Genomic DNA, 288358 nt, shown 5'->3' with positions numbered 1-288358 from the left:
TCATTTCAATTCCAATTCACAAATGACCTTTGAATATTATTGTGGACAATGGGAGGCTTTGGAGTCAAAAAGGTTGAGAACCACTGCTTTAGGAAAATAAATAAATGATGCAAGACTACTACTGTATGTATAAATAAATAAACAAATAAAATGGTAAAACTTTACAATAAGGTTGTTAATGTTAATTAATTTTTAATTTATAATACTACTGTTCAATATTCATTTATAATACATTAATGTTAATCTTTAAAACAAAATATACTACAATAAAAAAATACATTAGTATATGTGTAAAGTTCATTGTTAATTTGTCATACCTTATGCACATAGGTGTAGCTTGACATTTGAGCTGGGGGGGGCAAACTCGCCTTTGGAAAATTAATAGAAATGACCATTCTTTCTAAAGAAATATAAAGTAAACTTGTGGTAATACATAAGTATTTCTCCAAATGTCACAAATAAACAGCAGGAGGTGTGACTGAATATGTGTGTTCGTGTCGTAATTTTATTCTAAATAAAATAAACTTTTGATTTATTTTATTTTTTATTTCTTTCTTTTGATTTATATTTTATTATTTTAGTTTGATTCAGTGTTGGTTATGGTTTTAACAAAAAATAAAACTAATTTAAAAAATTCCATTAGATAAAATAAAATGATATAACCAGGTAGTTATGATAACCTATGAATTTTAGATGGGAAAAAAAAAAAACCTATAATGAAAACTATAGAATTATTGCCTTTAAAACTAACTGAAATAAAAATAAAAATGCACCAAGTAAAGTTTTCATATTTTTAATTTTCGTTTCATTTTCCCACCGACACTCCAGAAAATGTTATATCAGGGGTGGCAGTATGAACTCTTTTTTGTGCTTTTTATCATTCAGATTTAGCACCACATCAAGATGGTGTTCTGCGTCAAGCCACTGCTGATTCTGCAAAACATAGAGCTTCTAATATAATTCATCTGTTTTATAAATTGTTAATTTGTATTCATGTTTCAACAAATTATTATTTTTTTTATTCATTAGCTATATTTGAAACTTGCAACACTAAAAAATGCTGGGTTATTTCAACCTAAATTTGGGTCAAATATGGACAAACCCAAGCACTGGGTTGAAAATTTCTAAGCAAACAAGATTGGGGGAGGGATTAGTAAGTTTAAATGGATTTATTTACAAAATAACGTTTTAATATGTAAAAGAATACTTTAATATGTAAATCTATTTTGGGGTTTAGAATATAATTTATTTAAAAAAAATCTTTAATAACATCTTTTAGCTGATTATTAAAAAATACAATGTGTAATAGTAAAACAATAAAAATATCAAACTTTATTCTAGTTTTACATACAAAAAATGTCTAAATATTATTCATCATATTTAATGAAAGATTAGATCATTACTTAAAATATCTGGTAAATAAATAAATAAATAAAATGCAAGACCAGTACTAGTGTCTCCTAAATTATTTGGTGATGAGTTCAGGTGGTGATAAGATTTAAGTGAAATCTGTTTGACAGGATGGAATGAGTGGACAGACACTATTGGACAACTGCTGGTCATGCAATGTCACTGTTATTCTTTAATTTCTATCAAGACCTCTTGATATGAACTCTTGAGACACTCAAGAGAAAACTTGTGTTTTACCCATTAAAGACTCATTTAGACTCCAGACTTCCCCTATTTTGGATGTGCTGTACATTTTTCTATGTCATTCCCTGACAGATATCAGAAGTGAATGTATTTCATGATCCAAGCTAAATGTTATTTTCTGTATGTCTTTGTGCTGGGAACTGAATAGAGTACATGTTCTCACAAACACACATACATTTATAGAAAACACTACTGTACAAGCACTCACACACACACTGGAGCTTTGTTGTGTTCTCAGGTTCCTGCGAAAGGGATCTTATCACATTTATATTTAGAATAGAAAGAAAGGCCCCTTTGGTGTTACATATCACAGATCACATTCTCCATTCATAGAGAAATCTCTCTCTCTCTCTCTCTCTCACACACACACACACACACACGCACACAAGTGAGTGAGACATAAAGGCCAACTGCTGTGGCATATGACAGGTCACCTTATCTGTTCAATGGCAGTGTAGCATGGCAGTTGTGTCATAAACAGCATAAGGCAGAGAGGCCTCTCTCTCTCTCTCTCTCTCTCTCTCTCACACACACACACACACACACACACACACACACACACACACACTTTTATAAAAGCAATAACGTTCGAAAGGCTTTGTTATAATCTGAATTAATCATGACTAAAGGTTGCTGTTGCTGTAATGGCATTTTTTAATTTAAAATACCCTCAGAAATTTCAAGTAATGTTCTACCCTTTCAATAAATATGATGTATAATAAATAATCAAATTATATTCACAATATAACAATTTTAATGAGCTTAAAGGAACACTAAAAAGTTCATCTCTTGCCATACAAGTTCAAAGTGACCACATGAAGCTCTAAAAAGGACGAAAAAAAAAAAAAACCCATCACAGGGTTTTCGACTTAAATATAGCAAATATAGTTGAGTCAGATGTTTTTGGAGTCACTATGATCTGTCATTGTATAGCAATATCTGCATGAGCCTTCAAAATGTCTACTTTTGTGTTTGACAGACAAAATAACCTCACACTGTAAACCCTAATGCTTAAAATACTTAATTGGTTTGAGTAGGACAAACTTAAATTGAACAAATTAATTCAGTTAAATGAATTGCTGTGAGTATTTAGAACTTACTTTTTCTTTTGAGTTCACAGCACTGACATATTTCAAGTGAACTGAACTTTTTCGTTGTTTTGAGTTGTATGAACTCATTTCTTTTAATTTTGACTAACTTAAGTTTAACTGAAACTGGACTGGGATTTCTATTTCCCAGCATGCTTTGCCCATGGCACCAGAAAGGGAGAGTAAATGCTAAAATTAAGTGTTATATAATCTTTTTTGTGCAAGATTAACGGTAAGGGAGATTTAGTAGTGATTAATGTTTTGTTATGCTAATTTAGAAGAGTTTTTGTTAATGTGGGTTTTTGGAGAGTTACCATCATAGTGACAAGTAGCATATGCGGCTTGTTATGACAGCAGGTAAGTTACACGTTTTAAGTTGCTGTACTCATTCAGTAAGTGCTATACCATGTTATTGTTAACATGTTAGCAAATTAGCAAGTTAGCATTTTTTGAATTTTCTTAGGGTTTATGGTGAAGTAAATAACTCATTTGATTTGCAAGAACTCAAAATAAAAAAGTTAATAAACTAAATATTTTATGTTATTTGCTATCAAAATGTATGAGTTAGCTAACTCAGTACTTCAAGTTAGGAGCAATTAACATGCATGAGTACTACAAACTCAAAACTTGATAGTTCTTACTTAAAATTGGGAACATCATAACTCAAAAAATTTGATGTAACTGATTACCTCAAATTTTTTGAGTTAGCCCAACTTATTTGAGTTTACAGTGCATAAAAGTATGGAAATAAACAATTTCTTAAAAGTAAGAAAATACTAACAGAATTTTCATTTTAGAGTGAACTATCACTTTAAAGGATTAGTTCACTTCAGAATTAAAATTTCCTGATATTTTACTCACCCTCATGTCATCCAAGATGTTTATGTCTTTCTTTCTTCAGTTGAAAAGAAATGAAGGTTTTTGAGTAAAACATTCCAGGATTTTTCTCCACATAGTGGACTTCAACAGGGTTCAATGGGTTGACAGTCCAAATTGCAGTTTCAATGCAGCTTTAAAGGGCTCTACACGATACCAGACGAGGAATAAGGGTCTTATCTAGTGAAACGATCTGTCATTTTCTATTAAAAAAAAATTTATTATATAAAAGTAATTTATATACTTTTTAACCACAAATGCTCATCTTGCACTAGCTCTGCGATGCACCACGCATTACGTAATCATGTTGGAAAGGTCACATGTGACGTAGGTGGAAGTACCAAGCAAGTGTTTAAAAAGCGAACATGCAAAGATTAAGCCAAACGGCCTTTATAACAAAGGTAAAACAATGATGTCAGACGATTTTGAAGTTGGAGGAGAAAATGAGATGGAGTTTTTCGCCCTACGTCACGTGTGACCTTTCCAACGTGATTACGTAATGCGTGGCGCATTGCAGAGCTAGTGCAAGACGATCATTTATGGTTAAAAATGGCCGATCGTTTCGCTAGATAAGACCCTTATTCTTCGGCTGGGATGTAGAGCCCTTTTAAGCTGCATTGAAACTGCAATTTGGACCTTCAACCTGTTGAACCCCAGTGAAGTCCACTATATGGAGAAAAATCCTGGAATGTTTTCCTCAAAAACTTTAATTTCTTTTCAACTGAAGAAAGAAAGACATAAACATTTTGGAGGACATGGGGGTGAGTAAATTATCAGGAAATTTTAATTCTAAAGTGAACTAATCCAAATTCCAGAAACACCCCCATACCTATAAAACAAACAAACAAACAAACAAACAAACAAACATGTGGATACCTGTAATGTTCTGGCCCCCAAATAATATGCATGACAGTGAGATTTCGATTAAATGTTGGCCGCCTTGCGCATGTGTTGACCTCTCAGTTCTGTGTATAATATTCTCAATACACAGAGGAAAGAGGAGCACAAACTGTGTGTATGATTAATGACGACTACAGTGAGCATGTTTGTTTAAGTCATGTAATGCAGGCTGTGTGACAGCAAATGTGGAACGCAGCCTATCAGAAAGATCAGACAGACAAAAGAGTGTGTGTGTCTGGGAAAGTAAGAGCGAATATGTGTGGGCCATGGAAAGAATATGCACGACAAATGAAGGAGGCAAAGAAAATGTTTGGATAAGAATAACTCCATGTGTGTTACAAGGACACCAGCTGTCTGAATAGGACTGTGTGTGTGTGTGACAGCAGAGTGACAGATGGAACTTGTCACAGAGTCTGAGTCAAAAGCCATCATGTTTACCCAGGAGGCTTTGCTGGCAGAATTTGTTTTGACGAGATTGAGCGCCAAAAGGAGATCGCGTTACTCCTCACTCGACACACACACTTATGCTTGAACACACTCTAATGCACAGCCTGTTCCTGTAAATTTGGGAGCCGATGATAGACGGAGGAGTTGTGTAACAGGAGAGACAGAGAAAATCGACTAATCACACCATCAACAATGATGAACTTATTTGTGCATTATATAGATGACAGACAGAAAGAAAGGAGGAAGACGTGATGTGTTGGCCCAACTGTGCGTTACATGAAACGGCAGCTGACACGCACACACACACTCTCATTCACACACACATAAACACATACACTCTTCATATCCTCCACACAAACACACACAGCTGTGACATTAGGCTAACCCCAGCTGTGTCTGAGGTAATTGTGGGTTATTTTAAGTGCTTGGTAAGATAAAGAATTCTTTTGGAGATTTTAACCAAGATGAGAACCGCCCATCTCCTTAAAATGTCAATCTTTTACTATGCTTTTTACTAGTTGAATAAAACACACAAATAAAAAGCCATTAAACACTTATTCAATAAATCCTATAATGTAGTTTCAGAAGTACAATATTGATTACCGCAAATGGCGACCCATTAGAGGCAGAACAAAAACAACACTATTATTTATTAATCGCCATCCATTACTAACACAAAATCTTGTTGCTGTTGAGCCTAAAGGGACTATTCACACTGAGCCTGAATTTTCAACACATGTTTTTGACATCAACAAACAAGTCAAACGAAAAGACGTGACATGGCAAGTAATTACTGATAAAATGGAAATGGTTAATATACCCTTATAAAATAGATTCAGTTCTGCATGCTGATTGGTAAATTCATCCTAGCAGCTGTGCTTAAACATGTAAAGTACATAAAATTTGACAAAAAAAAAAAATTTATTTCATTCTATATTTATCTGTTTTTTTTTTACTGGCCTCACCACAAAATAATAATACATTTGTATTCTTAGCCATGCATTTTTTTTTTTTTCATATTTGCTAGAAATATTTGTATCTATTTAAATATTTCTATTTACACTACCGTTCAAATGTTTGATGTCAGGAAGATTTTATTTGAAAGAATAATTAATATATTTATCAAGATTTTATTCAACATTTATAATGTACCAAAATATTTTCATCGTAAATCAGTGTTCTTTGGAAATTTCTTTGCATCAACGAATCCTGAAAAGGATATTTCACGATTTCCACAAAAATATTAAGCAGCACAACTGTTTTCAACATTGATAATAATAATACATGTTTTCGAGCAGCAAATCAACATATTAGAAAGATTTCTGAAGGATCATGTGACCCCATACTTTTGAACGGTAGTGTATATCTATTTATATCTATCTTTTTATTTATTTTCATAAAACATTACACATTCTTTGTGATTTTATTTGTCACTAAAAAGAAATTCTACAGCTATAATGTAACTCCATAAATCACTAAACATACTGTTGGCGTTCGATGCAAAACATTACAGACTGAAATGTATTTTTCAACATGTTCTTAAATTGATACAAGTTATCTTTTTAAATTATATGCAACATTCGGCACTCGTGCAAACTCATGCTTCTCACCTGAAAATGGATCTGCGAGTTTAAAATAAGGAATTTGAAGCAAGAGGTAACAATACCATTCAGGCTTCAGCCATAATTATATTTACAATATAGCATGGCCTCTTAAAGCCTCAATCCAACAACAACTAAACCGACTCATCTGAACATACTGTTTTCATTTTACAAACAGAGTGACTGGAAACAAAATGAGCCAAAAATCTGCCAACTGTATTTTTGCAAACTGTTATCAGTGTTTCATTTTAAACAAGGGGGACAAAATTAAACACAGAACGGTCATCCTGTTTCTTCCCGGGAGCTTTTGTTTCCAGTGCTGTATGTGTGTTTTTATGCATGTATGTATGTGTGTGAGTGATGCTCTGCTGTTCTCAGAGATCTGAGACTTTACAAGCTCCCTAGTATGACTATCTTTGCCTGGAAGTAATTAACCTTGTGTGTGAGAAAAAAATAGAGGAGTCGACTAGTTGTCCTACAACAGAGTAGTCGGAAAAATAAGGAAAACATTATAAAAAAGATTTATAGCTAAAATTGATAGCTATTATAATTCACCTTTTAAAACTAGAATGATAAGCATTCATTAAAGCATTTTTGCTTTAAAATCAACCTAGGGGACAGAAATGTTCTTCTAAGTGAAGAAACACCTGTGTGTGCTATTCAGCTTTTTCTCATGTGCTTTTATATGTCATAACGAGTGTGCGCTCATGTGTGTGTCCATATGATCCATCATGGCTTTCATCATGTACAGGTGAAGGCAATTAAGGTGTCTGGTGTCATCATTGAGAACAAGAACAAAGACACCCACTTTCTTCACCCGTCCACACCCAGTGTCCTCCAGAGACAACGCTTACCAACACACACATATACATACACAATATGTACTCACATCCAGGGAATCTTCATTGACGATGATGAGGGACATGCCATGTGACACCAGCTTACAGGAGTAACCTGAGACACAGAGGAGAGTTACAGTAGAGGCGTTACACAAAGCCACACATACACACCCCAACAACAACTTAACCTCTTTGTATATCTGTCATTACCCACTAATGCCTGTCTGCTGTCCACTGCTTTATCTCCAGTCTCACCCAATTTATTTTGAGCCGTCTGTCTGCTGCGCCCGCCTGACTGCCTATCTGTCCTTCCTTCCATGTCTCCATTAATCTGGGAGTCTGCGCTTGTGTGTTTTCAATCAGTGTCTGTTTGATATTGTATTGTGTTGTGTCACTCTGTTGCATTTCCATGTAGGCTGATATGCTAATATTGGCTCAACCAATGACATGATTTTGGGGTATACGTATATATCAGGGGCGTTTCCTCTGAGGAGGCAGTGCCTCCTCAAAAAATTGGATGACAAAATAATCCAGATTATAAAAATAAAACAAAGCAAACATTACAATATGTGACATTAAAAACTGTATAAATCGCTCGTTTGTCTAAAGTAACACTGTCCAACAGCGACACGGGTTGGTAAAGTTACAGCGGGAGTCCATGTCTCTCTTGCCTCCCCTGAGCCCATTGAGTTTAAACAGACCCCCTAACATGTACAGTAAGTTTGGTGGGGGAGTAATTGAGAATGAGTAGGGGAAAGTCACTTGAGAGGAGGCAATGCCTCCATTGTGCTATGATTGGATATAATGTATAAATTATAAATTTTGCCTCCTCATTTTAGAACACCACTGCACGTCACTGGTATATATCTATTGGCACTGAGTCCGAAATTTTCGTATGCGTTTTTTCGTATTCGTGATCCTAAAAATTAGTCACGCACAGAGACCTTGCACACTGAGTCCGATGCGTATTAATGAATCCGTTGTGAAAAAATTCGCAAAACAATACAAAATGGAGTCTTTAAGCAATGAGCATGATTTAGTTGTCCTCTCTCTTCTTAAAAAGAGAAAAAGAAAGAGGAGATATTGGGTCCATCCAATCCCGAGATTGCATAGGAAGGAGAGTTCCACCTCATCAAGGAGCTGCGTGATTATCCCGAGCGTTTCAAAGTTTACTTCAGGATGTCAGTGGCTCAGTTTGATGCTTTGCTACTGGCACAATCTGTCTTATATTCTGTCTCTTTGTATTCCGCACTTTGTTTGTTATACAGTGCTACTGCTTTGTGCTGTAGACGACGTGGATCAACTTGTCAGATGGCATTCAGGATTTTGGCGTTTGCTTGTACGGTGGCTCTGAATTGTCAAAACGTCTCTCAAAATGCCTGCCACGGATGCGGAAAACGCAGAAAACCGAACCTGATCCGAATTTTTTTTAACGTGCGAAAATTTCGGACGCGAATTTCGGACTCAGTGTGCAAAGACCTTATGTCTGACACACACCGATATTGATGGCCGTCTCCTGCTTGTCTCCAGTCAGAACCCAGATCTTGATGTCGGCTTTCATGAGCGTTGCTATGGTTTCCGGGACTCCCGCTTGCAGCCGGTCTTCTATCGCAGTGGCACCTAGCAACAGCAAGTTCTGCGTGACAAAGAGATGAAAGAAAACAATTAAAAGAGGAAAATGGAAGAAGAAAGAGAAAAAAGAATTTTTAAAAATTAAGATCTATAATTTAAACTTTGAAATTCAAAAGTATAACTTCCCCACATAAATATGAATTGGACTTTTATATACACACACACACACACACACACAGTCTAATTATTAATATTGTCTTGTTTCTGGAAATATACCATACTGTTTGTATTATAAAATGTTTATGGATGATTTATAGTGTAAAATTGTATGTATTTAAATTAAAACTAAAATTAAAGCAGATAAATGCAACTTTTTGAACAATTTTAATTGATTCTTCGTTAAATTTCAGATTTTAATTTAGAATTTTAATTATAATTCTGAACCCTGTTTGCCAACTTCAGAAAATGAACTGGATTATGATGCTAGGGTGTTATGGGAGGTTTACCCTTAAGCCTTTATTATACCCTGGTTTCTAGATATTGTTTAACTTCCTCCTTTATTGCCAGTCTATGGGATTTTTAAATTTGTTTTATTCTCCACAGCCAAAAATCCTGTCTGATTTCTTAGAAAAAGATTGCATGATTTGAGGTATCAGTCATGTTCTGAAAAACCACAAACCATAGCTAAAAGGCACTACTAAAAATAAAGCCACACACGGGACGGTAGCATACAGAAATTCAGTAAATACAGGCAACGCAACAACCTGACACCTCAATATCTTTCACACCTTCTCACTCCATCTGCTCTCATTTACTCCTCTTCATCGTCCACCATTTCTTATCCAATTCTTTCTATTTTCTCAATTTTCTATGCAAGTATGTGTATGTGGAAGAATATTTGAGGAGTGTTTGGTGTATTTATGTGTGTGCAGAGGTAACACAGTAGTGTTGTTGACTCTGGTTTTATAGGGCTCTTGGCAGACCGGTGCAGGTAATTATCCTCACTGTGGTATACCAACCCCTCCTCAGACTACTAATCTGGGCCAGAGCCCTGAAAAGCACACAAAACCCAGCAAACTGGATTTTCACTGCTCTATATAACAGCGTCTGTGTCCTTGGGGCTCAGATCTCTGATCAGTAAGTTCGAAGTTTTGCAGTACTGTGTAATCTGGCCTGATGGTGAGGCAGTGAGTTTATAGCTTGTAGTAGTTAAATGAGAGAACAAAAGAGCACCACCTTCTGCACAATATCAGTTCACAGCTGTTAAAATGTAATGTTACAGTGCCACCTGTTGAACAATCAAAGCACTGCAGCGGAAGCACACTCAGCATCAGACTTTCTTATGTATATTGAACACAAAAATTTTCCACAAGGAAAAGTCTTGTTTACAAGGTACCAGATTGCTACAAACAGGGTCTTTAGAGAAAAAACATCTTTATGAGGTACATGCCAGCAAACCTTTGAGAAATATTTAGAATTTTAGTTTTAAACACTTAGGGCCCTATTTTAACGATCTAAGCGCATGGTCTGAAGCGCACGACGCAGGTGCACTTAGGGCATGTCAGAATCCATTTTTGCTAATTTAATGACAGAATAATTGGTCGTAAAGGGTTGTGCCTAGTCTCTTAATGAGTCTCTCAATGGGTTTGTTTTGTTTTGTTTTTTTTAGGTGTAACGTGCGATAAACCAATCAGAGTGTCATCTCCCATTCCCTTTAAAAGCTAGGTGTGCTTGCACCATGGCGGATCGCCATTTACATGCCGGAATATAGACACCCTCAAACTGACGAGTTTAAATACACGTGTGTATTGCCATGATTGGTCAAATAATTAGCCAATTTCATTCATCATTACTGCAAATAGGTAATTCTGATACATGCAATGACTATCCATTATGACATGTCTTTATGTACACAATAATAATTTTTTACATTGTAATCTTTTATTTTTAATATTTGGCATGTTTGTGTGCGGCTGCGTGTCCCTGTGTGTGTAACAAGCAGAGTGTACACGCGTTGTGCACCTGCCTATACGCGCATATTACTGACGCTGGCTTTAAATAACGAAAGAGAAAAAAAACGACTGCGTCATTGACCAACAAAAAAACCTGGTCTAAAGTCAATGTCGCAGTCATTTTCAGTTGCCTCAAACTAGCAACACGCCAACAATGTGGTTGAAAACACCTCGTTTTCAGACCAGCACATCTATGGGCAAACAGATGAGCATGAGTACATTTGCTATTTAAACAATATGGGCGATGGACGTGAAAATTATAACTGCGTCGGGCTGAAACTAGCAAAAAACACTTGCGTCACGGCTGCTGTCGCATTGCGCCGGGTGTATGATAGGGCCCTTAGGCTTTTATCAGGTATAGTATATCCAATTAGTTTTTTGTGGGCTGAGAAGCAATAATTTCAATGGTCAAGCTATTTTTAAGCAGAGCTTTTCCCCAAATACATAATTCTGACTGAAGCTGTCTGTATACATCTATTTTCGTTTTCTTTGCTCATATAGTGAACTTTGTGACATTCACTATATCGTGAATAGTAAATGTGTGAACGGGGCACTTTTTCAAACACTTTGTGCAAGAATCGTAAAATGGCAGCCGGTTATGTTCGCTGAAGCACCTTGTGATTTAATTTCCGTCAGTTTTCCATCCACACTGACGGCTATTCGCATTACTGCCATTACTATAGCAGATATTTACTATAATGTCTGAACAAATGGATCCGATAGCATCACTTGCAGAGACTAATCAGATTTAAAAATCAAATCAAATGAGTGCAATGTGAACAAATCCTTAGTAGCAAATAAACAAGATATCCTTTACCAAACCTGTATGTTTTACTCTGTTCTAAGAGGTCTAATTTCAGATCTACATTGTGTGTAATGTCTGGAATGGTGAGAGTAAAGACACACTATCTCTCAAACAATCCCTTGATCAAATATAATAACAGTTCTCTAAAAATAAGCATGGCATATTTTACGTACCTTCTCAATGAGTTCGTAGCATTCCTCCAGTTTCTGCGCCCTATCCTTTAGCACAGTGCTGACACGATTGTACTCCTTCAGCCATTCCTGATACGCCCCCTCCTCAAGGTCCACATATGCAAAACAAAGTGTCCGCAGCCCTGCACATGCAAACAAACACAAACCAAAGTCAATCCAAAGAGACAATAAACTGTTAAACCTTCAAACAATGACAGGCTTGAAAAACTCTTTACCTTCTGTGGCAAACTGCTCCAGATGGACCAAAGTTAGGTCCTTATACTGTGACGTCTCATTCAGACGCTCAAAGATCACATTGTCCTGTAATACATGCAAGGCATCATTACATTGCTATGGCTTATGCCATATAATCCTATCCATATTGAGAATAAGCTTTAACTCCATAAGGAATGATGAATTATGTGAAACTAACAGAATATGAATGTATATGTGCTGTAAACACTACCATTCAAAAGTTTGGGGTCAGTAATATTTTTTTGAAAGAAATTAATACTTTTATTTTGCAAGGATGCATTAAATTGGTCCAAAGTGACAGTAAAGACAAATATATTCTATTTCAAATAAATGCTGGAGTAATGGCTTTCAGCTTTGAACAGAAACAGAAATTAATTATATTTACATTTAGTTACATTAAATTCTAAAACAGTTTTTGTAATAATATTTCACAATATTACAGGTTTTTACTGTATATTTGATCAAATAAAGGCAGTCTCGATGAGCTTCAGAGGCTTCTTTCTAAAACATTAAAAAAGCTTAATGACCCCAAACTTATTAACGGTACTGTACGTCCTGTCTCTAAGCTAATTATGTGGTTTATGAAACACTCACCGCTCCCTTGCAATAAAGTCTAAGTTTGCCCGTAGGTGTTCTGACAATCACTGACATCCGTTTGCGATTGCTGCATAAAAAGACATTTGCAATGAAACACAACGTACAGGGTGTTTGTGATGTTGTCAGTATGTGTGATGGTGTGAAAGCTCACAGCTGTTTCCTACCTGGAAAATTCTAGTACATTAAGAAGCTCATATGTCTGCTCTTTTCCTCTCTGAGAAATAAACACAAGAAATGTACACATTAAATACAACAACATACAAAGATTATGTTTTGAGTTCTCATTTTTAATGGCAAGAAAACACACACTTACCGCCTCTATGATGACTGAATGTGGTGTTCGTGCAGTAAAAACAAAGCCCAGACTCTTGGCACCTTTAACCAGCGCTCCTTCATCTGAAAACACAAAATCATGGAAACATGAGTCACCAAGCCTGCATTTATTTGATCAAAAACGCAGTAAAAACAGTAATATTGCAAGATGATAACTGATTTCTATTATATTTTAAAATGTCATTTATTTCTGTGATGGCAAAGCTGAATTTTCAGCATCATTACTCCAGTCTTCAGCATCACATGATCCTTCAGAAATCAATCGAATATGCTGATTTGCTGCTCAAGAAACATTTCTTATTATTATTAATGTTGACAACAGCTGTGCTGCTTAATATATTTGTGGAAACCATGATACCTTTTCTGCATTTTATGAAGGAGAAGCTTATCAGAAACCAATAAGAATATTGTGGTACCTGGTGAGGAAGCCTGGAAGATAATTTGGTCTCCTTCTCGCTCAGGAACAACAGTATGACAAACAGCCATCATGGTCAAAAACTCACAAATCTGAGGGCATGTGGGCTATAGAAAATGAGAAAGGCAGATTTTAACTATTAGAAACAAGAAACTGTGTTTTAATAGCCAAGGTTAATAGAGAACAACTAAAAAGCTCTTACATGGTTCTTCTCAATGTTCTGGATAAGAGCAGGATCATCAAACTCAGTAGAATTATGACTTGTAGAGGGAAGGTGACTGCAAAAAGACGCACAGAAATAAGATATAATGGACACATAATTTCATAATACACATTATCCTCTTAGACCTGCGTAATATTCGACAGGATACAGGACAGTGATATAATCAGCGGCATCTGACCTGAAGTCCTCCATGGATCGATCGCAGTCCAGGTCTGGGAAGTGCCTGGAGACAGCGTTATAGATCAGTGGCCACTCACACAAATATAAACAAAAAGTAACAGATCAATGCACCCTAATAGAGTCAGAACGATGCAAAGCACAAAGATAATGTGAGTGTATTGATGTACAAAGGCAAAAGAACACTACAATTACCCGTATGTAATTCCAGCTATCGTGCACTTCTTAAAGTGCATGATGTTGCAGGTGAGAGTGCCGGTCTTATCTGAAAATAGATATTTTACCTGAAAAAGAAAGAGACAGTGAATGAGACGTATTGGAGTCAAGGTAGATTAACATTTGTAAAAGTTAATAGGCAGAGATTCTTCTCACTTGGCCTAGTTCTTCATTCAGATTGGACGTTCGGGCCATAGCAGGAGTGTCTGTCTCAGCATAATACATCTCAACATCCTGTAAATATGCATGAAGAACAAAGCATTTATTCATAACGGTTCAAATTCTTAAGTTTCAGTTTGAATCACAGTTCTCTGCTCATGGTTTTGGTAGTTTGAGAAATGCTGTATTTTAACACTGTCAGTGATGCACTGAAATTTTGGCTAATGAAAGTTTCAGCCAAAACGGCTATTTTCGGTTTTGGCCAAAAGAGTACTGAAAGGCCAAAATCACTGACTGAAACAGACTAGCACTTGGTTGACAATATCGACTTCTAGATTTTAATTGGTATATACTGATATGGATTCAAACTTTTAGTCTATGCTGCTTTCTGTTGACGCACGAACAAAATTTCACTAAACATTTGTAGCCATCCAATAATGGCAATAAGATTTGTGCTTTGTTACTTTTAATATGAAGCAAAGTCTCAACATTTTTAAATTCTGTTGATTTTATCACAAAATTCAAACAATGTAATTGGTGATATTTAGTCTTATTTTACCCAGTTAATGAAGAGAGCCTGTGTGAATTTGACCACTTCTAGAGTGACCAGAAGGCTGATGGGAATCAGGTTGTTATAGAGGATGATGAAGGTCAGCAGATTGTACCAGAAGTTCAGGGAGATGTCACCTGGATAGAAAATGACATAAGCTTATTTTATGAATGCTAACATATGCAAAATATTTAAAAGCATTTATTTAGGGCTAGTAAGTGCTAATAAGTGAAAAGGTACAATAAATCCACATCTAAAAGAGTAAAGTATGTTTCACTGTGCTAAACAGATGTATGTAAATATACCTGCACGGGAAAGGTACCAGCAATCCACATCCGTGTGCTGTTTGTTCCATATGGCGGCCCCGATGGAGCTGACCAGCGCCATGACCAGGAGAATCCCGAACAGAACCAGGATCTGCATGTTTGTCACACGCTCCACATTAGAGCGTTTCAGTGGAGCTTTAGTGGAATTCTGGAGAATGGAAACATTAAATTAATGCTCTATACACTACCATTTGAAGGTCTGAGGATCAGAATTCTTTTTTAATTAATTTAATTAATTTTAATTTAATAAATGCAGCCTTGGGGAGAATTAGAGACTTAATTTAAAAACATTAAAAAAATCTTACCAACACCAGAACTTTGAATAGTAGTGTAGATGCATAATACAATTTACATCTATAATGTTTTCATCTATAAAAGGTATTAAATATTGTAGCCTCAGTAATTTTCAAATGATTTCACCATTAAATACATATACCAAAGATCTGATTATGATTAACCCTTACAAAAAAGCATTAAGTGTCATTGTAACTGCAATACCATAGCAGTCTGATATATACCATGGTGCTGAATGATTACCATATTCACGTCAATGGTATTTACATAGCATTTCCTTCAAATAATTAATTTTTTGTTTATGATACAAATTTTTAAAATCACTCATTTGTTGTGTTCCCAATCACTGTCTACATCAGTGTTATTTTAGTATTATTTATATACTATTACTGTAATTATTAATATTTCGAATTTGCTTTTATTTTTTCAGTTATTTAAAGTTTTATCATTTTCATTATTTTTTTTTAAATATTTCTGTTTAGCTTTAATTTATATTTATTTCAGTTTTAGTTTTAGTAAATGTATTACTTCAATCTATTTTATAATTTTATTTTAGTTAATTGACAAGGCAAAATTTCTCATTTTTGTTTAAGTTTTTCATCCGAAATTTATATGGTTTTTTTTCCCCAGTTTTATATCAATTAACGAAAACTACTTTAATAGTTTCAGTTTTAGTTAAAACAGTAACAACACTGGTCCACATCCAGATTTTCTGAGACTTACCTGCATGAGTTTGGAATCATGTCCAGTGTAGACTACAATTCCCACAACCCACTGCGTGTTCCTGAGCTGGGCACCTCGTAACAGCACCTGGTCCGGCCCAAGTGGAGCTGGGCTGTAATTCAAGCACATGGTCCCAGAATGAAGTGTGTATGTGAGTTATATTTAAAATTCACACTTTTTCAAATAGTGAGTTGGCGTACTTGAGGTTGTCTAAGCGCAGTGTTCCAGTGAAGTCGTACAAGTGTCTGTTTGGCCCCTCACATTCAAGACGACCAGACAAAGCTATCAGTTCCTCCAGAGACTGAAAACTAGCTGTGAGTGAGAGACCCTGAAACACACAAAACAAACAACAAGCATGTTCGGAGCTCCAGACTAACATTTGAGAGCAGTAGCACCGGTGCCACTTAGGCCCTGTTTACACTACTGCATTTTCGTTTTAAAACGCATGACTTTTGCTACGGTTATGCCTGTCGTTTCCACTACTCCGACGTTTTCAAGTTTTCATTTGTTAAATCTTTTCTGTTATTTGGAAACCTGTAGGGAGGTGGGTGCCATTTTCTTTGTAATTCATCTTTTTATCCTGTTTTTCTGGGCGAGACAGGGAAGTACTGCTGTTTTTCTTTTAATTTTCTTTTTGTTATAGGTAATTTAAAAGATTGACATTTATTTAGAAACTTTTTGTTTATTTTTTTGGCCTTGCTCCCGCCTGAAGCTTTTGAGTTTCCCTTTTATTTTCTGTTTCAATAAATTACGCTTCAGTTTGACCTTTGGTTGGCAGTGTTCTTTTTAAAGCTGGGGATGGAGATGAGAAGTTACCCATGGTCTCTCTCTTCTTTTTGTTACATTTTCTCTTAACCCCTGGACATACAAATCGGAGATTGTAACAAGTTACTAATAATATTACATGTTTATTTCTTGGAAATGCACATTTTACAGTAAAGTACTGAGCTTGAGTTGAGATGTAGAAAAAAATTACTTTTATTATTAACAACAGTAACATGCAAAAACCTAATTTTTAGAGGGAAAATTTAAATATTCTACTTCTTATTATGATAAATGTACCATTGTTCTTCTATACTATCATACTGAACTGACCAACAGCTTCAGTGATTATAAAAAGGAGCGCTCTTTACTTGCTTTCTGTGTAATTCAGTTGCAGAAAAGTTTTTGAAGAAAAGTTTTTGTTTTTCATGAGACTTTGTAACTTTTCCTACTTCATTCTTCAGTACAAAAGTCAAACTTTGACAAACATTTTTTAATGATTTGATTTTAATAGTGATTAATAATAGTGATTTCTTAATGTCTAAATATAAATTCAAAAGCAAAACATGTGAAAAATATATATATTAGGGAGTGGAAATGACTAATAAGCCCATAAGTTATACTAGTTATAGTGGTAATTTTTTTTATTTTAAATAAAAAATTGGTTTGCCACCAAGTTTTAGTTTTCCTACATCTTACAACTTTTAGTTTTACAAATGGAGACAATCTTTGAAAGATGAACAAATAATGTTTTTGGTCACCACATTAAAAATAACATTAAATAAATGATAATATTTAGAGCTTTGGAGTGCTAGAAAAAGCGTGACGCCTTTGAAAGTCCTTGAAAAGTGCTTGAATTTCACTCCCAAAAGGTTGCACAAACCCTGAAATGAATAATGTAAAAACATCCAACTATTTCTGCCACAATACCATTATTACAGTTAGTTACTACATTAAATCCATGGTGAATGCTGGTGATTTGTGGAGTGAAAAGCCTTCTATAACTTGTTCGATTCTACGTCAGCACTGTTTGATCTGATATCTATGGTTTATGACAGAGGATTCTGCGCCGAATTTGAATGCTTCTCACTAGATCTCGCAGCAATGTTATTAATTCTGTGCTGAATTCAAACGCTTCTCACTCGACCTCCCAGCGCTGTATAGTAATGGTGTCACATGATCGAGATCTGCCCCCCCCCATCTGGATACTTTAGATCCAAATTTGTCGCCCATTCTCAATGGGAAAGTTCCCAAGCAAAATTCCCCTGCAACACTGCTCAAAAATTTGCCCCGTGTATCATCACCTTTAGAACACATTATACAAAACACACAAGACTTTTGTAACATGTACCTGTCGGATCTTTAGGTTGGTCTCGCCATCTAAGTTGGATGTTTCAGTATAGCACATCGCCTGAGGTTCACTGTGAAAAAAAACAGATGCAGATTTTGAACACAAAACAGCTGAACACAAATATAAACACACAGAAATATTTTACTGAAACATATACCTAAAATCACATGTAACTTATTTTTCACATCTATAAATCACACTACAGCACAAACACAGCACGACAAACCCCACAGATACACACACAAATACACTGCGGTGCTGACCTGGAGGACACTATGACCATGTCAGCTGGGAGATGCTGCCCATTGGTCACCTTGACTATGTCTCCCACTGCCACCTAGTGGGCAGGTGCAGCATTGCAAGAGCATGAGGAGGGAGAAAATGAGATTAAGAAAGAGACAACAGTGTTTGGAAACAAAAAAGGAGAAGCAACACACAGCAGGATGTACAAAAATCAAGAGAAAGTAAAAACAAAACAGCAGTGAGAGGTGAACTGAAAAAAGCAGGTGTTACCAAAATAAAAGCTACAGGACATAAATGAAAGCATCATTGACTGAAAGAAGGGAAACGCAGAGGAGTAGAATAAGAAAAATGATGCAGAAAGACACAAAAATACAGGGTTACCTGCTTCCATATGATGGTCTGCCATGCTCCGTTACGCAGTACTAGAAAACAATGACATCATCAGAAAAGTTCTCCTCATGAAACCATATATAAAATTAATATATAACAACTAGAAATTCACTTTATATTCAACGACAATATTTGCCCCTAGAAACGATTTTCAGGGGCATTTGTACCCTCATGAAGGCATATTTTTTCTAAACATCTAAAATAAAAATAAAAACCTGTTAAATATTTGAAATAATTATGAACAATTATGGATGCCAATTCTAAAAGAAAAATCTTATAAAGTTTAGGGATGCACTGACATTAAAATTCTGACTAATAACAAAAAGCCAATAATTATATTTTTGTTATATTTTGTCTTAAAATTCTATACTATTTAACATAAATAATATTTTAAAAAAATCATTTAAATGCTGAAGTGAATTTGGCATCACAATATTATAATGTACGTTATATATAATATTATATATTAAACATTAAAAATTAATAGTCATTTTGAGACCTGCAACATATATTTAACATTATTAAATTAAATGATTAAATTTGCAAAGGTAAAATGTAAAAAGCTAAATGTACAAATATTTTAAATATTAATAATGCTTAATATTGTATATATATTAATGGTGTTTTCAGAGCTTTCAAAATAAAATAAAAAAAAAACACTTCATAATAGCTACATGTGAACATAGATATTTGACAGATATAGAAACTATGACTGCAAAAGCACTAAGTTCATGCCCTAGTTAATTTTTGACCCTGTTACACAGATATGATTGTAACACTCAACCTGTTGTCTTCTTCTTGTTCACTGTATTGTCTGCTTTATGTCTTTTCTGTGAGAACACAACACGTGACATATCATAAGCATTATTCATTCAAAATTTGAACTGCATTTCAAAAACAATGCACTTATCCAGTGTTGTCAAAACAAGGTCTGGACAGTTTAACGTCAATGCAGAGCTCCATTCAGCAGTATACTCACATAATCCTCAATGATCTCCTTGATCCCAGCCACTGTCAGAATAAAGATAAGGGGCACCAGCGTTGTGTAGCGACCCGTCGGTGAGACATCAGGGATTTGCTACATTTAAAAAATGTACACAGATAAACATAAAATGAGGAACTTTACTTTTGTGTACAAAAGTAAAAAAAATATATATAATATATAAGCACACTTATGACTTCTAGTCTGAAATCTAGGGATGCAAGATACATCGGCCACCATATCGGTATTGGCCGATATATGTTCATTTTTAATATTATCATTATCGGCTTTCAAATATAAAGAATTATCGGCCAACATTTTCATATCGGTGCATCCCTATTCAAAACAAAGGCTGAATTCATCATAGAAGTTTAACACTTCAGGAAAACCGCTTATCCAGAATATTTGAGGAATATCAATATAGTGCTGCCTTGCAAAGCACTGTAATGATGAGTAAACAGCTATTTAGCTTTTTTTGCGCACTCTTTTTCAAGCAATACTGGCCTATGTAGTTGGATTTGGTGGCAGCAGTTATAGAGAGTGGATAGTGACTCATAGTGGATGAGAGTGAAATAGTGGACCACTTCCAAAAATGGACATAATACACAAATGGACATGTTGGCAAATGACTAAAAAGTCACAAGGTCAGCATAAGCAGTATGGATCCTCTGATGGATATCCCATTTGAAAGTGATCAACATGAGCAACACATTTTGTACTTTGATGTCCTCAAAACAAAGCAAATGCAGTTCATACAGTTGTCTGAGCATCCCAAGTGTCATACCTGCATAAGAGCGATGAAGAGGAAGAAGGCATTAGCTGCTCGCCTGATCTGTTCGTACAGGAACCTTGGCAGGAAGGTAAGGATCCCGTATTTAGCCGTGCTAGAGGGAAAAAAGGGAAAATTGATGTTTAAAAGCTATTTTAAACATCTATATATACAACCAGGGCCAAAAGAGCACCAATTTAGGATTAGCTCCACACAGGCTTCTAGGTAAAAAAGCATTCGTAAGTGTTTTGATACAAGCACCTGACAGTTCATTGCCCACTGCATTCAATTTAGATAAACAATCCCAAAATAAGTGTCTGGGATGTTAGGATGGATGTTTCTCGGCGTGTCTGTCAATTATCCATATTGATCGAACTCCTAAGTAGCTCTTAAATAGCTGATTGTGGCAGTAAATGTTTTACAGTCATTAAAATAGCTGTTAAGAATCCCTAAAAATAACCTGCGGGTCTACAAATTTGCCTCCGTCCCAAGGCTGTCCATCTAAATCTAAACATGAGGCAGTATTTGTTTGTGTGGGCGGGTTTATATCTGCATCTGGAGGCACATATTGTGTAAATCCAATCGTAAGCATGTTTCTATAATACAGCATGTGTACTTGTGCGAGCGCGGTCCACTTTGTAAACATGACACCCTTCTGGGCTCATAGGCAATGAGTTCACAGCCTAACACACCCAGTGTAACCCACACTACGGCATCAAACAGCAGCTCGGTAGCTGACCTGGAAGTACGGCAGGCTATCGTTGACATCAAAGAGTGGCTGAAACCATTCATACGATCCCCTTCATTAACATTCAGCGGTCCAATCACACACACAGTAACCTAAACTGCTGTCACCATAATGTGTAGTACCTGGGGTTACCCTAAAAGACTGATATGGATGATTGCACTGCTGGATTTGTTGATCTGGTTACTTTGTGATTGACAGCTGACCAATTGATGCCAATGCAATGGGAAGCAGAAACCAGTTGGTAAATAAAATATGAAGATCAAGGAATAAGAGAATGATCTGAACAATTCTTATTAAAATTTCCACTGCTCCAGTCAGAGGCATTATGCTGAAAAGCTGATGAGCAGAAAAGGTCAGAGCTCCATCAGATCTGAAATTAGCCAATGACAAAATGGCTACGGATTTCTAGGCCCACCTTAATGTTGGTGCAGGAACCAAAATAGAGCCTTTTAGAGCAGAATCGAATCTTTAGAATATACTGGTGGATCGATGAAGTGTGCGTGGGTGAGTGTTTTCGCTACTGAGAGGTTGATTTTGTATGAGCTTCCATATTATGGCACTAATATGAAAGTGATCTGGGATCCAAATCTATCTGGCTTTTGTTACAAGTATTGACCTAACAGTTTTATAACACAATCATATTCTTAAAGATTCAAAAAGTGCCATTTGTCCACAGCAGAATTTCACTGCATATGAAACCAGTCAAACTGATATAATAGCCATCCAACAGATAAAGAAACACTCAAGTCTTTAGAGGACTTGGGCACTTTGGAGACCAAAAGACTTTTTGTTCAGGAACTGCACATGAACTTTAGCCAAGCACAGCCCGGAACATGACCTTGGTGTACTCACAGGAAATCTCTGATGGAGTACTTCACCTAATGGAAGCTATTCGGATGTCACATTCAATGCGTACTTGCATACATTTCGTATGGAATTTCCCTGAGGGAAAATCTTAACTCAGTTAAAGCTTTTTTCAATCAATCCCATAGCATTGGTGGTTAATAAGATGATCTTTATGTTGGACCATAAAATGTTGGAACAACTGTGTTGTTGGTGAGGCATCAAATAAAATGTGTTTAATTCAATACTTAATTAAAAAATAACAGTTAAAAACAAAAAGTTGAGGGAGACTGCGAAATATAGGAAAAACAGGAGGAGGCAATGCATCTGCATTGCTGACTGGCTGTCAATGGGATATTGCCCTCTCTTGAAGTGCGCAAATCAGCCTGAATGAGAAACTGATGAAAATGGACAGGCTAAAGTTTTCATTGGGCCGCAGAGTGTGCAAAGAAACAGCAACAAACATAATTCTATGTTTTTCTGATGCAAGGCTTTTATTTTGAAAGACACGCGTGAAAGCTGTTGACATTTCTGTCAGACACAGTTTAGGTAAAGAGTGCCTGAGAAAAACGCGTTGTCCTGATTCAGTATCTGCTGTCAGATGAGATGTTGTCAGGCTATATGTCAGTGTCATTATTCTAACACTATTTTCGTAACTTGTTACAAAATAAAAAGTCTCACCTCAGAAAAAGCAGTTTCCATATGCTTCACTAACAGTTTATATTAGTATTGCGTATTTACAATGGTAACGGTTGTTTCCATAACCCTAAAATGCCACTTTATTTTCACTTTATGTTATTTTTAATATTTTTAAATGACGGTGGTGTCTCATTCCTAAAAAATGTGGGTTCCATGACCAAACCAGTTGAGAACCACTGATATAAACAGTATATACACTACTGTTCAAAAGTTTTGGGGTCAGTACCTTTTTTTTCCTGTTTTTTAAATAAAAGAATTTAATACTTTTATTCAGAAAGGATGAATTAAATTGACCTAAAGTAACTTGTTACTTGATTTCTATTTAAAATATACAGTATGCTGTTCTTTTCAACTCATACAAGAATCTTGAAAAACAATATATATCACAGTTTCCACAAAAATATTTAGCAGCACAACCTTTATCAACATTGATAATAATTAGAAATGTTTCTTGAGCAGCAAATCAGCATATTAGAATAATTTCCGAAGGATCATGTGACACTGAAGACTGGAGTAACGATGCTGAAAATTCAGCTTTGCCATCACAGGAATAAATTACATTTTAAAACATATTCAAATAGAAAAGAGTTCTTTTAAATTGTAATAATATTTCACAATATTACTGTATTTATTTATTTTTTTCCAAATAAATGGAGCCTTGGTCAGCAGAAGAGACTTTTTTCAAAATCATTAAAACATTACTGACCCCAAACTTTTGAACGTTTGTGCAAATAAAAAAATAAAAAAACTAAGCAAAAATATTGTATTATTGTTTTCTTGTTGATAGTGCAAGTTAAATGCTGGTCCTTTGCATTTATATTAGACTAACAACAAAGAAAAAAAACTAAGTATTTTCCATTTCATCTAAAAAAGACAACAATAGAGCACTACAACAAAGATTTAATTGTTTGCAGCATCTTTAACATGGCTAATTTACAGCCACAAAAAGACCACAATAATGATAATGGAGACTTGTTCATGTGCACACTTTAAACAAAGAATACACTAAGAGTAGAACAAAACAAGCAAGAATAAATTCAAACTACAATGTAACCTTTTCCTGTTCCGTACAATGAAGACTTGAATGGACTCACCTGACATGGTTGTCACAAAATTTGGTGGTCTGGGCTCGGTTGAGCAGAACAATCCGCGCTGTGGCATCTATCGGGTCCGCCTGTGATGTGGTTCCGGACATCTCATCCTCTGCCTTGCGGTAGCCGGCGGCCGAGCACGCGGGTCCTGCACCGTTTGAGTGATGAGAGAGAGGCGAGGCTAGCGTGAGTGTGCGTGGAAGAAGACGGGAAGAATAAGAGACATAGAAATGTGGTTTACAGTTCAGCGCGCTGGCCACTAACACTACTACTGTGTGCTGATGCAAGCCGCCCCTGGTGTCAATGACGTTTCCCTCTGTGCACCGCCCTCCCCGTTCCCTTCATTTCCCCCCATCCTCATCCTCATCCTCATCGTCCTCATCATCCACGAGCAAAAGCTCCGTCACCAATACAGCATAAGCGAACGCCCACGGGACCCCCTGTATAGAATGTGCTGATGGGAGCACAATGGCGCAGCAAACACCTTTGTAGGAAACCTTGTGCATTTGTTTATCTTTATAAAAGCCTCTTTATTCCGTGGAAACACCTGTATTCACGATGCGCTGAAACGAAAAGCAATGAGACAATGGCTGTGTCTTAAAACCTAACGAGCTGCCTTCCTAGACAGCATTTTAGGCACCATACGCGCCTGATTCGAACATGTAGGAGAGTCACGACGCGTAAAATCTCTCCCATTATAATCAATGCAGCTATCTACACTTAAAGCGTTGCGTAGCCGTTTTTTTTTTGATGCGCTGCAGAGCTGCTCAACATTTTCTCCATCCGAATGAAATAAAATGATTTTACAAGTAAAAATATAAACTAACGTTACATCAGTCATAATATTTGATTTATAATAAATATATTTTTTATTAAATAATAGGCTATATCATTTCAAACCATGTGTAAATTAAATAATATCTAATTTTAAAATTAATGAAATAAATTTAAATATATATAACTGAATCGATATAAATAATGTTATTTTTTCAGAGTAGCCTCGAGCTTACAGCTGATTGGTCCGTGAGGTCAACCTTATGCGATGACGTAGGGCTTCGATGCGTCCAGCCAGTGTAGAAGCGATTGCGGCGCGTCGCGTGGGGTTTTGAGACACAGCCACTCGTACGGTGAACGCTGCGATTCCCTCTCAAATTTTGCAGCATCACAGACCACTGCCAAATGATTATTTTCCGCACATAATAAATAATGTACGCTCAGTAAATAACAGCTCTGTCTGGATGTGACAGGAGAGTTTACCCAGCTGCTGCATGATCGAAAGCGGGCGTGGAGAGATGGACTACACGCGTCACTTCTCCCATTCCAGTCAGCCTCTCTAACAGACAAGCCCCAAACCCTCTCCCACCGTGTCATTTGGGCCGCCTCGGGCAATCTCTGGATGTCTTTATAAGGCTCCACTCCGTTGTGTCTTTGCAGTGACAGAAGATGGTTTCCCTCCAGACAGCGCGCTTTCTCTGTCCGCGTCTAACTACAGCATTACGTTACCCGCAGTCAGACAACACAAAAATCTTACATTTAAAGGCGCAGGCACTGCTCGAGGGCCACACCGGTCTGTGTCCACAATATGGATAGAAAGGCACTAAACGTGCTCAACTTCCTGTTCATTTGCTCCTCCCTGATGGAAATTTCACCTGAAGCCACAAATATACCATGTTGTTTCTCAAAGGGTTGGTGTTTGAAGGTCAAATTGCCAATATTAGGTCAGTAAAAAAGTAATAGGAAGATTTAAATGGTTAAGACGGCTAACAAAGATTAAAACAAATGGGGATGGGGGGACCAAATAAAGGTTAAAGAATATGTATTTAAAAAACATATTTATAGACCACTCATTGGAATACTGTGGGATTTATGAATTATTAACATGCAATGGGCCACATATACCATATGTACCATAAAATACCATAAAGCTTCAAAAGGTTTGACTTACAGATTTTGACGTTAACAAAATAATGATATTATTTTTTTTAAAAATGAATAAACATTAATTTTGCGGTGTTTTTATAAAGTTATTTTATTTATTTGCATAAGACAGTTGTCAGATGTAAATGTGGATAGGGGAACAAATGTAAAGGTTAATCAATATAATTATACAATTCATAGAAAGAGATTTAAGCAAAGTTGAAAGTGTATATATATATATATATATATATTATATATATAATTATTATTATTATTAATTTAATTAATTGTGTGAGAATCTTGCTAGACTTTTCCCCCTATATAGACACAACCATGCCACCTCTTGGACCATATCTGATCCTTTATCTACTAGTCAGTCATGAAAACACATAAACTAGAAGAATCAGCTAAAACATACCCACATGAACATAGTAAGGGCTGTATCTCCATCAGATCCGTTTGCTTTCAGAGTCTGCATTCTGCTTAGTTCTCTTGCTTGTAAATACATGATCTTAAGTTACGAGGTGCTGGGTGTAAATATAGCAAGCAGCACCCATCTCTTTGGTGTCAAAGGCCAGCTTGACCACTGATAACTATCTTGCCACTAACTGAGAATTGTGTGAACTTGTAATTATGTATGTTGTCATATATTTTAGTGCAGAAGACATTGGCCCTTAAATGTGTTTTTATGGAGTCATAAATTATGGCTAATGTATTTCAAGGTGACTTCAGACTTAATTGCAACGAACTACAGCAGTGAGCCAGTGGGTATAGTTTAAACTACAGTGGCTCTCAACTGGTTCTGCTTCAGGATCCAGATTTTACATTGGACATCAAGTACCGTTTATACAAAATTAAAAAAAAAAAAATCCTTAAAATCAAACATGAAATGTATTAATATTACAATTATTAAAATTATCTGCACAGATCCAATAATGCAGTATTATTAACACGACACTGGGCCAAATATTGTATTATTATCCATAAGATTTTGCACTAAAACACTATAAAGCATTTAGCATTATTATTTGCATTTAGCATCTCTTCTGTGACCCACCAGTTGAGAACAACTGCTGTCATGTTTCCAGACCTGCCTCACAAAATAAACATACAAAGCAACTTGGACCATAGAAGTTAGGGCCAAAGAATCAGGTATGGCCCACTTTTTTATCATGCATCACATATCCTGCTCCTCTGAATAACCACTCTCTTTCTCTCATACTTTCATTTTCTCTTTCCTCTACTTATTCTTCCAATCCCCAACTCAGCCATTCAATCGTAATGATTGACTGAAGGCCCATAAGATGCGGCTTAAATTATTTTCAGCTTTGGTTATTCACAAATGGCCAGACCGGCAGAGACTTGGAATTGTGGAATCAGCAACATACTGGTAAATGATGTGCAGTACATAGACTGGACAAATAACTCTGGTTAAGATTATCAACAAGCACTCTATTCACAAGTTGCCCAACATGTGCTGATAAAACTGGGAACCTAAGAGCTGCACTGACTTTTGCCCTCAGATAAAGACCAAGAAAGAAATAATAATTGTTCCATTTTTGTGTGACTAAATCACACCCAAACACTGTCAACAATTGATAAAGAAAAGCATGGCACAACATTTCAGCTCAAAACATGTCTGAACACTTGATTTCTAAAAAATAAAAAGATATTCTAACAAAAACTTAAGCCTATTTTAATTTTTTCTACAATATTAATTTAATTTACAATCATTTACTTTACTTAATTTACACACACACACACACACATACATATATATATATTATATATATACATATAAGTGTTATACATTTATAATATAAATAAATACATATTTAACATAAATAACAACATAAGAGATCATAAAAGGTTTAAAGCATGTAAAAATGACATGTCAATTACATCTGTGCATTTGATTAGTCATGTCTTAACCTATCACTGAGTTTGACCCCAAGCACAGTGTGGGGTGAGTGTGGTGATTTGGCCATCCGCCAGCTTTTCACCACTAAAAAGCAGCATGCTTTTAAATTATGAATAGCCCAGGGTTGCATTATTCATCCCTAAGCCTTTGTAACCGTGCTCACTTTACCCACCGCATTCTCTTATACCGCATGCATTCATTCAGCGGGCCTCTCTTATTCCATGCAATATCACTGCACATCTCTCCATCTGTATTATACTTCTCTGATTAGTCAGACTATGGTCATGCTGTTCAAATGGGTGTCAAATTCCTCTATTGTCTAGAATTTTCTGCTACGGCAACACAATGGCACTGCAATGGGTTCAAGAGGACAGTGAACCAGCAAATCATTATAGAGGTACAGAGGTCATACAGACAACCCAACAAAATCCAAAGACAGAAAATATTACATGCTCAAGGAGGCTCTTCATTTGCAAACTGCATACAGATACAGTCGCACTAGGGATGGGCGAATAGTTATTTATTCAATTATGACAAGTATTTAAACATATCATTGCCGATACCTCTAATAAATGTAAAGTTTTTGTGATTTCCGAGGGTAATTATGATTTTAATTACGTTAATAGCAAGCATTGCTGTCTCTGGGTCATTATCAAATTATGGTGACAACTCTGTCCATTGACTTTTCAATCATAAAAAAGATTTCAAAGAGACTATATCTAAAAGGCATAATTTTATGTTTATTAAATACTATAAAATTGACTTATTTATTTATATAAGTGTATTAAGTGTCTGCATGTATGAATCATTTTGTTTTCCTAGGTTACTGGGTAAAAATTTGCAAAGAAAAACATAAAATACATAATTAATAATATATCATTTAAAATGCTTTTTTTTTTTTTTTTTTTGGTGTTCTCAATTTTAAAACGTTTTTTAAAAATACAAAAATTTGTGTAAAAGTACTTCCAAGGTCAAAGTTCACAGGCTGTTCACATGTGTACATGGTGATTAATTCATTTACTATTCTTTTTCAAATTAGTACATTAAAACATTATTGGTTTTACATTGTTTAATGTTTCTGTGAAAGATGGTCATAGAAAAAAAAATATTGATTATTTTTATATAAAATGTAAATTTATGTATTATAGTCTGATTAGAATTTTGAGATGACATTGACACCTATAGAAAATGTACTTAATGTGTGAAATACACTAAAATAAAGCATAAAATTCAGGCTGCCTTTATGAATAGTAATAATGTCGAGTTGTTAATAAATACTTAGCAAAATCCGGAAAAAAGCACGCACATCATCGGCAAAAATTTTCTCTAAGATGGGTGCTCGACCAAAAAATATTATTAAAGAGCAGAAAAAAGTTTTTTGTTAATAAATACTTACCATCAACTTTTATGGGAGAAAAATGAACTGAACTGAATTCAAAACTTGAATTCAGTATTTTTGGAAAATAAACAAAAGTTGGAAAATTAAAAATTTTTGAGAATGACCCTGCTGTGACCACATTCTGCTCATGTTGAGATAAGCTACACTATCTGCTATAAGTTCCCTTTAAACCTAATGATGCATATTAAATGTCATTCTAATTAAATAATAAAAGCATTCAAATAAACCACTGAGGAATGATGTTATGTGGATCACTCTTAAATGTGGCATCAGTATCAGAAGTATCAATATTTCAGGATCGATCCGCCCATCCCTAGCTCCCACATGCTCACGTGTGGCCGCTCCACCAAAAGTCCGGAAACCCTTTACCTACAGAGCTCCGCTTAGACCTGTTGCGCCCTCGGCGTGACATGTTGATCCTGTAGCCAAGGTGACCCGCAGGTCCTGGTGGCCCCCAAGGGGAACGGGGGATGCGCTCGTAGCCTGGGTCGCTATATAAGCGATGGAAAAGGGTGAATGAGGAATGAAAGCCTCTTACAGGCACAGTGACCAGGGAAGGTAATCCTCTTTCTGTCGGCTCTGCAACTTCACCTGTATCTAATCCTGACCGGGGTTTATCCCGGAGCGCAGGTGAGATTGTTCACTTACACCACCAGGCACGTCAGCCACCCGCAACCTCGTGCACAAGCCATGCAAGCGTCATAGTCTAACCCCTGGCTTACTAACTAGCATCAACACCAAAAGGACTGTTATTTCTGTAATGCATGCATGCATTTTGGTGCATCCCTCGATGCATGCCATGTCTGTGTAAGGTCATTCTTACAGTTTGGTTAATGTAGTTTTATGTCCTCATGAAACAATACATATTTTACATAAAATGCTATGTGGTTTTCCATGCATAGAATGATTAGTACTTAAGTACCTAACTTTTTGAAGCACTTGACAAAACAAATAATTCCCATGTCCCCAATTATTTTGAAATAAAGGTTACATATACACTGCCTGGCCAAAAAAAAAAGTGTCTGATTGGATTTTAATAGGCAAATACTTAAGAGTCTATGAATGAATCATTATTACAGTGATTATTATGTTTTTAGCATGTTATATGTTCGTCAACGGTTCTTTTAACCCTAAAAGATGGAGTGTGTAGCTTTTAATTTCTTAAACCATGTACGAAGACACATCATGGCCATATTCCAAGATGACAATGTCAAGATTCATCAGGCTCAAATTGTGAAAAAAATGTTTGAGAGGGAGCATGAAGAATCATTTTCACACATGAATTGGCACCTCTGAGTCCAGACCATAATTTCATTGGAAGTCTTTGGGATGTGCTGGAATAGACTTTACAGAGTGTGCACCTCTTGCATTGTCAAGATCTTGACCAAAAATTGATGGAAAAAAATGTTGTGATGTTTTTCCATCAAAAGGTGCATCAATTTTTGGTTGAGATCTCGGATAGACTCTTAAGTATTTGCCTATTAAAATCCAAACAGCGCCTTTTTTTTTTTGGCCAGGCAGTGTATATTTCTAAACTAGCAATTTTGAGCATTAGTATACATGTACAAATTCGCTGTGATACATATTTATTTAATGTGTAAAACCATTCCAGTCCACCCTGATACACAGCACATACCCTAACATGACTTCCTAGAAGTGACAACATTTCCTTGGAAGGAAAGCAACTCCAATAACAAAGTATTATTTAGATATACAAAGACGATGTGCTCGTATTACTATGAATAATTCCCGCCTTCATTGAGTCACCTTAAAAGCTCCGGTTGCTATAGAAACTAAAGATAAAGATGACTGCACATGCGCATTGGCTGGTCCAGCCTGAAAAATGCAGTTTTTTGTCATGATTTGAGCATTTAGAACAAAATTTACGAGACACTTGTTGTCAGATTTCACTGGTGATATCAAATATGAAATTTAATAGGCCTTTATCATGTGACCACATGTCGTCACATCCGGCTCGGATTAGAAGCGTAAAAGAATTTCCGCCTGCATTATTGTCAATGGACAGACGCCAGTTTTAAGAAGAAAATTAAACTAATTTAGTTGAACTTAACAATAAACATCAATATTTAAAACTTACTGTTTACTTAGACTTACATGATACCCTACTATGTATGTGATCTTTCATTTTAATCTTTCATTAATCTTGCATAATGTACAACATTATCTGAGCAGAAACGATTGTCAGCGCTACCCGTGTTGCCATTGCCAGTCATTAATGTTATGACTGGCAACACAGGTAGCGCTGACAATCGTTTCTGCTCAGATAATGTTGTACATTATGCAAGATTAATGAAGAGCAACAAGCTGCTCAAGTTACTGTCAGAGGAATCATTGGACTAATTTCATTTTTAATACTATTTTGTTTATATTTGCATTATATTTATTATGATTAACTGCCCCTTTTTGTCTACAGTGTAATGCTATCCAATTATTGCACTCAAACACGGAGGATATGACGCGTTTAAGATGATCAAACCAGTTATTTTTGAATAATCGTCCATGGGCTGGAAATATTCCTTTATTTAAACAACTTCAATTTGATCTAATGATTGATGATTGCATCATAAATGCAAAAAATATTGTTTAATACAATAATACAATTTAATCCCCCAAAAGACTTTAGTCCTAACTAATATTTTAAGATTTGTCTAATTCTAATGCTTTTTAATGTGATATGTTGTTTGTATTGTATTCTTGCAGTTAAAGGTGCAGTGTGTACATTTTAGCGGCATCTAGTGGTGAGGTTGCAAACTGCAACTAACGGCGCACACCCCTCTCTTTTAGAGAAGCTATGGTGGCCGTCTGGCCGACATGTCATCGTCTGATAGAGCAGAGAGTAGCTTGTGTGAAGCAATGAGGTTTCTTCCTCTAACAAAGAACAGTCTCTGCTTCTAATAAACCAGACGACTACTGCTTCTACTACTTCGTGCATATTCAACGTAGTGACGATGCAAGCTGCCCCTAAAGACACGAACGATTTAGAAGAACAACAGTGATGAAACACGCTCTGTAGAGTGTTTGTCCGTTTAGGGCTGCTGTAGAAACATGCCGGCACATAATGGCGACTTGACATGGAGGGGGGACCCGCGGTGTATAGAAATGGCTCATTCTAAGGTAATAAAAACATAACGGTTCATTATGTAAGGTCTTTATATACCACTGAAAACATAGTTATGTATATTATATTGCATTTCTGTCAATAGATCCTCCCATATTTTACACATTGCACCTTTAAAGAGTGATCAGACTCTTTAGTATTGCGCGTACGCATAGTTAGCTGTGCGCGCTCCCCTTTAAATCACGAAATATACGTCAGAATATCTTGACACCATTTTTCTCTGTTTCACAATACTCAGTTAATGATAGTAAATGGTTGGCATCTTTAGAAGAAGTATCTGTGTTGAATTTTACAATCCCGTGCACAGCCAGCGATGCAGTTTTTTTTACGCTCCTATTTGAAGCTTCCGCTATTCGAATGCGGAAGTGTGATAAAGGCCTATCGTAAGCTTGGCGAATAGCTTTGGAGAATTTGATGTTTCCTCATTCAAAGAGATAGTAGCTGTATTTGCATAACTGAAATAGCTACCTGAGATGTTTCAAAGATGGCCGCCGAGTGAAATGACTTGCCTTAAATGGACTTTGGTTGAACGCACTTCAAAATGGCGGCGGGGATTTCATCTAAGGGGAAGTATTTAGGGAAGTTTGCGAGTGTATGTCTAAAAGTGGAGTTACAGTAAACGCAGCCCAAGTCATAAAATTGTCTCTACTTCATTTTTAGAATACTTATCTAAAAGCATAAAACATAACATGTCCCGCTCTGTTGTGTTAATTTATACTGGACATGAATATGTTTTTTTTTTTAAAATAGATTTGATAAATGCCATCTTCTGCAAGCATGTTGGGCTTTCCTAGCTAGTATGGACTTCATTAGCTGAAATGTCCACAAATTTCCTAGATCACATATGAAATATTTGGTCAGGTTTATTAGGTTAGCCAGTGTGTTTTTCTGATATACACACATTTTCTCCCTCTGATAAAACTAATAAAAAAATAATTGAATTATTAAAAAGCTTTCAACAAATCTGCTCAGTCCAAAATTCACCAAACTGTAGGAATGACCCAGTGCATGTGATGAATGTGCAGAGAACGTTAGCTTTATTAGTCTATCCATGCAGTGTGGGCTGAAGGAAGGGGTGGCTTCATGCACCCGTGAGGCTCAAAGCAGTAGCGGGAGGCAGCGGCCCGCTTGGGGGTGGGCACTCACTTTTCTCAAACCTGTCTGTCAGATGGGAGCACATGTTGGAGCCCACGGGCTGGTCCTGCCGGAGGGGGGAGTCCTGGCTAAGAGGGGTCAACACTAACTGTTCTGGAGGTGCGTTGCCATAAGAAAGAAACAACACAAGATATCAAATCAGTAAGACCGTAGAGCAAAACACTCTTAAATATGTGCTTTTAGGGATTAGAAATGGTGCTCGATACAAGTGTTACTACGCAAAAGAACTCTTTCTTAATAGAAATAGCTCTTTATAGTGTAAAGCAGTGTTTCCCAACCGGGGTGCCGTCTGGCGAGAGCAGGGGTGCTGTGTAAAAAATACTTCAAACATTTTTAATATATACCATCAATCTCTGATGTCTCCAATAACAACAAATAGGCTAACACACACACAAATTCATAATAAAAATGCAGGTTGGTCTAAATTTGAGCGTGGGATTGCAGGGGTTGTGCATAATTTTAATTCCTGTGCTTACATCCAAAGCCGCCTCTCAAACAGCTCGCGAGTACCAAACTGATTTCTTTTTTGCGGCTTAAATGGTCAAATACACACAAAAATATTGTCACAATGTCCATCTTGCAGAGTATTCACATAAACACAATTGGTTATGTCCTAAGTGAACGTAAACAGTTCAGAAAGAAAACGTAACAGTGTATTGGAGCCATGCGTCAGGTCTTAAAGTGACAGCAGCCTAATAAACACGTTTTTAATGTTAATCAAACAACAAAAGACAAAGTCATCATCAAATCATTCATTGCTCTTGATTGAATACATTTTGTAACTTCTGTATTTAATTTTTACAATGAAGACTATCAAAGGTAACATTTAATTACTTCAGTTCAGTTTCTATAATATTTCTTACCTGAATAGCCCTGCTACTGTTAGAATAGTGTAGGGTGCCGTGACTGAAAAAAAGGGTTGGGAAACACTGGTGTAAAGGGCCTCTTGGCATGTCAAAAAGTTTCTTGTAAACTTGGTTGGTTATATACAAAAATGCTGTTGGATAAAATCTTTACCTTAAATTACCCTAAATTATATATCAATATATGCTAATAATATCCCACATTACATAACACAAAACAAATTCATTTTCACTCTCTAACATGATAAACCACTCTGCTACATGAAATAAAAGGGCACAGCTTTGTTAAATATATGCTGACTCCTCCTTTCAGTTCATTTTGTTGGGCATAATATTCAAGAAATAGACTAAAAGCATAAGGCTACTGTAGTGCTTAATGCAACAGTCAAAAGTATTATTCAGACTGGATTTATTATTATCTGGGTGAGCAGACTTTCTAAGGTTAATTAAGTTAATTAAAAAAAGGTTAAATGGTTAAAAAGTTGACAGCATTGTTCTTTATAGATAATTGTTATTTTTCTATACATATTTGCACTATACTCTGCTAAATCTGCATGATGTAGATGGCTAATTTACAAAACATTATTTTAATCTGATATGGAATGGTTACACACAAGCTATACTATGAAATAAAGGCAAAAATTCAAAAAAAAAAAAAAATCTTTAAAAAAAGAAATGTTATACTAATGGAATGCTAATGTTTAGTACATAAAGCAATGAACGATGTAAGCAATAAATTGTGCTAAGCTCTATGTAATCGTTTCATGTGTTCTGTATATATATATATATATATATATATATATATATATATAGCATGAGTGTAATTACAGGCTGTTACTTACTGTTTATTGTAATCCGTTTTTTATTAAGCCCAGTTATTCGTAACATTACCGATGAATGTCAACAGGCCACTAATAATAATAATAATAGAGAAACAAATATGCCAAAATAAACTTACATTTACATATGAATTTTATTTTTACATTTAATTTTTTTATTAATTGTATTTTTATTGACTTGCATTGTGAAGAAAGCTGTGTATTTATTTCATGTAAAGTTTTGTAATTTGATGTAAATATAAACGCTGTCATCTGCATTCAATAAGTTTAATATGATGTATATGTATTTATTGTTTAAATATACAAAGAAAATTATCTTAATGTTTCTTTTTACTTCAGTATTTATTTACGCTCTATAATTTAAGCATTCAATTAAAGTAACAGCAATCAGTTTCCTACCTATGCCATGGACTATGAGTGCCACGTTTAGATGCTGCCCCCATGTGGCCTTTAAACTGATATGCAGCAATTTGACAAACCACATTATTTGTGCAATTAATAGAGAATTATCAAATTCTGTTTAAACAACATCACACTATACACTTGATTGGGCATGCTTTTTTGTGCTGATATAGTTTTCAATCGTCCCATTTCCCAACTGAGCATATGGAGAGCAAAGTCATCAGAAAACAGCTGTCAGTCATCTGTTGAGGTGAGCAGAACTGAGTGGATTACTGACCTTTCTACTTACAATTACAGCAAACGGCCTTCTTTTATGTATATCTTCTGAAAGATAATTCTTCAAGGCATATAATAAATAAGACAGATTAAAGATTTTCAGAAAAAGTCCAAATGCAACTTTAATGAACGGTTTCCAAACAATACGACAACAACCCAGAGTCACATGTACCGTTTCACAGAATTGCAAATTAGGTTCCCAACAATATGTCCCCTGAATGTTAATTCTGGAACACGCTGGGTGCAGGCCAAACAAACACTCTGAACAACCATTCAATGTAATCCACAATGTATATGTGTCAGACAGTCAAAAAAAAAAAAAAAACTCCACCCTCTGTGTCATCACACCACAAAGCTCTGCCGCATAAAGACATGCTGGAAAAGATCTGCTGCCAAAACACTCTGCAATCTCTCAAACCTGCCACCAACGTTCAAATCTCAAGAGCCATGGACTTGAGATGTACTCTTGGCCCCTGTTTGGTGCATTAAGTACATTGAAATGTGACAAGCAGTTGATGTCTGAAGAATGATATATAAGCTTTTAGTTAGATTGGTAATAATAATAATTGTCTCAGTGGCTCATTTTCATTCAGAACAGACTGCACTGATGCAGTAGCCCAAGTAATTTTCTCTCAGTGGTTTGCAGTCTTTTGATTTTAACCCTACACTGCATGCATTTGGAAAGCAATGCTTTCTTGCATAAAACAGACCTAAATGCTAAAATCAACTAAAATAACAATGCAGTCTTTTTTTTTTAACCTTATATTGCATGCATTTTGAACCCTATTGCAAGCATTCTTGCATAAAAAGGACCTAATTGCTAAAATAAAAAAATATATATTTAAATAATATTCAGGAAGGTTTTTTAGGAATATTGCTTTAAAAAAGTTTTCATAATTCTTCTTTGTAATTGTGCGAATTTTTATACTATTCAAGACTTTTCAGAGTTTAAACTCAGTATTTTTATTAATAATATAAATTCAAATGGATCTTAGTGATTTTTGTGTTTTTGTTTTTTTATTTTTAGTGGCTGACTTTTTTACATTGCATAATATAAAGAAATGTTAAAAAATGCTTTTATTTATTTAAAGATTTGTAATGAAATTGAGTGACTAAGATTTGCTAGTGTCAGAATACTTCAAATAACAAATATAGGCTAATATTTAAAGATAAGCCTTCAATAAATATAACTACAGTCTGTGCCTGCTATATGACAGCATCCAATATAAATTATATTTTCTTATATGTGGTCACATAACCATTATCTGGACCACAAAACCAGTCATAAGTCGTACGAGTATATTTGTAGCAATAGCCAACAAGACATTGCATGGGTCATAATTATCGATTTTTCTTTTATGCCAAAAATCATTACGATATTAAATAGAGATCATGTTCCATGAAGATATTTTTTAAATTTCCTACCGTAAATATATAAAAAATGTATTTTTCTGAGTGGATATGCATTGCTAAGGACTTCATTTGGACAACTTTAAAGGCGAATTCTCAATATTTTTATTTTGTTGCACCCTCAGATTCCAGATTTTCAAATAGTTGTATCTCAGCCATCATCTTAACAAACCATACATCAATAGAAAGCTTATTTATTCAGAAAAAAAAAAGCTTATTTATTCAAAAAAGTGACCCTTATGGCTGGTTTTGTGGTCCAGGGTCACATATTTTACTTAAATGTAAAGTAATTAATAAAAAGGTACATACTTAAACCAGACACACATAACCTCAACAGGTGAGGCAGACCTATCTATGAGCTTACAAAGTTAGAGCGCTTTAAATAGTCACGTGATGAGCTAAATAACCACTACTAAGGGAGTTTCTCTCTCAAAGGTCTATGCAGATCTGGATAAGATTAATTGAAGCCGCATCACAGTTTATCTCAGAAGAACAGCTGACCCAAGCTATCACCTCCGCCAACTGGTAGGAAACAGAACATCACCCTGGTAACCCATCTGTTTACACAGCGAAAATGACAGGTCACCAAACGGGACAGGTGGAGGATAACTGATGCTGGTCACAACATGTCCTAATGCGTGTATATATAATTAATAGTGTGTATAAATGCTATAATAACGAATAATTTACACATAAATTAACATTCGAAAACATACAACATAGCACCAAAGAAAACACACGCGTCAACAGTTCCGATATATGTCGCCTATGTCGGCAGATTATGTCATGCTTACCTCCCTCGCTGTGGATCTTCTTCGACCGTCTGTTGAAATACATTCTGCACGCATGTGTGGAGCTTCCAGTAACAGGAGCGAGATGATGGCATACTCGAGCTTCAGCGGGGGTATGCGGGCCACAGGCGCAGGGATGCGGTGTTTGAAGGAAGCAACATAGTTCCCGATGATGGGTCACCCTCAGCAGCGCGCACTGGACCGGGCACGCGCTCCTGCCATCCTGCTGATCCGTCGCATTATTGCTCGTGCGAATGCATAGGCGAATCCGCGCGCGCTCCGTCATCAGACCCCGCCTGTCCCAACTGGACATTTTAAGCTGTCCAATGCGCTGTCATATGATCTGGTCTTCAACAGTCTCATTCAATTACTAATATATGTAAATTGTCGTTTATATTAATAGTTAACCTTAGAGAATTTGATTGGTTTTTGGCTTTACCCTGATTTAATAAGCAATTTTTACATTTGGCACCGCACTGCTTCAGGGTTTAGGTGGCCTTATGGATTAAAACATATTTATTTAATATTTAAATAAATATTTCTGTCTTAAAATCTATTAATATACACTATTTAAAGTCTCATGCTCACCAAGGCTGCATTTATTTAATGAAAAAACAGTAAAAACAAAACTTGCAGTTTTCTATTTTAATATAATTCAAAATATAATTTATTCATGCGACAGCAAAGCTGATTTTCATTTGCATCATTATTATTATTATTATAAATGTTGAAAACGGTTCTGCTGATTAATGTTGTTGTGGAAACAGTGATATATATATATATACATATATATACATATACACACATATATATATATATATATATATATATATATATACATATTTTTTTTTCATGATGAATAGAAAGTCCAAAAGAATAGCATTAATTTGAAATAGAAATGTTTAGAAAGAGAAAGTCTTTGCTGTCACTTTTGATCGATTGAATGCATCTTTGCTGAATAAAAATATTAATTAAAAAAAAAAAAAAAAACTTTTGAATGGAACCGTAGATTTCACTGCCCAAAGCAAATTTTTTCAGTGTATGAAAACCATTTGTTTCCTAGGAATAACAAACCATGTCTATCATTCCATTGTTAGGGAGCAGAGAAGAAAAAAAAATCAATGTGTTTTATTTTATTACATAGTAACAGAATACATATTCTTCTGTTTCAGCATCACATTATAACATAATACATAGTCATAGCTCAATGATGTCAATTTCTCATCATTAAATATCTAAACTTCATGGCCAAAGCTCCCCCACTCGCAGCTACACAACAGCTCAAAAACCATTCTGTTCCATTCAGCAATATACACACACATTTGCTACACACATACTTACAATTCACACTTCTTATATAACATACACACATCCTCACAACATACAGACAAAATAAAGGGATATTTTAGTATACAAGAAAACAATAACATCGAGGACAGGTGTTGAATAACAGATTCTGTCATTGTTTTAATTGAGATCCTGAAACATAAGCAGACATCTATTGTACATTGAGGAAAAGTGTACCTTGGAAAGACGCAAGATACCACTACATTCATGATCTTTCATTCAGAAGTCCTACTTCACGCTCTGCCTCACATGGGGAACGAGCAACACTGCATGAAGAAATGGTGACTCAGAGCAAACAGGGCTTTCAGACAAGGCCATAAGTGAAACCGTTGTATGCTAAAATACTGAGGGAAGGTAAGCAAGGCAGACCGTGTGAGATACGGAGAATGTGATGATAAAAACTATAGAAATAGCTGAACGTGAGGGTAAAAGTAGTAAAACAAAAAACATAGGTATGTTATCATATAATATTGAACCACCATTCAATATCTTTCATTGTCTCCTTGTATCATTGCATCACCCTGGAAGAAGTCATGCCTATAACAGGCTCGAATGTACTGCCCTATAGTGCAGCGGCTGACAAGTGCTTTCAAGTGATAATCAATTTCTGCTTTTCATTATAACATTGTGAACTATGTGCAGGGCGTTGACTGGGTTTATACTCAGGTACAAATCAAGCATGCACTTACTAGCTCATACAATATCATATAATCCGATCAGCTCTCCAAAACAGTTGTTCAAATGCAAATGGCTTGTTCTCATTAGAAATGTAATGACACTCAAAGTGGAAAGCATATTCAGTTCATAGGGAAAATAATTATTATGCTTAAAAAATTGTTTTGTAGTGTTTATGGAGATGCTCATTGCCATTTCCCGTAATATAAAGATGCAGATACAGATGCAGCTATTGGAATTTCAGTGACAAATTCATTTACGACCAGGTGCATCATTCATATCCCATAACTATTCTTATCGACACCATCAAAAAAAGAAAAATCACACTAAAAACCTGCTTTGATTGAAAACGCATTTAAAAGTACACTGCCCAACATTAGGGAGCATTTACATGGAGGACTCATAGAGCTTCAAAACCGGTGGATTTCTCAGCAAGCGCTTAAAAGTAAAGGTTCCTTTTGAAAACGCAAATGAAACAGCATACGGTTCTTTCTACAATATGTCTTACTGTTAAAACCGAAAACACAGACATTCATATATTTACATGTCCTTAAAGAGTTTTAAGAGGTCTATCCATTTTTTGAAGCCACCAAACTTAAAATGTGTGACACAGAATTAAGGTGCAGTCACATTTAGTGAAATTTCATGGACAAAAAATGTCCATTGTAAATAGTGTAGCGATGAATGAAGCACCACTCACACAGAAGTCACTTTTAAACCAAGCAGCTTTCTGTTGGTCAGCGTAGTACATGCGTGACCAATTAGAATCCGTTGCGACATCCAATCAGCAATCTTTCACCTTCGCGAAATTAGATTTCGCCCGTGAAAATTTGCTGAACGATGGTAAATGTGACTGCACCTTTAGTTGAAGCTAATATTCCTAACTCCGTTTGAGTTAGTCACTTCGTCTGTTAATATGTCCGCTAGGGCTGCACAATTAATCGAAATTGAACTGCACGCGATTTGGCAAAGGCTGTGATTTTTTATGCGCATCTTGTCAGTGAAGCACGGCTCTGTGATCAGCAGTAAATCCATCTGAAAGCCATCATACTATCACTGTAGCTGAAGATTGAAACGCTTGGATTGATTAAACATGACTAATAAACACACGACTACGACAATATTTGTTTTTTCTGAGTTCTTCAAGCCTTCTTGGGTATTTTCATGATAATAAAGTATAATTACACTTAAATGCTATTCGACATAGCCTTTATCAATGTATAGAATACTATGAAATAATACGTTGTGCCTGATTCTGTGTAAGAAGCCACATCATCTCAGAAGGATGCTCAACTGTCATTATGAAGTGAGTTTGGAGTAAAAACATGTTATTAAATGTTGTCTTTTGTTGGACAAGAGGTTCATAAATGCTTCTAATGTCTGGAATGATGTTTGACACGTGTTGCTTTTTCAAATGCACGTTATAAGCGACTCAAACTCACAGTGCTTTCAGATGGAGCAGCATTTACTACTGATCACAGAGCTGTGCTTCAATGACAAGCTGCGCATAAAAAAATTAAAAAAAATAGCAGCCTTTGCGATTTAATAATCGTAATAAGCCAAATCGGTTTATGCACAATTTCAGGTTAATTGCGATTAATCGTGCAGCCCTTCCGCAAAGCATAATGGAGAATGGAAGAAGAGTAAGAAATGAAAACAAAAGGAGTCTAAAAAAATAAAGCTTTGTTAAATCTCTGCATTATAGTTTTTTTCTGCTTTTGGTTCTACCTTTAGCTTGAATACAATGGATCTCAGAGAATGAAAACATTGAAGCACTATGTACAGGTTCCACCAAAGGTGGAACAAAAGTCACTCGTTCAGTCCATTGATTGATAGCTACAGCCTGACATCATTCCTGATGGCTGGACAGAATAGGCTGCCTGCAGATGGGACAGGTGTTGTTTTCGGATAGCCAGCGATCGATGCAGTGGATGTGGAACTCGTGGGCACAAGGCAAGCGGCGCAGCTTGTTGCCCTGAGCGTACTCGTTGATGCAGACGCTGCAAGCGCGACCCTGCTCGCCCTCCATGTTGACCTGACCGTAAGTGCGTGTGACCAAATTATCGATCTGTTCTTTGGTGAGGCCCCGTGGGTGCTCCTCGTCTTCGTCTTCATTGAGAAGGAAAAAGTGCGCCAGCCTTAGGATGGGCAATGTGCCGTTTTCCACCAGGTTGTTAGTGTCCCTGCTGCTAGGTCGTCCCTCCGGCCCAGTCCTGCTCACCCGCACTTGTCCTTCCTCCTCACCCTCCACTAAACCTTCTCGTGCCGATTCCACTCCTCCGTGGGCCGCACCTCCCTCGGCGCTAGCGACGCGGTATGTCTGAGCTCCGGCAGTAGGAGCGGAGTCCTGGTTTGGTGCCGCAGTCTCTGAGTCCGCTTCCGTCTCCATGAGGGAGCTAAGCTCACCGAAGCCGGTCATGATCTGACGCAGGATAGATCGCAGCGCCATGGAGCTGGGCTCGCCAAGGCCCGTCTCAGAAATGCGGCGCAGCGGGATGCGTATAGTGCTTACGTAAGTGCGGATTCCCGCGCGCTCTGAGCGCGAGATGGTACGGCGGAAGCCGCCGCTGTCGCTCTCAAAGGTGACCGTGTTTTCAGCGGCCCGAGCACGAGAGCGAGTGCGGCTAGCGATGCTGTCCCTGTCCCGGTTCTCGCCTGGCCTAATGCGCCGCACCTGGAGGTCCAGCATGATCGTGGGGTGGCGCCGCACACCTCCAGCGCCTGACGCAGGAGTCTCCCCCTCTTCCTCACCTGCCTCCGGAGGATCCGTAGTAGCAGCCGGCTCTACGGTGGCCTCGCCCATCTCCATTGCAACAGCCGTACTTCCAGTGGACTCCACTGGGGCAGCGCTGCTGCTATGGGTGGGGCTAACGCTGGAGGCTGGGTTTCTGTCCAGGGGGGACCGGCTACGTCTCGAAGAGCGAGACAAAGCCCCACCTGCTCCCGCCGCCCGGCGCATGCGGCCACGTGAACGAGTCCTGCTGTTTCGTGGCTCACGGGCAACTGGCGCCACCTGGGGGCCGGACTGAGGCAGAGCGGTGGGGCAGTCCGGGCCTTCATTTCCATTCTGCCCCTCCCCTGCGTTAACCGAGGAGGTTGTGACCTGTATTTGACCCCTTACAGCACCACCATCCTGCTCTTGTGACTGAAAAGCGAGTGGAGCCTGTGGAGGAGGAGAGCTTGGCACAGAAGGCAAGTTCCTCCTCAAAGGCGTGGGAGGAGCCTGTGAGGTCAGAGGCGGCGTTACAGGCGGAGCCGTGCTGCTGCGAGTGCGGCGCACCGCGGCCCTCCTTCCCAAGGTGGGCCTGGCCGTAGAGTACGGCGTGGGGTGTTGAAGTGAGTAAGGTGCAGACCTTGAGGGGTTGTAAGGGGTCGTGGGTGCAGAGGCAGATGACACTGGGGGGGGAGGAGGAGGAGGAGGAGGAGGAGGAGGTGGCGGCATTGGGAGCTCAGTTGGATCAGGGGTGTCACTGTGTTCTCCAGGCTCAGGTTGCTCGTGGTTGATGTTGATCTCAAGACTGAAGCGGAACTCGCCGCTGTTGGGGTTGGTGCGGCTGACGGCACGCCAAGTTTGGTTTCCACTCTGCCCACTACGTGTGGCATTCCCTGTACGCCGAAATGTGTTCAACCACTCCAGCAGAGAGTCTCCATTAGACGTCTCAGCACCTGTCTCGACTGCACCTGGAAAAGAACGATTTATTTATCAGTATTGTATATTATAAATTTCATATCAATATTGATGAATACAAGTGTAATTAATAAAACAATTCACATTCGTTCAGTTTGTTTTTACTTGCAAAACCTAATTTGATTCCTTGACACTTTAAGATTCACAGATGTATCATGATTCTGAATCAATTAAAAAAAAAGTCTAAAATTTTAATTATGATAAATTCTGATTATTAAAAAGCAAATAGAGGACAAAACATTACAAATAAGTGTTGCAAAATTTTACAGCCAAGAACAAAAAATCTGGATATGTTTGGGTCAGTATGATTTTTTTTTTTTTTTAAAGAAATTGATACTTTGTTTTTGGAAATGATGCATGAAATTTGTTAAAAGTGAAAGTAAAGACATTTATAATGTTACAATTTTTTTTTTTACTTCAAATAAATGTTCTATTGAACTTTCTATTCATCAAATAAAAATAAAAAAAATCACAGTTTCCACAAAAATATTAAGCAGTAAAACTTAATAATAATAAATGTTTCTTGAGCATCAAATCAGCATATTAGAATGATTTCTGAATGATCATGTGACACTGAAGACTGGAGTAATGGCAGATTCAGCTTTGCCATCAGGAATAAAGTACAGTGTAAAATAGAAAACAGTTCTTGTAAATTGTAATAAAATTTTACTATATTACTGTTTACACTGTATTTTCGATCAAACAAATGCAGCCTTGGTGAGAAAAAAACATTAAAAAAAAAAACGTTACGGACCGCAAACATTTCAATGGCAATGTACATTTACACAAGTATCACAATCGTGAACTGACGACAAAGTTTATGTTCACTTTGTCTGACATTATATTTATGCCAGCTTCATTCTATTTCTATGGGTGGGTTAGATCAGATATGTTTTAGTATGGCTGCATAATTCTGTATATCTTCACAACCCAAAGATGCACTGTTGCTAAAAACGCAGATGAATCCTGAATTGTTTTGTAATTGCATTGTGACTGCGTTATACAAAACCAGATGATTATTCAAATTAAATCTATTAGTACAGCTGAGCATTCCTCCATGTGCGCTTACCGCTACTGCCCTCTGCCTCACTGCTCTGAGGGCGGGGTTCAGGGCGTGGCTGAGATGACACTCGCTCCTTTGCACCATCCAGACGCTGCCTCAGCTCCTCTGCTGTGACTTCACCTGTAACCAAACAAAGACACACCTTATGTAAGTTTCATATCTATTGTTCATTTGAGTAAAAGGCTAAGTTTGGGAATTTCCTCATGCTTTGAATTTTTATTTTTCTCTGTGAGGGTAAGAAACATTGTACATATATAAAAAATTAAAATCAAAATATAACAATGCAACAAAGACAATTTACTTAATAAAAGACATATACCCCCAATTTCACAGACAAGGCTTAAGCTAGTCCCGGACTAAAATGCATGTTTGAGCTGTTTTAACTGAAAGCAACTTGCACTGACATATCTTAAAATATGCCAGAGCCATTGTTTTGTCTCAAGATGCACACCAGTACTGTTTTTTTCTAGGGTATGTTTATAACAGCTACTTAAATGTCCTAATTGAAATAAGGCCTAATCCTGGCTTAGCCTAAGCCCTGTCTGTGAAACTGGGCCTAAGACATGTTTATTGTGCCATAAACAAGGTGTGCATCTTTGCATGCGGCCGGATTTGTTCTCACCAGGTGTTCCCAGAAGATTGCTGTCTCTCATTAGTCTGTACTCCTCCTCACTCAGTTCATTAATGAAGTGATAGTATGCCTCCTCCCGCCGAAGCCGCTCCGCTTGACGATGACGTTCGTCTCGGCCGCCGGGAGGGTCCATCACCACAGAAACCGCTGCTCACAAATATTGCAAAAACAAAAAAAGGAATCACAATTACTCTTAAATAGATATGTATGCTGCCTGGTTATGGCTTTATCTCTGTTCAGTTCCACTGTGTAGTTTACATTTGCAATTTTCTTATAAACATCAACCTAATATCCAAATAGATTATGCATAACCTGTTCGTGGACTTTTTTATTAACATTAATATTTATGTTTATGAGGGCATGTGTAAAATTTTTGATCCTGTGACTGGTCACCAATTAAGTATTTCCATTTTAATCACATTTGATTAATTCATTTTTAAGACTACAATGCCATGTAGTCTCTCAATATAAAGCCATTAAAGTTACATGCATAACAATTCTAAATGACTTAGCAAAATGCTGTTTAAAAAGGATTTCAAATAATATTATCACATTGCAAAGAATGTTATCTTCCTTAAAGTGTCATGTGAACTACTCATCTTCAATAAAAACATGAAGACAGCAATATAAATGCATCATTATAGACCCTGCTAATCTAATGATCAATTTACTCTCATGAAATCATGGTCTATAATAATGTAGAAGCTAGCTCTATATACATATCCATGATACTGAGAAAGCAAGGAAATGTACTTTCAAAATATCGCAAATTTATATAAAGAGAGTCTGAGGTATAAACTTCTCTGTCCAAAACAGCCACCATTAAGAGACTGCACGACAAAATGAACGCCTCAGAAAGGCAATCCGTAAATCCTTCATGTGGAAGCAAAACAGCTTTGACACATGTTGAAAACACACCGAGGGCAACGTGACGTTGACAATAGCGTCAAATCAATTAATATAAATAACACCCCAGTCATTTCAAACAGTATTGCTGCCCTGTTATAATACAGTAGGCCACAGACAGCACCGCAGAACAAGCCAAGCACCAAAACTGACGCTGTCAGCCTCACAACCAATCAGCGTCCGAGAAGCGATGACTGACAGCCAGACTGCCCACTCAGCACTGCTCAGAGGCGGGACATGACAAAGAAAAAGTCGGGCACCATATCAGCTAGCAACCTATCCCAGAGACAATAAAAAGCCTAGGCTAGCACTCTACACAGGATGAAATTCACATCTGAAATTTGTCATTAAACTGTCACCATCGTCTGTCATCGGGCAAACGCAAGTCATGCGGCAGAGCGAGCTGTCATTTTAAATGCGCAACACCTTTGATGGTGTCGACAGATTGCTGACAGGCTAACTGTGGGCCAATGAAAGGTTTAGAATCTAGATCATTATTTTGACAAGATAAGAAAAAATGTCACTGACGCAAGAACGTAACAGAAAATGTGACATATAATAACACTGTTCAGAATTAGAACAAAATAAAGAAACGAAGCTAGTAATAGATATGTAAGTACCTGAAACAGCAGCTGTAATATGGACGAGTTCTCTTTCCTCTCCGCTCTGATTACAATGTAGTCAAGATGGGACCAACCGGAGCTACACAAACAACTGCCCGGACTACTACCACGTGCGCAAAAACAGTTCCCACAGTAATACATCAATAACAACACTATAATACATATTAATAACATTTGTTTAGGAAAATTTCAAATGATATACATATATATATATATATATATATATATATATATATATTTTTTTTTTTTTTTTTTTTTTTCAAAACGTGTACATCTATCTATCTATAGCTATATGTGTGTGTGTGTGTCTATATCTATCTATATACATATATAGGCACTATATCTATCTCTCTATCTATCTATATTGATTTTGTGTTTAACAATGATAATGCCCGTTTGTTATTTGAAAGAGCTTTAATAAAGGTTTTTAAAAAATGATTCACAATAACAGTGGGAGGATGGTTGACATTTATCTACCCGAACAGCAAATATACCATACAAAATAAAAAAGCAGCTTTAATAGTATAGTGTTATAAATGTAACTACAAAATGTCATTTAATATTATTGTTATTAAATATAATATTGATAGTTAAGATAAATGTTTGCATAATTTACCCACATATACGTGTGGATCATTATATATTGTTAATTAACATTCATCTATGCATTTTACGTTAATATGCAAAAAAAAACTAAAATGTACATATGCATGAAAAACCGAAAAACAAAAGCGTTCTTTAGCAAAGAGTTAAAATCCACGTGGTGCGCCACAAAGCCCATTCCTCGCCATCTGTGTGGTTGGTAGCGACATTCACGACGTTTTGCGACATTGCCGTACGTGGACGCTCAACTCTCCCGGGTGAGATACCGGCTGAGCGGCGCAGTTGCACAGAAATATCAAAGAAATCGACTGGTAGTCCAATAACACTCTGCACTTTTTGTCAGATCAAAAGCACACGTTGTTTATACGTCGTTTCAGCTGCCCGTAATCGCGCGCGGTAAATGTGGACTCTTTAGTTGAGCTGAAAGCGACGCGAGGGAAGGCAACTAATTGTCTAAACGGGGCTTGAAGTAAGTTGCCTCCCCAGCGGCGCTTTAAAGGGAAGCCACAGCCCGGATCCCCAGAATAACAGTGAAAATGGACTATGATTTCAAAGTGAAGCTCACCGGGGAGAGAGAACGAGTCGAGGATCTCTTTGAGTACGAGGGATGTAAAGTTGGACGGGGGACATATGGCCATGTGTACAAAGCAAAGAGGAAAGATGGGTGAGTTTGCAGGATGGACTTGTGCAGCGATATGAGGCCTGCGTTCCCGTCGCGTTCTGCTCTCAGAAACCAAAACAGACCGTGTGTTACCCGCACTCGGCCCGGTGTTTTAGAGAAACCCGTCTCTTGTCTTCAAAGGGAGTTTGTTATTCACAGCTCACAGTTTCAGCGGAGGCTTATTTTGAGGGGATTGTGAATGTACGTCAGCAGGCAGGAGTGCTGTTGTGATTGACGAGCTTATGCAGTTATGATGGGCACAGGTGCATTTGATGCAGATTTAGAGCTGCAACATTGTGTTGCTTTTTTCTTCGTGATGAGGAAAATTATATATGCCTCCAATAAAAACTACACTTTACAAAAGGCATGTTTACACAGCTGATTTAAGGCTGATCCAAAAGACACAATGTTAAAATCAGCACTAAACCATGACCCTGCTTTACATTCTACGTGAATAAAATGCAGCCTTAAATTTGGCCTTTGTTATTCTAATCAATGGTTTGATATTTAATTAGAATGCCATGTTTCTATATTCATAATTTTCTATTTAAAGCAATTACATTTATGTCTTAACATCCGTAACCTCTTCTTTTTCTGCCATTGTTCCCTTGTGAAAGTATGTAATCACATACAGAGCAAGTATCTAGCCTTCCTCATACTTGTGATTTGTCACCTCAGCTTGTGTAAAGATGTCTCTCAGTTTCATGTCAACACCTGAATCCATTGCTGATGTGATTGATGTTACTTTTGAGATATTACCATGGAGATCAGGGTTCACTGCACAGGTTTAGATGGTGTGTTTTTTTTTAACTCTTTCAGATGTCTGCAGAGTTTCTACTTCTCTTTTTCTGCTTTAAGTATTTCTGCATTCGCACTGGTTGCGACAGTGACTTTGGTGTCAGAGTTTAACAGTTTAATACAGCAGATGTTGAGGATTATGAAAGGTTGTTACAGCCTTGACAAGCCTTTCTTCATATTGGTTTGTGTTAACAAAGCCCTTCCAAGGCGAAAAGGCCACTAAAGCACCTCTTACTCTGTAAAATAAGACTTGAGTAGTGATATATATATATATAAATTAATTGCATATATTCATGCTTACAGAAGAGGATCGGCTTAGAATATACCCTTACGAGACAGATGAGAAGAGGAATTGAAAGGTCTTTTTTAATAGAAGTCTGTTGGGGAGGAATGGTAGTTGAAATTCTTTTGCTCTCAATGTTTTTGTTAACTTGCTGATAGGAATATATTCTGCAAAACTTTCTCACACCTGAGACAAAAACCCAGGGATTTGTCTGTGCTCTTCATCCAAAACAAGACAAATGATTCTCTTCAAGCACTATGATCAATGAGCTGAAAATAACAGTAACCTTTCTAAGATTAGATCTATTATATTAGTTATGTTTTTATAAATTTGTCAAGTAATTTATCATGCTCTCTAATAGACTGCGCCACACCCATGCTAGTCTTTATTTAATTTCTAGGGTCGTATGGTTTTCATTATGTGAAAAATTGCGGAATCCCACTCAAAAAAATGGAATTTACTGTATAATGTGGAATGCCACGGAATTTGGATGAATAAATCAGTGATGTATACCTAATCAAATCATGATATGGACTAATGTCTGTGGATTTTAAACCGCAAAAAAGACTGCTATTTTAATATGAAGTGTGCATGTTCTGCATCCTTGTAAATGAGCGGCGCAGTTTCATCTACTACACATATTGACGTACACTTGACACTTGTGGTGTTTTCAGGACGTGAACTTCATCTCCAAAGCTGCTCTGAGAGTCATTTCACAATGTCATTTGATAAAAGTATCATCAGATACTCAAAAGTCTACATTATAACCTGCCAAAATAAAAATTATCTTGAAGAAACTATGACAATATAAGAAATATATTACTGTTTTACAGTAGAATGTACTTCTCAAAGTAATACAGGTTATTAAAACACTTTTTTTAAGCTCTTGCCTATGTTTTAATTTAAAGAGTAAACCTCTGATGTGCAGCGCTTTGTTTGCCAAAAAAAATTAAGGAATTGTTCAAATTGAATATCATTACATTTTAAAATATGATTTAAATTATTACAATTTAATGCATTCATTTGATTACCACCATTTTGATAATAAATTTGTGTTAAATCATAAAAGAGAATCCAGAGAACTTAAAACAGACAACACAATTTCTAAAATTTCTATTAAAAAAAACTTTTCACATGGCATAAAAATTGTATTATATTGGAAAAGTTTTATAAATTTGATTGGTTAGACATACATTTTGATTATTAACATTTAAACCATTACAACAGAATCTAGAAAAATTGAAACGGAAAACAATTTAGGGAAAATAAAACATTTCATAGGGCACAAAATTTTCTAATTCCAGCTGCAGTGTTTGAATTGAAACCATGGTTTAATACCTGCTCTTGGAACAAAATAAAACAAAATCCATGATTTAAACTAAGAGTTTTGCATTTATTGTTTAGAAATTAGAGCTGCAATGTCAGGGAATTAAAAAGTCAATTCTACATTTACTTCTATTGGTGTTTTTTGGTGGGAAAACTTGGCAGAAAATAACCCTCAATGTCTGCAGGGCATCGCTGATTATATTAAGGCGTATGAAATAGCGTTCCTCCCAATTTGCATAACATTTTTATTGCTTTTAGTGCTATCACAAGAGATTTGATTTAGTGCTAATGGTTATTTGGTTCCTGCACAACAATATATTGTTCACACCAGTTGCAAACTATCTTGGCGGAGGAAGAATGAATCTGCTGATGAGTTAAGTTGGTTCTGAAGTGCCGGTGTTTAAATGAGACCCATCAGACAGACCCAAAGCTAGGCTATTAAAGTCCAGACTGCCTGGCGGCCAAAGTCTCGCTTGAAGTGTTTAAAGATGTTTTTGTTCACCATAGAAGCTGGTTGTTTATGACTGGTTTACAGCTAATTTGTTCTCCAGAAACTGGACAGGGCGTTGTGAGATTTTATAGCCTTTTTTTTTTTTTTTTGAAGGACTTAATTTCAACATTACCTTCTATGCCACACATAAGCCGCCAGGAGACTTGTGAATTTTTGAAGGTGTGCTAATATTGAAAGTGTCAAAATCTTGATAAATTCTTTCTCTCTATATGGGGTTTAATATGATCTGTAGGTATAGATTTAAGGAAATGTAATGCACTGAAGAGTAATTGCGGTTGCTGATATGTCTATTTGCAGGAAGGATGATAAAGATTATGCTCTGAAGCAGATTGAAGGCACAGGAATCTCTATGTCCGCCTGCAGAGAGATAGCAGTAAGTACATCAAGCTTTAAATGTGTTCCTGTCAAGAGGATCTTCTTCAAGTAGCTCTGGCACATGCCATCTTGGTGAAATAAGTTCCTAGAAATACATTTGCAGCATGTGGATATTTTAGTGTTAAACTGAATAGCTTTATGAATTTGTAAGTGCAATATAAGTGCTCTTTAGAGATACAGAGTGTATTTTTTCGATGTCAAGTTAAAATGCATACTCATATTCTCTCATAATGTGCAGTAAAGTGAGAGTTCACTCAGAAATGAAAATGGTCATTATTGATTCACTCTCATGTTGTTTCAAACCCGACAGTTTGCTAAAGACAATTTCATTATAATGAAAGTGAATGAGAACTAGGGCTGTCAAGCTCCAAAATAATAATAATAATAAAAACACCATTATAATATCATAAAAGTGGTCCATACAACTTGTCATATGCTAAATTCATGTGACCACTTTGGGGCTTTTCACACTGCGATTAACCCCGGGTTATCGTCATTCTAAACGCCGCTTTTAACCCCGGGTAAAGGAACGTTTCACACTTTGTAATTTAGAAGCGTGGTTAGCACCGCTTTTTACCCGGGGTTATGCCTGCTCCAGAGCAGGGTTAGCACCACTTTTGCGTTGTTAACCCCGCATTGCGGTGCCAGACTTGTACAGTGTGAAACGACGCGGTGTTAGAATGTTAAAGCCAGTCGCTTAGCAACAGGCAACCAATCACGTACTCATATTTGCCTGCTTTGGACAGTCACAGAAATACTGCACATTGTATATAAACAGTAAATCCTGACAGAAAACGCGACAATTTGAGTGAAGAAGAGACCGTTTCATTCTTACCAGTATAAACTAAAGTAAAAACTAAAGTACAGTCGGCAAAACGAGGATGCGCAATGCTAGAGCTATGTAAACAGGTCGTGTGCGTTTATCCAATCAATGACACTGACACAGCAAATATGCAATTAAGAACGTTAACAGAGGGTTTAGGAATGTACAATGTGAAACGTGTTAACGAACCATTCAGAACACCTTAGCAATCACTTATAATACCTTTAACAGTAAATTATGAGCTTTATGAAACGTGAAGCAAGATAACCCAGTAATCCATTTACCCGGGGTTTAGAATGACCCAGGGTTAACTATTTCAAGTGTGAAAAGCCCTTTTGTGTGAAAAACAGGCTGAAATTTAATCTCTCCTTGATATTCTGTAACTAGTTTTGTCAGATTAATGAACAAATCATTTTTTTAGGGTCTGCTCTTATCAATGAATCAAGTGATCCAGTTCACAAAACCGAATTATTTGTGTTCAACTGAAAGTGAAGATTATTAGTAGCTTTTATACAAAGTATCTTCTATACAAATTTTTGCTTATTTTGCCCGCAGAGTTGTCATATGTTTTTATAAGATTTGAAATATAGCACATGGGTCATAAGGACCACTTTTATGATGCTTTTGCGTTTTTTTTAAGCTTGAAAACTCCAGCCCCCGTTCACTGTAATTGCCTGGAAAAGAGCGACCAGCACTTTATTCAAAATGTCTCATTTTGCATTCCTTAGTCATGCAGGTTTGGAACAACATGAGGGTTAATAAACAATAATGACAGAATTTTTGTTCTTGACTAAACTATCCTTTTAACAAGCATACTTCGAGCTGAAGTGTTTTTGTGTACTTTGGGTTATGTGGGTGCTCTGTAGATGTCTGTCTCAGCATGTGCGCCTGACTGTGTGTGTTCGTTCTTGTTTGCTCCCTGCAGCTGCTGCGTGAACTGAAGCACCCCAATGTGATCTCACTGCAGAAGGTTTTCCTGTCACATGCAGACCGCAAAGTGTGGCTTCTCTTTGACTACGCTGAACATGACCTCTGGGTAACATACAGTCGAGCACTCATATGCACACATAGAGAAATGTTTATATACAGTACGTGTCTTTTTGAGGGTTTACGTGTCTTTGTAGCACATCATCAAGTTCCACAGAGCCTCCAAGGCCAATAAGAAGCCTCTTCAGCTGCCCCGTGGGATGGTAAAGTCATTGCTCTACCAGATCCTGGACGGCATCCACTATTTGCACGCCAACTGGGTCCTGCACAGAGACCTGGTGAGGATCTGTGTGTGTTGTTTTGAATAGTTAATGTTCATATAGAAGTAGCTAATTTGCCATTTTTATCATTCTTTTTGAGATCCTCTTGTAGTAGTAGTTGTTTGTGAGCGAATTGTTCTGATAGTAGGGCGATTATTAGAAATACATGACAAATTTTCCAGTAGGTGGCAGCATTTTTCTAAGATTTTATTAAATATTTTCTTGTCACAACAGATGTAAGGATGGAATTTATTAACAATGAAACCAAACTTCATTTAGATTTGTTATTTATTTATTTATTTATTATGTATCCTGTATAAGGATAGTTTGAGGTTTTTTTTATTTTTTATTTTTTTTATAAATGTTCTCAGAATAAGAACTAGTTTTTGGTTTCAACTTAAATCACATCTGCTTTACCATCACAACCCAAACCTGATATGGTTGTCACAAAAATGCATGGAAACTTCTTGACCCTAAGAAAAATATAGCAAATAATTTTGGACCCTGGTTACAGCATCATTTATCACACTGAAATGAGAGAGGAAGTGTTACAGCTCTGACCTTTGACTCTTTCACCACAGAAACCTGCAAACATATTGGTAATGGGAGAAGGTCCTGAAAGAGGACGTGTGAAGATAGGTATGAGCTCTTTTGTCTTTTCTCTTCGGACAAAAATGTTGATTATGCATGTTGATGCATAATCATAACCATTTTTAAACTTCTGTCTCTTATGTGCAGCTGATATGGGTTTTGCACGGCTTTTCAACTCACCACTGAAGCCTTTAGCAGATCTGGACCCTGTAGTTGTTACGTTCTGGTACAGAGCACCAGAGCTGCTGCTGGGAGCCAGGCATTACACCAAAGCCATCGGTGAGATGTTAGTTTATGAGCGTCTTTGCAAATGCACATTTTAAAAAATGTGTTTTAGATGACTTTCTCTCTACTTTACAGATATATGGGCGATTGGCTGTATCTTTGCTGAGCTTTTGACCTCAGAGCCTATCTTCCACTGTCGACAGGAGGACATCAAGACCAGTAATCCCTACCATCATGATCAGCTGGACCGGATCTTTAATGTCATGGGTTTTCCTGCAGGTATTCGTCATTCACTCGTCATTCAAATCTAGACAATTCAGTAAAACTTTTGCTAGTAGTTGTAACAGGTCCCTTTTAATGAGTCAAAGGTCATTTTCTCTTGCAGAAACAATCAATGAAAGTAAAAAAAATTGTAATTTTTGTTATTCAAATATTTATATTTGCAGTTCAGTTAAAGGGTTAGTTCACCCAAAAATAAAAATTCTGTCATTAATTACTCACCCTCATGTCGTTCCAAACTTGTAAGACCTTCATCATTTTCTGAACACAAATGAAGATATTTTGATTAAAACTGAGAGCTCTCTAACCCCTCTGTAGACAGCAAACTTAATTTTATGAAGCAACGAGAATACTTTTTGTGCACAAAAACAAAACAAAAAGAATGACTTTATTCAACAATTTCTCTTCCCTCTCATTCTCCTATGCTGTTTACATTGGCGTTTTGAAGTAGAACTCGGAAGTGCTGCACTGTGTTTACAACGTGAACAGCATTGGAGAAGATATTGTTGAATGAAGTTGTTATTTTTGTTTTGTTTTTGCACACAAAAAGTATTCTTGTCGCTTTATAACATTAAGGTTGAACCACTGTAGTCACATGGACTATTTTAACGATGTCTTTACTACCTTTCTGGGCCTTCAAAGTGGTAATTAAATTGCTGTCTATGGAGGGGTCATGTACCTCTTAGATTTCATCAAAAATATCTTAATTTGTGTTCTGAAGATGAACGAAGGTCTTACGGGTTTGGAAGGACATAAGGGTGAGTAATAAATTACAGAATTTTCATTTTTTGGGTGAGCTAACCCTTTAAAGTTGATAGTTCACAATGCTTCAGTCCAGTAGCACTGGTAATCTTTGTGTGTAATCTAATTTTCTTCTCAGACAAAGACTGGGAGGACATTAAGAAGATGCCGGAACACTCTACATTGATGAAAGACTTCAGGAGGAATACGTTAGTTTGATTTCATCTTTGCTTTTATGAAAATTGGCATTAATAAGGTGTTTCATTTACTAAAGTGTTTGAGTTGATGGTGTTTGTCCCTCTTGCTGTAGATACACTAACTGCAGCCTTATAAAGTATATGGAGAAACATAAAGTCAAACCTGACAGCAAAGCATTCCACTTGGTAAGTAGACGAAAATAATTACAGGTCTCATATGTTCATTTTATATGCTTTTAGGGGCCCTTTACATGAAAAATGGTAAACTTTTTATGTTTTGTAAACGGGGATCGTTTTGACAATGTTGTTGTCTGCACGAGAAAAATGCCAAGGACATTGTAATACATTGTTGTCTTGTAAACATACCCTTATTTGTTTAATTTTAATTTGTTTAAACTTTGAACATCTGCACTCTCTCTCAGCTGCAAAAGCTGCTTACTATGGACCCAATCCGCCGAATCACATCTGAGCAGGCCATGCAAGACCCGTACTTCCTGGAGGAGCCTTTACCCACGTCTGAGTGAGTGATGCGAAGCGCAAAATTAGCTTTCTGTCTATGACATGGGCAATTTTGATTAGGATTTCTGTATGTTTAATATATGTACACTGAAATTAGGTCAACCACAGGGCTCTACTTAACATATTTCAAATGTTTTTGTTTAGTGTCTTTGCTGGCTGCCAGATTCCTTATCCCAAAAGGGAGTTCCTGACGGAAGAGGAGCCGGAAGACAAGGCAGATAAAGTAAGAAATGTGTGTTTTCAGCTTTTTCACTTTCTCTGTGTGTGTTTCTATTCATTTTAATATTTTATTAGAGTTATTTAAAAATGTCCCCTGATTTGTTTAGAGGCTTTTATCAGCAAATACTAATATTCAGTTAGCATATGATGTAATTCAATGTTTAATTGATTGACAACTCTAATATTTTTGTTTTGACTTGTAATTCTCCCACAACTGCAGAAAAACCAGCAGCAGCAGCAGCAGGGGAACAACCACACCAATGGGGCAGGGCACACAGGTAACCCTGACAACAGCCACGCACAAGGCCCGCCTCTGAAGAAGGTGAGAGTGGTTCCGCCCACTACTACCTCAAGTGGCCTGATCATGACCTCAGATTACCAGGTAACACATGAAAACACAAACATTCATCTTCCTTTTTATTAAAACAGGAGAGTTTGTTTTTATATATATATATATATATATATATATATATATATATATATATATATTCCACAAAATATTAAGCAGCACACTTTTAATGTTAATAAAATGTTTCTTGAGCAGCAAATCAGCATATTAGAATGATTTCTGAAGGATCATGTGACACTGGAGACTGGAGTAATGATGCTGAAAATTCAGATTTGCTCACAGGAATAAATTACATTTTAAAATAGATAAAAATAGAAAAGAGTTATTTTAATTTTTAATAATATTTCACAATATTACTGTTTTTAAAGTATTTTTGGTCCTATTTCGTTGCGATTAACCTCTGTCCATTTTCCTCCACACTGCAGACACGTAGTGAGATCCTGAGAGTTTCCATTTTGAACACTTAAGAACCATTTGCATGCAAGCATTAATGTCTTGAGTGCTTGTTGATGCATACATTTGAAAACAAAGACTCTTTTCTTCTGTATTCCAGCGCTCCAATCCACATGCTGCCTACCAGAACCCAGGACCAAGCACATCATTGCCCCAGAGCAGCATGGGATACTCCTCTACCTCCCAGCAGCCTCCACAGTACTCACACCAGACCCACCGCTACTGAGTCAGACCATGCCCCCACCCCACCCCCCTTCACAGTGCCCAATAGGGAGAATGTACTTAGGGAGGCGGGTGTGGACCTGAGCCGAACCGCCCTATTACCCCACTGGGCGCTTTGCTGTGCAGCATTTCCATAGAGACACCACAGGAACAATAACTGTATACCTAACATAACAACTATCACCGTATCATACAGCCAACATTATACTCCGCTGACAAAAGGAGAAAAAAAAAAATAAAATAAACTTTAAGTGAAAACAAATGAAAAAAGCTGATGAATAACGGATATTTGTTCCATTGGTGATAGTCTTCGCTGCAAGTCTGTGATACTTCACATGAAAAAGAAAAACAAAAAAAAGCAACAAACATTCTCAATATGTGGTACTGAACAGCTGCACTATGTAGTGAGACTGGTTTGGAGTGAGGTGGGGATCCACCATACCATCCAATCTCTTTAGCCCTCACTTTGAAAATCCGTTGGCCTCTCCAAGACTTAAAGCTGCTATGTGACTGCCAGCAAAGACAGAATGACATTTGTCAGTCTGTCTGTCTCTCCGTCTGCCCTTACACACGCACACACATACACACAACAAATACTCAAGCACTCACTCTTTTAGCCCATTGCTGGGGACCGAATTCTCTGTGCTGGAGCTGCTGACTGAAGCATAATGAGAACCTCTAGTGCCCCCTGCTGGATCATACTGGTAGAAGGCGATATAAAAGATACAACAAACTTGATTTTAGTAGTTAATAATTTAATGTTTTTGGTTTTACGTTAGGAGAGGTCAGCAACTTCCATTTTGCTGTCAGACCGGCTGTTATGTGTGAAAGATCGGCCTTAGAACTTAATGACAAAGTTGTGTGGACAGCAGATTGAACATGCATTGTACTGTATTGTAATGAAATATTTTACATGAAACAAATATCCTGACAATAAAAGTGGAAGCGTTTAAAAAAAAAAAAAAAAGAAAGAAAAAAAAGGAAAGGCTGGTGTGTGTGTGTGTTTGTGTGCATTTCCAGTGGCAATAATACACAGGCAGTGTTTCCTTTAAAATACTTTTGAGCATTTTAGTTATCTAATTTCTTTAGGAAATATGGCTGGGTTACCTTTTATAATCTATTTTAAAATGCATGACATAAGTTTTTAAAAAATCTTTGAGGTTATTTCACTGGAGTACAGTAGTGCATTTGAAGTTGTATTATATGCAAGTAATTGTAAAAAAAAAAAAAAAAATGCCAGTTTGGCAAGGAAAGTTTGTTTCAGTTTTGTTTTTAGTGTATTACTGAGTCTAACAAATGGGCTATTGTGGTGTTATAATGTCTATAACGATGATTACATAAGAATTTAGACTTGGGTCATTAAAATGAGCTAATTCATGGCTCACATTGATGAATGTAATTGGTGCAATTGCCATGTTCCCATGACTTTATTAAATAAATAAAGTACTGTGGAATATTATTATTATCCTATAAATAATATTTATAGGAATTATAAGTCACACGTTTCATTTTTTTATCTTTATCTATAGTAAAATTAGCCCCCCCCAAATTTATTTTGGCCTGTCGCACTTCAGAGGTCTATTTTAGTTTGTGCATAACACTGTAGTCTATTTTAGTGTATTGAATTGATGTTTATTTAATTATTTTAATTTTTGGCGCATTATTTTATTAACTAATTTTAAATAACCAATAACCCCTGCTGAATGACTGCTTAAATTAGACTATTTTGTGTTTATTGCTTGAAGCCAAATCAATCAGTGTTTTAAAGTATGTTCAAACTTATTGACCCGGTTTTGGTAACAATAAATCAACATTTTTAATCAACACTCCCCCCTCCACCCACCACCCAGGGTCAATATTTGCTGTCGTATCTCATACCCTATTTGTGGAAAGTGCCAGTTCAAAACGTTTGTTAAAATGCAATTCAGTCTTCAATTCTAGCTATTCTTTTATAATAAGTAGCCTAAGTTTTATGAAGTATTTTTCTGTGGTGTGTTTAAAGCCCATCTAATATCCCCAGATAAAGCCCGCCTTCACACAACCGCCCTGTGGCTTTACGACCGGCGATTCTCTGTCAATCATCCTCAGCCTCGCATCTGATAGGCTGAGTGTGACAAATGGTGGCGCGTTAAATTCTTATTCTAAAATGCTGATTGGTGCGAACAACCCAACATGCCCCGCCCCGAGCGGATTGTTTGGAATGGTCAGATGGACCGATGGAGACACAGGATGGCAATCCGGACCGCTGAAAGCCTGGACATGTGAGCGAATATAATTTTCCTCAAAATTCACTTTTGGTAAGCATCAAACATTTACCTATCTTCGCTAATGTAGTTATTTTGTCATATTGCACTTGTTATATTTACTGTTTATCGAGCTTTATGTAATAAGTGGAACGTGAGGTTTGGGTTTCTTTAGTGGTGAGTTTATTTTGATTCTTGTTTATTTATTTGTAACTAATAGCGGGAATATGTCCTATTATTGTTGTTGTTTTATTTTTAGTGTGTATTCTACTTATTAACATTACTGTTAATAATAATGATAATAACATTGTTATAATAATAACAAGCGTTGCGTGACGTATAAGAACATGTCTTCCTAAGAAAAATACATAAAAAAAGTTTATATATTTTTAATCAGATACACATAATCACTGTAAAGACTGCTCTGTTAGCAAACTGTTATCAGAGAATATAATACATAACAGAATTCAGCCACTTTCCATTTTCAAGTGTTTAGTAATTAACAAAACCGGAAACTTAATTAATTCCACCCGAAAGTGTTAAAATAATAATAATAAAAGCTTTTGGAGCTTTTTAAGATAAACCCAGCCGTTACGTTACGCAGAAATCTCACAGAACCACTGGCTCGTGACATTCACCAACCTTCATCATGTATGACGTGATCCGTATTGAAATATTAATGTAGTCTTACGCGCAGAGATGCGCTTTACTTCAGTTATGAATAGCTAATGCATTGCCGTCCTGCGTTTCAAAGAGCGTTTAGGGAGTGGATGCGTGTCTCCCTTGTTAGTTTGGACAGGATGTGGCCTCCTGTGGTCACGGGATGGGTCTGATGGACTTCAAAGCCTGTCAGCAGCACTGATGGGGCTGTAAACAGCTGTGATGCACACTATTTATTTGTATCCGTGCTTGTTGTTCCAGCATCCCAAAATGTGCTTGTATTATTTTGTCTGTCTGAAGTGCTCTATATGTGTGTGGTTTTTGGAGTAGGCACAGACTTATGGAAAAAGAAGGCCGCTGAAAGGAGAGAGAGAGGCAGGAGTGCTTCTTTTATTTGAAGAAGACCAAGAGGGTGGGTTGGCGGGGGTAACGGGGTTGGGGGAGGGAACAGAACATGCATGGGAGAGCTCCTCTGTTGCCGTGTGAACGGAGGGCTATTGTCCCGAGAACCTTTCAGAGTGGCTTCCCTGAGGTCCCCTGCCACTCTCCCTCCCCCATCATCTCTCTCTCCCTCGTACTTTTTCACTCATTCACTCTTTGCCCGTCCCTTCTTTCTGGATCTGTTCTTCCCAACTGAAACTGTTTCCTGTGTAACTATCTCACAAACTGCTTTTCATGCCACTCAGACTCACATTCTCGTCTCTTTGTCTCCGCTGTGTCTCTGGCCCCCCTCCTGGCGCGGTCTTAATTCAATGCACTATGTAATTAGTGTGGGTTGTGTCCATACTGCCGTGCGCTGCAGAATTACAATGCCATAGAGAGATAGTGCGCTTACTTAATGAACACATTACAACACTCGCAGACATGTTCCTCATTAGACTACAACAACAGCAGTGTCTGAGTGCATGTGTGAGGCCCCATAGCATATTTGCAGTGAGGTCAAAGCGTGGGGCTGTTTGTTTATCGTTTTCACTTTTAAAGGGAAAGTGAACAGGTTTGGCAGGCGATGTGTAAGAACTATGGACTTTGTGGCAACTTGTACAGTTACTATAGTAAATGGTAACAAACTACAGTGCTTATGCGTGTAATACACAGTCATTGTTAAAGGATTAGTTCACCCAAAATGAAAGTTCTGTCATTTATTACTCACCCTCATGTCGTTCCACACCCATAAGACCTTCTTCATCTTCGGAACACAAATTAAGATATTTTTGATCAAATCCAATGGCTCAGTGAGGCCTGTATTGCCAGCAAGATAATTTACACTTTCAGTGCCCAGAAAGCTACTAAAGATGTATTTAAAACAGTTCATGTGACTACAGTGGTTCAACCTTAATGTTATGAAGCGACGAGAATACGTTTTGTGCGCCAAAAAAATTCAACAATATCTACTGATGGGCGATTTTTAAAACACTGCTTCATGAAGCTTTACGAATCTTTTGTTTCGAATCAGTGATTCGGAGTGCGTATCAAACTGGCAAAGTCACGTGATTTCAGTAAACGAGTCTTCGTTATGTGATAAGTGTTTTGAAATTTCAATGGTTCACCACTGGGGGGCGTGATGTTGGCAATTTGATACATGCTCCGAACCACTGATTCGAAACAAACAATTCGTAAAGTTTCGAACCTCTTACGGGTGTGGAACAACATGAGGGTGAGTAATTAATGACATAATTTTCAGTTTTGGGTGAACTAACCCTTTAAGGTTTCTGAATGTGTTATATGCAGGTCCGTATGAAATTAAATTACATAGGATTTATATAAACATCATTCACAGTGCTGCATGAACATTTATTAAATGTTTTGGCTAATTAAATTTTTTTTTTTAGCTCCCTTCTCCATTTCACCATACAAATCCATTTTGCGGAATTCTGCTATTTTTTACCATATACTAAATAATAATTCTGTCATAGTCAATGTTGAGTTTACGTTAAATATTTTGAGTAGTTTAATAATGCTTTTAGCTGTCTTTCAGCTGCATTTAATACATTATATATATATATATATATATATATACATACACATTTGAAATGTGTGTGTAGTTGTATTCATAGTTGTTTATATTGTACAAGCGGGAAATGGGAGGAAGTAAGCAGTTACATAGCAGTTATTTAAGTGTTGTGATTGTGTGTGAGTGAAACTTTCTTAGCGGATACATCGCAGTTATTTTTTAAGTGTTGTGATTGTGTGTGAGTGAAACTTTCTTCACACCCCAACTGCATCATTGTTCTGGCTGTTTGGGACGACAGGAAGTCAGAGATGTGACACAGAGAGGAACAGGAAGTGGAGAGCTGGGTGTGGAGCTGGAAAACAGGAAGCAGGGAAACAGGCAGATAAGATGACCTCTGAGATGTTGTCTCACCATCCCTTTGTTCTTGTCCCTAATCTTTGAATTTCAACCCCCCCCCTTAACCAATCACACAGCAGATGGCCTCTCAGCTGGCCAATCAATGTGGGGGTTATTCTTCCACAGATGGGAGCATTCTGTCATGGCGTCCAGTTGAACCAGATGACATGGCTTAGTTAGGCTCCTTATGTGAGCGAGGAGAATGGAAAGGCACATTTTTTGTGCCATACATAGACATGTTGTGGATAAAATGGGGTAATATTATATCATATGATTTGTCTGTTTTGCATGCCAAGCAATATTTTGCATCAGTAACACCATAGACTGTATTTAACATGAATAACTACATAAAAGATAATATTTTCATTACTTTACATTACTGAACTTCATATTCAGTAAATCAACTTTTTTATTATGGTTCTGTTTTTGCAATCTTATATAAAATCTTATATAATCTAATATATATATATATATATATATATTTTTTTTTTTTTTCTTTACATATTTTTTATGATATAACGATGTGCAGAGACAATATGGGAAAAAGGTAATATGGGATAAGTAATAAGAATAACTAATTAATAAGAATTAAATCTACAGGGAATTCTAACTATTATATTATATTATATTATATTATATATGTTTTTGTAAGAAGTCTTTAATGCTCACCAAGGCTGCATTTATTTGATCAAAAATGCAGTAAAAACAGTAATATTGTAAACATATTATTACAATTTAAAGTAACTGTTTTCTATTTGAATATGTTTTAAAATGTAATTTATTCTTGTGATATAAAGCTGAATTTTCAGCATCATTACTCCAGTCTTCAGTGTCACTATCCTTCAGAAATCATTCTAATATGCTGATTTGCTGCACAAGAAACATTTCTTATTATAATCACTGTTGAAAACAGTTGTGCTGCTTGTTTTTTGTGGAAACTGTGATATGTTTTTTTTTTTTTTTCAGAATTCTTTAATCAGTAGAAATATGGAAACAAATGATCAGTTTGCAACTCTTGTCCTTTGATCTACAGCTGGGCAGCTCGGATGATGAACAGGATTACTTTGACTGTATCTTCTTTTCTTAATGCTTTGTAATCCTGCCATACTAGGCTGCATGTGGAGGGAGTTATAGTCTGTGTTTCTGTTTGTGTTGGGATGGATTGAGCTTCATTTGTGCTGAACGTTAGGAGTGTGATTTCAGAGTCACAGGTCAGTGTAGGTTTTGGCTAGTGTAAGAGGGTTAACCAAAATCTGAGTAACTCAGTTCCCTTTTCTTGATCTCCAACTGTCCCATTTTCATTTGAACGTTCACTCTCTCTCGATGTGTGGGTGTCTGTTATATAATATGAGCTTCATCCAAATACAGTTGAAAACTGAGTAAACATGATAGATGGACCTTGCCTTCATGCTTCAGCAGTAGTCTGTGCACATGTGTGTGATTTTAAATACAGTGTTTGTGCTTTGTCTGGACAGGTAGAGCGCGCTGCGGCTGTATAACGGTCAGTAATGCCGCTGGTGAAGAGAAACATTGAGCCCAGGCACCTGTGCCGCGGGGTGTTACCGGAGGGCATCGGCAGCGAGCTGGAGTGTGTGATGAACAACACGCTCTCTGCCATCATACGTCAACTCAGCAGTCTCAGTAAGTTACCTCGTTCCTTTCTTTCTTTAACACGCATGTTTACCTGGCTAATTAGGGACTTAGTGTCTATTGTTGTTGAATTAAGCTAATTAGAATTACTAAGGACCAGGGGTGTAGCCATCATCTCAGAAGTGAGAGGGACAGAAATGTCAAATGTGATACCATTTTTCCCCCCGACATTTGTCTAATTGACAGGTTTTGTTTTTTCTTATCTCTTGCTTTTAAAGGATTAGTTCACTTCAGAATTAAAATTTCCTGATAATTTACTCGACTCCCTGGTCATCCAAGATGTTTATGTCTTTCTTTCTAAATTAAGGTTTTTGAGGAAAACATTCCAGGATTTTTCTCCATATAGTCTTCTTCAGTGGGGCCCAACAGGTTGAAGGTCCAAATTTCAGTTTCAATGCAGCTTCAAAGCGCTCTACACGATCCCAGCCGAGGAATAAACGTCTTATCTAGTGAAATTATCGGTCATTTTCTACAAAAAAATTAAAATGTATATACTTTTTAACCACAAATGCTCGTCTTGCACTGCGATGTGCCACGCATTGCGTAATCACGTTACAAAGGTCACGCGTGGCATAGGCAGAAGTACCGATCCATAGTCTACAAAGCGATCGTGCAAAGACTAAGTCAAATGACCTTTACAAAAACGGTAAAACAATGATGTCGGACGATTTTGAAGTCGGAGGATAAAATGAGATGGAGTTTTTCGCCCTACCGCGGTACTTCCGCCTACGTCATGCATGATCTTTCCAACGTAATTATGTAATGTGTGGCGCATCACAGAGCTAGTGCAAGACAAGCATTTGTAGTTAAAAAATATATCAATTTTCATTTTTTTTTTTAAAATGACTGATCGTTTCGCTAAACAAGACCCTTATTCCTCAGCTGGGATCATGTAGAGCCCTTTGAAGCTGCATTAAAATTGCAATTTGGACCTTCAACCCGTTGTACCCCATTAATACTCTACTATATGGAGAAAAATCCTGGAATGTTTTCCTCAAAAACCTTAATTTCTTTTCGACTGAAGAAAGAAAGACATAAACATCTTGGATGACATGGGGGTGAGTAAATTATCAAGAAAATTTTAATTCTGAAGTGAACTAATCCTTTAACTGGCTGAGAAATCAAATACACTCCTGAATAATAACCAATCAATTGTATTCTATAATATTTTTTCCTATATTTTTCTAATGACAATTTTATGATTAGTTTATATACTACAAACACTTGTGCATTAAGTCATCATGGATTTTATAAGGCAGAAAATATATTTTATGGTTTCTATACTGTAATAAAGACCCTTTTTTTCAGATTTAGCAACATTTGGGGACAATTCTCGGTTATTTTGTCGCAAAAGTTGTGCTAGATGTGGTATCTGGCCCCCCGGACCATTTCTGGGTCCCTGAGGCGATCGTGTTCTGGGGGGTGTCCTCTCTCTGTTTAGAGTCACTGGAATCGTCCTAACTGGACCCCACCCCCCTTTACGTTTTTACTTGGGCCAGTATATAACCAACAAGAAAGAACGTAGTTGTAGCAACCACTCAAAACCACATAGCAACACCCTGGGAACCAGCCACCAAACCAAGTTTCGCACTCACATTTGTTACTTGCTTTTACTATAAATGCCATTACATTACTCTAAAAGTTCCATTTCTTATTCATTTTAAACATTTGGTTTGTATTTCCATTCTATGTGGTCTATAATTTAGTGGTCCAGTGGTATTTTCAGCTCACGATGCTGGAGAGAAGCTTCTTAATAATAATTCCTCTTGACTCACGGGACTCTCAGTCTGTATTATGTAAGACCATTATCTTGAAAACATGTCCTCTGAATCGGCAAGTCTCTCTCTGTGTATCCAGCTACTGATTTGCCCATCCATCCATCCTCTGTTCTTTTTTTCATCCACCTGTTCCATAACTCCCCAGCTGACCCCTGAAATCCCCTGAAGTGTCTTTACTGTGCCTCTGCTAGTGCTGTTTAGTGGATGCCTGTAGAAGGAATCGGCCTTTCAGTAGCAGCTGTGTGGATTAAATATAAATGACAGCCCAGTGGACTTGAAGGGAAAGCTTTAGACGATGTGTGCGTGAGACAAAAATAGTTTGTGCATGTCTGGAAACATGCTTTTCATGTGTTGGTGGGTGTAGTACTCTTGTAGGAAGTGTATGTACGTGATCTGTGGTGTATATATGTGTGTGTGTGTGCACTGGGTCATAAGCCAGGAATTTGTAAGGAACAGACACTCTTCCTTCCTGTAAATATTTTCCTGTGTGCTTTTGTTTAACATGACAGTTATTAATAGCCTCAGTTGAGGTATTAAAAAAATTAAGTGTATTCTTTGTTTTTCTTTTAAACATTTCTCCACCTTGTTTTCTTGAACAGCAGCAGAATGTAAATGTAGCTCATTTATATTTTCTGTCCTTAATGTTCTGTATTTGCTGTATGTTATGCATGTAAAAACTCATATTTAAATACAGAAAAAAGCTAGATTTTTATAGAGTTAATTTATATATATATATATATATATATATATATATATAAAACACATGCTGATATAACTATGAATAAAATGAATAATTTATATAAATTAATCAACTATGGGCACTTTATGTAACTATTGTTTATATTAAATAAATATTATTTTAAATTATTAAATTATTATTAGTTAATTATTTTAGTTATGTTACTATCAGTATCATAATAATATATGTTGTTATATATTTAATATATTATAATAATATTGTAATTAGTTATTATTAAAATTATAATAATATTTAAAAAAAATTGAAAGTCTTTGAAACGTATTACCATGATTAATTTTCTCTTTAATGTAATGCTATTTTATAGGTCTCAAACCTAGACTTTCAGCATTAAATATAAGAAAAAATTAAAAATATATGAATTGTTACATTTTTTTAAAATGATAATATAAAAAATATAATTTAAGCAAAATTGTGCGGAAATTATTTGTATAAATTTTTACACAAATTTTGCCACTTGTGTTGTCATTTACACCACAACAAACAATTTTGACCCTTATAAAGTTTTGTTGAAAGTGTACTTGTTTACCAAGGACCAAGGATTGTCAATGAAGTCAAGTCAAGTCACCTTTATTTATATAGCGCTTTTTACAATGTAGATTGTGTCAAAGCAGCTTTACATTGATAACTGGTACATTGTTTGACTGCACAGCAGCTCTTAAAGAATAGTGTCAATGCAGGCAGATCAAAAGCACTGTTGAATATCAAAATGTCAAGTCAAGTGTCCCCAACTAAGCAAGCCAGAGGCGACAGCGGCAAGGAACCCAAACTCCATCAGGTGACATCAGGTGGCAGACAAGTGGCAAATTGGTGTTAAAATGGAGAAAAAAACCTTGGGAGAAACCAGGCTTAGTCGGGGTGCCAGTTCTCCTCTGGCCAACAGTGCTTTGTTACAATTCAGGTTGCTATCATAAGTCCAATAGGATCGCAACATTAAAAGTATTTATTTCAGTTCCATCCAATTGAGGATCGTATTCATCACGCCGGTATGGACGGTTGTTGAGGAACTGTGTCGTGGCTGTCGTGTCGATGAGGCCTTCACAGGGGATGATCTAGTTGACTCAATCTCTGCTGATACTTCAGGGCTGCGTTGTGGTCGTGTCAAGGTGCAGGTCCTTGGTCTCACCTGGATACGGCCCGGATCCGGTTGACTACGGTGAACCTCGGGATAAACAGAAAGACTAATATTAGCGTAGATGCCATTCTTCTTCTGATGTAACGAGTACATCAGGTGTTATAGGAAGTGTTCCCGGTTCCGGCTGACCTAATTTATGCAGCCTAATAATCCTTTAACGGATTTGGAAATATAAATTGGTAATGTGTTATGTGTATGCCAGGTTAAAGAGATGCGTTTTTAGTCTAGATTTAAACTGACAGAGTGTGTCTGCTTCCCGAACAATGCTAGGAAGATTGTTCCAGAGTTTAGGTGCCAAATAGGAGAAGGATCTACCACCTGCAGTTGATTTTGATATTCTAGGTATTATCAGCTGGCCTGAATTCTGAGATCGCAATAGACGTGAAGGACTATAATGAATTAGGAGCTCGCTCAGGTACTGGGGAGCTAAACCATTTAGTGCTTTGTAAGTAATTAGCAAGATTTTAAAATCTATACGATGTTTAACAGGAAGCCAATGCAGTGTTGACAGAACTGGGCTAATATGGTCATACTTCCTGGTTCTAGTAAGAACTCTAGCTGCTGCATTTTGTACGAGCTGTAGTTTATTTATCAGGCGAGCAGAACAACCACCCAGTAGAGCGTTACAGTAATCTAGCCTTGAGGTCATGAACGCATGAACTAACTGTTCTGCATTTTTCATTGAGAGCATATGTCGTAGTTTAGATATATTTTTAAGATGGAAGAATGCGGTTTTACAGATGCTAGTAACATGGCCTTCAAATGAAAGATTGGTATCAAAGAGCACACCTAGGTTCCTAACTGACGACGAAGACTTAACAGAGCAGCCATCAAGTGTTAGACAATATTCTAGGTTATTACGTGAAGAAGTTTTTGGTCCAAAAATTAGAATCTCTGTTTTTTCTGAATTTAGTAGTAGGAAATTACTGGTCATCCAATTTTTTATATCAGCTATGCACTCCGTTAATTTTGTGAATTGGTAAGTTTCGTCAGGGCGCGAAGAAATATAGAGCTGAGTATCATCAGCGTAACAGTGAAAACTAACGCCATGCTTCCTAATGATATCTCCCAAGGGTAGCATGTACAGAGTGAACAGTAACGGTCCTAGTACTGAGCCTTGTGGTACTCCATATTGAACTTGTGATCGATATGACATGTCTTCGTTTACTACTACAAACTGATAACGGTCAGATAAGTATGATTTGAACCATGACAATGCAATTCCACTAATGCCAACATAATTTTCGAGTCTATTTAAAAGAATATTGTGATCAATAGTGTCAAATGCTGCACTAAGATCCAGTAACACTAATAGAGAGATACAACCACGATCTGATGATAAGAGCAAATCATTAGTAACTCTAATGAGAGCAGTCTCAGTACTATGGTACGGTCTAAATCCTGACTGGAAATCCTCACAGATACCATTTCTTTCTAAAAAGGAACATAGCTGTGATGATACTGCCTTTTCTAGTATTTTTGACAGAAAAGTGAGATTTGAGATCGGCCTGTAATTGACTAATTCTCTAGGATCAAGTTGTGGTTTTTTAATAAGAGGTTTAATAATAGCCAGCTTAAAAGTTTTTGGTACGTATCCTAATGATAAAGATGAATTGACGATATTGAGAAGAGGGTCTATGACCTCTGGAAGCATTTCTTTCAATAGCTTAGTCGGTATAGGGTCTAACATACATGTTGTTGATTTTGATGATTTAACAAGTTTAGACAATTCTTCCTCTCCTAAAGCAGTAAATGAATTGAATTTTTCCTCAGGGACACTACAATGCACTATCTGACACGATACTGTAGTAGACGGTTGCATGGTTATTATTTTTTCTCTAATATTATCAATCTTGCAAGTAAAGAAGTTCATAAAGTCATTACTGCTGTGCTCTTTGGAAACATCAGAAGTTGAAGCTTTATTTCTTGTTAATTTAGCCACTGTATCAAATAAATACCTAGGGTTGTGTTTATTTTCTTCTAAGAGTTTTGAAAAATAGGCAGATCTAGCAGATTTTAAGGCCTTTCTGTACTCAATCATTCTCTCTCTCCACGAAATACGAAATACTTCTAGTTTTGATTTCTTCCAGCTGCGCTCCATTTTTCTGGCTGCTAACTTTAGGGCCCGAGTGTGGTCATTGTACCATGGCATTGGATTAATTTCCTTAATCTTTTTTAAACGCAAAGGAGCAACTGAGTCTAATGTGCTGGAAAAGACAGAGGCAATAGTTTCTGTTGCAACATCGAGGTCTTCTAAGCTGTCTGGTATGCTAAGGCGATGAAAATGATCAGGAAGATTATTTATAAAGCAATCTTTAGTGGTAGAAGTGATGGTTCTACCATATTTATGGCATGGAGGCAGTTTAGCCGCCTTGACTAAATGTAGTATACACGAGACTAGATAATGATCTGAGATGTCGTCACTCTGCTGCAGAATTTCAACAGCATCAATATCGATTCCATGTGACAATATTAGATCTAAAGTATGATTATGACAATGAGTGGGTCCTGACACATGTTGTCTAACACCAATAGAGTTTAGAATATCTGCAAATGCCAATCCTAATGCGTCTTTTTTATTATCTACATGAATATTAAAATCACCAACAACAAGGACTTTACCTGCAGCTAGTACTAACTCTGATAGAAAGTCAGCAAATTCTTTGATAAAGTCTGTATTGTGTCCTGGTGGCCTGTATACAGTAGCCAGCACAAATGTCAACTTACATAATGTTACGTAAAGTACCATAGTTTCGAAGGAATTATATTTGAAAGACTTCTGACTAATACTGTAAATATTACTATAGATTACAGCAACACCTCCCCCTTTGCCTTTCTGACGGGCATTGTGTCGATAATCATAACCTTGAGGACTAGACTCATTTAAAGTAATGTAATCGTCCGGTTTTAGCCAAGTTTCTGTCAAACACAGCACATCTAGATTATTATCTTTGATAATATCATTAACAATAAGTGATTTTGAAGAAAGGGATCTAATATTTAACAACCCGAGTTTTATCATTTGTTTAGCATTATTATCTCTATTTTTTATTTGTTGAACATCAATTAAATTTTTACCATTAAATGGGTTTGGAAGTTTTTTGTTTTTACTAATTCGGGGTACAGACACAGTCTCTATTTGAAAATATCTAGGTGTAAGAGTTTCTATGTGTTGAGAGTTATCTGAATTTTCTGACTTCTGTAACGTGAGGCAGCTAGCAGACGGTCGGTTTAGCCAGTTTGTCTGCTGCTTTCTGACCTGGGCCCCAGTTTGTCATGTTTCAGTTCTAAGACTATGTGCCATATTACTAGAGAGAAGAGCAGCACCATCCCGGGAGGGATGAATACCATCTCTTTTTAACAGGTCAGGTCTGCCCCAAAAACTTTTCCAATTATCTATGAAACCTATATTATTTTGCGGACACCACTTAGACAGCCAGCCATTGAGTGATGATAATCTGCTAACTATCTCATCACTCCGACGAACAGGAAGGGGGCCAGAGCAAATTACTTCTCCTGACATTGTACTTGCGAGTTCACACACCTCTTTAATGTTAATTTTAGTGATCTCCGACTGGCGAAGTCGAACATCATTAGTGCCGACGTGAATAATAATCTTAGAGTATTTACGATTAGCATTAGCCAGCACTTTTAAATTTGCTTTGATGTCAGGTGCTCTGGCTCCCGGCAAACATGTGACTATGGTGGCTGGTGTCTCTATTTTCACGTTCCGTGTAATAGAATCGCCAATAACTAGGGCACTTTCAACAGGATTCTCAGTGGGTGTATCACTGAGTGGGGAGAACCTGTTTGATGTTCTTATTGGAACGGAAGAGTGGTGTTTTTCGCGGCTAGGCCGCCTCACCGTTACCCAAGTGCCCTGCTGCACGGGCTCTACAGCCGGAACCAAACAATGTACAGAGTTCACTAAGCTAGTCGCATCCAAAACAGTATCTGAAGCCCTTGCATTCTTACTATCCTCGATTAAAGTTTGGATGCGTGTCTCTAATTCTGAGATTCTCTCTGTCAGCCTGACTATTTCCCTACATTTATGACATGTAAATCCCTCATCACTGACAGAGAGAGCTATGGTAAACATGTGGCAAATGGAACAGGTAGCAATGCTGGGAGAGGATGACATGACTCACCGTGTTTGTAGACTGATCCGACTTACCACAGCTGTTTGAAGAACGCGTTGAAAAAGGAGCGCGCGAGCGACTGTTAACAAGTTGACAAGCTAGCGCTGCAAATGCAAATGCGTTGTAACAGCGATTTAGATTCAAATATTACAAGCTAGCGACGTCAGATTAGTGTGATAGGCAATATTACATATACGGTAATAAAAAAATAAGCAACAATGAATAAAAGTAAGAGATTCAAAACAAAGCTATACGGAGTTACAGACGCAAACCAATCTGAGCAGCGAGGCAGACAGGAGCCATAAAATATATATTTTATATATATATATATATTTTCCCTTTTTTTTATCTTTATCTGTTTTCCTCACAAATGAAACTTTTCCTTCTTCTCCTTATTCCTTATTAACCTTATTCTCCTCTTATCTCAAAGGTAAACATGCTGAAGACATATTCGGAGAACTCTTCAACGAGGCAAACATGTTCTATTTGCGGGCGAACTCTCTGCAGGATCGGATTGACCGACTTGCCGTCAAGGTCACCCAGCTGGACTCCACAGTTGAGGAGGGTGAGTCTGCTTCTGGGAAACAAGGGCTCAGGGTCATCCTTCAATACACGGCGGCCATCGGCATCTCAATTTGTCCTAAAACAAATCTCTGAGGTTACATGGCTCCAGTGTGAGATCAATACCACTGTATTCCTCCAAACCGAAAATCAACAAAAAAATAAATAATGCAAAAATTTTGTGCACCCCACATCTCTTTTACCCAGACCAAAGCGTGTCCTCACATCTCTTTTTTCAATTAAAAGATCAATACTGGAGTTTACTTTACACACTCTGGAGCGCAGGTGTAATCAATCTCTCTCTCTCTCTCCTTCACCCTGTGCAGTCTCTCTTCAGGACATAAACATGAGGAAGGCTTTTAAAAGCTCTACTGTACAGGACCAGAAGGTGGTGTCCAAGAGCAGCATACCGATCCCAGTGACAGAGATGTACAATCTGAGTGATAAACCACCTCCTCTTAATATTCTCTCACCCTACAGGTATGTGTCTATTCATGTTTGGGTCAGATTTTGAGGACTAAATGTCCCCACAAGTATAGTAAAAACTGTAAGCACAGTCCCAATGAATAAAACTTAACATAATAAATAATACAAATAATGTCAGTCTTTGGTGTTCAGTCGTTTTTTAAAAATGTATAAACAATTTTATAACAATTCTTAATTTATTATATGAATGTATGTATTATTTTTATAATAATAATTACAATATTTTATTTTTCATGTATCTTTATTAATTTAAATTAAACCTTATTCTTTGTAATATTTGCATACTAAATTGTTATTGGTCTTTTCTCCATCTGTGTAATCATATATAGCCAGCTGTTTAATCCCATGCACAGCCATCAGGCGCTTTCTGAGTTTTATGCAAATAGGAAATCATCTCTGATACAGCATTTCATTTACTGTACATATAATCCATAAAACCTGATCTTGCTTAAAACTTATACATTATTCTTTTACTGCCTCGACAGATTAGACAGGTCAGAAAATACCATTGAATATACCAGAAATAAATAATGTATTAATCCTTTCCCAAAACATTAATATGTATTAGAAGTGGTACTTATAAAACAATGTGAAGATGATGAATGTAATCCTTAAATCTGTCTTCTGAAGTTTGTCAATCTGAAGTCTGATTAAGGAATATAGAGCAGTCATGAATACTTAAAGCTGGCAGATGTAGTTCATGGGAACGCTAGCTCTCAAGGTAGTGAATATGGGCCACTCATTAATACTTAAACAGATCTAATGCTGAATGTGTGGAGGGAATGTTTCAAGGGACAGTGGCTGCGCTCTGACTCATCTTTTTCTGTCTGTTCGGCTGAACGCGGTTAACAGAGTTTTAGGAGATTTTGCATAAATGATTAATGGCCAATTAATAGCACTTTTGGAAAAGCAGCCACTCAGAAAAGATGCATCAAGATGCTTTTAAAATCCTTTTCTCCCCTGAAGAGGTCCATAAAAGCAATCCAGCAACTGGCATTCTGAATGGGAATGGTTACATAAATGTATTCAGAGACAAATCTACCACACTCATTGCTTTATTGAGAGATTAATTGAGAGAAATTATTTAAAATAGCTTTGAATAATCAAAATCAATCACGAAAATGAAGTGTTTTTCATTTTTGTTGCCATAGAGATGATGATAAAGAAGGACTGAAGTTCTACACTGACCCCTCCTACTTCTTTGACCTGTGGAAGGAGAAGATGTTACAGGACACAGAAGACAAGAGGAAAGAGAAAAGAAGACAGAAGGTTGAACACCCTTTTCTTCCTCACTTTTTCCCTCTTTCTTGAGTTTTTGTCCCACCCTTTTTTTGCTGGGGTCAGAAATATATATGTTTTGAAAGAAATTAATACTTTAATTCAGCAAGGATGCATTAATTTGATCAAACGTGACAAATACGTTATAAATATTTCAAACAAATAGAACAAACATTATAAATATTTCAAATAAATGCTGTTCTATTCATCCAAGAATCCTGAAAAACTGGATCACGGTTTCCTCAAAAATACTGTGAGAAATGTTTCTTGAGCAACAAATCAGCATATTAGAATGATTTCTGAAGGATCATGTGACACTGAAGACTGGAGTAATAATGCTGAAAATTCAGCTTTGCCATCAGGAATGAATTGCATTTTAAAATATATTCAAATGGAAAATAGTTATTTTTTAAAATTGTAATATTATTTCACAATATTGCTGTTTTACTGTACTTTTGATCAACTGAATGCAGCACAATTCTTTCAAAAACATTAAAAAATCTTATCTAGCCAAATTTTTAAATTGTAGTGTACAGTAAAATATCATATGTCAAACTTCCTACTCCACATAAATGTATATTAAACATCAAATATGTTCTGACTGGCTGTGTTCCATTAGGCAGCATTTTGCTGAAAACCTATTATAATGTTTGTTCACGAGGCGAATATGTAATAATTAAACTTATCTTGTCTTTTGATACTTTGCAACAGGAGCAGAGACGCTGTGTGGACGGCACGCTGCAGAGGGAGGTGAAAAAGGTGCGAAAAGCTCGAAACCGCAGGCAGGAATGGAACATGATGGCCTTCGATAAGGAACTGAGACCTGACCATCGACATTCCCACACTGTGCACAGAGGAGGCTCCACGGAGGGCATCATGTCCCCAGAGCACAGGTAACATGGGCTACATGCACTTAAGTGCACATATATAAACTCAATTTCATCTAATCTAATTCATAATTCATGCAGGTCTCATGGAGATCATGGAGATCACGGTTATCTCTCCATGGCCAACCACGCTGGCCACGCCCACACTTACTCTGGGCCTCCGCCCAGCATGGCGGCCCTGTCAGCTCATACCCAAATGACCATGGACCAGGATTACCGGGGTGGGCCTATGGCATACCGTTCTGGCACACTGGGTCGTCCGCACCAGGCCCCGCCCCCTCCACCAGTATCAAACACAATTAACGGCTCTATGGCCCTCCCACCTGCCGACTACAGGTTTGTCGTTTTTATTTAGATTTATCAATTAGTTATATTAACAAAGTTGAACAAATGATTCTAAGACATGCTCTGGAAAATTCTGTAATATCAGTAAGATTTTTATTGTATCATATGTCATAAGATATTAAGATATTAATGACATTTGTTTAACTTTTTTTTTTTTACATATACCAAATTTGATAATATTACTTTATATAATTAATATAATATTACTTAATATTATTACATAGTATTACTTTCTAAAGACTGTTCAGAAATCATGAGATTTTAAATTTATCCAGAATTATATTATATTTAAAATATTAAAATATATGTTGTAAAAATAAAACTTATTTGTGAAATAAAAATGTTATTAAATGTACAGTGTGTGTGTATATATATATATATATATATACTGTATATATATATATACATACATATATATACAGTATATAAATAAATATATATATATATATATACTGTACATTTAATAACCAATAAATCGCATATTTCCCTACTATATAGTAAGCGAAAAACAGTGTGTAAAAAAATAAGTATGTCCGAATTTACAGTACTCATAAAAGAGTAGGCAAAAAGTATCCGGGTGACCTACTACTTCCGCCGAGATTCTGAAGTGAGGATTTGTTTTTGCCAGTGATGCAACGCAACTGATGCTGGTAGGTCACATGATAATGGCAACATGGCAAATTTAGTATGTAGTAGATTACTTATTCAAAATGAGTACCTACTCAAGAGAGTATGTGATTTTGGACTCAGCGCCTATATGTTAGGAACAGGGGTCTTTCTGTAAGGGGATAGGTAGATTTGGTCGTCCTTGGCGTCAGAAAGTTTGAAAACCCTTGGTCTATATTTTAAATGCCACAGTAGGTATTTACAAATGCTGCCACCTAATGGTCAACAAATTTGTGACATCCATTCATGATTTCACTGTACAGTTATACTTTTTACTTTTGAATTTATATAGCATCAGTTTATGCTAAATGAGGTGAAAAAGCATGATTTAGTTTTCTTTCCCTCTTCCTCTCTTGACAGCGTGGATTACATGAATTCTGGGGCACCGCCTCCACCACCTGCTGTCATCCCATCAGCACAAACTGCTTTTGCTATGCCACCCATGGGACCGGTCCCGCCACCAGGCCATCTAGGACCGATGGGAGCAGTCGCTGGCTATGCCCCACCCATTCCACCTACCTCTGTACCAATGGCTGCCCCTCCTCCACCAGTAGCCCCACCCCCTCCCACCAGTGCAGCCCAATCTCTCACTCCCAAACGGCCCTCTGTGCCTAATGAGGCCCAACCCACGAACGATGCTCGAAGCGACCTGCTCGCTGCTATAAGAATGGGTATGAAGTGTTTTTAGGTTATGAATATAGGTATTTCACACATAAACATCTTGTTTTTTGATCATGGGTAGATGTCTTTACTGTCATTTTTGATCGATTTAATGCATCCTTGCTTAATGAAAGTATTAATTTCTTTAAAAAAAAAAATTGTACTGACCCCAACTGACTATAAATTGCAGCAGTTCTTAATACATTATATGATGAACAAGACGAACAGTCAAAGCATGAATCAAACGCCTGACAATTTCTGTTTTCCACGCATCCTTTTCTTATTTATATCCCTGCATGTGGGCAGAAACGAATCATATAGAACAGTGAAACCCTGTAACATTAACTTCTCTGTCTCGCCTACACTCGACCACAGTATCTCACAGGAGATGGATCATGGGAGCGCCACTGACTTCACTTCTTTGCTCATTTGCAGAAAGTTAAACTTCTATAAAGTTGCCTGACACGCCCACATCGCACGTTCATCTGTCATTGAAAATGAATGAGTTGAGTTGTTGATGGTGTGTGTTTGTTTGTACTGCAGGTATCCAGCTGAAAAAAGTTCAAGAGCAGCAGGAACAGCAGGCAAAACGAGAACCGGTGGGCAATGATGTCGCCACGATCCTGTCTCGCCGCATCGCTGTGGAATACAGTGACTCTGAGGACGAATCTGAGCTAGAGGACAATGATTGGTCTGACTAAAACAATACTAATGCACAATATTCACAGACACTCACTCAGTAATTTACCTGCAAACAATAACATTGCATTTCCCATACACAAATGATCTCGTACTGTATGCATTTTAATAAAAGCATAATAGGCCGTCTGCATTATGGAATACTAAGATAGTAAGTCTTTTCCCTGAACTACCACGTATGATGCTTTTTTCCATTTTTTCTAAAGCTTTTTAATGCAACACTTGTTAATAAATGATATGGACATACTGTATGTAGTGAATAGTAACTGGAACTAAGGATAAAAAAGCATGTTGTGGACATCAAAAACAGACGTTTCTGCATGAAAGTTTCTATGTACGTTGAGAAACATTGAGGTCAGTAATTATATTTGTGTGAACTGGCCCAAGGTGTTTAATTAAACTACCTGAAATGTGTTTTCTCGGTTATGTCTGGTGTCTTTATGCGTGTGTGGCAGTTGGCACAGTCTCGCGACAATAAAAATCTGACGAATCATGTTAAATCGCTCTCCGTTCCTGCCCCCTGGTGCCTTTGTCATGGAAACAGGACAGTTTTGATTCCGAGCCTCATGTCTCTATGGAAACAGTACAGCTGAGACTGGGATCGCCATGGCAACAGTGGATTTGAGGCACTCGGCCAATTGATGTGCGAGTGTGAATAAACCCAGGCGAGGATATTTTTAATGCACAGCACATTCTTTTTAATACAAAATTAACAAGATCTCTCAGTTCATTAAACTAACCAAAGCAATAAAAGTATACAACCAACACCTTGGAAAAATATACAACACATTAACACAATGTTATACAATGTTAATTAGTGCATGTTGATTATAATTCTTATAATATTGTTTTGCAGATAAGTGATTTGTTGTGCCTTTTCTCATCAAAAAAATAAAGTGCATTTCACAGTTAAAACTACGCATACATGTACACAAGATGCTGAAACCGATGCACCCGACTGCTCCTCAGATTGTTCAAGAATTCGATTCTAGTATCTAAATAAAGTACAGAAGGAGTCTTACTGTAAATGTAGAAAGTTTCCTCACAAGACAGGAAACCAGAGGTGGGACCCAGAGGTGATTTCCTCTTCTATGCTCTTCAAATAAACCACAACAGGAGACAGACTCCCATCCGAGCCCTTTTTCACCCTTCAGTTGGACATTTTCAAGCTCTTACATTGGATTTCAGAGCACAATCATCTACAGTTGGATACAAGTCTACTTAAATAAAGGATTCAATAGGCAAACGTCCATCTGCATGTAGAAAATCCATCAGAGACCAGGCACAAAGCATGATAACATCATTTTACAAAGCTCTTTTCAAAAACAGACGGAGATATTATGTTTTAGTCAGAGAGTTAACCCCCAAAAGCCAACGCGATAATCTCCCGGTCATGTGCATCAGGCATTAACCCTCTCAATCTGCTGTAGACAAGCATGCCCAGGCAACACTGGAATGTGGCCCAAGGTTAACTTTTGCAGAATAGAGTGCAGCAGGGATGATGTATTTTTGTAGGCCCGGAAACAAGTTAGCATTTTAGCACCTCCGCTTACATCATCCTGAAATCAATGGGTGTTTGGTTAAATGCCTGAAATAAGGTGTATGAATAACACAAGCTTAAGATATTTTCAAGTTAGTAATACCCCCTTCTGATTTTTTATATAGCTTTTACTTGTTTTGAAAAAGGCTAACAAGTGGCTTAATGGGACTACAGAGTTTTTCGGGGGCAATAAACATTAGGTAAACAGGTAAACTCATCTGCTCATTAGTCGCTTTCACAGCTTTCATGCTCTTGCGAATTATTCTAACTCAAACGGAAAAATGCTTTTTAAATAAAGACTGAACCAGTTATCGGAAGCTTAAGGTGTGTTCACGCCATGTCATAATTACCGTAATTACAAGATTTCAACTTTAAAAAGCTTTCACATCCTTGTAGAACTTGTAATTACAACCTGTAAGCTGAGAATTTTCTAAAAGCTCCTACTTGTACCACGTGACCGCTGTACCACCTGACTGCTGCAGAATCATTTAGGCATTGATAGTGCTGCCATATGTAATGGAGTCCAGTTAGTAAGAGCTGTGCAGGTAAACCTCACTCATTTGATCTCAAGAGGCACACTAGCGACACTAGAGACTGTGGTCTTTAGCGTCCTTGTTAGCGTAAACGCCTTCCATGCTGGAGATGCTAGTTCACAAATCCCCCTCAGAAGCAGGTCAAGCAAGACCGGTTACATTGGTGCCGTGACCCAGATGGGAGTGAGGTTTAGGGGGGTGAGTGTAACGGAAGCCAGCTAGTAAGAGCAGTGTGGGTAAACCTCACTCCCCTGATCTCAATAGGCATGCTAGAGACTGGTCTTTAGCGTCCTTGTTAACGTGCCCGCCTCCCATGCCAGAGACGCCGGTTCGAATCCCGCTCAGAGCAATTCGAGCAAGACCGGTTATATTGGTGCCGTGACCCAGATGGGAGTAAGGTTTAGGGTTGTGAGTGTAACGGAAGCCAGCTAGTAAGAGCAGTGCGGGTAAACCTCACTCCCCTGATCTCAAGAGGCATACTAGAGACTGGTCTTTAGCATCCTTGTTAACGTGCCCGCCTCCCATGCCAGAGACGCCGGTTCGAATCCCGCTCAGAGCAATTCGAGCAAGACGCCGGTTCGAATCCCGCTCAGAGCAATTCGAGCAAGACCGGTTACATTGGTGCCGTGACCCAGATGGGAGTAAGGTTTAGGGGGGTGAGTGTAACGGGGGGTGAGTGTAACGGAAGCCAGCTAGTAAGAGCAGTGCGGGTAAACCTCACTCCCCTGATCTCAAGAGGCATGCTAGAGACTGGTCTTTAGCGTCCTTGTTAACGTGCCCGCCTCCCATGCCAGAGACGCCCGTTCGAATCCCGCTCAGAGCAGATTGAGCTAGACTGGTTACATTGGTGCTGTGACCCAGATGGGAGTGAGATTAAGGGGGGGTGAGTGTAACGGGAGCCAGCTAATAAGAGCAGTGCAGGTAAACCTCACTCCCCTGATCTCAAGAGGCATGCTAGAGACTGGTCTTTAGCGTCCTTGTTAACATGCCCGCCTCCCATGCCAGAGACGCCGGTTCGAATCCCGCTCAGAGCAGGTCAAGCAAGTCCGGTTACATTGGTGCCGTGACCCAGATGGGAGTGAGGTTTAGGGGGATGAATGTAACGGAAGCCAGCTAGTAAGAGCAGCGTGAGTAAACCTCACTCCCCTGATCTCAAGAGGCATGCTAGAGACTGGTCTTTAGCGTCCTTGTTAGCATGCGCACCTCCCATGCCGGAGACGCCGGTTTGAATCCTGTTTGGGGCAGGTCAAATAGGAGCGGTTACACATAGAAATGCATAATTCCCATTACGAGGATGTGAACAGTTCCGAGTAGAATGTCATGTGTTGTCATCTCGAAATTATGGTAATTACGACATGGCATAAGCGCGATATTAGAGAGGGTGGCGCTGATGTTCGTTTACACGTCAAACGTTTAGCTATTTATTTCTGGCAATTGTATTTAGGCTTCAAAAGTCATAAAAGTTTTGTTATTTCTGAACAAAATGTGTAAGAATCATAAACACATATAAAGATAATTTTACAGAGCTCATTTTCTGCAATAATCCACCAGCCAAAGGAAAAATCCTAGGGAACCAAGGTGATGTTAAATTCCAGGTTGGCCTACGAATATACGCATCACTGCAGCGCTCTATGACACCAGGTGAGAAATGCCATCATGCCTCCTTAAAGTCACATGCTTTATTTACAGGATCAAGACGATCGGTAGAATGCCATAGCAATGATGAGAACGTCTTTGTCAATACATTCAGAAGAGGCCGTACAGCGCATCAGATTACAAAATAAAATCTCAGGAATTCTGAAAGAATCCAGACTGAGGGGGGAAAATAGAGACTTTCAATGAATATAGCAAAATAAATTATTCCTCAAAGGTCAGATGTGACCTGCAACAGACCGGTCATCATCTTCATGCTAAGCCCTATTAAAACTCACATACCTGCTTGCTACCGCTCATGTGCTGTTTCAGTGGAATCGTATAGAGGTCACTCAGGCAAAAAAGGTCACAAGGGTGTGTCCGACCCGCAGGCACGATGTAAAGAGGGTGCGATGGGAAGACTGGTAGCCACTCTAGCCCATGCAGGTCTATGGGGAATATACATTATTACCCCCAACTACATCATTGTCCCTGGAGAGACGAAGATATATGCATGCGTTCACACGTACACGCGCGGCCATGCACCAACAGTCACGCCTTACACGTCACGTTCCTCACACGTATAAACATCTCTAAGTTTCGCAAAAGCAAATGCATACTGCAGAGTAGGTCACATTGAGTGTACAGAGAGATTTCATTCATAGTTAGATATCGTAAAAGACCACAGGCAGGGCACAGTCACTTTCTGGACGAGAGAACACGAGGCAGTGAGATTATGAACATGTTTGCAGGGATTGGGACATCTGTCCAGTTTCTGTTTTTTTTTAATTCCAAAATTCACTAATATAATTCGGGTGATGTTGAAATAAGTACATTTGTCAGTCGTTCTTAGAATCCACTCGTATTTTCGTGGTGAGTTATTCATGGATGTTTTTTTCGTCTAGCTGAGGTGTTGGTTTTGCTTGGGCATGACTGTTATTGCTGCCAGAATATTGCTATAATTTGATGAAACACTCTGTCTGTAGTTATTGCTCGCTGATGGATTCTGCCACTACACTGAAATGGATAGTGGCTGGTTGGCATTTGGAGGGCATAAGGTAAAAAGCAAGGGTGAACTTCAGCTCATAATACTAGCAAGACTGCAGCCTCAGTTGTGATGAAAGTACGATAGATTTTATAATAACATTCTCCCTCATCTGACATTTGCCAGCTCTGAGAGGCCAGCTGTTCTCCTCATTATAATCTTGTCATGTTGACTGTTTGAGGAGATTCAACAGTTTACTAAAAATCATATTGACTGTAAATCTGCTGAATGCTCTTTTTAGTTGGCTGGCAGAATATAATTGATCATGGATGAATTTCATGAACACTTCATGTCTTATTTCACCCCAAAATCAAAAGAATGATCTCAGTAATGATTAAAAAAACTATTATATCATAAATAAACTACAAGCCTTGTGAGATTCACTCATGTTCCAACTTACCCCTCTAATTAATTTATCTCAGGCCCTGTTTACACTAGTGCGTTTTCGTTTTAAAACGCAAAAGTTTTGCTACGGTTACGCCTGTCGTTTACACTACGCCAGCGTTTTCGAAACTCGAAACGCTGCTGACCCCGTTTTAATTTGAAAACACGGGGTTGCGTTATAAACGGACCAAAACGGAGCCTTTTGAAATAGATGGCATGGCTTTCCACGTTCGCTCTAGGTATCCTTGACGACCGTGTAAACAATAACATGGAGACTGAACTGCAATCTTTGCTGGCTTTGTCGTAATGTTTAGCAGCCATTTTGCAGTTAAACTCTGATTTTTTTTTCCAATACTGCAGCTGCCTACATGCGCAAGAGACTGTTTACACTTTTACGCGCATGCCCAGTGTGCATGAACGGTCATGTGACATGGTTTTCGGCCGTGTAGTGTAGACGGAGATCGTTTCTGAAACCCCAGTGTTGACGAGGATTGTTTTAATTTTAAAACACCGTTTTAAAACAAAAACGCACTAGTGTAAACGGGGCCTGCAATGTTGTGGAAAGAAAGTGGCCAAATCATCCTTCTTTATAAATGCAATACATGTAAATTTTAAGCAAAATGCTATGAGCTACCATTGTGTGATAGCTATCCCATTATCCAGTAGTATTTATTTACCAGTTGAACCTATTAACAGGAGTAGTGCTCTATTCTATCCCGCATTTATGGAAGAGGATACAATTCAAATTAAAAGCAAATCAGTAGAAAATACATTCGGTTCCATCCTCCATGTCGCTGCATATAAACAGACCTCTTATTCTCGCAGACACTTAATGCACGTTTTGTAATCAACAGTTCTTTGAAGTGAGCCTCTATTCACAGGGGGCTGTTTAAATGAACATACATAACGCTTTCTCCTGGGTCCCGGTGGCTTTCATCCCGCATTTATGGAAGAGGATGCGGAGATGGATCCGTTCCGAACTAAAATAAAGGCATCGACGGGTACGGTTATTTATAGAGTGGTTCTCATTCTGAGATTGTATTTAGCTCTTCATGGTTTTCTGCTTTGGAGGACATTTTACATTCGGCCGCGCTTGGGTTGAGATTTAAATCAAACAGAAGAGAGAGCGCGCCTCTCTCTCTTCCTCCCTCTCGTTCTCCAGGTCGGTTTCCTCGGAGGACGCAAGGCGCGGATCACCGAGCGCCTCATCTATTTTTAGCACACCGCGGTTACTTAACGTTCAGCGCACGTTCTTGAATGCAGCAACAGCAGGACGAGATGAATGAGCTTCGGGATCCAGTCAAGAGGACCGCCTTGTGCTGTCCCTCACCCTCCTCCTTCTCCCTTAAAGCCCGTGCAACGGGGGGGCTGCCACTGTGGCCAAGCCAAAACAAGCACAAAAAATGCAAAAGCATATATGTACAAGATATTTACAGCTGCCTGCCACACAACATCCATTTCCGCCCCTATTTTTCCTGGACAGGGTGTGGCAGCTGGTCGGATCAGGATCAGGCAAAGATCGTGTGGCAGTGGTTGTCACATAACAATTGGGGAAGACATAAACGGGTGACGAGCACGCCCCGTCTTGTTCCAGTGGAATCTCTGGTCTGTGCAGTTCCCTAGGCACATCAGACATCGCTGGGGGTCCGTGCCCGATGGGCCACGCTGGCAGGGATACATCCACAGCACACCAGCCACAGCGCTTTCTGGATCTCTTGATTGCGGAAGGCGTAAATTACAGGGTTGATGACCGAGTTGTAGGTGGCGGGCACCAGGGTGGCATATGTGTAGAGTGGTGGGTATGTGTAATCGGCTATGAGCGAGTAGACTGTAAATGGCATCCAACAAGCGGCGAATGTGCCCAGAATGATCGCCAAGGTGGAAACGCCTTTCCGTGTTGTGACGTAGTGAGGGCTCGCGGCTAAAAAGTGGTGCTGGAGGGCGATTTGGTGCGCATGTCGCATGACAATTTTACAAATCTGCACGTAGAGCTGTAGCATGAGGCCGAACAGCAGAAGGAAAGACACGGATAGAACGACCACGTTGTTTTTTGTAAGGGGCCACACCACGCTGCAGTTCGCCTCCTGGCCCAGGCAGTTCACACCGGTAACAGGAAGCAAACCCAGACATACTGACACTCCCCATAGAAGCACAAGCATGGTGTATGTGAAGGCAGCCGTTCGTTCAGAGTTATAGGTGAGGGCGTAGTACAACGACAGGTAGCGGTCAATGGTGATAGCCAACAGGCTGAAAACAGATGCGGAGAAGGACGCCACCACCAGACCCACAGTCAGAAGCTGTGCCGAGTCAGAGCGCAGCAGGTAAGCGAAGGTAAAGTGCAGGACTAACCCCAAACCGGCCAATAGGTCAGCAAGAGCTAGGCTGCCAATCAGCAGAAACATGGGGGCGCGCAGAGCCGGGTTCTGCCAGATGACCAAAACCACCAGGGCGTTCTCGCAGGCTATGAGGGTGCCGGACGAACACAGCACGATGTCCCACGGGTTCACCAACAGCTCAGCGGGCGGCCTCGCCGGCAGGACAACCGCGGGTGGGTACGTTCCGATGGTGAAGTTCTCTAAGCTCCCCGCGCCACTGCTGCCCCACGTGGTTTCTTGAGCCAGCCAGCTGGGAGAAACTGCCACCTCTTCACTCATTCTGCCTCCCGTCTAAAATGACACACAAACACAGAAAAATTTAATGAGGAGTATAGCTAGTCTAAAGAAAAAAAGACAAAACAACTAAATGTAATACTCTATATCTGTTCACAAAAAAAAGACCACTACTATTAGAAATAAAGGTTCTTTGTTGGCATTGATGGTTAAATGTAGAAGCTTTCCACAGCACAAATGATTCTTAATAGTGGAAAAGGGTTCTTTAGATTATTAAAATGTTCTTCACACTAAGAAAAAATGGTTCTTTTAAGAACTGTTCACTGTAAGGTTCTTTGAGGAACTCAAATTGGTTCTTCTATGGCTTTGCTGTGAAAACCACATTTTGAGACCATTATTTTTAGTGTACAGCATTTACTTTCCATCATACTTACCGTCGTTCCAAACGTGTATGATTTTCTTTCTTCTGTGAAACATAAGAAGATATTTTGAAGAATGCTGAAGAATGGTTCCCATTGATTTCCATTGCATTTTTTTTTTTTTTTTTGGTCTATATTATGGACATCAATGGGAACCAAAACTGTATGGTTACCAACATTCTTTAAAATATCTTCTTTTATATTCCACAGAACCACAGAAGAAAGAAAGACACACATGTTTGGAACGACATGAGGGTATGCTGACAGAATTCTCATTATCCTTTCAAATATTAAATAATAAATTTACAAAAGAACTAGCAGCTGTGGTTGACAGAGCTTCACTGTAAAAAAGTGACAATGTCACAAGCATTATGGAATGACATTTTGCAATTTCTCATGTGTTATTAAATTATGTAATTTTAAAACATACATAACTGAACTATTTAAATATTTATATTATTATATTATATAAATAGTAGGGATGCACCGATATGAAAATTTTGGCCGATACCGATAATTCTTTATATATGATTTCAATCATATTTCAAGCAATTCAAAACCATCATAGCAAACAGTGCGCATCTGAAGTGTCTCAGCTGAAGGAAATAATTCATTATTTATCGACTTTTATATATCGGACAAATTTCTTTATCTGGACAATAACGACAACATTAAAAATGAACATAAATCGGCCAATACCGATATGGTGGCCAATATATTGTGCATCCAATATAATATTTTATAAATAAATGCAACATAAAAACTCGGATAAATTCTCCGAGAAAAAACTCCCTTTTTAAAACAAATATAAACAGGTCTGATCTGTGCAGAGAATTCTGGGAGAATGCCTCTTTTCCTGTGAATTAAAGATGCTTTTGAAAAAATATGGAATTTTTTAACATAAAATTATAAATATTGCCTTAAGTATAATGCTCATTTTATCAGTAAATTATACAGTGATTCATACTTTTACATTTACTTATTTTAGTATTTTACAGCAAAATTACATGTATTGTTTTATATATAAATATAATTTTTATATTTATTTTTAATTTTAACCAATTGACAGGTGTTTACTGTAGCATTTGTACATTATTTTCCCCATTAAAATTACTTTTTACAGTGTATAGACATTCAAGAAGACATCAGAGATTATAACAATCAATTATAACAGAAATTACTAGAAAATTAGCCAATAATAATTATCACAAAAGCCATTGTTCACTTTAATTATGCATTACTTCTCTGTTAGTGTCTCAAGACTCATGGTGTTCTTTTGTTCAGAACAAAGAATCAAATTAAGATATATTAAAGATTTTACCTCAGTGGTTAAGTGGCTATAGGAACCGGCTATTACTGAGATAATTTTGAATCACAGCCTACAATGGTGGGAAATCAAAAATGAAGGGAGGGCCCTATTGAGTGCTGATATTAAATAAAGGCGGGTTCCACTGCTTATAAAAGCATCCCTGCATCAGCATCCTTTTATCACATATGGAATCTCAAAGAACATCAAGCAGCTGGATGCAACCATTGCTTCCCCTGAGTCCTTTTAGCTTTATAATAACGCTTAAGCTCTCGCTCTGTAAAAAATCATTTAGATATATGCTGTAAAATGCAAAGAAGTACAAGCAGAATACACCCGGTATCCATTCACTCCCCATCTGGAGGCTTCCCTACCTTGTCTTTTAGAGGAGAGGCGCCTGTTTAGATGTTTTTGCGTCCTTCTTGTCTTTCCATTGTATTTAGTGGCAGCGCTGGTTGCAGGTGCAGCGCCGCGCGGACGGATGGAGGAATCGGATGCTGTGATGCCGGACCGCAAAATCGTCACATCCAGCAGCAATAGCGGCTCTTCGCCGTCTGCACGAGAATCGTCACCGACTGCGGCTGTGCGAGGCGCTGGGAGGGGTGAGCTTTCCTTCTCAGACCAGAAGGTCCTGTCACCTATGTATCTGCTGCTCGGAAACTAAAGGATGCCACTATGTGGCATTTTCGTGAACACATAAACAAAAATAAATTCACTTAAATTCGCTATTCGCTACCTCAGCACCCTGTTTTCCTACAGTATCTCACAGAAGTGAGTACACCCCTCACATTTTTGTAAATATTTTATTATACCTTTTCATGTGACAACACTGAAGAAATGACACTTTGCTACAATGTAAAGTAGTGAGTGTACAGCTGGTATAACAGTGTAAATTTGCTGTCCCCTCAAAATAACTCAACACACAGCCATTAATGTCTAAACCGCTGGCCACAAAAGTGAGTACACCCCTAAGTGAAAATGTCCAAATTGGGCCCAATTAGCCATTTTCTCTCCCCGGTGTCATGTGACTCATTAGTGTTACAAGGTCTCAGGTGTGAATGGGGAGCAGGTGTGTTAAATTTGGTGTTATCGCTCTCACTCTCTCATACTGGTCACTGGAAGTTCAACATGGCACCTCATGGCAAAGAACTCTCTGAGGATCTGAAAAAAAGAATTGTTGCTCTACATAAAGATGGCGTAGGATATAAGAAGATTGCCAAGACCCTGAAACTGAGCTGCAGCACGGTGGCCAAGACCATACAGCGGTTTAACAGGACAGGTTCCACTCAGAACAGGCCTCGCCATGGTCGACCAAAGAAGTTGAGTGCACGTGCTCAGCGTCATATCCAGAGGTTGTGTTTGGGAAATAGATGTATGAGTGCTGCCAGCATTGCTGCAGAGGTTGAAGGGGTGGGGGTCAGCCTGTCAGTGCTCAGACCATACGCCGCACACTGCATCAAATTCGTCTGCATGGCTGTCATCCCAGAAGGAAGCCTCTTCTAAAGATGATGCACAAGAAAGCCCGCAAACAGTTTGCTGAAGACAAGCAGACTAAGGACATGGATTACTGGAACCATGTTGTGTTGTCTGATGAGACCAAGATAAACTTATTTGGTTCAGATGGTGTCAAGCGTGTGTGGCGGCAACCAGGTGAGGAGTACAAAGACAAGTGTGTCTTGCCCACAGTCAAGCATTGTGGTGGGAGTGTCATGGTCTGGGGCTGCATGAGTGCTGCCGGCACTGGGGAGCTACAGTTCATTGAGGGAATCATGAATGACAACATGTACTGTGACATATTGTAGCAGAGCATGATCCCCTCCCTTCGGAGACTGGGCTGCAGGGCAGTATTTTAACATGATAACGACCCCAAACACACCTCCAAGACGACCACTGGACTGGCCAAGCATGTCTCCAGACCTAAACCCTATTGAGCATCTGTGGGGCATCCTCAAACGGAAGGTGGAGGAGCACAAGGTCTCTAACATCCACCAGCTCCGTGATGTCGTCATGGAGGAGTGGAAGAGGACTCCAGTACTAACCTGTGAAGCTCTGGTGAACTCCATGCCCAAGAGGGTTAAGGCAGTGCTGGAAAATAATGGTGGCCACATAAAATATTGACACTTTGGGCCCAATTTGGACATTTTCACTTAGGGGTGTACTCACTTTTGTGGCCAGCGGTTTAGACATTAATGGCTGTGTGTTGAGTTATTTTGAGGGGACAGCAAATTTACACTGTTATACCAGCTGTACACTCACTACTTTACATTGTAGCAAAGTGTCATTTCTTCAGTGTTGTCACATGAAAAGATATAATAAAATATTTACAAAAATGTGAGGGGTGTACTCACTTCTGTGAGATACTGCATATGTATAAAATAAAAGGTAGTATTTTGCATTTATTCTCCTGTATTCTCTTATTTACCTAGAGATTGACATAATATTTTATTTAAAAATACTTTATTTGTAGTATATTTTATATTATATTAAAAAATGTCCAGCGTTATAGGCCTACATCAACCCTGTTAGCATCATAACTTTGTCAAAAATAGTATTCCACAATAATAATAAAACCCCTTTAAGAGTTCAAATCTTTTTTCTTTTTAAGGTTAAGTGTCTTCTCATTTTGTTAGGTTCCTCAGTAGGGGAGTGCACATCAATTATTAAAAACTATATATTTGTAGAAATATTAGCATTAAATTCTCTTTCTTTTAAACACATTGTAGCGTAATGACCTTTAGCAAAACACCTGTATTGGCTAAAAGCGCAAAACTCAACCCTTTTTTGAATGTCAACACATGCCAACGCATGTATAACAATGTTTGAATTTAGCTTGAGATGGCAAAATGCAATATATTAACACTATTTAGAGAATTAAGAATATTAAATTCTTAATTCGCCTTAAAAAAAATCATCCTTTCAAAATGGAAAAGCCACCTACTTCGAACAACCCAGCAGGTATTGCAATGTGTCTCTGTAGGATGAGACCCATTTATCTAGCATCTGACATTCAGACTGCATCTTTCTGGAAAGATGCACATTGTGTTGCTCCCCTGTGAGAGCTATTCTCGGCGCGCGCTATTAACAGCATGCTCATCTGTGTCACCCACTTCCCCCACTATCTTCCCTCTCTCCTCCATTCTCTAACCCCGTGCAGCCTTCGTCCCCATGCCTCTTTCTCAGTCTGCTCTATTTCAGACAGGCTCACACCTCCTCATAGACTAAACTGCATAGTCAGTGACAATGCCTGATAAAATCCTTCACAGACTGAAACTAGGCATGTTATGGGCCTCAAAGGAGACAGATTTGAGAATTGCTGATAGTTAAAGGGTTAGTTCACCCAAAAATGAAATTTCTGTCATTTATTACTCACCCTCATGTCGTTCCAAACCCATAAGACCTTCGTTCATCTTCAGAACACAAATTAAGATATTTTTGATTAAATCTGAGAGGTTTTTTTTATCTCCCATAGAAAGCCAATGAAATTACCACATTCAAGGTCCAGAGAAGTAGTAAAGACATCATTAAAATAGTCAACGTGACTACAGTGGTTCAACCTTAATGTTATGAAGAGACAAGAATACTTTTTGTGCACAAAAACAAAACAATTTTTCCTCTTCCCTGTCAGTCTCCTACGCAGTTGACGCAGTGAACTCAGTGCAGAGCTTCCGTGTTTACGTCCAAACGCTGGCTCAGTATTGGCCAACACTGTTCATATGATCACCAATAATGAGCTGGTGTTCTGACGTAAACATGGAAGCTCTGCACTGAGTTCACTGTGTCAACTGCGTAGGAGACTGACAGGGAAGAGGAAAAATTGTTTAAAAAAAGTCATTATTTTTTTGTTTTGTTTTTGCGCACAAAAAGTATTCTCGTCGCTTCATAACATTAAGGTTGAACCACTGTAGTCATGTTGACTATTTTAACGATTTATTTACTAATTCTCTGGACCTTGAATGTGGTAATTTCATTGCTTTCTATGGGAGATTTAAAAAAAAAAAAAAAAACTCTCGGATTTCATTAAAAATATCTTAATTTGTGTTCCGAAGATGAACGAAGGTCTTACGGGTTTGGAACGACATGAGGGTGAGTAATTAATGAAAGAAATTTCATTTTTGGGTGAACTAACCCTTTAACCCCCCCAAAATGAAAATTCTGTCATTACTTACCCTCAAGTGGTTCCAAACCTGTACGAGTTTCTTTAATCTGTTGAACTCATAAAAAGATATTTTGAAGAATGTTGGTAACCAGACACTTGATGGCACCCATTGACTTCCATAGTAGGAAAAAAAATACTATGAAAGTCAATGGGTGCCATCAACAGTCAGGTTACATTCTTCAAAATATCTTATTTTGTGTTCAAGAATCTCATACAGGTTTGGAACAACACGAGGGTGAGTAAATGATGGCAAAATTTTCATTTTTGGATGAACTATCCCTTTAAGAGCTAATAAATATATGTAATGCTTCATACTTATTTGAAAGAATCAAGCATGAACCTTTTTTAAGCATAGCAAATGTACCGAATCATTGCAAAACAACACACAACCTTTCGAGCTAGAATGAGAGAAGAGCAATCGGTGAAAAAGGAATGATGCTGTGCAGTTCTCCATCTTGCAGTAATCTGGACCGGCCACTGAGGGGCCACAGTGACCAAGAATGAGTCATCAGCACAGGGCAAGGCTTGGTTGTATGTACAGGCGTCCAATCAAATCGCAGTAGGCTGGTGATAGCTGGTATTTACATGCTTGCATGCATACATCCTATCTTGGTGTATACACTTTTATTTCTTTTTCTTTAAAACAGAAAATGATAATTTCACAACAGGCCGTCTCAAGCAAACCCTCACATTAACCTTCCAACATCTACAAAACTGTATCAAAAGTGCACCATAGTGTTATACATCTTTTATGGTTCTATTCTCATTTTTTGGCTATATCAGTAATATTATTATAATTCTCATATTATTTATACAAATATCACTCTGTACAAGGTAGAAATACATAACCCGAAATGCCCCGTATCCGGAGCGTTTAGACCCTCCCCGCCATTATAATAAACACACCCGCTTTCCCCATGCACAAGTCTTCAGCCTCCTCACAGCCACAGGAATCAAAAGGTCGCAGCATGAAAGTTGAATGCAAATCCCCGTCATATCATACAGTCTGTTACATTAAACACATTCTCTCCACAGTAAAGGACTGAACACGAGTGATGAAACGCTCCTAAAACGTAAATACAACTGACAAACGACGTTCAAAAGGCCTTGCGACTGCATCGCGTCCAACGTTACTGCTGCGTGGAGACTGGCGAGGGAGGGCTTGGACGGGTGGGGTGGGGTGTGTGTGTGTGTGAGGCGCCGCTGCAGTGAGAACCTGCACAGGTGGGATGGAGCAGGGTTTCTGCAAACAGGCACGCCTGCTGCACAGGTGTCCGTAAGGGGACGCCGCTCAGGCCTCTCTCAGTCTCTGGACTGGTAAAACAGGATGTACCCGGACTCAGAGTTCTTGGAAATTTCAGAGGTTAATCCATAGAATTCTTCAATCGCCTGGGCATCGATTTTCTAAAGGGAGAAACAAAACATTTTTTAACAAATGCAGAAAGATCATTTTACAATCATCAGGATTGGACTTTTTCATGACAATTGTAAAAATAAATAAATAAATAAATAAACAAAATAATAATTTAAATGATTTTATAAAGATTGCACTCCCAGAGAGCAATTACTATCTTATGAAATATTTCAGTGCTAAGCATAACCAGAAAAAAAAATTCACTATAAAAATGCTGATTTAACTGACTTTTTAACTTTATTTTTTATATTAATTATGGTTTTATGATTGCACTCCCAGAGAGCAATTATTATCTTATGAAACATTTTAGTGCTAAGCATAACCAGAGAAAAAATTCAGTATAAAAATGCTGATTTAATTGACTTTTTAACTTGATTTTTTATGTTAATTTTGATTTTATGACTGCACTCCCAGAGAGCAACTTCTGTCTTATGAAACATTTTAGTGCCAAGCGTAACCAGAAAAAAAAAAAGATTATAAAAATGCTGATTTAATCAACTTTTTTTCCCTTTATTTTTAATATTAATTATGATTTTATGACTGCACTCCCAGAGAGCAACTTCTGTCTTATGAAACATTTTAGTGCCAAGCGTAACCAGAAAAAAAAAAAGATTATAAAAATGCTGATTTAATCAACTTTTTTTCCCTTTATTTTTAATATTAATTATGATTTTATGATTGCACTCCCAGAGAGCAACTTCTGTCTTATGAAACATTTTAGTGCCAAGCGTAACCAGAAAAAAAAAAAAGATTATAAAAATGCTAATTTAATCGACTTTTTTCCCCTTTATTTTTAATATTAATTATGATTTTATGATTGCACTCCCAGAGAGCAACTTCGGTCTTATGAAATATTTTAGTGTTAAGCATAACCAGAAAAAAATTCACTATAATAAACGCTGATTTAATCGACTTTAACTTTATTTTTTACATTAATTATGATTTTATGATTGCACTCCCAGAGAGCAATTTCTAGCTTATGAAATATTTTAGTGCCAAGCATAATCAGAATAAAATTCACTATAAAAATGCTGATTTAATCAACTTTTTAACTCTTTTTAACATTTCATTTACCTAACTTTGTTTTTATTGTTTAATCAATTATTTTTATAATTTAATAAATAACCATCAATGTTTATATCATTTATATATACACGTATATATATATATATATATATATACACACACACATATATATTCACTATAAAATATTTATATGATTTGATTTACTTAACATTATTTTTTATTTATTTATTTTTAAAGATTAAACTAAACATTTATTTCATGTATTTTTCCACATGTATTTATCATATAGTCACTATAAAAACATTTTTTTTTAACTATTTTTAATTTGTTTATTTATTATTTTATTCATCCAATAACTTAAGATTTTAAATATATTTTAATTTGCCAGTCCTGCAAATCACCATTTTAAAATTCCCTAATATTTACAGGTTTTCCATAACTGTGAGAACCCTAAATCTCAGTGAATGACTGAGGCTTTTATACATGACAGATGGCAGCTTACCTCTACGATGTCATCATCGAACAGTAGCCAGAAATCATGACTCTTTACAATTGCGATGTAGTGTCCTCGGTTTGGACCGCTGTAAAAGCACACATACATACAAATAAGCTACTCAAGGAAGCAAATCAAGACACTTCTTCTTTTTTGCAAGGACAAATTTCAAAAAGCTTCCATGAAGAGATTCTGTTCACACAAGCAAGTATTGTGAAATCGTTCAACATAAGAGGAAGAAAAGCGCATTTATAAAAGGTCTGAAAGTCCATTCTAGCTTCCTGGTTACCATCAAAATCTGTACCACCTCACCTGCCACAATGCACCACCACAGCGACCAGGTCGTAAAGCCTCTCGGGATTGGTGGCATCGCCAGAGGTGTTAAAGAGGCGGAGCTCCAGAGGGAAGACCACACGGTAGCTTAGCTTAGTGTAGCGCTGCAGCTGCTCCATGTATTTAAATCTCTTCAAGTGCAAGGCGAGGATCATGGGAAGTTTCTTAACCCGCATTCTAGAGTCAAACACAGACATATTCATGTATTGAGTATATTCAGTATATATACAGTCAAACCAAAAATTATTCAGACATTTTTGATATTTTTGATATATTTTTACTAGTGGGTGCAGGACACTATAGTTTATTTATGTAATTGAGGATAGCAAAATAAAGTAAACTGTGACATATTATATCCAAAAATTCTTCACACAGTGGACTACCAGTAAAATTGATAAAAATTTGGAACTAAAAATTATTCAGACACTTTGACCTGACCATGTTTTGCTTAAGTGTTATCTGACATAATTAAGATTATTTTTTCCTGACACAGTTTAACTCTGAGATCTTGTCATATTTTATTACCATTTTTTTTAAACTATAGTGAATAAACCGTAATAATGAATTAAATGTTCAAGGTGTCTGAATAAATTTTGGTTTGACTGTTTTATATATATATATCAGGAAGCAGCTGACAGGAATGAATGCGTGCTCACCTTTTGTGTGCCTCCTGTTTACTTCTGCATTCCTCACAGTAATATTTATACTCACTGCACAAGGTCTCTGTATTACTGAAACCTCTATATGGGGCCAGTAAGAAAAAGAATGGCTTGTTAAAATGGACACATATTTATGTCTGCATTGGGTTTAAGTGTGAGTGTGCTTTCAGACCTGAGACAGTGTGTGATCGAAGTGTTCTGCTCCACGTCCACTGACAAATCCAAGAAATCCTCATCTTTACTGCTTATCTGTGAAAGAGCAAAGTACAAAAAACCATATCAGATAAAAGCACAGCCAATCACAGTCAGCAGAATCATCAGGATACGGTCTTATTGGACGGTATCTGGTTAAGTTACGTGAGGTGCAGTTACCGTCTCGCAGGTGAGGCATCGTGTCTCATTTGTCAACGTGCCCTGGAAGATCTCATGAACCCAGGTTGAGGAGGGCGGGGTGCTGTTATTGTTCTGGGAGTCAAGTGTGCCATTGGCCAGTTTGCCATTCTGTTTGTCTTGCTTGCGCTCTTCTTGTAGCAGGTCTGCTATAGTGTTCAGCAGGTAGTTGAGAAACTCATGTGCATCTTGTTGCATGTAGTTATCAAACAGTTCTGCGGGGTGACAGGGAGAAAGAACACTGCATAAAATAGCACAAGGAATCGTGTCTTAGGAATCAAATGTGTTTTTCTGGCCAATAAAAACCACTTAAAATGTACATTTCTAATTTCACTTGCTTCATCTAGATTATTGTGGGCTTCAAAACTTCAAGTCAGAAATATCATATTATGTTACATGCACGTAAATAGCAATATCATCGTAAAACCATCTATTTCAAAAAATTAAAGTTTCGTGGTAACACTTACAATAATGTTCCATTTGTTAACATTAGTTAAAATGAATTAACAATGAAAAATACTTTATTAAACATTTACCAGACTAGTTTATTATTTAGTTACCCGACGTATGACGTAGCTCCTCTTATATCGAAATCCTCTGACATTTTTCTTTAAAACTTCTCGTTTTAGACTTCTAATTCGTGACCGGCATTTTGTTTTGCTCTATCCTATTCTCACGCTACGCCTACGTCATACATCCTACATCATACGTCGGGTCAAAGGGCACCCTTCTGCTGGAACTCGACTCTCTCGCGAACGTGCGGACGGCCATTACTGGACGCTAGTGATTACAGTTTATAAAGTTATAAATACAGATATTTTTCTTGCAAAAACACATCGCTTCACTTCAGAAGGTCTTTATTAACCTCTTGGAGCCATATGGATTACTTTTATGATGGATGGATGTGCTTTTTTGGGCTTCAAAATCTAGGATACCATTCACTCCCATTATAAAGCTTGGAATTACTTTTTAAAACACTTTCACTCTGATTGTGTTTGGCTGAAAGAAGAGAGTCATATACACCTAGCATGGCATGAGGGTGAGTAAATTATGGGATAATTTTCATTTTTGGGTGAACTAACCCTTTAACAAAGGTTAATAAATAATGTAACAAATAAATTGCTTCATGTTAGTTAATGCATTAGCTAATATTAAAGGCACAATATGTTGTTTTTTGCCACTAGAGGTCTCCTATTCAAAACAAAGGCATAGCTTGATGACACAGAGATTGAGCCTGGAATCATGTGAGATGTCGTCTTCACCTCACAGCTGGTGGAAAAGAATCAGGAAGGGACTCAGGCAGAAATCATGCTCATGGATGAGATTGCTAATGAAAGACGAGCGCGACACAAGAAAGCAGCGGAACTTTTATTATGCCGCAGTCGTTGCTTCCGCTTATTCCAGTCAAGCATATGTGGGGTAAAGCAGCGCTGTTTTATCATATTAGATACATTTGAGTGTGTTGAAAAGGATGTTATGACGTTACTCTGTGCGTTCGCTCTGCGGCTGCTATGAGACACTTGTTGCACACTGCAGTAAGCTAGATCGATATTAGAATATCATATTAATAAATGCTGGATGGCTTGTGTAGTTAAATGGCATGCGATTAATTTAAAAACATACTGTATGATGGAGAAAATGCTGTATTACTATTACTAAAAATAAAGCTGAATTTGATTATGCTATGCTATGTCAGACACTTGACAAAACAGTGTTGTCTCTGAGGCATGATAAAAACATGGTACTCGCGGAAAATCAAGAAAACGAGATTCAAACAATAAGACTGAATGTGTTTAGCGATATAACAATAATTAGTTTTCTGTCTATAAAAGTATCCAAACAGTTGTTCCCTTGTCTAATAAAACATATAATATATTAAAGCATCTTTGGCGTTTCCATGGTTTCTACAAAATAAAACCAGAAATCGAGGGTAACGCGGGTATGATGTCATTGATAGGCGACGCACCGACATGGTCCGTGTCCTGGTGAAAATTGCTTATTTCTCTGGATTTAAACATTCTTGGAAACATTTGGGATAATATAAGTACACAAGTCAACAAAATATATAACATTGTTCTAGTGGTTTTTGGATATTTTAATCCAAAAATATTACATATTGTGCCTTAACTAATGGGACCTTATTGTAAATTGTTACCGTTTTGTTTATGACAGAGCATATAACTATTTTAAAGTTAATAGATGGTTTGCTATATGCAGATTAATTATTTATTTGTTAGATACCATGCAACAAATGTGTACATTACATAATATATATGTTATATATATATTAGGTTAAAGGTGATGCAGCTGTACTCGTACAACAGGAAAAAAATTCATTGTTCTGCTGGTTTAGCTGGCTTAGACTTGAATGCATTGTAAGAACAACGTCTTGTGCTGTACCTCTTCAATTTTTCTGACCTAGAAGTAGCACCCATACTGAAGCCGAGAAGTAACTGAGAACATTAAACTGAATTTTAATACAATCCCTTCCTGCTCGTCTTACCATTCTCTTTTCGTAGTCGAGTAATGAACTTTTTCGGGGGTATCACGCCAACTTTCCTCTTCTGGTTGGCTATACTGTGGAACAGGTCGGCCAGGCAGGTGAGCAGGTTCTCCTTGCGGCGCGGCTGGCTCCTGTACGCGAGGATCTTCTCCCGGAACGGCCGGCAGAAGTACAGAGCCTGGAGCACAGAGTTACAGTAGCAGGTGTTTCCAAACTGTGGATCGAAACACACAGAACACACACACTGATTCCAGAGCATGACAATAAACATGGAGGAGACAATGGTAGACAGCAGGGAACGCTTTTGCTTACGTTAACCAATCCGAAGTAATGCTCGTTGACAGGGAACTGCTCCGAGCCAATCTCTTTCTCCAAAGCGGAGGCATTGGCGCCCTGAAACGGAACAGGTGAACAGTTGTTCAGGATTTTACACCAGCTTACCATTGGATAGAGAATCCCTTACAAAAATGACCACAGTTTCTACCACATACAGTTCTACCACATACATACAAAACTATGGTAAGTTTGTATTACACACCACTTTCTTTAAAATAAATAAATAAATAAATAAATAAAACGACAAACAAATGAGCAATTTTTAGAAGGACATACTATTAACCTATTGTGGTTTAGCAGTATTAACTATAACTGCAGTAACTGATATTATGGCGGAAACTATATTTACCATGGTAAATTTCAGAAGACGTTTGATACAAGTGAGACACTTTTGATCTGATTACAACATCCATTGATTAAGAATTAATGTTTTAAATTGCAATACCACAAAACAAAACAAAAAAACACGTAAATGTGAACATAAAAACAACCCTATTAAAAAATATATATACGGCACATTTCAAAGGGAAAAATTACACTAGCAGCCATTAGCATTTCACTGCCGTCATTTTTACATTTAAAAACTTCAACTGCCATGGAAAAAATGGAATTAACAATCAAAACGCAGATAAAGCAAATAAGATATGGAGGCACATACTGGGTACGGAGAAGCAGAGAGGGGATGGGACCGTGAAATCACGATGTGACCGCACTGGCAACAGCTTAGCACTGAAGCACAGGTACACTGAACGCATTTTACATCATCATGATGCTCACGTTTGCAACACAATGCTTGCCTGAATGCTTGTACTCTTTTATTACACATAAATAACAATCGGAGATTATTTAGATGTCACTGTCTCGCGCTTATTAAGCACATCTCGCGATCATAACCCGTACTGAATGACACTTCAGCTCAGCAGTTAGCAGATCTCTGCTTTGCTGCCTTCAGCAAATCCTGTAAGGACGGGCGAATTTAAAAGCTTAGCGTTATGTTACGAAGACAATACGGTCGTTTCGCATATCTACCCAATAACAGTAATAATTTAGGCCCAAGGCAAATTTCATAGCAGGCACACAGACGGAAAAAGACAGCTCGCAACTGCAGCAGAGGAAAACTGGCAACCCAAGGACTCAGATTCACTGAACTAATGCAGCACGCGACCCATTACAATATCATGCGTGTACTGATGTCCAATTATCCGTGACTGAAGTGATATTTACTCACCATGGTACAAAAAGAGGCAAATTTGGAAACTGTCATTAGGATTTCCATTCGCCCAGCGCCATCTTCCACCCAATCACCGCGCGGAGGCGAAAAGGAGTCCCCGTGAGGACAGACTGCGTTCCTGCCAGAGGGAATTTCGCGGGGTCTTAGTGCCCCAGCAGCGACTGATGAAGTATATTATTCAAATCATTTTAATATAGCTAAGGCATTAGTACACACACAATACAAATATAATAAAATCTAAAATTAAATAATACATGTCAGTAATTTTAATAAAATAATAAGTGCAATATACAATAGAAAATTAAATAAAACATTAATGAACACATAAAGACATTTATAAACATTATGTTATGTTTATTTGAGAGTATATACAATTCAGCAGAGAGCTTGTGCTGCGATTTTCGAAAAAAGGTCAGGATTTATTTAATTTATTACATATTTAATTAAAAATAGAAAAATTCATGAACTTAACCCAGTTTTTTAACCCAACGCTTTTTTAAATGAAAACAAGTAAATCTACACTTACAGAGCTTGACAACTGTTGGTGTTTTTTTAATGGTAATTTATGTCAGGATTTAGTTTAATTCGTTGCATTTTTTAATTACAAATAAAAAAAAATAATTAATTAATAAAAAATTTATAACTAACCCGGTTAAGGCTTCTTATTTGAAATATTGAAATTAAATGGTTGTGTGTTTGTGTGATTTTTATGTAAGGCATAACTTACTTTATTAAATTTTTATTTAAAAAAAGAAATGAACGTAACCCGGTTAAAGCTTCTCATTTAAAAAAATAAATAAATAAATCCACGCGATTCTTTGATTGATGGTCTCACAGGAAGGTTAAAATAATTAAAAATAATGAAATAAAAATCCTGAATTGTTTTTATATGGCGATGACATCACTGCCCATGGAGCAACAGCTCAGATACTTTTACTCAGGCAAATGAGTAGTCTTCCTATTCGTGCTTTGAAGGAAGAACCACAGGACCCTATCATTCTCTTTCCGCCGTACCCGCCATCTTGCGAGCAACCGGGGGTAAGATGTGCTCCAGACATTATGTATTAAATCCTTAATTATATAGCTCTCACTGAGCAGAAGTGCAATACAAAGCGCCTAAAAAATACCTTACCTTGCATGGCATCGAAATTAAGTCCGCATGTACGTTGTTGGATGCCGTAAATAGGAAAATAAAGAGTCAAGCTGGAGCGTGTCCGTTCCATGTGGGCCATGCGTGTACAGGCTATGCGAGAGTTATGGATATAAAAATAAAGACCTGTAGAAATATTTCGGATTGATATATATATTCACGTACTATTGTGTATTACGAACATGTAGTAATATTTACGACAATTGAAAGATGTCACTTTTCTTTGGTTCCTAATTGTCTATGTATTTTTTGGTCATGAACTGAAGTTACCTAGAACTGTAACAATCTAATGTCAAAAAGACTGTCTTAATGTGTTCATAGTCATAATTTAACTGCCTTTAATGATTTGTTCATCGTTATTAGAATAAATGCATTGTTAAAGCTATATATATATATATATATATATATATATATATATATATATATATATATATATATACATGCCAGCATTTTACATTCAATTATATTGTACAGTCAGTGATGACCAAAGGCTGCAAACCAAGTGTGATATTATTCTCTAGTATTGTAGTTGTAGGTATTTAGCCTAATACAACGAGAGAGTGTTTAACTAATTTTTTTTAAACTTTATTTTTACCTCTTTTGAACCCAGTAATCAGGCATCATGACAAACACCAGAGGCAAGAGGAGGGGGACCAGGTATATGTTTGCCAGGCCCTTCCGCAAGCATGGTGAGTTCACTTGAATCACGCTATATTTAGTTTTTACTTTACTTTATCATTCAAACCTGTTGTTATAAAACTTTTTAGACCTGACATTGCTTTTATTCCACAACAGGTCCAATCCCTCTGTCCACCTACATGCGCATCTACAAAAAGGGTGATATTGTAGACATCAAGGTAAGTTTTATTAAATTAAAGATGTTTTAATGTACTTTTTTGCTGTCAAGATTTAAGACAATTGATAAGAAAACCATCTTTTTATCCAGGGCACAGGAACCATCCAGAAGGGCATGCCTCATAAATGCTACCATGGCAAAACAGGACGTGTTTATAATGTTACACAGCATGCTGTAGGCATCATTGTCAACAAGCAAGTCAAGTAAGTACCGCCATGAACATGACGTATTTAGATGTCAAGTTAGTTTACAAGTTACATCAGTCAGACAGGTACAGAAACCACCTGGTTAGTGTTTCTACAGGTAATGCTTTTGATGCCACTTTTGCATCATGTTAAAGGGATAGTTTATCCAAAAATTTCTGATTTACTCACCATTCTCAATGTAAATGACTTTGTTTCTTCAGATAAACACAAAGATTTTTAGGAAAATAGTGAAAATCTGTGAGTCCATATAATGCTAGTGAATGGGTGCCTCTCATTTGATGACCACACATAGCGGTCGTGGCGGTGATCCTTACAACTCCAGTGGATGAACCAATGCCTTCTGAAGTGAAATGAGTTAAAGTTAAAAATATGAAGTGTAAAAGAAATACAATCAATTATTGCCTCCAGTCTACTGTAGTACGAGTGTTCACGAGAGGGGTGTTGTGAAGCTTGCACGCGAAATAACGGTCCTCTGTGCTTCCACATTACTTCTCACATGGACTTTATGCTTGTTGAATGCTTGTATGACAGTAAACCAGAAATGATTGATAGTAAAAGGAAAAATTATATTTTTAACGTCACGATCACTGTGTGAGCAGCAGCCATTCACTTGTTTTATTTCTCTCTCTCTCTCCATATATATATATATATATGTGTATATATATGTGTATATATGTATATCTCCCTCTCACACAATACTCCAGTAGTGTTCTCAAAATATTGAGCAAACGAGTCTTGAACTTATCCATATCAATGAAGGTTTTTAATGTGTAATGCCCCAGATTCACTTTGCCATAAGGGCCGTCCAGTGTCCTGTGTGGCCATTCATGTGGGGAAGAGCAGTCATCCATATGCACCCTGGACTGGCACATTAATGCCTTTGCCAGATTGTCAATATGGAAACATGCCTTTCTTTGATAAAGCTTGTAAATGCACAACAATTCTTGTTGTTTAAGTGCCCAATTATTGCTTTTACTTCTAGGGGCAAGATCCTGGCTAAGAGAATTAATGTGCGTATCGAGCACATTAAGCACTCAAAGAGCAGAGACAGCTTCCTGCAGCGCGTTAAGGAGAACGAGAAGAAGAAATTGGAGGCCAAGAAGCAGGGCACCTGGATTGAGCTTAAACGCCAGGTATGAGATAACTTGGTGTTTATTTTAATTGCTGTCTTGGAAATGGAATCTTTTGACTTTTAAATGGATAAATGTACACAGTGAAACTATGCATTTCATGAAACTCCCTGATGTAAACATTAGGTTTCATGTTTGGATGTTGCAGTTGGTTATTTGAAGTAAAATTAAAATGCCATTATTTAAATTTACATAAGCTAAAATCACAAATGTATAACGCCATTGTAACAGCTCTGGCTGATGTTCTTTGTGTCTTTATCTTGTTTTCAGCCTGCTGCTCCACGGCCAGCACACTTTGTCAGCACCAAGAACAACGAGCCTCAGGTCCTAGAGCCCATCCCCTACGAGTTCATGGCATAAGTCTGCTGACCAAAATAAAGACCTTTGTACACATAAATCTTGTTTGTAATGCTTTCTTTAACCATTTTTTTTCCTTTTAATTGTATTTTTCATATATTATGAGGGTGAATCTATTGTTGAGAAGATGCAAATTGATAGTGACATACCATACACACAAAAAAAAGGTACAAAAGCTGTCACTGGGGTGGTACCCTTTCAAAAGGTACCAATATGTACCTTTAAGATACTAATATGCACCAGAGGTTGGTAAGTTAAAGATCTACCTTTTGAAAGTTTAGTGTCCCAGTGACAGCTTTTGTATCTTTTTTTTTTTTTTTTTTTTCTTCTTTCTTTCTGAGAGTAATTCAGTATAATTCTGTTCCTTCAGTTCATTGACTTTTATTTAATAAAAGTGTTACAGTGCTGTAGAGTTTTTATATATATATGGTATCATACTTTTAGTTATTTCTGTATTTAACTTACAAGCTTACAGTACAGTCAAGAATGTAAAAGCGTATTAAAATTTCATTAATTAGGCCTGGTTTCACAGACAGGGCTTAGCCTAAACCAGGATTAGGCCTTAGTTCAATTAGGATATTTAAGTAGCTTTTATAAATGTACACTAGGAAAAAATATTACTGATGTGCATCTTGAGACAAATCAATGGCTCTGGCATATTTTAAGATATGTCAGTGCAAGTTGCTTTCAGTTAAAACAGCTCAAACATGCATTTTAGTCTAGGACTAGATTAAGCCTTGTCTGTGAAACCGGGGGTAAGTCTAAAAGCAAAGCCATTATGTTTTAAATCTGTCCTGAAGATGGTATTTTTTTTTTTCCAGAAAGATGATAAAAAGTTCTGCAATTCGGATGCCCCCATTTAGTCAAACGATTCATTCAGTTAGCGAAACATCACTTTTGCTCGGTGACGCGCAGTGGCTCTGTGGATTTGTTTGGAACTGTTCTCATTTGTGAAAAAGAGCAAAAATGTTTAAGTCTAAAATGAAAGTCACCTAATGTTAACTTGTTTATTGAACTGTTGTATGAAATCAATAGGCTATCACATTTGCAATTGTGCTGGTATTCAGAAAATCAGCACTCTATCCTGTTATAAATATTAAAAATGAGAACTCATACAAGGACATTTTTGCCCCATATATCTTGAATTTTGGGGGCATTTTAATTAATTTTGGGGACATTTCTGCCCCTAGCCCCTGTTAATTTGCGTGATGGCAGGGGGTAGGGCTCTTTTTCGAGTGCAAGCGGATGCCCCTTCTGTGTTGTGAGGGCTGTTTGAAGTGAAATGGGTGAAACAGCAAAGGCCTCTACTGATATTAGGGTCTCATGACTTTGCTATGGATCAGAACCTTTATTTTTAAGTGCAGAAAGTGGCCACAAAACTTGCTCCAAAGTTCCTAACTTTCATCCAACCACAAAAAAGATGTCATGGATTATAGCAAGATCCAGACGTGATATTATATTGGCCTTTTCTCCTTTAGCTGCTCAGTCATACAGCCTAAAATCAGCAAAGTACAGAAAGAAGAGAAAATGCTGTCTAGAAAATGCCTGCAATTTCAGCAAAATAACTATACTTCTTATCAGTTTTGCAGCTGGCCTTATGTTGAATTGCTCACTTTGGTAGAACAGCCTGATCTTCAATCTAAGTCATTTCATGTCCAGTCTGTTACTTGACTGTGATTCTAGGAATGTTAAATTTTTTCATTTTATTTGCCAAATGTCCTATTGTTCTTTGGTCCACATAACTGCTCTTACCTGCAGGTGCAGTTTCGAGAACCTAGAAAGGTGGTAAAAGTTATTATGCAATAATAATTTAACAGGTGGATTAAAACATGAACAAAAATGTACATTATTAGTATAGTTATTCTGATCTCTATGTGATTATACACCATGTAATTTAATTCAATGCAAAATGGTAGAAGATTGATCTTAAGTAAACTATTTTCACATGAATCAAAAATATATTTAAATATTTACTTGCAAAACAGATGATTTTGTGCTTATGTCTATATGGTAGTTCACATGAGCTGTCACTAGAAGGCAGCATTAGTCACTGTCCAGACAGAATAAAAACCTGTTCAGCTGAAAAGATCCTTGAGTTGGTGTGCTAAAAAGACATAAACTAAAAATATTTTTAACTGAGTCCTTGCATATCTAATCTATTTATTAGACTCGTGACCAGTATTGCTTACTTTTGCAGCACAAATCATGACTGTGTATTAATGAGTTTGGTTGGCATCAAAATGCATTGATCAGGTAGACAAGATTATTGCCAGTTCTGGGTAGTAACTGATTATATGTAATCTGGATTACGTAATCAGATTCCTAAAATTAAATACTTGTAATTAGATTACATTACATTTTAAAATACTCGTAATCAGAGTACAGTTACTTTTTTATTGATTAAATGATTAGGCCTACTTAATATTCACAAAATGGCAGTAAATTATTCATAATTCACTAATTCTCACTAATTCTTCTCATTTTTAAAATTCTTCCTATTTTATCTTTAAATTTTCCTTTCTAAAAAAGCCTGTTGCTTATATACTTGTCATGATCACCAGTGAGAGTGCCCGTCAGTGCCACCAGAGGGCACTCCAACCTGGACTATTATTATTGTCAAAGACTCCATTACCCATAACCCACTGCTCAGTCTATCAGCCATGATGGTTCACAGCTGTTTGTCATTAACCTCATTTACTCAGTCTATAAAAGCCTGGTTCATTTATTAATTCTCTGTCAGATATTGTAGACTGTTGTAACTGTGTTTCTAAGCCTTGTTTATCATATCTTTTGCCTTCTCCTGGATGTTCTCTTTGTTTGGACTGCTCATTTGTGTTTTGACCCTTGCCTGGCTTTTGATTACAATCGTGGATTACCCTCTGACTAATAAAATACTGCGTTTGGATCCTCAATCTTCGAGTCTTGGAGCGGTACATGACAATACTGCTTATCTTCCAGTTTTCACACACAAGAACATTAGCTGGCTATAATTACATACAAAATTGAGAGGCTATACAGCATAAACAATCAAATATTTTTTTTAGTCGTTTTTTTATTTTGACAAAGCCTGACATATGTTTAATACAGTTTTTTTTTTTGTTTTTTTTAATCAATATGCTACAAGATTATTCAAATCAATGTGATACATGAGTTAGGTCAAAAGTAATCAAATTATATTACCTAAAAAGTGTAATGTAATAGATTACTTTTTTAATTTTCAGCATGGAATTTGTATTCAGTAGTGGATTAAAATGGGTGGTTTGTAAGTAATCTACCTAGAACTGATTATTACCAATATGATATTTTGTATTATAGCCTATTTTTTTTGCACACATCATCTGAAAGTTTAAATTTCAGACAAATCTCACTGTGTTTTCTTAATGGTGAATATTTGTAACTGAGGAAAACTTGAAGATAATGAAGAAAAGCCATGTTGTGATGATATTCATGCACCAAGCAAAAAAAAAAAAAAAAAAAATATATATATATATATATATATACACACACACAAATACATTGGATTGATAAAGAATTATTCACAAAAGGAAGTACTGTAATTATTCAAAAATTACAATAAAATAGCAGACTGACTAATATGAAAACATCATCAGAAACCGAGGCCTGTTCAAATTGTCTCTCCTAATTCCATTCAAAGTTACAAGTAATGAGTTAAGTGACGTGTCAAATTATGACCAAATCACAAAACATGCTCACCCCTAAATATCCAAATTTGCTGATACATTTGTCTGCTTAGTGAGGTATGTACACTAATATATCTACTGTTCTGGGCCTTTTGTGTGTGTGTGTGTGTGTGTGTTCTTTGTGTGATTTGGTGTGTAAGCAAGGACCACCTCTCTCTATCTTGACTTGTGCTGTGTAATCAGAGTGGCTGAATGCCTGACTGCATATCTGACAAATATGTTATCTCATCCCACCTCAGTACTTCACCCAATATTTGCTTCAATTAGGGTCAGTTACTGAGATACACAGCAGCTGTGTGGGTGCGTATGAGAAACAGCCTTAATTCCACGATGTTCTCACATGCACGTCCTTCACTACATTTTTATTTTATGACATGTACGCAGCACTTCTGCGTTACTGCTTGATTTAGATTTAGCTGCTAGTATGGGGCAGAATCTGACCTTATTCCTTTTTTAGGCATGGTCTATTCATTCTGTCCTCAGAGGACACACAGGTCTGGGAATTAGCCACAGTATTAGGATGGCACGCTGAGAGGTCATAGCATGACTGTGAGAATGTGAGGACGACTAGATAACCTCATTGTATGCTGTGCCTATCCGTTGGCCCTGTTCCCTCTGCTATCGTGCTGGTGTTAGATATTTGTAAGGATTTGGATAAAGGTGATGAGGTCTCGCAGAGGTCATAATCAATAGTATCAATCAACAAGTGACATGCTGCCCTAGTATTGATCACTATGAAGATGTCGAAAGTGTGAGAATGGCGGAGGAATTTCCCTTAGTAATCAATTAACACTGACTATGGCAATAAGACTGCTTCAAGATCTTTAAGATATTGAGTGTCTATTTTTCCCATGATATTGTTGGTCGCCTAACTAAAATGAATTATTTGGAGTTTGGGACTTGGGAGTAGGTGTAAAACGTAGCTTATCTAAGGACCCTGGGATGAGGAGAGCCCCAACTTTACACTGTTCAGTTTATATTGCATGCATTAAATCAACAACACTGACTGTAACACTTAAAATATCAAGACAGATTGATTTATTAAAGACAGTTCTGTTTATGTACTTCATGTAACTCTGTACGTTTTTACTGTTTTTAAATGAACAAAAAACTCCAAATCACTGGAAAGTCTAATTTGTTCTAGTGAATCTTTTTAACATAAATGGTCCTCTCTGTCATCCCTGCTGAAAAACAGCTAAAACCAGCCTAAGCTGGTCTTAGCTGGTCTTCCAGCCTTGTCATAGCTGGTTTAGCAGGCTGGTTTTAGAGGGGTTTTGGACACTTTTTTAGATGGTCAGGCTGGGAAACCAGTTGACCAGCAGCTAAAACCAGCTGAACGCCAGCTTAGCCAGGCTGGGAGACCAGATTGACCAGCTTAAACCAGCTACATCCATCCAGCTAAGACCAGCCAACCAGCAGGTATATGTAGCGTAAACTCCAATTAATGCTATTGAATCGTTTTGTTTGGAAGGTTTTCTTTCATATAGCCACATTCATTTTAGTGAATTGTTTCGTCCTCTCTCTCATAATGTTGGTTAGTCTGATTCATTCTAGTGAATCAGTTTGTTGAGACGGTCCTCTTGATCATACGTAACGTTGGAAAGTCCAGTTCGTTGTAATGGATCATTCTTCTCTTTCACATGTAATGTTGAATAGTCTGATTAATTCTAGTGAAACGCTTCTTCCTAAACAGTCCTCTCTGTCATATGTAAAGCTGGATAGTTCAATTCATTCTAGTGAAACTGTTCATTTGGACGGTCCACTCTCTCATGTAATGTAGGATAGTCCAATTCATTTTAGTATACTAGTTTTGTTCGGATGGTACTCTCTCTCTCACATTTAAAGGATTAGTTCACTTTAAAATGAAAATTACCCCAAGATTTACTCACCCTCAAGCCATCCTAGGTGTATATGACTTTCTTCTTTCTGATGAACACAATCTGAGTTATATTAGGCTACTAAATATCCTGACATATCCAAGCTTTTTAATGGCAGTGAACGAGACCAACGACGAGTTTGAAGCTCAAGAAAGTGCATCCATCCATCATAAATGTACTCCACATGACTTCAGGGGTGGGGAAGTGATGAATTTGTATGAGAAAAATATCCATATTTAACAAGTTATAAAGTAAAATATCTAGCTTCCGTCAGACCACCTACCGTATTCAACTTACGGAAAAAGCAACATCAGTTACGCTTGTTTCGTAAGTTGAATACGGAAGGAGTAGGATGTAACGTAAGCGTTTTGAATTGCAAGCGCCGTTACGCTTTCTTCGTAAGTTGAATATGGAAGATGGACTGGCGGAAGCTAGATATTTTACTTTATAACTTGTTAAATATGGATATTTTACTTACACAAACGCATCGCTTCACTTCAGAAGGCCTTTATTAACCCCTGGAGTACATTTATGATGGATGGAGGCACTTTCTTGAGCTTCATACTCGTTGGTCCCATTTACTGCCATTATAAAGCTTGGATGCATCAGGATATTTATTAATATAACTCTGATTGTGTTCATCAGAAAGAAGAAAGTCATATACACCTGGGATGGCTTGAGGGTGAGTAAATCTTGGGGTAATTTTTATTTTAAAGTGAACTAATCCTTTAATGTTGTAGTAAAATTTATTGTAGTGAATCGGTTCATCCATGCTATTGAAGAACATTCGGACAGTCCTCTTTCTTATAACAATGGGTAGTTCAATTCATTCTAGTGAATCGGTTCATATAAATGAACAGCAATTCACCATAACTTTAATGTATTTATTTGTACAGTAGTTTGTAGTGTAGCTTGACAAGCTTTCAAAGTAGCTTCCGCAACATAACTGCAAGGCTCTGACTCACAGATTGAATTAAACAGAGTAAACAGAGGAGAGGTAAAAAGGAAAAAGGGATGAGCAGAGTGGGCAGAGGCAAGTCCTGAGGTTCTTAATCATACCTGTTTGACACTCAGAGATTTAGGCCATCAAGCAGCGCGGCAGCCATATCGACTGCCCATGTTACACATTAACTTTCCTCTCTCAACCAGGGAGACAAGCAAACACGGCATATGGAGATAATACAACTAGACGTCATATTGTCTTCTCCCACCACAGTCTCTGACTCTTTTTTGAAACATCCTAAAGGTTTTAAAATTGGGAAGATTTGCTCAAATGGGAGACTGAAGGCATGACTCTCCAATCACCATCAATGCACCATTTTGTCTGTGGAGCTAGTGTTTGTCTTTTTGCTTGCTGGTGCTTATCAGGACAGATCATGGCCATTGAGATATAGAGACAGCTTTATTGATCAGTCCCAAACATGGGAGGGTTGGGACACTGCAAGACCGGATGATGTGAAGGAAGAGGCATGACGGTGACCATAGGGCAGGAATGTCCGCAGAACTTGATGTCAGATGGACAGAGTCTGGATGAGCTTGATAGAGGGTTATAAGCTGTTCACTGTGGACTATTTATAATTATCAGTGTTAGATTTTGGTTGTTTATTCATGAATCATTTAAATGTGAGGTTCCTGTGAATAACTATGTTCTGGATCAGGTAATTCCAAGCTGGATAAAGAGAAAAACAAATCCCCTTTGCCTTCAGGTAAAGTGCAGCAAGCAGGAAATGAGAAATAGTTTACAGTAAGCAGCACTTTAAAATAAAACACGATCACCTTGAGACACAGGAGCAATCATGACTGTAGTAAATCATACATATCAGCGGGCGTTCTTGGTGGCTGATAAACCACAATTAGGGCAGTAATTTCCACGTGTGTGTATGATGGATGGAGCCAGGCAGTCTTTTAAGCACCCTAGACAGACACATTCATACACAGACTTGAATGGAGCCACTTGACGGTTTAATATCCACATAAATCTCTGTCAGACAATTCTAAAGACCTTCAGTCCCGACCACAGCTCTGTGAAGGTGAACGGTTGCTTAGTGTTTATCAGGTGTTTTACCACGTGTGAATCACTATGGAAAATAAACATTTTAAACATGCGATGATGATTCATTTGTGAAAACTAATCAGATAGGAAATAGAAAACATATTCTGTCAAATTCACATCATTAGATTTTGCTATGACAATCGTTAGAAGCAAATTACTAATAAAGCAATGAGAAATGTTTGAAAATAAAACAAAAAAATCGTAAGCAATACGAACTATGGAACTGTTCACTATAGCCTATATTCTGTTATTTATTTAGATTGTTTTCTAGCTATATTCATCTGATTTTTTAAATTTTTAGAAATTGTACTATTGGTGGTTTAATTGGTATTGTTCTCAATTATAACAAAAATGAAAAATAAACCAATGAGAGCCGTAACTACGCGACGTCATGCGCCAATCATGTCACGTATACAGGTAGATGTATTCAAATCAGGAACAAGCCATATCTACTTGTGGGAGCGAGATAACCACCATTAGTGAGTCAAAGTATAGAATAATTCGAACGGTATCTTTCGTTATTATTCTGCTAAACAATACATAATAACAATAATATGACAGCTAAGAGGATACATGATAATTTAACGCCATTTTCTATTTTTGTTGCAGTTTTCACTGGACTCAGTTGGTATGTTCCACTCACAATAAAACGTTGCTCAATGAAATTCTTTTGTTGTGGGCCAAGACCGACCTGCCACCATTTGACAACAGCAGTTTATAATCGACTAGAATGGGTGAAAGAGTTCAACACCCGAATAAACATTTCATTTGTTCTTTCGCTGACTGTAAATCGACGTTTTCAAAGCTGTGGAAGTTGGAAGCGCATTACTGCAGACACACGGGACTGGTGAGTGACACCACAATCAATAACTTAACCTTATTTAGACTTTAGATGCTTCTCTAGTGTTCATATTAGTACTTAGTGGGTCTGAATTTTATTTTAAAAAAAAGTCATGATTTTATTTACTGTTCCACAGAAGCCGTTTGCTTGTGGAAACTGCGAGAAGAGCTTTTGTACCCGTTACCAGCTCACCCGACATCAACTGAGCCACAGTGGGGAGAAACCCTACCTGTGAGTTCACATACTGACAGCAAAAGCATTTGTTTACTTGAAGAGCTTGCATATGATATTAAGGCTTTCTTACTGCGTTTTTAAGTGTTGTCTCGAGTTGTGCATTTATGTACTTTTCACTTTTAATCCAACAAATTTGTAGTGGTGTAAATTCCTATTCGTGCCAGTGGCTCTTTTGTAACCGTTCTCTAAAAAGTCTCGTTCAGTGACCATTTCTGCAGGTTATGTTATATGTTATGGCCTCTTTTGTGGCCACCTATGCCTAAAGAACATACTTTGTGTGTTATGATGAGTGAGCTGAATCATCATCATTGAATCATTTACGCAACCAATTCAACCGAACGCATGTCTCGCCCCCCTTTCGCTAGACCTAGCAAGCTGCCTGCCCAGACAGTTTGAGCATGAGGTTACCTCAAAGGCTGTCTAGGTGGGCTGCTCACTTAGTTTTTATATGAAGTCACAGAATAACCTTGTTATGCCCCTTTTGTGCACATTTCTGCTGATCAAAACTGGTAAAGTTGCTCAGTCAGTGGGTGTTCAAATGCGTTCTCCACGCCTGGCAGCTTGAGGAACCACGTTGCTCATGTTCACCATCACAAAGAGAGGTATTATGTGGTGAGTAATCTAGTGATTTCATTTAAAGTCGTTTTGTTTTATAATTTCAAATATGTTTGTACTTTTACTTAGTGTCTTGACAATATTTTGTAGTGTAACCATCAAGGCTGTGGAAAGGAGTTTCGTAAGAAAAAGCAACTGAAGATTCACATGTGTGAGCACACAAATGAGTTGCCCTTTGAGTGAGTGTTGCTTTAAGATTGCACTTTTTTTTTTTTTTTTTTTTCCTTTCTTTCTCCCTCATTGTGACCAGTTATTTCATGCTCATTCTGACAGATGTGACTTTGAGGGATGCAACAACAAATTTGTTTCCTCTAAAGCTCTAAAACGACATGGGAAGGTACATGAAGGTATTGTGCCTATATCTCTGGCGCAACTTTCAAACAAGGCTTTTTTTTTTTTTTTTTTTTTTTTTTTCTTTTCCTTTTAAGATCTAACTTTTTATCCTTCCTAAATTTAAGTTTACCTATGTGGTGAGGAGTACTGCAACTTCAAAGGAAAAACTTGGTCAGCGTATCAAAAGCACAAAAAGACTGCACACAGAGGTACATGCATTCATTTTGATTTAATCAAAGTGACTTTGCAACTTCCTCTGTGCTTAATTTTTCTCTTGTTTACAGTAACCCTGCCATGTGATCAATGCAAGAAGATCTTCCACAATGCCTGGTTTTTGCAGAAGCACAAACAATCTGTTCACTCTGGGGAGCGGCGCATGTTTAAGTGCTCCAGAGAGGGCTGTCAAAAGAGCTACACCAAAAGCTTCAACCTCCAGAACCACATTCTGGTCTTCCATGAGGGAAAGCGTGACTTTACCTGCTCTTTTGCAGGCTGTGGAAAAGCCTTTGCTATGCAGGTCAGGTTTTTATTTCTTTCTTCCCTTCCTCTTTATTATGGCTGAGTATTTTAAATGACTAATAAGTTAATTAAATTTTATATTTTACAGGAAAGCCTGAAGAGGCATTCTGTAGTCCATAACCCTCAGAAGTCAAAACTGCAGGTAAACTAATGTAGCCGTGCACCAATCGTGTGCTTGAGACATATTGGAGATGCTTATCTGAATATGATCTTCTTACAGAAGCCAAAAGTCAAGCAGTGCAAACGCAAGACGACTCCATCCAAAACTAAACTGTCAGATGCAGCTAAACTATCTGAGCATCTTAAAAATGTGTCCTTGAACAAGACTGGATCAAAGAAGCCATTGCCTTAATTTTTTCTCTTTCATGGAACAATCCCCTTTTGTCCCATAGTTTCCTTAGTTTCTAAGTTTTGTTGAGTTTATACAGACATGATGATTTCAGTTTAGATTCATTTATGAAATAAATGATCACTGCTGCAACTTTTGTTTTGTGGTGAATAAAGTTCATGATGGTGGAAGAGGAACAGTCTCTGCTCACGTTGACTTTCAAAAAGATAGCTTATGCAGTCGATTGGGACCTGCAATCCAGCCCAACCTCTACCATTGACCTAAAAATTTGATGTCAAAGGCAGTTGGCAGTTTATAGAGCTCTGCAGTGACAATGTATAACACCCTGGTTCCCTCTACTACAACCTAATAGGATTTTCCATTGACTTTGATTATTGCAGAAAATGAGCTCTGTCAAGCAAAAGTGTCTTAGATGTTTTGTTCATGATAATCTTCACAAATGAACTACTTTTATGAGTTCTGAAGCCTAAATACAGTCACCAGAAGTAAAAAGCTAAACATAGGCTATAAATGAACTACACCAGAGTTGCATCACTTAAACATCACCACTGAAAGTTTGAGTTAGAATAGATGGCAAAAAAGTGGACTAGTGACTAGACGAGTTCACCTGTTTGGTGTGACATTTAATGTCCCTGACAACCTCTGTTGTCCCATTTAGCCACTTGTTAGCAACCACCTTTTTCAAGACAAGTAAAAGCTGTAAAATGTTACTATTGATGTATTTTATGTCATGAAATAAAGTGTGAAAATATCTTAAGCTTGTGTTAACCACAAACCTTATTTTAGGTTTATTTTAACCTTTTGTACTTCATGAAGATTTTTAGGTTGTGTACACTGATACTTTTTTTTTTTTTTTTTTTTTTTTTCTGTAGTTACTTTTTTTCCTGCTAGATGGTGTAGTTATGGCATTTACCAGCAGGAGCTAATGGGGGACATGCTTAACCAGCCAAACCTTGAACTCTTGCCCAAAGATGGTAGCAAACGCTAAAATCCTCCATGAGATATTGCTGCTAATCTTTTCAAAGATTTTCAAAAAGCATTTTAGGAGGGCAAATATTTATCCCACATTTTATCTCTAGAGAGCTTGGAACTTTAACATTAGCCTTTTCTGAGATTATTATAGTGAAAACGTTGGATCAAATCTGACAAGTGGGTTTAGAAATCATTTTTACACATCAACTGAGGCTTAACTCTCATATCCTCACTGGGAAAGATTTATTAAACAGCTGTGTACATTCATCCATTCATACTTGCACACATACACTTTTGTTCGGTCTCTCTCTTTTACACAAACATTCACAAACGTAGATCACATTTAGAGATAACATGTATATAAAACCTCCGGTAGAGTGGACTGCTGATCGGCATGGTGAGGGGAGACCTTAAGGCTGCTCTCCAGAGGGTGGTGGCCTCATGGGCGTGGCAGGTTTTCTAAGGCCTAGTTTATTCAGCATCAAGTACAGTAAAAGCATTCAATTTTCCGAGACTCTGGCTTTGACAGTATGGTGCCTCCGTGGCAGAGAGTAGAACACATAGGACCATTAGAACACAGATATGAGCGCTGTCTGAGGTGAGGCATGGTGCCCTGGTGGGGTTAGATCAGACTTCCTGGCCATGACACGACGGTAAGCGCCACTCTGCTCCGCTGCTCCTTCAGCATGGGCACCAGGGCGGAATGACTCATGCCAGCCGTGGACAGACAGTTTACCGCCACTATCATGTCGCCACACCTGGATGAAAAACAAAGCAATGTGATCATGTCAATGCAGTATCAATACAACCTCAGTGGAAGAGAATGACGTTAATACAAATGGTTAGTTTTTAATGAATCAGTAAAAAATGAATCGGTTAAAAGAACTCAGTTTACTCTCAGTTTGAATTGGTTAAACGACTCACCAGTTCACTGAATCATTTATTTACTGAGTTTCCATCCATCCATCCATCCATTTTGTTTAGTGTATAAACAAAACCCCCCACATTTTAATCAAGGTAATTTTGAAAGTGCTGTATCATCTTGCCGTAAAGCATTAGCTCACTGTTTATTGTTTGTTGTGTTGTGCTTGCTCACTTTAGACGGCCATCGTAGTAAGCGGGTGTTCCAAGGACGATAGTCTTGATAAAAAACGCCTGGTTGCTGTGGTTCTCCTCATAACCTCCAACAATGCTGAAACCCCAGCTGCCAGGGTGACTTCTGCGGAGGACAATCTCATGACTGCTATGCAGGTAGCTGTGACAGAGAACAACATGGAAAGTAAGTGCGCAATCGGGAAATATATTTTTTCCCCATCCGTTTAATCACAGTCAAAAATTGCATGTCAGATTGCTTATACTAGGGGACCACAGATGGAGAAACAGAAAAACAGTTATATGTTGGTAGGAGAGTAAGGAGAAATGGAGGATTTGGCACAATGACAGGAAGGGAGAAGGAAACAGAAGGGTGCCAAAGCAAAGGCGATGGATGATAAAGGACAAAAGGGAGGGCAGAGTGAAAAAGGAAACAGTGAGATTGGACTGAATAACCCGAGGCTTGGCTAAAATGGGCTAGGAGCAAGTTATCTCCACATGTACGTTTTATCTGATAATCTGCAGCTGTTTACATCACGACACAGCCATAATCCCCTCATGGGTTAACACTGCATAAAGCTGCTGATCCCAAACACATCAACACTACAGACATTTTCTGTGTCCAAGTCATCAAAATAGATGCCTTTTCTCCCTTCAAAGCTGTTTCCACTCAGATTTGGATGGGGAAAAGTAGGTGAAACGAAACCTGGCATGATGGTAGTCCAGGCCAGATTGCATTGACTATTTTAGGGTTATTTGGATCAGTGCTCAGCAAGGTGAGGATGCTATTTTTAAGTCTCCTAGTGGAGACATAAAGTGCCTGAAAAACCATTTGGACTCTTCCAAAAGTACATCCACTCTAATAGCGCTGTTGTTTTATTTCACTTATCAAACAATCTTCCACATGAAGCTCTACAAAATTTGCATTTACCTGGGAAGTCCAAGCCACATCACCCATGATGGCGACCAGCTTGCGTCGTAGTCGTTTTCGTGCGGAGGGAGAAGCTCTTCATCCAGGCCTGGTTCTTCAACTGTGTTAACCTCTAGTGCCTTCAGTTGGACAGAGCAGGACGCAGCGCTGGACTTTAGAGTGCCAACTGCCTCGCTGTGGCTCAGGTAGGTCAAATCCTGACCATTAATACTCAACAGTACATCCCCTGAGCAATGAGAGATGACAAAGACACTTAGAGACACTCCAAACAGCCACACAGAGAGGACTGCAACATGGCTGAAGCCCCGTGGAGACAGGTTTTACTTCAGTGCACTTCATCATCAGAGACACAAGCGGGAAACAGTGTTTTCCTGGAAAATAACCTTCTGAATTGTTTTTTGGGGGGGGCCTTGTTGTCTAGAGGACAGGAAGCACCAAAGCTTGATGTGATGTGTATCTACAGTGTGAAACAGACAGCAGTCAACCACATACAGTACAACCAGTGTAGTCTGATTCTGAATCCTGAATGCATTTTTTAGTGATTTAAACACATACAGCACAAACAGTGTAGTCTGATTCCCGAACAAATGACTCTAATTACTTGGTTCTTTTTAGTAAATCAAACACATAAGTTGTGACCCAAATGATGCACTATACACTATGCACTTATACACTATGTACTTATGCACTATGTACTCAACCGTGTAGTGTATGAATTTTATATGGTTATTTTGTCATTCAGCATTGGAGTCTGATAGCCCCTCCCCCTCCGCTACGTAATTAAAGCTGCGACAGTTGAGTGCATGAAGTGTCCAACAGTGTAGTGTGATTCCTGAATGAATGATTCTAATGAGTCAGTTCTTTTAGAGAATCAAACACATACAGCACAGCCAGTGTAGCCTGATTCATGAAAGAATGGCTCTGTGTCGGTTCTTTTTACAGAATCAAACACAGTCTGACTCCTGATAGAATGAGTCTGTTCTTTTTAGTGAATCAAACATATACAGCACAACCAGTCTATTCTCATTCTAAATGAATGATTCTAATTACTCTGTTCTTTTTATTAAATCAAACACATACAGTGCAACTTGTGTAGTCTGAATCTGAATGAATGATTCATTACACTGCTCTTTTATTAAATCAAACATATACAGCGCAGTAGTAGTCTGAATCTCAAATGACTGACTTCAATAAGTCGATTCTTTTCAGTGAATCAAGCACATAAATCACAACCAGGGCTGCGTTTCACTCAAAATTTTTACGCCCTTCACTCGGTAATTTCCCTCCGTCCACGTATCGGATGTGCGACATTGCTTAAGTTGCACGAGTGCCCACTACTGGCGGAACTCGTGCATAAGGTTTAAATGGATAATTATTTAAACCCCTTTTTACTTATGAATTTGTTTTATGTGCCATTCTATATGCATATAAGTTGTTGGAGAAAATATATAAAATTCTATGGGTATATGAGCTGTTGGAGAAAAATAAAATTACACTAATGAAAAAAAATAGTATAAACATTGACTGAACATAAGGTGTTAAACGCAATAAAATCTCAACATAATTAATACATTATACACTATTATGCGATTAATTCTCAAAATAATTAATATATCATACACTACAGTTAAGCGCGATCTGCTGTGACGTCACAATCAAGTTGAATTGTGGGATATAGAGCTGCTTGAAGTGTACATCGGAGTAGACTCGCTCCCTCGGTCAAATTCGAGTGGACGGGGGTCTATCCACATAAACTTCCCTCGCCTACTTGACAAAGTGGAACGCACTTCAAAATGGTGGCAGGGATTCCCCCAAGGGGAAGTGCTTAGGGAAGTTTGCGAGTGAATTTCTAAAAGCAAAGTGGAACGCACCCCTAGTTGGTTTCCCAAACGAATGACTCTAATGAGTCGGTTCTTTTAAGTGAATTAACACAAACAGCTTACAGCTAACTGAAACTTGAATAACCGCAATGAACAGTAAGAAAGTTTGTATTTTTTAAAATTTTATTGAATAAAATATTTTATTTGTTTCAGTATTGTTGTTTGATATATAAATAAGGACAATATTGGATTGCATTTATTCTGCCTTAAAAAGTCACTAAACACACTTTTTGAAAGAACTGTTTTAAATTGATAAAATTATTATTTATTTTAGGGATGTCCCAACCAAGTTTTTTTGTATCACCGATCTGATCCGAGTCATACTGAATATTGAGTATCTGCTGATGCAGAGTCCCGATCCGATACTTGTATTTTCCTAGTGCTTGGTGCACACTTCAAGTACATTAAAGTTATTAAAATCAATCCAGTGTATACAAGAATGTGCAGTGAGTTTCTCAGGGGCAGGGGCCCAAATGTAAAAATGGGGCATCTATCACTACGGAGTAATTGTATTATAACAATTACTACAGTAATTAATTATATTGGTTACACTTTATTTCAATGGTCCACTTTAGATATTCTACTAACTATGAGTAACATTGCAACTACATGTCAACTAACTCTCATTAGAGTATTAGAAGACTGTTAGGTTAGGGTTAGGTGTTAGGGTACGGGTTACATGTAGTTGCAAAGTTACTTATAGTTGGTAGAATGTCTGTTGAGGACCATCAAAATAAAGTGTTAACAGATATTAAGCAGACAGTACTAATACTCTAATGACTGGTTGTTGACATGTAGTTGCAAAGTTACTTATAGTTAGTAGAATGCCTAAAGTGGATAATCAACCATTATACAACCATTATATTTATTTATATGCATACATTGTTAACAGACTGTGTGGTCACAATTATGAATATGGAACTACTGATAAAAACTTCTTGTATTTTATATGTATAATAAACAGAATAATTGCAACAAAAAGAAAAAAAAAAGTGGAGATAAGGTTAGAAAGCATGAAGCTCACGGTGTCAGAATGCCAGTCTGTCAGTCAAGTCCAAAGCAAGACGCAACCCAATAGCAACGTGTTATGGCAACGACCTCTCAGATATTCTGACGGCAGATAAAAATAAACAGTAAATAGATTACTTTCGAGTGATTCACTACAAAAGTATATGCTAAACATGAAAGCTTGAATGAAGCTTTAAGCATTAAGCTCACTTAAAGGTGCATACCACCACCCATAGATACACTATATTGCCAAAAGTTTTGGGATGCCTGCCTTTACGTGCACATGAACTTTAATGACATCCCATTCTTAATCCGTAGGGTTTAATATGGAGTTGGCCCACCCTTTGCAGCTATAACAGCCTCAAATCTTCTGGGAAGGCTTTCCACAAGGTTTAGGAGTGTGTTTATGGGAATTTTTGACCATTCTTCTAGAAGCACATTTGTGAGGTCAGGCACTGATGTTGGCGAGAAGGCCTGGCTCGCTGTCTCCGCTTTAATTCATCCCAAAGGTGTTCTGTCGGGTTGAGGTCAGGACTCTGTGCAGGCCAGTCAAGTTCCTCCACACCAAACTCGCTCATCCATGTCTTTATGGACCTTGCTTTGTGCACTGGTGCGCAGTCATGTTGGAACAGGAAGGGGCCATCCCCAAACTGTTCCCACAAAGTTGGGAGCATGAAATTATCCAAAATGTCTTGGAATGCTGAAGCATTAAGAGTTCCTTTCACTGGAACTAAGGGGCCAAGCCCAACCCCTGAAAAACAACCCCACACCATAATCCCCCCCTCCACCAAACTTTACACTTGACTGACTGCACAATGCAGTCAGGCAAGTACCGTTCTCCTGGTAACTGCCAAACCCAGACTCGTCCATCGGATTGCCAGACAGAGAAGCGTGATTCGTCACTCCAGAGAACACGTCTCCACTGCTCTAGAGTCCAGTGGCGGCGTGCTTTACACCACTGCATCCAATGCTTTGCATTGAACTTGGTGATGTAAGGCTTGGATGCAGCTGCTCGGCCATGGAAACCCATTCCATGAAGCTCTCTACTGCACTGTTCTTGAGCTAATATGAAGGCCACACTAAGTTTGGAGGTTTGTAGCTATTGACTCCGCAGAAAGTTGGCAACTTCTGCGCACTGTGCGCCTCAGCATGCGCTGACCCCGCTCTGTGATTTTACGTGGCCTACCACTTCGTGGCTGAGTTGCTATTGTTCCCAATTGCTTCCACTTTGTTATGATACCACTAACAGTTGACCGTGGAATATTTAGTAGTGAGGAAATTTCACGAATGAACTTATTGCACAGGTGGCAACCTATCACGGTACCACGCATGTTTGTAGAAGCAGTCTGCATGCCTAGGTGCTTGATTTTTCATACACCTGTGGCCATGGAAGTGATTGGAACACCTGAATTCAATGATTTGGAGGGGTGTCCCAATACTTTTGGCAATATAGTGTATGTATACATAGATGCCACATTCGATCGCTCCAGACACGTTGGCGCGCCCGCCATCTTGGATTGGTCACTCACATTAAGAATTCTTCTGTTTGTGAAACCGCCGAGATTTAAATTCCTGAAGAAATGGGATAACCTTTCACAGGTGTGAATGTGTTGGTTTGTGTTTTTATATGTATTAACTCAATATTACAGTTTTTTAAACTATGGTGTTAGCTGACACCTTCATCTTGTTGCATTGTGTTAGTTTAGCAAAATCTTCCGCTAAAGTCTATTGCAGATAGATATATACATACATGCATCTAACTACAGTTGCAGACACACAGTCAACTTGCACTCAAGTGTTCGCAGACCGGCTTTGAACGTTCCAACATGGCGGGTGGCTAACATATATAGGAGCCCATAGAAACAGCAGCTAATGAGGCATCTATGTATATATATCTATGCCACCACCTACTGCACGACACCTGCGTGACAGCTGACTAAAGGATCTAAAGGAGCTAAAATAAAGCATCGGGATTAGGACAGCATATACAGATCAGTTAAAAATAATTAATCGGCCCCGATCGGGACATCCCTAATTTATCATTATTTGGCAGTGGAATCGGATTTCTTTTAATTTTTATTTTGGATAAAGTACCAAAAAATTCCTACGTTTTTATCACTACCAAAAACAAAAATGTATTTATTTCAGAATAACATGAACCAATGAATCATACACAATAAGACCAGGAATATGTAGTAAATAGGCTCAATGTTGATGTCATGTTGACGGTAGCCTGCTCAGACTTGGGTCAGGATTATCTAGATGCTAATTTAAGAAAGAAAATTAGGTTTATGTAACTCACCACGTTTGATTCGTCCATCACGTGACAGGCAGCCATGGGGCTGGACGCTCGTCACAAAGATCGGCAGCTCTCCACTCTTGCTGCCCCGTCCCCCTGCCACAGTCATACCCAGAGACTCGTGAGGTTCCTTCTTCACAGTGATGTGTTTCTCCTTACAGGTCACACACTGGGAGAGGTCCTACAACACACACTCATATTTACACAAGCAGCACAAATTCTCTCAGATGTGGATCTGAGAAAAAAGGGAAAGCCCATTTCTTAATTGACACTCTGATCGGCTCTCTGTAGAGTGCTGTTCATCATCCCAACGGGATCAGCTCTACTCCAACTTCATAATTGATCTCATAATAGATCCAACCAGGAGTAATTAAGGTTGTGGTCTGAACTCATGAAAAACTGGAGGCTACCCAGATGCTTCGGAAATAGGGCTCCCTAATTACGTCTCCACAGAGCTAAAATAGATTCTGCAACACACACAGACTTGCTCTCGCTCTTGGCTGCAGGCATTTGTACTCACTCTCTGGGTGGAAGACCTGGCAAGGTGCAGACTTGGGACAGGGCTTGGGGTCGCAGTGCAGGGAAGCGGCGGGATGTGTTCATGGCTCCAAATGTCCCTGGTCAAGGTGGAGCCTGTGTGCACGGCCATAGTCTGCTTGCTGGACCGGCTAATCATCAGATTGACTCTTTCTCCACTAGCCTGGAAGATGACAGTAGGTGGTCTGTATAAATACCTAATACTCTTACTCCAGGGGCGCCGTAATGGGGGGAGGGGTTAGGGCGATTTCAAGGGCCCTGAACAGAGAGGGGACCCGATAGGGACCACACCCTGGAACATGACTTCAACCAACGCACCCTCCAGACACACGATGGAAACCATAGCGGCACCCCTGTATTGAAAAGACAGTCTGCTGTCTGCCAGTGCTATACTTTAGCTGCCCTTTCTCTGTGTGATCGGGGCAGCCAGATGGGAGAAAGCAGCTCACATAGACATAAAGATACTATCAATCACATTACCCTCTGAGCAGGGCAGCGGCAGCAGTGTCCTAATGTCCCAAACAGGCACTGAGATTTGCACAGATGACAATAGCTGTTTTATTATGAGAACATTTATTAGAGGAAAGTCTATTTATATTTTCTGAAGAAAAAAAAAAAGGTGAGCCCGTGCAAAAGTCACCGCCATGCTAGGGTGGTTGCAAGGATGATGCTATGTCGTTGCTAGGGTGTTGCTAGGTCGTTTCTTACTGGTTTTCCTGGCTCTAGATGTGGCCAAAGCCCTCCTTTAATGTAAATCTTTGGGATTTTTTTTGTCCAATATTTAGGAAATACAGAATATATCTTTAATCATATTAGTAAGTGGCCGATTTTAGATTTTTTTTTTTTATTGATCGTATCGGCTGATATTGGATATTTAATTGTGCATGGTAATTTTTTACATTTAGATTACAGTGTTGTTAACTAAAACTTAAAATAAAAATAAAATTAAATATAAATATTAGATGAAAAACTTAAACTTGCTTTGGCATCTAACTAAAAAAAGGTTTAAATTGAAGTACTAAAATGACTAAAACTGAAATAAAAATAAATTTAAAGCTGTATCTATATCTATATACATATATATGTATATATTTAATAAATTAAAGCTATATATATATATATATTAAACTAATACAAATAATTACTAAAACAATAAAATTAATCTAAATCTAAAAAATTGAAAATATAAAAATAAAAAAGTTAATACAAAATATTAATAACATTAGTTATTAGTAATAGTATATAAATAATAATAAAAATAACATCTGTTGCTCGCTTAAAATTGATGTTTAAAAACACTAATATAATAATACTGTTAAATGTAATATTTAACAAATCTCACAATAAATATCCATTTTTATACTGTATATTATAATGTTGTGATGCCTAAATTCACTTGTAGCATTTAACCCTCTACAGCACAGCGTTGCCCTCAGGCAACTGAAAGTTTTCTTAAGCCCTATGTTTAATACATTTTTCTTTAAATGATTACAACCAATTAGAATGGTCGAGAAAGTACCAAAGAACAGTCCAGTAAGGTGTGGGAGTCACTATCAAGCACCATTTAAAGGTGCGATGTCCTGTTCTGACACATGGTCACAGGAGGTGTGAGAAGAAGACAAGATTATTTGCTTTAGTAATCTTATTTAAAATGACGAACTGTACACAGGGCTTGACATTAACACCCGCCACCCCGCCAAATGCGGGTTAGACAGCCACTCCCACTAGCCACTTTGGCAGGTTGAATATAATTTCAGCCTACAGCCTAATCAAAACAGACAGACAGCTTGTTGTAGCACAAAATTACAATTAAATCACAATTCGTTATCGATGAACGTGCAGTTAGTGAAGGTGGGACAGGCGGAATAGCGCTGAATGACACACAACATAAGCGCTCTCTCAGTTCTCCTTGTGCCTGAATAGTCAAATACACGCACACACAAATGTCAAAATGTCATCGTGTGGAGTATCTCGCGTGAATACAGTCGGTTATGGCTTAAGCGGACGTAAACAGGTGGGTAAAAACTGGATATGTGTCAGTGTATTACATACATGCATTCAGCAGCCCAATTAAATACCTGTTTGTCATTAATGTTAATCCAACAGTTAAATAAATGTATGTTAAATAAACCTACTGTATCAGAAAAAAAAGTTTATTTAGTTTACCATTGTATTGGTAATTTGCTTTTTTTTCATTTTGTATAGCCTAGCAAAAATAACTTTATAAAAAATAAAATTATAAAATTTCTCATATTATGGTCTTATTGCCCACCTACATACCAGCTGATATACCATGTAGTTTTGATAAGGGTGGTCAATCTGCATCTGAAAGATTGAAAGCGTTTTAAATCTAGCTAAATAAAGTAAAATGACTCAATCAAGTAATTTTAGCATGCCAAAGTCAACTTTAATCATATAAAATGTAATTTCCCAATCAGCAAAATTGTGGCCAGTTAAAGTGCTGAGTGGCTAGTAACTTTGGAAAACCACTAGCCACAGTGGCTGGTGAACGAAAAAGTTAATGTCAAGCCCTGACTGTACATAAAAAATATGTGTGTGTGTATGAAGGTGTAGATAAGCCTTTTGTCAGGTTTTATTATGTTTTTTTATTTTTATTTTGCATGTTCAGAAATTCAGTGTCTATTCAATGTCAATTTCTTTTCACAAAGTTGTGCGATAAGGGGTACTTTTCGAGAATGTTTTGGACAATACCTCACTTTGGCAATAATGTGTTATAAGAAGGAAAGATGCAGTGTTCCTGGGTGTGAAGGAACACCCAACGTGATGTGCAAAAATTGTAACATAAACCTCTGTTTCACAGCAGAGAAGAACTGCTTTTTGAAGTTTCGTACAGTGACATATGCATGTATCAAATTCAATATATCAATGTCTTTCAAGTGTTTTTCCTTTTTTTTTTTTTACTTAATGATTTCTTGACATTTTTAAAAAACAAATTGTGATTTTGCATTGCTCTCTGAGCTTTGTCTTAGGATAATTTTCTCTATGATTCTGTACTATTGTTGCGCAACGTTGCATATTTTGGGGTGGGGGGTCAAAAAAAGTTTTATCAATACAATGTTACCATTTGAACCAAAAAATTATGTGGAATATTTTTTTTTTTTCATGTCCCATCAACATGTGTGCAGTAGAGGGTTAAAATGAGTTTAGTTTTTAGTGTTTTATTTTTCATTTATTTAGACAACAAATCGTCCCCTTGGAATTATAAGGTTCTATCTGCATTCTGAGCAGTTTTGAGATATTAAGCATCAAAGTTTTTGCATTCCATTCGACTTTGTAGATATAACCTTTTTGTTTTCTAAATAAAAAGTCCCAAAATGTTCACAACATAAAAAAAACCCATCACATAATGTAAATAAGTTGTCACAGAATGAGAATATGTGAATAACTCAATTTTGACAAAAATGTCAGATAGAACCTTATGATTCCAAGGGGACGAAATATAGAATTTTACTATCATTTATCAAAGCAAAGGTCTACTAGCATCTTTATCTTGACCTGAACTGCCCCACACACGTGCTTTCTCTCTACCTGTATAATCTGAGCTGCCTGCTCAGGCGTGCCGTGTCTCAGGTCATGCTCGTTGACGGCCAGCACTCTGTCGTTGCTGCAAAGTCGTCCATCTTTAGCTGCTAACCCTCCCTCCAGCAAGTCCAGGATAAACACACCCGCTTCATCTGTACGCCGCACCAGCTTGATCCCCAGCTGCTCTGATGATTCCCGCTTGTGCAAGGTGATGCGTATGCTGGCAGGGCTGCCCTTGGGCGTAGCAGTTGCCACAGGTGGCCTGGCAGAACAGCGGCGTTCTCTCAAAACCGTCAACTGCAGAGTGGCGCAGGGACGTGCCAGTGTAGAGCGAGCGAAGTTATGGGGCACATTACTGATGTCTACGTTGTTCACCTGCACTCGAATGGGAAGTGTAGAGAAAGATTGAATGGGTTTGACAAATGTAATGAGCTCTATCATTTTGAGTCAGTAATGTGTGAAGAAAATATTTTTTTTGTGCTTTTTTTGTCTTTACTGTCACTTTTGATCAATTTAATGCATCCTCCTTGCTAAATAAAAGTATAATTTCTTTTAAAAAAAAAAACAGTAGTTTATGTTTGAATAAAATGTCTATTTGGACTCTTTAGAGACCATTTTCTCAAAAATAAGTTTTTATGACAGCCACTATTTAAATCATATATCTTGACAGTCAAACCAAAACATAATAATTATATCATTAAAGAGCAGAGTTTTCTTTTTCAATCAATGCATAAAACTGCATAAAAAGAAGGTATTTCTGGGTCAAAACAACTCAAAATGATGGAGCAAGTCACATACTTAGGTGAATGTCAGTTTGAAGAATGCTGTTCTGTATCTGTGGTAAAGACTGCCTCTCTTCGTAGCCATTCTGCAGCCACTATTCATTAGAGCTCTTTAGAGATTGATTAAAGTATCAGGCTGATCTGTAAATAGCAGTGAAAATGCCTTTTTTAATCAGACAGTTATTTCGGAACATAGTGGCAATACCTGAAGTATTTGGTCTCCAGCCAGCAGCCTTCCGTCTCGGGCTATAACACCATCACGGTACACCTCCTGTATTACCACATTTATCAGGGGGGTCTCGTTTCCACCAACAATACTTATGCCCAGCTCTGTGTAGGGGTTTGCACGATGAACCTCAATAGTTGTGATTTCTCCCTCAGGTAGAGACGGAAGTTTCACACAACCTGAAGTACAAGACATATGGAACCCAAGCAAATATATTAAAGGTATTTAATCTCATAGAAACAAATTGATTTGGTTCTAGGATCGAATAAAATAATTATACCTTCTTCAGCAGAAAGAGGCAATGTTTCAACAAAGTCCCATCCCGAAGAGGCTGAACTACCAGTACGGAGAAGATGGATGCACGGGTTGCTGAGAGGACGCTTCACACGTGGAAGAGCACACTCAAGACCATGGACACCTTTGAGAGAAAGAAGGACAGCTTAAAAATGTACATTTTACAAACTTTTTTGAAAAAACAAGTGTCAGCTAAGAAACATGTGCTAATGCAAATCTCCATTGGAGTGAAATGAAAATAATTGATAAAAATAGGTCCATTTGAAAAATGGAGCGCAGCTGGAAGAAAACAAAACTAGATGTGTTTCACATTTCGTGGAAAAAAGCATTATTGCATACAGAAAACAGCTAAATCTGCTTATTTTTCAACTCTCTTAGAAGAAAACAAACACAACCCTAGGTATTTATTTGATACAGTGGCAAAGTAACGAGAAATAAAGCTTCAACTCCAGACATTTCCAAACAGCACAGCAGTTATGACTTTATGAACTTCTTTACTTGCAAGATTGATAATATTAGAGAGAAAATTATAACCATGCAACTGTCTACTACAGTATCGCGTATCGTTGTATCTCTCTATTAGTGTTACTGGATCTTAGTGCTGCATTTGATACTATCAACCACAACATTCTTTTAAACAGACTCAAAAATTACTTTGGTATTAGTGGAATTGCATTGGCATGGTTCAAATCATACTTATCTGACTGTTACCAATTTGTAGCAGTAAATGAAGAGGTAGCATATCAATCAATATGGCGTACTGCAAGGCTCAGTACTAGGACCGTTGCTTTTCACCCTGTACATGCTACCCTTAGGAAATATCATTAGGCGTTAGTTTTCACTGTTATGCTGATGATACTCAGCTCTATATTTCTTCGCGCAATGGTGAAACATACCAATTCATAAAATTAACGGAATGCATAGTTGATATAAAATATTGGATCTAAAAAAGACCTACTGAGATTTACAAGATTGTTAATCAATGGTGCTTTTGTTGAAGCCATCAGCCAAAATGATTTCAGCCTATATTTTAAATAATCATGTTTAACAGTGCAATTCCTGGTGAGAAACTACATTACCCATGATTCTATCAGAGAATCGCAACAAGCAAATCGTTAAATTTTTTTTGTTTGCTAAACTTGCAGGCTTGCCTTCCAGTAGCTTTGCCCAAAAAACTCTTGAAGCATCCTGTTCACACAGCAATTTTACAGTAGCGTCTCAAATATTTCTGTGTGAATGTACAACGGGAGTCAAGCCTGTATTGTTTTACCAAGTAATATCACAGATGGCAACGTCCATAAAACTGAAATGTCTTATCACTTTTAACACGACAAGAGTCCAATCTTTAATAACCGACAGCAATGTTTATATCTAGGTGGACAGCAGAGCATTTGAGTTATGCATATGCGTTGCACACAAAACTGCCGAGAGAAGCTCTGGTGGAGAACAGTGACTGGATCTAAAACCCTTGTATCTCCATAGCTGTAAGTTACCAAAACCCACACATGAAAACCCGCAACACATGGTAGACGTGTTTGTGCAGTGCAGAGCATCTCTCTCGCACTGTATGACGTGACAGACAACTAGTTGTCCAATCCGGTTCCGTTCACACTGCGCATTTTCCAAGGATGCAGTTCCGAGTCCTGAAAATGTACAGCCGTGAGTTTGGTTATAGAATATGGTTGTCACTCCTGTAAATAACTGAACTGTGTGTGAACGTAACTGTATTAAGAACTAAAATACAGGACTGACAACCAAATTCTGCTGCTGTGTGAACGTGGCCTTAAGATTACGGTGTAATCACGTTGCTGATAGAGTGTTTCAAATTATGAAAGTTATACTTAGGGTACTAACTGTCTTCTTCCGTGCTTTCTTCGAAGGCGGGGTTGTCTACGCCGGGCTCTTCTGTCCATGTAGGAACATTGTTGCATGCGTTGGATCCAGCAGGTGGTGATGGTGTACTCTCCTTCGTCTCAGTCTGGGGGGATTTGGGGGGATTGGTCGCCATGACCCTGTCTTCGCCTCCCTCCATCCGCGTCCGATCCAGCTTTGTTCGCTGACTCTGTGTCCCAGGACACCTAGACCCACACACACAGACACAAACATATAAACACAATAACCTGTAACCTGAAATATTCAGGAGTCTAGGTACACAGATGTCTTTTTGACATGAAGTAGAAGACAAGGACAAGAAAATGGAAGCAAATAACACAAGAAACCTTGCGCTACATCCTCAGGGCAGATGCTATTCCAGGAACCTACAGTAAAAGGCCCTGATCTTGTATTCCCAAACACAGTCTAGTGCAGTGTTATATTAGTATTATTTATATATTATATATTCATTTTTTGTTGTTGTTAAGTTTAACTTTTACATCTTATGTTTATATTTTATTTTAGTTAACAATAATAACATTGGTACAGTGAAACTATGGGATCTTTCTATATCTTTGAGCTGGGAGGATTTCAGCATTTCACTAACATAACTGTCATACAATCAGCAGCGCTAATTAATTACTCTACGCATCAATGAGGACAAAAACCTGTAGGATAGTATTACATGCTGAGGTTGCATAGTATAACAAGAAAGCACCAGATTGTCAACAAAGCTAAGAGAAGACGGCTAATGCTGGCAGTAACTCTCAGCCTTCTCTTAGGAAGGTGTTAGTGCCTTGTTAAGGGTAATCTCCTTGGGTGCTTTTCGTTGGAGCTATAAATAAAACATTCTTGCAATAATTATCTATGAAGTATAGATGTTCTGATAAAACTTCCACCTTTCTACTTGTTTTTACAAAAACAAATGTTCACACCAAACACTTTTTTTGTCCTCTGATTTGTAAACGAACTCAACTTTGAACTATTCAACTGACGTTTGGCTTCAGACATCAAACCCTTAGTAGGCCAAGACCTTCAGTTCATCCAAAGACACCATTCAGCCCTATCTTTTACACCAGAACTAATTCCCAAATTTACACCACGCACTCAAACCACACAGTCCTGCCAACTCTTAGTACTAAATACCATGCTGGACTCTCTAACTCACCATAGCTCTGGGTTGCCCTTGGCAGTCTCACAGAAGAAGTGGTTGAAAAGGTTTCTAGAGTTGAAGTTTCCCAGCATGGCTGAAGAGAATATGAAACTGCTGCTGTCCAGTGCATTACACAGGACCGACTAATCTCCCATCACATGACGAAGGGGCAAATAATCCCCAGATAGGAAGTCAGATCAACCCCAGCAGGCTCCACTCACAAGAAAGTCACTGGAGTCTTTTTCTGCTAAGCATCATCGTCTAACTCTAACAGATCCTGACTATGATATTAGTTCTGACTCAAAAGCCCCTGCAGACATGTGGTTATGCTCAAACGTAACTGTTTATTAAAATGTGTTCTGCATTTTGATCAGGTTTACTTGGGGTTTACTTGTAATAGTACACCACAATGGTGTGTGTAGTTATTCTGTTTGAAAAATGTTCATCACTCGTATGTGAGCAGTACATCCCTATATTGGAAATGTACATTCTAAAATACATAACAAAAAACTAGTAGTACTACTACTATTAATAGTATCATTGAATTTTTATTTATCTGAATTTGAGCTTGTCAATTCTTAAGATGCAGTTACACTACCCTTTTCATTCCACTGACTTTCATTCATACACATGCGAATCATCAACCGGAAATGCAAGCTCATGGGAATTTTGCTGCATTCTAAAATTCATGTTTGGTGAACTCTGACCTGCGAATTTATATCATATGAAAATGTGTGACCAATAGAAGATCGATTCATAACAACATGACCGTTTAGCTGAATTAAAAGAACACGAACTTTAAAGCTTTCCAGCGTTGCAGAAAAGTGGATTAGATTGCATATTTTTGTGTTTTGAATGTATTATTATTTGTTATATGTTGAATTTTTAAAAAGGCATCTTGTCCATGTCTGAAGAAATTTTGCAGTCTAGTGTAACCACCCCAGACTGGGTCGAATCGGATCTCCAATCTTATTGGCTGACTTCTCTGCAATTTACTAAATTCAGGGTGCACTTCTTTTTTTTCAGTCTGCCTGAAAACAAATTTGTATTTGCAAGCTAGTACAACAGATTTTTCTGAAGAATATGTCCTGAAGAACTTAACCTGAGCCTAAATGTGATTTAAGGACCTCAAAAATAAAGTTTAGATCTGTTAAATTTAAGGCCACCTACATGCTAGTGTAGTTCTAAACATTCCCAAATAAATAAAAATAAGTCCCAAATAAGTATATCATCAAAAGAAAGAAAACTGCACATGTGAAGCAATTTCATAGCATCTTTACAACAAGCCAGCTATAGTTGGTTGCTTTACATGCCGGTCAGATGACTCCTTCATGTTTAACTGGGTGGTTCTTGGCTGCAAAGGCAAAAAGATTTTATGCTTATAGCCCTAAGTTTGATGTTAACTACATTGAAAGTAACCATTACGCGTCTATTTACACATTTGGTAGATGCTTTTATAGAAAAGCAACTTACATTACTTTCAAAGTATACATTTTATGAATTCTTGCATTCAATGGGAAGCAAACCCATGAGCTTGGGATTGTGAGCACCAGACTCTACTGTTTGAGCTACAGGAATCCTTACAGGAACACATAAAATAATTATTTGAGCTGCCAGGGGCATCACTAGACTTTTTCCTGGGGCACAAGCATCAGTAAAATATCATAAAATATTCCTCATAAATCTTTACATGTCAATGAAGATTACAGTATACCGACCTCAGAATCATTTTCTCTGATAATATTTCAGTAATCAAGAACTAGCAATGCCAGATACGCAAATGAATCACTCTGTTGATCTAATCAGTCAAATGGGTTTGCAAAAAAGTCTGAAACTGTTCATTGCATCAGTTTGATTCATTAGGACAGTTCACTCATGCACTGAATCATTTACAGCGATTTCTCCCACTGAAATAGTAGTAGGATCGTTTATAATACAGAAAACAAAAAGAGCGCTAGATGATGTGGATATTTACCTGCAATCCACTGTAGGAAACAAATGTGTTCTAACATTTGTCAATGACTAAGCAGCTCTTTATTGCGTTTGCAGCTTGTGAACGACTCTGTACTGCAGGTAAAGATGATTTATATCCACAACAGTATTAAAAAAAAAATGGAATCAAAATATGGGCACACTTTTTTTGTGCTCCAGTCCTGATGAAAGACTATAAATGCCCTTGATTTCAACAGGGTTTGCATTTGAGTTTAAAGAATTAGTTTACTTCAGAATTAAAATTTCCTGATAATTTACTCACCCCCATGTCATCCAAGATGTTTATGTCTTTCTTTTTTCAGTCCAAATTCGGTCCAAATTGCAGTTTCAATGCAGCTTCAAAGGGCTCTACATGATCCCAGACGAGGAATAAGGGTCTTAACTAGCGAAACGATTGGTCATTTTCTAAAAAAAAGTACAAATTAAATACTTTTTAACCACAAATGCTCATCTTACACTGCTCTGTGATGTGCCACGCATTACGTAATCATGTTGGAAAGGTCACACGTGACGTAAGCCATTTGACTTTGCACGTTTGCTTTGTAAACACTTGCTCGGTACTTCCGCCAACTTCACGCGTGACCCTTCCAACGTGATTACGTAATGCGTGGCACATCACAGAGCAGTGCAAGATTAGCATTTGTGGTTAAAAAGTATCTAATTTTTACTTTTTTTTAGAAAATTACCGATTGTTTTGCTAGGTAAGACCCTTATTCCTCATCTGGGATCATGTAGAGCTCTTTGAAAAAACTGCAATTTGGACCGTCAACCCATTGAACCCTGTTGAAGTCCACTATATTGAGAAAAATCCTGGAATGTTTTCCTCAAAAACCTTAATTTCTTTTCGACTGAAGAAAGAAAGACATAAACATCTTGGATGACATAGGTGTGAGTAAATTATCAAGAAACTTTAATTCTGAAGTAAACTAAACCTTTAAATATTTGAATGTGAACATTTGTGTGTAAGCAAGTGTTGAGTATCTTACCTGTGTTTGAGATGTGCCTCCAGGTCACAGCGTGGCATGCTGAGAGAACAGGAGGGCGTGAGAGGACAGGTGACCGACAACTTATCCAGCAGCTTGTGCACCAGAATGCTGGAGCGCCGGCAGACCTGCAGCTGTAGATGCGCACGGTCCAGCGGACAAAAGTCCCGTTCCTGCAGGAAGCTGCGCAGGCAGCGGGCACAGAAGGTGTGGCCACATGGTGTATCCAAGGGCTGAACTAACGGCTGAAGGCAGATGTGGCACACCAAATCATCGTCCACTTCCAAACGATAGTTATAAAGGTGGTTCTCCCAGGCGCGGTGAATCTGTCCACATTCAGAGCAAAGGGCCTCCAGTAGAGCTTCGCTCACCATGCCCGGGTCCACTCCCTCTCCCAGACTGCCCATTGCACTCGGCTTCGGCTACACACACACACGCACTCAGTATCTTGGATACGGGGGCGTCCGTCCCATGGGCGTCAGAGGCTGTGTGACTCCGGCAGGGGACGGCCACCCCCTGGTAGACGGTGTGACATCACTCTGAAGGGTCGAAGAGAAGAAGTGAGGTAACTGTTGTGAATGAGATAAAGTGTTTGTGTGTGTGCCATGTGTTGTGAGGATGAGATTATGTTGCAGAGCAGTGTGGGTTTACTCCTGCACATTAATCTGACAGTGTAATCTCTTGCTCTCTCGCCCGGAGCAATCTTTCAATCCCGCAGAGAGAGAATTATCTAGGATTGCAGCAGGGAGCAGAGAGTCAAGAGGTTTTGATGTGAAAGTGAGAAGAGGAGGGGCAAGAGAAGAAGACAAAAAATAGACACTGTATAAGATCTGAACGGATAACACTTGTTCGTAAATACCGGGGTGGAGAGGTGCTCCTTCAAGTTATTAAATACAAATATTAATCAAAATCTACTAGATTATAATTAAAATCATAGCTCTGAAGGCCCTGTTTCTAATTTTGATACATTTCAAATTTAAAGGAAAGGTTCACATTCTGTCTATTTTTATTCACCATCATGTCGTTCCAAACCTGTTTGACTTTCTTTCTTCAGTGGAACATAAAAGGTGAATTTCTGATCTTTCCGAAACTTTTTCATATTATCAATATGATTTCAGATCGTACACTAGTTTTGCCGTCTTTAGTCACAGGAAATCTTGATATCTGCCTTAGCTCGAAGAAATAAAGTCATACAGGTGTGGAAAAACATGAGGGTGAGTAAATATGACAGAATTTTTTTATTATTGTGTGAATTAGACTTGGACTCCATGGAAAAGTTTAGAGAAAAGCAGTATAAAAATTAAATAAATAAATAAACAAATAATAAAAAAATAAGATTAAACTAAACACATTAATAAATTTGATTAAAATAAATAAATAACAATTTAATTAAATAAGTAATACATCTAACAGTACAGTACTAAAGTAGAAAAAATAACAATAAAACAAAATATTTCCATATAATATTGTACACATATTTTTAATATTCTTTCTTTTTACATTGTAAATTGGGATTTTTTTATACATAAAAATTGGCCTTTTACATTTTAGAATAGGGGTTCCTGTCAAAAGTTTGAAAACATTACAATTTTTTAAAAAGTTTTTGAAAGAAGTGTTTTATGCTCACCAAAGCTGCATTTATTTAATCAAAAATACAGTAAAAACAGTAATATTGTGAAATATTATTACAATTTAAAATATATATTTTAAATAATTTATTCTTGTGATGGCAAAACTGAATTTCAGCATCATTACTCCAGTCTTCAGTATCACACAGCAGCAAAAACTGTTGATAATTATAATAATAAAAAGAAATGTTTTTTGAGCAGCAAATCAGCATATTAGAATGATTTCTGAAGGATCGTGTGACACTGAAGACTGGAGTAATGATGCTGAAAATTCAGCTTTGCTCACAAGAATAAATTACATTTTGAAATATATTAAAATACAACATAGTTCTTTTAATCTGTAATAATATTGCGCAATATTACTGTTTTACTGTATTTTTGATTAAATAAATGCAGCCTTGGTTGGTAAGCATAAGAGATTTCTTTCAAAAACATTAATAATCATAATGGTTCCTAATGTCTACTGTACGTGAATGGGGAACTTTGGGGTCTGTGGCATCTAAAAGATTGAAAACCCCTGAACTACACCTTTTATAATTGGCTTTTTGAGGCCACCCAACAGCAGGGGGCAATCTATTGGGCCAACAATAACTACAACCTTCGCCTGTATTCCCAGCATCCGACAGCTGTGCGTCCATGACCACCAGCCCCACGCTTGGTCTGTCAACGGCATCTCTGTGACTACCTGCCTCTGTTTTTATCTTGCAGCTGGACATGAATAAATCATGAGGACACAAGGCTCCTCTGTTCCCACTACAAAGCCCTGTCAACGTGTCATCAGACACACATACCCATGCTCGCTCGTCCAGCACACTGTAATGTTTTAACGTGGATAGTCTGATCTAAATGAAGCAGCTTGTACTTAAACCTCATTCCTTGATAGCATGATGTGGGACTTCATTACATGAGGCTGAATGGCCTTTGGGCCGCTGCCATCAGTGTTTCTATTCTATGTTGATTCTCTGATGACTTTTAATCACAAGGGAGTGTTTAGATATTGACCGCAAGGGCTGTTCAAGGCCACTCACTTGTTGTATCCTTGTATCTTTAGCTGCTTGTCACACTTGTCTGTGTTCTCACTTGCAAAATGGCACATTCACGCTTATCTGGCTGTCTGGGGGATGAAGAATTAAATGTTTGTTCAGCTGAACTGACAGAAAACAATAGAATTAATGCATAATCTTTAAACATCTACCAAGGAAGCAAGCAATATCTGACAGTTTCCATGTAGAATGATAGGCACATCTCTATAGTCTTTATTTATTGAGCAAAAGGCTTTCAATAGCAATGACATGTTTCCATTCTGCAGTCCAGATCTATTCACAAACCACCATTTTTAACACCCATCACGCGTTGGTTTTCCAAAATCAATATATTGACCTTAATTTTTAGAGAGGTTGTACATTCACAAACAGGTAGGCAACAAAAATAAATTAATGGAGGGAGGGGGAGGAGAAATAACAGCGCTTTCTCGTCTGAATTAAAATGTCTGTGGATGCCACCTGCATGAATTGTCTCGTTAATAAGGCGTATCCAATCCGGATCCACAACACATACAAATATCGATATCTCATTATTTCTTGTACAGAGCGACTCATTGTAAATTTTTCGTTTACTGTCTGTGTCTGTCTGTGCCATCGCCTGTACAATGGGCGACAATGGCATATAACAAAATACGCCTGGTATAAAAGGATCAGCGAGTGATAATAAAAGTATTTGAATAACATTACCTATTCGCGTTCCCCTTGGATGGTGTGAACTCTGGCCCCGAGAGGGGAGAATCGTGGAGCTCAATCACATCCACCGCAGCTTGCCCGAGCCGCATCCGCACGTCAAAACACCCCCGTATCTGTCTTGTAGCGATGTCCGATTCGTGAACGAATGGTTCTTTTGAATCGGTTCTTTTGAACAAATCAGTTGAACCGGTTCATAAAACTGGTCTGGACAATACACGTATACTGGTCTGAACACGTATTGGACTGAATCGGTCTGTGCGGCTCTCGAGTCAACAACTGCCCGACTCATTGAACCGAGAACCGCGTCTCTGATAGTAAATAAGGATTTTAATGATATAAGTTACTTTACAGCCTAATAGCAAAAATGTTACAAATAAAATGCTCTGGAAATACGTTTATGACTTGATTTTATGACAGTTTTATCAATAAAACCATACCAAACGCAAAACAAAGTTAGTTTTAATAAATATAAGTTATTTTAAAATACAAATAAATTATTATCAAGAGATGTAAATTAATTTTAGTTTTGTTTATTGTAAATGCAAATTATATTTAGGTTACAATTCGTGGATTATCATAGGTGGCAACACATTTAAATGAGACACATGGCAATAAACACCCTTTATAAAATAAAGCTTAGTCGAAAACGTAATAAATATTGCAATATGTTCCTACATATGACGTAACTAGAGCGTTTTAGAGCATGTAATATGCCAGGGGACCAAGTAATGACGTAAAGAACCACTGAATCATTTTGAACGGTTTCATTCAAACGAATTGTTCGAAAGAACCGATACGCGGAAATGAGTCGTTTTCACTGCTGTCGGTTCAGGTAGAGGCGGGCGTTCACGGAACCGCATACTAGCACACTACTCTTACTATTCCTGTCATCAAAGATATGGTAAAATACTAAGAGTAGTATGTTAGTATGTGGTTGCTAACTCAGCAAGCAGGCTGTCAATCGAATAGCAGGTGTGGCCATTTAAGTGCCTGATTGAAATGCGATCGTAGAGCATAACGTCAGCTAAGCGTCGCAAATAAGTTTTTAAATGTTGTACTTATTAATTCCAAGTACAGAAAGAGTTCATATTTTTAGTTTGAATTTTTACCGTGATGCTCATGTCTGCAACTGACGTTAGGTTATATTTTTACATGTGTTACTTCGATTAGGACTAGATAGTCAAAAGGGGTCCTAATTTGGGTCCTCAAGTAAACAACAACGGCAGCTAGCAAGCAGAGCCGAAACGAGTTATAATTGAATTGAATGCCGTTTAAGTTGAAATAAATCATGGATGATAGTGAACTAGAGAGGTATGACAACCTAAAGGTATTTTGTTGTTGTTGCTTACAACCAATTCAGAGTGTTAGTTTACGATGTTATGCTAAATGTGTAACCCGACTGTGCGCAACACTATAACGGTCAATGAAGAGCTATAGGTAATAATGTATAGCCAGGTATCATACTGCATGTGCAATCATCTGTAATATTTTATAGTGGAGGAATGAGTGCCACTGCCTTAAAGAAGTAGCCAACTGTTAATACACATAAGAATATAGAACTATTGAATCTTGTCTTTGCTGCAGTCAGATTGACAGTGAAACAGTAAATTCTTCGGGTCCTTGGATCACACTATAAATCCTTTTAATATTCCTTCCTCCCACAGGAAAGCAGTGGAGGAGCTCCTTAAAGAAGCTAATAGAGCAAAAGTCCGTGCCCAGACAATGGGTCCTGCTGGGTGGTAAGTGTGGATATAACCATGTGAGAAAGCATTCTTAATCATAAAGAAATAAATTTGTAATTCCCTTATGTATCCTGTATTCTAGGATGAAATGTCCGCTGGGAAGTACAAACAAGCGCTTTCTGCTGAACACTCTTCGTTCCTCTGCTCTGACGCGTACTTCTGAGAGAGGAAGGGATGAACATAGGTACAACAGAGCTTGTGAAAAACATCGTAACACAGACTGTGAAAAGTGCAATTACAAAAAAGTCAATTCACACAGAAGACACCACTCTGATTCTCATTCTCACACTTCAAAACACCACTCTTCGACACGCAATCATTCATCATCCCGAAGCCACTCCCCCAGCCTCTCCCGGAAGTCAGATAGGACTCGATCTCGCTCACCCGTGCGGGACAGTTCTCCAGATGTCAAAAAATACACTGACAGAAAGAAAAAATGATCCACTCTTTGGAGAGTTTGTTTTAGGAGTGCATGTTTGCTGAACAATAATATTAAAATTGCATTTTAAAAACCACAAAAAAAAAAAAAAACAGATTTTTATTATTGAGAAAGGTTGTGAATATTTTTTTAAAGTCCGGTTTTCAGAACGATTTTAATAACTTATTGTGCTTTACAAATGTCTCTTAAGGTGTTTATTTGTTTTTGTTTATATATATACATTACCGTTTAAAAATTTGGGATCGGTAACATGTTTTTAAAAGAAGTCTCTTAAACTCACCGAGGCTTTATTTATTTGATTTAAAAAAAAAAAAAAAAAAAAAATCCGGTAATATTGTGAAATATTATTACAGTTTAAAATCACTGTTTTCTATTTGAATATATTTTAAAATGTAATTTATTCCTGTGATGCAAAGCTGAATTTTCAGCATCTTCACTCCAGTCTTCAGTGTCACATGATCCTTCAGAAATCATTGTGATTTGCTCAACATTGATACAATGATACAACATTGATAATAATAATAATAATAAATGTTTTGAGCAGCAAATCAGCTTAGGATGATTTCTGAAGGATCATGTGACACTGAAGTAACGATGCTGAAAATTGTATAGGCTATATATACACACGTAATAGCCTATGCAGCAATAAACACGATTCTCGTAGCTTCAGTCTTCCGTCATATATCAGCAATATATTCTAGTTTGTCATTGATGGTCTTTGGTAGAGAATATCTGTTTAAAATTAACGTTTGTGCAATAAACACGAGTGTTCGTGGGCGATGTTTCTGTCATTTATCCTTTCACGCGTGTCGCCAGAATACATTACCTATTTATTGCGTCTGGCTTTTTTTCCCTCAAAGGCGACTTTATTTTGAGTTTAAATGTCATTATCATTCCTTTACCGCGGTTTGACATGTTTTCAAGCTTTACTGTCGCCACCAAGCAAGCATATTTTATCGCCGTTCGTCCTCTGCCATGAATCTGAAAAGTAAAAATGCTTAGTTCCACCTTACTCGCGCCTCACCATGAAAAAAATCATGCATGTAATCAAAAACTACAGTACACGTGTAGCCAAAACTGTGTTATCCTTTACTGTTTTATGAGACAAGCATCTAGTGGGTGTAGGCCATGGGTTATCAACATCTTTACGTGTCGTTTTACATAACGCAATTGTACCATTATGATTTATCTACGCTGAACTCCTATCGTTTATAGCTACACATTACTCCTACTCAAACATACAAGTGGTTCCAGAACGCTTTTGCGTGTCTCCTAACTGGTTTATTGCGTTTTATCTAAAGTTTCAAAACGCATTTTAATTGCTAGCCGATTTTATGTACCAGTGCCTTAAGTTGTGTATTTCCTCTATGGCATGGCAAAGCTACATTAAATATCACTTTGCACCATTATTCCTCTCATAACCTTCCATGGATATACTTCCAAAATGCGTCGTCTCACTCACGCTTCATAAAACCTTTTGTGCTCTTTCAACATTGTGAAAATAGTCGCGGATAACGGTTTCCTTCCCTTTTCAAACGAGGTCATATAAACACCATTAAGCGTCGTTACAAGGCTTGATTTGCGAGGAATGGATTTACCTGAACTTTATGATATCGCATGAGAGCCCCATTAAGATAGCAGAGAAAGTGCCATTATTGTCATTTGAAGAGGTCTGTGCAAACACTGTCATACAGACTCGAATTTTGCTTGAACATAAAACAAATGTTGTTTCAATATTCTTTTAAAAAAATATAAAAGAACGTATGGGTGATACTTCCGTTACTTTTTGGTATTTGAAATCTTGATATTGAAGTGTAACTTCAAATTTCATCCATTTTAAAGTGGATGAAAGTTTATTTTGATGTAATGTGCTCCACTTTTGTGAAAAAATAACCAAAAATGTCATTTGTTTTAAATCATTTTTGCAAACGAATTGAAAAATATGTTCTGAGGGAATTCTGTGGGGTGGGGAAATCAGATTTTAACATTTTTATACTTTTATAAGTTAAAAAGTCTGTGTGGGGGCAAGTCCAAAATAGAGAAATTTTTGGCAAATTTAATTTCATCAGCTCTTAAAAATGAAGAGAAAACGCTTAAATCTATTTGAATCTATTCTTTGAAAGACTGATTGTTTTTGGACGTTTTTTCCAGCATAGGACTTGGGGAAATTTCCCTAACTGAAGAATCGCCTTTTTATGCTGCGTTTCTCCCTGGGTCTGACCTCTTCAAACAGCGGACTGCCCGGTGCGCACACGTTACGCACACATGTCTAACTAATTGAGTTCCGTTTCACTCGACATGTTAATTCGTTTACACCGAACAGCTCGTTTTTATTTAACCACGAGGACTTTAGTTTAATGGAGCGTGGACTGGTGTGCTTAATGGCAGGTAAGCTTGGTTGAAGACAACAGTTGGGATGTATGTGTAATGATTGTCCTTGTCACCAGTGTTCATATTTTACGTGACAAAGACTAAATGGGGCCTCTTAATGTGTACATTTAGAAGCCACAATTGCACTTTTTACTTTTTAAAAAGATTTGCATAGGTAATTTTGGGGCGCGGTCTGCTAAAGTTGGACACGCCTAACACAAATTCTAATTGACACCACAAGCTAGCTAAACGTCAATTATTAGTTAAAATACTTTTTAAAATACAAGGAGTTTTGTGCTATATGTGTGATAGCCTAATAATAATTTATCTCTAATAAAGCGCTATCACCGGAAATTCCCACCCGATCGCAATAGAAGGCTTGGAAGCGGCGTATCGCCTCCTCACGCGAACTGGAAATCACTCGCATCTACAGACAGGTGAAAATACACATTCGGAGTAACTTTTAATATGTCATAATTACATTTGAAACCTTGTTTAAACTTTAACCTAGATACATATGGGGGAAAAAAGGATTATATAGTTTTTAGAGCCTCCAACCGGTGCAGCTCAAATCGCACGCTGCTAGTTACCGACTTTGTTGTAACATTCTGTCCCCCCTTTTTTGATAATTTTGCCTTTGATAAGTGAGAATCGAATCTGTCTCTCCTTGGAAGTTATTATAGAGCCTTCAACAATATAAAAGTAACTGTTTTGCGTCTTCGCACAACATTTTCTTTGTTTTTATTGTAGCCTACACTTTTTACCGGTTCGTTATTCAATGAAAAGTGGCAGCCTTTTTCGCGGAGAGCAGAGATACGGATCCTCCGATTCACCTGTCTTTGCAGTAGTATTTAACAGGTGAGCACATATAGTCGCAGGCAAACAGAGAGTGTTTGCCAAGGGCATTGATTTGAGCATGGTCAGTTCTGTTCAATTATTGTCAAACCGCGGGGCAGTCGAAAGGAAACACGAACAGAATCTACTGCCAGTTGACAGCTTTGTGTAAACAGTGAAACCAATGGTGCAGCAGGGTCACATGGTCACGGTGGCACACCTATGAGGCCCTAGAACGGCGCCAGACACTCAGACTGCAGGTAGAGCAGAGGTCCTGATCAGGGGCAGGGCGCTGGCTCATGTGCTCGTGTACAGCACGGTTTCCCCGGTCTGTGGCAATCATGAATCGGGAAGAGCACTATTACCCACCTAACCATCTGTACAAGGACTCTTGCGCCTTCCAGAGACACCCCAGCGAAGACTACTGCCAAAACCCTCCACCGTGTCTCTATATGAGTAGACAGACTCAGTCCGTCTACGCCTCGCCGTCCTTGGGCGCACAGGACCAGCCAAATCTTACCGACATTACCTCTTATAACATGTCGACCCGGGATGATCTAGCAGGGCCTCATCTTCACCTTCCTCAGACTCCACAGACATCTCTACAGACGCTCGGGGGTTACGGAGACTCTCTTGACCTGTGCGGGGATCGGAACAGATATCATCTCCCATTCCCCTGGATGAAGTCAACTAAATCTCACACGCACGCCTGGAAAGGACAGTGGACAGGTAACTCGCAATTTGGCCATTAATCTTTACAGGTTCACCATATAACTTTTATTAAAATGAAAGCATTCAGGCCCTGATGTCAAATTCATGCTCAAGATCTCCAAACTCTCAAGCGCTAAAAAGTAGCCTATTCTTGTGTTACAAGATCTCCATTTGGAAGTAGATAGTAATATTTCTAATTGTCTCATATAAATAAAACATTTTTCGTAGCATCCGTGGTTTCTCAGAAGAAGAGAAGGATATACAAAAGCACTTTGCTGGTTTAGGAAACGCGGCCCTGCAGTTTTATTGTAAAAAAAAAAAAAATCGTTACAGCAGCTATAATTCATCTATATTTTGGGGTCTTATGTGTGGTCATTTACCTCAGTTCAGGCCACACAGTTCCAAAATCGCCCATAAGAAGAATGCAGTAAGTTAGTTTTTGTTTCATTACATCACTCTAGAATAGTCTATTCTATGGGCCTACATATACTTAATAACATTGGCTGATATACTACATGCATTGATGAATTTCAGCCTATATTTAGCCTTTAACTATTCATACAAGATAATTTCGAGAACAATATATTGTTATATTTATTGTAAGATTTTAAATAAATATAAAATGAAATGATAAAAAAATAAATAAAAGTGAAACACATAATGACAACAATGATTCACTATCTGCATCGAATTTCACCTACACTGTAAAAAATTATTTTCATGATTTATCACATTTTGTCTTTTGTTAAATCAACTTAGATAATTAATGTGGTCCAGATAACATAATATTTTGAGTTTCTGTTGATTAAACCATTGTATTAACTCAAATTTTTAATTTCAATGAACTTGTTAATTTCAATGGCAACCAGGTAACTTACTTTTTTTCTTTTTTTTTTTTTAAGTGTATATACAATATTATTAAAAATTATTATGTATAATTAATATTATAATTATTTTGGGATTAAAAATTATGACCTGAGGAACACAGATGTTAGGCTACTTGACACTTGCAAGGTCTCCAAAAGACATTTATATGGACTAATGCAGAATTTGATCTTGATTTCTTTTGCTTTAAATAAATGCAATTTTAAAGACTCATTTTAATTCCTCAATTAGTATTTGATTAAAAAAAAAACGAAAAAGGTGATTATTGCTGTAAATCATCAGACAAAACTGCCAGTTCTGTAGTCTAATACAAATTTTTTTAGTGTTGAATACGTGTCAGATTTCGCCAGATAAATTATTATTTCAGAAAATGTTGATCCAGGAGAATAATATTTCACGGGAACTTTATCACAACCTTCACTCAAGACAGTATCATAGGCCTACGCCATTTCTTTTGTCACACGTATTAAATTAAAAAGAAAGTAGCCTATAGGCTACTTCAAATATTTGAGTTAAATACATAACATTGTCACATGGTTTTAAGAATTTATGGTTAATGGTTAAATCAAGAATTTGTCCTATAAAATAAACAGGCCTATACAAACTTAATTGGTTCTGACCCTTTAACTTAAAGGCAAACTTTTATCAGACGATCAGATATAATTAAACTGTAACCTCAGAGGCAGATGTGATAGCAAGAAATAGGCTATGTCTGACTTTACTAAAAATTTCACTCATGTAGGCTAATTCTGTTTTAGGCCCTTACATGGTAGAGGCCGAGGAGAACAAGCGCACGCGGACAGCTTACACCAGAGCTCAGCTGCTCGAGCTCGAGAAAGAGTTCCTCTTCAACAAGTACATTTCTCGCCCACGCCGCGTGGAGCTCGCGCTCACCCTCAGCCTCACCGAGAGACACATCAAGATCTGGTTCCAAAACCGACGCATGAAGTGGAAAAAGGAGGAGGACAAGAGGAGAGCCAGAGGAGTGGACCCCGAACAGGATTCCTCCATCACGTCCGGGGATTTGAAGGATGAGTCGTGTGTCGCCCCGGGAACTGTAGCGGGACCCCCCTCACCCCTGCACACACATGTACCTCCAGTTCCACAAGACTCGTAAAACACACACTGTCCAAAAGAGACATCCGAGACTGTATCATCAATGCAATCTATCAGCCTGTCAGTGCCATCGATGAGTGGAACTGTAAGTGTGCAACCAGTACCGTATTGTGACATTCCACTCTCACAGTGACAATGACAACATTTGGTCAAATCCTGTATATTGGCAGTAGGGGGCGATCAGTTGCGTGAGAGACAAAGCTTCTGTAGAGTCAATTTCGTGTTTTCTGTGTAGGCTAATCGAAATTCAGCACGCCATTGAAACACCAAATGTTCATTATCAAATATATTCTTGGGCATTGTTAAAATTTGAATGTATTCATTTTTTATAGATAGACAAAAAATAGCTTCTTAATTTAAATACAAATGGGTAAATACCTCTGTCATTACAACATTCTTCCAACAAAATTCATAATATTTATACAGGTGAGCTAGGCCTAGCCTATAAACCAATTAAACGCATATGGGCAGGGTGGCGTCATATCACTTGTTATAATTTGTTGCAAACAAAAATAATAAATCAAAACAACCCATATAGGACTAAAAGACTATAGGCTACTCCCGATTAGGCATAATTAATTTTTTCGCTCCCATAACCCAAAGTTTTTAGGATCACTATGGGGAGTAGTCTACATCGACAAAAACATGTGCTGCCGTTTTTATCACTTAATTTTATTATTACATAGCACCATTATATCACAAAATTGCAGGCTAAATATTATCTTATTGATTTAGGGGCCCTTAAAGGGATAGTTCACCTAAAAATGAAAACAGATCTCGCCCCTGCAGTATTTTTTCCCTAATATGGTAGTCAATGGGGGGCGAGATCTGTTTAGTGATCTTCCAAATATCTTCCTTTGTGTTCAGCAGAACAAATAAATTTATACAGGTTTGGAACAACTTGAGGGTGAGTAAATGATGACAAAATTTTTATTTTTTTGGGTGAACTATCCCTTTAATGGCTTATAAACGGCATGAGATATGGATCAATTTATTTGTCAGCATAGGCTAGCCTACTTGCTTTTTGTGTTTTCTTATTTTACACAAATTAACATACAAATTAAAATGATATACAATCAAGTACCTAGAGAGAGGCAGTAAACACTTTTGTAAAGTTAACTTGAGTCACAGTTTGGTTTGAATGTCAGATAGGACAATATTGTTTAACCTGAGGCTACAGATTTTTTTAACCTCTTCGATCGCGCGCTCCCGCTCCTCTGCGCGGTCATTCTTCAGGCGTTCAGTCAGTTGGCGCACAATATCCGCTTTGTTGTTGAGGCGGGCGCAGATGACAAAAGGGAAGCCAAAGCGTTCCTTGTACTTCGAGTTTAGACGGTACATGTGCTGAATCTCTGCAGAATCCAGTGTGGTCATACCGGCTTGACTCTGCTCTTCTTGAGACTCCCGTGTTAGTGTCCCGCTCTGGAGATCTCGGCCCGCCAAATCAGGATGACACCGCAAAATGCCCTCTTTACCTGAACACATTCAATGTAGTTTTTGTATATAAACCAGTAAATAAATTATTGTTTAAAACGTCAGGAAAACGTGACACATTTTGTTAAGTTAATAAAGCAGAAAACAGTTAGCTTACCTGAGTCTGGTAGACTGTGAATGAATCCCATTATGTGAGCCTCGATGTCTGCTAGATCTTTGAAAGGCCGGTGGGACCATATTGCAGCAGAAATGATGGGGCATTTCTCAACCACATTACCGAATAGATTCACAAATTCCTCGTATGTGAGAGCATTTACAACACTTATGTCCATGGCCATGTCCTCTACAAACTGTTCTGGAAATGGCAAAAGCCAATACTGGACGAGGTCAATGTCCGTTGGGGCAAGTAGGCAACTCTTCCCATTTAAAAATCAGTAATTGTCTCAGTGTGGCTCACTGAGGAGGATTTGTCAAATATAGGCTACAGGTAGCCTACACACCCTCATTACACAATACAGGTATGATTATTGAGGTTTATAGGCCTATAGCCTATTTAAAATATTTTTCACTTGAGTCCTCCACAGTAATGACTCTCGCTGTAGCATGTCTGCTAACATGACATCAGTAAACATGTTTTCCTGGACCTGGTGGTTTGGTATGGATAAAATCCACTGATCAACGTTTTTTTCTTGATATCTCTGTTGATATGTTTTTTTTTTTTTTTTTTTGTATTTACCACCCTTACTTTGCCCCGCTGATGTTCAAAAATATGGCGGATGAGCGGAAAAAGTCACGTGACTGAAACAGATTAATAGCCTGTAGAAAATAAAGTAAAACAGCTTCACTAAACACGAAAAATAAACATCAAACATTAAAAAAGATCAAACATCAGAAAAATTAAATAAAGGTTAAAGACTAAACAATATAGTTAGGCCTATTATTCGCATTTTTGCTGTTTTTGTTTTGTTTTTTTTTGTTATTATGTTAGTCATTTGAGTTTAGATTTTGCTTTGAAATGTAATGTTCTTTTCTGGCTTAATATGTTGGATATATCATGACAATGAATGGAAATACTGAGACCATGATATATTAGGTCTGATTACTGTTAAAATTTGCTGTACAACACAGACAAACGTACTGTAAAAAATTAAAGTTGAGAGAACTTAAAAGTTTAAGGCAACCAGCTGCATGAGATTTGAGTTTTCTCCACTTGTTGTTGTATAACAAGTTCAATTTAGAAAAAGTTGAGAAAACTCAAAAATCTCCTGCAGCTGGTTGCCTTTAAGGGATAGTTCACCCAAAAATGAAAATAATATAATTTATTACTCACCCTCATATCATCCCACTCCCAGTGCTCTCTATATGGGCCGATTACAAAACACTACTTCAGAGCATTACGAATCGAATCAGTGAATCGGAGCGCCAAAGTCACGTGATTTCAGCAGTTTAGCCGTTTGATAGGAGATCCGAATCTATAATTCGAAACAAAAGATTCATAAAGCTCAGAAGCTTCATGAAGCAGTGTTTTGAAATCGGCCCATATAGATAGTGTTGAAAAGTCGTTATTTTGTTTTTTTGGCGCACAAAAAGTATTCATGTCGCTTTATAATATTAAGATAGAACCACTGAACTAACATGAACTGTTTTAAATATGTTTTTATGGACCTTGAGAGTTTGAATGGCTTTGCTCTCAATAGAGGCCTCACTGAGCCATCGGATTTCATCAACAATATCTTAATTTGTATTCCGAAGATAAACGAAAGTCTTACAGATGTAGAACGACATGAGGGTGAGTAATAAATGACATTATTTTCATTTTTGGGTTAACTAACCCTTTAAACTTTTACGTTTTCTCAACTTTTGATTTTTTTTTTTTACAACCCATAGTAAAAATTTGGTCAGAGGTTTCACTGGTCTCTGCTCCAAGTGCTCACTGCAGAGCCAAATTACATCCAGTTCCACCTCTCTGGACATCATGGGTTGAGCTTGACCTAGTCCAGCTCCATCTCTGTGGATCTAATGGGTAGGGTTAGGGTGTGGTTGGACCTTCTAGCTCCACCCATTACGCCCAAATTACATCCAGAAAGGAGGAGCTGGCCTCTCCTCTGCTCTCTCCCTCACTTACTGCAGCCCTGGTGTCATGGCACTGGCTCATGCACCGTGGCGCCCCCCTCTGTAGGTCTATGATATAAACACTTTCAAAGTCAAAGCATTCCATATATAACATTATGAGGATACACAGAATTAGGAGACAAAAATGCACAATTTGTATTGTGTTTTATTTTGCTTCTGTTGCATCTTAAACCTTACATACAAAAGATTTTCAGTTACTCCTACACATTTTTGTAGTTTGTGTCTCACATAAAAATAACAATGATCCCTTTTTAATATTATGTCCACTCATTCACTGTCCCAGTGCTCTAAAAGCAAGGACAATCAACAGTGATTATATTACAATCAATACTTTATCATAATTAATACTTTATCACTTTAGACAATGGAACTGAAAAAGCTAATTTTGTTTATAGAAAATAAATGATAAGCATAATGATAAGTTACAATGATAAGCATAACTGTAAGTATACTGTAGACTATTCTTATTACATGATAAATAATATTTAAAGAACAATAATTAAGCCATAAATGTTTTAAAGGTAATTGAATAAATATGAGGAAAAACAATAATAAAGAGTTTTTCTTATAAAAATAGAGCAATTTATTAGAGTCTGCAAATGCAGCAAAAAATATAAACATAATTGATAATGTCAATGATCAGTTCTCAAACAGCAACTCTTGTCATCCTTCATTATGGAGTACAGAAGGTCATTCAGCTGTTACAGTGGTAGGCTACAATTTTGGAATGTTTCTTATTTTTTATAGTTCCTAAAGAAGCTTGCTGCACAAAACAACATTCAAATACTGTATATTATTTATTCCATTGTTTACAGTCATAGAAAAAAAGAAAAAAAAGAAAAAGAAAAGATAACCGAATTAGAGTTAATAGGCCTCAATCCAAAAATATTAAACATTATAGTGGTACAATATGTGCATAAATGATTCATTCAAATTCCTTCCACAATTCCTCCAAATTCCAATTCCATAAAACTAAAAATGCTATGTTTAAGTGGTTATTTATGAAAGCACAAATTATACATTAAGTTTTCCCAATGCCAGACATGATTGCATAGCCAAGGCTTAAACTCATATTCAAAGAAGAGGTTCTGTTCTTACTGATCCAAGACTGTGCATGGATTCGCATTCATGTGAATCCTCAGTGCTGGACCGGTAGACATCCTGTTTATTCTCCATCAATGTAGCATCAGGGGTCACTGGTGCATTCTGGTATGTTACTTCATTGTGGCAGTATCCTCCGACATTGTAATATAGCTGTAAACAGATATCACAGTAAGTGTGCATCCGCCAGAAATGTTAGCATATTTTTAAAATAACTTTCACATGAAAGTCACCCTCTCTTCCAAAGCAGCCAGCTCTTTTTCCATGAAAGCCACAAGCTTGGAGAAACAAGGTCGATCTACAGGATCCAGTGTCCAGCAGCGACACATTACACTGTATCTAAATAAACAAAAACACCAGTATATAAAATACAATATATTTTCTATACATACTCCAGAAGTATTTTACAAATGTACTGCATAATAAATGTTCTGTTGTTTTTGTTGTTGTGTGTGTATATATATATATATATATATATATATATATATATAAATACATACGTACTATACACCGATCAGGCATAACATTATGACCACCTTCCTAATTTTGTGTTTGTCCCCCTTTTGCTGCCAAAACAGCCCTGACCCATCAAGGCATGTATTCCACTAGACTCCTGAAGGTGTGCTGTGGTATCTGGCACCAAGATGTTAGCAGCAGATCCTTTAAGTCTTGCGAGGTGGGGCGTTCATGGATCGGACTTGTTTGTTCAGCACATCCCACAGATGCTCGATTGGATTGAGATCTGGGGAATTTGGAGGCCAAGTCAACACCTCAAACTCGTTGTTGTGCTCCTCAAACCATTCCTAAACCTTTTTGCTTTGTGGCAGGACACATTATCCTGCTGAAAGAGGCCACAGCCACCAGAGAATACTGTTTCCATGAAAGGTCCATGTACATGGTCTGCAACAATGCTTAGGTAGGTGGTACGTGTCAAAGTAACATCCACATGGATGGCAGGACCCAAGGTTTCCCAGCAGAACATTGCCCAAAGCATCACACTGCCTCCGCCGGCTTGCCTTCTTCACATAGTGCATCCTGGTGCCGTGTGTTCCCCAGGTAAGCGATGCACACGCACCCGGCCATCCATGTGATGTAAAAGAAAACTTGATTCATCAGACCAGATCACCTTCTTCCATTGCTCCGTGGTCCAGTTCTGATGCTCACGTGCCCACTGTTGGCGCTTTCAAACTCATTCAAATCCTTACGCTTGCCCATTTTTCCTGCTTCTAACACATCAACTTTGAGGACAAAATGTTGCTGCCTAATGTATCCCACCCACTAACAGGTGCCATGATGAAGAGATAATCAGTGTTATTCACTTCACCTGTCAGTGGTCAATGTTATGCCTGATCTATATATATATATATATATATATTTAAAAAAATTGATTTTGTGTTTTAGTAAAAATAGAGGCACTTACACAGATTCTGCTGCATAATAGGGTTGCTCCATGTGATATCCACTTTCAATCATTCTGTAGAATGCGTTATTCACAGTTATACCAGGATATGGCGTGACTCCTAATAGACATAAATAGTGAGTAAAAATGACAAAACACTGTGTGCTTTTAATCAGGAATGATTTATAGAAACGTTCTTGGTTCAATGCAAGTTAAGCTGTTTTGACAGCAAAGAGAGACACCTAGAGAAAAGATTTCCCATAGAAGAATGCCATAGGCCCAGACGTCACTCTGCATAGTGTAGACCCCTTTGAAAATACTCTCAGGAGCCATCCACTTCACGGGCAAACGCACCTGCAAAAATGTCATGTAAACAATTATAATTACAAGTAAACTAAATAAAGACCAGTCGCATCTAGACTATCACATATGCACCCAAAATACCTACATTTCCTCTTACAACGTAGTTGGAATCATGTTCAATGTCTCTGGCGAGGCCAAAGTCGCCAATCTTCACTTGCCTGCCATGCGTAACCAAAACATTTCTGGCTGCCAAGTCCCTATGGATACACTGTAGGCAGAAGATCGTTCACTAAAGCCTTTTTTTTTTTTTTTTTTTTTTTTTTTTACATTGACTATATAATCATATGAGAAAACAATCAAGATATTAAGCAGTCAGGTATAAAAACAAGTATAGAAGCTACTCTGGTTTGTGACATGCTCATGAAGTATTTAGAGATAGCATTTCGAAAAAAGTGTTACTTTTTTTTTTTTTAAAAAAGTTGTCAGTATTATCTCTGTGAGATAGCAGGAAGTAGAAATTTCATGATCAGAAAGTTAAGCTCACATTTTTAGAGGACAGGAACTCCATGCCCTTTGCAACTTGAAAAGAGAAACTCAGGAGGTCATCATAGGTGAGACTCTGAAGTTCCTCTTCTTGAAGTTTGTCTTCACATTCAAGCATTTCTTTACAGAATTGACATAAAACAATAACAGTTATTTTACTAATTATTATTAGTAATTTGGTAACAAATAAGAAATAAAATTAGCAAATGGACAACAATCTGCAATCACGTATTTGCTTAAAGTGCCCCTATTATGCTTTTTCAGACATTACCTTTCATGTACTGTGTAGTTGTTTGTGAAGGTAAAAGATCTGCAAAGTTTCAAAGATCAAAGTGCACGATAAATGGAGTTATTGTCTCCCAAAAGAGAGAACTGATTCTGAACTGTCTGAACGAGTCGTCAGTATTTCCAGTCTTCCTACACGAACCTACACAGGTTTGTAACAAATTTGCATAATGGTCTTCATTAGCTGCCCGCAAACAATGTCTTACTTTAACCAGCCCTCAAACACTGTTGTAGCTGAGGCCTGGAAGAGTTTGGTTCGTGTTATTGACATGTTGAGACGACGCTGTTTTCTGCACTGCAAAAGTATATCCAGTTTGCGTGCATTTCCAAAGGATGAGGACTCGGGCTCAAATTGAGTAAAACCGAAGCCATCGTTACTGTTCGTATCACTGTGTAAACAAGCGCTGAGAAAGCCTCTGGGGCTGAAATGCAGATATGGTAATGGGTGTTTTGTTTCCGACACACACTGTAAGCAGTAGACAAATCACAACAGACTGAGCCATCTGACCAATCAGAGCAGAGTCGGCTCTCAGAAAGGAGGAGTTTAGAGAGACTGAATCCTTTATCGAACTGTTTCAGGCACTGTGAGAAAAGAGGTGATGCTGCAATGTATATTACGAGAAAATTAAAGTGTTTTTTGACCTTGGATGCATGTAAACCTATTGTAGGAGACCTTAAAAACAATTATGAACCTTTAAAATATAATAATGGGGCACTTTAATACCATAAATTAAAGTTTTATGATTACATGCATGTGAAACTAAGTTAATATGAATAATAAAATTAGTTCATAACACTAGTTAATAGAAAATAATAAAATGTTGATGAATAAAAATAATAAAAAGTTTACCCTCTTAAAAGGCATTGTATAATTCATTCACTTAATGATATTTAAAACATCTCAAATTCTCCTTTTCTCCTCCTACCCTCAACAGTAGACACTGAGCTGATGCTGGGACTGAGCAGTGCCTCGTTCTCCTGTCCTTTGCTTGTAAGAGTCACGTGCAGACATGGGCTGTTATCAGGCTCAACATACCCACTGTGGAGGTGCAACAAGGAGAGAGAAGCACATGGTCTTTAACTGCATGACAGTTTATTCATTTGTGTACACCTTTAGATTTACAGTTCCCCTTTAGCACAAGATATTCATTTCCCTCTGCTCAGCACGGTATTTTTTTATTTTTTTTGCTTTGTCTAAAAGGCCACTAACCTAATTCACTTCTTGGTAGACACTTATACAAACCTGGAGTTTCTCTTCTGCTGGAAGTTGTGGTAGAGGCCTCTAAATCTGTCCCTGTTGAAAGCATCCGTCAGATATTTGTGAAAACGTTCCCTGTTACTCTTCAGGTAGTTCAAGAGATCTCCGTTACAGCAATACTGGAATATCAGGTAAATAGGACCTGTGGATTTAAAAGAAAAGAAAAAGAAATCTATCTGATTGTATATTATCATGCTCATTTGACATAAAAGTAAATAAATGGACATTAAATATTGTTTTAAAGGATTAGTTCACTTTAAAATGAAAATTACCCCAAACTTTACACACCCTCAAGCCATCCTAGCTGTATATGACTTTCTTTTTTTCTGATGAACACAATCAGAGTTATATTAATAAATATCCTGACGCATCCGAGCTTTATAATGGCAGTGAACGGGACCAACGAGTATGAAGCTCAAGAAAGTGCATCCATCCATTATAAACATATTCCACGCGGCTCCAGGGGGTAAATAAAGGCCTTCTGAAAAGAAGTGATGTGTTTGTGAAAGAAAAATATCCATATTTAACAAGTTATAAAGTAAAATATCTAGCTTTCACCAGACCGCCTTCCGTATTCAACGTCACGTCAGTTACGCTTTTTTCGTAAGTTGAATACGGAAGGCGTAGGACGTAGCGTAAGCGTTTTAAACCACGAGAGTTTTACACTTTGTTTGTAAATTGAATATGGAAGGCAGTCTGGCGGAAGCAAGCTATTTTACTTTATAACTTGTTAAATATGGATATTTTTCTTACACAAACGCATCACTTCTCTTCAGAAGGCTTTTATTTACCCCCTTGAGCCGTGTGGAGTACGTTTATACGCAGGAACACACCAAGCGGACGGTCGGCTGTCGGGCAGTTTTTGTTCATCGGCCGACTAAGTTTTCTCAGTGTGTTCCACACCATTGGCTGAAGTTGGTCCTCATCGGCTTTTTTTCGGCCGATTCGACATTTTGAATCAGCGTCGGAGCTCGTCGGTCCGTCGGGCCATCTTATCATTCTGATTGGCTGTTCAGCTACTGCCACCTGCTGGTATGGAAAGGCATTTCATCTTAGACAGGCGCAGAACGGACGTGCTACTTGGCCGTCGGGTGTCAAGAGTCGGTTTGGTGTGTCAGGGCAACTTTGGACCCAGACGCTGTCGACGTGAGCCAACCCCGCAGTCTGCTTTCGTGGCCACTAGTTCGTCGGTGTCGGCTTGGTGTGTTCCTACCTTAAGATGGATGGATGCACTTTCTTGAGCTTCATACTCGTTGGTCCCGTTCACTGCCATTATAAAGCTTGGATGCACCAGGATATTTATTACTATAACTCCGATTGTGTTCATCAGAAAGAAGAAAGTCATATACACCTAGGATGGCTTGAGGGTGAGTAAAGCTTGGGGTAAATTTCACTTTAAACTAATCCTTTAAGTTAAAGTCACCATGAAATCAAAATTGACAATTCTTATTTGTTTTATGGAGTATTTCATAATTTATTATAAATGATTTATCTGTGTACATCAATATTTTTTGCCCTTGTAATATTTATTCAAAATAACTTCCCCTCTTCTCTGATGATGTGTTTACTAGGGTGAGGGCGGGGCAACCTGTCACTCACATGACATCACAACAACAGCAAACCACAAAGATCCAACCATTCAATTTCCGATGGGCAAAATCAAGTCCCACCCTACATTTTTTCTTGTTTTATAGAAGCCATTTCACTTGGATATACGTCACAATAGAGAAGAAAAGACTATCGCACCTTCTGTTTAATGCTGACTTTAAAATGATTTTACTACATATAAAGACAGAGTTCAGAGTGCTGAGATATGGAAACACAGGAGACTGGTTGTCATGCAGGAGGTCAAACATACAACCGACCAATCAGAATCAAATATTCGAGAGAGATGCAAGATATTCATATATACAGGATATGATTCAGAACCCATGACTTCTCCAAATCTTACCTGAGCCTGTGCAAGCTCCGAGCAAGTTGACAATGTTTTCATGGTGTCCAATATGAGTCAGCATTTTCAGTTCAGACATCAGAGCTTCCTTCTCCACTGCCTGGTGCTTGTCTGTTTGATGCATAAGTTAACAATACGAAGTACATGTTTACCAACATATTCCAAAATGCCAATGACATACACGATTGATTGATTTAGTTTTGTAGAGATATTCATGCCAGTTTTGTCATTACTCACCCTTTAACATTTTTACTGCTACCTGAATGGACACTCCTGGCTTGCTGATCCCATATGCTGTAGCCTGCACAACCATCCCAAAAGCACCAGATCCTAGCTCATTTCCTTTGGAAAGCACACAGAAAGAATTACTAACACCTAATAAGTTATTTCTTGCAAGTCAAAAGAAGGTTCCTCGTTCTATCTTTACCAAGCTCAAGATTTTCTCGTGGAAATTCCCATTTCAGGTCATATTTAAACTCCTTGAAATCAATGTATATGTAGTCATTGTCATTGGGTCCGACCATCTGAATCATCTGGATCTGACACTGGTACGCAGGCTTCTGTGACAAAGGAGTGACAGTATATGTTTCAGAAGGTAAGATCTATGATTCTAGGAGTTTGTCATTATGACAAAGACAGACTACAGGTTTACCTTAACTCTGATGAAGATGATTAAGGCAAAGACGACCACGAGGAGTATGAAAATGAGCAGGAAACAAATCACATATTCAATGCGGAAACCTGAGGAAAAAGAGAGTGATTTTTATGGTGTAAATTTTTTTAAAGCCTGCATCTGCTAACCAAACTGAACTAAAAGAGTGACTCACTCTTAGTGCTAACTATATTTGAAACTAAAATTAGGGCTGATTACTGAATTAACATTGACAGACAATATGTGATCTTCATGTAAGATCATATAATCATCATGTAATCGCCTGCTTGAAAATAAAGTTCCTAAAGAAAAACACCTTTTCTCAGCTGTACAAATTTACTATAAACAAAGACTGCAAAATTTCGGGTTTTTTGGTATGTTTAATTAAAATTCTGTGCCTCTCTATGTGGTGTGAAAATATTTCACACATATTTACATAAATAAATATGTAAATATGTGAGGAATATTTCCTGCTATTAGTCCTACCATTCAAATGTTAGGGACGGTAGTTTTTTTAGTTTCTTATGCTCACCAAGGCTGCATTTAATTGATCAGAAAATCAAGTAAATGGTAATATTGTGAAATATTATTAAAAAATCTTAATATATTTTATTATTTATTCCTGTGATGGCAAAGCATCATTACTCCAGTCTTCAGTGTCACATGACTCTGAATATGATGATTTGCTGCTCAAGAAACCTCACAGTTGAAAACTTTATATTTTTGTGAAAACCATAATACATTTTTTTCAGGATTTTTTTGGTCAATAGAAGGATCAAAAGAGCAGCATTTATTTGAAATATAAATCTTTTGTAACAATGTAAATGTCACTTTAATGTCCCTTTTGATCAATTTAATGCATTCTTGCTGAATAGAAGTTTTAATTGGTAGTGTAAAGAGTTATGAAGATCTAGTAAGATAAGCAAGATGCACAGAATTATGCTAGTCAGTGTTTAGGTTAACTCTGCTGAGTTCAATGCTCAAAGCAATCAGTTTCAGAAGCGTTCAAGGTTTAGACTCACTCGTTTGCACTGGTGTTTGATCACTGCAGTCAGTCCCTGCTTCGTTAGTGATGCAGCATTTAATATAAATGTCCTCCCAGTTCGAGTGTGGTCTGGCAAAGTGAATTTTCTTATGACAGAACTGATCTGAATCCATGAACTTGGGCTGGGCAACAGGCATCTCTTTCCAGTCTTCATCTTCAGTACAGCTGTGAAAATATTCAGAGTTTAACTTTATTTGCAAACAATGGCATGTTTCAGTAGAGAAGTTGGTTATAAGTCATATATATGTTAAAGTAAATGACTTATATTTCTTGTATAAACATATTTATGTCATTGGTTATCTCTTCTTCTTAATATTGATGACTTACTCAGCATGTGATGGACAGATCTTCCAAGAGACATTCACAGGTAGAGGGCTTTGAGTCTCACAAGTGGTGAAGCTTGAATCTTTGCCTATTTTAATTGAATGAATGTCTGCAAAATGCATTGCGTATTAATATATTTCACATTTAACATCTCTTTATTATTCTTTCAAACTGTTTATGACCACTCACCTAAAATGCAGAGAGAGATATTCCTTGTGATACTATACTCTTGAGTCTTTAGTTTCATTTGATACTGGCCCGGTTCAGGGTCACACAGCTCAAAAGTGCTAAAGAGAGAATGAACAAAATAAGCAAACACAACTGCACACTAAAATGGATTACAATGGATGGCATGAGGTAAATACCTATTAAAATTAAGGTGATGAGTCGCTCTGCCCTGTATTTCGGTTTGATTTGGTGTAATCCAGTGACACTGGGCTTTTGGAAAGGAGAACACCTGAGCCTGGAAGCAGAAGCTTGCCTTATTTTTTGCTAGTATGCGGTTGTTCTCATTCAACTGCAATATGTCGATTTTATCATTTTCTGTCAAGGAAGGATTGCCAATAGAAGAAGAGCAAAAATATAATTTTCATTATTTTTTGCACAACAATACATTGTCTCAATTTTCAATCAAAAATTTGGTAAAATGAACTTTTTGCACTTATGCAATTGCTCTAAATATGTATTACTCACTGTGTTTTCTATAATCACATTTATTAAAATACAAATTTAAAACTTTTAAAAAAAAAAAAAAAAAAAAGGGCAATGGCTTTACTTACCAAAGACCTTGACATAGGTTTTAGTGTGGTTGTATTTAGATGAGCAGATGTACTCCCCACTATGTGTTACATTAACTGATTCGATAAAAAAGTGCTCTGCCCAATCCCAAAAATGTATTGAAGTAATTCCCTTGACCTGCATAAAAATAAGTGAGAACATCAGCAAATGGCCAGAGCACTGAAACTATGATTTAATATTTCTTCATGGTTACAATCCACATCTTACTGCTGTGTTATTGAAGTTCCATCTCAATTCAGGGTTTCCAGGGTCTTTAAGGTTTATGGTGCAACGGAGTAGCAGAGACCAACCAGATTTCAGGAAAATCATAGGAGGTTTTTGCCCGTCCACATTTGTAACCAGATCTGAAGGATAACCAACACAATTTGCATAAGGTTTTCACTCTAAACCAAAACCCCTATATAACCTAAACTGTAAAAAAAAACCCAACCCAAATCTGTTAAATTTACAATAAAAAACAGGTGCTGTGGTTGCCAGAAATTTACCATAAAAAAATATGATAGCAACATTTTAAGTTTTACGGATTTAATTTAAATTTACAGTAAAATACCGTATTTCATTAACTGATATAATGTTACCATCCTATTGAAGAACTAATATCTGTTTTGTACCTTTATAATACACTGACAACCACCAAACACAATTGTTCATCACAAGCAGCTTTTTCCACCAATGTTAATACTAATATATAAGGTGCACAGTGTAATTCACACAAACATTAAACACCATCATGGCAACACACATGAAATTAAAAATGCAATAAACATTAATTTAACAACATTAGATGTAACATAAAACCCTGATTTACATAGCTGATTAGAAAAAAGTTAGAAAAACTAAGAAGACACAGAGTTATTTCAACGAAAATACATCAAATGTGAAGTGTCATGCAGGGAATTACGGGAAAGTCAATTTGTTCTTGTTCTTTTTTCCAAAAACAGTATTTTACTGTAAAATTACATTAAATGTATGGTTAGACCTATTACAGTTATTCACCATATATAATATGGAAACTTTCTGTTACCCAATTAACAGTTAGTCACCATAGCATTTTTACAGTCTTTTACCGTTACAATCACGGTCATTTATCCCACATCATCTAAATAATACTTGCCGTCAAACAGTGCTGACATTTTCCTAGGAAGTTTCCAAGCAAGTTGTTAAACTTGGCTGTTACCATTGTGGAATGAGATATTATAATATTTTAATATCTGGATACATATCTGATTTTCATGTAAAGTTTTCATCTTTGAGGTAGGGGGCATTTGTTGATATATAATATTAACATGTTTTCATATAAAAAAAACAGCATTATTTATCTGTTCTTTAGATAAGAAAATAAATATTTTAAGAACTTTTAATTCAGGTATCATATTAAGTAAAATCCAAATGAGGTCGCTGACAGTATTTCAACAATGACTTATTGTCTCTTGACCCACAGACCGTAAAGATTGGGAAAAAATGAAAAGTTTGGGTCAGTATGATTAAAGAAATCAATACTTTTATTCAACAGGGATGCATTAAATTGATCAAAAGTGACAGTAAAGACATTCATAACGTTACAAAAAATTTGTATTTCAAATAAATGCTATTCTTCTCATTCATCAAAGAATTGGAAAAAAAAAATTATAGTTTCCACAAAGTTTCTTGAGCAGCAAATCAGCATATTAGAAGGATTTCTGAAGGATTATGATACACTGAAGACTGGAGTAATGATCTCTCACATGAATAAATTACATTTTCTTCTAAATTGTAATAATATTTCATAATATTACTGTTTTTACTGTATTTTTGCTCAAATAAATGCTGCATTGATAAGCTATAGAACATAATAACATTAAGAACCCCAAAGTTTTGAACGTTTGTGTACATGTATTAAAAAAATAGATGCAAATTATGTAACTATTGTAAAAAAAAAAATTACGTACCGTAATTATAGATCTTAGTACATTCTTCTCCCAGTGAATTATAGGCACAGCACTTTACATTTGGAGATTCAGGATGATGGTAATCCTTCAGAATGCTCTCTGTCTTATACCTCTTATTCGTCATGCTCTCCTTTGGTTTTTTACTAAATGGAAAACAAACATACAGTTATAGCAGCGATTTATATAATAAATTCTCCCTACAAGGTACCATCCCTTACTAAAAAGGTATGCTGTCACTGGGGCAGTACCCTAAGGTACAAATGTGTATGTATCTAAAATGGTAGCAGACCATATCTTCATATTACCTGCTACCATACCACCTGATGGTTGGTTTTGGGTTCCCCTCAGAAGTACACACTAATTGAGCTAAATTGCTACTCCCTTCTTTTGCAATAGCTTTGAGCACTGGAACTGATGGCCTCCCTTTATAGAGACAACAAAGAGACGTCTTAAATGAAACAACTCAAGCAGGGTAAAGTAATGGATTAGATCATAAATAGAGATGTTTTATGTGTATTTGACTAAATGTTTGACTTACTTTGTGGTGACTGAATAACTGTAACACTATGATTGCCACAGATTACAGTGTATATTCCATTTCCAAATCTCTCAGTGTTCTGTAATGGATCCATAGAGGAATTTATCCTGTCGAAAGCATATAAAAGATTTTGATAATTTATTCATCTTTAACATCAGGTGATGTATTAGAGTAGCCTAATCCATTCAAACCTTCATTAAACAATCATCCATCCATCCAACAGATACAAACCTTTGATAGCAGAGACATTTAAGCCCATCTGAGCTGTTTTGTTGACATGCACTGTAAATTTCCACAGTTTGTCCTTCAATGATGTCCAGTTTAAATGGGTCAGAACTCATCAAATCAGTCTCTTCCAATGTGCATTTTACGGTCTGAAAAAAAGAAAAGAAAGTGTGTACAGACTTTAACACTCCAGTTGTCATCACCATCAATGCTGAAAAAAGAGCAAACCTAGCTTGACAGTAACAGTAAAGCTCTGTGGTCATTACTGCAATTTCTGTAAAGTCATCAGTTCTGCTTTTATTTATAGCTGCTTTTAACTGCTTAAAAACTGGATAAACAATAGTACATAAATGCAAGATCAAAAAAAGACCTAACACCCTTTCTTACAGAAAGGCTTGTTACAAATAATAACAATAAACACAAATAAACTATGAGATAAGCTAATGTATAGGTTCATTACACAAAAAGGGTGTTTAAATGCTTAACTATACTAAACTTTAACAATTAACTGTAAACTTAACTTTACTGTGTTATTAAATGCATTTTTTCTTAAATACAGACAAAATTTCTATTCATCATCATCTTTTTTTTTTTTTTTTACCCTTTTAACATCTTAACTACTCCTTAATAAAATAATGTAAAATCGCATACATTAAAAAAAAAAAAAAAAAAGGACAATGGACAAATGTCTCCCTTTTCAATCACTTTAAATGATCAACCCTGTTGCCATGAATTTCTACAGTAAACAACTTAATGATTATGATGCAGAACGTTTAAAATTTTACAAAAATGTACTTTACAAATGATCTTTTATAAATGGAAAAGACCCTACATTTAATTCAATGTAACGTTCACTATAAGGTAAATCTCGAGTGAGTGAATAGTTCATCCCCTAAAAAATGCTAGGTTGTTTCATTTTTATTTTTAGTTTTTTATTTAACGGTTGGGTTTGTCCATATTTGACCCAAATTTGGGTTGAGACAACCCAGCATTTTTAGAGTAGGTATCTCTAACCTCAACCCTGTGGCATATGTGGGTAAAGCTAAAATATCAGCTTGGAAGGAGTCTGAGAGCTGTAGGCAGAACGATGTACTGAGCCGTGCAGTGAGCGGCTGATCAGAAGGACTTTACCGATCCATCAGTGTCACACTGTGAACGAGTCTCGGTCGAAGCGTCCGTCTTCGCGCTGCCGTGAGCGCTCAAGTGCAGCACGAGTAAGACTTCGGTATGAGATGAGAACAAAACAAAAGTGAGAGAAAAGTGAACGGAACTGAACATAATTGAATAAACTAGACCTTAAACTAATGGAGCAAATTTATAACAATAGACAAAATTAATCACACAAGATTAATCCATTAACATAACTAGCTATAAATTAACTATATTGCAGTGTGTCACCGGGTCAGTGGTAAATACAGTAACAAATATTTTGTCCGACTTACCCACCAAAAGCCTCTTTCCTGCACGCATCGCGTGAATGCATAACAGTTTCTTCCTCGACCCTTGTGTGATCATGAAATAGGATGGACAGCGAACAGAGGCGCAAAGACTTTCACTTCAGCGCATGACACAAAACATCACTTCTTAATAAGGCTCAGAGGCATTCGCTTCAGCACATGACACAAAACATCACTTTACTGACGTTTAAGCACTTCTTTAAATGCATCAGGTGGGGTATCACTGCCAGCAACTTAAAAAAGAAGCCTTTTGGCAAGTAGGCTATTGTTTCTAAAAAGGGATTATATTTCTGGTAGCCTATTATTTATATTGGAGAATTTTTCTTTGACAGCGGTAGCCTATTGCAGCATAATATAATAATAATGGCTATATGTATGTGTAATAATATACATATATATGTATGTATGTACATATATTCATATATATTTACATACATATATACATATACATATACAGTTGAGCTCAAAAGTTTACATACCCCTTGCAGAATATGCAAAAATGTTAATCATTTTAACAAAATAAGAAGGATCCTGAAAATTGCATGTTATTTTTTTATTTAGTACTGTCCTAAATAACCTATTTCACATAACAGTTGTTTACATAAAGTCCACAAGACAAAAAAGTTGCTGAATTTATAAAAATGACCCCGTTCAAAAGTTTACATACTCTTGATTCTTAATACTGTGTGTCATTACCTGGATGATCTACGACTGTTTTTTTGTTTTGTGATGGTTGTTCATGAGTCCCTTGTTTGCTCTGAGCAGTTAAACTGAGCTCTGTTCTTCCTAAAAATCTTCTAGGTCCTGCAGATTCTTCAGTTTTCCAACATCTTTGCATATTTGAACCCTTTCCAGCAGTGACTGAATGATTTTGAGATCCATCTTTTCACACTGAGGACAACTGAGGGACTCAGACACAACTATTAAAAAAAGCTGCAAACATTCACTGATGCTCCAGAAGGAAACACGATGCATTAACAGCCTGGGGGTGAAAACTTTTGAACAAGAAGATGATGTGCAAGTTTTTCTTATTTTGTTCAAAGGTCATATTTTTGGAAGCTGCAAAAGATACTTACATGTTTCCCAGAAGACAAAAAAAGTACAATTTATCCTGTTCATCCAATTGAAAAAGTTTAAAGTTTAAAGTTTTCCTTCTGGAGCATCAGTGAATGTTTGCAGCTTTTTTAATAGCTGTGTTTGATATGTGAAATAGCTTATTCAGGACAGTACTAAATAAAAAATAACATGCCATTTTTTTCATGATCTTACTTATTTTGTTAAAATGATTAACATTTTTGCATATTCTGCAAGGGGTATGTAAACTTTTAAGCTCAACTGTATATATATATATATATATATATATATATATATATATATATATATATAATATATCTCCACAGAATCCGGCCCAACCAAATGATTAATGCACAAAAAGAAAACTGCCTAGCTTATTGGAATGAAAAAAACAAAAACAAAACAGTAAATGTTATTTGGCCCTAAACAGAAATTACACAACAACAGAATACCTGATCACAGTCAGAGACCACAAACTGAGGAAAAAATATGACTAGACTCCCATCTACCACAGCCTGGCTATAGGAAGGGCAGATGCCAGGAGAAAAAGAAACAGAGCTACTATATTGAATTAACTATATTGAAATTCGAAAACACTTCTTTCCCAAATCTGAAATGATTTGTCCCAACTTCAAAAAGCTGGAGAATGATGCACAAGCTCAATATTTACTTGGTGAAACAAGAGACTGCACTAGTGGCAAGGTATACATCAATTTCAGCCACAAAAAAAAAGGGAAGAGTCTCTCTCTCTCACACACACACACACACACACACACTCACACTCACACTCACACACACTCACACTCACACACACACACACACACTCACACTCACACTCACACTCACACACACTCACACTCACACACACACACACACACACACACACACACACACACACACACACAGCACTTTGTTCTGTTTTTCTACACTTGTTCATCACACAATTCGTTCCACTTTTGTTTATTTTTATTTTTCCTGCTCATATAAATGCTATGGCAATACTATGTACAATTTGTCGTGCCAATTATAAGCTCAACTGAATTGAATTAAACTGAACTGAGAGAGAGAGAGAGAGAGAGATAAAGTGCAAAGCAACATTCCATGTTTTTAAGCACTCAAGCTTAAAATACAAGAATTTAACATTTCAACACTTAAATATACACTCTAAAAAATGCTGGGTTAAAAACAACCCAAGTTGAGTTAAATATGGACAAACCCAGCAGTTGGGTTAAATGTTTGACCAACCTGCTGGATAGTTTAACTCAACTATTGTTTAAAATGAACCCAAAATAGGTTGGAAATTAACATGTATTAATATGTTTAAGAAATGAACATTTATTAATATGTTTAAGAAATGAACATTTATTAATAAGTTTAATAAATAATAATTAAATAATAAATATTTATTAAATTGCTTATTAATTGTTCACCTTTTGATTATTACTGGTGCCTCTAGTAATTATGTGTCTGATTTTAATTTCCAACCTATTTTGGGTTCATTTTAAGCCAGACATTTAGTAATTTTTAAACAATAGTTGAGTTAAATAAAACTGTCCAGCAAGTTGGTCAAACATTTAACCCAGTCGCTGGGTTTGTCCATAACTGGGGTTGTTTGTAACCCAGCATTTTTTAGAGTGTAAAATTTAATTAAGCAGATGCAATAAATATTTAAATATAATTTATTATGGGAAAAATAAAAGTTAATAAATAATGTTTCTATGAATTTATGATATTTCATAATTAGATAAATCTATTTCATTGGTTGCATAATAATAATAATAATAATAATAATAATAATAATAATAAATGTATGAAGATTAACATAAATTGAAACAAATACCAGATTAATTAAATATATATTTTTGAGTTAAAATATGAAAAGTGCATCTGCTTTTAACACTCAGGCTCAAAATGTAACATCAACACTAAAGGTAGGCTAAATGTCAATATATTATCAATGATTGTAATATGTGCTTTATGATTTAAATCAATCCCCTACTGACTCCTTATGTGAACTGCAGTGCTTGTCGTACCCAGCATGCACAGCAGAGCTATTAGCGCTTAGCTGAACAAGTGTAGACAGAAGACAACAACAACAGCATGATCTCAGCCAAACGCCAGGCTGATGGACTAGTAGGCCAACTATGGACCCCGACAACGAGTATAAGTGCATGGCAACAAAAGTGTGGCTCTTGCTGACTAGTGATCTGGCTCGATGAGGAGGCTGATTTTATTGCTAAACGTCCAGTAGGTGCTCGTTATTTTTCAAGTGTTTTAGAATATACTGCTGCTAAAAATTACTCTATGAGCAAGTGTCTTCCGGCGGGAGCAGCAGCAGCAGCGGTGCCATGAACAGTGGACTCCCAGCTTCAGCTGCTCCGCTCGGGGGTGTCGGAATACCGGGTGTGAAAGTGAAATTCTGTCGTTATTATGCGAAAGACAAGACTTGTTTTTACGGAGATGAATGCCAGTTTCTGCACGAGGACCCGTCCATGGCGAGCCTTTCTCTGCACGGTGGTAGTACAGGTGCTGGAGGAGGAGGAGGAGGAGGAGGAGGAAGCCCCGTCTCTTTATCTCTAGCCGGTGGAGCAGTGACGGCGGCGGGATACGTGCTTGGAGGTAGCGCGGCTAGCGGTGCTCCGGCGAACGTTCCCAAAAAGAACGATTCTCTCGGTCCCGCGGGAACAGCTCTGGAGGGACAGCTGTTGTCCAGTAAGTTTGCACTGAGGCCTAATGTATCCGGTTGTCTGTTGTTGTTACTACACGGCGGCTTTTGTCTAAATCGAGGCCGTGGATTTAGCGCGGCCTGCCTCTCGACACCAAAACAACACGGGAAATCAACATGTTACTCCACAGCGCGCAAGCACTTTTAAACGAAAGACGAAAATACTTGAACAACTAACGCAAAAGCGTTTAGTTATTGCTCTGTGTGGTTTCTGCTGGTTCCAAAATGTTCTACAAAATGCATAAAATGTGTATTTTTTTGATAACTGGAAGGTATGGCAAGCCATTTTAACATTTATTCCTTAAAACTAACTAGTATTCTTCTTTAGCTTGTAGTACTCCAGCAATCCAGCATTTACTAGTTTTTTTTTAACCGCTTCACATGTAAATAACAGCCTTATCTTAAAAAAAAAAAAAAAAAAAAATACTGAATATTTTAAAAGTATTTTTAAAATATTTTGAAAAATGTAGAACAGTAGCGAACACTGACTCTTGAACCTTGGCCCTCTCACCCCCTTCCCTAGTTAGGAAAAAAGTAAACTCAGCCTAAAATTAGCCTAAAAATATAAAACCGTGGCAGCAGGAAGCAGAATAAAATTATTTGAAACATGACCTATTAGTTTTTAAATAACTTACCCAAACAACAAACTATTCCTTCTTGGTTGATGCTGTCATCCAGATGTATCACTTATAATTGCTGGGGTTGAAATACTTTCAAAAGCTTTGGCTTTCTGCACCAAATTAAGCTCCAGTGTAGGTCTTCTTTTGCTGTTTAACTCCAGCTTTTCTTTAAAAGTTAATCTTGAAAACTTTGTGGATAATAAATTAGCAACAACATTACTTCAGTTTTCCATAGTGATTAGTTCTAGCTATTTTATCAGGTTTTTTTTGGGGTTTTTTTTTTTCCGACCAGGTTACCCACAGAGGGTGGAACTTGTCATAAAGTTGGTTATAACAAGCCCCACCTATTTAGAGGGATGATATAATAGAGGGTCCTGGCTGTTCCCCTCTGACATAAGTATAAATTATAAACAAATAAATAAATATGGGTCAGTGACAAATATGGTTTGGCAAGATGAGAAATTCAAAAATCTTTTAAAAACTTGTTTTAAAAGCATGCATCAGGTACGTTAAAATGTATATAGTGTATTTATGTTGATTTTATGTTAATAAAAATTACATTTGCACACTTTTTTATGAAAGTTAAGAATGAATGAATGTACCTGAAAATGTTAAATGGTGTAACCGCCAAAGAATGAGAAATATTAAATATTTTATCCACCTAGATGGCATGTAAGCATACTCATAGAAATAAATACTTCATTTTAAAATATCAAATGAAAAATAATTTTATTAGTTATCTGTAAATGTAAAGTTTAATGTGTTTTTGCAATATTTGTTGGGACATATGCTGAAAAAACATCTGTTTTTTTAAATAATCTTTGACAAATTATGTAAAAATAGTTTTACACTAAACTAAAAACTTAAATTTTTTACACTAAACTAGATGATTACATTTTATTCCACATGAATTTTTCTGTATATAATTATGTTTATGAAAAATATTGGTTACGCCAGTTGACCATGTTGCTTCTACAGCCAGAGGCCATTGTTTGTTGAACAAATTGACACTGAAAATCAAGCATGACAGTCAACAAGTTAAGCTAAAGTGGTTTCACTGCTGAAAAACAACATCTGGCAACAAGAAATCATTATAGTAGTAATAATGAAACGGTGAAATCATGTCTCGTATATTTTACAGTTAAAGGGTTAGTTCACCCAAAAAAATTTCTGTCATTAATTACTCACCCTTTTGTCGTTCCACACCCGTGACACATCGACTGTTTTAACAGTGGCTCTACAACCTTTCTGGGCCTTGAATGTGGTAATTTCATTTCTTTCTATGGGAGATTTAAAAAAAAAGCTCTCAGATTTCAACAAAAATTTGTGTTCTGAAGATGAACGAAGGTCTTACATGTTTGGAACGACATGAGGGTGAGTAATAAATGACACAAATTTCATTTCTGGGTGAACTAACCCTTTAAGGAACAATATCTGATAACAAGAAATCATTAAAGTGATGAACAGTGAACTCATGTCTCATATTGTAATTACAGTTAAGAAAAAAATATCTGATAGCAGGATCAGAATTCACTTTGTGCTCTGTGATGAGCCACTGTTTCCTTGCTTGAAATTATATCAATTCATCGATTGGGGGAAAAGGCGCTCTGTTATGTGGTATTAATTATAAAATATTAGAAACTTAATGAATTGCATTTTACAGATGTAAATTGTAGTCTTTGGTTAAATGCACAATATGTAAAATTTTTGGATTAAAATATCCAAAAAACACTAGAACAATGTTATATATTTTGTTGACTTGTGTACTTATGTTATCCCAGATGTTTCCAAGAATGTTTAAATCTAGAGAAATAAGAAATTATAACCAGGACACGAGTCGTGTCCTTGTGTCACCTATCAATGACATCATACCAGCGTTAACCTTGGTTTTGTAGAAACCATGGAAACACCAAAGTCGCTTTAATGCATTATGTGTTTTATTAGACAGGTGAGCAACTGTTTGGATACATTCATCAACAGAAAACTAATTATGTTATATAGCTCAACATGTGTAGTCTTATTGTTTAAATCTTTTCTTGATTTACTGCGAGTACCATGTTTTACCATGCCTAATATCGATCTAGCTTACTGCAGTGTGCAACAAGTGCCTCATAGCAGCCGCCGAGTGAACGCACAGTGTAGCATTATAACAACTTTCAACACACAAATGTGTCTAATAAGGTAAAACAGCGCTGCTTTACCCCACATTTGCTTGACCGGAAGAAGCAGAAGCGGCGAGTGCGGCATAATAAAAGCTCCACTGCTCTCGAGACGTGTCTCTCATTAGCAATCGTTCCATGATATTTTATATATATATATATATATATAGAGCCATGTCTGTGTGTCACCTATCAGTGACATCTTACCATTTCTCTCTCTCTCTTTATATATATATATATAATATAAAAATATATAATTACACCATTTGACATGTATACCTAAGAATACCTGACCATACCCTAAAAATGTCAAATTATCACATATTTTAAAGACAGTTACTAACCTTTGCATGCAGCAGTTAGTGTCACCAGGGGTCCTTCTCTGTGATATAATTTCCTGTCACATGGTCTTCTTGCACAATATTAACAAAATGGCTCTTTGAATGGTGGTTACACCACCTTGACACTTCAGGAATTTGACTTGACTCACATGATTCCCCAAATTATTTATAATATTCAGAACAATGGTGTTCCATTTATTTTTATTTACTATTAAATTGTTCTAATGTAAGATTATGCCAAACTAGCCGATATGGTGTTTTATTGAGAATTTCACCTTTTTTAAACAAGATCAATTATTTGGTACAAAGTTTTTACAGTTACACCACACTGACATTTTTGCAATCAATCCCCCGATATTCTCTCAAAATTGATTAAAACCAGAAATTTTAGACGGTCCTCAAAAAAGAGAATGTATGCAAGTAATTTGCTAATTTATTTTGCAATTTTAACCCTTTTTAAATTTAATTAAACTATACATTACAGTAATACATTAATATACATTATATAAAAACGAAAAAAATAAAATCTATAGCAGCAAACTGAAACTCTACAAAAATATGGATAATTAGGCTATACCTGACTTAACGTCACTATTTTTTTTTCTGATCTCAGAAAGGAACACGAGTTTGTCCACATTTTTGAACACTTAATTAAAAAAAAATAATAATAATTTTATATATATATATATATATATATATATATAAGCAACCTTTCACTGCAATATTTTTAATTATTTTATTTAGTTTGAAAAAGGCTTACATAGGACTTTGAGTAAGATATTGTAAAATGTAAACACAAAGGGTTCACATGTATGTTTGCTTTATTGCAGTCCCTGGGATGGAGGGAGGTGCTCTGAATGATGCCAGTTTGACCAACTCATACTTCAGCAGCACCTTTATTGGGGTTAATGGGTTTGGAGGCCCAGCAGAGTCCAAATATTCTATGATGCAGGTAACTTAAACCACTAGTGACTGTGTGGGTGATGCACAGAAAACCAATAGATGATACTAGCAACTGGGTATGTTGAATTGAGCACACAGTGGAGATTCATAATGGGACACTTTACATGTTGATGGTTGCTTGTGTTTTCAGAGGATGACCAGCAGTAGCAGTTCTCCAAGTCTGCTGAACGATGGTGCCAAGAGCTACAGCCACAGCACACATGGTGTGATAAATTGTTTGAAATGTTTGTTTTGGCAATAAAGCTGTTGTGGTAAGATTTAAAAACCTATTTTTATGCATCCACTCCACTTTTTAGATCCAGTAAATTCCCCAACATCATCTCTCTTCAGTGATTTTGGTGCTTTGAGCATATCACAAAGGAGAAAAGTGAGTGTTTAATATGTCAGTTATGCTGTTAATATTGTGACTGGGTATTTTGTTGATGCAAGAATTAACTATTTCTAACATTTTTTGAGGAAAAATAAGGAAATACAAATTATTCATTCTACTAACGTTTTGGGTCAGACTAGTCATCCAACAACTGACTTGTTGATTAGTAACTTAAAAATTTTTTTTTAGCAGAAATACTTTACCTATCCACACACAGCATTCTGTGTTTTATCTTTTAGACAGTTTGCACTGGAAAATCAATAAATTGTTTATTTAATGTGTTAGTTCACCTGTCATTAATTACTCACCATCATATTGATCCAAACCCATAAGACTTTCATTCATCTTCGGAATACAAATTAAGATCTTTTTGATGAAATCTTGAGAGCTTTTTGTCCCTCCAAAGGCAGCTGTGTGACTAGCACTTTGACACTTTAAAAAGTTCATAAAGAGACGTAAAACGAATCCATATGAATTGAGCGGTATATTAAAAATTTTCTGAACAGACACTATCGCTTTATATGATGAACAGTTTGAATTTAGGCTTTTATTCACATATAAATATTCATCCACTCACACATCAGTTGTGGTAAACGGAAGCTCAAGCATGTTTGCTTAACGAGTGCGAGAACCAATGAGGTTCATTCTCGTGTTACACACAGCACATTTGAGCTTCCGGAAGAGGTTTGTTCTCGTGTGTGAAGCAGGATCGGTTGAGCTTTTGTTTGTTCGCTAATCAATGTTTTATGTGTGAATAAAACATTAAATCTGTTAATCATATAAAGTGATCGAGTCTCTTCAGAAAATTTGAACTAAACCACTCAAATCATATGGATTAGTTTTACAATCTCTTTATGAACTCATAGTGGTAGTTGCGTAGTTGTCAAGGGAGGGACAGAAAACTCTCAGATTTCATCAAAAATATCTTGATTTGTGTTCCGAAGATGAACGAAAGTCTTACGGGTTTGGAACGACATGTGGGTGAGTAATTAATGACAGAATTTTCATTTATGGGTGAACTAACCCTTTAAATTCCTCAGTATTAATGCACTGTCGCTACAGCCGTATACATTTAGACGGACATCAGTTGCCAAAATGCGGTGTTTTGTCTGATGTTGCATTTCAAGGTAAAAACACGACTCCAGACCCTTGTGCTCTGATCCATTCCATCTGGTTGTTTTTGAATGCAAGAACACTTTTATGTAAACCCCCTAAAGACAGAGTTTTCAATATTTTAGTTGCCCCTAATATTATAATCCTCATGCGAGCGACCCCATTCTAAAATTTAAAAGGCAGCTTATGTGTTTGAATGAATAAAGACCCAATTAATATTATGAAAAAATATTATAAATGTGTATTTGGAAAATATTTAGTTTCTTCTAAGTTACACACATTTTTTTACTCTGCTTCTGTACTGTTGGATATATTTATTTGTTTATTTTTATTTTAATAAATTATTTTTATTCTATTTATTTTAATCTATTATTTATTGCAATCTTTTTTATTATAAATAAGTAACTGGGCCCTAGTTTGAAAACCCATAAGAAAGGAGTCTGATTGGAATCAGATAAATCACAAACCAGCCTAATTATAAAGAGGTTCCATAAAACATTAGTTGAATTTGAAAAAATGTTACTTTGCACATCCCTAACTTGGGGAAAAACTTTCTTGAAGCTGTTGGAGTGAAGCCATTAGAGTTCTGTTTGTATATCTGGTTCTTTTGCAGGCTCCTAACCCCGCAGCCAGTGAGTTCGTCCCTAAAGGGGCCCCACGAATGGCCTCCATGTCTCAGACAACCGTGCCAGCATTCACCTCCCCTATCTTCCCTCATCCTGGCCTGAGCAGCTCTACGGCGGCTGCTCTTGCACCTGGTCAGTGACTCATTACCACCCGGTGTTCTGAATTTTTTTTTCTTTTTTTTTCTGTTTTTGTCTTGATAAACTCAAGTCTCATCTTATGCTTAGTATTCTTTTAGGGTGTACTCACACTAGGCACAGTTGCCTTGAACCGAGCCCGAGTGCGATTGTCCCCCCTCCCCCCTCCCCCGCTGGCCTGCACTCACACTTGCACTTAACGTTCCAGGCCGAAGCACGCTTACGTCATATACGATGTGAACGCAACTTTTTGAATGGAAGAAAACAGGAAGAAATGCACTTTCGCTAAGATACTGCCTAATATATAGGCTATTTATAATTTATGCCGCGCAGCGGTTTTCAATAGCACATATCAGAGGATTATTACGAAGGCAGCTGAGATTAATGGAGGAATTTGCAGCTTTACTCGCAAACTACAATTCCTGTTCATCAATAAGGTGAGAAGCAGACCCGTTATAAACCAAAATACACTCAAATTAATTACATGAATTGATAAATGTACTATCAAAGTAGTAATAGATATGTTTGCCGTCATAATGATGACAGTAGTGCACACATAAGTAGTAGCTGTTCCGTGCTCTGGCACGGTTAGCACTCACACTGCATGCGAACTTCCAAGCGGGCCAGGGACGGCTAAACGAACCGCGCCTGGGCACGGAACGGAGCGATCACACTTGTCAAACGAACCGGGCTTTGGGGGCCAAAGGCGCTCGGGCACAGTTCAGAGCGCCTAGTGTGAGTACACCCTTAATGTGTGTGATCTTTTAGGTTAGGTTGTGGTCTCCTTTTTTTTTTTTTTTTTTTAAATCTGTTTTTAATTAGGCTTTAATATGTATTTTCTCGGACAGGTATGTCCCTTTCTGCTGGGTCATCGCCTCTCCACTCCCCCAAAATCACCCCTCACACCTCCCCAGCACCGCGGCGGCGCAGCCATACACCCAACCCCAACCCAGCCAATTACATGGTGCCCACCACTGCATCTGACCAGGGAGGTGGAGCCCATGTAATTCAAAAGGAGACTGTAGGCGGGACAACCTACTTCTATACCGATAACACCCCTGCTCCCTTGGCTGGAATGGTACGGTCCACGTAAATCAGAGTTTGCTATGCACTATTATTGTCTTTACCTGATTTACCTAAAATATCCAATGTGTGGTTTTCATTTTCAGGTGTTCCCTACATATCATATGTATCCACAAACGGCACCTCATGTGGCATACATGCAGCCAAAAGCCAACGCGCCATCCTTTTTTATGGCTGACGAACTCCGTCAGGTAATCTGCCGTTTCTGCCCTCATCTGTTAGCCAGCGTTTAGAAGTTGATTATTTGTTGTAACACCTATGTTTGTCTTTTTTGTAGGAGCTGATTAACAGGCATTTGATAACGATGGCACAGATAGATCAGTCTGAGAACCCTGGTAAGGATGTGGTTTGTCTTGTGTTGGCATGATATGTTCACATTGTTTTTGTTTTAATGGACAGCGAGGCAACTATTCAGTTATAATGTCTGTTTTGTGGTCAGCGCATCTGTATTCACCTGCAGTCTGAGAAGAAAACCACATCCTTTGTCTCTCGGTCTTCATTTTGATTGTTTTGAAAAACATCTACATGGTTATCCACCTATGTGTCCTCCATGTCTATACTCGTATCCACATAAAATCCTTTTGCAGTATGAAGTTTGCAGTATGAACACCAAGTGTGTGTGTGAGAACAGGTGTGTTGTATGATTGAAGTCGGCTGTTCCATCTCCCCTTTAGGTGTGCCATCTGAGGTAGACAGTTACCACAGCCTCTTTCCCCTGGAACCCCTTCCCCCACCCAACCGTCTTCAGAAAACCAGCAACTTCAGTTACATCACTTCCTGTTACAAGGCAGTCAACAGCAAAGATGACCTGCCTTACTGCCTCAGGAGGATACATGGTGAGGCATTAGGTGTTTGTACAGCTATTCCTGTAGTGATTTTGCACGCTTGTTTTTCACACATTTTTTCATATCACTCTTCTGTAAACTGCGAGTGTTTAGTGTTAACCAATCAAACCACTTAAAAATGACCATTTTAAGTTCAGTTTTAAAGTGCTCATGGCCGTGAAAGTACCTAGCCTTAATATATCTCTAAAAATTGGAGAACCAGAACAATAAAGAAACCAGTGGTGGCACAAGGAAGTGGTAAAGCACACCTAATTGTTTTATTTAGTACCCACGTGTAACCTGGAATGACTTGGAAATGACTTTTATGCATTCACAGGCTTCAGGCTGGTCAACACCAAGTGTATGATGCTGGTAGACATGTGGAAGAAGATTCAGCACTCCAATACTGTGACCCTCCGAGAGGTCTTCACCACCAAAGCATTTGGAGACCACTGTACGAATAAGTTTGCTTTTTATGTGACTGGGCATGTGCATATCCAGACTATTGTGCAACACAGCTTTTGGTTTCGCCACAATACTCTTGATTTTGAGTCAATTAAGTGATGCTCATTTTTTTATTCAAAAATACATTAAAAATGCAATTCACCCATATGAAACCATATGTGTTTTAAACAAAATGTTTATATCATGGACACTTATGACACTTTCATAGACTTTTCAAATATGTTTACGTCTGCCCTCCACAGCACTGGTGTTCTCCTATGACTTCCATGCGGGGGCGGAGACCATGTTCAGCAGGCACTTCAACGATCCGGCAGCAGATTCTTACTTCACGAAAAGAAAGTGGGGTGAGTTTTTTTTTTTTTTTTTCTTGCTCAGTTGTTTCTGTTTGTGTGTGTGAAGATACAGCCGTTAGTTGCAGAGTATGTCAAATGTCTGGTGGCAGTTGCGTCTTTGTGAGCATGTAGCGAGGAAAGAGGAAGGAGTGGTTGAAACCGATCCCTCCTCAGGTGGGTTCAGTACCTGCAAGCTCAAGACTGACAGAGGAAGCAAAACCCTGGGATGACGTTTAGCTATAAACAGCTGCAGCGCATACGGCTGCATTAACCATAGTGCAGCCTCAAACCATAAAACACGTGTTTGTTATTAGGATGGGATAAAACCAGTCACAACACCTAAAAATATACACTTATTTGTTTACATTGATCTATAACTTTTATCTAAAGCCTTGGAAGAAATACTTACTTGTGTAAATGCCACAATAATAGTACACAGAACAAACAAATAATAATATCTTGGTTGGTGAGTGATGATCTTCCAGGTCTGTTTCAACTGTTCGCTCCTAATCTATGGCACATGGTAAATCTGAAAGACCTGTCAATCTGAGTGATCAAACCAATCCAAGCATCCTCCAGCTGTAAAACAGGGTCCGATTGGGTTCTACACATTGTCCCTATCCACTGTGCGAGATCCAGTTTCCATTGTTTAAACAATCATTTTTGGGTCTCAAGACCACCTGCTCTAAATAAAGATATGTGATCCACTATGGTTTACTAATGTTTCTTGAAGTTACAAACAAAAACATGGCACAAAAGCATCATGTGAATACTGTTTACATTTGTGTCGGTTTTTCATACAAATACTTTGTATAGTTTGGTCTTTAACTGAAACAAATATGCTTGTTGAGACCTTTTCAGCTGTTTATGACACAAGTCTGTCTGTTATGTACAATGATTATACAGATCACATTTTCTTATAAAGCAGTTATTTTTTTCACACTATGAAAATAGAGCACTTATGTCAGCAAATTTAAAAGCACTTGCTAAGTAATGGTCATATTCCCTATATTCGCTGTAAAGCTAAGCTTTAAAACTTAAGCTATTTTGTGTTGGTTAAGCAAGTGGTTGTTAAGTAATGTGGTAACTAAGGTGCCGTTTACATGACACTGTTTTCAACAAACTTTTGGCCATTCAACGTTTTGGGGGCCTGAAAACGTAAACTTTTGAAAACAGGTTTCAAAGTGCAAGTTTTTAAAATGATGCCATTATTGTCATTATTATCTGGCCTGGCATGAATAATAAAGCGTTTTTAATCGTTTTTGTGGATCTGTGTGAACTGGGATTGTTTTGACAATGTTGTCATCTGTACGTGAAGGAAAAACTTCCATTTTTAGTGCATCGTTGTCGTGTACCACATAGCGCCCCCCCCCGCTTCGGATTTAAGAGGATATAGTTATTAATTAATTGATCGTTAATTTAAACAACAATCGATTTATAAGAATTTATGTAAATTGACATCTCTAATTTATAATAAGTGTTGAGGAAAGTTACTTTTAAAAGTAATGCATTACAATATCGCATTACTCCCTAAAAAGTATTTGAGTTACTTTTTATGGACAATAATGCGTTACATTACTTTTTCTTACCTGGGATGGGCTTGCTTGTTTGTTTTCACACCTGTACAGTAGAGGGCGCAGCTCAAACAAACTTTTCAGCTGTGCAGCCATTTTGGACTGCAGAAGAAAAGGATACAGGAGAAGAAAGTAAAAAAAAAAATAGTAATGTTTCTCTCAAGTCATTTTTGCTCATTAGTATTGTTGAATTAGATAATCGAAGGTCAGCTGCGAAGACATTAGTTAATAAAGTGAGATTTAATACATAAAGTATTTTTGTATTATTTAACATATTATTCCAGGTTTGCATAATATTCTGAGATGGCATTTCACAGTTTTTTCATTCATTTGTAGGAATACTGAATCTGTTTTCGTGGAAGTGAGATGAGTAAATTAATGCTTACATTTAGTCTAGAACTACAATAACCATTATGCTTACACACAGCACACTCCTTACTCCCGATTTCTCTCAACATGGGGACAGGAGAGGTGTAAGTCAGTAAATGGGAAAACAATGTAACTTGCTTTACTTACTTGAAAAAGTAACTCATAAATTCTGTTGTAAATTTAAAATCAATGCATTACTTGACTCATTACTTGGGGGAAAAAAAGTAATCTGATTTCACGTTGCTTGTAATGCTTTACCCCCAACACTGTTTATAATTCATTTTAATTATTTTAATTTTATTTATTAATTTAATTTTTGATTAGGGCAGCATGAGCTCCCTCCTCCACGGCAACATGCGGGCCTGTTACCAGAGTCTCTGATTTGGGCCTATATCGTCCAGCTGAGCTCGGCACTGCGCACAATTCACACAGCTGGGCTGGCCTGCAGGGTCATGGACCCTAGTAAGATCGTCATCACTGGAAAGACACGGTACAGCTGCACATATTACTCAATTAAATCAGAACTACATTCATGTAACTGCAGGGCATCAGATGAATGTGTTTGAAATGATTTAAAATCAGCAATGTTTGGCAGTTTTGAGCAAATGTATAAAGGATTTACTGTGTTAATATATTTTTGCATTTTCCTTAGTGGGGCCAATAAAAACTGAACTACTGACCTAATCGTGCAAACAATAACTGGTTAATGAACTAAAGACAAAGCACAGTTTTGTAGAATCTTCTTCAGAAGACTTCTGAAATGAAGAACAGTCAAACCACAGATCGGTCAGTGTTCTGTGGGGCCCCTATTTTCTAGTCATAAATAGTAAATGAAGAAGTTCATTTTTAGAATGTTTTTGCTCTTCCTTTTAATTAGACACTACACACTACCTATTTATCTGCTTCTCTGAGCAGCGTTTGCACAAATAACCAAACATGCTCACACAAACACTTCTAAATGTCTGTTGTTTCTCTATAGGTTACGAGTGAACTGTGTAGGAATGTTTGATGTCTTAACATTTGACAATAGTCAGACCAACCACCTGGCGCTGATGCCCCAGTACCAGGTACTGAACATTTCCTTACACCCAAACATAGTGTGTTACGCCCATCGCATGCATAACTTGTCTGCATATATCTGCATTTAATCATGTTTTGTTACACACACTATTGTTCAAATGTTTAGGGTCATTAAGATTTTTTTGTTGTTGAAAGAAGTCTCTTATGCTCACCAAGGCTGCATTTATTTGATTAAAAACATAAATTACAATAATATTGTGAAATAATATTTTAAAATAATTTTTCTGTCTTAATATATTTTAAAATGTAATTTATTCATGTGACGGCAAAGCTGAATTTTAATTGTTGCGGAGTAAGAAAATAGTTTGTTCTGTGTGCTTGTCGTTTTACACTTTGGGTCTAAACTCAGTTGCTGTTCCTCTTTGTGTCCATCAGCAAGCAGATCTTATCTCCCTGGGGAAGGTGGTGTTGGCCTTGGCTTGTAACTCTCTAGCTGGCATTCAGAGAGAGAATCTTCAGAAGGCCATGGAGCTGGTGTCAATCAACTACTCATCTGACCTCAAGAACCTCATTCTGTGGGTCTCTCTCTCTTTCTCACACACATTTTATAGCCTAAATTCTCTCAAAGTGGTTATATTGTGACATGACAGTTTGTGGTTCTGTGTGTGCCCTGTTAAGACTGATTAATGTGCATGCACTCATATGTTTGTGCTTGTGGCCCCACATTCAAACTAATGCACATTATTTGGTCATGTTTCAATCTTCAGGTACCTACTCTCAGAACAGAGCCGTCTGCGCAGCGTCAATGACATCATGCCCATGATTGGAGCACGATTTTACACTCAACTTGATGCCTCGCAAATGAGGAACGATGTCATTGAGGAGGACTTGGCCAAGGTACTCATATTGGTAGTTTAATGCTGTTTAATGTTTTAAATATTTAATATTTAGTATAAGAAATGTCACATTTAATTACACATGGATCGACAGAGGGTTATTAACAAAACGGTTATTGTAAGAGTAATATCACTCAGAATTGTATCATACTTTGTCTACTGTTTAAACAGCATTATGGTAAAAGTTGAACACTATGGCAACAGCTTTTTTTAGCTGTACACAACAGCGTTTTGCTTTGTGGTTGGTCGGAACTGATGGAACGACAGTTTCTTTCAGTTTTTTTCCCCACCGTTTGGACTAAAACACTGTCCGTGGTCATTCAGTTAGAAATGTTGACTACAAACACGGGTTTTTCAGATTTTCCATTGTGGCGTTCTCTCAGTGTTTATGATATAACACTGGATCGCACTGGATCCTTCACTGGAAACCGAAAGTAACTCACTCCCGCTAAATGTTTACTCTTTGAATTCTTGCACCTGGGAACAATACAGGTCGACACCATTATGACTAAGGGGCATTTTCAACTAAAAGCTGAAAACTTTTTATGCGTTTTGGCCGTTCATTTACATGACAACGGCGTTTTGGTGGCCTGAAAACGCAAACTTTTTGCAAGTTTTTTGAAAACGGTCTCTTTTTTTTTTTTTTTTTTGTCTCTTTTTCTTGTTTCACACGCACAACTAGGCTGTAGATTCAATAGCAGTGCAGGAAATGAAAAGAAACGCCCTTGCAGATCATGCTATCTAGTTTACCTAGTATGCCATTATCTAGTATGTGCTGAGGTCAGCCCAGAGAGGGGAGGTGGTGTGATTGCTGTAAATATTTTGGACCGCTTCAGCTGTTCTCTTTTCTGCTTTCCTACTTTTGATCACTCATATTAGATGTGTGAAGACATTTCTGCACCACCCTGCTAAAAACGCCTACAGACCTTGTTGCATTTAACTAATTTTTCATCATATAGATGGAGCTGTGTCCATTGTGTTTGTTTGTTTGGTGTGAGAGCAAATGTGACTCAGAAAGAAGTTTAAATATGACCTGGTTTCCCCTCTAACTTCCCTTCTCATAATTTGTGAAGTCTCACTTACGCAAACCCAAAATAACCTAATTTTTTGTTATTCAACATGTTGATCATAGATTTTACTACAACTTTCTGCTTATGCATCTTTATTTTGCAGGAGGTTCAAAATGGGCGATTGTTCCGCCTTCTGGCAAAACTGGGAACGATTAACGAGAGACCAGAGTAAGTGTTTTTATCACAACTAAAATACTGAGTCCGCTTGAAACCTTTCTGAAATGGCAACCTTCAAAGTCACTTCCAAAATGGTCCCCTTCAATATTGAATTTTAATTCTTGTAGGTTCCAGAAGGACCCAACATGGTCTGAGACTGGTGACCGTTACCTGCTGAAGCTCTTCAGAGATCACCTGTTCCACCAGGTAACTGAGACAGGAACGCCCTGGATCGACCTCAGCCACATCGTGTCCTGTCTCAATAAGGTGAGCTTGTGTATTGGAGCTCATGTTTTATATCTGGGTCAATGACTAGTTATCATTGTATTGAAAGTTACATTAAAAATGCAATTTATATACGTCAAGACTTTAATACACCCTTGAACATTTAATTTCTGAATTTTTTTTTTTTAACATGTATGTATGTGTGTATATATAAAATAATTATATATACATAATTAATTTGACCTTTTTAATGACAAGGGAAGGTTAGTTCAGGTTGTAAAATGTAGTATGATTCCAAAAACTCCAAATTCCAATTTTTATTTTTTATTTTTTGTAATAATAGAATTTTATGAATTATTAGTTCATGATATTTGTAAAAATTATTTTTACCTTGAAAAGGTAATTTTTTTTTTGAAAATAATTAAGATGTGTACACTCATGTATTCAAGGTTTAAGGCAAAAAAATTAACTAATAGTTATCACCATACTTCCCCAGTGGATTGATTACAATAAGAATTTCAAAGATTTTTTGTATTAGAAGTTTTCTAAAGTGTTAAGTTTAAATGTGCAAATAAAGAATTATTTACTTAATGCGTTAATCTGCATAAATTTCTAGTGCAAAAATCTGAACGTCATAGTCAGGTTCAGAATTCCTCGAAGGTCAAAGGTTTTTACAGAGGGGATTTTGGGTGTCTTTTTTTATCAAAATACTGTGAACAGTCAGAAAAAAATAACTTTTCAGACTTTTTCTTTTAAATAAAATGTTCTATATAATCTAGCAAATTATATATGAACAAATCCCTCTGTAAAAACCTTCGGAATATAGATAGGAATAAAACTGTAAAGTTTGGTGTATGTAAGTGCTTCTGAAGTGGAGATGTATGACTCAGTGTAGGAGAAAAAACTAATTTTGAGAAAACGGCCTTTAAAAATATGTATTGTAATTGAAATCTATAGACAAATAGATAGTGCCAAAAAAAAAATACTTAAAGGTGGATTTTGGATGTTTTCATACCACTTTATTAAAAGCCAAAAAGTCCAAAATTTCAAAATTTAGCCTCTAGAGTCTCGCCTTAATGAAAATGTTATTACTTGATGGTTAGATCACATGACATTTTTAGAGCCATTCAATGTAAACTTTTCTTGAAAATACTGTAAAGGTTTTTCAAAAACAACATGAATAGAGTCAGTGTATTTCTAAGAACTTGGCACATATTTTAAACTAGATTAAAAATATTTTATTATTTATATTTATTTATATTTAAATATCTTATTCTTCACTATAGACGCTCTTATTGGCCAATAATTGTGGCATTTTATGGGAACCTTCACTTCAGCTGAGCTAATTTAATGAATTCACTACTCACTAGAGCTGCACGATTCTGGATAAATTGAGAATCATGTTTTTTTTTTTTTGTTTCAAACATCACAATTCTCCCACGATTCTGAACAGATAACTAAACAAAATAATGTCATTTATTAGAAGTTCTGATTAATGTTAATTGCTGCTGTCTGTTTAAAATGTTTAATGAATCTGAATGATTTTTTAAAAAATGGTTTGAATGAATGATTCAATGACTCACTCATAAATACTTCACTAGTTTCATTACTGAATGAATCAGCATTTTTTGAGCAAATCTCTTGAATGGATGATTCAATGACAAATACATTTTGCCACGTTGTAACAATGTAATCGAAACAATGGTTATTTGAATTCAAAAGGTGATTTCCTCCATTTTGATCGCTTCCGTAGACATCAGTGTTTTTATCCAAATTATAAACTTTTACCCCAGTTCTTCGGTGGTAATATGAATGTTTATAAAGCACAAATAACAATACTGTGTGGTTGGAAAGACTGTGAAGCTGTTTGTTAGTACCTATGACAACTGCTCTCTCTGGCTCAGCACCAGCGCAGATGCAGATTTGAATGTTCCGGTGTGATTTTGTTTAATAGACAAAGGCGAATCGTTGTCATTTAGGAATGAGATCTTGTGGATGTTTGAATCGAGATCGCGATCTTTTAACGATTAATCGTGCCTTTCTACTACTCCCTAACTACCTTTTATTTCTGATTCAGTTGGATGCTGGAGTACCGGAGAAGATCAGTCTGGTATCACGGGATGAGAAGAGCGTGCTTGTGGTGACTTACTCGGACCTGAAGCGCTGCTTTGAAAGCACCTTCCAGGAACTGTTGGCCGCCACTAACGGCCCCCTGTAACACCCAGCCATCCCCACAGGAGTGGGCTGGAACTGCCTGAAACAGAGCACATTGCACTACAGCCTGGAATCATAGGTGCAGAATGATGATCTCACGACCAGGGCAGAGCCAGCTGGTTGCTCACCTCCAGTCAGATACACTGTTCTGTCCAGAGAAAGCTTCTTTTCTAAAGCTTATTTTTTTTAGTTTCCACAACAACAGCTGCAGAATTATGAACTGAACTGAGAGCTGTGATAATGATGATTTTTTTTTTTTTTTTTTTTTTTTTAGACTTGGGAACAATGTCCAAAAAATTGAGTCTTTACTTCCTGCTTTTATTTCTAATTTTTTATTTTTTTCCTCGGAGGATGCACTAAACATTTTAAGTTCCTTTTTTAAGTGATTAAAAAAAGTGCGTGTCCCACAGGGTGCATTGAGGGCCGAGGCCTCACACATGAAATGGGTGAAAAACAGAGCGCCGTTTTCCCACATCATATCCTCGCTCCCCTTTTTAAATGAGGTACTACAAATTGGGACAGACCACTGGTCATGTGTGCAGGGTCCTCGACTCTGATGGGACAAACCACTGGGTTGGGCAAATTGATGAGACTGACCACTTATGAATGTGTGACATTAGTAACGTGCAGCCACTCCTTCTCTGATGTAATGATTTAAAAGTCGGCCATCTTGGAGGCGGGAGGGGACGTTACTGGTTGCGTGCAGTCGAGGGGGATTCACGTCATTTGCTGGCGCTGACAAAGGGGTGTTCTCTCCTCTTGCTGTATAAAATTGTTGTTTATTTCAGAATTTCGCAACATCCTTTTTCATTTTATGGATGCTTTTTGAAATCGGATTTTGGATGAATTTTCGTTGTCTTTTTTCTTTTGTGATAGGAACCAAAGAACTGGACCACGCTAGCAAGGGAAACCAGTTCTGTCTCGTTGTGGAATGTCCCTTTCTTACGTCTCTGTTGTGGAGCATCACAAGTTTCTGTCCATTTCGTCATTCTTTTCCCTCATTCGTTCTCATTTTCCCGCTCTTCATGCTAGTATTGGTTTGGATATAGTGAATCTCATAGAGATCCCTTGTGTTGTTACTGTCATTCCCATTACTCGCGATGTTGTTGTACAGAGATGCATGATGGGATGTTTCTCACCTCACTAGTGTAATCTCTGTGGACCAATCCCAACAGGACGGTTGGGCGAGTTGGGATTGTATTGGTTTCTCTTGGTTTTGTTTTTGTTTAACTATGATTTGACCTACAAATTATGTGACAACATCCGGACAACAGTTTGGAATTCGCTCAGGATGATCCCTGACAGGAATATGCCAATGACTGAATGTGTCTGACCTGTCATTGGTGACTGCCCAATCCGTGAGTCAAGGAACAGGCGGGACTTGCAGCACAGATTTGGGTGTGCCACACTGGACCGAGAGGGTGCAGGATACAGCAGGCAGAGGATGCTGTGAGTTCAATAATGTATTTTTTTTAACCGATCAGTAAACTACTTGGTGTACATGGTGCCAAGCCCATATCCCGCTCTCAATCACACACATTAATACACACCTTTTACAGGAAATCTCATATCATGTACCCAGCTTCCAGTGGAACGCACTCCAGACACACACACACACGCGCACACACACACACATACATATGCACTCATACATGAAATCCTCCTTCACCATCCCAGTACGTTTTATGCCCTTCTTGTTTATTGTCACATTTTTGCAATATTTGTGTGTACAGCAGTATTTTAATAAAGATTAATAAAAGATAACATTCGTTTGTGTTTTTAAAGGGCATGATTGTTGCTTGAATAGCTTATGACGCACTGCAGCAGCAAAAAGGAACTTGTCTGTAACTGTGGAGATTGGACGCTTTCCAAAATAGATGCCACAAAAATTACCAGCACTAAAAAAGCAGCAACGAGACTCGGTCTCAGAATGGTTTTGAATGGTGCAAATGTTTTATGGCAGAAAGAATGTATAGGCATTTATTTGTGGCATTAGGTGAGATGATCAGTGTTATTTTTTTGAACCCATGGTACATACACTACCGTTCAAAAGTTTGGGGTCAGTAAGATTTTTTTTTTTTTTTTTTTTTTAAAGAAATTAATACTTTTATTCAGCCAGGATGTGTTAAATTGATCCAAGGGGGCAGTAAATACATTTATAATGTTGCAAAAAATAAATGCTGTTCTTTTGATCTTTCTATTCATCGAATTTTCAAAAAAAAAAAAAACCCCAAAAAAACCCAGCATAGTTTCCACAAACTGTTTTCAATATTGATGATAAATGTTTCTTGAGCAGCAAATCAGCATATTAGAATAATTTCTGAAGGATCATGTGACACTGAAGACTGGAGTAATGATGCTGAAAATTCAGCTTTGACATCACAGGATTGTTACATTTTAAAATATATAAAAATAGAAAACATTTTTTTTTTCTTATGTTGTAATAATATTTCACAATATTACTGTTTTTACTGTATTTGTGAGCAGAGACTTCTTTCAAAAATATTTTTAAAAAAATCTTATTGGGCCCCAAACTTTTGAATGGTATTTTGATTAATCTAACTGTGTAAATACAGGTTTCTTTTGGATGTTATTCCAGGATCAAGATTCTGCCACTTCAAAAAAAAAAAAAAAAAAATTCTTTACAAGAAAGGTGCAACCTATCACAGTTGATTTATTTAATAATTGGCAAAAACACTGAATTTTTTTTTTTTTTCTTTTTCCTCCGTACTTATATATTTTTCCTTTAACATTTATTCCACTAATATTAAAGTCCTGTTCTCTTTTTTTGTTTTTTGTTCAGAAGTTAATATTAAGTTACTGAGTGTAAATAAATATACTCTACGGCAAAAAGTTTTCCAGCATACGGCGTGCAGCACATGAACTGTGCTCTACAGTTTGGTACCTACAAGCAGTGATTTTAATAAAGGCATTTCACTAGCTCATAAATAATATTAGCTGCTCTGTGACTACTAAAACAAAATATAAGAGGTATAGATTACTATTGGTTTCAAAGTGGGAATGTAGCTATATGAGATGGTTTTAAAACAAACAATGCTTATCAGTAGTTGCAAGTTTCAACATGATAACATTGCAGACAAAAATCCTGAAAATTTTCAGGCCTGATGAAAAACTCAAATAACATCTTAAAATGGAAATTTCCATAATATAATGTGTATAGGCCTATATGAATATTATGCAAATAATATTTATACGTGCACAAAGTGCATTTTGTCTATAATTTACCTGATGAATTTAATATAAATATATTTTATAATCCTTAACCAGTAATTATGAGTGACAAACATTCATGGAATTCATTGGTTAAAAAGGTGAGGGATGTGCAGAGAATCTCAAAAGAATAAGAGACTCATTCAGAAATCCTGCTTTGACAGGACGTATCTAACACAAAAAAAGGAACTGAAAGCAAAATAGTCCAAATAAGCAGTGCTTTTTAAGAGTGGTAACGGATGTTCATTGGTGTTTACAGGCAGGTTGTCTGACGTGTTAAAAACAAGGGTAAAGGAGAGCAGCTTCATCTGGAGGGAGAGAGCAGCACCTCCTTATGATGACAACAGGGGGCGCTATTCATACAAGGCAGCACTTTTGCCGGCTGGTTTTGATATTTGGAGAATAGCCTGCAAAACAAAAGACCGTGACATCATTTTATGTAGCTAATTACATACATTTAATTACATAAAACTCAATGTTTGTTTTTCACACATTCTTTTTGGAATACCACCATTCAAAAGTTTGAGGTCTGTAATTTTTTTTATGTTTTTGAAAGACGTTTTGAAGCATTTTGAATATCTTAACTGACCCCAAACTTTTGGACGGTAGCATAACAGATTATCGAGGCTAGTCTCATGGCACCTACTTGGTGAATTTCTTGGTTTTGAATCTGTCCGTCCATTTCACCTGAATCAACTCTTCAGAAGGGAGAACCATTCCACTGTCAGACTAGTTGTCCAAAAGTAAAATAAAAAGTCAGTTCCAAAAACTTTACCTGCGTGACATGCAACTATATTTTAAAACACTTACATCAGGGATTTCTTGGTGTAGATCCTCAAAAGTGTTGATGGCTTTGATCTTCTCAGAGTTGATGTAGCTAAAATATACAAAAATTAAAATAAAATTAAACAATTCAAATTAAAATAAATATTAGTCAAAGTGTATATTTTGAGTTGTACATATTCAGTTGATATTTTCAAATATGTAGACATTCATACCTTAAAGTTCCCAGCGTTTTCTGGCTCATGTCTTTCTGGTCGAGGTGCGCCATGACGGTATTTCCTTCTCCAGAAATAAAAGTGTTTAATGGAATATAATCCTTTCCATCCTGTTTAAGAAAAAGTATGCAAGAATTTTTTTTTCAGTTCATACCAGCCAAATGTCCCCAAGGAAAATGTCTTAATAAACACACAATAATTATGTCCCACCTGTTGGACGCAAGTCTGCAGGAGGTCTCCCAGTATCTCCACTAGAGCAGTGAAAGAAGGTCTGTTCTCAGGGTTCTTTTCCCAGCATGCCCACATGATGCTATAACTGTCAGACAAATCACCCCAGCTCATTATCGTCAATGTATTGGTATTGGGTCATGCTTTATACAGTGTATTCATGTGTGAGAACTCACATCTCCGGGGTGCTGTACTCAGGAGGACACATCCGAGTCCCTTCCTTCAGTCTGTGACAAAACTCCTCATCAATGTTCAGCCCTGGGTATGGAGACGCTCCTATAGATCACAAACACTGTTATATGTGACTGTTCACAGATCAGAGAGAGATGTGGGCATGTTTAATGCAGTCAAAGTTTTAAAGTCGTCATGGAAAGGAAGTTATGATAGTCTTTTCTTCCCTGTTGTGACATATATCCGAGTGAAACAGTGTCATGATAAATCGGATCCTCCCTCGAAATCAGGTTTCTACCAGTTAATGATTAAACTAAGTACATACGAACGATATTACCGGTAATTTAAAATATGTATAGCTTGTATAACTGAATGTATAGCTATGTATAATTGAAATATTTGGATATTTAACACTTAATTTTACACGTAATTACATTAAAGATGATTGTGAATACATGTAGGGTAAGTGCAAATCCGTGTATAAACTAAACTAAGCTATCAGGCTAATTGGGTATCTGTATGCTAAGCTAGTACAAAAGCTAACTAATACAGACATTAATGGTCATTATAAGGTAGTTCAAACAGCATTTATTATAACATGATTTTGTAGGAATTGTGATCAGGCACTAAAGAGAGTACCTATTAAAAGCAATTTGGCCCAATGGGATCGCTTGGGGTCCTAACAGAGACCTGGGGCCAAAGCCACTGGAAGACAAGCCTGCAACCTTTAGCCAAAAAGGTGTAACAGCTAATGCTAACTGGCAGTATGGGTGATAGGCATTGGCAGGGAGGAGCTTTGAATGGCGATACGATAGGCTGAGAGGTGTCACGTGATTAAGTTAGCCGTTACGCTTTCTCCAATGGTAAGAAGTACAGGCCCTCTTATCTCCCTATAATAATAGAGTACCTCAGGGATGACGTGTTTTTGTAGGCAAAACCCGGAAGCGAGTTAGCATTTTAGGACTTCTGGTTCCATCGCCCTAAAGTCAATGGGTTTTTTGAATGGGTTTTTGCTAAATCGTCTGAAATAAGGTCTGTGGTTAACAAAGCCTCTAAATATTTTCACGTTTTGATCTATGACATAAAACACACCAGTTATAACCCGCTTGTGATTTTTTAAACCTTTATTTTGTCTTAAAAACGGCGGTTGCTAACAAATTGCTAAAAGGGACTACTTCCTTTGGTGGGGACTTTAGACGTCATCATGACAAATGGGACATTTGGACAGCATTTCTCATGAAAAAGTGGAAGAGTATTTATACACAGCGCAGATTATAATCAGCGAGCATGTTTTTAAATAAAGTTGTTTTTTAAATAAAGTTTGAGGAAGCTTGGTGGTGGTGACGTTGATCCGCGACCATGGTGTGGTGTAGTCCGTTTATAGCCTACTGTTTGCTTTTTATATCTGATGACTTTATTTAGGCTTTAAAATGTGTAAATGTTGTGTTAACTTGTAAAGATTATCTTGATAGACAAAACGTGTAAGTGACATAACCCTTTGTTAAACACAGAGCTTATTTTTGCGATTTTCCAAAAGTCTATGGGAAAAATGCATAGGCTTTCGATCGAGGGAACCCGTGCGCCGCTAACTTCCAGGTTGGCCTACAAAAACACGTCATCTCTGAGGTACTCCATACGATCTCTGCTGGGGCCTCATTTATAAAGGGTACGTACACACAGATTTGATCTTAGAGTGTGTGTACGCTTAAATCAACGGCAACGCTCATATTTATAAAAACGGTCTTTGACGTGGAAAAGTGCTTAGTCAGGGTCTGAGCAGACATACGCACTTTTCCTTGTCAGATTACTGCAGGTTTTTGGAAATCTAAGCTATTCTTGCAGCTCGCCATTCTAAAGTAAAGGATTTGGACGATGACTGGTGATCTTTTATATGTAAATTACATTATTAGGTGTCGTTTACAACACGGGGAACTAGAACCATTCAGCTGCGCGCAAGTTCAAGATCATTTGCGATTTATAGATTTCACATCTGAAAGAGAGGCGTATGCTCGTTTTCTGTGTGTACGTTCATTCTATGAATCACAGGTACACAAATCTGAGAAATGATCGTAAGATCAAATTTAGGACGGTTTCTGTGCAACATTTTATAAATGAGGCCCCTGATTTCGATGGGGGACCTGATTTGTCACAACGGTTTCTAGAAATGAGAAAAAAATAAAGGGCGGGACTTGTTTTTGTCCATCGGGAATTGATTGGATCGTTTGATCATTGTGGTTGGCTATTGCTGTGATGTCATGTGAGTGACAGGTAGTCGCTGCAAGTGGGAGTGGAAGTTATTTTGATTAAAGATTACAAGGGAACATGATTTTTATTTTTTATAAATGATGTGCACAGATAAATCATTTATAATAAAAAATACAATTGTCAATTTAGATTTTATTCAGTGTTATTTTAGTTTTATTAATATTTTGAACTAACTTTTTTTTTATTAAATATTATTATTATTTAGGTTTAATTTATTTCTATTTCAGTTTTAGTTTTAATGACTTTTAGTATTTATTTCCAGTTAATAATTTTAGTTAAACTTATTTTAGTTTATTGCCATTTTTTTTCAACTAATATTTATATTTTATTTTATTTCAGCTTTATTTCATTTAACAGAAATGTTTTTAATAGTTTTAGTTAGTTAACAATAATAACCCTGATTTCATAGTGACTTTAATAACTTTGTTTAAAAGTTTCACTTTCAAACGAGTTTTCCTCACTTTCATTCGCTTGCTATGACCTCACTGACCTGCTGGAGAGACAAAGGTCAATTGTTCTATTGTGCCATATTTCAAAGGGGTTGTGCTACGAAAAAATCAAGGGTGACGTGCTAAACGCTGGACTGATGTATGGAAAGAGTATTGACATTACCAAGTGAGAAGATCTCCCAGAGCAGAACTCCGTATGACCACACGTCACTCTGAGTGGTGAAGACTTTGTCAAAGATCGATTCAGGGGCCATCCACTTCAGTGGTAACCGTGCCTTTATGGCAAAACACATTCATTACACACATTTGACCCTTGTCTTTATGTTGTTGACCATTAACATTGATTTATCGATGGCAGTACACTCACATCTCCTTTGCGCACATAGTCTGGGTCTTTGTATACGTCTCGGGCCAAGCCAAAATCACAGATCTTCACCACATTGTTATTGGACAACAGGATGTTTCTGGCAGCAAGGTCACGATGAATGCACTAAAAACATGAAAAACCTTTGTGATTCAACCATGTTCATATTCACACTCACATACCCTCATGCTAACAGGAGGAAACTTTACCTTGCGAGAGGCGAGAAACTCCATACCTCTGGCTACCTGAAAGCTGTAAGAAATCAGGTCTTCAAGCAGCAGAGGATTGATGGATTCAGGAAGAGAAGCTGGACAAGACAAACAGTAAAACTTTAGTCTCTTTTTAATGAACTATCAAAATTAGATATATTTTAAGGAAAAAAATGGAGAAAGAGCTCACTTAAAAATGAAAAATCTGTAAATATTTACTCTTCTTTCTTCCACAGAACACAAAAGGGGAATTTTTGAAAAACATTGTGAAGAATATTTCTGATACATGGAAGAAAGAATGTCATACAGGTTTGGAATAATATGATAATGAGTATGCTACTGTCAAAGGTTTGGGGTCTTTAAAAATGTTTTATTGTTTTTGAAAGAAGTCTCTTATGCTCACCAAGACTTCATTTATTTGATTAATACTACAATAAAAACAGCAATATTGAAAATTATTATTACAATTTAAAGTAACTGTTTTCTGTTTTATTATATTTTAAAAAGTAATTTATTCCAAAGCTGAATTTTCATCATCATTACTCCAGTCTTCAGTCACATGATCCTGCAGAAATCATTCTAATATGCTGATTTGCTGCTCAAGAAACATTTCCAACTATTATCAGTGTTGAAAACAGTTGTGCTGATTAATGTTTTTGTGGATACTTTTTTTTAGGGATTTTTTTGATGAATAGAAAATTCAACATAACATTTTTAAATAGATGTCTTGCACTGCCACATTTGCATCCAAATTTTTGAATGATAGTGTATGACAGAATGATGACAGAATTTTCTTTTTTTTTTTTTTTTTTTTGGTGTACTACCCCTTTAATGTCTTTTTGCATCTGGTTTACACTGGTTAACTGGTTCAAAAGTTCCTCCATGTTCAAAAATGGTAGGGATGTAGGCAAATTCCATATAAATGACTCCAAACTTGATTGGTAAGACTGTGATTCCCATTTCATTACAATGGCAGGTCATTTGCCAATTTAGCAGACATTACAAACATTCCTTGTCAGATATTTAAGGAATATTCATGCATGACTGACAGATTGTGATAACTGGCTCACACAATGAAATAATGTTTAGAAGTTGTGAAGAGTTTGACAGTTTCACTGAGAATCAGCTCTTCTAATTCAAATCTGATGTGAACAAGAAACTAATTGTTCAGAGATCTGAACCTAATTATTGTGAGAAAATTTTTTTTTTTAGAAAAACTGTAAATGACACCATGCATGTGATGTAACCTCACCACTGTCCTCCTCTGAGATCTCTGCTCTCTCCTCACTAAACCCTGAACTGGCGTTGCTCTGGCTGCTGGACACACTGGCCAGTCGTCCTTTACATCCCTCCTTCATGCTTTCCTCCTCTTCTCTGTTCACCTGACACACACAACACAATAAATGAGCAGCCATTCAGTTAGTTCACACATCTAGTGAATAATGCACATATCATTATGAGTCACATACAAGGACTGCATATGTATCACATACTTTATCACCAGTTCGTCTGATTTTGGATCAGCACTCTATGACTTTTGCATAAACACACTGCTCTTTGTATGAAGCTTAGAGGCCATTCAAGGAGAGAAGCAGATTTAGAGATGGTCACACAGAGGGAAGTATGACTCTATTGTCTTGGTAAACACTGCTCTGTTCTTTTCAAAAGGAAATAAGAGAAGACTATAAACTTGACAGCAGACATATTTATAGGTCTCTAAACCTCACAATACCACAAGCCAACAATTTCTATGTTACTAAAATGCTGTGACATTTAGATCTTCTGAGTGACATTCTCCAAAACAAACATAAAATTTTATTTTAGACATGAGGTTGATGACTGAAGAAAATTTAAAGAAGTTGCTGGCTAGATTAACAGTTGAAGTGTTATGACGGAGATAGATAGATAGATAGATAGATAGATAGATAGATAGATAGATAGATAGATAGATAGATAGATAAATAGATATAGATATAGATAGATAGATAGATAGATAGATGATAGACAGACTAACCCTATTTAACAGAAACACCTCTCGTTTGCTCTTAAGGTATGCAGACAGGTTGCCAAACTTGCAGTATTCAACTATGACCATCAGAGGCCCTAAAAACAACAAGAAGACAAAAGTAATACATACAAACAACAACACTTTTCCATCTCTGCATTATGAATATATACTATATATATATATATATATATATATATCCTGGGCAAATGATTAATCGCGATTAATCACATCCCAAATAAAAGTTTGTGTTTACATAATATATGTGTGTGTGCTGTGTATACTTGCTGTGTATTATGTATATATAAATACACACACATGCATGTATATATTTAAGAAAAATGTGTTATATTTATATATAAAATATTTATATTTATATATAATATAAATTGTATAAATATATGTATAGTATATACATGCAAATATTTCTTAAATATATACATGTATGTGTGTGTATTTAAATATACAAATTATTTATACACAGCACACACACACATATATTATGTAAACACACACTTTTATTTTGGATGCGATTAATCGCGATTGATCATTTCCCCAGCATTAATATATATTATATATTATATATATATAGGATTTTTAATGTTTTTGAAATAAGTATCTTATGCTCAGCAAGGCTGCATTTATTTGATTAAAAATACAGTAAAACAGTAATATTGTAAAATATTATTACAATGTAAAAGAACTGTTTTGTATTTTAATATATTTTAAAATGTAATTTTGTCAATTTAATGATGCTGAATTTTCAGCACCATTACTCCAGTCTTTAGTGTCACATTTGTTTGTTTTTTTTTCTTTGTTTTTGTTTTTTTTGTGGAAATTGCAATACATTTTTTTCAGGAATCTCTGATGAACAGAAAGAAATAGAAATCATTTATTTGAAATACTTATATTTTGTAACATTATAAATGTCTCTACTGTCACTTTTGTTCAATTTAATGCACCCTTGCTGAATAAAAGTATTAATTTCTTAAAAATAAAAAAATTCTTACTGACCCCAATCTTTTGAACAGTAGTGCATATGCAAACATATCTTGAAGTTTTTTTTTTCTTCTTCTTGTAACTAGAGGTTAGTTTCATAACTGGCATCAAGCAAAACCAAACTTTGAGGGTTTTTGTTTACAGAAAACATGCACACCTCCTGCTTTGGTGCATGCACCGAGAAGATTGACCACATTGAGGTGATGACCAATATGATTAAGGATCTTCAGTTCTGTCATCAGAGCCTTGTGTTCACTGGGCGTAGCGCCATCTGCAGGGACAGCACAGTCATAACTCCTGACTCTAAGTGATGTATAAAAAACTTTACATCAGAAGTCTTTGACCCTGCTACTGGAGACCCACTGTCCTGCAGAGTTTAGTTCCAAACCCATTCAAACACACCTGAAGCTGATAATCAAGGTCTTCAGGATGTTTAAAAATACACAGGCAGATGTGCTGAAGTAGGTTGGAAATAAACTTGGCAGGACAGTGAGTTCCCAGGAGTAGGATTGAAGACCCTTACATAATAATTAGGTAGCATATTATGTATTGGCTTACATAATATGCTACCTGTTTTTTATCATAATGTTTAAGCAGCTGTTTTAATGTTTATGAATATACCTTTAAGCATTTTGACGGCCACTGTGGTGCAGCTGGCTGAATTGCAAATGCCGAAAGCTGAGGCTTGCATTACTCGCCCGAATGCCCCTCGCCCCAGGGGCTTTTCTGGAAAACAGGACAATAAACCACATATCAATATACTGCATAACAGCATCAATATAACTTATAAAGCACAATTTACCCAGTTTAAGGCGGTCACGTGGAAACTCCCACTGGGCGGGGTCATACTGTAACCTGTCACACTGCTCAAGCAGAGGCTCCTCCCCAGGGTGCAGGATGATTGGCAGGTACTCTGCTTTGCCATCATTGGAGCTTGGCTGAGAATGACCCACATAATATAGATATATATTACATGGTACAGTAATATAAGTATAGTTTTTTGGCCTTCATACTTTTTGACCTGCTCTCACCTGTTTGAGTTTCCGAATCAGCAGTGTGAGAAGCAGCCAGAAGAGAGTGGCCACAACGCACGTACATGCTAGAGTCGGGATCTCCAGAGAAAGGAATTCAGATGAACCTATAGGTTACATCAATAAGTGTTGTCAGAGAATGTCTTCAAAGAGAAAAAAGAGAGGGATCAAGACTGGGACATGACCTGGATCGGATTCGTCCCCATGAGCATGACAACTCCCTATAGGTCATGAGTAATGCATTAACCTCTATAGAAAGAGCTAAACAAATGAACCTACATAGAAATAGGTAAACAGTTTAAGGGTTGAAAAGCCAAGGCCATCTGTGGGAAATGAAAATGGGAGACAGTTTCCTTCCTGACCTATCGGAAGAGAACAGCGTGAACGTCTCCTCTCAGCACTGAGTTTAGAAGCATCCGACAGGAGTAAATAAGGGAGTGCGAGAAAAGAAAAAAAAAAGATGGGAGAGAAAGAAACAGAAAACAGACTCTTATGCTCACCAAGGCTGCATTTATTTTTGTTTAAAAATGTATTTTTGTTTTGTGTGATATTGTGAAATATTGTTACAATTTAAAATAACTGTCTTCTATTTGAATATATTTTAATATGTGATTTATTCCTGTGATGGCAAACCTGAATTTTCAGCATCATTACTCCAGTCTTCAGTGTCACATGATCCTTCAGAAATCATTCTAATATGCTGATTTAGTGTCAAGAAACATTTACTTACACTGTAAAAAAGAATTGTTAGTTTAACTTAAAAAAATAAGTTACCTTGTTGCCTTAAAATTTTGAGTTCATTGAAATTAAAAATTGGTTTAATCAACAGAAACTCAAAATATTATGTTATCTGAACCACAATAATTATTTAAGTTGATTTGACAAAAGAAAAAATGTTGTGATAACAAATCATGAAAATAATTTTTTACAGTGTATGTTTACAATGTCTGTATGTTTTTATTGTTGTAAACGTGACACTTTTTTTTTTCAAGATTCTTGGATGGATAAAAAGTTCAAAAGTATTAAATTGTACAAAAGTACAAAAGAATTAAATTGAATTTTTTGTTACAATTAATGTACACTGTAAAAAAGAATTGTTGGTTTAACTTAAAAAAGTAAGTTACCAGGTTGCCTTAAAGTTTGGAGTTCATTGAAATTAAAAATTTGAGTTAATACAATGAAGGCGATTGGTTTAATCAACAGAAACTCAAAATATAATGTTATCTGAACCACATTAATTATTGAAGTTGAAGTCTTTACTGTCACATTTGATCAATTAAATGTATCCGTGCTGAATAAAAGTAGGCAATTAATTTCTTTAAAAAAATCGTACTAAACCCAAACTTTTAAAAGTTTTTGTGTATATTCAGTACATGATGGTAAAAGTGATTTTCATTGCTTACAAGCTGCTAAATATTTAGCAGCATGTTAGCAACTTACATTTTTAACACATTGGCTTCAAAATTAGTTTGAGGTATGACTGTGTGTACCTTTTTTTTTAGAACAAAACTGGGGAAAAAATATCCACAGAACTTATTTTACTCATGAATTAAAAACCTGTTAGAAATTCCTAAAGCAATCCTTAGATCAAAAATGCGAATACTGATCAAAAATGCAAATAATTTACACTTGCCAAAAACAGATAAAAATACTACACATTAAAATGAGTGAATTTACTCCTGTCAAAGCAGTAGCTTACTTTGAACCCAAATGTGGGCGGAGCTCCCCACAGACCCCCTCTCATTGGTGGCCTCACAGGTATAAAGTCCCTGGTCTTCAACTGTAATTCGGTCAATATGTAAAGCCCCTTTCTCAGGAAACAGCATAATTCCTGTCAATGAAAGAAACATGTATGTAATATATTCATATACATGATTCTTAAAATAAGTACTCGAAAAGTACACTTTTTAGTCTCACCAGACACCTGCTGGAGCTTCCTTCGGTCCTTATACCATGTGATCCTGGGGTGTGGAATTCCCTGAGCGGGGCAGTGGAGAGTGACCGAGCTGCTTACATTAACACTGTGATCGCTGAGATTTCGCAGCAGAACCGGTGCCTGCAGAACTGTACAGTGTGAGACAAAGAGTGCTTGGGTCAGGGGTCATTACGCATGATGTTCCACATCCACTGAATCAGTTTAATCAAAAAAGATCAAAAACACCTCAGGGGAGACTGGCGGAAGCCACAACAGTCACATGAGGCACTTAGCATTACATCTCCACCTTATAAAGCAGCTGAGTGATTTACGGGCGACGCGGTTCGCTATTGTTACAGAAGTGTGAATAGACTGCGAGTTGTATTTCTTTCATTGCAGATTAAGTCCTGGAATGTTTGAATTGCAGCCGCTGGAGTTGTGCCATTCGGCAAAGTCCCTCTGTTGGTCTAATGACACATTCAGCATTTCATGGACTGATATTTCCGGGCTAGCTGGCCAAGAACGCTTATTATTGTACAGGCTTACGCTGTTGAGAGTTTTACAAATATAGCGTCAAATTTACGTAGATTAATAAAAGATAATTCCAGGTTATGTTACATAAAACAAAAACATATCATCCTTCACATGAAACTTGATTACATAAAATTCTAGTAAAAGAGGGGAATAATAATCTGACTTCTGCTTTAGATATTTTCCTCTGGGACACAATTGATTATTGTCTCTTTCCTCATTCTGTGACAGTGGCTGATTGGCTGATTGTTCTTTGGCCATGTGAATCAGCCTGTAAATGTGGCATAGTGGGAAGTGCTATTGTGTGCTCTTCCTCCTGACTAGATCTCATTCCCACACCAAAGAGGTTCTGCTTCACACAGCCTTGGAGAGAAGGGCTACAGGAAGCTCCAGTTCCCAAGGACCCTGTTTCGCTCCCTCTCTCTTTGTTTCTCTTTCCGCCTCTGTCTCTGAATGTGTGGGTGTCTGCAAGCACATCCTTATGTGACTCTAAGTTAGTATCTAAGAGAAGTCTGATGGAATCAGATGTTTTAAAACTATTATTTAACATAAAATTTAAATAATACAGTTCCACTTTTTTCCCACACAGCCGGTTTTTCCACACAATTTTTGGAGGACGTCACTCTCAATAGACATTATTATTATTTTTTGTTGTTGTTTTTACCAAGGCCAGTTTTGAGAATGATTTGAGAATTTGAGTATCGAAAAATATCCAGTACGCACAGCAGCTTACAATAGTGTATATATATATATATATATGGGTCATTGACGAATAAGGTTTTTAAAAGTGTAAAAAAAAAAAAACATAGTGAAGATATAATTAATTTTTAAGTTTAATTAAGTGTTAACACTGCTTTTGTCATTTTTTACAAGATGGACAAAATTTGTCACCAAAACAGTCATTCGGTTTAACTAAAATTTCGGTTTTACCGAATGACACTTTTGGTTATACTGAATGACGATATTTTTGCTAACAGGCTGATATCTAGCTAGCTAGCAAAAGGACAATCAAACATTTTATATTTAGTACAAGTTTTTAAAATATTACAACATTTTCCATGTTTTATAGTGGTTGTACCGAATGACCTGATGTTTCGGGACATGCGTGTGAAAGTGAAAACATGATTTTTTCAAATAGTTAAGAGAGAGCTAGTTACTTTGCTTCACGACCATGTGGTCCTTTGCAGGTGTCTGAATGATGTCACATCCTGTCACATTATATTGAACGCATGACTTGATCCAAAATGGTCCCTTTATATTGGTTACTCCGAATGACATCAATGAAATTTTTTTTCCGGACTTTCTTTCTCATAACGAAGCAATGACTTATTCTACACATAATTTGAATACCATTTTGCAGTATGTTGATATATGATGTTATAAAATAAAAAAACATATATTGCCAGAATAAAAAATATATACATTTAATAAATTTTAAGATATTTTATTCACAAATGAAATGGCTGTATTGGCCTTTGGATGGTTAAACCGAATGACCTTTTGACACTTCAAAATCTTTAAAATACCTTTAAATGAAGCAAAATATAATTAAAACCTTTTGGATTCAATAAAAGTGATCTAGTTGTACTACCTTACATACTTTGGATGTCATATCTTTGTTTTTTATTATTATTAAGGCCTGTGGACAAAAAAATGACCCGTCACGTCATTGACCCATATATATATATATATATATATATATATATATATATATATATATTACTATCATGGTACTTTTTGTCCTTTTTGCAGTTTGAGAGATCCTGTCTGTTTTCATTTTCATTGTTTGGAAAAGAGCAACCAGGACTTTCTGCGAAATATCTAATTTTGTGTTTATTTAAAAAAGAAAGTCATATAAATTTGGAACAAAATGAGGGTGAGTAAATGATGACAGAATTTTATTGTTTAGATAAACTGTCCCTTTAAAGAGAACATGAGTGTGTGTGTGTGTGTGTGTGTGTGTGTGTGTTGAGCACAATAGCTCTTAAAAACACACCTGTGACCTCCACTGCTGTATCTAGGTGTGTACGTTCTCCTGTAAGCAGGTGTGTGGCAGAGCAGCGGTATGTTCCTGAATCCTGTGCAGTCACATTCTTCAGCAGAAGGTGCAGGGTGTGAGAGAAGTGCCCCTCTGTGAGCTCCCCGCCGAGAACTGAAGCTCCCTCTGATACTGTGGACTGATTCGTTATTCTATACCATGACAGGTCTGAATAGAGGTGCCTATTGGCTATACAGACAAGACGAAGGTCCCTGCCCTCTCTGGGCTCTTCCTCTAAAGATGCGATAAGGCCTCCTTTGACATCTGTGATGGTGGACAAAAGAAGATTCAATTTCCACTTCCTGTGCATAAATCCTCGATACAGTGAGACAGAATACATGCAGACCTACTGGCAACAACATAGTTTTGTTTGAGGCTATTAAACAAAAAACAGAGCACAGAGAAACCATTTTGGAGTGTTGACCAAGAAGAATTTTTTGTAACCTTTGATGACAATGTTGAATAGCCATTGTCAGTACAAGTAGCAATAAGACGCTAGTGTAAAGGCGCGCTATTTACTTTAGCTATTTGAAATTTCCCGTGGAAACCGCTCGAGGGTTTCCTGATGGAAGATAATGTTTATCTTTCACGAACACCACCAGCGTTCTCCAAATAATGCGCCGCACGAGGAGGCAGTATGATAAGAGCCACAGGTTCCTGTTCACTCCTCCACCCTGTCACTATGACAACAGCCAGGATGGGCTACATCCACTGTGGCTGAATTTAGCACAGCTTGAAAGCAAACCCTCGAAAACAAGGGGACGAAGGAGGGAGGGATAAGTGGAAGAATGGGAAGGAGAGAGAGAGGGAGTATGAAGGAAAAACATGTGTAGAACAAGGTAAAATATTTGGATGTTGAGGTTTTAGCATCTTTTTAGTTTTGCATAAAGAAGTACCTGTGACATAGAAATGGATGTCTAGCTCATCTCTGCCCATTAAGTTTGATGCAACACAGCGGTAGATACCAGAGACTAATGCTTCACCAACTGTCAGAACTCCTACAGTCTGTGGAAACACAAAAACAACTGTTGCATGCAAGCAAACACGCAGACAAACATGGCTAGAAAGATTAAAACCACTTATGTATTATATGATTTCCTTGAATAAGTTCCTGCATCAACTTCCATTGTTGGTCCAGGAACTACATTCTCATCAAACAGTCTTAGCCATAACACAATCCCTACTCAAACTCTAATCTTGATTGATAAGAATGCTGTTAAAGCCCCTAACTCAAGTCATATGCACAAACCCTAAAATCAATAATTAGCATATATTTTGTTGATAATAATGTTTTTCCAGGACCAACAATGACCAGTGATGTTGATCCAGGAACATTAAACCATATAGGGGTGGGGGAACGGATTCAGACAGCCGGATTGCTCGCCATCGGATTCTGTTCACCCATGTGTCTTATACAAGGAGGTTCTAATATTTGTTAAACTGATTAAGATCCATTCCCAAATGGGATGGAATCAACAACTTTTAAGATACTATATCATCTTGTCTCTTGATGGGTTGAGGGAATGGATTCAGACAGCCAGATTGCTTGCCATCGGATTCTGTTCAACCATGTGACTAATACAAGGAGGTTCTAATATTTGTTAAACTGACCCTGGTTAAGATCCATTCCCAAACAGTATGGAATCAACAACTTTTAAGCTACTATATCATCATGATGGGTATGGGGAACTGATTCAGACAGTTGGATTGCTCGCCATCAGATTCTGTTCTCACAAGGAGGTTCTAATATTTTTTAAACTGATACTAATTAAGATCCATTCCCAAACGGGATAGAATCAACAACTTTTAAACCATGAAACTAACATGGTTTAAAACATGGTCTCTCTATGAGGGTGGGGGAATGGATTCAGACAGCGGGATTGCTCACCATCGGATTCTGTTCACCCATGTGTCTTAAACAAGGAGGTTCTAATATTTGTTAAACTGATACTAGTTAAGATCCATTCCCAAACGGGATAGAATCAACAACTTTTAAGCTACTATATTATCATGTCTCTTGATGGGGATGGGGAACTGATTCAGACAGTTGGATGGCATGCCATCAGATTTTGTTCACCCTTGTGACTTATACAAGGAGGTTCTTGTTAAACTGATACTAGTTAAGATCCATTCCCAAACGGGATAGAATCGACAACTTTTAAACCATGAAACTAACATGTCTCTCTATGGGGGTGGGGAAACGGATTTAGACAGTGGTATTTCTCGCCATCAGATTCTGTTCAACCACGTGTCTTAAACAAGGAGGTTCTAATATTTGTTAAACTGATACTAGTTAAGATCCATTCCCAAATGGGATAGAATCAACAACTTTTAAGCTACTATATCATCATGTCTCTTGATGGGGATGGGGAACTGATTCAGACAGTTGGATTGCATGCCATCGGATTTTGTTCACCCATGTGACTTATACAAGGAGGTTCTAATATTTGTTAAACTGATACTGGTCAAGATCCATTCCCAAATGGGATGGAATCAACAACTTTTAAGCTACTATATCATTATGTCTCTTGATAGGGATGGGGAACGGATTCAGACAGGAGAATTGCTCGCCATCGGATTCTGTTCCCCCATGCTTCTTATTACAAGAAGGCAGTTTGTTAAACTGATACTAAGATCCATTCCCAAATGGGATAGAATCAACAACTTTTAAACAATGAAATAACAAGTGTCTCTATGGGGGTGGGGGAACGGATACAGACAGTCGGTTTGCTCGTAATTGCCCATGTGACTTATACAAGGAGGTTCTAATAGTTGTGGCCTAATGGTAAGAGAGTCAGACTTGTAACCCGAAGGTTGTGAGTTCAAGTCTCAGTACCGGCAGAAATTTAGGTGGGGGGAGTGAATGAACAGTGCTTGCTTCCACTCTCATTAACCACAACTGAGGTGCCCTTGAGCAAGACACCCAACCCCCAATCGCTCCCCGAGCGCCACAGCAGAAAATGGCTGCCCACTGCTCCAGGTGTGTGTGTGTTCAATACTCACTGCTGTGTGTGTGCACTTGGATGGGTGAAATGCAGAGCACAAATTCCAAGTATGGGACACTATACTTGGCCAAACGTCACTTTCACTTTCATTTTTCACTTTCATATCTCTCCATGGGGGTGGGGAAATGAATTCAGACAGCCAGATTGCTCACCATCGGATTCTGTTCCCACATGTTTCTTGTATAAGAGGTTCTAATATTTGTTAAACTAAAATCCCTACACAGCATAGAATCAATTACTTTTAAGACTTTACAACAATATCTCTCACCATGGGAGTGAGAGAATGGATTCTGTTCACTCAGTGTTTCTGAACTGAAAAACTGAAACTGATTATCATTTTTATTTTATTCATTACTTAGCACCTTATTTTAACAATATTGTTATTGTTATTATTTTATTGTTGTTCCTGCACCAACAATGCTGATTCAGGAACATGTGTGCAGGATGGAGATGGTGTATTCTTATAATAAATCCTTTAATGTTGTTCCAGTAATCAGAGAGGAAGGACACGTGTTTAACCACCTACAGAACTGAATAGAACTGGAACTTGATTGCTGTTATCTAGAGACATTTGGTGGAACACGTAATTCCACAGAACTGAGAGCAGATGCCCTTGTGTTGCTTATGTGAATCCCGGGGGAGTACTTTTGCATTCTTGTGTGCCCTCTTGCGTATTCATTTTGTCTGTCCCCTATGATCAGTCCACCCACTAGAACACTCACCTTATTCTTCCCTTCTAACACTTCCTGTCTGTGGCTGATGGTCAGGATGGGATTGTGGGTGGACGTGACTTCTGTCTTCTCTCTGACTGCAGTCCAGGAGGAAGGAGGAGGCTTCTCACATCTTAGAGAGAGGAAGACAGAGGACGAGAAAGAGGAAGAGAGAACGACAGCACTCTCAGTTCACAAGTGTCGATGCAGTGATGTCACAAGACAGATGTGTGGCGCAGCTGTGGCCCGAAAGGGGAAGATCGGAAACTTCCTATCACAGGTCTCTTGGGAATTAATTTTTCACTTTAGTCATCTTATGGAATTTTTTCTTTGGAATTTCTTTCGGAATTTCTTTTTTTAGTTTGTGTGTGTGTGTGCGCGCGTCTCATCCGTATCAGGATACGGTGACACTCGTTGAAGTGTTCCTTAATTAGCAGTGTGTGGGGCTTGGATGTGTTCCCTTTCCTGCCTGTAAATCATCCCGGCCATGCTTCCGAAGTTCCAACCTCTCATCTACTTTGCACACCAACTTCTAGGCATTTATCCCATTATCTTATCCATGCCAATTCTTTAAGGTCTCTAATCTCTGGAGCAAGGTTATGGTGGCCGTGGTGATGGGTATTTGTCCGTGACTGTGTGCCCACCGCCCTGTTACCCCTCCCTGGCTTTGACGACTCTTTCTGATTGCTCTTCCTATTTGGCTGAGACAGTGAGTGTTCTGTCCTCGTATGTCCCACCCTGATCATGACAACAGCACTTCTCAAACACACAGTCCACTCTCCCACGGCTCTCCGGGAACAGTCGCTCAATCGTTCTCTCATACAGACACGCACACACGGAGTGAGAGAGACAGAGACTTCAAACGCCCATTTGTTTTACCACAAACAACCTCGCTCATTCTGCATTCACACACCTTCATCCACGTACCCAGTGTGCCTGCGTACAGTATTACGAACTGACTTGAGTGGGTCATTATGAAATCTACTCTGTTTTATTGTCTAGAATAGCATCAGTCAAGAAACATTTCAGCTACACCTTTGCCATCAGTGAGAACTTCACATATGCAGTTTTTAGAACCAAACAGACCATATTGTACAAATAATTTCAAGCAAATTTAATGCAAAAACAAATACATTTGATATAAACACATACATTAGATATTAAAAATACATTTTTTTATCAGCGTTCTTACACATTTGGCAATTATTGATATTTACCATAAGTAAGTTAGTTGTATAAAATTATTAAATATTAGAATCATATATTACTCATAGACAATCTGTATAAAAAGGGACGAATCACATTGGGAGAGACCCGTAGAGTAGAAACAAACACACAAATACTCACTCGACACACAAACACTTGCATACAAACAGGCAGGATCCTTTTTCAGCACAAAATAAAGCAACTGTAATACACAGCATCACCGTAAAGTGGAAGAGTGTGACATAAGTTGACATATAGGATGACACAGAGCTTTTGTCATTCATTTTTGGCCCATCAGAACTCCTACACAGCAGGCATTCTGGGCCAGATCCAGTCTGGAAAAAAAAAAAAAAAAAAGGAGAAATCCAAATAGCGAGCCTTGGTTTTCTCTGCCCTCCTTGGCTCACGTCAAGATAGTAGATACAGGATATTTTCATCTTGTACAATCTGAACTCACAGCTTTTGTGGATGTTAGAACTATAACTGATGGTCTGGGCTTTGGAGATGGAGGCTTGGTTCATACATCCTTTATAGTACCACTCAAGAACACAAAAAGCAAAGCAGCACCAGGCAGTGTATGGATGGGGATCACGCTCAGAAAGAGGAAGAGCAGAAAAAACTGTCTCTGAACAATAACAATAAAAAAGGGAATAAATTAGAACGTAGTTCCAGGGGTGCAGAGATATCAGCCTCTCCGTCCTGTGTGAGCCCAGCTGTTCTGGATCCTTGTGAGAAGGCCTGCTTTTAGTCACGTCTCTGGGGTGGCTGGATAAGAAAGGGCACTGGCAGTTGTAGGGTTATTTGTGAGTGTGGCAGGACAGGTGAGGGGGATTGTGGGGGATCAGTAAAGTGGGGCGGAGGGTGTGTGTGTGGGATCAGGGACTCTCAAGAATAGATCAAGCTCCTGAGGAAGCGGACTGTGCCACGTTTGAAGACGGAGGGACAATCACGCTGCTGGGAAGCTGTCTCGCGTCGGGGAGGAAGCCAAACAACGAGAGGAAAAGCGCTCTGATTTTTCGCACAGGAAGCCCGTCTGCGCCTCCTGCCTGGCTGAGATAAGAGTGCTGCTGTTCCCATGGCCGAGCTCAAGCCCATCCAGCCGCTATCAGGCCGGCCCGGCCCACAACTCCACTCTCCCTGGGCCTCCTCCACCGCAGCGTCAGGCCAGCCGCGCCGGGCTGCTATAAAGAATAAGGGCCTGAGTCAGGGTCCAGCCAGTCAAGACCTCTCAACAGAACGTACATACAATACCTTTCAATGATCAAGCTTTACACAGTGCTTTCATTTTTTTTTTTTTTTATTATTATATATACTTTTTGAACTTTGATGGATGCAATGAAGAGTATCTCAGCAAAATAAATATGCAAATTATAAAAAATGATATCAAAAAGGCAGACCCAGATGTGGCCATTTCCTACATTTTCCTGCATTTTAGCATACGTGTTAAAGTGTTAGTTCACTCAAAAATGAAAATTCTGTCATTTATTACTCACCCTCATGTCGTTCCACACCCATAAGACCTTCGTTCATCTTTGGAACACAAATTAAGATATTTTTGATCAAATCCAATGGCTCAGTGAGGCCTCTATTGACAGCAAGATCCTTAACACTTTCAAATGCCCAGAAAGGTACTAAAGACATATTTAAAACAGTTCATGTGACCACAGTGGTTCAACCTTAATGTTATGAAGTGACGAGAATACGTTTTGTGTGGCAAAAAAACAAAATAACGACTTTTCAACAATATCTAGTGATGGGCGATTTCAAAACACTGCTTCATGAAGCTTCAACGAATCTTTTGTTTCGAATCAGTGGTTCGGAGCGTGTATCAAATTGCCAAAGTCACGTGAACTATTGAAATTGCAAAACACTTATGATGTAACGAAGCCTCGTTTACTGAAATCACGAGACTTTGGTGCTCCGAACCACTGATTCTAAACAAAAGATTCGTAAAGCTTTGAAGCAGTGTTTTGAAATCGGCCATTACTACATATTTTTGAAAAGCCATTATTTTGTTTTTTTGGCGCACAAAAAGTATTCTCGTTGCTTTATAATATTAAGGTTGAATCACTGTAGTCACATGAACTGTTTTAAATATGTCTTTAGTACCTTTTTGGACATCTGAAAGTGTTAATTATCTTGCTGTCAATGCAGGCCTCACTGAGCCATCGGATTTGATCAGAAATATCTAAATTTATGTTCCAAAGATGAACGAAGGTCTTACAGGTGTGGAATGACATGAGGGTGAGTAATAAATTAGATAATTTTAATTTTTGGGTGAACTAACCCTTTAAACTAAGTGTAGTAGACACTTATTGGTAACTGAAAGCATAATTCATTTATTTTTTTATTAAACTTTGTGAATGATGAGTGTTCTAATTCCAAGGAAATTTGTGGCTACAGATTCCATGTGGGAGCGCAAATAGAACACCAAAGCATTTCTTAAAGGGACAGTCCACCCAAAAATATTGTTCCAAACCTCTATACAGGGTTATTATCATTAACTAAAAATAAAACTGAAAAAAATAAATAAATAAATAAATCATTACCTGAAAAATAATATATGTAAACGTAAATTTATTTTATTTCAGAAAGTTCCCAAGGCATCATTTCTCATTTATGATTAGTTTAAGTTCTAAGTACTAACATAACCAAAACTAAATAACCTAAAACTTAATAAAATATATATAGAAATATTTTTTTTTTAAATTATAAAAATGACAAAAACACACATTTACTCAAATATTAACTAAAATTTAAATGAAAACAGAAAATATAAAAATAAAAACATTAAAAATATTATCAAAAACTATTAATAGTATATTAATGATAAATAACACAGACTCTATGCAGAACAAAAAATAAGTTACATTGACAAATGTTTCAATTGTTTTTGTCAAAACAATGAAAGCCAATAGGGACCAAACATTGTCAATACTGAGTGAATGAAGACAGAATTTGCATTTTTGGGTGAACTATCACTTTAAGAATGCATGAAGGACGGCTGGCACATACAGGGAGTCTGTCGCATTATTCCAGCCAACAAGACTTTTCCTCTCAGTGACATTTCATTTTTAGTTCTTTTAGGAAGCACTCAAAGAATAGGCCAAGAAAATATCACCAATCTAACATGTCACAATGACAGTACAATAAGGGGAAGCATGACCTAAAAATGGACAAATTTGGAGTAGAAAAGGCAGTGTCATACTAAAGAGTTACTTTCAGGGTTTGTGGATTTCATTACAAAATCTTGGCAACACTTTATTTTGATGGTCCCCTTTAGACATTCTGTTTACTATAAGTAACGCTGCATCTACATGTCAACTAACTCTCATTAGAGTATTAGTAGACTGTCTGCTTAATATCTGCTAACAATGAATGTCCCCCAACAAACATTCTGCTGACTATAAATGACTTTGTAAGTACATGTCAATTTAATTTTACTAACATCAAAACTCCTTATTTTAATAACCCTAACCCCTTATTCTACTAACCCTAATCCTACCCCTAACAGTCTACTAATACTCCAATGAGAGTTAGTTGACATGTAGGTGCAACGTTACTTAAAGTGCAACCAAAATCTCAGTGTGTGTGTGTCTATATGGGAGTAAGTCAGGAATGTATGTGGAATGGTGTTTCTGTGAGATGATCTCCTCTGAGTAATGCTTGCTAAATTTTTCTCATGAGAACGGTGGATATGTGGTGTGTCAGACATTGAAGAAGGCATGGCAGGATGCGTCTGAGCAATCACAATAATAAACAGCCAGCATTCTGCACAGGAAGTTCATTAAATCATAGTGTTTGATTTAGAAACGAACAAATTGTGCTTGTAAGCACGGAACTGGTTTCTTTTGAAGTGCTTTTTTCTGCACTTTCAACTCGGGAGTTAAATTCAGTTCTGTGACTGTACCAGGCACACATTCACACAAATACAAACACATACGCACGAGCGTCTGCATCCACACAAAAATGAATAGAGACACACACATGAAAGGCCTTCTCAAGCATCTGTTCTGCAGGCTAAGAGGAAACCCTGTCTGAACACATGCTGAATTAGACAAAACAGGTCTCTATTCACAAAAACACACACACATACATACATACATGTGTGTGTGTCTGTGTGTAAATATAGACACATGTCTCCACTCATATGTGCATTCATTCTAAAAAAACACATCAAACACACTGTGACCAGGTACAGTGTGAAATAATTGAACTGTTTAAAATGGTTTCAGGACATTACGCAATGATGGAGAGGATATCTAACTTAGTCTAGTGTGGGAAATCCAAACCTAGCAAAATTACATTGTCTCGCATGTGTTTTTTCACCTGGATCAAATACTAAATTAAAAGTGACTGAGTTTTTGGCCCTGACCCAGTATTCTTCACTGCATCCCTTTCCTCTGTGACTAAGGAGCAATAAGGACACGATTAGTCAGTCATTGGGGACGTTTTCAATTTTAGAAAGCTCACTGTAATGCTTTCACTTTTTAAAACATGATAGTGTGGAATAAAATGGGGTTTTAGAGAGCTTGCAGAGGCCTGAATAAAACAAGGAGACCATAACCTTCCTAAAAAATGCAAATAATTTATTATTTGAGCGGCTTTAGCACACACTAAGAAGGTTCTGTATGTGATTGGCATTTATATGATTTCACTGTGCATTAATCACTGCCTTATTTTTCATATTGGATAAACATTATTGTGTTTCTGCTTGGATGGTGAACTTACAGGCCTTTCGGAGGGCACGGATGCCAGAGCCATTGGATTTGAGGTGGTGGGACACCGTGAGAAGTGCAGTGCAGGGCTTGTCTGCTACCTCGCTGGACTGTCCCAGGTTGAGAGGACACTGTCTTCTCTCCAATCTGCGGCTTCACTGTGAACATTTTGATAGAAGAGAAAAGGCAGTTAGGTCACATTGTCATAGTTTCCATTAAATTAAAATAAAATAAAATAAAATAAAATAAAATAAAATAAAATAAAATAAAAAACATTTTATTCCACTTTGAGCCAAAAAAAAAAAAATATATATATATATATATACATATATATATATATATATATATATATATATATATATATATATATAGTAAAACTATAAATATTTGTAATAATTTTTTTTTCACATTTTTTAAAACCTTTTGTCTCAAAGTAGTTAGTAGTAGAGTAGTTAAAAACTGTTTTGTTGAATATGGATCTGAAAAGGAACTTGGAAAAAACAGTCCTATAATATTAAGAAAGATCTCTTTATGTTAAGTCTCACCATTTACCACCAATGTGAGTGTGAGGTTCTGGAAAAGTCCATACTGCTGGATCCTAGTAAGGATGGTGTAGATTCCTGCGTCCTCTTCTGCAACATCCCGAATAACCAGGGAAAACCCGTCTACATGGTAACGGGAGCACCGCTCGGCTGCAACCATCCCATCCTTCAACCTAAGCAACAGATTCAGCTGTTGAGATTTTTTCCAAATATGTTGTTTCTGTTCACTTTAATCTGCAAACATCATATTACATCTATTTAGTAGCTCAACAATGAAATTAAAAGGAGATTTTACCAGATGACTTCAGGTGCAGGGAAAGCCCTTAGTTTTGGAGTAAGACGGAAAGATTTTTGTCCAGCAAAAGCCTGAACCACAGGACCATTTTTGTGCTTGAGTCGAATGAAAGGCTGGTCTAGGAACAGACAGACAGGAAAATATGACAATCAGAAACATACATGTGGATGAATATATTTCAGATGGAAAAAAAATCATTTCAGCAGTTTGGTATGGTGAATATATTGTATAATTCTGAACTTTGATCCTGTTTCAGAGTAAATTTGAATCCAGCAACAAGGGAACTGATTCTAAAACTCACCATAGACAATAACCGTGGTATTTGTGTCTCGCTTAGATGGACCGCTTGTCACATGACATTTGTAGAGTCCTCTGTCTGCTTTGCTCAGTCTGGGGATGGTGAGAACACTGTAGAACAGCATGTTGGTTCTGCTCTTTGATATGCGCCGGCTGATAGTGGCTGATCCATTAGCCTGAAGTATAAACAAACAGAGCAAACTGTGTCACAAACACTCATTTTGCTCCAAACAAGAAAAATATAAACAAATGGTTTTCAGAGGAAATGAGGGCTACAAAAGAGCTGTACATTTACTGGCCATTTCAAACACTTAAAGGCAGGTTAGGCAATTTTGGAGCAGCGCTGCCAATTTAGCGATTTTGACGCTAGATTTAACGACTACCCTGTCCCTTTAGAGACTTTTTTCAAAAGCCTAGCGACAGATCTAGCAATGTCTTTGACAAACCTTATCTAGATTCTGTGACTCACCCACTGATCTATATATTAATATAGATCAGTGAACTCGCAAGTATGACGTCATCTAGCGACATTTAGTGACCAGTTTTAGCTACTTTCAGCTGAAAGCAATTGGCAACACTGTTTTGGAGTGGCTAGCAATAGCTAGCTAGCTTTGAAAGCATTAGATCCAACCCTCTCCAAAGTTATGCCTCCTCCAAAACATATGAACACGCAGGATCGATGAACGTTTTATGGTCCTACGCCTTCCAAAGACGATATATGTTTATAAAAATACATTTAGACCATTTAACATAGTGATTGCTATTAGGATATGAGCATATGGTGTGGGAGTGGTATAGGTTCATTGTCACAACAAGCAAGAAAGGTCAACATGAAGCATGCTAAATCTCCATCCTCCGGGAAATCACCCGTTTTAAAAAAAACGCCAAACAGAGCATTTGCATCTGCTGGCAAAAAGAGAAAGCGATAGAGCTCGTAATAAAACAAGAATCAACACTGGCTTGGCTTTTCGGAGAGGCGAGAAATAAGGAATTTGAAATGTGGAATTTGAAAGGTGTTTTTATTTCTCGACAGATGAGTAAGGTATTTTATTGAACAGATAAATGTAGCACTCTAACAGAGTTCACTGGTAAAACATTATCTATTGTGAAGGGTCATTTCATTATGGTTGTTGTAGCGCTGTGCTGGAATTTATTTCAAGCACCGTGTCTATTAATGGGTATAGCTACAGTAAAGTCTTAAGCTAGTCAGCTTGAGATCCTTTTCATCTAAACTGATGTTTCGTGAGCAATAAGATAACCATATTCATCCGTACAGTCACGCAGAGCCAAAGCACAATCCAGTTTTGTTTTTAACCACTAGAGGGCCAAAAGTTACATAGTGTACTTTTAATTGCAGAATAAAGATTTTAGAATCAGCAGTTCATAAAGCACAAATGCATGCTGGGTAAAAACCCACCTTTTGTGGGTATGTCCAGGTAATGGACACCCTGGAGTTCCATTCAGCTGTAACGGTGCAGTTCAGTGCTAACATCTCGCCCTGTAACGTGTGGACCAAACCCGTGCTGTTTAAATACACGTCCAGGATTTTATTTACTGCAAAAAGAAGGAAAATTAGGTTTGTAAATCAAAATTTGGTTCACCATTTAGTTAATCAAAAAAAAACAAAAAAACCTTAAGCTCTTACCTGGCCTGTGAGTCAAGAACTTGTTGCTGTATTTGACTCCATTGACGAGAGTCTCACAGGAAAACAGCCCAATGTAGAAGAATGTTGGACTACGGATAGTGAAGCCTTGCCTGCTGTTCCAGATGATGTTTCTATAATCAGGAGTTAACACGTGGAAAGGAAACTGAAAATGTAAGAAAAATCATTATTAAAAAACAGCAGTTACACAAAAGCTTTTGCATTTCTTTTAGGTACAGCAGAGATTTTTGCTTTCACTTTGAAAAGCTCTAAAATGTTCCACTGGTGTGGATTCTAAAAACAGACTTGCACTTTCAGTTTAAATCTCATGTGGCCAGCGCACACGAGGACTCTAATGGGTTCAACAGTGCATCGTCCTTCAGAAATTCTTGGAGAGCGGTGTTATGATTTTGTTTACTTCCATGTTCAATGGAGGAAATGTTTACTGGCTTAGATGTGACATTGTGGAAGTGTCCTGCCCTTTCTCAGGGGATCAGGTGAATGCTTTCCTCTCAGTGTGAGCTGCTCAAAATCTCCTTGTTTCTAGGAAACACTACTGCATTAGGTAAGGCATTAGGTAAGCCCTTTACCCAGGAGCGTAACAACCAGTGTCTCTTCAAATGTGGGCACTTTTGGCCTTGTGGACTTAATTTTGTTAGAAAATTAACTCTTTTAAAAGACAAATTTCCAAACAGTTGACATACAATTCTGTAATTTTTCTAAAACATCATGAACATTTCCACCACACTGTCATTTCCGCCACGTCACAAATTATGTATTGTGCAATCTGTGGCGGAAATGACAGTGGTGGAAATGGCATTTTGAATATTTTTGGAACAAAATGCTCAACTCCTTTGTCTTGCCAAGGTGAATTTCATAGCTAGCATTTCATGTATCCTAAATACATACAATTACATAATATTTTCAAAATTTTTGCACAATTTGACAAAATTACAGCTTGATTGGTAGCTGCGTAAGATTATGACTTTAAGACCAAGCACTGGACAAACCAGTGTTGTTATTGTTAACTAAAACTAAAACTATTAAAAATCATTTTTGTTAATTGAAATAAAGCTGAAATATAATAAAATATAAATATTAGATTATTAAAGGTAGGGTAGGCAATTGCAGAGAGGCTAACAATAGTAAGTTAGCTTTGAAAGCATAAGATCCCACTCTCCCTTCAGAGCGCTCTCCAAAGCAACGCCTCCTCCAAAACACATGAACGCGCACAACATGTGTCTGCAAAGCATTACGAGAGACGGCACTAAATTACCTCATGTCTTAAACCACATAATATTACAATAATAATGAACGTAAACAACTTACAGAGCCCTTACTTGTACCACCTGACTGCTGCAGATACATTTCGGCATTGATAGTGTTGAGAGAAACGCATAAATCCGAGTCTGAGGACGTGAACAACTCTGGTTAGAACGTCACAAGTTACCATCTCGTAATTATGGTTACGACATGCCGTGAACGCAGCATAAGCTAGTTGTTTTGGTTCAGGAGGAACTGTAAAAGGCGACTGCTGTTTGTTTTTTGGCATCTGGTGACTGTCTACAACTCTGCATAGCCTTATGAAACGCGCTGATGAAGTGTTGAAGACCGAATGCAATGATTGGACGAACATTTTTTGGTCCTGAGACTTCCCTAGACGATATATGTCCATGTTTTAATATTTAGACTACTTCTATTATTGATTTCTATCAGGATGTGAAGAGAGTTTCAACCAGAGTAACAAAAAGTGTTTATAAAAACAAATCGCCTGCACTACCTTTAATAAAAATGTTGGCAACTAAATGAAATAAGTTTTTAGTTGAAGTACTAAAATGACTTAAAAAATAAAACTGCATTAATAAATACTATAATAGTATATAAATAGCACTAAAATAACACTGGAATGAACACATAAGTGGGAAGCGATAGGTACAGATAGCAACTTTCTAGTGCCAATTTCAGCAAAAAAGGGATCAAACGTCATGTCACTTAATTAATATTCATGAGCAAAACTGACAAGATTTATATTGTGCCCCCTTCACCTATACTACCTATTCCCACCTCAGTCTTAGGTTTCCAGCTTATTACTAACATCCCTCCCTCCGTTTAATGCGTAAGTGCGAGGGCGAGGATGTGGAAACGTGACTCGAGTCCATCTCCTCACATCCTGTTACTACAGGATATAGACATTGCGGCTAGGCCCTCAGGTCAGCTTCTGGAAGGGCCCCGCTGGCTACTTTCACAGCTTTAGCGAGAGCACGGGCGCCTATGTATTGTTCCCTACGCGAGAGGTGCAAGATTAAAGATACATTGCCAAGTGCAAAATCCTCTCAGGAAAAAAACACTCTACCAGTGTGTGACAGTCCAACTTTGAGAAGGGTGGAGAGAACTCGTATTTATAGCGTGATTACCTTTTGTATATCTGTGCGCAGGGTCAGCAGGACATAAACAAAGCAAACAGAAATGAAATGTAGTGCTTTTTTGAGCAAAGAGGGAGGATAGGGATGTCATATCACTAGCATATCCTAAAACAGTTTCCATCCTGCATGTGAGGAGCCAAAGGCAGCGCACGGGGAACTGGTCAACTTGTTCCTTTCCGTTTCCCCTTTTCATCTGAAACTCATCCTGAAACGCTTAAGTCCTTTTTAAACCCTCTCGAGACAGTCGTTACCATATTTGAACTCATCCTATGTCTCTAGAGATGCGTATCTAATCATTTCATAAATGCATAGCAAGCCATCTTTTTAAATCAATATAGGTAAAGCTAGGTCTGTGCCAGCAGCTGTGGAAGACATCAGTCTGCGTGAGGTGGTCTCGGCGTCATCTCCTTGGCTGCGTGCAGTGCCAACAAGTAAAGGAAGCTGTGGGCGCCGCTCACTCTGAGCATCGGCTTAAAGTATCCATGTCACGCTGAGCCAAAAAGATTTCTGTACATCCCCTGCACATGCCCGCACAAACACACTTACATCCGAACTGGCACAAACAAATGCTTTCTTGCCCTTATAACCTGGAGTGATTGTGAGATAAGGATAAGGAGAGGACTTCTTTGTGAATGAGAACAAGAGGATGCACTCCATGTATGGTAGTGGAAGCCACAGACAAAAGTACCAATGATCGATTCACAGATTCATCACACATCAATTTGCTCCAACACTGCACAAAACGACTTTCAGTCCAGTGCAGCAAAAGGACTAAACACTCTGAGAAAGCAACCGCAGACCGCATGCTTTTACTGTAGCAAAAACAGCAAAACGGAGGAGAATGGGACATAACTCTAGGTCTTAAAATAACCATTTTGACGGTGTTAAAAAGTGATGTGAGTAATGAACACCGGTCAAGCCAGAGGCTATGAAAATAGCAGTGTGTAATTACGTAACGTGAATAAAGTGGGGAAAAACACCGCTTTCTGGGGGTGTTTCTTTGAGTTCGTTATTGAGTGTTCACATAGTGATGAAACTTGATGCTAAATAAGTTTAGAGTTCACAGTTTTTTATATTTTTTGTAACAGGGAGATGCACCCCTGTCCTCACCCCGCACTCAATTGGTGTATCTGTCGAACACTCGAGTAGATAAAATTAATAAAATGCCCATCCCCATGGCAATTCTGACAAAACAACCAAGCGACAAGTCTTGAAAGCTACTTTTCTAAATAAATGAGTTTTTGTTCTAAACAGCGCTGAGTTTCTATTTCTCTGGACAGCCCACCCAGTGTCAAATCTTATTGGTCTATAATACTGCCTTGAACATCAAATATCTTATGATTTTGTGTTCAGTGTTGACAGACAAATGAAAAGCCTGCGTTTATGAGATGACTGAAATGACATGTTAAGAACATTGACACTATGTCCTAACCAGAATAAAATACCACAATTAAGTTACATATCATGAAAGCTATTTTCCAAATAAATAAGTTTTTGTTCTAAACAGCAATGGGTTTCTAGCTCTCTGGATGGCCCTGCCCACTGTCAAATCTCATTGGTCAATAATCCTGCATATTAAACATCAACTATCTTTTGATTGGCTGAGACTCACATGTTATGTTCAGTGCTGACAGAAAGATTATGGGCCTTATCACACGCACCAGGCACGAAGCAAGTGTTTTTTGCTAGTTTCAGCCCAACGCAGTTATCATTTTCACGTCCTGTGCCACGCCGTTTAAATAGCAAACGCATTTGCACCCATTTGTGCATCCATGGGCGTGCTGGTCTGAAAACGAGGTGTGTTCAGGCACATTGTTGGCGCATTGCTATTTTGAGGCAACTGCGCCATTGACCAACAGAAACCTAATCTAAAGTCAGTGGCGCAATATTTTTTTGTTATATATAGGGTGCGTTAGTAATATGCACCTATAGGCAGGTTCACACCGTGCATACACTCTGCTTATTACACACACACAGGGACACGCAGCAGCACACAAACAATGTGTGCATAAAGATAAAAATGCTTTGGTGGAATTCAGCTTGTCCCGTAGATGGTCTGCTCACGCGCTTCCTCGCTAGAGAAGCGTTCAGTTTTTCTGCTTGCAAATTCTGCCATGTAAATAGCAAATATGCCATGGCGCGAGCGAGACTCTGGGGAGATGAGACTCTGATTGGTTTATTGCACGTTATGCCCAAAACACACCCATTACTTATTAAGAGAATAGGGACTATCGTTAAACTAGCAAAAGTGGATTCGGACACGCCCTAAGTGCACTTGGAGCTGGGAAGAGGGAAGGCTGATGTCTCTTATGAAATAATCTGTTTGAATCACAGTTGAGACACTCACCTTGACCAACGAGACTTTGGCATCTGGGTGTGTGACTCTGCAGGGGAAGACCAGCGGCTCTCCCTCCTTCATGTACACCACATCTGGGATCTCCGACTGCATCTTCACGAACGGCCGCTGGCTATCTGAAACGCCAATGCTGAGGTCAGGCACAAACAGACACCACATACAAACAGTAGATGCTGACAACAATCTAGAGTCAGCAACAAATACAGGGAGATTGCTCGCTTGTTATCAAACACTCTCTCTCTCTCTGTTGTTTTCTTGGTTGCACTTTCGCCTCAGTTGCAATATTCTTGTGGTAATGAAAGGCTTTGGGTGTTGCTCACCCCATTGTTTGGTGCACTGCTGTTATTAAAGGAACAGAAAAAAATCTCTGAACATTTTAACAAAAGTACCCCAAGGACTGCTGGATGCTTCCTTGTCGTGCTTTGATTCAATATAAAGGACGAAGGGTGAGGTTAAATGGACATGGCCACAAGAGCGATTGATGGTCCTCAGGGGCCTTGTTGGCTAACCGGGGGCCGCACCTAATGACCTGGGGCACCCCTTTGCCTTCCTTAATGCCTGACCAGGGAGGATCCGAGCCTCTTCTGCCCCGGAATGCCCTCAAGGTGCCCACTCCCATGCACAGACACGCATCCTAACAAACATACACAAGAAGAACATCGCATCCTCTATCCTCGTCTCCAAGTGTCCCTCCCCCCAGAGCAGCACAGGATACGGACAGCCGGGCTGAGGGAGATAGATAAGGCCGGGTACCCTGGGAAAGGCTGCCCAAGAGCTGAGCCTTTCAACAGCTGGGGCTATTTCTGTCCCCTCGAGGTAGCACATAAATGAAAGTTATAGTTTAAATTTAGTCAGAAGTGAGGGAGGACAGCCTACTGTTTGAGCAAAAACAAAAAATGCCAGTGCGAAACCGTGCCAGACACTCACTTAGTCGGATATGTTGCTTCGAGAGAAAATGGTGTTTAGGTATTATTTGCTTCCTGAGACTTCCTGTTTGGCTTTAAGCAACAAAAATGGTCAGTGAGATGGTCAAGCTATTGAATGCTGGCTGGAGAGAGAGGGTTTAAGGGTTTGAGCGTTCACCTGAAGCATCTTACCTGTTATGTAGACATACACCGAGGCCTGTTTGCGCTGCTTTTGGCGGTACCGGCAGCGGTAAGAGCCAGTGTGTTGGGCTAAAGCAGGACTGAGCGTCAGGCGACTACAGTACTGGTTATTTTTTCTCCCGCATTGAGTCTCCTTTATCTCTGTGCCATTGTAGACTTTCAGAACACCCGATGGCAAAACCCACTGAAGCTCCCACCGTCCCCTGAAACATCAAATTTGGGTTATAACAGGAACTTTATTCTTAAATGATCAAAAACATCACGTTACCATCTCTGTGATCAACATATAATGGGATCTAAAAGTCTGAGACCACTAGCGAAATATTTATTATTATACATTTTACATATTAAAAGCTTTTAAGCACAGAATGTGAGGTAAATAATCAGTCAACATGAATTTATGGTTTGGTATTTAGTTTTAGTCAAAGATCTTCCTTCTGTTTTAATGACAGCATCACGCGAAAAGCAAGTTTGTGTAAAAACTCATGATCATGTTCTCCAACATGATTTGAGAGACTCTTGTGCATAAGAACTTCTGAACTTTTGTACAAAGGGGTCTGTTTATTTCAAGGTTTAAATCAAATTATGAATCATACATCTTCACACTGTAAACCCTAACGCTCAAAATACTTCATTGGTTTGAGTAGGACAAACTTAAATTAAACAAATTAGTTCAGTTAAGTTAACTGTTATGAGTATTTAGAACTTTCTTTTTCTTTTGAGTTCACAGCACTGACATATTTCAGGTAAACTGAACTGTTTCATTGTTCTGAGTTGTATGAACTCATTTCTTTTAATTTAGACTAATTTAAATTTAACTGAAACTGGGCTGGGATTTCTATATCCCAGCATGCTTTTCCCATCGCACTTGAAAGGGAGAGTAAATGCAAAAATTAAATGTAATATAATGTTTTTTTATTTGTGCATGATTAATGTTAAGTTGGAGATTTAGTAATTAATGTTTTGTTACGCTAATTTAGAAGAGTTTCTGTTAATGTGGGTTTTTGGATGGTTACCATCATGGTGACAAGTGAAGTAAATAACTTGCAAGAACTCAAAATAAAAAAGTTAATTAACTAAACCTTTTATGTTAATTGATATCAAAATGTATGAGTCAGCTAACGCAGTACTTCAAGTTAGGAGCAATTAACACGCATGAGTACTACAAACTCAAAACTTGATAGTTCTGCTTACTTAAAATTGGGAACATCATAACTAAAAAAAATAATAATAAAAAAAAATGATGTAACTGATTACCTCAATTTTTTTGAGTTAGCCCAACTTATTCCAGTTTATGTTCTCAGGCTTTTGGACCCCACTGTAACTGGTTCATTCTCAAATTTTATGCTTGCATTTTATAATCTCTCACTCTAAACTTTTACTTAGTATTTCAACATTCCTCTTGGCCAAAATCAGTATCACCTCTGTTAATCATAAAGCTATATGTTACTCATTCGAAAATTCATGATCCACTCTTAACCATGTGATCCTCCTTTAACCGTGAGATTGTATGACACATCACTCACCTGCAGTTTAGCTGAAGTGTCTGATTTCTTTCTATAATAAGCTGCTTCTCAGTAACATCCAACACTGGAGAACTGAACCTCCCTTTTGTGTCTGTGTCTTTCAGATAGAAAACACAAAGGCATGTTAGAGGCTGCTGAATAAGACGTTGTGAGGCTTTAATAACCACATTCAGGTGATAAAAGTGATAGTCCATGTAGGACTTACACAACATACAGTATGCATGCCATTTATCAAACTATAGCTTTAAAGCTACATAGAAGCAGACCCATGATTCCTGCTTATAGAGTTATATTTTAGGTGATTCTGAGCACAGCATTACTTTTTCAAGGGTGTTATTGAAGGGCAATTTTTGAGTAATGTTCAGAGGTTCTTAAGGATCTTTACAAGGCAAAGGTAATACATCAAATATAAGGGAGTTTGATGGAATAAATCACATCAGAAAACATCACATCAGTGCAAATTTTAACGAATATTATTTATATAAAAAAAAACCTATCAATGCATCCAGTTCTATTTTCTTTTTACTGTTGGTAATAAATAAATATAAGGTAAATAGGCCTATCAGCTGTAGACTGAGTTCATAATACCATCAATATTTTACTTCTTTATATTGTGACAGATCCAATTCTATATCTATTAACCTACAGAATAAATTAATTAATTAATAAATTGTATTAGGGTTTTCAAAGTAAGTTTTTCAACTTTGCATATGGATATGTTCTAAGGTTCTAATTTAAAAAATGTATCAGACAGATTCTGAGCAAGTGCAGTGCTGTCTTGTTTAAAATTGTTAATTTTTATTTCTAACTTTTCAAACCATAATATATGTATATAAATCTATAGGCCTATAACATGCATCAATTTTATTTATCTGATTAATAAGGCATTGAAGGTCAGGACGCCCATTGAATATATATATAACGAACGTAAAGACTGAAATATTGTGTACTGAATAATTTTACAGGCCTATTTAAAATGATTTACCAAATCCACGTGATGCTGTGACATTAATAGCCTATTTAATATGCAAAATCACGTTTTGTAATCACAAATGCACTAAATCAAAATTAGCGTTTGCATACTGCATTTTTTTTTTAGTAGTAGTTTAGAAAAAAAAACACTTAATTGTGGGTTAAGGTGGCACATAATTCAATATGATTCTAAACATCTTGTCTCTATTCAGACGTGCCCTTTAAAATACGGACCGCTCTCACCATTGTTTATTGCTATTAAAAACGTATAGCATCATTTCCTTTCCATTATTCACACGCTATACGCAGGCCATTCGCAGTCTTTACATTAAAATGGTATTGTAGTTAGACCAATGAAAAAAGGAAGTAGGTGTCAAGCACTTTTTCCCACAGCGAATCCCGCATGGGATTCAAACATGCTCGTTATCAGCCGGTCCACACGCTGAGGTTCCGTTTCAGAAACCATCAACAAAAGCGTCGCGCACTAATGACAGGACGAAAACTTGCCAATTTCAACAAACCTTACACGTCATGCTTGAATAAACGCTAATGAATAGGTGAGAGTTTAAAGAGCGGAGCAAGAAAGAAAGGACAGCCACGACAGGACTAAACACGAACCAGGGCTAAATGTAAATCTGGCTGAAGTCAACGTAGACCCTAAACACCGCATGCACTTGAAAGTGACTTTAATTATGGTTGGAAAATCATAGGAAACGAATTTATCAACGCTACGCATTTAAAGGCTAATTTCTGCGCTTTTAATTATTCAGTCTTTTATTGGAGTGGCTACTTATCACAAACAGTAAAAATATAACGAAATCTATAAAGACGGCTTTGTAAAATTGTTCGTAAAACTGTACACATAGAAAAACTATTAAGTAATTAAAAATGTGTCTATGTCATTTACGTGCTAGTCTAGCCCAAATGGTTAATGAACCAAACCGGGTTTTAGAGGAAAAACGTTTGACATATCTTTTCTTTAGTTCTTTAGAAACAATCTATGCACTATAGTGCACATAATGCCAATTCAATACAAGGGAAATGGTTCTTGATAAGGTTCTTTGTTGAACCCATAAGGTGTTGTAAAGTAGAACCTTTAATTTTATCTAGAAAAAGCTAAACGAATAGGCCTACCTCATATAAAAATATTATTATTACAATTATTACGTGCATTAATGCATTCATTAAATTTTAATAGCTATTTAGGTTTGTTAATTTTATTAGTGAACTTGTTTTATTAGTGCATTTTAGGAATCTTTCTATTTTCGATATTCTATTTAATTTTGCCAAATATATTTCTAACTGTATGGTTTTGAACGCGCAGAAAGGACATGCCTAAAACACGTTTAGCCATTATTCAAGTTCAGTTGTCCATCCTGTGATGTGAGTGGTGAGTTGTTGACCAATAAAGCACTAATAATCACGCACTGCGGACAGTACATCGCTTCACCCCCTGCTTCCTCCCCATGGGTCTGTTTTAGCTATAACACCCTGATTAGCGCTGGTTCCTGCCTCACGGTGGTCATGACCCCGAAGTCATTTATATTAGAACTTCCATTTCACAAAGTCATCAGGCTCAGGAAATAACGCCCTCTCTGTTTCAACCGGGGCCAAACATTGAAGACGGACGCTAAGTAAGAGCTGAGAGGTCTCTACTATCAAAACAACTTGTCCTGTTATGGCAGGCCGTTTAGGCATTAATTTAGGCCTATTTCATAAAACTAACTGATGTGTATTTTTATATTAGTACTTATTATTTTGTTATTAGTAGTAATTATACTTTTCTTGTACATTATTGTATCTCCCTTGTATATAATGGTATATACATATTCATCTATTGTGCACATACATTACTTTGTCTATTTTTATATGCATTTTTATTCACTTATCTTTATTTTACTTTTATTATCTGTGGCTTCTTGCTTTTCTTTCTTCACACTGGAAGCTTCTGAGAGAAACTTCTTGTGTATAAGCATACTTGCATACTTATAGAAGCATACTAACTTGGCAATAAAGCTCATTCTGATTCTAATTCCATAGTCACTAGTGTCATTTTTAATTTAGCTAGTTCATTAGATATTACCAAATCATTAGATACTACTTAACAATCCAGACAGTGACAATTAACTGTTTATTTTTTCTTGAAACAATGTGTAGGCTGATATATATATTGGTCATTGGGTGAGTTTCAGATATCAACTATTCAATTCAGACTATTAGTATGGACAGTATAGTGATTAATTGTATAGATACTAGTCATATTAATTACTAGTCGGCTAATAAAAAAATGTCGCTACTAATGACAAAAATAGATACTAGTTAGTTTTAAGTTATAGATGTTAAATTGGCTTGCCATAGTCTTGGAAAAGTATAAATAGTAGCACATTCGATTTAGCGGGTAATGTTCTTGCGTTTGGCGCGTCATTTTTCTCTTTTGTCATATTATAATTACCAGTTAGGCAAGAATATATTAAAAATACAACAACAACTCGAACAAGTTAGTACATGTCTTCTCTCAAGGTATCATGAAACAGAAATGATGCGCTGGTACTGAGGAATGCCACACACTCACATCCACGCGCATTCCCAAACTGTTCTTCATCGTTTCGCTTTGGTGCAAAATGAAACAACTTGCGTATTTGAGCAACGTGAAAAATAAATTTATGACTTAGATGTTTAATGTGAAAACTTAAAAAAAAAAACAACAACAACAACAACTTACCTTTAGTTAGAACACTCCCTGACAGTCCAAAGATCATCACAAATAATATATCGAACATTCTCTTGGTCTTGCTTGAGGTCCTTTGCTTGGAGATGAACACCTATGAAGGAAACACTGCAGCTCCAATACTCCAGAGAATCAATTCACCTTACAACACCAAACTCCGCTTTCACATGGACTACAAGAAACTTCTGTATTGTCCGGAGTATGAACTCTTGAAGCAGGAGCACCACGCATGAATTCCAGTTAAACTCTTGCCCATTATGACCGCGGGCTGGGATTTATTCATTTCCCACTGCCACCGGAGCTTCCGTGACGCTCATCGACACACCCATCCCGCGCGACTGACGTGACCTACAAGGGCCCGATGTTCTGCACTGCTCCAGTGTGTCCCCTCTACTTCATTAATCATAGCGTGAATAAACAAGCTTATTGCTGTAAATGCTTAAGTTATTCCACCTTTGTAATCCTTAAAAGAGAGTAAATCCATGAGGGGAAACAACTGAGCTTTCTTTCAATGAGACTAGGAATGAGAAAAAGAGATACCAATGGGAATTGTGTTTATGTAGCTTGAATATTAACAATGCAAAATATAGGAAGTAAATAAATTAACAGAAAAGTCAGTAATTAATAGAAAAGAACAAATGGGAATAAATATATTATTCAGATATCACTCATTCATTGATCTCAGTTATATTTCTTCGAAATATCAACTTTGTCTCAGATGTTTCTCCTAAAATTCCTCAGGAGAAATAAAACTGGCATAAATTTGACTCTTTCTGTATAACATCAGTTGTCTATCTACGAGGATATTAAACTCAGATTATTTGGTTTTAGAGGAATTTTTGAGATCGTATTGAAATCTCAATTTGAGCACAGTTTGAGACATCAGTGAGATCTCTCGTAAATCTAGAGGACAGGTGAGATTACTTTGGTCTTTTCTCAGAAGAAAAACATTTAATCTTGCGGTCTAGGAGAAACAATTGAGAAAAAAAGATTCTTCAGTTTAAAGGATTAGTTCACTTTCAAATGAAAATTAGCCCAAGCTTTACTCACCCTCAAGCCATCCTATATGACTTTCTTCTTTCTGATGAACATAATAGGAGAAGTATCGATAAACATCCTGACGCATCCGAGCTTTATAATGGCAGTGAACGGCACCAATGAGTATGAGCTGAAGAAAGTGCTTCCATCCACAATCCATTCATCATAAACGTAGGCTACTTCACAAGGCTCCGGGGGTTCATAAATTCCTTCTGAAGCGAAGCAATGTGTTTGTGTAAAAAAAAATATCCACATTTAAACAAGTTATGAAGTAAAATATCAAGCTTCCGCCAGACCGCCTTCCGTATGCAAGTTATGAAGAAAGAGTTTTACACTTTCTTCGTACATTGAATACGGAAGGCGGTTTGGTGAAAGCTAGATATTTTACTTCATAAATTGTTTAAATATAGATATTTTTTTACACAAACACATCACTTCCTTCAGAAGGCCTTTATTAACCCCCCGGAGCACACGTTTATGATTGATGGATGTGGATGGATGCACTTTCTTCTTCTCATACTCGTTGGTATCGCTCACTGCCATTATAAAGCTTGGATGCATCAAGATATTTAATAATATTTCTCAGATTATCTTCATCAGAAAGAAGAAAGTCATATACACCTAGGATGGCTTAAGTATGAGTAAAGCTTGGGGTAATTTACATATGAAAGCGAACTAATCCTTTAAAAACACTGAGTCATGAATTACACATCATTGAAACATGCAAATATTAAAAAAATAAAACACAGAGTGAAAGTAATGTAGCACCTCTTTTTAATATAGTTCTATTTTCATATATCTATTATAAAGTATCAACATTTGCTCAGTTTTGACATTTACATCCAGTTGTCAGGAATACAGATCATAAAGTGTGCATAACTAAAGGAGTACTGAGTAATGTAATGTCAAATCACAACCAGTAGAGCGAGTCTTAGGGGCTGCCATTGCTTTCTCCCACTGGAGGAGAAGCCAACAATCATTTATTAAAACAAAATCCCTATAAAAACATATAAAATGGTAATAATAATAATAATAATAATAATACAAGACTAAATTGATGTTGGTCATAATTTCTGACATGAGATCAATTTCACAGTTGGACATATTTGAAATGGACAATGAAGTTGAGGGTTTATATCATCCTTAAACAATGAAAAAAAAAAAAATCAAAATGATTCCATTACCATGAATAAATGAATGAAAACTAATATTTAGTCACTGTATGCAAATAATACAAATCTTACCAAGAGAACTCATTCCACTGCAAATAATGAAAGATGTGTATCTCCTCAACCTGCTTGTTATAATCTCTACACTAGTAGTCCACTGTCGAGGCTTTAGGGAGTACAGTTGGTTTGTAAGAATTTGGGGCATAAAGAATCACAGAAGGGAGTGAAGCTGCTGACAGACTGTGGGTGGAGGTTTAAAACGCTGAGCAACAGGAATTGGTGGGAAATTGCTTCCGATGCAGAGGTGTTGATGTTTGCTGTGTGTCTGGACACCACAAAAGCTGGGCCGCTGCACCTCGATCGTGGGCAAATCATCCGTTCTCTGGTGTAAAAATATGTGTGCGTATGCAAGCGTGCGTCACACCTGGCCTTTCGTCTGCTGGTGAATCCAGTCTGTGAACTTTATGACACGTGTGTAAACTCCGGGCCGGTTTTGTCGAGCGCAGCCCTCACCCCAACTCACAATGCCTGCTAGAAACCACCTGCGGCCACGTTCCAGACACACTAAAGGTCCCCCAGAGTCTCCCTGTGCGAACAAAGACGTGAATATATGAACCGTGAACACTGAGAAGCAGATAAATAGTGAATAAGTCCACACTAACCTGACAAGCATCCACTCCTCCCTGAACGTTTCCGGCGCAAAGCATTCTGGGAGTGACTGCATCATCATACATTTTATTGCAAGTGTTGTGACTGATGATGTTAACGGTGGCCTCCTGCAGCAATGTGGCCAGTTCACCTGAAATTTAGAAGGTTTTAGATAAAAACAATGCATTTGATGATATTAAATGGTGTCTGCGGCATAATTTACTTGTATAATATTTCCAAAACCGTTCTGCTTTTTAAAGTTTACTGATATAAAAATACTTGGTAACACCTTACAATAAGGTTTAATATCACACAAAAGCAGCTGATGCCATTTTTGCACCTCAGTTATCGACTGTATTTACTGTAAAATGAAATTGGAGATCTTCAGTATTATTAGTATGCCTATGGTTAAATTGTTTAAGTGTTTGTCTTGTTGGTAGAATGATTATTTTGTACACTGTAATAGATTATAAGATAATAAACAGGTAAGATTTTAAAACAGTTTCTTCTCAAATCAATATTTCATGTCCCTGTCATTATTAATGTGCTGTGTAATAAGTGGTACAACTGTATATTATCCCTTAAACGTCCATCTTTTTTTAACTTGTTTGTTCTTCTAGGATCAAAACTGCTTCTGGTTCCTGATCAACCTGTCAGGGATTATTTTGCAATAACAACTGGCTGGTTGTGCAGTAAGCCTTTATTAAAATATAAGAATAAATTAAAACCAACTTCAGTAATTTCTTATTAGTTAGGCATCCATTTTAGGATCAATTTTAAATAAGATCACCATAAAAATATAAGTACTAACCAAACTCAGTTAGCAGCACTACAGGTAGCATATCTAATGTGTGACTTTCCCATTTCAATGGGGATCCTGGGGGATTTTTCAGTGTGGTCAAAGATGACTTTGGAATGCATTTTTCTTATCTTTAGTCATCATATGAATCATGTGTTTGAAGGGGGGGGGGGATAAAGTTGACTTGTTTCAGCTGAACAAGAAGCAATTGTTTGTTCTGAATGTGTTTCTACATTGTGACGTACCTTCTTCGGTCAGAACCCCCCATCCAGTGACAAAGCAGCTGGTTCCAGAGGTGAAGGCGTGAGAGGCGGCAGGAACGCAGACGGGCTGTACCAACTCATTGAAAAAAACAGGGGCGCTTAGTTCTAGTAGGGCGATGTCATAGTCGGAGGTGAATTGGTCGTATTGCGAATGCAAGACAATACGGCGGATTTGCCTGGTGGCTGCTGCGTTGCTGACCGAGTTCATTACTCGCATACCCATGTAGGCCCTCCATGACCGCGCATCAGAATACCTGCCAAAACATGAGCAAGCACTTATAGCTGAAGCGTCGCATAATTTGGAGTGCGAGAGACAACAGATTTAGATGCTGTGTTTATTAAAGGGTTAGTTCACCCAAAAATTAAATTTCTGTCATTAATTACTCACCCTCATGTCATTCCACACCCGTAAGACCTTCATTCATCTTCAGAACACAAATTAAGATATTTTTGATCAAATCCGAGAGCTGTCTGACCTCTGATAGACTGCAATGTTATTACCACATTCAATGTCCAGAAAAGTAGTAAAAACATTGTTAAAATAGTCCACGTGACTGCAGTGGTTCAACCTTAAAAGATTAGTTCACTTTCAAATAAAAAGTTTCCTGATAATTTACTCACCCCCATGTCATCCAAGATGTCCATGTCCTTTTTTCTTCAGTCGAAAAGAAATGAAGGTTTTTGATGAAAACATTCCAGGATTATTCTCCTTATAGTGGACTTCAATTGGACCCAAACGGTTGAAGGTCAAAATTACGGTTTCAGTGCAGCTTCAAAGGGCTTTAAATGATACCAGACAAGGAATAAGGGTCTATCTAGCGAAACAATCGGTCATTTTCTAAAATAAAATAAAAATGTATATGCTTTATAAACACAAATGATCGCCTCGCAAGTGCTTCTGCCAGACCGCCTTCCGTATTCTTCAAAAATCTTTCGACTGAAGAAAGAAGGACATGGACATCTTGGATGACATGGGGGTGAGTAAATTATCAGAAAATTTTTCTTTGAAAGTGAACTAATCCTTTAATGTTATGAAGCGATGAAAATACTTTTTGTGCGCAAAAAAACAAAAATAACTATTGATTCAACAATTTTTCCTCTTCCCTGAAGTCTGTTACGCAGTTGGCGCAGTGCTGCATTTCCGTGTTTACATCCGAACCCCGGCTTGGTAATTTCATTGCTTTCAGTGGAGGATAAAAAAACCTCTCGGATTTTATCAAAAATATCTTAATTTGTGTTCTGAAGATGAACGAAGGTCTTACTGGTGTGGAATGACATGAGGATGAGTAATTAATGACAGAAATTTCATTTTTGGGCGAACTAACCCTTTAAAGAACAAAATAAAATAAAATAAAACAAAAACAGTTAAAAGTTTAAAAGATTTAAAAGTTTAGGGGCGGTTTAAATTAATTTTTAATTAAATTAGTTTTTGAAAGAAGTCTCTTATGCTCACTAGGGCTGCATTTATTTGAAGAAAAATACAGTAAAAACAGTAATATTGCGAAAAATGATTACAATTTAAAATAATTGTTTTCTATTTTAATATATTTTAAAATGTAATTTATTCCTGTGATGGCAAAGCTCCGTTACTCCATTCTTCAGTGTCACATGATTCTTCAGAAATCATTCTAATATGCTTTTACTCATCATTTACTCACCCCCATGTAGTTCCAAACCTGTATGAATTTCTTTGTTCTGCTGAATGCAAAGGAAGATATTTGGAAGAATGTCAGTAACCAAACAGATCTCGCCCCCATTGACTACCACAGTATTTATTTTTCCTTCTATGATAGTAAATGGGGGGCGAGATCTCTTTGGTTATTGACATTCTTCCAAATAACTCTCTTTGTGTTCAGCAGAACAAAGAAATTCATACAGGTTTGAAACTACTTGAGGGTGAGCAAATGATGACAGAATTTTCATTTTTGGCTATCCCTTTAATGCATCCTTGCTGAATCAAAAAAAAAATCTTACTGACCCCAAACCTTTAACGGCAGTGTAGGTGCCTGAATGAAACCTCACTTGATTGCATCTGAGTCCTGAAAGCAGTGAGCTGCAGAGACGAGCCAGCGGCTGGCCACCAAAGATGCCCCACAAACATGACCATAACGCTCCATTTGAAGGCTGACCTGCCATGGCCATGAGCCTGTCTGGGCATCCGTTCCACCCACAATCTTTGCCCTCTTCCTGGGCCTTGTGCCACAACCTACATGCACAGCATGACATTTGTAGGATTTGTTACTGTTGCAAGCAAATTATCTTTATTATAGGCAGTTAAATTGAAGTAAAAATGTCATTCTTTAAACAAGCTCACCACAGCGCAACTCATCTGAACCATCTTTGCAGTCTTTGATGCCGTCACACTCCGGATTGATCTTACTCAAGCACTTTCCACTGGCACATTTGTAGGAGGAGGGAGAGCATCCTTTTGAAACTGCAAAGGATCAGGCAGACATAATTCGGCATCATTGATAAAATAATGAAATTATAAACATTGTCTTAGTCCATAGTCCAGTCTTTCTGACTGTGTCATTGTACATGTGTGCTTGTTTTGAATATGTTTGTACTGAAAACCATGTGGCTTGATTGTCCAAATGCTTTTTTGGGCCAAAAAGCCCTGAAGGATGACTGAATAGAACCGAATTGTAGGCAAAGTGGGTTTTAATCACATGCTCTTGTGCAGTTGAGTTCATCGCTGCGATCTTTGCAGTCCACAATCCCATCACACACTGATGCTTTGGGGAGGCAGATTTTGTTTGGGCACATATGGTAGCATTTACCTCCTAAAAAGTGGGCAAATTGAACACAAAAAGAAATGAGTTTGACAAACTCATAGGGGTATTCACACACATACACACCAGAACTTAGGTAGGTCTTACCACAAACTCTCTCCACACGTCTGTAGCAATAAAAATAGACATCTCTGGGTATCAGTGAATGCAGGAAGAGAGCAATTTTGCTGCATGAGGTATTAAATCTTCATAAGGACTGATAGACACTCTTACCACAGTTAGTCTCTTCACTGCTGTCACCACATGCCGTGTTACACTGGCTGTGTGGTCTGCACTGACCATTACAATAAACTTCTCCTGGTTTACACGTGTCTAAAAGCAAAGTGGAGCAGGTTTAAATGAGACAACAATGGATGGCAGAAAAGAATGCAAGTATAAAATTTAAATGTAACTCATGTGCTTACTGCACTTAGACTCATCTCGTCCATCAGAACAGTCTTTTTCTCCATCACACACTTTCCTCAGAGGAATGCACTTGCCATCTCCACAGCGGAACTGCCTCGGACATGCTAATATCGGAGAATAAACATGATCATTACTTACTGGGTTATACATTTGTGCTTTGAAAATGATTCAGTAAGATTACATTTATTTTCTTTGTAATGTCATAAGTTAAGAATTTTATTTTGGATTTTCGAGTTCACACTTACATTTAATTAAATAGAGTAAAGGTTATGCGTATTTGGCATGCTGTCTGAGGGGAGGGCTCCGAATTCAGAATTTGGCCTGAACCCAGAGTACTCCCCCCCCCCCCATCCCAGGTTGGGATAGGAGTAGATATAAGTGAGGAGATGGGGTGGTGGACGGATGCTGGAAAACTGTCATTGAACAGAGGTAAGTCTGCTGTATATATACCTCCTAATGCTAACTGAGTTGATTAACCGAATAAGCTCCTCCCGTGTTAATTAGGTTAATTATCTGAACGTGCTCCTCCCGAACTTTGTTAATAAAACCTCATTAAGAAATTAATCTGTAACTACATTTTCCATTTCCCAAGTAGGGTACAAAATATGGCCTCATACTCTTATAAAAAATTAATGATTACATTCACCGATCATTTGTTGTAAAAAATAAAAAAATGTTAATCTTCATAAAAAGTTGACTTTTGATCAAATCAATGTTTCCCTGTAGTAACTTGGGTTGAATGACTGAGCTTAAATGCAGTAAGCACTAAATAACGTGTAAAAATTTTTTTGACAAAATGTAATGATATTATTTATTTGTCTTTCCACCATGCTGTAGAAAGGATGCAAATGATTTTGCATTTTAGATTTCACAATTTTAAAGAATGATTCTGTATTCTGAATAAGAATGATTTTGTAATGATTCTGTATTTTTTGTAACAGGGAAAATCATGCGGCAACAGGGCAGCATACAAAATGTGGGACACAGCTAAAATCATGATTAAAAAATGTAATTAACTGTAGCATTATGTGTGGTTTCACTTTAAGTCACGGCCTCATGTGAATGACGTTATTAGGCATGGCTGAGGATAGAGGCGCGTGAAATAAAAAGAGAGTATGGTGGTTTTGGATCAAGACTGATTCGATGTGATGCTTTTTATAACAAAAACATACATTAATCCTTTCATGCATGAATTATGACAACGTATTTTTTTTCCCATGTGTGGAAACCCAACTCAGACTATGTAGAAAACGCTCATGCTCCCTCCAGTCTATCAGAGTACCTCGATTTACCATTATTAGCTCATAATTCTGGACACATTTCTACCGTAGCTCTCCTCTCTGAGAAAACCACAGACTGAAATCTACATTGATCTATTGATATTTTCAGACTGTGAAAAAAAAACTAGCGATCAGGTGTTTTCAGTCTCATCTGAAATCAGCAGTGTTGGGGTAACGCATTGCAAGTAACATGCATTACATGATTAGATTACTTTTTGATGTACCGAGTAAAGTAACAAATTATAAGTAACGTGCATTACGTAAAAAGATTGCTTTTTTGATGCAACAAGTAAAGTAATGCATTACGTGTAACATGCATTAGATAATCAGATTACATTTTGATGTACCGAGTAAAGTAACAAATTATAAGTAACGTGCATTACGTAAAAAGATTGCTTTTTTGATGCAACAAGTAAAGTAATGCATTACGTGTAACATGCATTAGATAATCAGATTACATTTTGATGTAATAAGTAACGTGCATTACATAATGAGATTGCTTTTTTGATGCAACAAGTAATGCATTACATGTAACATGATTTATGTAATCAGATTACTTTTTAGATGTAACTAGTAAGGCAGTGCATTACAAGTAACAGGCATTACATAATCAGGTTACTTTTTTGATGTAACTAGTAAAGCAATGCATTACAAAATTTAGATTACTTTTTGATGTAACGAGTAAAGTAACATTATAAGTAATGTGCATTACGTAATGAGATTGCTTTTTTGATGCAACAAGTAACGCATTACAAGTAACATGCATTATGTAATCAGATTACTTTTTTGATGTAACAAACAAAGTAATGCATTACAAGTAACATGCATTATGTAATCCGATTATTTTTTTAACATAACTGCAAATTACATTTTAATGACACAAATATATTTATTTACAAATAAATGTTATTGTTTAAGTATTTCAAGAACAACAGTCACAGTAATAGTATGAAATGTAGCTGAAATTTAACTAGTGATGCATGATGTCCAAATTAGTGGACAGATGATTAATCAGAATTTCCTCCCAATCTAAAATCAGTACTTGGAAAATGTAACAATGATATGACTTCCTAGATGTTACAACATTTTTTGCCTGCAAGGGTCTCCTAGAATAAAAGGAATGGATGGATATTCCGGAGAAATTTGGCATTTTTGACTGGCAGTCGGTCATCTTGGTTTGAAGAAAAAAAATTCCACATACAATGGCTTGCCACTTGGTGGCAGTGTATAGGATGATGCACTAGTGTCCACTGCAATGGTTGATGTGCAACTGTGCAATCAAATCCACTGTCCACTGTAGTGATCTCTATGCTTTAAAGGGTTAACATAATTAATAATCAAAAGTAATTTAAAATAAATAATTGTTTATATTACATAATATTTTATCTAATAGTTCTCACCAAAACAACAACAAAAATATAATGCTTGGGATAATGCTTTACTTTTAATGGCCCTGAAACATCACAAAGCAGTAACAGAGACAATTGTTCCAAATGCAAAACAGTTATAGATAAAAACAGAATACAAAGAACTCACCACTTTCAGGAGAGAAGGCTCTGTAGATCAGGTAAAAACCTTTATGTGTCAAAGACTCATCCGAGTGAAAGTGCAGCAGGACGGGTGAAGAATAGATCCTCTTTCTGCTGCTGTCCCCAACCGGGTTACAGAGTCTGTGGAAGCATAGAAAAAAAACATACACACGCATATATAGACATGCACACAAATATACTGTGAGTTCAGCAAAAAAATATGATCTGATTCTCATAGGATGCATTATAAACAGTGCATGTAGACCTACAGCTCGTATATGGAAGTCTAAGGCAACGGTTTTCAACACGTGAAAGACATGACACTCACTTGACGCCACCTATTTCCAGCCAATCTTTTTCGCAGGTGCTCGAGGCTGGTGAATCTTGAATGTCTAGCATCACAATGGTCACGGAGAGAAGGTATCCCGGCAACGGAGCCTAAAAGTGAAACCAGACTCTCAACGGACGCACTCTTACACAAAGCAGCGGCCACCCTGCGGCCCTCGTCTCAAAGAGGGAGCATCCCAGGCCTCTGAATGGGGTTCACAGGGCATGCATGCTAACAATGGGAAAGAGGCTCATGGGATACATGGGAAAGCCTTTAGCCTTAGCTCACCCTGATTTTCCAGTTACAGTCCACATTTGGAGGGTAGTAGGCGGGGTAGTAAGGGGACGTCACTGTGCCGTTCCATGCAGTGAGGAAACCACCGCACTCTATAGAAAAAACAGTGACACGGAACCTAAGAGTGGAATAACGACTACAATGATAGTGTCTCATCCTGACCACTAATTCACACACCGGTTTTGGGTATAGCCTGGAAATAAGCTTTGAAGATGGCTCCTTGCCTCTGACGACTGAATGAAAATGTGACAAGCATGACGTTCCCAGAAGATGTCAGTTTCATTACAGGGGACGTCCCTGATATTGGCAGACCACACCATCTGAGAAGAAGAGAGATGATGTTTGATGTTCAGGCCACTTTACTATGACAATGACAGTATGAAAACAAAACAAAAAAAAAACAGCATTCAGGTGTGGAGTGAAGAGGAATCTTATTGTTAGGGGCAAAGCATCATAAGTTTATATTATTTGCATGCTCAAATCTCAATTCAAATCATGCCACATCATATTCTGCTCATGTATCTTGCCACTGACATCAAACCTGGTCTTTATGCGGCATATTTGACAGCTACAGCAGAGGTGTTCAGCAATGATCGACTTAAAATTCTGTCTGTTCCTCACAAAAAATAATCATATGGATTCAGAAGACTTGGAATATACACTACTGTTCAAAAGTTTGAGGTCAGTAAAATATGAAAGAAAATCTTTTGTTCAGCAAGGACGCATTAAAATTATCAAAAAAGTAAAGACTTCTATATTGTTACAAAATATTTCTGTTTCAAATAAACGCTGTTCTTTTGATCTTTCTATTCATCAAATAATTCTGAAAAAATTACTAATTTCACAGAAGTATTAATCAGCACAACTGTTTTCAACACTGATAATAATAAGAAATGTTTCTTGAGCATCAAATCAGCACATTAGAATGATTTCTGAAGGATCATGTGACACTGAAGACTGAAGTAATGATGCTGAAAATTCAGCTTTGCATCACAGGACTGAATTACATTTTAAAATATATTAAAATAGAAAACAGTTATTTTAAATTGTAATAATATTTCACGTTTTTTACTATTTTTGATCAAATACATGTAGCCTTGGTGAGCATATGTGACCCTGGACCACAAAACCAGTCATAAGGGTCAATTTTTTGAAATTGAGATTTATACATCACCTGAAAGTTGAATAAAAAATGGTTTGTTAGGATAGGACAATATTTGGCCGAGATACAACTATTTGAAAATCTAGAATCTGAGGGTGCAAAAAAATCAAAATATTGAGAAAATCGCCTTTAAAGTTGTCCAAATGAAGTCCTTAGCAATGCATATCCACTCACAAAAATACATTTTGATATATTTACGGTAGGAAATTTACAAAATATCTTCATGGAACATGAATATCTTAATGATTTTTGGCATAAAAGAAAAATCGATAATTTTGTCCCATACAATGTATTGCTAGCTATTGCTATAAATATACCAGTGTGACTTATGACTGGTTTTGTGGTTCAGGGTCACATAGAGGACTTCTTTCAAAAACTTTTTAAGAAAATCGGTAACACTTTACTTTAGTGTCCAGTTCTCACTATTAACTAGTTGCTTATTAGCATGCATATTACTAGGATATTGGCTGTTTATTAGTACTTATAAAGCACATATTAATGCCTTAATCTGCATGACCATATTCTACATGCTTTAATTTTACCCAATACCTAAACTTAACAACTACCTTAATAACTATTAATAAGCAGTAATTAGGAGTTTATTGAGGCAAAAGTCGTAGTTAATAGTTAGCTAATAGTAAGAATTGGACCCTAAACTAAAGTGTGACCAAAAAATCTTGTACAGATGTCAATCTTTTGCACGGCAATGCAGTTATAAGGTCATACAAATCACTTTTATAGTGCTTTTTTTGACATTTTTGGAGTTTGACAGTGTCCGTTTCCATTAAGAAAAAAGTATGAAGATTCTGCTAAAAATATTTCTTTGTGATCCAACAAAGAAAACACAGGTTTGGAATGACAACAAATTGAATTACAGAATTTTCATTTTTGGGTGGACTAAACCTCCAAGCTTTATAATTCAATTTTAGAGCACCAAATTAAGGCCAGGAGACGTACAGACTATGTTCAGTGCTCATTTAAAAACATTGAGAGTAAGTGTCGATGCTGCAAATGGACAAAAATTGCTTTTCTCTATGTGATGTCACACTTACCTAGCGATGATCTTGTTCTGAAGCGGCAGTAGAAAATCATATGCAGAAAGTTTGTTGGCAGAGCAGCTTCCTGGTGTTGCCCCTTGAAGTGTGAGAATGACCAGTCGCACGACGTGACCGGACGGCACCCGCAGCCTCCACTGGTAATACGGCTTCTTCGGACTGACAAGACTGAGCGTGCGATTGTTCCCGTACTTAGCGTACAGGTCAAAAGACATGGCTGTTAGGCAGATGGGAGTAAGAAATGATCAGAATAAGAGTATAGATCAAGAATACAATCAGAAAATAATGATTGTAGAGGAATTTTCATGACAGAATGATAGTACGGTAGTGATAGTACACTGTAAGACCTGCCTGGTTGAGGGACTTGCATGCAGAGTTTACTCAGAGGATTAATGGGACATGGTTGCATTTGAACTGCCTTACCTACTTGTGGCGTATATTGTGTTTTTCTTCGCTCACGGTACGACGTATCATGGAGGATACAGAAGAACTTAAGTTTAACCAACATTTGGCAACTCAAATGAGTCAGTGTTCATAAATCATGTGAGTAAACTCAACAGGCTTTACAGTGTATTATGGTTGTACCCTGCAGCCCCAACTGCCACTTGCCACTCTGTAAAGAGTTTGGGTTCTTTGTTTTTTCCGATTTGTCATCAGAATCTTCATCGTCATCGTCCTCAGCATCACCACCGTCATCTGGATTCAAACCTGCAGACATAGAAACACACGTTTAGGTGTTTTCCTTACTTTGGAAAGGACAAAAACAGAGGGATGAAATGCTCTTAACCCAGCAGACGCAGTGTGTCCTCATCCCTCTCCATGTAGTAGCGTTCCTCATTCTTGCTAAAAAGGACCTTGTTGGTTCCAGGTAGGCGACGCTGCAGTCGGGCCGGATTCACTCTCCGGAGTTCCTCAGCAATAGCGGGAGGAGCAGAGAATTTACTCCAGTAGTACACACAAAGACCTTCCACTCCTTCACTGTCATCAGGACACATGACTTTTAACAAGATGGCAACACCTAAAACTGATTTAGTTTGAGTTGATGCAAAATTGCAAATGCTAGCAGATGCCAAATGTATGATGACATAGAAACAGCTCACAAACAGTGATGCTGGGTAAGTTTGCACAGCTGAGCTTGAATAAGGCATCACACCTACACTACAATTCAAAAGTTTGGGTCTGTAAGATTTTTTTTAATGTTTTATGCTCACAGAGGCTTCATTTATTTGAACAAAAATACAATGAAAATAGAACTATTGTGAAACGTTATTACATTTTAAAATAACTGTCTTATTTTTTATATGTATATTTTAAAATGTAACCTATTCCTGTAATGGCAAAGCTGAATTTTCAGCATCATTACTCCAGTCTTCAGTGTCACATGATCCTTCAGAAATCTTTCTAATATGATGATTTGCTGCTCAAGAAACATTTATTATTATTAAGTGTTGAAAACAGTTGTGCTTTTTAATATTTTTGTGGAAACCGTGATACTTTTTTTCAAGATTCTTTGATGAATAGAAAAGAACAGAATTTATTTGAAACAGAAATCTTATTAACGTCTGCACTGTAACTTTTGATCAGTTATTATAGAACTATTAAAAAAATCACATGACAAAATGACAAATTGAAATGAAAACTTAAAATACAATAATAAAAGCTAATTTAAACATTTAATAAATATATTATAATACTAAATAAATAAGACTAAAACAACACTGGACAGCTGTCACAGTTTTTTTATTTGTTATTGATTTTCTATTATTCTTTATTACTCTTTTGTTAACTGATTAGAAGTTCGGCAAGTGATATTTTTTTGAAAAACCATGCAAAATATGTCCCTGCTACCTGACAGACATTACAGAAATAGATAAATCACAACTGTCTCTAACAGCTCTGTAAAACAGCAAAAAATATGCTTTCACAAACAGGGCTTAGATTAAGCCAGGATTAGGCCTTAGTTCAATTAGGACATTTAAGTAGCTTTTATAAACATGCCTTAGAAAAAAACATTACTGTTGTGTATCTTCAGACAAAACAATGGCACTGACATATTTTAAGTTAGGTTAAGTTTATATGTTAAGTTAAGTCAGTATTTTTTTAGTTTAAGTTCAAACATGCATTTTCGTCTGGGACTAAGCTTAAAGGATTAGCTGAACACAATCGGAGTTATATCAATAAATATCCTGACACATCAAAGCTGTATAATGGCAGTGAGCGATACAGATGAGTATGAGCTGAAGAAAGTGCTTCCACCCACATCCATCCATCATGAACGTACTCCACACGGCTCCGGGGGGTTAATAAAGTCCTTCTGAAACAAAGCGATGCATTTGTGTAAAAAAATCCATATTTAACAAGTTATGAAGTAAAATATCTAGCTTCCGCCAGACCGCCTGGAACTGGCGTCGTGTCAGTTATGCTTTTTCTGTAAGTTGAATAGGGAAGGCGTAGGACGTTGCGTAAGCTTTTTGAACTGCGAGAGGCGTTGCGCTTTCTTTCGAAGTTGAATACGCAAGGCAGTCTGGCGGACGCTAGATATTTCACTTCATAACTTGTTAAATCTGGATTTTTTTTTTACACAAATGCATCGCTTCGCTTCTGAAGGCCTTTATTAACCCCCCGGAGCCATGTGGAATACGTTTATGATGGATGGATGTGGATGGATGCACTTTCTTGAGCTTCATACTCCTTGGTATCGCTCACTGCTATTATAAAGCTTCAGGATATTTATTAATATATCTCCGATTGTCTCAGTCAGTGTTTCAATCTCGGAAAGACATCAATACAGTCTTAGAATAATATCTCACATAGCATTACATTTACCTCAGGTAAGTCATTTAGTGTCCACAGCATGTTAGTTCACAAGAGAAATGAACTTTTGTTGGTATCGCTCACTGCCATTATAAAGCTTGTATGCGTCAGGATATTTATTAATATATCTCCGACTGTGTTAATCAGAAAGAAGAAAGTCATATACACCTAGGATGGCTTGAGGGTGAGTAAAGCTTGGGGTAATTTTCATTTGAAAGTGAACTAATCCTTGCCTGTGAAACCGGGGGTCACACTTTTTTAGCTAATCACAAATAGGCTAAATTTGCGTGTTTGCGTTGTTGGTTTTAGAGAGAGGTAGTTAAAGTTATCCAAATGGCACAAGTTCCTGTAGCATACTGTGCAATTACTTAATACTTACAGCACATTAAAATGTGAAAATTCACTGATTATTGTATTTTTCAGTCAGTCAATCAGTCTCACTTAGTCCCAATCACACACAAATCAATTGAATCAATGTGCATACAAATGCAATGGATAAAAAAAAAAATGTTATTTATAAATAAACCATACTGTGACATGTGTTTATGTACAGACTCACCTAAATGCAATAATTCCTGAGTGCTGGTAATACGAGCTCCAAGGTGAAGAATCATACAACTCTGAGAACTTAGATCCACGACACGCCAACCAAAAGGAAGTAAAGAGATGACAGAGACACCATGAAATAACTGATTACCATGACAAACATCAGCCGTTATTCCATTTCAGATCTACTTCTGCACACTGCAAACAAACCACTGATAACATCTACCAAGGTCATGAAGTTTACGTCTGGTATATACAGTATTTCGGGACGTCGCAGCCAGTGACGTCAGAGCCACGGAAGGCGTGACATCACTGAAGAAGGTGAGACATCAGTGGCCCAGGTGAGACCTGCAGCCTTGGCACAAAAGAGCTGTTCTTGTGCGATTGGCTTTGAGCAACAAGAGCTTTGGGCAACAACAGCGCCATTGTCTGGGGCTCAATGTCATCCCGAAGTGCTGGATGGAAGGGGCGGGCAGGGGGTTTAGACTAACTTTTACGAGCAAAGGAGCACACTTGCAGGCCGTCACTTCTCACAATCGCATTTGCTCGCTATTAAATGGGATTACAGGCATGACACAGGTTACGTTTAGGCTAATTAGAGCATCGCGCTGGACAAAATGCCGCACTTGGCCAGTTTCCTCATCGGCCTCTATTAATCTGTGGACACAAATGCCAACCATTCCCATGATACTGGCACACATTGGCCCTTTTGGCCCAGACTTTCCTGGGCTCTCTTTCGGTGGCCTATATCCTTACTTTCTCTCTCTCTCTCTCTCTCTCTCCTGGCCTACTCTGTCCCCTGGTCTACCTTTCTTTTCTCCGCTGGCTGCAGCCTCTCAGCAAAGAGGTACAGAGCATCTGATTGTGTGTGAGGAAGCCCACAGACAATGTTTTTATTGAAGGACTGCTCTTCCTCTCACTCAGCTTGCCTGGGCCCTGTCCCTCTCACAAACACCGTTCTTGTCCTCGGCCCTGAAAAGCTGCAGTCCTTTGGGAGCCTGTCTCACCGCACCGCCTCACACCGAGCCGGGCTCCGGTTACAGCTGGCTTTACATTTAAGAGGGCCATGGAGCGGCCGAAGACTCGGCAGAGCCTGCTTTACATTTAAAAGGGTGACAATGAGGGACGAGCGCACCACTGGACCTGCAGCTCTGGCGGACTTTGCGTTTGAAAGTGCCAGGGGCGAGCATCGTTCCTTGAGTGGTCTCTGGAGAGCGCCCGCATTCCGGAGAGATCACGGAGAAACCGGCTTTGTTGCCGAGGGCGGCACAGAGAGACTGTTATGTATGTTTATGCTTACGTAATGGCTTAGCGCCTGAGACTGGAGGCGGAACTGTGTAGACGACGGGTCTGCCAGGTCTGGAGAGAAACTGAGGTTGGAGAACTCGATGCTTCCTCCAAGGTAGAACACTGAGGGCGATGGAGAGGCTGCGGGAACAGGAACACACATATGAAGAAATGATACGAGATAATAAGCATTCAGAAACCACACAGAACATTTTAAAATGCTTTCAAAAGTTTGAAATGTTGATTAACACAATGTGCTAGGGATGTAACGGTACGTGTATTCGTCCCGAACCATCATAGTACTGGTGTCACAGTTCGGTGCATACAGTCAGACGACGAATACAGTCAGTCACAGGCGATCCGCACTCCAATCCAGAAGGGGGCGCTTAGTAATGCAATGCAGTTTGCTAACCGCCACAATAGATATGTTTATGTGTAATCTCTCAACCAGTGTTTCAACCTCGGAAAGACATCAATACAGTCTGAGAATAATATCTTACGTAGCATTACATTTACCTCAGGTAAGTCATTTAGTGTCCACAGCATGTTAGTTCACAAGAGAAATGAATTTTGGAGAGGAGCGTTTCACTAAATATATGCACTATATTAGCTTATATAGGCATATATAAACTTGTTAACTTATATGAACTATAAACTTGCATATATAAGACCTGTTAGTAATGTCTTAATTATTTAATACAAGTTATGATAGTAACTGCATAAATGGTCATATTTCAAAAATGAATTGGAGTAGAAAAAAATAATTTTATAATTAGATTTAGAAGTTAATACAAAACCTTCTTGTTCTGCAATATATTTTTATATATATATATATATATATATATATATATATATATATATATATATATATATTTTTTTTTTTTTTTTTTTTTTTTTGCGTGTTGATTATTTTATTAAAAAAATTAATAGCAACTGAACGTAATAGTTTGGGCTCTGTTGTTAATTGTAAACTTTAATAATATAATAATATTATAGTAATTTGCATAAAAGGGCTCCCTGTATATAGTTTACAGCTTTTTCTGAGATAGATTTTAAGAAAATGTTCATTAGAATTGAATTTATTTAAAGAAAGAAAGAGGATTTGTTCAATAAACCACTGTTTAATAAAAAAGAAGAACAAAGAAGCAATTTTATGTTTAGTTTCTTTACCCCCTGCTGTACCAAACCCGTACCAAAACGTGACTTTAATATCGAGGTACGTACCGAACCGCCATGTTTGTGTACTGTTACACCCCTACAACATACCATAGACCAAAAAGTATCTGGACACTTAAAATGTAGGAACATTGTTGAATAATATAATAAAATATTAAATCAAGGGACATTTAAATAAATGTAGCTTGATTTGATATTTTGTTATATAATAAGCACACAGAAAAATAAGAAATAAGCAAATAAGAAATAAGCACAGTTACTTTTAAGAAAATATTTCATTTTTAAGAATTAACACATAAGCAGAGGGAAAAGATGCTATTTAGTTGCCATATATTGTAAAAAGACTTACTAAAAACATATCTGAACAAAAACATATCTTTTCTAGTTACACTACCTTCTAAAAGTTTAGGATCTGTAATTATTCCATGTTTAAAGAAATGGATACTTTTACTCAGCAAAAGTGACAGTAAAGACATTTATGCTACAAACTATGTTTCTGAAGGATCACGTGACACTAAAAACTGGAGTAATGGCTTCTGAAAATTCAGCTTTGCCATCACAGGAACAAATAAAAACATTTTTAAAAAATCTTACCAACCTTAAACTTTTAAACTGTAGTGTTTAATTAAACAAAGAATTATTTGAACACATTACTTAACAATTATTTGAACACTAAATCCACTGTATATCTACCAAAAATAGTCTTCATCGGTTAATTAATAGGAACTGCAAAACTGCATTATTTGTTTGCCACTTGGTTTAATAGTTTATATCTAACACAATGACATTCATACATTTTTAAGTGTGACTTTAATATCCAAAAGTGTCTAAACATCTTTTGGGTGTCACTGTGGATCATGTGAATAAAGAAAAATATCTACAGCAGCCCAATGTATATGAGTAACCTATCCAGCAAAACAAAAATAAGAATATTTTCATGCTCTCCTTGAAGACTCTTCTTGGACAGCCGAGGATGAGAGGCTTGACTAGCTATACTGGAACATACCAGATCATAATCTCAGCATTCCTCTGCAGCAGAGGGTCTTAACTTACATGCAAGGAAATGGAGAGTCAGTGCAATGGCAGCCGAGAGAGGGAGGAGGGGGGAGGCTCTCAGCGCCCACTTACTCCATGCCCCGCAATCCGCTCTCTTGCCCACCGGGCTCTTGATGTCAGACTTGCTGCTAGATGGGCTTGATATCTGGATGGGCTTTGTCACAAAGTCCTGTGAAACACAAGTCGAGAAACGTTGCTGTAACGTCACTTGTTGAGACAGCATACTATATGAGCCGAAGCAAGTCATGATCATTATCACAACCTTTCTGTCACCCTACAACAACCTATGTGTCGTATTTAATTGGCTTCCCCCCATCATTCTAAACATCTTTTCATTAGGAGGAAGGGGTCGCGGAACTAGGATATCCTGGTGGGATTCCCCTGTGGAGCCGCACAAAGCGTAATTTGAGGGTCTGCTTTCCCACGGCCCCTCTCAGCGGTGTCAGCACTCCATCTTTGACAAGCACATTCATGAGACAATCAAGACCAACGTTTGGCAACCCGGTGGCCAAACTAAAAGTTTTAAGTTTATTATCACAGCTGAAATGAGCTTAAAATACCTTTTGTAAGTTTGTATAGAGTAGAGGGGAGTGTTGTAACAGTTTAACCAATTAGAAACTGGAAATTATCATACACTCGTAAAAATAAAGGTTGCCAGCGATGGCATAGAAGAATCATTTTTGGTTTCATAAAGAACCTTTCAGTGAAGAACTATTTTTATAGTGTGAAAAACATTTTAATTATCTAAAGAACCTTTGTGGAATTGAAAGGTTCCATGGATGTTGAAGATTCTTCATGGAACCATTGATGCCAATAAAGAACCTTTATTTTTAAGGGTGTACGTGACCACCAAAATGAGGTGACATAAGTTACAAGACAAAATATATTCCTATTCTGAAAAAACAATCATAATTTGATTGTATAATGATAGAACATGTATGATCTATAAATCAGCAGGTTCTCTTGTATAATTGGATATATAACATCCATGCAAGTTTTTCATCTACGTGCTTAAAAAATAAACTAATAATCATATCATGATCAGACAAGGAGGGTTGTAACACTTTCCAATGTACTTCTACTGGAGCCAAATATTTTCACAGAATACAGACCTACATTTGCACCAACTGAGTAACTAACTTACAATTAACCTATGTTGTGTATTTCTAAATTTGTTTCCAGTTGCAGTTTTAAGTTGAAATATGTCTTTAAAATGTTTAAAATGAAGTGGTGATGAAAATAATATTATGCACATAATTTAAAACATCCATGTTTTCTATTAGCAGCACTGTGTATTTGACAATTTACATAATTTACAACGAATTAAAATACTTTAATTACACTTTAATATTATTTTCGTATTAATCTGCTACAAAATACTTAAATATCAATGAGACACAACACTAAAAAAACTGAGAAACAGATGTTGAAACAATGTTTCCCTCAGGCACACACTATATAATATGTATTCTGTAAGTAAGAATAAACACATTTTAATTAATTATAAGTGTTCAAAAGCATCATCATCGTGTTGAATTCGCTGTAGACGCTGTGTCTGTGCGCGCGGTGCTGATGGAGGGTCTCTCCTACCTGTGCAGGTGCACCGGCGGGGGCGCAGGCTCCTAAACCAGAGACGCTGTAAACTTCGCAGCTCCTGTTTTTGGGAAAAGTCCTCATGGCCCGCTATCTTATGGCTCCGATGCAGCGATACAGAACAATACCTCGGGCAGAGAAATCAGCCCGGAGACGTAGTGAGATCCCGGAGAAACCCGACCTGAGCGGGTCTGGCGCTGCGAGCAATCACTCTCCGTGTCTCTCCGTGAACAGGTGCTGCGCGGCACCCAGCATGCACCGCGGCACAAAGGGAGCACTATGAGCAGGTACAATCCACACAGCCATCCGTGCGACAGAAATTGTGGGCAAACTTCTCCCGTGGTGTGCGTGTGCCATGGGCCACAATGGGCAGTCTGATGTTACATGATTAGAGAGTCATTAAATTAATCGCGAAGAAGAATGCATCATTACAGCGGTCCGTCTGCTGGGGATGAAAAACATCAGGGCATAGCTAAAATATTTGTTTAAAAAGAGTCGGTGTGGATGAATTATTTCCCTGTTGTTTCCCCCGTGTCTCACGTTACGAACCAGCGAGGCGTGCAGCCTGGGAACAAAGTAGACCCAATATATCCCCGTGTGCTGCACACTGTATTTATTACTCAGCCATTCTACACTGGGAGTATTTTTGTTTTTTCTTATGAGAGTACTGTATGTGTTGTCATCTTTGATGTGGATGGGGGTGTTTTTTATTTTAAAATCTCATGGTACGTTTACATGACAACAATGTAAAAACGGAAAAGTTTTTTTCCGTGCATTTTACGACGTTGTCAAAACGAAAACGATCCCCCTTGAATCACAGATATGCGAAAACAATACACTACAAAAAGAGAATTTGTGAAAACGGTGACGTCATGCGCATGCGTGTTCAGTCGCGCAGTTTTTCTTTACAAAGTGACATCGTCAACTACTGGCCTGGCAGCACGCATAAAACAGCGTTTTTAGTCGTTTTCAAAAACGTGCAATGTGAAACCCGTTTTCAAAAGTTTATTTTTTCAGTCCGCTAAAACGCTGTTGTCGTGTAATGAACGGCCAAAACACATACAAATTTTTTAGTTGGAAACGGTGTTGTGTAACAGCCCCTCAGTGTTATGGCAATGCTGTGACTATGTTAAAATAAATTACTGTTCTTATTTTTAAATAAAATAATGATTCAATGGTGATCAGCGATAATTACCAGCTGACTGTATTCGCTATTGGCCAAAATAGGCCTAAATAAATAAATTATGGACAAATGGACATAAAATACTGATTTCCTAGCAACAAAACAAACACTGCAAAAGCAATATTAAAGCATTATTTCACATAGACTATTATTAAAAATCATTAATCTTTATTATAAATAATTAACATATTTAGCTACAAAGTAGGCCTATTATCTTCAGTGTTGCCAAGTCTGCGGTTTTCCCGCAGAACACTGTTGCCGCGGGTTGTTTTTCACGTCCGCAGGTTGAAGCGACCACAAATAACATGATATTTAGCCCCAAGAATGCGAATTTTACCAGGGGAACCCTGCCAAAAACACGACTGGGCTAGTTTTGTTGTAAAAACCTGGCAACCCTGATTATAATTATCTTCCTCTTTTTTAAGCTCTCTCGTATCCAGCTTTTTGTGTCCTCCGAGTGATGTTTTTTAATTAAAAGTTCAGAAACCAACAAAGAAATCCATATGAAATGTTTATTCATTCTCGCTATGTATTGATATTAAAATCTACCAAGGCCATTTTTATTATAATGCTCATAATAACTTTTTTGAATCAGAAAATTGTGCCAATGAGCTATACCAATTTGCACTGAAAGACTGCGGTTTAAAAGTGCGGCCCATATGTGGCCATTTGCAATGGTGAAACATCCAGGGCTGTGTTTCTCAAAAGCATTATAACTAAGCCTAAGTAGATCGTAGAACCAGTGGCACCAATGGTTTCTATTATATTACATACTATTATATTACATTTAATATAAAATGTGTGTGTGTGTGTGTGTTTGTGTGTGTGTATTAAACTATATAGTATAAATGTTAACTTAAAAACACCAAGAAGAACTTTATTGTTCAAGACAAATGTATTATAATGGTGCTACATGATTGACAGACCATTAAATAACACATTTATTTGTTGTTTAGGTGAAAAATGGCTTGTTTTGAGTGAGTTCAGTTTTAGACTGAATTATAAGGTGGATTTACTTGGCTGTGCATTTCATAAGAGTTCATTTTGAATATGTCTTTGGATCCAATCTATGAACTTGGCCACTCTGGTGTAAACTCCAGGAAGGTTGGGTCTGCCACAGCCGGAACCCCAACTCACAATGCCCGTCAGAAACCAGCGGCTGCCTGTGCGTGCTTGACAGGACAGGGGGCCACCCGAATCTCCCTGCAATCAAAAACTGGTTATGTAAAAATCCAAAGAGACAGCTCACTTTAAACAATGAGAAAGGTTAGTCCTTTAATAATGCTCTGAAATGAGATACTAAGCTTATGATTGGTTCATAAAGCAGGACCAAGTCCAGCGCCTGTTATCTCCTCTCACCCGGCAGGCATCTTGTTCTCCTGAGGGCACGCCAGCACACAGCATGCGGGGTGACACGGGGCCGTAGCTTCTCTTGCATTCACTCTGGCTTAGAATGCTAACTTCTGCCTTTTGCAATACTGTGGGTAGCACCTTATCTGTATGAAGAGAGAATAAAGATGCTATTTCATTGCCATATATTATAGACCTACAACATATTTAAACAGGAAAAACTGACTTTTTTTTTTCTAGTTACACTCTTGTTTAAAAGTTTGATGTCTGTAAGATTGAATACTTTTATTCAGCAAGGACAAATCAAAAGTGACAGTAATGACATTAATATTGTTACAAAAGATGTCTGTTTCAAATAACTGATGTTATTTTATGTTCATCAAAGGTATCATTGATAATAAAAAATGTTTCTTGAGCACCAAATCAGCATATTAGAATAATTTCTGAGGGATCATGTGACACTGAAGACTGGATCAATGATGCTGAATGATGCTTTGCCATCACAGGAATACATTACATTTTAAAATATATTAAAGTAGATTTTAAATGGTAATAATATTTCAAAATATTACTGTTTTTTCTTGGTGAGAATACGAAACTTTAATTTAAAAAAAATCTTTTCAATCAGCTTTTGAACAGTAGTGTACATGATTTGTCATTGTTTTTTTAACTCTTTACCCTGTTCAGAACGGTAACCCCAACCGGTGACCCAGCAGCGGTACCCCTCAGTGAAGGTCTGAGAAGGGGCTGGCAGGCAGATGGGCTGGATATATTGTTCCAGGCTGCTGGGCCAGGCCTTCTTCAACTGCACCAGGGCAATGTCATAGTCAAAATTTCTTGCATTGTAGTATTCATGCACCACAATTCGACGGATCTCGGCCACATGCTTGGCACTTCCCTGGTTTAGCATGCCCAGATGAGCCATCCACATACGTGGATCTGCCAACCTGAAAGATCACACTTGCTCAATCTGCATTAAGAAAGGTCATGGTTTACTTACCTGCTAATATAAACTTTGATATTCGACAGTTTATACAGTATCTCACAGAAGTGAGTACACCCCCCACATTTTTGTAAATATTTTGTTATATCTTTTCATGTGACAACACTGAATAAATGGCACTTTGCTACAATGTAAAGTAGTGAGTGTACAGCTTGTATAACAGTGTAAATTTGCTGTCCCCTCAAAATAACTCAACACACAGCCATTAATGTCTAAAATGCTGGCCACAAAAGTGAGTACACCCCTAAGTGAAAATGTCCAAATTGGGCCCAATTAGCCATTTTCTCTCCCCGATGTCATGTGACTCATTAGTGTTACAAGGTCTCAGGTGTGAATGGGGAGCAGGTGTGTTAAATTTGGTGTTATTGCTCTCACTCTCTCATACTGGTCACTGGAAGTTCAACATGGCACCTCATGGCAAAGAACTCTCTGAGGATCTGAAACCATACAGCGGTTTAACAGAACAGGTTCCACTCAGAACAGGCCTCGCCATGGTCGACCAAAGAAGTTGAGCGCACATGCTCAGCGTCATATCCAGAGGTTGTGTTTGGGAAATAGACGTATGAGTGCTGCCAGCATTGCTGCAGAGGTTGAAGGGGTGGGGGTCAGCCTGTCAGTGCTCAGACCATACGCCGAACACTGCGTCAGATTGGTCTGCATGGCTGTCGTCCCAGAAGGATCCTCTTCTAAAGATGATGCACAAGAAAGCCCGCAAACAGTTTGCTGAAGACAAGCAGACTAAGGAACCATGTCCTGTAGTCTGATGAGACCAAGATAAACTTATTTGGTTCAGATGGTGTCAAGCGTGTGTGGCAGCAACCAGGTGAGGAGTACAAAGACAAGTGTGTCTTGCCTACAGTCAAGCATGGTGGTGGGAGTGTCATGGTCTGGGGCTGCATGAGTGCTGCCGGCACTGGGGAGGTACAGTTCATTGAGGGAACCATGAATGCCAACAGAGCATGATCCCTTCCCTTCGGAGACCGGGCCGCAGGGCAGTATTCCAACATGATAACGACCCCAAACACACCTCCAAGACGACCACTGCCTTGCTAAAGAAGCCGAAAGTAAGGTGATGGACTGGCCAAGCATGTCTCCAGACCTAAACCCTATTGAGCATCTGTGGGGCATCCTCAAATGGAAGGTGGAGGAGCGCAAGGTCTCTAACATCCACCAGCTCCGTGATGTTGCCATGGAGGAGTGGAAGAGGACTCCAGTGGCAACCTGTGAAGCTCTGGTGAACTCCACACCCAAGAGGGTTAAGGCAGTGCTGGAAAATAATGGTGGCCACACAAAATATTGACACTTTGGGCCCAATTTGGACATTTTCACTTAGGGGTGTACTCACTTTTTGTGGCCAGCATTTTAGACATTAATGGCTGTGTGTTAAGTTATTTTGAAGGGACAGCAAATTTACACTGTTATACCAGCTGTACACTCACTACTTTACATTGTAGCAAAGTGTCATTTCTTCAGTGTTGTCACATGAAAAGATATAATAAAATATTTACAAAAATGTGAGGTGTGTACTCACTTCTGTGAGATACTGTATAGTTCTACCTGACGTTCCTCACCTCTCTTTGCTGAAACAGTGCGCTGCAGAAATGAGCCACTCATCAGAGAGGACCGATGCTCCACAATACAGCTGACCAGAAAAATGCATGCTGACCTGCCACGGCCACTCTCCCTCCACAGCATTGATCCCACCCACAATACGTTGTTGTGGGGAGGCGCTATCAAATACGCGCTTTAAAGGGGTGGGATTGCCACAGGCTACAAATCATATGGAAACATATCAGACACAAGCAGATAAAAAGGGTGTTAGTGTACAGGCATCCAAAATGACTGACATGCTATGTAAGGATTTAATAATGTGTGCACTGATACAGGTGTGTACACTACCAGTCAAAGTTGGGAATAATTACATAATGATGCTGAAAATTCATCACAGGAATAAATTACATTTTTTTTTTAAGTATAATAAAATAGAGTATTTTAAATTGTAATAATATTTCACAATGTTACAGTTTTTACTGTATTTTTAAATAAATTCAGCCTTTGTGAGCAAAAGAGACTTCTTTCAAAAACATTAAAGTATCTTAACTATTCCAAACTTTGTATGTGCATAAAGTGTTCAGTCATGACAGGTGGATTTAATGAGCCAAATCCAATAAAATCAGAGAGCGTTTAGAAAGAGAATGAACCATGAACAAAGCTCAGCTTGTCTACTGTAATCTCCCTCTGATTCAATTCCTACACACACGCCTATTACCAAACAACCATTATAAAGGACAATAGATCATAATAATAGCAGCAGCAATATCATCATGGAAACACGGAGGCTATTTTAGGTTGAGTAGCTAGCCGGTCATACGTAAAACACGGTGATCATAAATTAACTTTTGGAGTCTCTTTGAAGGATGTGGAACATGCCTTGATATATAGCATCACAGAATTAAAAAATAATATGTGAATCTTAAAATTGAAGACACATGAAGAAAATGAACCAAAAACTGAAAAAAACAAAACACATCACAATCGAAGAACTATGAAATAAGAGCAAAGAACACATGATGTTATTTTTAATTCTGTGACCGAAATACCTTTGAAGTCAGATCAATTTCATATTGATACCTTGTATGGATTTGAAGCTACCATATTGTTGATTGTTTGGCTCATATGAGGTTTTATTAGTAATAGCTGAATTCAAGAATAAACGACTAAAAAAGAAACTAAAACAGTCATAAATGGTATTTAGACTATGACAAATCTGTTCTGTCTCTTTGAATGTCTACAAACCAATCTGATGAGTGACATGATGCTTTTGGATGTTACCACAGTAAAACTCACCACAGTCCTCCTCGTCACTGCGGTCGAAGCAGTCGGGTAAGCCATCACATTTCGCATTTTTCTTAAGAATGCAGGCTCCATTGCCACAGTGGTAACTGACTCCAGAACAGCTAGTTTCTGCATAGCCAACACATTAATAACTGTGTATACAATTGACACATATCAAAGCTTACATTTTTAAATAGTTTTAATATTACCCTGAGTACAGTTGGTCTCATCTTTACCACTGGAACAGTCCATCTCTCCATTACAGATGTATAATGGGTGCAAAGGAAATGAACCTCCACAGATTTTAGGAGGTTTAGCTGTCGGATAGATATAACGGCCAATAAAATAGTGAATATTCACATGAATACTATTTTGATATACCAAGATATTGTTGTAAACCAGTAGTTCTCAACCTTTTTACCTTTCTCTCTTGCATTTAAGACCCTCCTATCTAAGCTGATATGTACCTCTGATACTTCTGTTGTAATACAAATAAACTCAAAAATATGTTAGCATGAAGATTATGTTGAAGGAGGCCTATTATGCTCTTTTTCAAAGTCTTGATTTTGTTTTTGGGGTCTACTAGAATATGATTTCATGTTTGAATGCTCATAAATCACATTATTTTTCACATATTTTACAGTACATTATTGCAGCACCTCTCTTCCTGGATACCAGTTTCTCTTTAGCTATTTAAGAGGCGTAAACACAAATAAAAATATCTGATCATGCTCCATAAAACGGTCACTATTTACATCTCAAACCATCTCTAAACTCTTGTGTTAGCAAGGAAATGACTGACACATTTGTATTACATTCCAAAGAGCTCCGTTATCAGCCACATAGTGGAAAATTAAACCATACCCATACCGACTGGGCTGGATTGGCACGGAATGGAATGGTTAAGCAACGAGAATGGTTTGACCCAATGGTGGAAAAGCGGCTATAGTATATCAAACATGAAATACTAGTTTGTTACTAGTTTTACTCTAGTAGAACTACTTGAATTACATGATTTTGTGCTTAACATACAACAAAAAATCTCATCGCTTTCATCCTGACAGTCATCCAGTCCATCACAGCGCTTGAACTTCTCCACACACAGGCCTGTAGAGCACAGGAAGTGACCCTCTGGGCATGCTTGGAGAAACAAACAAGACTAGAGTAAGACCATTTGGTGCCATGAGTCATTTTACTGGCATATAATTCTAAATATTATTCCTTTGCTCGTAAGTCAGAATGTACTACTTAAGAAAAAGGACTATTTGAAATTGTTCTCCATTTCCTTTGTTTCAGCAGCATTGTTCTTACGCTGACTGGTGTTGTAGCTGCTGTAAGTGGCACTGAAGGGTTGGTCAGCATTTCGTGAGCTGCAGCGGAAAACCACTTCAGGGTTTTGCGCAGGAATACGGAAGACGGTTGAGTGGTCAATGTAATTTCCACAATATCTGTAAATCAGTCACAGTTATTTCTATACCAATTGAAAAAACATTGAATATCAGACTATAACCTGATAAATATCACGTACTGTCAACACTGAAGGAATAGTTCAGGTAAAATGAATATTCTGTCATTATTTACTCACCGTCATGTCTTTACAAACCTGTTTGAGCTTCTTCTGATATGACTGTAAAGGGCTTTGGGTGTACAGTAGTACATAGTAAAGCACTATATAAATGCCTCATACATTCATTCTTATGTGGAACAAAAATTCTGTTGTATGGACCATTTTTTTGGTGTTTGGTCAGTGTTAACTATTGCTGTATGAAAAAGAGCTCAAGCTTCTTCAAAATATTTACAGTCACCATGAAATCAAAATTGACAATTCTTTTTTTTTTTATGTAATATTGCAGTGTTTATTATCAAGAAATATGTATCCATGCACATCTTTATTTTTTTTATTCATGTGCCCTAATCATGTGCCCTCATAATCTTTATTCAAAATAAATCCCTCCCTTTTGCAGTGACATCTCTTCTATTTTCTGATGACGTGTTTATTTGGGTGAGGGCAGGACAACCTGTCACTCATATGACATCACAGTAATAGCAAACCACAACCATCCAATGATCCAATCATTTCCTGATCAACAAAATCAAGTCCCGCCCTACATCTGTTCTTGTTCGAAAAGCCGTTTCACTCGGATATACATCACAATAGGGAAGAAAAGACTATCGCAACTTCTGTTTCATAGCAATCGGTGAGTAAATAATGACTTCTAACTATTCTTATAAGAAATGTATTGCATAAGTACACATTTTAGGTTTTTTCACTTACATAATCTCATTGACTTTCCACCAGCCGTGTTCACAGTATTGCGAGTCTTTTAGTTTTAGCGTGTAGTTCTGGAACCTGAGAGCTACACCCAGAGGACCGCTGGCCATCTGACACATCAACAGCCAACAAAAAACATCCCTTTGTCACGTGAATACTGTGGATAATATCTCTACACATTAAAAAAGCTTTTGATTGGGTGCAGTACCTGAAACATCCAGGTGCAGGAGCACTGACGGGGCAACAGACTGGGGTAGAATGGACTGGTTATCACTCCAGCATCACCTGGGCCAGCAGGTAACGCTATAATATTCATACATTCTGTATGGGAAAGACATAAGGGGCTCAGCATCACAACCAGACACAAACATACAGATACTTTAGTCAAAGAACTCACGCTCCTCCATGAGAGCCTGGAAGAATCCTTGGAAGATCTTTCTGCCTTGTGTGAGTCTAAATGAGAGCAGCATGACATTGGAGGTGGAGACCAATGAGATCGGGGTTGACACTGACTCACAAAACCTTGAAGAGAATGCATGAAAATTAAACTGATCATCTCAGAGTATTTTGTGTTTCATTTCACCAACCCAATCAAGATCTTTCCACTCCCTTCTGTCACAAACCTGTTGAGAATCATGCCTCTCATGGGAAGCAGAGAGTCATACACGGTGAGGGAATCATAGATGCAGTCACTAGGGTCAATGCGAAAGCTCTTCACAGTGAGTCGGATGACAGAGCCTGGAGCACTTGTCAGTTTGATGTAGCAGCTCAAGCTTCCCCATGAAGAGAACACGTTGAGAGGAACACTCACATCAGGAACACCTGCGTACAGCTTATCCACACACTGAGAGCCTATCCACACAGAGAGATGATTACAGAAGCCATCAAACACAGAATTACAGCAGCGAGATTCTGTTAATAATAATAATACACATTCAGAAAGGTGTTTGTTTGTTGCAGGGTTGGGGAAAATTCAAAATGTAAAAAATGAATTTGAATTGAATTGGCACACAGGATGTTGAATTGCAATTCAAAGAAACTCAACACAGTTACTTTCAGTTTTCACAACTTACAAAACATAAATAAATACAATATTAATAAAACAATAGAAATATTTTTTGTCTACTTATATTTCTCTGAACTTAGAAAAATTCTGTCAAAAGAATTAACAGTCATTAAAACAGATTTTAATTTAGTTTTAAATATTTATTTAATAATTAAATCAATTAATTACATTTTTCAAATAATTTTATAAAAAGTAAATATTGACATCCATGGCTTTGTTTTAAAGACTGGAGTGAATTAGAGCATGTAGAAAATTACATTTAAATAATAATATTATTTAATAAAACATGTGTACACTGCCAAGGACACATTAAAAGTGACAGTAAAGTTACAAAAGATTTCTGTCATATAAATGCTGTTTTTTAATCTTTCTATTCATAAAAGAATCCTGAAAAATGTTATAATAATATTAGTTTACAATAATCACAATATTTCTGTTTTTACTGTATTTTTGTTGATTTTATTTATCAAATAAATACAGCCTTGGTGATAATACATACAAAACTTTTTTGTTCAACCCCAAACTTTTGAATGGTAATGTATGTTAAAGTTTTTAAAGCTGCAGTCTGTAAGATTTGCCTCTTTGTCGCCATCTCTGTTTGAAACCTGGAATTGCAGTTATTTGTGGAATTATCATCTTTACGTGGGTTGTGCATCGGCACGGCTCCTCAGCACAGATGAATCTAATGATTGCTGTCAGTCACCACATCGGTGTGGATACTACTTCTGAATTACAGATTCTACGTCTTGGAAGTACGACCAAAATAAGAATTTTCATCGGAAAATGTCATCTGAACAAGTAAGTATCATGTCTGCCAATTTTGTTCTGACCAACTGAGAAAAAAAGCATTACAATAAATCGCGCTGCCAAAGGTGATTAAATCTAACGATCGCTTACCTCGGATCACGTCAAACCATGCAAATTATTATTATTGTTATACTTTGTTCTAAAATTGTTAATGTTAACAACATCAGCATTGCGTGACTATGTGTATTTAGTGTGTATTAGCGTTACCTGTACATTTCAATTTCTGTAGCCACTCCGCAGTCCGAAGTCTTTTGCTTTTGACTACAGGTGAATCTCCAGTTGTCACTGATGATTGTTATTTGGACCTTTCTGGATTACAATCCGCCATCAAAATGAATAGTTTAATTATTCCAGCTGCTGTGAGAAAAGGCTATAACTGATCAGCATCTTCACATGCCATATAGCCTACTAGCTGGGTCTCCTTCTTCATGTAAACAGGCGTGATGTAATGACGCAAAGACGAACAGCTGCATGCTCGAATTTCCCACGGAAACCTACCAGTACCGCTCTTATTACAAAACATTTTTACTAGCTTATCAATGTGAATCGGGCTAAGGTAAGGAGATCGTTTTGAACACGGGCTGGTTATGTACTTCATAACCAGTTATGTACTGGTTATGAAAAAGTTACGGACTGCAGCTTTAAATTCAAATTTGCTACCATACATGTAAATCCAAGTCAATTTCTGGAATTAAAGGGTTAGTTCACCCAAAAATGAAAATAATGTCATTAATTACTCACCCTCATGTCGTTCTACACCCGTAAGGCCTTCATTCATCTTCGGAACACAAATTAAGATATTTTTGATTAAATCCGATGGCTCAGTGAAGCCTGCATTCAGCAATGACACTTCCTCTCTCAAGATCCATAAAGGTACTAAAAACATATTTAAAACAGTTAATGCGAGTTCTACCTTAATATTATAAAGCGATGAGAATATTTTTGTGCGCCAAAAAAACAAAATAACGACTTTTCAATAATATAGTGATGGGCCAATTTCAAAACACTGCTTCGGATAGCCAAAGTCACGTGATTTCAGCAGTTTAGCCGTTTGATAGGAGATCCGAGTCACTGATTCGATTCATAAAGCTCCGAAGCAGTGTTTTGAAATCGGCCCATCACTATATTGTTGAAAAGTTGTTATTTTGTTTATTTGGCGCACAAAAATATTCTCGTCGCTTTATAATATTAAGGTAGAACTACTGAACTTGCATGAACTGTTTTAAATATGTTTTTAGTACCTTTATGGATCTTGAGAGAGGAAGTGTCATTGCTTTTTATGCAGGCCTCACTGAGCCATTGGATTTAATCAAAAATATCTTAATTTGTGTTCCGAAGATGAACGAAGGTCTTACGGGTGTAGAACGACATGAGGGTGAATAATTAATGACATTATTTTCATTTTTGGGTGAACTAACCCTTTAAATTGATATTTTAAAGGCTGCTAAATTCAGTCCTGAATTGCACACAACCCTGGTCATATATGTAAATATCTGTCTTGACTGACTCACCCACAGCTGTTGATGTGTAATCTGAGCGTAAAGCAACTGGGAAGACAAAATATATATATAAATTCACCATAATTATACTTCTGAAGCTGAAATTATTCACAAAAAACAAGAAATGTGCACAACATTTAACATTTTGTAAAATAACCACTAAGTAGGTAGTCAGAAGGACTCATGAAGCAGCAACCTTTTTATTTTTTTAATTTATGTCTTTTATGCACCTTGCCAAAATGAGAATGGGTTAACAGTGGCTGAGATTACCATTGACAAGAATGGAGTCGATGTCCACAGGAAGGCCCTGCAGGAAGCCCACTGAAGACCTGTTCTTCATACTCATAAGCACAGAGTCTCTGAGGATGGCACTCACACACTCCTCACACACTGATGGAGTCTTCAGGTGTGGCACCACGAAGATCATCCAGAAATGCACCAGTACACCACCTTGATTATTATTACTAAGGGGGTGAGAGACAAAACCAGTAACCATTATGACTTCTCAAAAGACCTAATGAAGTAATATTTAATGAAATTAAAATATCAAAATAGCACAAATAAGAAGTTCAGACTTTCAATGGATCGTTTATTGACATTATAAACTTTCTAAATCCACCTAGCAGAGTAATACTGGAGGCTGTACCTCAGATCAGAGATGACAGTTTGCTTGTAGAGTCTGGACACTGATGACGTTCGGTATACGCTGGTTATCTTATTGGAAGAGAAATATTAAAGTGAAGGTGACAATGGCTTTTGAAGGCCTTTTATTCTAATGACATATTTATGCTGTGTCACTCACCACATGCTGTACGCGGGTAGCCATGGATACAAACTCACTCGAGTCAGCGTGCCGGTACTCTGGTATAAACTCCACGTTGGCAACACGGAACATACCAGCAAAATAAACACCACTGTTGCTCTCTCTCCGGACTACAAAACACACAGTGTGCACTTCAGTTCAGTTAGATATGTGGACTTTAACTTTGTATAGCCTTGTGAAAAACAACACTTTAGCATACTTTTAAAAAAAGAGCACATATTACTCTTTTACTTTGAGTACACTTAAGTGGCACTTCATTTCATTAATATATTATCTGCACATATATTTTTGTGTTTGTGTTTTAGCTTACATATAAAAACCCACAGAAGAGACCACATTATCACCACAATGACAAACACCACCACTGTGATGAGGATGGCCAGATTCTGTAGATTCAATATTGTGATCGTCTTTTTTGGCTTTTTCGCTCTTCTTCTGCGTCTGTTGTATCTTCTGCATAGTTTATTAAGAGTTGCGTCCACCGTAGCCACTTCCACGGACACATCAGCTACCTGAAACCACAGGTATGTATCACATTCTGACCTGATGCAATAAACACACACTCACAAAAAAAGGTCATCGCTGTTAGAATCAAAAGTGTGATGACCTAGATTATAGTGATTTGCATGAGTATTATCATAAATTTCTGATAATTTTATTACACAATGCTAGTCATAAGATATCATAAATGTTCTGCCACCAAAGTGCTGATGTTATTTCGGGACTCCAGTTGTCTTTTACATTTCTTGTAGAAGACATTTTCACATTTAATTGGCTCAAATGGAGAATGAGTGGGAAATCAGTGGCTTTGGATTTAAGGTGTGTAATGGTCTTATCACAAACAGATATTATTGCAATGAGTGGTTAGAGTTACATGGTAAAGCCACTCAGTAATTCTGAGAGAGATCCAACTGGGTTACAAAATCCAGCTCACTCTGAGTTCACAATGACTTAATGGGCAACTGCCTCAGTCATTTCCCCCATAATAAATTATTACAACCAATTACCGCAATCTCTATCTATTGTCCATCAACCTGATAGATGCATTTAAGGGTTATCTTGAGTATAAAATGTATGAATCTAGATTTTATGTCTACACTATTGTCAGTTCATGGACACGGTCAGGGCTGGGATCACCCTAGACATGGGGTCACCCACTGGTCATCCCAATCATGAATATTTGGTTACAGTCATGGATACAATAATGAATGTGTCAAAGTGAACATTTTTTTCCAAATACAATTAAACAATTATTCCATACTCAGATTTAGGCACACAATTACATGTAACATTAACTTACAAAAAAGTATAATACTGTCATGGTTTATTGGACATAGTGCTAACATGCTTTTTTAGACATTTTGCTTAGAAACACCATGGGTTTGTGAACATCATTGTATCACCATGATATTTTCTGAAGAACCTTTTAATGCAATAGATAGATAGATAGATACCAAAGTACTGAGGTATTACCAACGAATACATCACTGTACCTACTGTACTTTTTGTAAACAAATTTTACTAGACATAGATAAATATTTCTGAAAGGTAAGTTAGAGTCATTTGTTTTGCGACCATCACAGTGAGTCTCGCTTTCATTGTGGTTGTCCAGTCATGCATTATTTACATGATGTTATCCCATCTCTTTCGCTGTATTTCATTTACAACGAGGTAACATGGTCTTTCCGAGGAAAATAAAGCTTAAATATTTTCCAAAGACAACCGCGAGTTAAAATTAAATTTCATTTTGAAATGCCTCAAAATTTATTTGAAATACAAAAATAGCAGGTATAGGGTCCATCTACAAACGATACACGACGAAAAAACGTACAATGACTGTCACAATTAATTAAAAAGAGCAAAGTGTAAATGTTCACACATAGATTTGTGTTTGACGCATCTTTATGCACACTTCACATTTTTTTAAATTATTTGTGTACATTTTCGATGCCAGATGAGTCATTGAACGTTTTTTGTTAGAACCTACTTTGTAGACGGTCCCTATCTTTCGACTAGTTAGGTATAGTGAGAACATTATACACTTTGCAATCCACTGAGGCAGGTTAAAACAAATAAACTGCGATCTATGTTCTGTATATTATTATGATATTCAGATAAACCCACTTTCATGCATGAATTTTTATGAATTTTATCCAAATCGTTCAGCAAAAATTAATTTTTTCGAGGCTTACTACTTCAAAATGATTTAACTCTCACAGAAATGACCATGGTGACTGCAGTTTAACTTATTCCAGTTACTGTTATTACAGTAAAACTATATAACTTGGTTATCACCATTGTCATAAAAAAATAAATGTGTAATCAAAAAACAAAATAAAAACAAACGAAAAGTCATTTCTTCTTTTTTTAAAAGATATCCCATAATATTTTACATTGTGATTTTGCAGTAATAACAACTCAAATGACTATTACTAAGCGACAATTGATACAACAACTAATAAACCATTGTTATTTTGTCAGATACTGTTTACCATGGTGATATTCAAGGGGTCTATCACTATTAATTACGTTACTCACACTTGTAGCGTCTTCCCGGGCCGCATCATCCTCGCTCCCCTGCCCGCCTTCCTCTCGCGCTGTTTCCATGGCAAACAGTCATTCATTTGGACAGGTAATCTCAAATGCTAGGACCCTGCATTGTTAAAACTGTTTTCCCCCCAAAATATCTGTCTGCAACCACGACGTGAATGTGAGCAGCGGAATGAAGGCAAACGACACGAGGTGCTTCGTTTCCACCTAACAGTGTGTGTAACTTTATCCAGGCAGGAGTGCAGACAGTGAGCCTTGTGTTCACTTATCGTATAGATGCATTCAGCCTCTTTGGACAATAATAGAAAATACTGAAACACATGCAACTTAAATAAAACTTTGTTCTTGCAAATACGTCAAATCTAGACTGTGTACATTTGGTTCAACTTTATTTACAGAACATGATAGACCTTAGTGTTTGTCGTTTTATTTTTACAGTTTACAAGGCTCCAGCCTTATGTAAAGCAATAAAATTATATAGACATGTAGCTAAAAAGCTGAATATAACTCTTTGTCATAAAAGACACATTGTGTGAGACAACGAATGGGAGAAACCCAAAGGGAAGCAGCTTCTTGACAAAAAGATAACTAACACTTTCCATACTAACACACTGACTTCAGGCTAAATAATGAGCCTTTATACTGAGGCACATATGTAATTTACACACACATACCTACTTATACGTATATATAAATATACATATTTATGTGTACGCATTCGAGTATGACATAAAAACAGATAAAGTGTCTCTTTGTCATTTCCTGAAGAGGGCACTGCGTGCAAGTGAGTACAACAGGTGAGCTGGTTTCTTCTTTGGCTCTGCTAAAGAGAAGACCTGCTGCTGCGGGATGCTGGTTGGCACGGTCACATGTCGCTGATGGAGAGGATGTAGGGGCTGATGGTGGGGAGGCACAGGATGACCAGAGTAGTTCATTTCTGGAAGGAGACAGACACAGAATATGAGTATGACTTCATCAGATTTAGTTGGTGATTTGACATAACAGTTTTTGGAGATTTCATTCAGTTCCCCATGAATACATATTATATTGCCTAGATAGAAAATATCTGACCCAGTGTCATTACACTTTCATAGTAGGAAAAAATACTATATAATACTATGGAAGTCAATGGGTGCCGTCAACTATCTGGTTACCAACATTCTTTAAAATATCTTCTTTTGAGTTCAACAGAAGAAAGAAACTCATACAGGTTTGGAACAACGTAAGGGTGAGTAAATGATGACAAATTTTCATTTTTGGATGAACTATCCCTTTAAAAGTTTTCTAACATTAGTTTATCATTTTTAAATGATACCAGTAAGTGCATTAACTTTGGAAGACCTAAAATATTAAAACTAAAATAAAAACTGAAAATAGAAAACTGAAAAATAAAATAAAAACTAATGAGATCTAAACTAAATTGCAAAGACAAATAAAAATAAAATAAAATACCACTGATTACATATAGTTTCCTGTAATGAAAACTAAAGGAAAACTGAAAATAAATTAAAATACTTTTTCATAAGTCTAAAACCAACTGAAATAAAATCCAAGCATTTTTAATCCTACAAAATAAAAATCTAATCTATAATAAAAACTGAATAAACTGAAACTAGAAAATGAATTATAACAATGATGAAATAAAAAAAAAAAAAAAAAAAAATTAAATGGGGGGAAAAAAAACGGCCCATGATGCTTTGCGCCAATTATGGGTGTAACTTCCGTTAAGTTGTAAACAATCAGTGAAAGCCTCCCTCTATGAACGCAATAATACGTTTTTTAACTGGGTACAATGAGATGACATTATTATACTCACCCTTCAACCACTGAACATTAAAATGACATTTAAAAGTGTAAGAGCATCAACCAGGTACTTTCATCAGACCATGAATAACCTCAAAAGCGCGATTCTTTCCGCAACAATAACAGACAGGTTAAATATCACTGTAGTAATATATATCTGTAACATACATTGCCTTAATCAAAAATGTTCATTAACTTCAGCATTACGTGATACTATTCCAAAGCGATTTCTGTCATTTTGACAGATAATAAATTGTATTTACCTGTGAAAACAAACCTGGAAAGAGACGTGAGGCTTTGAGGAGAAATACGAGAGATTTTTTTCATGCATTCCAGCGAATTATTAATGGGATATATATCGTAAATTAAATCGGGAGAACAGACCACAAATGTGCCAGTATATGTTGTCCTTTTATTACAGCGGAATGCAAAGGGGAAAAAGAAGAAAATCACATGGAAAAGAAGCAGCGACTGAAAAGAGCTCGTCATAGATATTCTTGTTATAACATGTAACGTTAAAATACCAAGCGTTACGTTATTCTCATGATGTCTGAAAATAAAACATGAAGGAAAATTGACAGCTCATTCAAACTGACGGATAAGCTTTATTTGTAGGGCAACCTTATGATCTGAAATGATTTGTTTCAGTCTTTTTGAATGGAAGTTCCTCAAACTGGAAGTGCCACACATAATTCAAAACACAGTAGGCTCATCGGGAATAAGGTGGATAATAGAAATAAATACTACATTAAAAACTCAATTCAAAACTATTATAACCCTGCACAAAGATAGTTTGAAAGACTGGACATACTTTTCATTTTGCCTTTTTTAGATTTCCTGGCGTTGTGAACTGCTTGCTTCCTCTGGGCCTCAGTAATCTCCATCCCTAAAAAGAGACCAAAAAAATAATGAATGGCATTCTTTGAATTCACTGGCATATTCCTATCCTAATGGATGCCTTCACCCATGAGACTCACCCATCTCTTGGTCTTCCTGTACCCGTCTGCGCTCTCGAGCAAACGCTTGCAGCCATCTCTCCTTGTCCTGGCTCTTTTTGCAGCACAGCACACACAGCACGTTCAGGTTCTCTGCATGCCGTAGGAGAAACGCGTTCTTCAGTAGGCCCAGCTCAGTGTGCCGTCCATCAGGCAGGTCGATTGGCTCGAGCTGGTCTGTGTCCATACGGCCACGGTAGTGTAGCAGGTCTCGCCGCAGGACGTCTTTCTTACAGAACACCAGCTGGTGGTCAAACAGGAAGTAGCTGCGTTGCTGCGTCTTACCGGGTCGTACTATCCGCGTAAGCTCGCCGGAGTGGATGAGCTCGGAGCTTCGTGTTAACACATCATCACCCTGAAGGAAGTGAAAGAAGGGTTGCTTTGAACAACTTTGATATCTTCAAACAAGCTTTGAAACCTGACATTATTGTTCTACAGTTCACAAAGCCACATTTAGCCCTGTGAATGACCCAGCGTATTAACTATTAAGTAATCTAATAAACAGATCAACTTGGTATCCAATTAACATCTTATTGCATTAGACACACGCACACATCTGCCAAATCAAATTTCTTCATACAAAAAGATCAGAGAGGATGTGGCTGCTAAATTGAATAATTCAGAAATACTGTTTAAGTAATGTTGAATATGTGTTGTCACTGACCGCCCAGTGGAGGATGGCCACCTGCCAGTGAGCGATGGTGTCGATGCTCTCAAGTCGCCTTTTCCTCTCGTTTATCAGACTTGCCACATTCTTCATTGCTTTATGTGCGGCACACACCCCTGCGTAGTCACTGAGGAGAAAAACATTTTTTATTATGATCATTTTGATACAAACAATAAAAATATACACTACAAGTTTGGGGTCAGTAAGATTTTTTTTAAAGAAATATATACTTTTATTCAGCGAGGACACAATAAGTTGATCAAAAGTGACAATAAAGACATTTCTAATGTTACAAAACATAAATGCTGTTCTTTTGAACAAATTATCATGGTTTCCACAAAAATTAACCCTTAAGTGCATGAATGTTTCGCCAATCATTATTACATAATAATAGTGATACAAATTACATTATTCCTATTTTTTTTTTCTGCCTGCAGTAACTATGAGTGAAACGTCACATCATTGTGTATCAGACAATACCATCTTGTGGAATAAAGGTGAATTGCACTTATTCAGTCAACAAAGATTAAATTATTGTTATGCAGAAAAAATATACTTACACTGTTACACACCTCGGGGTCATTAGCGAAACTATACAATTTTTACAAAAAATAAATGTGAAAAGCATTCTTTTATAATGTTTTTTTTTTTTTTTCTAGTTATATTGTTTATAATGAATTGAGGAATATTAAGAAGGCTGAAGTCTAACTTCATAAAATTAATAAGGAGGAGGGTAGTGAGTGACATCCCGGGCCATTAAAGACCTGAGGTATGCATTTAAGGGCTAAGCAGCACATCTGTTTTCATCATTGATAATAATAAGAAATGTTTCTTGAGCAGCAAATCAGCATATTAGAATGATTTCTGAAGGATCATGTGATACTGAAGACTGAAGTCTACTAAAAACTACTGAAAATTCAGCTTTGCCATCACAGGAATAAATGTATTAAAATTTTATTAAAACAGAAAAGAGTTTTTAAATTGTAATTGTTTTTTTGGGTTTTTTTTTTTTCCCCATTCTGTCACCTGATGGAGTTTGGGTTCCTTGCCACTGTCGCCTTTGGCTTGCTTTGTTGGGGACACTTAATATTCAATAATATTACTGATCTGACCGCACTGACATTATTGGATGAGAAGTGAACTCTGAGATGGATGATGACATCACTGTTTTCTGCAGAACTACTTTATAGATGAAATGAACTAATTTAATAATTAATGATCTTTACAACAACTGAATCAACACTGAACTGGTTTCAGCTGAACAATGACACTTTTGTCTTTTTAAAACTGTTTTACAGCTGAAATGAACTTCTGGTATCACTGTAAAGCTACTTTAAAACAATCTGTACTATATAAAGCACTATATAAATAAAGGTGACTTGACTTGAAAAAAATCATACCGAACCCAAACTTTTGAACGGTTTTGTATGTAAGACAGCTACCTGTGGTCTTTGGGTGTGTATTTCAAAAGCTCCCCAAGCTGAAGAGGATATTTACAAATCTTCTGTACAGGTGTGAGTAAGAAGCCAGAAATGGAGATGTCGATCATCTGCTGTAGGAGACGACAGGCTTCAAAGAAGTGTTTATATCTCCCTTGTTTCATCAATCGCTGTAATTCAGCACATGCCACTGGATGCGTGTTACAGTACTCAGAGTATATGGAGAAACCTTCCTCCTGACAGGGAGAAAAACATGTAAAGAAATATGTGCAATTTGTAAGGAAAAATGTTCTTGTGCATGTAAGGAATGTGTAAAGGTACCTGTTGAAGGAAGCAGGAGCCAATCTCACTTAGATGAGGGTTTTCACTGTTGTATTTCTTTTCTAGGTCCTTGAGAAACTTCCTCTGGAACCTGTAGATGTCCTCGATGTTACTGAAGATCGTCTTTAGCTGCGCATCAGTAAACATACCAGGGTGCTTTCTGCATTGACGGATATATCCCTACAACAACAAACAATTTTTATGAAATAACAAAATTAGCATTATTTTAATCAACATATCCACTTAGACCAGCAGAGGTCAGCAATGAGAAAGGGTCACTCTAAATCCAGGCTATTTTTGGATATATACTATTATATATACTACTCTTACTATATTACACTGTATGCAAATTTGAAATTTGCACAGAACACCCAGAGGACAGTTGTCAAAATTAGCCGTGTAGACCTGAGTTTACTGCAAGCAAACTCAGTACAAACTTAATCCCAAAAAATAAACAAATAATAATAATAAAGATATTTATTTATAAATACTACTTGTTTCTGTTGGACTCCACATACATAAATAAAAAAGCAATGCGGTGAAGTGGCATGACCACACTTTAGCATACTACTGTGTTAGATCTTCACCATAGCATATAATGTAGTTTAAAATACTTAAAATTATAATAATAATAATAATCATAATACTCAGTATAGAGTATACATACCTCTCTTCGGTAAGATTTTTAAACATTTTGAAATTTGAAAGAAGTCTCCGTGGCAGTAAAAACAGTAATATACATATTACATTTTAAAATAACTGTTTTCTATTTGAATACATTTTAAAATGTAATTTATTTCTGTAATTGTCTTTAGTGTCACATGATCCTTCAGAAATCATTCTAATATGCTGATTTGGTGCTCAAGAAACATTTTTATTGTTATCAATGTTGAAAAATGTTGTGCTGGTTAATGTTTTTGTGGGAACCGTGAAACATTTAATTCAGGAATCTTTGAAAATAGTTTTTTTTTTTTTTTTTTTTTACTTTTTTTTTAAAGCATTTATTTAATAATAAAATTAATAAAAAGTATTAATTTCTTTCAAAAACAAAATCTGAACCCCCAAAAAATCTGTACTGTGCAATATGTAATAGTAATAATAGTATTCCTTCATTCCACTAGGGTGGAGTTAAATATCATTAAACTACTCTGAGTAGTACACCTATATTCTGAGAGATAATGTTGTTATCTTGAAAGAAGGCAAATGTGCTTCAATCTTAATCTCGTATTTAAAATGATAGGCATAGGAGACTGATTACTATGCAGACTAAAATTAAGATAAGGGTTCCTTTATGATATAGACCAGAGTGTACACTGCCCAGAAAACAAGACAAGCTACAGAAGGTGGTCAGCGTGAAATGGCTGGGATGGAGGCTCACCTCACAGATATCTTTGAGATGTTTTATGTAAACGCGCTCTGTGTCCATGATCTCTTTGACCACATTGGCTCTCATCTGCTCCCTGTGCTCTGAGTTTTGTTTGTGTGCATCTGATGGGACGGACTCTTCCGCATCTGGAACGCTCTCCACGCTGTCACTGCTCGAATCCCCCTGATTCACTCGAACCTTGATGACAACATATTATTACGGTTAATTCCAGAGGATCAAACTGAGGGTAACCATGATAAAGCATAACAATCAACTGTGATTGAGACAACTGGTTAATCCACTTCTACAGGAAGTCTTGATCAGATCACCAAAGGCTTCTTTGTGTCTGGTTGACTCATCTTGTTGGATCTTGAAAGAGTCATAGATTTACAATGGAATGCATTAATCTAGACCTGAAACAATAAAAAAAAAAAAAAAACATTTCGAACACCCTCTTTTCTTCCAAACTGGTCAATCAGCACATGCCTCCGTAATGACACATCAACAGTAGCATTTCCTTTCGGGGCACCCGGAGCAACTGTGTAGGCTGTGTCAAGGCCCTGATGTGAAATTAAAAAACTGTTGTCATGTTCTTTCGAACAAAACAACGTCAAAACGAATTCTACCATCTACCAAAACCTTCAAACTACCATTGGTCTGTGGCAATTATGTTAACAGGTAGGTATTCAATTCTTTGATGTGGAAATCTTCTCCAGTTAATTTCTTCTGTTCAGTCCGTCGAGGTCAGACGTGAGTAAAAACAGGAACAACTGGAGCACTGCTTTATAGTAGAAATTTAAGTTGTAATGGGGGTTATGCGCAACAAACTTTCGTATTCTGTAAAATGGGTAGCATCGCTTCTGGTTCACATCTTTTGTATGTGCTTTCTTAAATATAAAGCCTTCAAAGGAGCAAGCAAAGATGAGCATAACCAATGTCCATCGCATCTGCAGATTGATGTCTAAAATATATCTACTCACTAACATTTAGATATTTAAAATCAAATAAAATGGTAATAATAAAAAGAACTAGCTAGGTTAGCTGATTACCTTAAAAGTCCATAGATATCGCCTTCACTTCATACAGCTGTTAACACTTTCTCTGACAAGCAGACGCAATAAGACTTGTTTTCCTGTTTGTTCAAGTGACATTCAGCATAAAGCCTATTCTAACTGAAAGAGACTCACTGAGACTCACTTTAAGCCCACTGTCCGTGTGACGTCATTTTTGTCATCAGGAGGGTCCACAGATGTCCACGTGCAGCCTAAATTTTGTCAGCGCGGACAGTGCGTGTACAACAGCGCATATGCAGGTGACTTGAGCGCTTGAAAACAAAGTCTACTAAATAGTGTGCACTTGCTGAACGATTCTTTCCGTGCTCACGGATGAAGGAGCATTCTTTGAAAGGCTTGCACGCTCAACTGTAATGAAATAAATAAAATTAAGTATACTTGGGCCTTTAATAGTGTAAAGCTGCTTGCTTTAAAGCAATTTACTGTATAAAAAGCTATATAAATAAACGTGACGTGACTTGACTGGAAAACTGAATAGCAGAGCTTGTGTGAACACATCCACATTGCTATGAATAGATGCTTTCTTAAATACAAAGTTCTGTCATGAAACTCTAGATGGCACAGGATAATAGGTCCTTTAACTCAACCTGCTCGTAATCATACCATTATCTATAGGGCACAGCTGATTGGTTCCTGCTGTATCAGTAGCTAATGAGCTTGCGTGCTCAACCTTCAAAATACTTTGGTAGCATTGTCTTAGCAGTGCAGCACGCTTCAGAAAACCTCCACTTTCCCAAGCTCCACCTGTATAGATCTGCTACGGGTAATTCATGTACGCTATATTGTACAGCAGCATTTCTTACTTGCTCACAGCAGCGTGTCGTGTATGTATTGGCAGTAGCAAGTCCCGTAATTGCTCTGCAGCAGCAGCAGCAGCAGCATAGACGATCTATTCCGCCATGAGTATATTGTGGCTTTTACTATGTTTAAGTGTTTAATTGTTACTTCCAAGGTCTGTATGTTCAAACTGGCTTTTGTTTCACGTTCATTACTCCAAAAGGGTCACAGTGCAACTCACCCGCACAAAGCTGGAAGGAAACCAGGCCTCGCGGTCCCCCACCATCCCCCACCACCAGTCCTGCTCCTGAACATCCAGAACCCGGATCACCTCCCCGGCTTTGAAGGCCAGCTCCTGCTCTTCCATTGTGACATGATCCCACAGAGCCTCCGCATACACGGCATGGCCAGAGTGTATGTACTGGAGAAGGAGAAAGATTATAGTCAGGCTAAAATATTTAGGCTAAAGGTCAGATAAAATGATACGATAAGAACAGTACAGGGTGACATCATGCACTGGAAATATGTGACGATCCCACACAAGTATATATGCATACACTAAAACAACTATGCATACAAACATGCAATTAAACAGACAAGATACACACTGAAATATGACCCGGGTTGTATAGCACAGTCTGTAAGTGAAAACAGTAAAATGACTTTAAAAACTTGTGTAAATGTGCTAAAAGTAGATCTCGTATAACATTAAAGGTGCACAATGTAACTTTTACAATTGTTTTCCCCCAACTGTAAAAGAGTTTAGAAAATGATATTGTAACAGTCAAAAATATGTTAACAATAATGTTCACTTGATGAATTTCAGTCATATCTACAAAAAAAACTTTAATATCAAATAAATTCAGTTTACAAAAAAAAACAAATACATAAAACATACATTTCAAATTTGTAATATAAATTATATTATTTATAATATATATTTTTGCAATTTAAATAAACTAAATCACCAATAATAAATTGCATTTGCAAATTTAATTTGTAAAACTGTGTGCGCGTGTGTATTATATATATATATATATATATATATATATATATATAAAATGTTTAATATATAATATAATGTTTAATAACTGACCCCAAACATTTGAATGTGTATGTGTGTAATATATATACTGTATATACACATGCATAAAATCACAACCTGATTGAGAGTGAAAAGATCAACTTCCGGTTGGAGATATGGAGTTCCTTCAGTCAGTTCTTCAAAGCTGCCGTCCTCCTCACTCACACTGTCATCAAGCATTGGATCAGAGCTGCCATCTATAATATAACCACACTGAATGAGCTTTGAAATCAATATACCCTCTCCATCAAAACAATTTCACCACCTAGCCCGCCATGTTTGTAGGTCAAGTGCACACGCTCACGCATATAAACAAAAACACACTCACCACTGAGCACTCTGCGCCCTCTGCGCCGCCCCATCCTATCCAGACCGATAGGTGTGCTTTGGGAGAAGATGCAGGGTCTCAGACGGACAGACACTGCCCGGTATGGAGGCACTCTGTGAGAGGGCACTGGAGGACGAGAAACCGGCTAAAACAAAACATGAAAGATTAGACTTTAATCAGCAGCCTTAAAAGGAACCCACCATCCAGCAGGCCTTATGTTCAGAGTTCAGTGACTGTTCAGAGCAGGACAATGACCTGTGATAATAAACAATGAAATGTCATCTTGTCCGCTCGGCCAAGTACATAACATTACATAACACTGAATTTTATAGTGAATCTCACAAAGAAATGTCCAGATTATTCTTGCTATAAATTATTTTACACATTTTGCATAAGGAGAATGAAGCCTATTTTAGTTTCATAAGTTTCTTTTTGTTGTTCATTGTGACATATTTTAATTAAGCACATTTCCACCCAAACTATTATTACTATAAATGTAAAATAATAATTATTATTCTGATTACTTTAAAACAATAATAAAAATCATCCTGTCTGGACACATTTTATATAAACATTAGTAAAAACCTAAATACCACCTTGATATGATCAGTGTTGGGCAGTAACTAGTTACAGTAATAATATTACTTTTTGCAGTAACTAGTAGTGTAACTATTACTAATAAAATTTTAGTAATAATATTACAGTTACCATCCATAAAACAGCTCATTACTTAGTTACTTTTGATGCCTGAACCGCTCAATTTGAAATCCAATAATTCCTAGATTTATTTTCATAATTTTCACAACTCGCACAGGCACATGAAGTCACCAGTGCAGCAGGCAAGCTTGGAATACAGAAAAGCTTACATTCAAAAGATGGAAATATTGCCATTACATTGATTTTGTCAAGAGAAAAGATGATCTGAACACCGCTGTGTAAGTTGGGCATTACTTTACTCTGGCATTACATGGCTTGCCCACCCACATCCCTCTGATCCCGTTATAAATTATATTACTATAATTAAAATTATTTTTGGAAAACTAAACATTTTCTTACTAACTTACGTGATTTCTTTTGATAAAATACATCATGAAATATAATTATGTATGGGTAACAGAAATTACAGCTACAACTAGCTTCAAGATACACATGACAATTAATGAGATTAATACAACACTTTTACTTAAGTCACTATCAATCACCATTGAGTGTTTGTAATAACTTCTGACTGTGATTCAATGTGGATTTTGGTCAAACGATGAGACAGAAATATGTATGTTGTTAATTCTATGAGGAAGATACACAATTACAACTTCTGTGGGGCGTGAAGAAAAAGTAATATAATTAGTAGTGTAGCTAATTACTGTTGCCAGAAAGTAATAAGTAATACTTTGTAATAAGTAATACTACTTACTTTTGAAAGGAGTAACTAGAAACAAGTAATAAATTACATTTGAGTAACAAGCCCAACACTGGATATGATGTATGAACACTTACAATTTAAACATGTTCAGATTTGCCATTTAATAGATCAGTGAATTGATGCAGCAAGGAAATGTCTGATGCAGCATGTCTTCAAAGTCTTTATAAATAACACATGGATCACTTTGTTGCTGAAGAACAAAAGTAGTTACATTCAGGGCCTGACAAGTTCTTTCAAACCACTTGAAGTACGACATATTATATAAGTATATAAACTCGTAATGCTACACCCTAAGGGAGGGACCTAATGAGACCATATAAGTGTTTAGATCACCAAACATTTGTATCTTAAGGACTCAGCTTCTGAGATACAGTATCTCTAAAAGAGCCTTGCAAATTATTTTCAGCCAATACTACAAAATACATTAATTTAACAAGGTAGTTAGTGTATTTGTTACTATATATGTTACCTGCTTATAAATAAAAAGCATCTACTCACAAAATTAAATGTCAATGTAAGCAGGTTTCAAAGTCCACAAGGCCTATCAGAGCCATGGCACAGTGGGCAGTACACATGCTGGTGACACATAAGTAGCTGTGCTACTCAAAGGCACATGGGTTTAAATCAGGCCTATATCATATCTCAATGCAGCCCTCCTCTATTATCCTGTCAGGTCTCAAATGTTCTACATTAAAAAGGAAAAAGCCCCATTAAAGCTACTGTAATTGGCATCTTGACACTTGTCTCGGTTACAGCCCTTTGAATGACTGAATGAATCAATGAATGAATCAATGAACCAACCAAACAACCAACCAATCAATCAATCAGACTGACTGTTACCCAATCAGAACATTTTTTTTCTGAACTGGACTCTTGACCAATGAGGCTGGACAATCATTTGTCCAAATAATGGAAGATGGGGAAGAAGTGTTTGAGAAATCTGTTCTGAAACATTTTTTGTTTTATGTCACAAAAAATTGTGCAGAAATGTTACAACAAAACAAAACAGATGAAAGAAAAAGTGTAAAAGGTCTTACAGAAGGCAAACTTTCAGTGTCGTCCTTCTGCTCAGCAGTTGGGGATGAATACAGATCCACTCCTCCAATAACGGAGATGGGACGTCTCTTTCTGCTTTCTGTTTGAGTGCACACATGACCATTCTCAGGTCTGTTGCTCTCTATGTAGCTGCCACTGCTATTGTAGTCCTTTTGGGAAGTGTAGTCCATATTCTCTGACTCCCTGTCCTCCTCTGGGATGCAGTACTTTGTGCTGGCCAGCTGGCCATAGTCAGACACTGGACGGGGTCTGGAGCGACCTGCCCTCTTCCTGGGCACTACAGAAAAGGGAGAATCACTGGAAAAGGCTGGAGAGTTTGGTGTTGTTGGAGTTATCAAGGGGGATTCTGAGGAACAGGTGTTTGTGACAGATGAAGCAGCAGAGGCTGAGATCTCATCACTTTTGAGAAATGCATTTCTGACTAGGTCATCTGATGAAGTCTAGAGGAGAAATCAAATGTCAGCAGTTAGTAAATCCTTTAAGACCTATTACATCTGATAAAAAAAAAAATAAAAAAAAATTAACCATAGTTGTCTTCACAAAACATTTTGTTTGTTTTTAATTTGCAATAATGACTGAAAATTATAGGAGCTATAAAATGTTGATAACTGAATTCATAGACACTTGAATACGATAAAAAAAAATTGCCTTTTTTATTCTTGCAATTCGACAAATGAAGCAAGTGACAGTGACAAGATGATTCAGAAAGCCAGATTTCAAATCTGATTATTAGAACAGTAATGTTGTTTGACAAAAGAAAAATAAGAATAACTATCTGTACAAGCAAAACAAATTTTAGTTTTCTAGTTTGTGCTGATGTTGCTGTCAGCCTGTAGTCAATTCTGTATAAAATACACAGAAAAATGGATCTTACCTCAAGATCTTCAGTTTCCTTCTCTTCAGTCCATAGACACTGAAAAGGCACACAATAAATCAGCACCATTGTGAGGAAGACACAACATACATATGAAAACAAATCAACGCACACACAGAAACACAAATAGAAAAGGAAAATAAAGTTTGGCTGAGCTTGGCTTGCTGTAGTTTGTCTACATCTTTCTATTATATTTCCCTGACCTACTGAAGTCCATTTGCAACTAAGCTAGCTTGGTTTGATTACTGGACTTCGTCCCTTGGGTTGTTCTTCTGGGGAGGAGACACTGTCCTTGTTGATAAGTGTCCAGCCTCAAGTCCAAGAACTGCGTTTAAGCAATCCCGCTAATCATAAACATCCGCTAATCATTAACTCTACCTGCTGTGTGCCATACAGCTGAGCAGCCCATGTCATACTGTAGCAATGTACCACTGTGAATGTAGTACTGCGAAATATGTCATTCATCCAGTAAAATATAGTCTTTTTGGAGGGGGTTATCGACCAATCAAGCCAGAGCAACGAAACGCACTGGTTTGTTCTGATCGATTACTAAACCATATCAGACCAAGGCTGTGGTTGCATCATCAGATACAAGGGTCACCTGTGTGAGGAACATATGACGCGAAGCACAAAAGTTCATGCTTCAACAAAAATCTGTGTCTACTGTAATTTACGACGTCCTTTGTTAATGACAAGGTCATCTAATGAATTGGTCTGTTCCAGTTTAATGTTTAGAATAAGATTACCATGTCCTCTTTGACTTTATGGCAATCGTTCATCTGACATCTACAATTTGACATCAGAAGAAAGACGTCAGTAAGAAAAGTGCTTGTCCAACCTTGCTCATCAGTCAGACTAATTCAAACAACAACAAAAACAGTTAATCAATATCGTCTCGAGGAAAGACAAACAAGTTACATATGAAAGTGCAGAGCAAATCTTGCCAAGCAAACCTAGGCACAAATTGTAACATTATAAGCACAAAAAAAGTGATCATAGGGAGGTTTAAAAAAAAAAAAAAAAAATTAATTTACTGTAAAGTTGTCTAAACTGACTACTGTTCTTAAGTAGAAGACCTTATAGTTGTTCTCCATTAAAGTTCTCCGATTTGAAAGTATATATTTTCTATGTTTTACATGGTCCTATCATGTGAGGAAATAATGGACTATTTTACACTGAAAATTCTGGTAATTACACCAACACCACACTAGTCTCTTGTAAGCTACAATTTTTTTTTGCTATACAGTGTGTATTTTATTGCTCCTTGCCTTGTTTACTTCCATTGTAAGTAAGTACATTCACATGCACATTAAAAGTTTGATTACAGTATGACTAAAGCAATAATATGTCTTCCTAAAATGTCATGTAAACGCTTGAAAGGGGACCTATTATGCCCTTTTTACAAGACATAATACAAGTCTCTGGTGTCCCCAGAATGTGTCTGAAGTTTCAGCTCAAAATACCCAACAAATCATTTATTATAGCTTGTCAAATTTGCCCCTATTTGGGTGTGAGCAAATACACCGTTTTTGTGTGTGTCCCTTTAAATGCAAATAAGCTAATGCTCCCGGCCCCCCTTTCCAGAAGAGGGTGGAGCTTTACCAGCTCATGCTTCGGTTGCTCAACAACAACAAAGCTGGAGAATCTCACACAGCCAAAATGACGATTGTCAGTAACGGTGTTCAGCCTTACATTGTTCAAACTCTGACACTGATGAAGAGAAGTTACCACTTATAGAAAGTATCTGGAAGTTTGACGGCATAGTAACAACACTCTACTACAGCAACTCTTCCTCTTCTCTAAAGCAGCCCAATATGGCCTCACCCCCTTTGTTGTGTGTTCTCGGGGGCAGGGTTTATGTAAGTCTTACGGTTAGTGATGTCACTAACCCAGGAAGAAGCTTGTTGTAGTCCCCACCAGCCATTTGTTGTAGTCCTTAAACAGAATTCTTTAAAAGAAAATATCTCCCTTTGCATTGAACTTTGGGTGTTGTAACTTTGCAGACGTTGTTTAAAAAGTGAAATCATCAATCACCCCTTTAAGCCGAAAGTATACTTCCATTGTCCGCGTTCTGCTCTGGCTTGCGGACTGTCTGTTCAATGTAATTTTTGTCATCAGTTCAGTCCACTGATGTCCGTGCACACCATCCACATACAGCCTAGATTTTGTGTTGTTGCAATCAACAGCACACGTGCGAGTGATTTGAGCACTTGAAAAGAGCGGTCCAGTAGAGTGCATATGCACCAAATGCATCCATGATCATGGTCAAAGGAGTGTACTTTGAAAGGTTTGCACACTCAACTGTGCTGGAGATGGAGCAGAGCGCAGACAATAAAGTATACCTAAGCCTTTAGCCTGACAGAAATTGTACCGTCCGGACAAACAGACCTAGATAACACAACTGTACCTTGGCTTCAGCATGTATACATGTCAATTAGACTACAATTAGCCTTGACAATTTGATGCACAATGCGTATTTTAATCATTCAAAGCGATGGAAACTAGCGCAATTACACAAAAATACACTGTAGTTCAATTATAACTGAATATACATGTACTTTCTGTACTTTTTTTTATATTGAGAGCCAATTTTTTCTGTGGTGACATTATGCCACAAATGTTGTCAGTAGATCTAAACTTGTCAGGCCATAACATTCATATTATAAGAGTGTCTTACCTCCAAGTTAGCGTTAATGCCATTGACTGTCTGCTTTTGACTGGGGCTTGAGCACTGCTTGGGCATTTGAGAGTAGTGGTCATTTATTCCATTTTGATGGCACTCCATAGGTTCACAGTATTTTTCCAGTGGACAGACTGGGGCATCTGAACAGAAGTCTGTTGAGGACATAGTCACTTGGACAGAGTCGCTTATGAGGGCTGTTGTTTTGCTAGGAGGCTCGAGAGATTCATCTAGGGTGGAGCTAAAGACGGCGGGGCAGGAGGGAGCAGAGTGTAAAGTTGGGATATGTTCATGAGTGTTGGCCTGCTGGGCTTTGCTAGGAGTGGGTAAAGGCCTCCGTTGACGGCCACTCATGGATACACAGGAAGTTCTGCGGGAGTAGTCATCGTGTAGCTGACTGAGAGGTGACAGCGGTACTCTGGGAGGGGGGTCTGATGTGTTTTTACGCTTCACTGTCAGGTCTGTTAAACTACCGACAAGCTTTTGCAAATGTCCTCGTGTCCTCATGGGGCTTTGACGCCTAACTGAATCACGTTCCTGTAAGTCAACCGATGAGGAACTGGTGGTCCTCTGAAGAATTATAGTATGGGTGCCTTCTGGGTTCTGTGGCTCAGTTGAGGTGGCTTTGCGTCTAAAATGGCTCTTGAAGACATGAAGATTATCTGCACTTTTGCTTAGTCTTTTGAGAACATTTTCTTGAGTCTCAAGGTTCTTACAAGGTACAACAGATTCCACAGTGCTGCTGGGGGAAGGCTCACTGGTAGACGGGCTATCTGTCTTGACTATGTCAAGCAATGAGATCCGTCCTGCCCCATAAGCTTTGCGAATACTCCGAGAAAAGTGGGAATTCCTCTGAAACCCACCCTCTTCCTCCTCACAGTCTTCCTCATCTGAAACCGAAGACATCTTCCCAGTTTGAGACGTCCCATTCGTCATTGACACTTTGTCAATTTCCTTTGTTTGATTGGTCGCGACCTCTCGTTTGGTTACTAAGAAACTACCACCGTCCTCAAGCATCAAGGACATGTTTCTCTCCTGACCGGCTGCCATCGCATTGTTCCGGTTCTGGATTCCTTGGAGCACAGAAGTCCGCAGTTTTTTGAAAGAACCCATGACGCGGAAACTGGCCAATCCAGACCAAGCCTGTGGTGTGACAGGTGGACCTCTAAGCGAAGAACTGTCCTCGCATTTTGTCTGGGTGGAAAACAGACGTACAGTCCTGGAGGGAACAGACTGGGCCTGACAATTCAGTCTGTTAAGACGGTTCTCATAGCAAGGCTCGGATAGCACCGGTTGCACCTGGACCCTACAACCAGACATCAGACTTGGATTTATCAGCTGTTCCTTTGCGAAATAGTCCTTCTGCGGGTCATTGTTGTGAGAGGAGCCCTGCGGGTCCGACGAAGGTGCCTGCAGAACCAGATTGAAGAAAGTTCAATCTCAATTAAATCAAAGTCTTGCAACAAAGTCTTCCAACACAAAGCATGTGATATGTGAGACAATAAATGACTGTTTTGTCTTAGGAAGATCTTAACTTTTTAACACACTTCAATGAAACAATACAACACCAATGTGATAACCATAACCTTGATAAGTTACATTCTGAAAGAACTTTAAACTATATCCTTGTGTTACCTGTCTGATTACTTGACCTATGAAATATTAAAACTCAGCAGAGGTGAAGTAATTCAAATAGTACTTATCCACCCACAGGTGTAAACGAAGCTTCAACATTCCTGCTATGGATGAATAATGCCTTTATCAGGCAAATTGAAGGGTGTCGGTAAGTAGCATTAGAGCTTTGCTCATGAGTAGGTTACACTAAATGCTGTAAGATTTCCTGTAAAACATTTAGGCTATGCTTTTTTAATTCCTGAGAAAGAGAGGCCCCTCTACCAGGGTGTGGACGTTGTTGCCTGGTGTGATGTTCGCTATGATGAAAGGCTTTTGCGAGCATGACTAAGCAATGAAAACCCCTAATCCATTGTGATTAATGTAATAAATTGCCCAGGATTTTCTAGCTATATTCTGAGTGAGGAGAGAGGGGTCCACCTTAGGAGGTTGAGCTGTTTTAACCCATTTGTTGCAGAGTAAGAATGAACAGAAATACCAGGATATGCTGATAAAGTGATGAATCACAAATAAATCACATCAATTTTAATGTCTTTATTTGCTCAGACAAGCTCCCGAATGAAAATAATTCACATGAAAAGAAATCATGACATTTGCTGAGGAAACTGTTGGAAATGAAATATATAAAATATGATTCTTACAGTATAGACTAAATGTGACCCATTACTGAGCTGATTCTCAAATCTCCAATCTTTATCATGTATAATCAAATCTTTGGACCTTTGGCATTATATAGTTTATGACCATTTAATTGTTCTGAGTCAAACCCTTTTTTTAACCAATGAGCATTATGTTTTTAATCAGATGGTGTCAAGGTGATTTAAGTACTCGTACTTCTCTTTGTGACATGTATTACTTGAAATGTTTTTTTTTTCTGCCATCTTTAAAATAAATGCCACTTTGTTTGAGATTTTGTTATCTAATGCAAACATTCATACATTAAGTGTGGCTTGAGTGTTCAATTACTTCCTGGGACCACCGTATATAGATTAACCTTGTGTACCTTTTGACCCTTTGTCTTGCTGTATGTGAGCATAGATTGATTTTAACTTAAATGCTGATCTCTATCACATCAAGTCCAGCTACCCATAAGCACTCAGCTCCATTGAGGCATGAGGAAGAAGCTGCCACCTGACCTTTTTGTTTAACTAGAGCTTTGAAAGAATGCAATTAATTCAACTTTCAAGTCACTCCTTAGTCTACTCACATGTCCAAAGTCTCTGAGTTTAAAGTTGAACTTCTCTCCTACTCTTCCTCCTCTGTATCATCACTGTTCCAGAGTATGAATTAATTAAGAACTCAAACAACCTCTGTGCAGCTACCAGCTGGAGTCAGGCTCAAACTATACTCCCTAAACAAGGTCTCAGACAAACATAAACACAAGCATGCCTACGGAAGCTACTAATACACCCAAACACACCTACAACTAATATGTACTGATCCAAGTATACTAAACACTGACTCGACATTCTTAAAGCCACGCACGCCTTTATGATGCAAAGTGACAGCAGTCAAAAACTCATTTTCCAACTCCAGGCGGAGGAGGATAGAGAATTCGTGCTTCTAGATAAACACAACTTCACTGTGCCAGAAATATCTAACTACTTATATAAGAGTTTTAACACAAGGAGGAACACATTCACATTGTACAAATTCATATGAAATCAGCACCTCATAACATTTACGTTTTCCTGTGAGATCAGGTTGAAATATCCCTTTTGTAATTTCACGGTTGTACTAATTTTTTATTTTACAGTTGTAATATTTTATTTAGTAGTAGTAATAATAATAATAATAATAATAATGACTACTATTATTTAGTCATTATGATATATAACCACGACATTTTTTTGGCCAAAAAAAAAAAAAAAAAGAGTTTTGTCAGAAAAAATGCAATTAGATTTTTTCCCCAAATCGTGTAGTCCTACTTAAATGGATTGTTCACTCACCACAAAAATCATTTACTTATCTTCATGTTGTACCAAGACTGTATGACTTTTTCATTGTTTTGGAACCAATTGACTTTCATTTTAACAAAAACATTAGTCAAAAAAAGTCATACTAGTTTGGAAAAACATGATGGTGAGTAAATGATGACAGAATTTTTATTTTTAAGTGAACTATCCCTTTCAAAATGAAGGTGTTGACTGTGAAGGATGACTTTGTACAGCACAAATAAAAACACATAAGCCCAAAATGATGCTTCCTGACTAAGTAAATTCCTAAGAATAACCGACCACACCAGTTCTCATGATCTGTCCATCAAGATGAGCAAGTCTTGCCATGCTGTCACATCACTATGGAATGAAGTCAATGCTTTCTTTATTGAACTACTAAGAAGAAAACTACCAAAGCCACAATTGCAATTTTTTTTACTCTTTCATTTTGGCTTATGATGGCTTCACACCCTTTAGCCATCCAGACTTTGATTTATTTTTATCCTTGTTGATAATCTTGTGTTTCAAAGTTTAGAGTGAAAAGATCTCATTTTGACTCACCCGTTGATGCTGGCTCAAAGAGTTTCACAGTGAAAACTCGAAAGGACAACCCTTCGGACAAGACTGCACTCGCTCAAACCCACATGATAACATGTGCAGCACCCCTCTCCCTGTACTAATCTGATTATGAGGCTTTATCAGTCTGGACTAGCATCAATATATCTGCATACTGTCAAACACACTCACACACACACACACACACACGTATGTAGAGAGAGAGAATATGTTAATTGAAGCAATAACCTCCTAAATCAGTCTGATAGGTTTGGCGTATGGAAGAAAGACCACTGGAGAGCAGAGAGAGATTTATTATTTTTGTTTGGTTACCAATACCACCTACCATATTACAACCCAGTTCTCCTTTTTATCAGTGAGAACAAGAAGCATAGTTAGGAGGCAGACACGCCCTGCCTGCTTCAGGCATGGGAAGCGTCAAGTAATGCTACATTTGACACCCCATTCATTTCACCTGTCTCATGACCTGCATTTGTCTACTCCAAGTCCACTAGTGGAAAACATGTCAAGGAAGCACGTCCATGCAATTGCGAAAAACTGAATAAGCTAAGCTTTATTGAAAGGTCGGAACTTTCTCTATACTCGTGGAGCCTGAAAGGTCTTGAGTAAGTGGCATTTAAAAGGAAAGTGCATCCAAAAACAAAATTGTCATCATTTATTCACTAACATGTCATTCCAAATCTGTGTAACATTATTTTTTACTTCAATAGAACACAAAAGGACATGATCTCAATAATATACTGGTTACTCTTTTCTGTGCAATTACAATGAATGAGGACTGAAGCATTCGAGCTTCAAAAAAAGATGCAAATCATCATAAAAGTAGTTCATATTAGACAAAGAAGTAGTTCAGAAGACAAAGTCTTAAGATAGCTTTGCGTGAGAAACAGACTTAAAGAAGTTAAACTGATAATCTTCATCTCCAGTGGGCTGTGAACCATTGCAACTGGTCAGAAATCAGTAAGCTGAACTCGAGAATGGAATCAGTCCGGTTTGTGAATTGCGTCAACTGTGATTCATTAAGATCCGTCTCAAAAAAGAATGATTTGTTAGTGAATCATCAAATCTCATGGACCCACCAAAAAGTATGGAAGCTTGTTTTCGCCACTGAATAAAAAATAAAAAATGTAATTGCGACTTTATCTCACAATTCTGACTTTTTTTCTCGCAAATGAGAGTTTATATCTCACAATTCTGACTTTTTTTTCCTCGCAAATGAGAGTTTATATCTCGCAATTCTGACTTTTTTTCTCAGAATTACATGATATAAACTCGCAATTGCGTATTATAAATTCAGAATTGAGTTATAAAATCTCAATTGAGCGTTATAAAGTTTTAAAATCCAATTCTGAGGGAAAAAAATGCGAGTTTATATCTCACAATTCTGAGAAAAAAGTCAGAATTGCGAGATATAAACTCCATTTGCAAGAAAACAATTCAGAATTGCAAGTTTATAACTCGCAATTCTGACTTTATTTCTTGCAATTTTCTCGCAATTCTGAGAAAAGAAGTCAGAATTCTGAGACAAAAAGTCGCAATTACCTTTTTTATTTTTTATTCAGTGGCGGAAACAAGCTTCCATAAACAACAGCTTGAGCAGATGTAGAAATGTTCATTTTGGCCTTTCCCTCATGCAAACCTATCACATTTTTTCAAAGACTTGTAAAATAGTGCAAGAGTCATATGAACCACTTTTATGGTATGATTATGGTGAAGCCTAGTTTTATTTGGCATCATGGAGTAGCCAGTATATTTGTCAAGATTAATTGCTTTCCACAGAAGACAGTGAGTCAGATTTGGAACGGTATGAGTGAGAGTAAATAATGACATATCTTTCATTTTTGCATGAACTATCCTTTTAAGCTGCATGCATGAACAGATTCAGTTTGTTGCATAATATGACTTTACAGCAAAAGCATTCAAACAAATGCTTTCTACTGGCAAAACACCATTAAACACTTAGTAAACCAATGCATTGATGTGGTATCAGAGAGTGAGATTGTTGAGAAGAGGGTGGGAAGTGCGAATTAGTCTTAATTTACGGCAGTCATGGCTTAGGAGGCACCCAGTGAGGCATTAAAGTTCCTTGTGCGTGTCTTGTGATAAGGCAAACTCCCTCATTATGTGTGGAGGAGTGCATTCCAGCGCAGTCGTGTTGATGTCTTAAAGCAAAGCAATTGTTTAGAGAAGCGAAAGTGCTCGGCATAGTACTTCTAACCAGCTCTTATCGTGAATTACAAATTCAGTGACATTCTTTTTCTGGCATGTTTCATTTATCTGTTGTAAATTATGATGCCAACAGTAGCACATGGCTTGCACATGACAAACATGTGGTCGACTTTAGACATTATATTAAAGTATGAGAAATCAGTCACTTACAAACCTAAATGTAATCTATTTTACAAGGCATTTATAACAGTGCATCTCACAGAGGACTCCCCGCTGTCCAAGACGATGTTTGAAAGCCCCCCATGTAGGCTAAGATACTTTAATTCTGGTGCTTTGGCTGTAATGATGACAAAGCTGCTTGTTTTCAAACAATATATAGATTAACGCAATTAACCTTGATTATTTTCGTTATTTCGGAAGTTTCAAGAACTGCATGTTCCCACGCTTTTTGACTGATAAATTTACATGACTTATCTAGTTGTTAGAGATTACAGGATAAGGGTTCTAATCATTAAAACCTTTTAATATAATTGAATATAATTTTACAGATATTTTTGTCTCCTAAGATATTTTAGAGCTTGGCATAACTAGAAAAATTTATATTCATTATAGAAATTCCATGACATTTTAATATTTTTCCAGGCCTTAAAATGTCCTAATATTTCCTGAGAAACAAAATATTAAAATAAAAGATATAATGTAAGCTTGCAAGCTGACATTTTTACACTTTAATTAGGGTAGTTTAACTTATAAATAAACAAATAAATAACTCACTTTACAGTTCTGATAATAAATAAATAAATAAATAAATTTTAAAATCGGCCTAAATAGTTTGCTGGTCTTCCAGTGTGGTCAAGCTGGTTTTAAAAGAGCTGACCAACCAGCTAAAAATCAGCTTGGCCAGACTGTGAGACCAGCTAAACCAGTTAAGAACAGCATACCATTTTAGCCTGGTTTAAACATTTTTTGTTTGTTGTTGTTGTTTTTTCCAGCAGTGTTGCTGATGACCCCTAGTGGCCCCGGTTCCCTGGCTGAGAAACAGAGATTCATAAAACAGAGTGAAATGTTTGTTTCTTTACATAGCTGAAAAAAAATCAATTTTAGTTCAACCACAAAGAAAACCTCTCAAGCAGTACAGATCAAGACAAATATTTCAGGTTTAGGAGCGTGTTGCTGGAATGAATGAAGGCGATTACGGACTTGGGTTTTTTCCACAAGAAGAAAAAAAGCTCTGGTTTATTTGTGAGTTTAATTAACTCAGTCTCTCTATAAAGCTTTTTAAGAAGCACCTCGCCACCCCAACCAACCAACCAACCCCCTCCTCGTCTTCTCCGATCTCCCTACAAGCTTTGCGCGATCTAACACCCCCCCCACATATCACTATGGCAACAAGTAGGATAGTAACGCATACACAATACCCCCTCCTCCCTCCCTTCAGCTTCTTTTTTGAACCCAACGGCACTGGCAAGATGATAAAGTGCTGCTGAACTTTTGAATGCACATTTTAAATTAACTTGACACATATTCCTATTTTATTTTATTTTTATTTTTTAAAAAAATCAATATGTCCCCTCTAAATAAAAGCAAAAATGATATGCCGAATCTTACCTTTATCATACTTCTTGAGTGGTGTCTTGGCCCGGTGTCACAACAGTTGTGCGGCTTCGATCGAATCGTCAGCCGCGACAAACTCCTCCAACAGTCCAATGTCCGACGAATTACGCATATTAATTTAGCGGAAATCGTTCAACAGACCAGAGATTAATGCGAAAGTACGTAGTGAACGAACAACCAGCCAATATTTCGTCTGGTGATTCACAAGAACAAACACCCCGTAGTCACAGACCTACCGGGACGGAAAACTTTCCATTAAAAGTGTGGCTCGAGCACTCCCTCAGGCAATTTATCGGCACATGACCAAAACCAACCGGACACGATGCAGATTTGCGGGTCAAAACTGCCTCCGTTGAAAATTTAAAGTTGGTTCGCTGCGGTGGAAAAGCTCAGCCAGAGAGCCTCCAAATGCAGGCAGCGTCGCGACAGTATTGGACAGCATCTGTGCACTTGTTGCGCTGATTGCTTCGGGGCGGAGAAACAAGTCGACTGTGTTACGCGGTTTGTAGTCTGCCCACGGGACGCCAGCTAAAATCACCAGCACTACGACTGCGATATCAATATGCTTGATATCACAGTATCCTATAAATTATTTTTGTTTTAACATTTAGAAAACATTCTCCTCATGATATGTCTTGACTATACGGGCGCAGACCTGTTTCAGCCATTAAATCAAATACATTAATGCTTAGGTTCTGCCCTGCCCTATAAATATGAATAAAAAGGGTTTTTACATTTTCTTAAAAAAAAAAAAAAAAAAAGAATAAATAAATAACTCGCTAGATTGGATGTCAATGTGTTGTGGCTGCTAAATTGTGTTGAGTGGTTTTAGCACGATGCTTGTTTGCTAGTTAGCTAATTGCTTTACTGATATTGTGGCCTCCTCCTCGATGTACGTCCAAGATGATTTTAGGTATGATTAATTTCTTTAACACAGTATCGAATTAGCACAAATGTTAGCCAAACGGTAAATTCAAATTCTCCAATGAGCCTGTATTACATTTACACATTTGGCAGATGCTTTTATCCAATGTATCCCCTAGCAGTCAAACCATGACCCTGGTCTACCAGTCAAAACCATGAAATCAAATTTAACAATTCTTAATTTTTTTTTTATGGAATATTGCAGTGTTTAAGAGAACAAAACTGAAACTGAATTGAGCTGAATAATGACACTATACAACATTGCAGCGTTGACGGTTTTTGAATTTTATTGAATCAACAATGAACTGATTTAAGATGAATAATGGCACTATTATCTTCTGTAGAGCTGCTTATATCTGAATTGAACTCATTTTATAATTTACATTTACATATACATTACATTTATAATTTATGAAGTGTGCAACACTCAGTTATTGAACTAAATGAAAACAATTAAACTGAGCTGAATAATGATGCTGCTTTTACAGCTGAAATTGAATTCATTTAATAACTGATGCATTTTACAACATTAACACTGTAATTTTCCTGTTAATGTGAAGCTGCTTTGAAACAATCTGTTTTGTATAAAGCGCTATAAATAAATGTGACTTATTATACATGATTTATCCATGCACATAGTTATTTTTTTAGATTTCAAATAATTCATCCAAAACATAAATTTCTCCTCCCGCTCGCATCTCCTCTCTGATGACGTGTGTCACCATGAGGATGGGACAATAATCCCACCTCTCCAGCAACCTGTCATTCACGTGAGAGAAAACAACAACGATCCAATCAGTTCCTAATGGACAATTAAGTCCCGTCCTACTTTTTTTCTTGTTCGAGAAGCCGTTTAAATCAGATATACAGGGAAAGACAATCGCAACTTCTGTTTTATGCTGACTTTAACCTAGGAATGCTATCTATAGTAATAGTGATACACACACCATTTTGTTCACAGATAAATCTAAGCACAAGGATGATTAAATTTTATTGAAAATTATAATAACACGAGTGAATTCAAAGCATGGATTTGCACCACTGTATTCCTCTTTGGGGCAACATCTTTAGGTTGCAAAAAGAAGAAATCCAGAAAAAACAGTGTCATCGTCTTCATCTGCATATAACCCGTTAAATAGCTGTTTATCAGCCACTTGCAACCACACTTTATCTCCGACCTCCAGTTCTAGGACGGCCCCTCCAGCAGCCTGGTCCTCAGCTCCTTGGTAGCTGTCCATAGTGTAGATCACTCGCTGACCATTCTTCATCAAGACCACTTTTACATTGCGAGAGTAGACAGTGATATGGTAGGAGAAAAAATATGCTCCGCTGATGGCACAAGTAAAGCGGCCGGTCTCAGGGTCATAATGACCCTGACGATTATAGAGGATTTTATCAAAGCGAATTGGAGCATTAGCAGCAGGTAACTTGGTGCTTTCGCTCAGTCTAGCTGAGAAGGCACTTTTTGGTATCTCAGGCATGTCCCCCTTTGGACCTTGCTCCCCGATGTCCCCTTTTGACCCTTTCTCACCACGAACACCAATGCTGCCTTTGATACCTTGGTGGCCGAGCTCACCTTTTGGGCCTGGTCGTCCTGGGGGCCCAAAAGGACCCTGTATGCCCTTGTCTCCCTTATAGCCTCTGTCTCCTTGTGGTCCTTCAGGGCCTATAGGACCCACGTCCCCTTTGATGCCCTGTGGTCCTGGCAAACCAAGTTCTCCCTTCTGACCTTTCAAACCCAGTGGCCCTGAGAAGCCTTGGGGCCCCATTTTACCAGGGGGGCCCCTTTCTCCATTGTCTCCATGCTTCCCCTTCATACCGGCTATGCCAGGAACACCTGAAAAAGCACCAACCTGATGATAGCAATAGCCTAATGAAATGAATATTTACTGTATTCTATTCAATATATATATATATATATATATATATATATATATATATATATATATAAAACGGTTAGTTCCTGTCCTTGATTCTGATTGGTCAATATGGTCTATGACCGCTTCACCCAACGGTTCTGTGTATCACTACACAACACCCTTAGCAACCACTCTTAGCAATGTAAACTGTTTGTTCTCAATTGATATTGTTCTTTGAAGCTTACTGTATTATGTAGAAGAGTGTTGTGAGAAAGTGATCGAGTGAGCGAGTTTATTACCTGCATTCAGATTTAGCATTTTCCTTCAGGTCAGTCCTATGTTCATAATAAAAATCTGTTTAAATGTCCGATGTATTATCTTGTCCTTTTAACAGTTAAGGGGTTTTCCCGTGACTGACAGCACTAGTCAAAGCCTTTGTCAGTTGCATCTTGTTCCGTGTTCACAACAATTCAGTGTTTTCAATGTAAAAGTCTTCGCTACTGACTGACACACTCATAAAGACAGTCTTTGCTGCCATCTAATGGCGTGAAAATATAACTTCTGTTGCTGTTCACGCTCAGGGACTATTTTTTCCAGCGAAAGGAAGGCTTTTAGAAAAATTTTACTTCATGAAAGTTGCATTGATACATATTTCTGGCTTTAATATTTGTATTGTGTGGTAACCGTTCTATAAAAGCAATAAGGTACGAGAGGCTAGTGCTGTATTGTAAATAAGTCACGGCTGAAGGGGTTGCAGGCGCTCCGCTTCGCGTCATGCCTAACAACGCCCTTCAGCCGTGACTTATTCACGATACAACACAGCCTCTCGTACCTTATTGTTTACATATACACACACATTTAAACCTTATAAAATGTACTTTAAGGGGCAGGTAAGAAAATACATTTGCAACATTAAATCTTAATTTGCTATTTTGGGTAAATGCAAAATTAATATTTGACAATACAAATATATTTATGTTGAAAATATATATTAAATGGCCAGTAAATATATGAGGAAATATAAATGAAACATATAAAAATATGTTCATGTAAATATATTTTTCATTTTTATTTTTATGTTTTGGCCATTTTTGGAATAAATAACATTTAAAAATATATATTATATTATATTATATTATATTATATTATATTATATTATATTATATTATTATTATTATTATTATTATTATTGCCATATGGGAGGATTTAGAAAAGGAAATAAAAAATAATATTTACCAGGTTCTCCTTTATCTCCTTTTGGTCCGTTTTTACCAGCTTCGCCACATGTTCCTATATCACCTTTAGAAAACAAAAATATTTGTATGTTTTGTATGTATTGTATGAAATATTTACATTGCATTTAAGGAGGTCAACATTCTATCAGTCTGATAAACCATAACAGTGTCCTAGTGTCTCACTTTTTGTGACGTTGGTTCAACTTTTCAACGGGAAGAACGAAATAACCACTTTTCACTTAATAATAACCATAACAAAATACTATTGTTGTTCTTAATGATGTGCAACCTGTGCATATCTGTTAAGGGTTTCATGACCCTTTAACATCTAAATGTCAATAGTATTGCAAACGTCTCTTTAAAGAATTTTTTTACAACATTGTTTCATTTGTGTACCTATCTGACATCATAACATAGCTTAAAGGTGACTGATTAACTGGAGTCAAGATGTCTTTGCTTTCATTCTTACCTCTATCTCCTTTATCACCTTTGGCCCCATCTCTGCCATCACGACCAGGCATTCCATTGTGTCCTGGATCTCCAGGGATCCCAGGGTGACCGTAAACACAGCCGGAATTTTTGTCAGGAGCGCTCTGCTCTGCAGCATTGATCAATACAACTAGAAAAAGCATACAAATCTGTCTGAGAAAGAGCATGGTCCTCTCAAGCACCTGTGCAGAAAGAGTCCAGGAATGGTCGCTGTGTTCGAGGAAGCTGAATGTACAGAAAGATCTAAAGATTTTTCAAGACTTGACAAACCTGTTATTTCATTGGTCAGAAAGTCATCATTTAGATTACTTATTTTACCCAAATATGTTACACATCACCTGTGTCCTCTATTGTAATTCCTTTTTGTATTTTAGTTTAGATAATGATCAACCTGAAACATGCTGTTGCACAATCCATATCAGCATAGAGTTTTGCTAACAAAAGCCGTTTATATTCATTATATTGGGGAGTAAAGCTAATATTAACCTGAAAGCCATAATGAAAGTCAGTCTGTCACTTCCATGAGGACTTTGGGATGTTATGTGACCCCATCATAATTGGTTTTGTTGCTTTATAAATGTTACTGAACAGTCGTAAAGTCAGTC

At 37.4% G+C, this 288358-nt stretch overlaps 19 protein-coding genes across 44 annotated transcripts in view; 7 read left to right on the top strand and 12 right to left on the bottom strand.

Annotated features, from left to right (window-relative positions):
• Window positions 1-38470, bottom strand: part of atp8a2 (ATPase phospholipid transporting 8A2) — a 65874-nt gene extending 27404 nt beyond the window's left edge. Inside the window, exons 1-25 of one of the 8 annotated variants that reach the window (XM_051882021.1) lie at window positions 38225-38470; window positions 33632-33733; window positions 24113-24290; window positions 20744-20843; window positions 19957-20055; window positions 19762-19807; window positions 18969-19009; window positions 18608-18681; window positions 18345-18414; window positions 16432-16559; window positions 16232-16343; window positions 15194-15362; window positions 14898-15025; window positions 14336-14413; window positions 14159-14247; window positions 13965-14009; window positions 13766-13841; window positions 13565-13670; window positions 13129-13211; window positions 12980-13029; window positions 12813-12882; window positions 12200-12284; window positions 11967-12106; window positions 8902-9040; window positions 7455-7519 (exon numbers count right to left, since the gene is read on the bottom strand). In XM_051882021.1, coding sequence (XP_051737981.1) covers window positions 7455-7519; window positions 8902-9040; window positions 11967-12106; window positions 12200-12284; window positions 12813-12882; window positions 12980-13029; window positions 13129-13211; window positions 13565-13670; window positions 13766-13841; window positions 13965-14009; window positions 14159-14247; window positions 14336-14413; window positions 14898-15025; window positions 15194-15362; window positions 16232-16343; window positions 16432-16559; window positions 18345-18414; window positions 18608-18681; window positions 18969-19009; window positions 19762-19807; window positions 19957-20055; window positions 20744-20843; window positions 24113-24290; window positions 33632-33733; window positions 38225-38267 — 2316 coding nt within the window. In that variant the 5' untranslated portion in view covers window positions 38268-38470. Of the gene's footprint in view, window positions 1-7454; window positions 7520-8901; window positions 9041-11966; window positions 12107-12199; window positions 12285-12812; window positions 12883-12979; window positions 13030-13128; window positions 13212-13564; window positions 13671-13765; window positions 13842-13964; window positions 14010-14158; window positions 14248-14335; window positions 14414-14897; window positions 15026-15193; window positions 15363-16231; window positions 16344-16431; window positions 16560-18344; window positions 18415-18607; window positions 18682-18968; window positions 19010-19761; window positions 19808-19956; window positions 20062-20743; window positions 20844-24112; window positions 24291-25366; window positions 25621-25640; window positions 25760-33631; window positions 33734-38224 lie in introns of those variants that run through there. The other 7 variants (XM_051882022.1, XM_051882023.1, XM_051882024.1 and 4 more) reach the window with 7 other exon arrangements.
• An 864-nt stretch (window positions 38471-39334) lies between these two features.
• Window positions 39335-47310, bottom strand: rnf6 (ring finger protein (C3H2C3 type) 6). The gene is made up of 4 exons (XM_051881836.1): window positions 47152-47310; window positions 45617-45772; window positions 45001-45114; window positions 39335-43924 (listed from the first exon to the last, which is right to left on the bottom strand). Exons 2-4 carry the CDS (start codon window positions 45756-45758, stop codon window positions 42093-42095), a joined length of 2088 nt encoding a protein of 695 aa, XP_051737796.1. The 5' UTR covers window positions 45759-45772; window positions 47152-47310; the 3' UTR covers window positions 39335-42092.
• A 650-nt stretch (window positions 47311-47960) lies between these two features.
• cdk8 (cyclin-dependent kinase 8) lies at window positions 47961-58561 on the top strand. Of its 2 annotated transcripts, none has more exons than XM_051881837.1 (13): window positions 47961-48421; window positions 51634-51709; window positions 53460-53570; window positions 53659-53799; window positions 54363-54420; window positions 54520-54651; window positions 54733-54876; window positions 55757-55826; window positions 55928-56000; window positions 56237-56334; window positions 56478-56565; window positions 56773-56934; window positions 57455-58561. In XM_051881837.1, exons 1-13 carry the CDS (start codon window positions 48294-48296, stop codon window positions 57578-57580), a joined length of 1407 nt encoding a protein of 468 aa, XP_051737797.1. In that variant the 5' UTR covers window positions 47961-48293; the 3' UTR covers window positions 57581-58561. The 2 variants fall into 2 exon arrangements, with proteins under 2 accessions (XP_051737797.1, XP_051737798.1); XM_051881838.1 differs by having other exon boundaries at window positions 47962-48421; window positions 56478-56556.
• A 1182-nt stretch (window positions 58562-59743) lies between these two features.
• On the top strand, window positions 59744-78281 carry wasf3b (WASP family member 3b). 2 transcript variants are annotated; one of them, XM_051882257.1, is made up of 9 exons: window positions 59744-59873; window positions 64302-64467; window positions 72716-72850; window positions 73173-73326; window positions 74484-74601; window positions 75322-75503; window positions 75579-75833; window positions 76869-77179; window positions 77712-78281. In XM_051882257.1, exons 2-9 carry the CDS (start codon window positions 64335-64337, stop codon window positions 77867-77869), a joined length of 1446 nt encoding a protein of 481 aa, XP_051738217.1. In that variant the 5' UTR covers window positions 59744-59873; window positions 64302-64334; the 3' UTR covers window positions 77870-78281. The 2 variants fall into 2 exon arrangements, with proteins under 2 accessions (XP_051738217.1, XP_051738218.1); XM_051882258.1 differs by having other exon boundaries at window positions 59758-59837.
• Window positions 78282-78541: 260 nt separating this feature from the next.
• gpr12 (G protein-coupled receptor 12) lies at window positions 78542-88036 on the bottom strand. 10 transcript variants are annotated; one of them, XR_007927916.1, is made up of 3 exons: window positions 87710-88036; window positions 80393-85667; window positions 78542-80182 (listed from the first exon to the last, which is right to left on the bottom strand). XR_007927916.1 is itself a non-coding variant. In XM_051882259.1 (2 exons), the coding sequence occupies exon 2, from the start codon at window positions 85653-85655 to the stop codon at window positions 84630-84632; it is 1026 nt and encodes a 341-aa protein (XP_051738219.1). In that variant the 5' UTR covers window positions 85656-85667; window positions 87710-88036; the 3' UTR covers window positions 78542-84629. The 10 variants fall into 10 exon arrangements, 1 of the variants encoding a protein (XP_051738219.1); XR_007927917.1 differs by having other exon boundaries at window positions 78542-80392; window positions 80657-85667; XR_007927920.1 differs by having other exon boundaries at window positions 80657-85667.
• A 4026-nt stretch (window positions 88037-92062) lies between these two features.
• On the bottom strand, window positions 92063-100030 carry usp12a (ubiquitin specific peptidase 12a). The gene is made up of 9 exons (XM_051882235.1): window positions 99874-100030; window positions 98622-98702; window positions 98310-98523; window positions 95789-96021; window positions 95589-95665; window positions 95414-95497; window positions 94737-94934; window positions 94434-94512; window positions 92063-92895 (listed from the first exon to the last, which is right to left on the bottom strand). The coding sequence occupies exons 1-9, from the start codon at window positions 99919-99921 to the stop codon at window positions 92794-92796; spliced, it is 1116 nt and encodes a 371-aa protein (XP_051738195.1). The 5' UTR covers window positions 99922-100030; the 3' UTR covers window positions 92063-92793.
• Window positions 100031-100825: 795 nt separating this feature from the next.
• rpl21 (ribosomal protein L21) lies at window positions 100826-103615 on the top strand. Its single transcript, XM_051882240.1, has 6 exons — window positions 100826-100914; window positions 101637-101715; window positions 101822-101883; window positions 101973-102085; window positions 103071-103221; window positions 103489-103615. The coding sequence occupies exons 2-6, from the start codon at window positions 101649-101651 to the stop codon at window positions 103576-103578; spliced, it is 483 nt and encodes a 160-aa protein (XP_051738200.1). The 5' UTR covers window positions 100826-100914; window positions 101637-101648; the 3' UTR covers window positions 103579-103615.
• An 8244-nt stretch (window positions 103616-111859) lies between these two features.
• gtf3ab (general transcription factor IIIA, b) lies at window positions 111860-115039 on the top strand. Its single transcript, XM_051882236.1, has 9 exons — window positions 111860-112053; window positions 112184-112278; window positions 112797-112893; window positions 112987-113075; window positions 113170-113243; window positions 113355-113438; window positions 113514-113746; window positions 113837-113890; window positions 113969-115039. Exons 1-9 carry the CDS (start codon window positions 111937-111939, stop codon window positions 114098-114100), a joined length of 975 nt encoding a protein of 324 aa, XP_051738196.1. The 5' UTR covers window positions 111860-111936; the 3' UTR covers window positions 114101-115039.
• A 238-nt stretch (window positions 115040-115277) lies between these two features.
• lnx2a (ligand of numb-protein X 2a) lies at window positions 115278-137165 on the bottom strand. Of its 3 annotated transcripts, XM_051882232.1 has the most exons (11): window positions 137020-137165; window positions 133665-134200; window positions 129516-129739; window positions 127648-127785; window positions 127347-127546; window positions 126366-126734; window positions 122800-122979; window positions 122283-122460; window positions 117093-117318; window positions 116166-116324; window positions 115278-115827 (listed from the first exon to the last, which is right to left on the bottom strand). In XM_051882232.1, exons 2-11 carry the CDS (start codon window positions 134066-134068, stop codon window positions 115692-115694), a joined length of 2214 nt encoding a protein of 737 aa, XP_051738192.1. In that variant the 5' UTR covers window positions 134069-134200; window positions 137020-137165; the 3' UTR covers window positions 115278-115691. The 3 variants fall into 3 exon arrangements, with proteins under 3 accessions (XP_051738192.1, XP_051738193.1, XP_051738194.1); XM_051882233.1 differs by lacking the exons at window positions 133665-134200; window positions 137020-137165 and adding an exon at window positions 130702-130869; XM_051882234.1 differs by lacking the exons at window positions 115278-115827; window positions 116166-116324; window positions 117093-117318 and adding an exon at window positions 117325-117549.
• A 969-nt stretch (window positions 137166-138134) lies between these two features.
• si:ch211-140b10.6 (protein POLR1D-like) lies at window positions 138135-139983 on the top strand. The gene is made up of 3 exons (XM_051882241.1): window positions 138135-138336; window positions 138690-138764; window positions 138850-139983. The coding sequence occupies exons 1-3, from the start codon at window positions 138314-138316 to the stop codon at window positions 139205-139207; spliced, it is 456 nt and encodes a 151-aa protein (XP_051738201.1). The 5' UTR covers window positions 138135-138313; the 3' UTR covers window positions 139208-139983.
• A 1254-nt stretch (window positions 139984-141237) lies between these two features.
• Window positions 141238-145430, top strand: pdx1 (pancreatic and duodenal homeobox 1). The gene is made up of 2 exons (XM_051882237.1): window positions 141238-143139; window positions 144765-145430. The coding sequence occupies exons 1-2, from the start codon at window positions 142710-142712 to the stop codon at window positions 145121-145123; spliced, it is 789 nt and encodes a 262-aa protein (XP_051738197.1). The 5' UTR covers window positions 141238-142709; the 3' UTR covers window positions 145124-145430.
• Window positions 145420-146923, bottom strand: urad (ureidoimidazoline (2-oxo-4-hydroxy-4-carboxy-5-) decarboxylase). The gene is made up of 2 exons (XM_051882238.1): window positions 146714-146923; window positions 145420-146597 (listed from the first exon to the last, which is right to left on the bottom strand). Exons 1-2 carry the CDS (start codon window positions 146892-146894, stop codon window positions 146248-146250), a joined length of 531 nt encoding a protein of 176 aa, XP_051738198.1. The 5' UTR covers window positions 146895-146923; the 3' UTR covers window positions 145420-146247.
• A 1893-nt stretch (window positions 146924-148816) lies between these two features.
• flt3 (fms related receptor tyrosine kinase 3) lies at window positions 148817-162870 on the bottom strand. The gene is made up of 24 exons (XM_051882226.1): window positions 162482-162870; window positions 162171-162259; window positions 161046-161188; window positions 160815-160921; window positions 160582-160699; window positions 160277-160419; window positions 158556-158692; window positions 158330-158465; window positions 157916-158093; window positions 157740-157837; window positions 157554-157659; window positions 157204-157391; window positions 156182-156270; window positions 155957-156089; window positions 155767-155871; window positions 155530-155640; window positions 153564-153720; window positions 153247-153359; window positions 152037-152155; window positions 151638-151760; window positions 151432-151543; window positions 151211-151310; window positions 150024-150129; window positions 148817-149943 (listed from the first exon to the last, which is right to left on the bottom strand). The coding sequence occupies exons 1-24, from the start codon at window positions 162552-162554 to the stop codon at window positions 149764-149766; spliced, it is 2964 nt and encodes a 987-aa protein (XP_051738186.1). The 5' UTR covers window positions 162555-162870; the 3' UTR covers window positions 148817-149763.
• A 2759-nt stretch (window positions 162871-165629) lies between these two features.
• pan3 (poly(A) specific ribonuclease subunit PAN3) lies at window positions 165630-184614 on the top strand. 2 transcript variants are annotated; one of them, XM_051882228.1, is made up of 18 exons: window positions 165630-166282; window positions 170246-170367; window positions 170509-170581; window positions 170675-170747; window positions 172465-172619; window positions 173471-173700; window positions 173792-173896; window positions 173983-174040; window positions 174380-174541; window positions 174867-174983; window positions 175237-175338; window positions 177594-177759; window positions 178249-178336; window positions 178725-178864; window positions 179057-179186; window positions 180359-180423; window positions 180540-180678; window positions 182714-184614. In XM_051882228.1, the coding sequence occupies exons 1-18, from the start codon at window positions 165919-165921 to the stop codon at window positions 182852-182854; spliced, it is 2430 nt and encodes an 809-aa protein (XP_051738188.1). In that variant the 5' UTR covers window positions 165630-165918; the 3' UTR covers window positions 182855-184614. The 2 variants fall into 2 exon arrangements, with proteins under 2 accessions (XP_051738188.1, XP_051738189.1); XM_051882229.1 differs by having other exon boundaries at window positions 165632-166282; window positions 170675-170745; window positions 172475-172619.
• On the bottom strand, window positions 184528-223122 carry flt1 (fms related receptor tyrosine kinase 1). 4 transcript variants are annotated; one of them, XM_051882219.1, is made up of 30 exons: window positions 222805-223122; window positions 219111-219207; window positions 217576-217787; window positions 216470-216594; window positions 211703-211865; window positions 211475-211611; window positions 210062-210233; window positions 209761-209878; window positions 209469-209638; window positions 208937-209081; window positions 203012-203132; window positions 200181-200289; window positions 199243-199548; window positions 196718-196864; window positions 196500-196631; window positions 194801-194907; window positions 194572-194707; window positions 194391-194495; window positions 193927-194040; window positions 192780-192868; window positions 192018-192147; window positions 190766-190863; window positions 190560-190682; window positions 190356-190467; window positions 187484-187583; window positions 187290-187395; window positions 187080-187189; window positions 186892-186958; window positions 186728-186810; window positions 184528-186488 (listed from the first exon to the last, which is right to left on the bottom strand). In XM_051882219.1, the coding sequence occupies exons 1-30, from the start codon at window positions 222860-222862 to the stop codon at window positions 186386-186388; spliced, it is 3795 nt and encodes a 1264-aa protein (XP_051738179.1). In that variant the 5' UTR covers window positions 222863-223122; the 3' UTR covers window positions 184528-186385. The 4 variants fall into 4 exon arrangements, with proteins under 4 accessions (XP_051738179.1, XP_051738181.1, XP_051738182.1 ...); XM_051882221.1 differs by lacking the exons at window positions 184528-186488; window positions 186728-186810; window positions 186892-186958; ... (15 more) ...; window positions 200181-200289; window positions 203012-203132 and adding an exon at window positions 204097-205383 and having other exon boundaries at window positions 222805-223109; XM_051882222.1 differs by lacking the exons at window positions 184528-186488; window positions 186728-186810; window positions 186892-186958; ... (15 more) ...; window positions 200181-200289; window positions 203012-203132 and adding an exon at window positions 204097-205430 and having other exon boundaries at window positions 222805-223108.
• A 1477-nt stretch (window positions 223123-224599) lies between these two features.
• LOC127506105 (suppressor of tumorigenicity 14 protein homolog) lies at window positions 224600-244293 on the bottom strand. Its single transcript, XM_051882227.1, has 19 exons — window positions 244042-244293; window positions 242449-242620; window positions 240233-240360; window positions 238946-239013; window positions 236360-236550; window positions 236158-236280; window positions 235570-235789; window positions 233533-233675; window positions 233350-233447; window positions 233062-233171; window positions 232741-232874; window positions 229924-230028; window positions 229733-229831; window positions 229397-229510; window positions 229042-229161; window positions 228750-228933; window positions 226710-226981; window positions 225680-225816; window positions 224600-225603 (listed from the first exon to the last, which is right to left on the bottom strand). Exons 1-19 carry the CDS (start codon window positions 244126-244128, stop codon window positions 225436-225438), a joined length of 2673 nt encoding a protein of 890 aa, XP_051738187.1. The 5' UTR covers window positions 244129-244293; the 3' UTR covers window positions 224600-225435.
• Window positions 244294-246048: 1755 nt separating this feature from the next.
• Window positions 246049-259665, bottom strand: tmprss7 (transmembrane serine protease 7). Its single transcript, XM_051882230.1, has 18 exons — window positions 259421-259665; window positions 257193-257394; window positions 256862-256992; window positions 256706-256773; window positions 256330-256523; window positions 256072-256107; window positions 253311-253539; window positions 253085-253209; window positions 252896-253008; window positions 252691-252797; window positions 251727-251863; window positions 251448-251555; window positions 250625-250732; window positions 250428-250544; window positions 249152-249350; window positions 247256-247524; window positions 246587-246723; window positions 246049-246430 (listed from the first exon to the last, which is right to left on the bottom strand). The coding sequence occupies exons 1-18, from the start codon at window positions 259487-259489 to the stop codon at window positions 246257-246259; spliced, it is 2523 nt and encodes an 840-aa protein (XP_051738190.1). The 5' UTR covers window positions 259490-259665; the 3' UTR covers window positions 246049-246256.
• A 139-nt stretch (window positions 259666-259804) lies between these two features.
• spata13 (spermatogenesis associated 13) lies at window positions 259805-283915 on the bottom strand. Of its 2 annotated transcripts, XM_051882224.1 has the most exons (14): window positions 283241-283915; window positions 275316-276728; window positions 272639-272677; window positions 271746-272204; window positions 269286-269430; window positions 269036-269154; window positions 268115-268294; window positions 266036-266221; window positions 264658-264837; window positions 264340-264572; window positions 262895-263024; window positions 262213-262585; window positions 262047-262121; window positions 259805-260369 (listed from the first exon to the last, which is right to left on the bottom strand). In XM_051882224.1, the coding sequence occupies exons 1-14, from the start codon at window positions 283247-283249 to the stop codon at window positions 260188-260190; spliced, it is 3723 nt and encodes a 1240-aa protein (XP_051738184.1). In that variant the 5' UTR covers window positions 283250-283915; the 3' UTR covers window positions 259805-260187. The 2 variants fall into 2 exon arrangements, with proteins under 2 accessions (XP_051738184.1, XP_051738185.1); XM_051882225.1 differs by lacking the exons at window positions 275316-276728; window positions 283241-283915 and adding an exon at window positions 273017-273140.
• A 516-nt stretch (window positions 283916-284431) lies between these two features.
• On the bottom strand, window positions 284432-288030 carry c1qtnf9 (C1q and TNF related 9). The gene is made up of 3 exons (XM_051881779.1): window positions 287734-288030; window positions 287266-287328; window positions 284432-286007 (listed from the first exon to the last, which is right to left on the bottom strand). Exons 1-3 carry the CDS (start codon window positions 287918-287920, stop codon window positions 285238-285240), a joined length of 1020 nt encoding a protein of 339 aa, XP_051737739.1. The 5' UTR covers window positions 287921-288030; the 3' UTR covers window positions 284432-285237.
• Between the last annotated feature and the right edge of the window lie 328 nt (window positions 288031-288358).

Source organism: Ctenopharyngodon idella, chromosome 23 (genome assembly GCF_019924925.1).
Source record: "Ctenopharyngodon idella isolate HZGC_01 chromosome 23, HZGC01, whole genome shotgun sequence".
Classification (NCBI taxonomy): Eukaryota; Metazoa; Chordata; class Actinopteri; order Cypriniformes; family Xenocyprididae; genus Ctenopharyngodon; species Ctenopharyngodon idella.
The sequence above is the reverse complement of the archived record's forward strand: the minus strand, read 5'-3'. Positions and strand labels throughout refer to the sequence as shown.

Bases quoted from the DNA above. Each gene is read 5' to 3' on its own strand.
- rnf6 (XM_051881836.1), bottom strand. From the start codon at position 45,758: ATGGACCCTCCCGGCGGCCGAGACGAACGTCATCGTCAAGCGGAGCGG. The intron at 45,115-45,616 runs GTGAGAACAAAT...GTTTGGTTACAG, and splicing joins CAATCTTCTGGGAACACCTG to GTGAAGTCACAGCAGAGGAG. The intron at 43,925-45,000 runs GTAAGCGCACAT...GTTCTTTTCCAG, and splicing joins TGAGGCAGAGGGCAGTAGCG to GTGCAGTCGAGACAGGTGCT.
- cdk8 (XM_051881837.1), top strand. From the start codon at position 48,294: ATGGACTATGATTTCAAAGTGAAGCTCACCGGGGAGAGAGAACGAGTC. The intron at 55,827-55,927 runs GTTAGTTTGATT...CTCTTGCTGTAG, and splicing joins AAAGACTTCAGGAGGAATAC to ATACACTAACTGCAGCCTTA. The intron at 56,335-56,477 runs GTGAGTGATGCG...GTTTTTGTTTAG, and splicing joins GAGCCTTTACCCACGTCTGA to TGTCTTTGCTGGCTGCCAGA.
- wasf3b (XM_051882257.1), top strand. From the start codon at position 64,335: ATGCCGCTGGTGAAGAGAAACATTGAGCCCAGGCACCTGTGCCGCGGG. The intron at 72,851-73,172 runs GTGAGTCTGCTT...CACCCTGTGCAG, and splicing joins GGACTCCACAGTTGAGGAGG to TCTCTCTTCAGGACATAAAC. The intron at 75,834-76,868 runs GTTTGTCGTTTT...CTCTCTTGACAG, and splicing joins CTCCCACCTGCCGACTACAG to CGTGGATTACATGAATTCTG.
- gpr12 (XM_051882259.1), bottom strand. From the start codon at position 85,655: ATGAGTGAAGAGGTGGCAGTTTCTCCCAGCTGGCTGGCTCAAGAAACC.
- usp12a (XM_051882235.1), bottom strand. From the start codon at position 99,921: ATGGAAATCCTAATGACAGTTTCCAAATTTGCCTCTTTTTGTACCATG. The intron at 96,022-98,309 runs GTAAGACGAGCA...GTCACCCCGCAG, and splicing joins TCGACTACGAAAAGAGAATG to AACTGTTTGATAACTACATG. The intron at 94,513-94,736 runs GTGAGGTGGTAC...GTGCTTTTACAG, and splicing joins GTGGTGGTGCATTGTGGCAG to CGGTCCAAACCGAGGACACT.
- rpl21 (XM_051882240.1), top strand. From the start codon at position 101,649: ATGACAAACACCAGAGGCAAGAGGAGGGGGACCAGGTATATGTTTGCC. The intron at 101,716-101,821 runs GTGAGTTCACTT...ATTCCACAACAG, and splicing joins CAGGCCCTTCCGCAAGCATG to GTCCAATCCCTCTGTCCACC. The intron at 102,086-103,070 runs GTAAGTACCGCC...TTTTACTTCTAG, and splicing joins ATTGTCAACAAGCAAGTCAA to GGGCAAGATCCTGGCTAAGA.
- gtf3ab (XM_051882236.1), top strand. From the start codon at position 111,937: ATGGGTGAAAGAGTTCAACACCCGAATAAACATTTCATTTGTTCTTTC. The intron at 113,244-113,354 runs GTATTGTGCCTA...CCTAAATTTAAG, and splicing joins ACATGGGAAGGTACATGAAG to TTTACCTATGTGGTGAGGAG. The intron at 113,747-113,836 runs GTCAGGTTTTTA...TATATTTTACAG, and splicing joins GAAAAGCCTTTGCTATGCAG to GAAAGCCTGAAGAGGCATTC.
- lnx2a (XM_051882232.1), bottom strand. From the start codon at position 134,068: ATGGGCAGTCTGGGAGAGGGAGTGGACCCGGGCATGGTGAGCGAAGCT. The intron at 122,980-126,365 runs GTAGAGAGAAAG...GTCATCTTCCAG, and splicing joins AGGCAGCTCAGATTATACAG to GCTAGTGGAGAAAGAGTCAA. The intron at 122,461-122,799 runs GTGAGTACAAAT...TGTGTGTTGTAG, and splicing joins CCAGGTCTTCCACCCAGAGA to GACCTCTCCCAGTGTGTGAC.
- si:ch211-140b10.6 (XM_051882241.1), top strand. From the start codon at position 138,314: ATGGATGATAGTGAACTAGAGAG. The intron at 138,337-138,689 runs GTATGACAACCT...TTCCTCCCACAG, and splicing joins GATGATAGTGAACTAGAGAG to GAAAGCAGTGGAGGAGCTCC. The intron at 138,765-138,849 runs GTAAGTGTGGAT...CCTGTATTCTAG, and splicing joins ACAATGGGTCCTGCTGGGTG to GATGAAATGTCCGCTGGGAA.
- pdx1 (XM_051882237.1), top strand. From the start codon at position 142,710: ATGTGCTCGTGTACAGCACGGTTTCCCCGGTCTGTGGCAATCATGAAT. The intron at 143,140-144,764 runs GTAACTCGCAAT...ATTCTGTTTTAG, and splicing joins CTGGAAAGGACAGTGGACAG to GCCCTTACATGGTAGAGGCC.
- urad (XM_051882238.1), bottom strand. From the start codon at position 146,894: ATGGCCATGGACATAAGTGTTGTAAATGCTCTCACATACGAGGAATTT. The intron at 146,598-146,713 runs GTAAGCTAACTG...GAATGTGTTCAG, and splicing joins TCACAGTCTACCAGACTCAG to GTAAAGAGGGCATTTTGCGG.
- flt3 (XM_051882226.1), bottom strand. From the start codon at position 162,554: ATGATCACACAAGGGTCGAGGAAGAAACTGTTATGCATTCACGCGATG. The intron at 155,641-155,766 runs GTGAGTAATGAC...TGCATCAAACAG, and splicing joins AGCAGTAAAAATGTTAAAGG to ACAAGCACCAGGCAGTGGAG. The intron at 153,721-155,529 runs GTAAGATTTGGA...TTAAATCCACAG, and splicing joins CGGAGCTTGCACAGGCTCAG to GTCCTATTTACCTGATATTC.
- pan3 (XM_051882228.1), top strand. From the start codon at position 165,919: ATGAACAGTGGACTCCCAGCTTCAGCTGCTCCGCTCGGGGGTGTCGGA. The intron at 173,897-173,982 runs GTAATCTGCCGT...TCTTTTTTGTAG, and splicing joins TGGCTGACGAACTCCGTCAG to GAGCTGATTAACAGGCATTT. The intron at 178,865-179,056 runs GTGGGTCTCTCT...TTCAATCTTCAG, and splicing joins GACCTCAAGAACCTCATTCT to GTACCTACTCTCAGAACAGA.
- flt1 (XM_051882219.1), bottom strand. From the start codon at position 222,862: ATGTTCGATATATTATTTGTGATGATCTTTGGACTGTCAGGGAGTGTT. The intron at 211,612-211,702 runs GTAAGAGCTTAA...TTCTTTTTGCAG, and splicing joins GTTCTTGACTCACAGGCCAG to TAAATAAAATCCTGGACGTG. The intron at 203,133-208,936 runs GTAAGTTCACCA...CCTCTCTCTAAG, and splicing joins CCGTGCCCTCCGAAAGGCCT to ATGTGAGAAGCCTCCTCCTT.
- LOC127506105 (XM_051882227.1), bottom strand. From the start codon at position 244,128: ATGAGGACTTTTCCCAAAAACAGGAGCTGCGAAGTTTACAGCGTCTCT. The intron at 230,029-232,740 runs GTGAGTTCTTTG...CTCCGATATTAG, and splicing joins AGCCTTCTCTCCTGAAAGTG to CATGTCCGAGGCAGTTCCGC. The intron at 226,982-228,749 runs GTGAGGTTTCAT...ATGTTTTGGCAG, and splicing joins CAGGACTCAGATGCAATCAA to GTATTCTGATGCGCGGTCAT.
- tmprss7 (XM_051882230.1), bottom strand. From the start codon at position 259,489: ATGGAAACAGCGCGAGAGGAAGGCGGGCAGGGGAGCGAGGATGATGCG. The intron at 253,540-256,071 runs GTGAGTCAGTCA...CTGTGTGGATAG, and splicing joins TTACACATCAACAGCTGTGG to GCTCTCAGTGTGTGGATAAG. The intron at 250,733-251,447 runs GTATGTTAAGCA...TCTATCCGACAG, and splicing joins AAGCGATGAGATTTTTTGTT to CTAAACCTCCTAAAATCTGT.
- spata13 (XM_051882224.1), bottom strand. The intron at 262,122-262,212 runs GTGAGTCTCATG...GTCTCTTTTTAG, and splicing joins ACAGGAAGACCAAGAGATGG to GGATGGAGATTACTGAGGCC. The intron at 260,370-262,046 runs GTATGTCCAGTC...GTCTCCTTCCAG, and splicing joins TAAAAAAGGCAAAATGAAAA to AAATGAACTACTCTGGTCAT.
- c1qtnf9 (XM_051881779.1), bottom strand. From the start codon at position 287,920: ATGCTCTTTCTCAGACAGATTTGTATGCTTTTTCTAGTTGTATTGATC. The intron at 287,329-287,733 runs GTAAGAATGAAA...TGTTTTCTAAAG, and splicing joins AGGTGATAAAGGAGATAGAG to GTGATATAGGAACATGTGGC. The intron at 286,008-287,265 runs GTAAATATTATT...GTGCTTTTTCAG, and splicing joins AGGAGATAAAGGAGAACCTG to GTGTTCCTGGCATAGCCGGT.